The following is a 250260-nucleotide window of genomic DNA, read 5'->3' on the forward strand; positions in this document are numbered from 1 at the left end:
TCTAAAATAATTCAGTATTTCAGTATGTCAAATAAATAAAACCATGCCTATCTTGATAAATTATTAATATTTACATATTAATACAATGACAGTTCTCAAATACTAAGAAAACAGGAATGAATACTAGGGACACAAGTCTTACAGATCAGATCATACTGTGACCAATGACAAAGACTCTACTTTAGTTAAGCTCCAGAACCTTCTCCTAGGCCCATCTATGAACTTCCTTATAAAATCCGGTTTCAGCAAGAACCCGGCTAGACCAGTTTAGCAAGAATCTCCCATCCTTTCTATCTGTTCAGCCTTGATATCTCCTCAGGTTTCTCATCTTCCAGCATCACCCAAGCAATGTCCAATCATCCTGGCATCTGTTCAGCAAAGATCCTGTTAGGTCAGTTTAGTCAGAATTTCCTTTAGCCCTGATGTTTCCTCTTAGTAAGTCTTCATCCACTTCCCTCTACCCTGCTTCTTGGCTAAAGATTCCCACTTGCCCACACTGTACTCGGGAGTTGAGCTCTGTTCTACAAGGAGGTTTTTCTTCCCCTAATGCAATAGTTCTGAATAAAACGGCTTTAACTACTATCCAACTCTTTGTTGTTGTGGTTGTTGTTGTTGTTGTTGTTTTTAACACCAAGATCCTTTGTATTTTTTTTTTATGTTTTTGGATATTTTTTGTATTTTATATATATTTCCTTTTTGTATATTTTTATTATTGAATTCTTATAGCAACCACTAAGTATGCTTTATTATCCTCATTTCAAGTTTAGGGACTAAAAGATAGAAAGATTATGGTTTATTGAAGACCAAGTAACTGGTTAGTGGTGGGGTGGTAAAGAGAGAACTCAAACCCAGGGTTTTTGTGGATTTTTTAAAGTCCTACTCATTTTAAAAGCTGTGTCGTTTCTAATTTTTACCCAGCATTTCAAAAATTTTCCCAAATATAGAAAACATACGATCAGTTACATTCAACAGATAATTTTTACAATATGGAAGATGTAAACAGCTTCCCATTCTAAGATATAGTAACTTTATCCTAGTATCTGGAAAGAAGCCATCATTAGACAAGGGAGTTCCCAGAACCAAGCCAAAGCAGAATCCTTGAAAACAGAATCATGTAAACCTTTCATTTGATATCCTCTGGGGAAATAAGTGAAGAATCTTCAACCCACATGGTAATGTACCCTGCTGACCATCCCATCTTTGGGAAGGGTCATGTGCATTCCTGGAATGTTTGAGGTCGTTATGAAAGATTGGCCACATTCCCATCCACACCCATAATTAAGGAAAATAGTGCTCATATTCAGCTAGCTGGTGGTTACAAACTAACCCTTTATAACATAGAGCTCCATTCCATCCCTAAACTTAAAAAATAGCCTGTAGCAGCAGTAGCCTATATCACTGATTTCTTAAGAAACTCATTTTGTTGTTGATAATGATGACTTATTCTCATTAACCTCATAATAGTCAGGTAAAATAGTTCAATAAATTATTTGACTCTTGGGCTTAAGAGTGAAACATTTTACCTCCAATCTGAGAAAGTTATTCCTCATATGGAAGTGTAGCACTATAGAGTACATACTTAACATAACTTAGGTTGGGTCATACATGTCTTTCTGGTTTGCTGGGATTTGTGTTTAAGGAGTCAAAAGAACTCATTCCATGCACTTTGTTAATTAGGGATAGTGTATGCAATATCACATTCTTGCTGTTTATCTCCTCAAACATATCATTTCTATCACATATTCAAATGGACAGAGTAAGAGACTTGAACCATGGTCAATATAGTGGAAGAAAAAGAATCTTACCCTACCCTCTTAGATTCTGTAGCTGGCCTGAGAATTAAGTGGACATAAGACAGATTAAGGAGAGAATTTTATTTAATATTTTTATGTGCACACAGGAACCTTCATATAAAAATTGAAGAAAAATGAGGACTTGAACAAAATATGACAGAAAGCTTATATACTTTTTTTTAACAAAGACTGATGAATTTGCAGAGAAATGACAAGATGAAGGAAAAGGGCTTACGCTTTTACTGGCAGTAAATTAAGAGAAAGTGACTAGGAAGTACACAGAGAAAACTAGTGGAAGATTAGAGTGATTTTATTAGATTTGTTTGTACAAGCCCATTTTGGCATGAACTCCCAGTCTCCAGTGAGAAGAATGTCCTTCTCTTCCAGGTATAGTCCAGGCCCCTTTCTCATGGAAAATACTCTGACCTGCTTTTAAGTAGAAAGGGGGACATTGGAGATCCAATCTTGCATCTGCTTCTCAAGCCTTCACCTCAAAACAATTGCTATGTCAAAGGGCATATGGTGGGGTGTCATGTTTTGAACACCTTCACCATCATTAGTAATAAAGGAAAAATGTACTTTAAGCTCTTAGAATGTCAAGAATTATAACATAGGAATTCTGTTAAGATAACCATAAAGTAACAGAAGTCACTAGAAGAAAAGCTAGGGAGAAACATTAACCTCCAATTTAACAGTTTTTGTTCTAATAATTGACCACCTTCGAGCCCAAGAGTCCAAACAAGTGAACTGCAGTGTGATTAAAAAGGAGAACTTTGCAGAGGAGACCTGTCCTATAGCAAAAGGAAGAAAAAGTTCATTAACATAGCATGATTCCCAACACTCAGATTAACTATTTTATACCACAGCTGTCAATTTTTCTGAATTAAGTAGGCAATTGCTGCAGTCTAGAACCATTTGCTAGTTGAATTGAGAGCATGTGAGTAACCAAGGCAGGAGCAAACCAATACAAAAAGCTTAGCTCTGTCATACCCACCCTAGGATGACCAATACAGAGCAATAATTAACATCTATTTGGTCAAAGGTCTAGTGAGGAAATGCAAAGCTGACAAAGATACCCTGGAGAACAGTATTTCATATGGTAAAAATGAGCACAATTGAAAGAATGAATATGGTAAATGCTGTAATGAGTACAGTTGGGGTTTTATACTGATTCTAACAATCAGGGTTGGGGGAGACCGTTGGGAGCAGACCACTGTATCATGAAGTCTTCTTGAATCCCAATTCCAAACTGAGACCACAAATGTGAACCTTGGGTAGTTGCCAATACATCATCTGTTGGACAGTCAAAGCACATAATTTTCTACATGATAAATGCAAAGTTCTTTTTTCCCCATGGCAGTATTTAATTTTAGAAATGCCAGGAATCCATTTTAAGGAAAAGAAACTTGACAGGCAAATAGGGCACTTGAATATTTAATGGAATACTGTAAAGAAGACAACATTATTAAAAAATACAGCCAAGAAATGGCTAGAGTCAGAGACTACTTGCATGACATTTGATTCAAATACAGATGTTTTCAGATGTGTTTTAATCAATTAGTTCAATCATGAATAATGCTTGGAGCTCAGAATTAAGATAATTGTCTTGTCTGATAATTGATTCATATGAACATTACTGGGAATCACCTGCTTGATTACCTTTCAAGGGAGCATGCAACCAATAAGAGCTTCTTGAAGGATGTCAGAAAATTCTTTTCACATCACAGTACTCTTTTTTTTTTTGAGATTTTATTTATTTGTTTGTCAGAGAGAGAGAGAGAGCCAAAGTAGGGTGAATGTCAGACAGAGGGAAAAAAAAAAACAGGCAAAGGGAGAAGCAGGCTCCCCACTGAGCAAGGAGCCCAATGTGGTACTCAATCCCAGAACCCCAGGATCATCACCTGAGTCGAAGAAGACACCCAACCAACTGAGCCACATAAGCATCCCTCACATCACAGTACTCTTAGGAAAACAGCAGTATTCCCCCCTTGCCCCTTGTATCTCAGTTTTCTCCATTTTAATAGAGCTCTCCAAATAAAAATTATGAATGAACATATAATGTGCTATTGTTCTAAATCTCTAAATCTTTAATCAACCCCATTAGGGGTGGTGTGAAGAAGCGTCCATATAACCACATAGAGCCTAGGTCAGGTCATGGCCCACCATCTGTCCATGAGAAATGGACTGGGAAGTTGTTCCTCACTGACAGGTATGTTTCGGTACTAAGAGCAGAAGTCGGTCATCTTCTGAATTGAAGCAAATTTATGTTGGACGCAGGAAGTCATTTTCACATTAATGTATAATAGGTCATCTACAGGGAGCCATTTTGAATAGAAATTGCTACTTCCTGATCATGTGACCCTTATTACAGCCTCTGCACGGTGATTGCTATGAAGTCAGTTATGTGTTTATCTTAAGGAATTGAAGCTCATTTCTGTCTTTTGCTGCAGATCCTAGATCCTGTCTATTCTGTGAAAAAGAGCTTTATATAAATTAACCAAATTAAAAGAAGTCTGGTGTGTATTCTAGATGGTTATATTGTAAACTTGACTTGAGCAAGGGCTGTGTACCAATACCTCAAAAAATCCCCAATAAAACACAAGATAAATACATACTTATTCAGTCTTTTAGCTTTCTCAGAAATCTCACTTTCCGCAAAAATCATGTCACTTCCTCAAACTTATGTCAATACAATATCTACTGTCAATACAATATCTCCCTTGAGGGCTGTATTTCAAAACATCAACAATATTTGAACCTCCTTGAAAGTTCCCACAAGAAGAAGAAAATAAGGAAAAAAGAATAAGGCAGATGGGAGTACTGGGTGGTGACCTAGAATCACTCACGAGGTAAGGGACTGTCCCAGCTCACATTGTCTGATCACATTTATATCTCAGCTAAATTAAAGATGACTGTGTTTAAGTATGTATAAAATAGTCAAAATCATCTTAACTGCTGAGACTCTGCTTGACATTCGTTCACACTGGAAAAGAGAAAAGATATTCTTGTCTCCTTACCTGCTGGTATAAGATCAATATGAGGCATTATCAAAGAGTTTCCTCCATGTTGTTTGAGTCCTACATGTTCCCTGTGATCTTTCTCTCACCACTGCCTAACCAACAGGAACCTTGGTTCTGAATCCTTGATCTGATGATCTCAAATGTACTGTTTTTAATATTCTTTAGGACTTTATTTATTTACTCATTTATTTATTTACTTGAGAGAGAGAGAGTGAGGGAGAGCACAAGCTGGGAGGAGAGGGAAAAGGAAGGAGGAGAGGGAGAAACATGAAGGAGAGGAAGATATGGGAAGAAGATGGAGAAGGAGGCTCCCCGCTGAGCAGCAAACCCCTGTGGGGCTTGATCCTCAGACGCTGAGATCATGATCTGAGCCAAAGGCCGCCACTTAACTTGACTAAGCCACCCAGCAGGCACCCCTCAAACTTACCGCCTATATTTAGGCTATCTCTATCAATTTAGGTCAGTAGTGTTCCTGTTCTTGGTTTTTGTTTGTTTGGTTGTTTGTTTTGTGTGCATTGTAACTCACAATGGCCCAACCTGAACCTCTACCTGCCTGTGTATCACCCTTGCTGCTATTGTCTGTGGCTCTCCAAGATAAAAATGGATGATTCAGTAAGGCCATGATAATATGGACTGGGGTTTATGAAACCTTCGTTTGTCACATTTCCTACTCATTAATGGTGTGCCACTGGACAGATACTTAAACACTCTTGGCCTCATCGAACTTAGTCATGGAAGAAAGAAAACCATCATTCAACATGATTAGGGACATCAAATAAGAAAAGGCTTTATCTGCTCAGGCAACATCAGAATACTAGGGTTCAGTGAATAAGAGTGGACATCATATCAGTTCTATTTACTCTGGAGAAGAGATAGGGGAAGGATAGGATGATTCCAATATTCACTAACATCTAGGGAAGGCATTTTCCAGGAAAGAGGGCCTTGGTAATTTTCTCAGATGAAACATCCATTCTTGGTATTTCCCATAAAGTGCAGCTAGCAAACTCCCTTCCTGGTATAAACGTACCAGGAAAGATAATTGTTAAAGGAGCCCAACTTAAGAAAGAAGATGATAGTTTTTAAAAAGATACTGAATTTACTGTAACAGAAATTAATCCAGAATCATTCTTTTGAATCAGTCACATTCATTCACACAATTCTAAACTAAGCCCTGGCAAATTATCTTGATTTCACTTTCTCTATGTTCCATGTTAGAAAGAAAGTTAATTTCCAGTGTTCTTCTTATAGACCCACAACTTAGTCTGTTGGTATATTTTAATTAGAGAAATGCCTGATTCATATCCACTCTCTCGTCTAATTTTCCACTTTCACTTTCACATCACTAATATGTCTTTGCTGGCTTCCAAAAGACATTCCCTTATGTTCCCTAGTATTTTGTCCAGATGAAAGAACAGGGCATGAGGGAAGAGTCTTTATTTGTGAACTTGCTGTTCTCTCTTGAATAACCAAAGCTCTTTCTACTGATATCGTTGGAAAGAAAAATATTCTAAGCATAAAGGAGAAACTGAACACAGTCACGCTCTTTGGTTGGTAGACCTTATTTGCAAGAGGACTTTATAAGACTCAGAGCCTTTCGTCAGAACTAAATCAAGAGTAGGCCGTTATAACAAATACTCTTCCAAATTTTATGCTGTTGATGGTATCATTTTAAAGATTTCTATTATTTGTAGACCAGAAACCCAAAATTGATTGACTCACCCAGTGGAAAGTACTGAGGCATTGGAAGTTCCCAGATGACATTTAGGGGGCCTGTGTACACAAATAGGGAGCCCCATGGACTTAAAGAAATATCAGAAAAACTAGGTTTCATATGGCCATCCCCGTACCCCCAAATGACAATAGTATTATGATAACCTATTCCTCTCAAGTTGTTTCTCATGTCAATTGCCTTTTATTTTAAACAAAACCCCATTTTCCTATTTGTTTTGGGAAGCACTGATATGTAACCTACTAGGATAATAATAATAACGTCCCCTTTTTAAAAAATGCCTACCATGTGCCAGATGCTAAGTGCTTGTCTCTTTTTGCTTTTATATCAACTTGTCAAAGAAAGAATTATTATTCCCATATTATAGATGAGAAACCTAAAGATCAGAGAAATTAAAGACTTAAGGTCTCAGAAGTCATAAAGGATGGAGATAGAATTTGAACCCAAGTCTGAATCCAAATCCCTTGTTTCTTCCCCTATGCTAGAGCTTTTTCCCCCATTGTTTCCTGTTCTGTGATGAAAACCAATATATGAAATGCCAATGTCAATATTTTCCCAAACAAATCTTTTTTTTTTTTTTAAGATTTTTATTTATTTGACAGATAGATCAGAAGTAGGCAGAGAGGCAGGCAGAGAGAGAGAGGAGGAGGAGGCAGGCTCCCTGCTGAGCAGAGAGCCTGATGAGAGGCTTGATCCCAGGACCCTGGGATCATGACCTGAGCCAAAGGCAGAGGCTTTAACCACTGAGCCACCCAGGTGCCCCCTGAACAAATCTTTTTAACACTTATTTTTCAAGTATTTCTCAGCAAGGCTTATTGATCTATATGTGGTCAAATGGAAGGTTCTTCTCTTACTCATCTCTTAACTCATTCATTCCTCACTCTCACCTTCCACTGGTATGCTGAAGCAAATCTTGATATTGTTTAAAAAGGTCAGAAATTTAAGTTTCTATAATTAGTTCTCATTTATTCATTCTGTGACATTTCCTTGAGCCCCAAGATATTTCTGCCCTTTCCGAAGGAATAAATCTTTTCCAAATAATTTAATATTTCTCAATATTTGCATGTCACTAGCCTGATATATATCCACCAGGCTAACTTACCTATGCAATATTTTGGAAACGATGCTTGTGTTTCTTCCTTTCTATTCCTTTGGCAGAACAGATAAATAATTTCTGTTCTTAACAGAGTCAAATTAAGTATTTCATGGAAGTGTAAACACTTACAAACACACAATAATCTGTCTGGAATGACCATGATAACCACAGGAACTATAATCCAACATGTTTCCAAAGGAAAAGCTCCAAACTAAAATCTCCAGATAGTTTTTCCTCCTTTCCATTTTCCCTGATTCTATGGAAAATTTTCCATTAATATTCTGTACTTGAGATTCAAATTCTTCAAAACAGTAAGATAATAGAGAAATAGCTTAATTTCCTAGACAGAAGATTTTTGTTAATACTCATTTATTGAATATTTAACAAGCCAGACCTTAGTGACAATACAGGAGCTACAAATGTGATTAAGACAGTTCTAAAAAAGAACATACTGGGGATGATTTGGGAAGGGTTAAATAAATGATGGTTATAGCTACCTGATGGAATTGTATGCAGACATTAAAACTGATGGTTTCAAAGACATGAAATTATGGAGAACTACTTAATACTATGTTAAGATGGGAGGGAGCAGAAGTCACTTATATGTATTTTAGGATTCACATATTTTTTTTTTTTTCCAAACAGTTCTACACTGGAAAAAAACCCACAGTGTGATCAATAAAAACAACAATGGTGGGGGGACGCCTGGATGGCTCAGTTGGTTGAGCAGCTGCCTTCGGCTCGGGTCATGATCCCGGTGGCCTGGGATCGAGTCCCACATCGGGCTCCTTGCTCCGCAGGGAGCCTGCTTCTCCCTCTGACTCCGCCTTCCACTCTGTCTGCCTGTGCTCGCTCTCACTCCTCTCTCTCTGAAAAATAAATAAATAAAATCTTTAAAAAAAAAAAAAAAACAAACAAACAAACAAAAAAACAACAATGGTGGGGTTTTTTTAATAAGTAATGAAATAATTGGTGGTTTGTTTCTCTTCTTTATTAATTTTGTGAAAATATTACAAACAAAGAATGATAGATCTTCTGGAGGCATGAACAAAATGCTTAGCTAGAGCATGAGAAGGACACACAGATCCTGCTGAAGGAAGTCAGTGAGATCTCACTAGGGTTGAACTGGTACTTAAGGAGAAGCTAGCTAGTCAAAGAGGGAGGAAAGGACATTACAAAGAATAGTAAAAGCACCTGGTGTTTTCAGGAGCAATGATATTATGTCCTGTGCTTGGCTTAAACATATGATGACTAAAATGCCTGAACCATTATTAGGTAATAAAACAAGTCTGTCCACACATGGACCTTAAATAAGCAAAAAGGAGTTTAGGTAAAAATAAAGAGAAATTTATAAGACTTACAATGTAGAAAACATGACAAGTAATTTCTGCAATTCTATTAGGCTTCAATAACTGACCTCCTGTTATTTCCCTACTTGGGATATTGTAGGGTTACTTGTCACTTGAAAATATACAGTAAAAAAGAATTATTGGCTTCTATCATCAACTCTTGTGATGTTGGAAAATCACCAAACAAAATGTTTATTTTCAAAAACGTATATTTTATCTGGCTAACACTAGCTTGAATGTGTGGAATGTTTCCATCTTTTCCCAAGATTTCTTTGATTTGTAATTTCTTCTTAATAATTCATACAATAAAAGAGAGGAAATGTATTTTTTTGGCAGAAGCTTTTTTTTCTCAATTACAAATATTTGGATCCAATTTTTAAAAGATGGTTAGTCTAAAATCTTTTAGATATAATGTTAAATATGAATAAAACTAAAAATAAATTCTTCATAATTATAGCATATGCTCAGCCATAAAAAATTTTCAAGTACAACCCAAAATTTTAAATATTCACATTCATAATTAGTAATGACAGATGATACCATTTAATAGAAAGATGCAGCCTTAGATCTAGTTCTAAATGTAATGTTTCTATATTTTTAAATAAATCCTATAAATGTAAGAGTTGCCTACTCAAATCAGTATAGTATATGAAATAGAACAGTTTCAAGATTACTAGCTCAAAATAATGACAATCTACTCAACAAGCAATCTCTGAACGCCAATATAACAAAAAATGATTGAAGCTGTTATGTTTACTTAAAGTTCAGGTTAGTGGCTTTATTGAGATATACATTAAATATTTTTCTATAGGCATATGTCAGAGATATTGCAGATTTGGTTCCACACCATCACAACAAAGTCAATATCACAATAAAGCAAGTCAAATTAATTTTTTTGTTTCCCAGGACCTGTAAAACTTATCTTCATACTCTCTTGTAGTCTGTTCATCTATGTACATTTAGAAAATATACATAACCTTAATTAAAAAATACTTTGTTGTTAAAAATGCTAAGCATCATCTGAGCTTTCAGTGAATCATAATCTTTTTGCTGGTGGAGGGTCTTGCCTCAGTGTTGAGGGTTGACCAGAGTGGTAGTTGCTGAAGGTTGGGGTGGCTGTGACAATTTCTTAAAATAAGACAACAGTGAAGTTTGCCACATTGATTGACTCTTTCTTTCACAAATAATTTCCCCATAGCATGTGATGCTATTTGACAGCATTTCACCCACAGTAGAAACTCTTTGAAAATTGGAATTAATCCTCTCAAAACCTTTCACTGCTTTATAAACTAAGTTTCTGTAAAATTATAAATCATTTGTTGTCATTTCAATAATCTTTATAGGATCTTCACCAGGAGTAGACTCCATCTTGAGAAATAACTTTCTTTTCTCGTCCACAAGAAGCAACTCTTCATCCATCGAAGTTCATCATGAGCTTGCAGCAAGTCAGTCTCGTCTTCAGGTTCCACTTCTAATCCTAGTTCTCTTGCTATTTCCATCACATCAGCAGTTACTTCCTCCAGTGAAGTCACGAGCCCCTCAAAGTCATCTGTGAGGGTTGCAATCAGCTTCTTCCAAACTCCTGTTCATGTTGCTATTTTGATGTCCCATAAATCGTAAACATTCTTAATGGCATCTAAATGGTGAATCCTTTCCAGAAATTTTCAATTTACTTTGCCCAGATTCATCAGAGTAATCACTATCTATGGCAGTTTATGAACTGTATTTCTTCAATAACAAGACTTGAAAGTCAAAATCAGACCTTGATCCATAGACTGTGGAATGGATACTGTGTCGACACGCATGAAAATGTTTATCTCACTGTCCATCTTCCTAAGAGCTCTTGGGTGACCACGTACATTGTCAGTGAGTGGTAATATTTTTTTTTTTAAGTCTTTTATTCTGAGCAGTAGGTCTCAACAGTGGGCTTAAAATATTCAGTTAACCATTTTGTAAACAGATGTGCTGTCATCCAGGCTTTGTTGTCCATTTATAAAGCATGGTGTAGATTTAGCATAATTCTTAAGGCCCCAGGATTTTCAGAATGGTGAATGGACATTGGCTTCAACGTCAAGGCAGCAGCAAGCTGCATTAGCCCCTAACAAGAGAGTCAGCCTGTCCCTTGAAGGTTTGAAGCCAGGCATTGCCTTCTCCTCTCTCTATATGAAAGTCCCAGATGGCATCTTCTTCCAAAAGGAAGCTGTTTTGTCTGCATTGAAAATTTGTTGTGTAGTATAGTCACCTTTGTTAAGTATCTTAGCAAGATGTTATGGATAACTTTCCGCAGCTGCTGCCTCACCTGGCCCTTTTGTTATGGAAATAACTTCTTTCCTTAACGCTCCTGAACCAACCTCAGCTGGCATCCAGTTTCCTCTGCAGCTTCCTCTCTCGGCCAGCCTTCACAGAATTGAGGAGAACTAGGGCCTTACTGTGGATGAGGGTTTGCCTTAAGGAAATGTTGTGGCTGGTGGGATCTTTTCTCTAGACCATTAAAACTTTCTCCATATCAGGGCCCCTGGGTGGCTCAATGGGCTAAAGCCTCTGCCTTCAGCTCAGGTCATGATCTCAGGGTCCTGAGATTGAGCCCCACATTGGGCTCCCAGCTCAGCAGGGAGCCCGCTTCCTCCTCTCTCTCTGCCTGCCTCTCTGCCTACTTGTGATCTCTGTCTGTCAAATAAATAAGTAAAATCTTAAAAAAAAAAAAAAAAAAAAAAAAAAAAAAAACAACTTTCTCCATATCAGGAATGAGGCTGTTTCACTTTTTTACCATGTGTGTCTTCACTGAAGTAGCACTTTTCCTTTCCTTCGAGAACTTCTTTGCATTCACAAATTGCTTGTTTGGCTCAAGTGGCTTAGCTTTTGGCCTATCTCAACTTTTGACATGACTTCCCCACTAAAGTTAGTGGTTTCTAGTTTTTGACTTAAAAATGAGAGATGTGTGTCTCTTCCATTCACTCGAACCCTTAAGGGCTATCGTAGGGTTATTAACTGGCCTGATTTTAATATTATTGTGTTTCAGGGAAGAAGGAAGCCTGAGGAGGAGACAGAGGAGGGGATGGCTGATTGGTGACACAGTCAGAAAACACACAAAAGCTATTGATTAAGTTCGCCCACTTATATGGTCAGGGGTCCCGGTGCCACAAAACAGTTGCAACAGTAACATCAGAGATCACAGATCACTGCAACAAATGCAATAATCATGAAAAAGGCTTTAAATATTGTGAAAATTACCAAAATGTGACACAGAGACACAAAGTGAGCACATGCTATTGAAGAAGCGCTGATAGGCTAACTTGATACAACGTTGCCTCGAACCTTCAATTTGTAAAAATCTCAGTATCTGCAAAGTGCAATAAAGTAAGGGGTAATAACATGAGGGAAGCCTGTATCTTATTGACTGCTAAAATTGAAAGCAGCAAATTTCTTTGTTGCACAATTAGTGCCCACTTCCTTTTGCTGAATTACTGCAAGTCAGTGTTAGAAACATTTGCGTAAAGCAACTACTGGCATGAGAACATGGTGCTGGTGTTCTGAGGGACTCGAGTCTTGTCTACTTCAAGTACTGTAAGACCTTCACTGCACAGTGATTTAGCTTCTGCTTTGCACAAACACACGATCGTATCTCAGCATGGACTTGGACAGTGATGTGACTGGCTGTTTCATTATGAGGTAGGAATCTAGATGATTCAGAATTTGTTGAAAACAGTTGGGGAGACTTAAGACACCATTTGTTGACCTCAGTCGAAGATACTGGGGTCTAAAGTCAATCCCAAGAAAAATATAGATCGTTCCAAACTATGGTTTCCTTTTTACTATAAGATTAAAATTATGGCTAAGACAACAGAAGAAGAGAGTAATTGAGATTTATTTCCTTAGAGAATAAAAACACAGTTAATTAACCTAGACGTACTAGAATAAGAGATAATAGCTAGTGAGCAGACAATATGCAATTTAGATAATATAGAGAAAACGGACATGGTGGTCTGTTGCTAGGACAACAGCCTTTGTGGAATTGAGGCAGAAAAGAAGCTATAATGAGGTTAATGGAGAGGTTAAAAAAGTATACATACATATATTTTGTTAACTCTCCATGTTTGTTTTAACAGGTTATTGGGGAAGAGACTACATAAAAGGGAAAACAAAAAAAAGGGCTTTCTTTCACCATACAATAGTCAATCCCTTACAGTTGTCTCTCAATTTACACAGAATAATGCAGGCATATAGAGACAAGTCCCCAATGAAAATTTAATGTGTGAAGTCTTCAGAAAAGCTATGTGTTTATATTGTCACAATAGTGACAAGCAGCCATGACACCATTAATCACCCTTTGTTTACTATTTCTGTCCTAATGGCCCTTGAGAAATAGCTCAATAATGAGCAGGCACTCTATTCAGAACCACCTCTGATCCAAGTGATTATCCTGACTGGGAAAATGGTGTGACCCCATGAATGAACTAGGGTCTCTTACATCACAGGTTTGTTTTTTAAATCACTTACTGCCAGCCCAAGATGATTATTTTGCAGTTGTACATTTTTCCCAGTTGGCCAAGGACTGAAGTATATGACACTTATATTCTTCAGTAAATTTACTATTTTCAAGATCTCAGGTCTTGGGTTTTTAAAAATCTATGTAAAAAAACACCAGCTCTCCTGTCTGAGGTGATCAGTGATTGTCTTCCCAGTATATATGAAAATTCTACATGGAATTTTTTGGATTATTATTTGGTAGTAATTTCTTTTTTACTTTTTATGTTGGAAAATAATGATTGAAAATTTCTTATTCTACAGTATTTTTAATGTTAACTCTAATTAATTTGAATTCTCAGTTGTGTGAGGTACAAATCCACATCCTGTTTTAACGTGTCTCTCCTCCATTTTAGAACTTTTTGACCTCCCTGTCCTCTGTTTTTCCACAAGAACTCACGGTTGGCTTCTGGCTTGTTTCACCTGATAATGATATCAACTCTTTGAGCTTTAGCTTTCAACAGAGGATGCTGGAGAAACCCAAACAACTGGGTATATAACAAAAGAATTTGTTTCAGTTACAAATGATAAGTTTATCTCTTTTTTTAAACTGGACATCCTACCTAGAAATTCTCAGATCCTACTAACTGGTACTCAGCCAACTTGTAAACAAATTGCTTTTCTCTCTTTTATATTGAATCTTCCAGAAAATATACATTTTTAAAACTCCTACATGTAATGTGAGAGCATTTGGAACCTACTTACAGCCTTAACTCTGACTTAGATGATGTCAAAAATTAAGCATTTTAAATTTAAAAAGTTAGAAAGAATCCACCCAAGTAGAAACTTGGACAATAGTATTATTTTGCTTGTTTTAATGCATTCTTGAAATCCATCACTTTTGTCAATATCTGCAGATAGCCTGTTGGCTAAAAGTCCTGGATGATTTCTACTGTTCTTACTGTGTGTGTGTGTGTGTGTGTGTATGCACACACACCTACATGAGAAATGAAGAAACTTTCCAACTTTGTCCACTGGACCAGGTATTTGATTAAATTCAGAAGCTTGCTTGCCTGTGTGTAATTAAAGCACTATACAATGGACTTAAACGATAATGAGATCATTGAAATGGACTCTTTTCCTAAAAATCTGGAATCCTTTGGGCAATGTAGAGTTCCAGGATATTTCAATGTCTCTCCTGTATTTAAACAACACGTGACATTTTGGGAGCTTTATGCTTCAAGGGAAAATTTGGGAACATTCAGATGACATTATCATTGTACAATTTGTCAACTTAGAACTTTATGTTGTTATAGCTGTCTCCTTGCTATCTCCACCCCCAGGATGATGTTATAAAGGGTGTATCTATGATGATCACGTGGCAAGACCATTTTGTGTTACATAAAAGCCCAATTTGTTGATTAAAAAAAAACTTATCAAAAAAAAAAAACTCTCTCTCTGTCAAATAAATAAATAAAATCTTTTTTAAAAATGTGACTAGAAATTGAAGTAACTACAGGATGAAGGGATCTGAACAGTGTCCAGCCTCAGAGGTAAATTTCTGGACATTCATATCCAGTAATTCCAAGAACTATGATGGTGACTAAAAAAGTATGTTTCAGAATCTGTGTTTCTTGACCTAAATTAAGGTTTTTAAATAAAATCACAAAGGAAAAAAATTACAAAAATAAGAAAAAACTGCCTGCCCTCAATTGAAACTGTGTACCAATCCTGCAGAATGTGTGGGTAACAGAATGTGTAATCAAAATATGCTCATGTCTCATCTATATGGAACACTCTGTCCTGAGTATAATTGACCCTAACATTGGCCAATTCAACTGAATGCCATTTTGTTAAAATATTAGGGCAACAGAAGAAAAAAATAGATGAACTGGATGGCATCAATATTAAAAATTTTCACGCATTAAATTACACTCTCAACAGAGTGAAGAAGCTAGCTCAGAATGAGAGAAAAGATCTGCAAGTCACATATCTGTCTCATAAGGAGTTAACATCCCGAATATATAAAGAAAACCCAACACCAATAAAATAGCCTGATTAAAAAATGGGCAAAGAACTTGAATCAACTTTTCTCAAAGGAAGATATACAAATTGCCAATAATCACATGAAAAGACACTCAACATTGCTAATTAGCAGGGAAATGCAAATAAAAGCCATAATGAGATACCACTTCACATCAACTAAGATTTTTTCCTTTTTCTTTTTTTCTAAGTAGGCTCCACACCCAGCACAGAGCCCAGTGCAGGGCTTAAACTCACGACCATGAACCAAGATCAAGAGTTGCACACTCAACTGACTGAGCCACCCAGGTACCCCATGATATTAATTTAAAAAAACAGAGGATAACAAATGTTGGTGAGGATGTGGGAAAACTGGAACCCTGTGCATTGCTGGTGGGAATGTAAAATGTTGCAGTCACCATGGAAAGTAGTTTGGTGGTTCCTTAAAAAAAAAAAAATTAAACATAGAATTGCCATTGTTCTAGAATTCCATTTCTTTTCTTTTCTTTTCTTTTTAAATATTTTATTTATTTATTTGACAGAGATCACAAGCAGGCAGAGAGACAGGCGGAGCGAGAGAGGAAAGCAGGCTCCCTGCTGAGCAGAGAGCCCGATCTGGGGCTCAATCCCAGGACCCTGGGATCATGACCGGAGCTGAAGGCAGAGGCTCTAACCCACTGAGCCACCCAGGAGCCCCTCCATTTCTTGATATATAGCCAAAAGAAGTAAAAGCAAAGACTCAGATATTTGTACACCCATATTTGCAGCACCATTATTCACAACAGCCAAAAGGCAAAAACAGGGACGACTCAGTGGCTCAGTGGGTTAAGTGTCTACCTTCCACTCAGGTCATGATCTTAGGGTCCTGAGATCGAGCCCACATAGGGCTCCCTGTTTGGCTTCTCCCTCTGCTCCCAGCTCGTGTTCTCTGTAACTCTGTCTCTCTCTCTCTCTCTCTCTCAAACAAATAAATAAAATCTTTAAAAAAAATTTAAAAAGGTAGAAACAACCTGAATGCATACTGCCAGAGGAAGGGATAGAAAAGATATGACATATTCATGAAGTGGAATACTATTCAACCCTAAAAAAGGACATTCTGATACATGCTATAACACGGAGGACCCTTGAAGACATTACATTAAGCAAAATTAGCCAATCGCAGAATAAATATTGTAATATAAGGTACCTAGAGTAGTCAAATTCATAGAGAAAGAAATCAGAATGGGGGTCCCCAAGGCCAGGGAGGAGGACAAATGGAGAGGTATTGTTTAATGAGTACACGGTTTCAGTCTCGCAAGATCGAAAATGTCCTGGTGATGGATAGTGGTGACAGTTGCACAAAAATGTAAATGACAAATGAGCTGTACATTTAAAAAATAGTTAAGATGGTAAATTTTAAGCTGTGCATCTTTTACAATTTAAAAACAAGTAAATAATAAAATAATTGAAAATGAAATAAAATATTAGGAACAAGACCTGGGCTTTTAAAAATGCCTGTGTTATCATGAAAGTAGCTCTTGATATCTTAACAGGTTCACTGAGAAAACTCATTAGCATATCCTTGATACCTAAAATGAGATAGTGATATTTGTCTCATTTCTGCTTCTTCCAAAATATGAGTACATTTAATGATTATTCAGGATTATAATTTACTGAAATCTTCTGTTTGAGAAAGTATCTGTGAGCAGATTTGAGTTTCATGATCTAAAGATGGCTACTCACAAAAGCTACCTCTTAATCAGTATCTTTATAGCTTAGTCTACAAAATGTTTATTTCTATCTCAAAAAACTTTTCCTGCAATGCAGGGATTACATCAGGTGGTAAAATGTCTTTATTATATGTTCCAAAACCTTTGTACTCTTGTACTCTGCTCAAAATGCTGAATTTCTTCCCAACCACCCATAGATATATAAACTTCTTTTTCATTAAAATTATATTTTCTTTGTTACAAAGGTGGAAATCAACTAAACATCAAAGATAAGAGCCAAATATTTAGGTATTCATAAAGGCAAAGTGAGAAAATAGTTATCTTTGTCCATTTTCTGCTTATAGTAATGATAGTTACCATTTGTTGACTACTTTCTTATAAGTTCATGTAAACCACTTAATTTATACTGTTTAATATTTTTATTCCTGTGTATCACAATTCATCAACTCATGTTATGACTTTAATTTTAAGGAAGTCATTCCATGATGATATTCACAGCCTCTGAAGCAAATTCCCTCTGTATTTTAAACCCATTCTTTTGGAATTGCATCCAGTGTGTCAGGTCTAGGTTAGTATTGGGAATATGTGGTTTTCCTTTTGGTTTTGTAGAATACACACAATCCTAGCTTAGCATCAATGTCACATTGTTAGGAAGACGTGAATGGCTCTGTGCAATGTTCAGGGTACTTAGACTCTTAAAGAGTCTTGACGCACAGGGAAGTTTTCAAATACCAATTTTTCATGATGTGTACTTGGCATAGCAACAACTCAGGAAATCACCAAATGGGATTCTAAAAACAAATTCCAAAACAACTTTAAGAGCTCCCTTGAGAGCCCTCTAACTATTTATAGGATATGAATTACAGGAGTGATGAGACCAGGAACAACCTAGAAGAGAATCATTAAAGAAGCTGCCATGCGGGAAAGACCTTGGCCTCATTAAGGTTTATAAAAACTCACTTATTTGGGATGGCTTAATGTATAGTATCTCATGTTGCCAAGACACTGGCATGCTTTATGGAATCAATAAGTCTCTTAAGCACAGACTGGTCTTTGATTTAACAAGAAGTCATGAACATAGTAGGAAGAAGACAATAATACTGGTAATAACATTTATTAAATTATTTATGAATAAGAAAATTTCCTTTAAAGTGTATTTACTTTAATATATATTTAAATGGCCAATCTCTTGCAAAATATTCTAGCATTATTAGGCTCTTTTTTTTTTTTAAACAAAGACTTTTTAAATGATTTTATTCATTTGTTTATTTAAGAGAAAGAGAGAGAGTGCATATGAAAAGAGGGAAGACCAGAGGGAGAGAGACCAGCAAACTCCACACTAAGCAAGGAGCTCCACATGGGGCTCGATCCCATGACCCTGAGATCATGATCTGAGCTGAAATCAAGAGACAGAGCCTCAACTAACTGAACCACCCAAGTGCCCCTAGGGTTTTGGTTTTTTTTTTTTTTTTTAGAGAGAGGGAGCACATAATGGGGATGGTGATAGGCAGATGGAGAGGGAGAGAGAGAATCTTAGGCAGGTTCCATACTCAGTGTGAGCCCAACAGGGCTCTAATCTCACCACCCTGAGATCATGACCTGAGCCAAAATCAAGAGTCAGACACTTAACTGACTGAGCTACCCAGGCACCCCTAACTTTTTTTTTTTTTTAAGTACACACCCAAAGATATCACAGAGAAAATTATTGCAATAAGGTTGATTCCCCATGTATTGGAGATCTTACTTAATTCAGAATTATGGAGCTTTTAAAAGTCCTTAAACCGATTTCACATTCCATGTGCTATCTTCTAAAGCATCCGCTACATGTTCCAGAAGCTCTGTTTGGATACCTACATGTAGCCTTCCAAGGAAACACATTACAAATAAGTAAAATGTGTAAGAACCATTAGTATCGGCCATATTTTATTGTTATACTTGCCAATGATATCCATCTTAACTAAAATTTCCAAGCTTGCGAGAAGTTCTCCTCACTTATAGAGGGTCACAGAATGACTGCACGATGTCTAAATAAGTTTAAAAAGGAAATAGAAGGGAGATATGCAGGGAAATTAATTTCTCTGGTTGCCTCCTTTCTATTTCCATAGATGTGCCATCAAAGATTTAGCAAATGCTTTTAGCATTTAAAATAAACCTAATAAAATTTTTCTAACAGCTTTATTGAGTTATAATTTACATACCATAAAATCTACCATTTTAAAGTAGACAGTTCACTGCTTTTAGTTTATGTTTACAAAATGTGCAACCACAATCTAGTTTTAGAACATTTTCATTGCCCTAACATGAATAACATTTTAGTTCTTTTTGCTCTTTAGGAATTCCATACTTCTGGTAAAATAATAAAAGGCATTTAATTAATTTGGCAATGGCTGTGTCAAATCTACAATGAAGAAAAATAGGTGAAAATTTAGACAGTTGGCAAGAAAGAGATAATAAAAAGTAATTATTTTAGTTGGAGCCTTTAGAAAAGTAAAGGTTTCTGCATAGAACCTTGAAATCTTAGTTTCCAGTAATGGAAATTCTAGAAAATAAAATATGCCTCACTTCAAATGTTGGCATTCAAAATTTTTTAAAGCAATGACACGCTGTGTTAGGTAAATTTCTAGGTAAGTCTACAAAGACATTTGATCACCTTTGAAGGATTTGTACTATTCTAAAGAGAAAAAACAATTTTTACTTAGATTTAATCCTAGCCTCAGGCTCTGTCAATGCCTAAGATACATTGATGTGATTACAAAGTATTAGAGTGCTTTACAGTGTCTGTTTATACAGAAAATATTCCTTGTAGCCCTATACAAACTGTTAGAAACAGGACAGATGCTACATTACAGCATATAACCAGAAAAAAAGGTGTGCATTTATTTTATATTCATACATTTTATATAATCCTTACTAATTTGTGTGATTTCTTTTAAATTTGCAATGCATGAGTTGGAAGAAAGCTCAATGGTCAATTTACTTGAGAGGATTAGTCATTATTCATTATCACGGTGGTTGCTATGCTGGATTAAGTTGTCTTTGATAATTTTCTCACCAGTGGTACTTAATATGCTTACCAAATCAAAAATAAAAGTGCTTTTTAGCTATTGAGTCACTCAAATTTTCAGATATTACAAAATTTTTCTAACTTTTGAGTATTGTCCTCCCCCTCCAAAAAAAGCCCACACCACTTCTAAAAACATTTTTAAATAGTTGATTTTTTTTTTCCCAGAGAGAATGAAAGATAGAGTGCCCCACTGGGACAGAAAGAGATAGAGAGAGAGAGAATCCCTATGTGGGGCTTGAGGTGGGGCTCCATATGAGGTTCCACTTGGGCTAGAGGCAGGCCAGATCCCATGGCCCTGAGATCACAACCTGAGCCAAAATCAAGAATCCCAGGATTAACCAACTGAGATACCCAGGCACCCCAATAGTTGAAATTTTTTTAAAAAATAGAAATTCCTGTGTCAGTCTTGCCTACTGAAATAGAATCTGGATTTAGTAAGCTGAGAATCTGAACATTTAATAAGCATCCCAGACAGTTTCTTATGAACCTATCTTACCCCTTTCTGAGAGAAAGAATTTGGGAAACACTAGAAAAATGTAGTGCAACCGAATCCGGGTAGCAGAATTTGGAGTTGAGATAGTTCAGGACAGGAAATCATTAAGATGAGACTACCATAAAAGCAGCCACCGTCTCTGCCTTGCTTCTAATACTTACTACAATATCACATGCCTGCAAATATTTGTTAAACGGAAGAATTTTATCTCAGGTTGAACTTGAAGCTACTTCAGAAAAAAAGCAGGCACGTAGACACAGGAATGTAGAATGAAATGAATATTTCATATGACTATTTTAACCAAGCCCTTTGGTTATTTCAAAGTCAAGAAAATTCTAGACATTTTGGTGAAAAGTACCATGATTAGGTTCACCTTTCTGGATGCCCACGAGATCAAAAGAAAAGGGACAAAGAGAATGAAGAGTAGGGCAGAAGACTCTTCTGTACCCTGAAATACTTATTTGGAAACATCGGTCCTTCCAGAATGTTGAAGAAATGACAGGGGGCTAGCCCCAAGCCTAGCACTTGCTTTAGTTGCCATTGAGGGAACGTTGCGCAACACCTCACTCGCCCAGCAGTTGTACCCGCTGGCTCTCTTTATTGTTCAGGGGCATAGCCTCCGCTCTGCCTGAAGAACAGAGAGAAAACAGGATAAACAGCATAGCCCGTCCCTCAGACAGCATGGCTGGCATTCTTTCTCTGCGTTTGTGTTCACAGAGAAATGTTATCTTAATCTCAACTGACAAGAGTGTACTTAAGACAAAACTCAGAGGTGGAAAGCTGGAGGAATGCTTCAGGGGTATCCAAGAAGAACAAAATGAATAGGACCTACACAGTAATTACATTTAGAAACTGAAACTCGTTACCACCATTTAGACACTAGATGGAAAAGATGAATTGTTCCTTTCTATTTTGGGGTGAAGATTATAATAGATCTTAATAGTGGCTTTTCACATTAAATAATGTTTTCCCAGTTCTGTAAAAATGCCTTAATGTCAAAAAGGAAGGAAAATCACTTAGTCACCCAAGTGGGAAAAAATAAAACCCATGGAGTGACAGTAATTCATTTATCCCTCTAACTGGCAGTTATTAAACACCTACTGTGTGCCTGGTGTTGGTCCAGGCAAAGAAAGAGGAGATAGTTATCATAGGGGCTTTAGAAGACAGAATTTCAGGGTACTCTGAAAATCTTCAACTAGGGGGCACATCCAAACAAACACAGGAGGTGAGGAAGTCTTCTCAGGAGAGATGAATACTTATAAATAGATAATACAGAGACTTTAGAAGTGGAAATGTAGAACATCTTAAAGCAGTGTCCTAGAGTCCTCTTCTACGTAAGTTTCACTAGTATCATTCTTGAAATCCCTGTGTCTCCAAAGCGTGGACTCACAGAAGAGAAAAAACTCAGTGCAGTATGTGAGAGGGCTTTAAATACGTCAAAATATTTCTGCTAACCCAATCTCCATTAAAAATAACTATCGATCTTCACTGACAACTGAAATTAAAGGTGAAGAATTTTGGGGGTGGGGGTAACCTGGGACAAGCAATCTTGCATTATTAAACTTTGCTTGCTTGTGTGTTTTAAAATATACTCATTATAATGGGAAGAAGGAGTCATTTTATTCTCTACAGACCCAAGACCCCTTTTAAAATTTCCTTCCTTCCTTCCTTCCTTCCTTCCTTCCTTCTTTCCTTTCTCTCTTTCTGCTTCTTTTCTTTCTGAGTCAACTTCAGACCTCTAAAGGAAGAAACTTGACACGATCACTAGCCATTACTATTTGGAATCCACTCTTTTAAGTTCCAAGGCTTGCAAAGGAAACTGTCACTAAGGGCTTGGCTGGGGAGGGGTGGGGGTGGGAGGCACCACGCAGGAAGGTAGTTGTAGCAAGCACAGAAGGCAATCTGAGCCACGAGAACAAAGAGTGGAAACCAGAGACATTAAACAGCCCGCTTTCAGCACTGCGCATGCTGCCTTCTATCCTTTCTTGTAAGACACAGGGCTTCAAACCATAAACGACAAACTACTGCTAGCAATATCTCTAAACAGTTTCACACCCTTTCTCTACTACTTCTCTCCTTACGGTACTATGAGAGTCAGAAGACAATTTATGCCGCAGGCTAGGAGGAAAAAAGAAGCATCAAGGAGCAGAATTCCAGATGTGGTGGGAAGGGAAAATGCCCCGGTCTTCAAAGCAACCATGCTTCCAGGTTGTGGCTGGGCAGGAAGAAAGCAGGTAAGACAGCAGCAGGTCTGACTGTCTGAGCCCCTGCGCTTAAGCAGAAGTTTGCAATTTCAGCCAGTGTTCTCGAACATCACTGTTTACAGAATGGGAAGGGTGCCTTTGAAAATGTAGAACACTCCGTCCCACCTGAAGGTTTCTGACAGCATCCCTCGGAGAAACCCCGGCTAAGAGGGGAAATACAAGTTTCTAAGAACAGACTATAAAGTCTGCTGAGGAAACTAAAAGAAGCCAAGTTTACCTTTTCTCTATCTGCCCCCACCCCCGCTGCCAAAAAGGAGCCAAGTTGACCATTTTAATAATCATCATGTTCTTTGCAGGTCGGCGTTGGCTGGCAATCCTCTCTCATGTAACCTTGCTACCTCGCAGTAGGCTAACAATGAGAACAGGTTTTGGACTAAGTCCTACCTAATATTTACTAACAAGCAAGCACAGATCGTCCTGGAGTTTTGCCCCAAGCTTAGACTACCGAGGCTGTGAAGGCACTGGGGAAAGCAGACCAGCCAACCTTTTGGCTTGAGTCAAGGAACACTGTCCTTGAAATGAAGGTCAACGGCCACATGGAGCTTTGCGTCTCACACTTGGCTTCAGAGATGGTAGCTGCGGCTAGTCATGGCCGCGTTCTTACCCCATGTTCATGGGCCATTGTTGCCCGTTCCCTCATCTGATCTATTCCCATAACTCAGGCACAACTCTTTAAAATTGAGGAAGCTAATTAAAAACCCTCTGGTGTAGATTTTGATAATGATCTTTGAAATTTTTATACTGCTCCCTCTGATTACCTGGTTAGGGTACTTCAAATGCTACACATGCCCTTAGAACGGTGACCGTAGTAAGCATCTAATGTTAGCTATTGTTATTTTTTCTTGTAATTAACACAGACATCATTTTCACCTGGTGTAGAATATGACACATTCAGCTATTTCTCTATATATCTTACTTAGTCGCAACACTAGTGTTTTCAAACCCGTAGTGGGTTAGAGAATCGATTTAACGGTTGCTACCTAGCATTTGTTAAAACAGACCAGAAGAGAATAAAAAATATTAGAGCACATCAAACTTTGTTTCTGTCTTAGAAAGGTATGAATACTGAGTTGCAATGAAAATTATATTTTCCAAAAAAAAATTTTTTTAAAGAAAATAGTATTTTCTACTATGGTTCACGGTCAAAAATTAAAAAAGACAAAAGAGCTTTACTGTATCATATGCCTCAAAATGCAGGAATAAGGGACACGTCCCATTTCTGCTGCTATCCCCACTATGAAGCATATGTTTTAGATGCTTAGTGTCTGGTTGAATGAATTCTTTTTTTTTTTTTTCTACTAAGATGATTTTCATTGTAAAATGGAACCAAAGAGATTTAAACCTTTTGTAAAATCTGAAACGGAATAGGTAAGCCTCCGTAACTGATATTTGTAAAGCCAATGAGTAGAAGTGTTTTCTTCTGCTCTGGTTTGAAAAGAACTATAATTATGTCCCTGGAAATCTTTATAGCTCAATTTCTCCTGTATCACAAGGTTCTGCTTTTTTTAAAAAATTACTTATTTTTATGAAATGTATTCTTGTGCCCCTCATATTAGTTTCCTATCTTTGCTACAACAAATCAACCACAAATGGAATGTCTTAAAACAAAGCAAATTTATTCTGTAACAGTTCTATAGAATAGACATCTGGTGTGAGTCACACTGGGCTAAAAGCAAGGTGTCCATAGGGCTGCTTTAATTGAGGCTCTCGAGAATTTGTTTCCTTGCCTTTTCCACATTCTACAGGCATTTCTTAGCTCATAGCTCTTTTCTCCATCTTCAAAGCCAACAGTGAAGCTTTCTGACCCCAGTTTTGATGGTCACATCTGCTTCTCTGATTTTGACTCTCCTACATTTCTCTTTCATTTACAATAAACCTTGTTATTACATGGGCCCACACAGATAATCTATGACAATCTCCTCATCTGAAGGTCCTTAGTTAGTCATCTCTGAAAATTCCCTATTACCATTTAATATTTACAGGTTCCAAGAATAAAACGGGCATTCGGTGGAGGGGGAGAGGACATTATTCTGATTGCCATACCTACCAGTTCCATCATTTAAGAATTGGCCCACAGGGTGCCTGGGTGGCTCAGTGGGTTAAAGCCTCTGCCTTCAGCTCAGGTCATGATCTCAGGGTCTTGGGATCGAGTCCTGCACTGGGCTGTCTGCTCCTCAGGGAGACTGCTTCTGAACCCTCTCTCTCTACCTGCCTCTCTGCCTGCTTGTGATCTCTGTCTGTCAAATAAATCAATAAAATCTTTTAAAAAATAAAAACAAAGAAAGAACTGGCCCACAGAATGATAATTTGCAAAGCATTTTGAGTAATTTTTATCCTACTTGATTATTGACATCATGATCCAGGATATTTCTTATAAATCTGTTTTCTGATTTCACAGGACTTTGGTATCAAGGGCTAATCGAAAACACCTTACATCTGTGATTTTTTATTATCTTTGGTTTTGAAAATTTGTTGAAATTTATGTAATAATTTTCATTTTGATGTTGAAAACTTTGAAATGGCTAACTTTGAACAACTGTATTGGTTAGTGGATAACCTTAAAAAATAGAATTAGAGAAATTGGAGTATAATGCCCCAAATTCTAAGCACATGAAGGATGGTTTGATCGTTTATAAAGATACTTATCTGCATAATATTTGGGGATATCCATCTTTATAAACAACTGGGTCATTGCAGTGTTTCCTAAACAACTGAAGAAAGTGAGTCATAAGAGCTGCTCTCTGTTGGCAGAACATTCAAACCCTGTCTGCTTTGGTTTGTTTTTGGAAGCCAAGGCCTAACAATCATTTTTGTTGACCAGCATTTTATTTATTTTTTTTCCTCCAGCTCCCTATTTTCTATAAGAATTTTGTCTCGCCAATCAGCAATCTACACATTTAATGCAATTCCTATCAAAGTACCATCCATCTTTTTCAAAGAGATGTTTGCCAATCATGGGATTTATCAGCAACACAGATCCTTGGCCAGGATCTGTGACTTAAAAATAAAATGTGTTCTGCAGAGTAAAATTCAACATCAAGCATCTATCACATGAGTAGGTGTTTCCTATTACCTCCAAGATGTTAAATTGCTCTTATAAATTAGTTTCCCATCGTCTTTTCCAGTCTCATCTTAATTCTCCATGCTTTTAACAGCAGGGTGCCCTTGCTTGTTTCTCTCGGTTTATTGCTTTCCCTAAAAATAATTTTAATAGTTTAAGTGGGCTTGTAAATTTGACTCTCTCTAATAGTTTCATTTGTAAGGGGTCCCATTTTCCCTCTCAAGCACGACTTAGTGTTTCTATAGCAAATCCAGCCAGGTTTGGTTTTTAAATGTGCATCTGTTTCAATTTGAAACTACTCTTGTTCATATTTAATATGAGATGAGGCGGATGGGGCAGAACATACCTTAACAGTAAATGTTTCTTGAAAGGTTTGTACTAAGGGTTCATTGAAAATTTGTTTGAGTCAAAAGGATTAGGTCGTAAAGCAAGCAGAGCCCTTCTACCAGCATCTGGAAGAAATCAACAATGAACATGGAAATAAAACGCAGGTTGGAATCTGACTTTATTACTGTTGAGCTGTGGTTTTGGGTAAGTTATTTGTTCTCTATGAACCTCAGTTTTCTCATCTATGTAGACCGAAAAGTACCCGTCTTGCAAAAATGATGTGAGAACTATACAAGATGTTGGTAATGTTTAGCATAAAGCCCACAGTAAGCATCTAATCAACAGTATACTATTATTACCTTGAATGTTTTACTTTGACTTTAAAACAAATTCCAAGAATTCTTAAAATATTTTTACTTAATACGTGCTAGGAACAGTTCCCAACATCCACAAGGAATATACAGCATACCAAATAGCTCAATATCACAGAAAACATTAAATTTAAAATTCTCTATATAAAACTAAATCAGTATGATTTTTAAATTATTGGGTTGGCAAGAATTATTTAAACAGAATCTTTTTATGAATAGACAGTCATAGCAGATAAGTGTGAGTATGTTGGGGGGTGTGTGCATTTTTTTTCTATGAAGGTGCTAAAACAACTAACAATATAAAAGGACAGAACTGGTCCCCAACCTCACACCATATTAAACTACCAATTCCAGATAGAAAAAGACTTGCATGTGAATGAAAAACTATAAGGCAGCCCAAAGTACAAAATAAATATTCATGAATATATACATGAGTAAAGATAAATGATTGCATAAATAAACAAATTGGGAAGAAACGCCTTACAGAAGAATTGCATTTAATATATGTAGATACTTCTCCCCTCAGGAGATAGAGATTAATCACCATCACTATCCCACTTTGTGTGCAGGCTGGATTAGACTTGTTTCCAAGGATTAGAGTATGTAAAGAGAAAAATAGTAACTTCATAGTGGTGAAATCTGGCAGGGGTACTGAACCAGGTGATCAAGGCTAACCTCCCAAATAATATCTTATAGGTATCATATAACCTTTGATATTTTGGGCTAAGAAGGGCACTTTATCTATGTGCTTTTTTTTTTCTTCCCCAAAAAAACCCCTAACCCCACTCTAATTATTGGGAAATCATCTGAAAAAAATAGATTCAAAGAAATTCTACAGCATAACTCACCAGTATTCCTCAAACTGTCAAGGTCAAGAAAATCAAGGAAAGACTAAAATTTTAAAGTATCAGATTGGGTAGAAATGACAAGGAAATTCAATTTCACCCAGATTGGATCTTGACACAGAAAAAGAAAAATACCAGTGAAATGCAAACAAAATCTGTAGTTCAATTAAAAGTAATGGATTATGGTGGTTTCTTACCTTTAGCAAATGTATAATTGCAATGTAAAATATTAACAAAGGATGGAATTGAAGAAGGACTCTCTGCACTATTGTTGAAAATTTTCTATAAACATTAAGTTATTCCAAAATAAAAAGTATATTAGGGGCACCTGGGTGGCTCAGTCATTAAAAGTCTGCCTTCAGCTCAGGTCATGATCACAGGATCCTGGGATCGAGCCCCACATGGAGCTCCCTGCTCAGCGGGGAGCCTGCATCTCCCTCTCCCACTCCCCTTGCTTGTGTTCCCTCTCTTGTTGTGTCTCTATCAAATAAATAAATAAAATATTTTAGGTAAATAAAAATAAAAACATAAAAAGTGTATTAAAGAAAGACTACAAGACTTAGAAAACAGTATCAAAAATATTTTTATATTCTTAAGATATAGAGGATTTCTTAATTGAGAAAAAAAGTGCAGGAAAATATTGATGAATTTGACTACCTTAAATTTTAGAATGTTTCTTCATCCAAAGATGCTGTAAAGAGAGTAAAAAGTCACAAAGGGGGAGAAGATATTTACAACAAATACATTTCAGTGGCAGAAATTCCTTGCAATGCAAATTGAAAAAGACCAGCAATTTTGTAGAAAATGATGAAGAGACTTAACTAAGCACTTCAGAGAAAGAGAAATCCCAAAGATCGATGAATATATAAAGGATGTTCAATCTCATTACTATTCAGGAGAAGTCCACAGTGGGATATCATTCTATGTTTGCATGGTTAGAAATTTTCAAGACTGAGAATATCAAGTGTTATCAAGGACATGGGACACCAAAACCCTGATACACTGCAGGGGGGTGTAAAGCTCTGTTGTCACTCTGGAAACAGTTGGGCTTTATCTAGAGTTGAGGATGTGTCTGTCTTACCTACGGCAAAGCAATTGCACTCCTACGTTTACACCCTAGAGAAACTATTCCATTTATGGACAAAGAAACATGTACCAAAATACTCTCAGCAGCTCTGTCATAGCAAGAAATGAAAAAAGAGGGGAAAAGAAAAAAACAAAACTAGAAACAACCTGAATATCTAACACAATACAATCCATCCAACAGTGAAAATAAGATGATAATAACAGGGATCAATAAGAAAGCAATTCAAGAACATAAGTGGGAGGGAAGAGAGGAAAACCCAGAACAATGTATACAGCATGACCTCATTACTTAAAACTTTAAAATGTAGAACTAAACAATTCTGTGTTTAGGATTTCAAACATGTGAGAAAGCTACAAAGAAAATCATGAGAATAGGACATATAATTCTCACAACTAATGTCTTTATGGAGCTAAGCCCATAAAGAACTTTTAAAATAATGCAATATTCTTCATTTTTAATGGGATGGTGGGCTCCTAGGTGTTTATGTTGTTGTAATCTATACGTTATAGATGGTATAAATATTATTTTATATCTACTTAAGAAAAATTAGAGGTGGAAAAAGGAAGAGAAAGAAGAGAAGGAAGGGGAATGTGGTTGTCACCCCCACTGACAACCACACCCAAGAAGCATGGCTACCCCAACATAGAAAGGGATTCCCAAGTTTAGAACTAAGTTTGTCAGTTTGGTAGATTTCACTACCTCCTTTTATTGTTATCCCATATCAAATCTCCATTTAAATTAGCCGGGTCCAAGGTACAGAAGTGAAAACACCATGAAAACTCCCTCAGGTTCAGGTTCTTGTGACACACTGGGTTCCAGGCCTGGCCCCAAGACAGCTCTGGCTGAGTGTCAGTCTCCCGTCTTCCTCTGCTCATTGCCACAAGAGATTCAAAATATCTCTGTCTCCAGTTGTCTCTAGTTGTACTCTATCCCAGTGCACATCTTTTATTATTGCTGTCATGGCTCACATGCCTGGGCTTGCCAATGCTGTAATAAGCCATCCTTCCTGAGGACTCACTCCCCAGAGCTTGGGCTGCCTTTTCCTCCCTCCCTAGGACTTCCTTCCTCCTCACTTTGTCCAAGGCCATGGACACAGTGGTCATGGAAGATTTCTAATGCAAATCTGGCCAATCATGACCACAAACACCTCTTATCTCTTCCTGTTCAAGGCTGCTGTCACAAGTCTTCAGAAAATGGCCTGAGAGACATGCAGTTTTCTTTTTTAAAAGAAAGATTCCAGGGGCGCCTGGGTGGCTTAGTGGGTTAAAGCCTCTGCCTTCAGCTCAGGTCATGATCCCAGGGTCCTGGGATCGAGCCCCGCATTGGGTTCTCTGCTCCGCAGAGAGCCTGCTTCTTTCTCTCTCTGCCTGCCTCCCTGCCTACTTGTGATCTCTCTCTGTCAATAAATAAATAAAACCTTTAAAAGAAAGAAAGAAAGAAAGAAAGAAAGAAAGAAAGAAAGAAAGAAAGTTAGTTAGTTTCCATATTAGATTGAGAGTGTCTTCTTCGCTTGGGATGCCAGAAGAAAAATGTTAAACAAGTGCCAAGGTAGGGAGACTCATGGACTAGTCCGGACAGAGGGGACGTCTGAACCCAGCCAGTGGAGGTGGCAGAAGTGGAACTAGAAAGGAGGGGACAAATTTGAGAGAGATTTGCCTGGAGCCTTGTGCATTAGTAAATAAAAAGCAGTCTAGAAGGAATGAAGTGAATGTGAGTCATCATCTCCATGAAACAATGAATGAACAGATACAGAACTTTAAACTCTAAGCCTAATGCTACAATGAGGCAAGCAGAAACTCCAGTACGTGTGAAAGCTACAGATTATTGAAGCAAAATTATTGCTGGAGCACCAGGCTCTGCTATGGCCCGCAGGAAGCAATGGAGAGAACATTGCTTGTAGCCTAGTACAACCTTAAGGAATCAATGACTATCATGTTCATGGCTTGTTATAACTATTAGGATTGTACATGGATTGAATGAATTTTGGTATTGTATATGGACTTAACCTATCTTTTTGACACACCTCAACTATTCACAGGTCTCCTTCTTATTTCATGGTAAAAAAAAGTAACTTATATAGGAAAATGTGGCATGATTCATCATAGTCTTTTGGCTCATTAATTTATTCTTTTAATCTTTATATGGATTTTCTGAAAGGGTAAAAGAAAACTTGAGAAAATAGTAAAAGTGTTGTTATATAAATGATGATAAAAATTTTGGAGAAAGGGAAGAAATGTGGAGAAAACGAACAGAATCAACAACTCATATCTTAGACGGAGCTTTTAAAACTAACCAGGAATTCTCTGTCAATAAAAAGAAGAGTTCAGCCACATTGTTGTCATCAAAGAGACCAAGGAAGTATTTAAACCAGAGAAGAAAGAAATCAGTTAAGTTTACTTTTTGACTCTGAGTTTATGGTAAAAAATAGCCCCTCGATTTCAGATATATATTTTCTTTTCCCATGTGATAAGCATATTTTGTAACATGATTTGGCACATTTTATGGCAAAGATAAAAGATGCAAGAGTATACTGTTATGACAATGTTAACCCTACAAGAAAGCTAAAAAGAGGTGGGGGGAAGTCCCCAAATATCTATTAAGTAAAATTGGAGGTAAGTGTGGAGTTTTTATTTCCCTTCATACATGTAAATGTGTATGTGTTGCATCTTTTCAGGGTAAATTAACCCAAAATGTGTGTTTCCTCAGCAAAAGTTATTTCTTTGAAGCCTATTTATCTTTTGCATTCTCACTGTAATTGATACCACATCCCAATATGCATCTTTTATTATTGCCCTCATTACATGGCATGATTTTTTTTTTTAGTCTGTTTTATCCTTTAGAATGTGAATGCATTGAATAACATGGAAATTGCCATTGTTATCTGGATGACTTTTTGCACAGTGCCTGGCTCTCAGTAGTTTCTCATTAAATACATAATAAATTGATTTACACACATGTATACTGTCTTTTCCTAGGATATTTTAATTTTCGTAAAAATTGTTAGGTCTAAGTCTAAAGTTTGTAAGTAACACAGACATTCTCTACAAATGCTTGCTTCAGATCTATGATCATATATTAGTTCTGCAGTGAAAACTTTGTAAAATTCTAGCATGAAAACTTTGATTCACCCTTCCAAAATATCATGTAAATTTTATAAACCAAAGAAAACCTCTAAGTACCTTTTCTTCATGAAATATAATACAATTAAATGGCTTTCTTATACTTTGGAGAAGGACTGTCTCGTCCAGAAATATAATAGAGAGTCATGAATTTTAACATTTTCATAAAGTGTAGCAGATAAGAGTGTGAATCTTCTCTTTTCTCAGGCAGGCATATTCTGCTCTGTGGGTTGCTAAGATACATAAACTTAAAAGTACAGAAATGTGATTTAGCTCTTTAAAAATAGGATAGGCAGCTTTCTTATTTCTGGCAAAATTAGTCTCTAGAGATTATACACAATCTCAGTACAATCATTTATTTTAGTTACTTTCTGGATTGCTGAATTAAGTGGTGGTTTGTAAAGACTTTAATCTAAAGTTTTAATGTTGAGATCAGCAAAATTATTTGCAAGCATTAACCGAAATGTCTCCCACCCTTTATGCCGGCAATCGGTAGAGTGCAAGCCAGACCCATTTCAGTGAAAAGACACTGATTTCTATTTCCACAAGGAGCTAGATCATGTGCTCTTCCATTTCTTCTCCTTTTCACAGAGAAAGGAAGGTTCCACCCCAGGAACAAATGTCTTTATTCTGAGGTACAGTGGTAGTGATAGCGGGTGGGGATAGCACGCTGAATTCTTAGATGATGATGAATCTTTGGCAAATAGATCTCTCCCAGTTGACCCAGATAACAGCACTATGGATATCTTTTAAAAGGTCCAAATTATTTCTGCCGTGGAGGCTGACCTCAGAACCCATGACGTGTTTTCAAGTGTCAGTATTTTTAAGCTGAATGACACACTGGTCATGACCCTGGCCATAAGCCTCACGATCTGCTCATGATAAGAAACACACACACAGTGGACTTTTTATAGGACCTTAGCCTTAAGGAAAAGGTATGCAAGGAATATGTAAAACTTGCATCTATGAAAGTTTGAAAGCAAAACATAAAGAATAAATTTAAGTAGGGGGGCGCCTGGGTAGCTCAGTCAGTTAAGCATCTGCCTTCAGCTCAGGTCATAATCCCAGAGTCCTGAGATTGAGTCCCATATCGGAGAGTCTGTTTCTCCCTCTCCCTCTGCCCCTTCCTCCCACTCATGCTTGCTCTCAAATAAATAAATAAAATCTCTTGAAAAATAAAAATAAATTTAAATAAATATATGTAAAATGTAAGATGTGTGAACCTACAGAGGATAGCTGCAGATCAAATACCTCTACCATGTACTGTCCCTTGTCCTTATATTGGTGTCCAATTTTAGTCCCCGCACTATGTCACCTTCCCTTTGTTTCATCTAACCTCACTGCCTCTCTTAATTCTTTGTAGAATTTGACTTCTTTTTCATTTCTCTTTCATATAGCTCCTCTCCTTTTCCTTGCCACAGAATTCCATCTTTTTGCCCCTTCCCTGCCTACTGCAGACTTTGTCGAGGTGAACTCATTCACTGTCACGTTTCAGCCAATGCTTATACATCAGTGGTTTTGCATATTCATCTCAAACCCGGACCTTTCTCTTTTATGCTCTCAATTCTCATCTCTAAAGCTAGGTTTTCAAATGTAATATTCACAAAACCAAACTCATTCTTCAGTAGTCCCTAGCTGTTCCTTCTCCTCTGTTCCTTAAGATTCTCATGATTCAGATACTGATGTGGTCGAGCATCTCATGGTAGAGATTCTAATAATGTTTCTTTATCCAGTACAAATCCTCCCAGGATAGACCCTCTCTTTCTATCTCCGTGTATTTATTTGTAGATTTGCTTGTTTTACTAGATAATGCATAAATGAGGTATAAAATGCAAAAAAAATGCAAGTTCCCTAATCCTTCTCCTCGCACTTAACTGTTAGATCTCTGTCCAAGACAGCCTTTTCCTCTATAAACATAAATGCACACTTATCTATTTGTGGAAACACACACACATACACACACATGAGGACAACATGTTGTTCTTTCTTTTTTTATCTTTTTTTTTTAATCTAACAGTATATTTTGGAAAATATTCCATATAATTTATAAAGGGAGTCCTCATTAAAAAACAACAACAAAAAAACCTGTTGCAAGTTAGTCCATTAAATGTAGTGTGTATGGCACTCCATAAGTGGAAAAAGCAAAATGTATGATCACAGTAGTGCAAAGGGTAGGAGAGGAGAGATGAAAATATCCTATTATAAAGTTTTCCTACTACACATAAAGTGGTAGGATACCACTTTAAATTAGATTGATATGTTAGAGTTATACTATAAACACTAAAGCAACCACAAAAGTAGTATCTTTTCTTTTTTTTAATTTTTAAAAGATTTAAAAAATTTATTTATTTGAGAGAGAGAATGTGTGAGCAGGAGGGAAGGGAGAAAGAATCTGAAGCAGACTCCATGCTGAGTGCAGAGCCCGACGTGGGGCTCCATGTCATGACCCTGAGATCACAACCTGAGTCCAAACCAAGAGTCCGACGCTTTAACCAACTGAGCCACCCGGTGACCCAAAGATGGTCTTCTCAAATGGGCTTCACAGAGGTCTACCAACAACAGCCTCCAGTATACACCAAATCAATTGATACAAACAAAAGAAGGTCTGTGTTCATCTGTGTTCACAGAAGAAAAGCAATTACCTATCACAGGAATAAATGTAAATATTAACAGCAGAGACCAGGAGAACTTCTCATGGATAGGAGCTCTTCAAGACAAATGGAGACTTTCAATTTTAAGAGCAGACTCTGCCTTGGTTCCTTTTTCTTTCTTCTAAAACCAGCTAATAATTTTGCAGAATGTCGTCTATATTTCTTGCTGGCCTCTTTTACACTGATGAAAATTTCCCTTCTCCTAGTTGCCCAACTTCACACACATATACTAAGTTTTAGGACAAACTGCTTTCTTCATTTCATTGACGTTGACATTTTCCTTTCTGTGTTTTTATTTTCATTCACTTAAGACCGGTTTAAGAAAGGAAAAACAAGAAAGAAACAATGTCTGCTATTTTAAAACTTCAAGTGCCTATTTCTCCTTCAGGAATTTCTTCACACAAAAAAAATGCAGAGCTCTCTACCGGAGATGTTTGTATTTACCTACAGCTACTGTGCTTGATGTTTTGGTTTTCCTGTCTTTCGGGTACTATGTTTGCAAATCTTTATTATTGTTTAAGATACAGGACAGTCCAATTAGGCCGGTAAAAGAAAGGAAAGAAATCATTGGTTTCATGAGTTATAAAATTAAAACAGTTCTTCCTTCTTCTTGTGTCATCAATACATCTTTCCCATATTCCACTAGGCAACATAATTATTGCCAAAGTCAGTTCCAAAAATCCAAATATAAAACTTCAAAAATGTTAGAGAAATAAAATATGTTCTGCTTCTGGAGTGAGAATCTCAGGACACATTGGGAAGGACCTACGGGGATTGCTGCCATCTTACCTTTTCCCAATGTTTCAGAAATCGAAGCAAAGGATTTTGACATGTTTTTCTCATAATGTATTTAACAACTGCTTTGTTCCACCAAGTTAGATTTCTCAAATATCTGGTCCGCGTGGATTATAGAAAGATTCCTGAATATATCACTTCCTCTCCTCTTCCAAGTTCCTCTGGGCTTTCTCACCAAAGGTCACTTGGTCGGTCTCCTCCAAGTGATGACTTCTTATGCTTCCAAGACCTGATGCTGCCCTGGGATGCCCAAAACACAGCTGTCACCACCATCTGCAGATTTTCATTATTTCTGGAAAATATTTTTCTCTTACCCATGTAATATTATGAGCTTTCCTATATACCCCAGTGGGGTAAAATATTCTTTCCCCATCAGCATTATAACCTAAGATAAGGGCAACATTGACTCACCCCCAAAGAGTCCTGTAAAAAGAGTGGCAATCCAACTTTTGGTTTACTCTTTATCTCAGCTTTCATCTCCAAAGGACCTGGGCAACCGTCCAAAGGGGAATAGCTCACAAGTCTAATAGAATATCCCCACATTATCACGCATCTGTTATGAAAATAAATACCTGAGTTCTTGGTTTTCCTTCTAGCAAGTGTCACTGGGTAAAGTGAACCTTCCCATAATCTACATGTAAATAAGTAACCTACATTATAGGATCATTCCTTGCTCAGGATACATTCCTTGCTCTCCTTGCTGTGTTCTCTATGACAGCATCAACGGATGGTGGATCATGATTTCTTTGGGTCTACTGGCAACCAGTGTTTTCAGCAAGGTAGCAGATCGACTGAGGTTCGTTAAGTACTTTCCCTCGCTGCTGACACTGTGCTCAATATTGCACGTACTTAGCTATCACTGTGCTCATTAATAGAAGTATACACTATGATGGTCCCACTTTAGAGGCAGAAAAGGAAGGACACTGAGGCTCCATAATTTATCCACGTAGTAGTAAGTGGTGGAGCCCAGATGAAAACCCAAACAATGCAGCTCCAGGCCTTCCCCTCTCCAAGAGTACTGGCTGTTTCTCACTGCAAAACACACACAAGTCACCGATTTCTTAATCAAAGCCAAATTAAGGGACGATTAGGTTGATTCTGATCTTTTGTTTTTATGAAAAATGTTGTAATGAATACCTTGGTACATAACAGCATTTTACATGAGAGAGTTTATCTATACAATAAATGTCTTTTTTTTTTTTTCCAGAGAGAGAAAGGATGCACGAGCAGGGGGTAGGGGAGGTAGGGGAGGTAGGGCAGAGGGAGAGGGAGAGAGAGAACCTCTAGCAGGCTCCACGTTCAACAGGGAGTCCAGTGCAGGGCTCCATCTCATGATCTTATGACCCTGAGATCATGACCTAAGCCAAAATCAAGAGTCAGATGCCCCACTGACAGCCACCCAGACACCCCTAGAATAAACTTCTTGAAGTAGAATCTTTTAAATCAAAGAGTATGTTCATTTTACATTTTGGGGCATATTGCTAAAATGTTCCCCATAAGCAGTAGTAAGAATTGATATTCCCTAGACCCGTGGATTAGAGTAAAGCAATGTATTTTACAAGTTTTAAGTTATTTTTGGAGTGTATCTACATGTTCTTTGCTTTTCTTCTCCCTCAGGTTTCCTCCTACACTAAATTGATGCAATTATCCAAGGACTTGGACCACAAAGTGTTTTGTTCAAAATATTCAAAACCTAGGCAAAAGTATGTTTTTGATACTTCTGAAGGATAGGGAAGGAGTTATATAAAGTTATCTGGATAATAGGATCTGTCTCCCCATTTCAACTGATATGTCTAAATTTATAGATGTCAAATAGGGGACAACTTTATCATTAGGTTTTCTGGAAATCAGATATTAACTAGACATGAGACAACCTCACTTTTTCCACATAACATATAAATTGTGGAACACCTGAAATATATTCAAAGCAAACTAGCCACAAAATGATTTATGAAAATAAACCTTATGCACAGGGGAAAATTAAAATGGAAAATTTGTCCCAGTAAAGAAAAAATTAACAATTAAGGACTTTGGAGATTTTGTAAGGCAAAATTTTCATATCACAAATTCAAATCTAATTAAAAAAATTTTGCATACCATGATTTTTTCCAAATATTAAATGAAAATTTAATTGACCTTAGTGCTGACATGGGAACAAAAACAATTTATGTAAAGTTATAATAATGTTTAAAGAGATATTATCTCATTTAAATCCAATCATACAAATGCAAGTTTTAAATCAACTTTGGTTTTCAAAATGAGTCAGCTGAATTTTAAAATAATTTAGTTTGCATGATATGATAATGACATGTTTAGCATGCTCTCAAATTGAGTGACTAATAATAACCCATCATCTGCTCCTGTTGGCTCAATTAAGTCCCAAAACAGCCAGGTGAGATAGGAATTTTCATCTCCCTGTTACAGATAAAGCTAGAATTCAAGAAGGTGAAGTGACTTACAGACATGCCTAGGCAGAGATAGCTGTGATACATCTCAAATTCCACAGGTTCTGGACAGCAGATCTAGTCATGATTAACCAGAAAATATTTTGTCTGATTATTGAATGTCAGTTGATCTATCAGTGATACTTTGACCCCCGATTTTGAACGTTGGTTGTTTTAAATTCCTGCTACTTTAGTTTTACTTGTTCAAAATGAACTGGAGGGAGCACATTAGTTTTTAGGAGTCAATGATTTAACCCTTTGCACTGCCAAGACCTCCAGGTAAACCTAGATATTGGGGCATGATCAGTAGCTTGACCATGACTCCTTTAATATACTTTCATTATCCATGGTAGAAAGAGGGACAACTTACTATTAAAAACTAATATTGTAACTTTCACAAGTCACAAACTCAGGTGCCCCCAAGAGTCTCACAATTTGAGGAGTAGGCTGGAATAGGGCTATGGGGAGTAGGAGGGCCAGAGGCATACGGAAGGAACATGCTTTGCTAGAAATGCCCAACTTCAGAAACACAGGCTGGGCTTGCGGTTTTGGTGTCAGTACCTTGGCTATTTTATCAGAATTGAAGTTGAATAGTCATATCCAGAACTATAACAACAACAACAATAGGAAAATAATTTAAATTGGATTCCAAAAAATAAATAAATAAATAAACCGGTTGTTCATCATAACACCTAGCAGAATAAAGTATATTTTAAACATATATTTCTTTTCAGCCTTTTTAGGAAAGAAAATACTAATTAAAAAAAAAAAAACACTATATGCATATTTAGGCACAATAGGCTAAAAGCCTTCCCTACACAAATTTTTAAATTTAAATACACTGTTACTCAGATCTAACAACACAAGCCCAGTTCTAGATCTCAAAAGAGACGTAAGCTAAAAATAAGAGAAGAATGTGCTGTTGCCCACATTCTTCAGTGTGTTACCACCTCTTCTCCCTGGGAGACTTCACAGGGCTGTAAAGTTTGCAGTGACCATGGCTCTGCAGGGGGCTTCTCTCCTCCAAATCTCTGACCTCTTTTTTATAGTACCTTCCCAAAAGGAAAATGAAGTTCTGCATATTTTATACAGGGGATGATAGAATAAACTAAGCCCACTTTGAAAACAAAAAACTTCCCAAAACCCTATGCTGTATTGTCGTGCATTTGATTTTAAGTTCTTTAATATTCTACACTTTCTAAGTGAAGGAATGCTGACTACATTTTTCATTATATTAGATGAGTCCAAAAACTTTTTTCAGGATCTAGCTAAAAATCCAATTCGCTAGCACTTAAAATACCTTGCAGAAGAAATCCATAGGTCCCCCACCACTCCCCGTTCATAACCAAGACTAAAGAATCTGTCATTTAACATATCCACACCCAAGGTCATTATCTTTCCCCATGATAGCCTTTCCTTCATCTTAAGTTTTTAATGAGTTCTTCAAGGTGCAGCTTTAGTAATCATCCATGACATGGGTTGTGATTATCCTGATAATGAGAGCTCTCTCTATCTCTCCTGAAACTTTCTAGCATCTGTCTGCAATATTCAGATACTTTGTATAGTTCTACTTATTTGTACATAGTTACCATCTCCAGTGACTGTAGGCTCCAAAAAGACAAGGGCAATGTTGTATTCCTTAACTGTATTTTACTAAGGAGATGAACAGTAAGTATAGTTAATGTAAGTTTCTGTCAAGGAATGAGTAGCCTTGTCACAAAGCATCTTCTGGATAATAAATACTCAATACAATTTTTGATTTTTTTTTTAATGGGTTCCCAAGCCCATAATGATAGACAAGAAAGAAATGCAAACAACAAAGTTGTTCTGTTTTTCTAGGACATCATACGAACATGCCAATTTTTTAGAATAACATAAAAATTATAGTATAAACAGGAGAAAAGACAAAGCTTTAAGTTGCATTTTTATATTTTGGGGTGAGGAAGGGAACAAAAAATAAGAACACTAAAGTTTCTATTTTCTTGATTTGTCCTTGAGCTTTAAAATGTTTAAATAATTAGCAAAGGGGAGCCTATGGCTCAGTGGGTTAAAGCCTCTGCCTTCAGCTCAGGTCATGATCCCGACATCCTGGGATGGAGCCCCGAATTGGGCTCTCTGCCCAGCGGGGAGCTTGCTTCCTCCTCTCTCTTCCTGCTTCTCTGCCTACTTGTGATCTCTGTCTGTCAAATAAATAAAATCTTTAAAAAAATAATAATTAGCAAGAATAAGTGTTAATATTATTTACATTTAGTAAAATATTTCATGTAAACTGAAATAAATACTTTCCAGACAAATATATTATACTTTGACTATCATAATTTTTTCACCATTTAAAGAAAAATGCATAAATGGTCACATGGAAAGTTAGAATTGCAATAAGTCAGATTCTATTTCTTCGTATTTACAATACACTGTATCATTTCTTTTGGTTCACTGTTTAAATACAGGAATTATGCTGTTACAGAAGTTAAAGAGAGGCACTGTACCCAGAGAAAATTCCAGTGATTCTGAACTGTTGCAGACAGACAACTAGAACGATGCTTTGTCCCTGAGTCCATACCTGTGTGGACCTGTATAGGGAGACAAAAAATATCCCAGAGGTACTTCCATATAGAATTTATAAAGGAGTAAGTAATTTTTTAAAAAGTGCCAATTTGAAACTTGGCACTTGAGTAGTTGCCCCAGCAATTGTTTAGAATTTAGACCAACAAGAGATCTCTTTTTGGCAGGAAGATTTTATTATTGACATTGTTTTGAGATGCTGATTCTTGGTGATAATAAGAAGCAGACTGAACTTTAGTCAGCATTCTTTTCTTTCTTTCTTTCTTTCTTCCTTTCTTCTTTCTTTCTTCCTTTCTTTCTTTCTTTTTTTTAATTTCTCCATACAGTACAATCCTGGACTTCAGTCCTGAGCTTGTGATTCCACTGCCTGAAAGCTGCATTCCTTAACTGGGATAATGAATGTGAAAATACCCAGCACCCGGCCCCCACAGGTTAGTTGATGGGGAGGTGATTGCTGGAGGGAGTGTTTGTCAATGGCAGACTCCAACCTTTGCAAAATATGCAGAAGCTTCTTTTTAATCCACATTCAAGTTTAGCATGTCAGAATAAGACTTTAAATCTTGACCATTCTCCCAATGTTACTGTAGATTTTTTTCTTTTAAGATCACATGCATAAAAGTTTTTAGCTCTTAAAATTAATTACATTAAAAAAACAAGCATAATATCCTCTAGTTCCATCCCTGTCATCGCAAATGGCAAGATTTCATTTCTTTTGATGGCTGCATAGTATTCCATTGTGTATATATACCACATCTTCTTGATCCATTCATCTGTTGATGGACATCTAGGTTCTTTCCATAGTTTGCCTATTGTGGAGCAAAATAAGTCAATCAGAGAAAGACAACTATCATATGATCTCCCTGATATCAGGAAGTGGAGATGCAACATGGGGAATTTGGGGAGTAAGAAAAGAATAAATGAAACAAAATGGGATTAGGAGGGAGACACCATAAGACACCATAAGAGACTTTTAATGTCACAAAACAAACTGAGGGTGGCAGTAGGGAGGGGCTAGGAAGAGAGTGGTTGGGTTATGGACATTGGGGAGGGTATGTGCTATGGTGAGTGCTGTGAAGTGTGTAAACCTGGTGATTCACAGACCTGTACCCCTGGGGCTAATAATACATTATATGTTAATTAAAAAAGTTAAAAAATTTTAAAAAATGAGACCTCCTTTCTCACTTTTCACTTACGATATCAATACAATGAAATAGCAGTGTGGTTCCCAAATAGGTTTATAACTGAGCTCCTCAATCAAAGCTGTTGTTTCTTTTCCCCAATTTCATGAGTTTTGAGCAGTGTGACCTTGGGCAAATTTCTTAACATCTTAAAGCCTCCATATAATGGTTACTAGCAATAGTACTTGCTTTCATGAGATTGTCTTAAGGATTAAATTAATTAATCTGCATAGAGTATGTTGTACCATCTCTGGAATAGCGAGTGACAAAGCATTCAAAATTATTAGCTACTACTATTAATATCATAATAATTAGATAAATCAAACCAAAAGAGTCCCTTGTTTCTCCCCCTCCTCCTTCTGTGTTTCTCTAAATTCTATACTGCTGCCACCAAAAAGAGGGTCATCAAGGTTTATCATTGTTTATTTCTTCTTCTTCTTCTTTGCTCTCTCTAGTTTTTAAAATCCTTTTAATTTAATCTCTCTGACAATTATTTATCACTGGTGTTGCTTGTACACAGTGTTTGCAATTCTGGATTGTAGTTCCTTGAGAGATAGCACTACTTTAAATATTAAAACACCCACCATTTTGTCAGTGAAATATTGTCACTTCTAGATTTTAAAAATTTATATTTTGGAGAATCATTTTAGGTCAAGGACTTCATGTATTAAGAAGAGGAAGGAGGAGATGGAAGAGGGGGGAAAGGGAAGAAGAAGGAGGAGGAGGACGAGTAAAAGGGGAAGAAGGAGAAGAAGAAGGGATCGGGGAGAGGGAGAAGTCAGGGAGGAAGAGGAGGGTGTGATCTGCATACCTGGGCAGGTCAATACCAGAGTAAATCTCAATTAGCAAAAATATATCCTGGTGTTATCCAGAGTCAGGTACAACAAAAATCCTTACCTAGGCCAAGACTTTTAGGACAAGTGGAATATATGTGCAAATAAATAAATAAATCCATCAATGAATAATGAAACTAAAGGAAATAACAAGACCAAATGCTTTGCTGGAGAAACAAAAAAATAAAACAGCTCAGTTTGACACTAATAGAATGTTACACCATTTTCAAAAACAAAAATTCATTCAAAAAGCAATTCATAAAGTTACCAAACGAAATACTGGAATTGTTGAAAATGGTAACGGAAGAAAACATTTTGATTAGCTAAAAGCAAACTCAATCTACCACCCCACTCCCAACTAGTTAAAATCAGAAAAAGTTTTTTATTATCACCTGGAATTTTTTCACAAAAACACACTTATTATTTGACTATGGCCCAATTGATTCATGTTGATTTGAAAAGTCAATGACATTCCATTTTTAATATATGATTTTCCTTATTTTATGTGGTGCTGACTTTATTTTAAATTAAATTAAGGTTTATTAATTCTACCCGCTAATAATTTATATTAGAATTATAAGCTTCTTCAATTTAACCTACGTTACATAGTACCTCTAAAAATGTTTTATCAAAAGCAAATACCTCCCTTCAAAGACCTTATAAGCTTGTACATAAAATGTATTACAGTTGTAGTATGGTAATTTTATTTTATTAATTTAATTCCATAACATCATAGTTCGGAATTAGAAACTAGTAGGAATACCAGTATTTCAGCATTTCTCAAATTCAACCTCAGAATACAAGTGCTGTAGTCATTCTGCTGTGCTAGCTTGCTCTAGTGAAGAGATAGTACTCACAATCTTTCTTCAGCTGATCTTCAACTCAGTTGATCTTTATGATTTCTGGGTTAAAGAACATGCCGGAAACATGCCAGGTGGCCATGACACTCAGCAATTTTTTATTCTACATTAATCTTTTTTTCCGGTTTGAGAAATCTGGTATATGATTTTTCAGTACATTTCACACAAAATCATACAGGCAAATTTAGATGCATCCTGAACATTCACTTGTGTCTGCACATGAAAGCTGATTAAATACCTGGTTTTCCTTTAAATTTGTAAATGAAACCTTGTTCTAATATATTAGTGTTGAAGGAAACAAGGAGGGATTCCATGGGATGTTTTCTATGTCACCTTGAAGAAATTTTCATACACCATCTGCTGGTTTATTGAGCATACAGAATGGCAATGTTGATGAATTCTTCCTTAGGAAATGATACATATTGACATAACCACCAGGCATAGCCTAATGATCAGCAGCATGCCAAGGTGCTTTGAAATACATCCAGCTTAAATTATCCATAGGTCTTTTGTATTTGTGAAGTGACTAATGCTCTAAATAATCTATTTTGGTTAGTGCTGTGCTTCATTTATCCATGCTGGTAAATGTGTCTTTCAAACCAGTTCAGAAATGAAATGCTTCCCTGTCTTCCTTGTCCTTGTGGGTTGTCATCTGAGAATTCTTACCCTGTTAAGGAGGTACAGGCTGAAAAAGTCAGTCTCGTTGAATGTCAAAAATAATTTAGAAACTGTTCTCTCTATTTTATTCCTTGGACTTACTAACATGGGTGTAGGAAGGAAATTACAATGATAGCTTTGAAATGAGAATTATTCTATACATCATTAAGAGTGAAGTCTTGACTCCCAAACCAGGAGGAAATTCAATTCAACTTTTTAAAAAATTATTGTTATTAATATATAATGTATTATTTGTCCCAGCAGTACAGGTCTGTGAATCATCAGCCTTGCACATTTCACAGTACTCATCATAGCACATACCCTCCCTGGTGCCCATAACCCAACCACCCTCTCCCTACCCCTTCACACCCCAGGAGCCCCCAGTTTGTTTTGTGAGATTAAGAGTCCTTTGTGGTTTGTCTCCCTCCCGATCCCATTTTATTTCATTTTATTCTTCCCCAGCCCCCACAAACCCCCGTCCTGCCTCTCAAATTCCTCATATCAGAGAGATCATATGATAATTATCTTTCTCTGATTGACTTATTTCGTTCAGCTTAATACCCTCCAGTTCCATCCACATCATTGCAAATGGCAAGATTTCATTTCTTTTGATGGTTGCATAGTATATCATTGCATATATATATATATATATATACCACATCTTCTTTATCCATTAATCCATTGATGGACATCTAGTTTCCTTCCATATTTTGGCTCTTGTGGACATTGCTGCTATAAACATTTGCCCCTTTGGGTCACTACATTTGTATCCTTAGGGTAAATCCCAGTAGTTCAATTGCTGGGTCATAGGGTAGCTCTATTTTCAACTTTTTGAGGAACCTCCATGCTGTTTTCCAGAGTGGCTGCACCAGCTTGCATTCCCACCAGCAGTGTAGGAGGGGGCCCCTTTCTCCACATCTTTGCCAACATCTATCATTTCCAGACTTATTAATTTTATTAGCCATTCTGATTGGTGTGAGTGGTATCTCATCATGGTTTTGATTTGCATTATTATTTCTCTTCTCTTGCTGGGTTTAGGCTTTCTTTGCTGTTCTTTCTCCAGCTCCTTTAGGTGTAGGGTTAGGTTGTGTACTTGAGACCTTTCTTGTTTCTTGAGAAAGGCTTGTATCACTATATACTTTCCTCTCAGGACCACTTTTGCTGTGTCCCAAAGATTTTGAACAGTTGTGTTTTCATTTTCATTTGTTTCCATGAGTTTTTTCAATTCTTCTTTAATTTCCTGGTTGACCCATTCATTCTTTAGTAGGATGCTCTTTAGCCTCTATGTATTTGAGTGCTTTCCAACTTTCCTCTTGTGATTGAGTTCTAGCTTCAGAGCATTGTGGTCTGAAAATATGCAGGGAATGGTCTCAATCCTTTGGTACTAGTTGAGACCTGATTTAGGACCCAGGATGTGATCTATTCTGGAGAATGTTCCATGTTCATTAGAGAAGAATGTGTATTCTCTTGCCTTGGGATGGAATGTTCTGAATATATCTGTTATGTCCATCTGGTCCAGTGTGTCATTTAAGGCCTTTATTTCCTTGTTGATCTTTTGCTTAGATGATCTATCCATTTCAGTGGGGGAGATGTTAAAGTCTCCTACTATTATTTTATTATTTTCAATGTGTTTCTTTGATTTTGTTATTAATTGGTTTATATGGTTGACTGCTCCCATTTTAGGGGCATAGATATTTGGAATTATTAGATATTCTTGTTGGAAAGACCCTTTAAGTATGATATAGTGTCCTTCCTCATCTCTTATTACAGTCTTTGGCTTAAAATTTAATTGATCTGATATAAGATTGTCACCCCAGCTTTCTTCTGATGTCCACTAGCATGGTAAATTGCTTTCCACCCTCTCACTTTAAATCTGGAAGTGTCTTTGGGTCTAAAATGAGTTTCTTGTAGATAGCATATTGATGGGTTTTGTTTCTTAATCCATTCTGATACCCTGTGTCTTTTGATTGGGGCATTTAGCCCATTTACATTTATGGTAACTATTGAAAAATATGAATTTAGTGCCATTGTATTGCCTGTAAGGTGACTGTTACTGTTTATTATAGTCTCTGTTTCTTTCTGGTCTGTTACTCTTAGGCTCTCTCTTTGCTTAGAGGACCCCTTTAAATATTCCCTGTAGGAAATATGTTAGCAAATTTTTTTAATTTTTGTTTGTCCTAGAAGCTTTTTATCTTTCCTTCTATTTTCAATGAAAGCCTAGCTGGATATAGTATTCTTAGCTGCATATTTTTCTTATTTAATGCTCTGAATATATCATGCCAGTCCTTTTTGGCCTGCAAGGTCTCTGTGGATAACTCTGCTGCCAACCTAATATTTCTTCCATTGTATGTTACAGACTTCTTGTCCCGAGCTGCTTTCAAGATTTACTCTTTGTCATTAAAACTTATAAGTTTTACTATTAGATGACAGGGTGTTGACCTATTTTTATTGATTTTGAGGGGCTTCTCTATGCCTCCTGGATTTTGATGCTTGTTTCCTTTGCCATATTAGGAAAATTCCCTACTATAATTTGCTCCAATATACCTTCTGCTCCTCTATCTCTTTCTTCTTCTTCTGGGATCCCAATTATTCTAATGTTGTTTCATCTTATAGTGTCACTTATCTCTCGAATTCTCCCCTCATGGTCCAGTAGTTGTTTTTCTCTCTTTTGCTCAGCTTCTCTATTTGTCAGTTGGTCTTCTATATCACTAATTCTCTCTTCTGCCTCAATTATCCTAGCAGTAAGAGCCTCCATTTTTTATAGCACCTCATTAATAACTTTTTAAATATCAATTCGGTTAGATTTTAGTTCTTTTATTTCTCCAGAAAAGGATTTCATTTCTCCAGAAAGGGAATCTCTAATATTTTCCATGCCTTTTTCGAGCCCAGTTAGCACCTTGATAATCGTTATTCTGAACTCTAGTTCTGATATATTACCAGTGTCCATATTGATTAGGTCCCTAGCCATCAGTACTGCCTCTTGTTCTTTTTTCTTCTGGTGAGTTTTTCCACCTTGTCATTGTATCCAGATAAGAATATATGAATGAGTAAATAAAATACTAAAAGGGTGGCAAAGACCCCAGAAAAATATATGCTAACTGAGTCAGAAGAGACCCAAAATGAGGGGGAAGAAGAAGAAAGGGGGGGGACATATATATATATATATATATATATATATATATATATATATATATCTGAATAGAACAGAGCCTCCCACTTGAGTTTATTATGGTCTCTTAGAAGAAATTACCTCCCAAAATGTTAAAGAAAGAAAAACTTTTTAATATACAACAATAAAGGTAAAAACGATGAAGGGATGGCATATGACTGTAAAGATGAAAATTTAAAAAGATTCTTAAAAAGGAATTGATAAGATAAGTTGGTTAGAAAAAGAAAAAAAAGAAAAGAAAAAGAGGAGAGAATGTGATCAGGCTGGAGACTAGAACAAAGCCATGTGCTAGATTTAGGGAATACTTTGATCTGTTAGAAGAAATTGTATCTCAAAATTTTAAAGGAAAAAAACTTATATGTATATAAAAAATAAGGTCAAATACAATGAAGAGATAAAATAGGACTATAACAATGAAAATTTAAAAAGATTTTTTTAAGTTATTGCTAAGATAAAATAGTTCAAAAACGTTACAAGAGTGAAGAGAAAAGTTAAAAAAATAGGATAAAAAAATTAAATTAAAAAATTAACTTTGCAAGACTAAAGGATCATGGGGGTGGAAAGCCATGAATTCTATGTGTTGCTTTCCCCAAGCTCTGGAGTTCTAGAGTTCTCCTTGATCAGTGAACTTGGTCTTGGCTGGACCGCCCTTGCCAGGAGCTCGGCTAAGTAATCTGCTTGGGTTCACTCTCAGGAGCTTTTATTCTCTGAACATTTTCCATAGAGCTCTGGAGGATGGGAGTGAAAATGGTGGCCTCCCAATCTCCAGTGCCATAGGAACCGAGAGCTCAGGGCTCCACTCCTCAGTGCACCCTCAGAGAAAAGCAGTCAGTCCCTCCTGTCTCCCTGGTCTCTAGCCACATTCTGTGATCAACCAGGCTGTGACAGGGCATTTCTATCTCTCACACACAGCCCCATTTGGAGTCTCCAAACCCAGAAGATTCCTGCCATGTGCTCCCACACCATTCCTTCCAGAGTAGGAAGGAGGGGGTCTCTCTGGATCTACCACTTGTGGGGTCCCTGCTGGAAGAGCAGTGGTCCAACTGTGTCTTGGGTCACGGTTTAAGGTAAGCCCATCTCTGCAGCCAGCTTCCCCTCTCTGATACCTAGGAGCTCTGCCACACTCAGACACCTCCAGCCTTTCTGTGATCCCAAGGACCTGAGACCACACTGTCCCCATGAGGGCTCCACCCTGGCTTAGCCTCTGGAGCAATGTCTTTCAGTGGTCAGGCTTTTAAATGTTCTGTTTTTGTGCTCTGCTACTTCACCGCTTGCCTGGGGCCAGCCCCTCCCCCTGCTGTCTATCTTCCTGTTGCTTCGGATTCCCCTCTCTGCAGGTCCTACCTCACCGAAAGTGGTCAACTTTCTGTTTCTAGAATGCTGCTCATCTTCTCTTCTATCTCCTGTTGAGTTTGTGGGTGTTTGGAATGGTTTGATAACTACCTAGCTGACCTCCTGGGACCTAATGATATTTCAATCTCCTATTCCTCCACCATCTTGCTTCCTCCCTCTTTTTTTTTTTTTTTTTTTTTTTAAATTAACACATAATGTAGTATTTGTCTCAGGGGTACAGGTCCATGATTCATCTATCTTACACAATTTGCAGCACTCATAATAACACATACCCTCCCCAATGTCCGTCACCCTCCCTCCCTATCCCTCTCACCCTCTTCTACTCCAGTAACCCTCAATTTGTTTCCTGAGATTAAGAGTCTCTTATGGTTTGTTCCCATCTCTGGTTTTGTCTTGTTTCATTTTTTCCTCTCTTCCCCTATGATTCTCTGTCTTGTTTCTCAAATTTCTCATATCAGTGAGATCATACGATAATTGTCTTTCTCTGGTTCACTTATTTTGCTTAGCGTAATACCCTCTAGTTCTATCCATGCTGTTACAAATGGCAAGATTTCAGAGTTTTTTTGATGGCTGCATAGTATTCCGTTATGTATATATACCACATCTTTATCCATTCATCTGTCAATGGACATCAAGGCTCTTTCCATAGTTTGGCTATTGTGGATCAATACAACTTTTTCTTTTTTTTTTTTTTTAAGATTTCATTTATTTATTTGACACAGAGAGAGAGAGAGATTACAAGTAGGCAGAGAGGCAGGCAGAGAGAGGAAGGGAAGCAGTCTCCCTGCTGAGCAGAGAGCCCAACACAGGGCTTGATCCCAGAACCCTGGGATCATGACCTGAGCTGAAAGCAGAGGCCCTAACCCACTGAGCCACCCAGGCGCCCTGGATCAATACAACTTCTTAAACAGAAAAAGTTGGGAGTCCAAATATGGTTAATGAGGAGAGAGAGGTTGCTGATATAATTAATAAATAATTTTTAAAATTGAGCAAGGAGGTTTTTATGAATCATGGCATCAATTATAGTATACAGAATCATAGGAAAAATCATGGAGTATGTCAAAATCTCAATTATACAACTTAATTTATGGATACATAGGCTGAAAGCCTCAAAGGAAAATAGAAACATTCAGTCTATCATTCGATGCCCAGAATTTTGGTATTGCTTCATAAGTGAAGGTATGAGACAGGGTTCCATTCAAGAACTAGAATCACTCTAAATACTAAACAGAACAGAATTAAATCTAAGAATTTTATAAAAATCCTTTGGAGAACTGGGCATGTGGATTGATCCAGGCCTCTAGATCTGACCTCTGTCAGAATCAGAAAGTCAGGGAATTAGGAATCACTGATGAAACTACTGAATTAAAAAAAAAAAAAGTGTACCACTATTATGTTCCAAGGACAAAAATGTCATTGCTGGAACAATGCCCATGGTTCCCTCAAAACTGCTGCTTGGAACATTGGCCCTTGGGGACCAACTGTCTCCTTCAGGGCAATTTCTTCCTGACATGATTAATTCTGCTTCTCAAGTGTAACTTTCAGCAGAACATGGTATAAATCAAGCAAGGAGATGTCTCCAACTCACTTCCATCTTCTTGGGCTCTGGCAACTATATTGGGGAAGCTTATTTTAAACATGGAACTGTAGATACCAGAGAGCCTGGGTGGTCTTCCAGCCTCTGCAATGCAGAAAGACCCATTAGAAAAAAGTGAGAATGTATCTCAATTCTATACCAATTAGCCATATTCAATATATTTACAAAGTGTTTTCAATATATTTTCAAAGTGTTGTCCGAATGACATGCACTCCTCATAATAACCCATCAAGATAGAAAGTGCTGGGGCACCTGGGTGGCTCAGTGGGTTAAAGCCTCTACCTTCGGCTCAGGTCATGATCCCAGGGTCCTGGGATCGAGCCCCGCATCGGGCTCTCTGCTCAGCGGGGAGTCTGTTTCTCCCTCCCCCTCTGCCTGCCTCTCTGCCTGATTGTGCTCTCTCTCTCTTTGTCAAATAAATAAAATCTTTTTTTTTAAAAAAAGAAAGTGCTCTAACATTTAACAGAGAAGAAAATGTACCATGTGCATTGTTCCATGTCTAGATTACAGGTGGAATAAGGTGCCAGGAGAAGTAACTCTGCACCCCAGATTTGCTTTTGAGCTCCTCCACATTGATGCCACACTGCCTCTACTGGGCTTTGCTGAGTAAAGCTGGTATCTGTATCTTGATTATCAAACATCTACAAAAATAAAGATGTATTTGGTTAAAATTTAAAGGAGAAAGGCCATCAGGTGAAAAAGAATATATACCTCTATAATAAATATGAAGAAATAACATTCTGAAATTGAATAAGAGATTACCTTTATTGAATCAAAGAAATGGATTGCCCCAAATTGCCCAAAAAAGTGATTGTATAGGTCCTGGTATAAGGGAAATAGTCAATTTATAGTAGTTTTAAATGGCAGATGTGGTTACAAAACACTGTAAAATATTTAGAAAAGCAAAATATATGAGGACTATATCAAAATTAAATGGCTACTTCCAGATAATGGTAATTTGAGTGTCTTTATTGTTTTGAGATTCTTCTTCCTTTTCATTATGAAATGAAAACAAAATTCTATATATTTTTTTAAGATTTTATTTATTTATTTGACAGACAGAAATCACCAATAGGCAGAGAGGCAAGCAAAGAGAAAGGGGAAAGTAGGCTCCCCGCTGAGCAGAGAGCCCAATGCGGGGCTCCATCCCAGGACCCTGGGATCATGACCTGAGCTGAAGGCAGAGGCTTTAACCCACTGAGCCACCCAGGCGCCCCCCAAATTCTATATTTTTGAAACACTGAAATTTATCTTATAAACTTAAACATGGATAACTTTATTTTTTGTGCCAATAAACTGGAGCTAGGATAATACATTTTTCTTTCTGAGACCTTAAAAAAACCACACACACATACACACACGCTCACACTCATACACATCCACTCACTCACATAAACAGCTCTAGTACAGATATGTAATGCTTAAAAGCATGTTTAAAAGCATGTAATGTTTAAAAACTTGGTTGTGAATTATTATCCCAATCAGATATAATTAGCCAGGGACACCTGGGTGTCTCAGTTGCTTAAGAGGCCGCCTTAGGCTCGGGTCATGACCCCAGAGTCCTGGGATCAAGTCCCATATGGGGCTTCTTGCTCGTCAGGGAGTCTGCTTCTCTCTCTGCCTCTGCCTGCCACTCTGCCTGCTTGTGCTCACTCTCACTCTTTCTCTCTCTGACAAATAAATAAATAAACAAAATACTTTTTAAAAAAGATATAATCAGCTCATCATTTATTTTTTCCATGGATATACTAAAAGCTAATAATGCTATTATTACTACTAAATATTATTATTACTTTTCAGATCTCACCTCCATACCATTATACCCTGCACTCTGCATCAGGTAATAATACTTGGTACTGAACTGAACTCCAGTTTAAGGAGGTAAAACATGTTGAAGAAATAAGCAAATACTGTGCATCATAAGTACAGACCTAATATCCATGGGTAATTTATAGCTTCCTACGTCAAACGCTGATGGAAGGCAGTTGAGAATGGAGTGCGGATTAAGCCGAGATGAAATGTCAAGGGGATCCAGTAGGGATTAGCTGCTACTGTTTTGGAATCTCAGGACTATGGAATGCTAGATGGCACCGCTCAAAATTCTAGCTCAACAGATTTCATCGTTATAGGTTCCCCTCCCCCCAGTAGCGCCGGTCGCCTCCAGAGCATCTCCACGTCTGTTTCCTAATTGCTCACTTTCTCTCCCCAAAATATATTGTGATCCCTTTCAGGAATAACTCTGGTGCCCTCCCAAGCTCGGCAGTCTCCTCTCTGACTTTTCTGTCCAGAAATGGACGTTGGCCAAGACATTCTTGGTGGATGATTTATCGTCTCCACTATTGCTATTACTGACAGCGCTGAAAACCTAGATGGGCGCGGAAGGCTCTCCTGCGGGACATCACACTGTTGATGACACGGCCTCACTATTGTCGCTCATTCGCTTTGCTTAACTCTCAGACCTCACTTCTTGCTGACCACCCCCCCCCCACTCAAGTTATGAACTGCCTGTATTTTTTTAGTCGTCCTTGTGTATTTGACGAATGCAAACAAAATTTGAATATTTGCTCAAGCAGAATATTGCGACATAATCTATAAATTCATGCCATGACCCGCCCAGAGAGTACCCATAAGATTCGTTTATTCATTATTTTTTAGGAAAAGGTAGGTATGCTCAGAATCATGACATTTTCAAATAGGGGAAATGTGGCTCCTTTATGCGGTAAATAGGAGATCTCAACCAGTAAGACCCTGCATCTGAATCACATGAGGAGAGCTGGCAGATGGACCCTGAAGAATTCAAGTTCGGTAAAATGAACTATAGATCTCACTGGGCTCCTCTTCCTTACTTTTCCCATTTTTCTCCCCACTCACTTAACCATAGAAGCCTTAGTGCCTAGGAGGGTCTGGGAAGAGAATGGGGAGGTGGGGGGGGGCAGATAAGGGAGAAGAGAGTGGAATGGGACAGAATTTGGGGAAGTTTGAGGAGTAATAAAGAACGGAAACTTCTACTGTCACTGGAAAGTCAGATGCAAGAACAGCAGGAGCTCCCACTGTGAGCTGCGTAGCTGGTGATTTCATCCCCGAGGCAGCTGTAACAGAGCTCATTCCAAAGAAGGAATCAGTAACTGTTTATAAAAAGGGCAGAATTGCTCAACTGCCATCCCAAGCCTGTGACTGTACCTGTTTGTGTGATGAGTGTCAGAATGTTTTGGGACACCTCTCACTATTCCCAGTTACCGGAAACAGGTTATAGCATTGTTGGGGGAGTGTTTGGGGAGAAGGGCTTGGCACATACCTCCCTGCACCTTTCAGAGAGGGACAAAACAATTTTTATATCAGTAATGTGGAGGAACTGCCAAAAGTGCAAGAAAAATCAGCTAAGTGAAATGTGAACATGTCACTGAAAAAATCAGTAGGATATTAACCTAAAAATGCTGTTAGCACTTTTGATCCTGGTTATAAAAATATTGAACAATTGATACAAATGGGCAATGACCAGGACAAATAGATACAAGGTAGTGTGTTGGAAAAGGGCCCTAGAGGGTCCAGGTGTCTAGTGGAAGGACTGGGGTGACCCAGACATTAATATGTATTTTATTACTATAATGATCTATACAGACAAAACAATGTGTTACCCTAAACTTTAAGCTCTGCCCTGATATCACCCAGATGTAATTCAAGTGTTGATGGCACATCGTTCATGATCTCTAGCAGCCTGATGTTCTGTCTAACAACCAGTAGGAACTTGCTTATTCATAGGGCACATAACTTTGCACAATTTACAATATGCCTCTTTTACGGTACTTCAGTCATTCTGCATTTTCACAATGGCTAGTTATGGTTTCTTTACCAGATACTTTGATTCATATGAAAATAATGTCAAAATAAATTCTGTCGTTTTTCACAGACATTCTAAGAGTTTCGCTACCATCTTAATCAAGGGTACTAATGTGTGAAATAATGAAATATTTCATCAAATGTTTTCTCAGTCAGTGTACAACTAATACGAATCTAAATAAGATTTCCAATCAGGAGTCTGCATCAAAATTTACCAGGAAAGACAAAATATCAAAATAAGCTTGAACTTTTAAAGAATATTTGTATTAAAACTTCAATTTTTTTATTGAGATATAATTGACATACAATATGACATTAGTTTCAGGTAGACAATATAATGATTTGATCCTTATTTCTATTGCAAAATGATCAGCTCAGTAAATCTAGTTAATATCACCATAAATCGTTACAAAAGTTTTTTCTTGTGATGAGGAGTTTAAGATCTACTCTCTCAGCAACTTTCAAATATGCGATACAGTTTTGTTAACCATAGTCACCATGATATATATTACATCCTATGAAATGTTTATTCTATAACTGAAGATTTTTGTACCCTTGGACTCCCCTCACCCATTTTGTCTGCCTCTCAACCCCAGCCTCTGGGCAACCACCAATCACCTATATCTATGAACTTGGGTTTTTGTTGTTGTTGTTGTTGTTGTTGGGTTGTTTTGAGGGGGGGTTACCTTTTTTAAAAAAATTTAAATATACATGAGATCATATGGTGTCTGTTTTTCTCTGACTTTTTAAACTTTGCATAATGCCTTCAAGGTGCATCCATGCTGTTGCAAATGGCAAGATTTCCTTCATTTTTATTTCTATGGCTGAATAATATTCCTCTGTGAGATATATATACATATATGAACATTTTTATTATCCAATCATCTATTAGTGGACAGGTGTTGTTTCCACATCTTGGCTATTATTAATAATGCTGCAATGAACATGGGGTGCATATATCTTTTCAAGATAGTGTTTTTGTTTTCTTTGGTAGGATTGGTGGATCATATGGTAGTTCTGTTCTATTTTTAGTTTTTTGAGGAAACTTTATACTGTTTCCATAGTGACGGTACCAGTTTACATTCCCAACAACAGTGCACAAGTGTTCCTTTTTCCCACATCCTTGCCAACACTTATTATTTCTTGAAAACTTCCATTTCTTAGATTGCTTTTTATTATCATATTCTACAGACATGTTTAGAGATGCTTGCTCAAGTTCAGTTAGGTGTGATTTTCGTGTTTTCACCCAGCTTACTGTGAAACATAGTGTTTGTGATAGATATACCTACTAACTTATCAAATTAAGAGTGTCAAGTAACAAGTAGGTAACTATAAGAATTATGTGTATTTTTTGACACTGCATTTTTTTTAATTAAGTTCAGAATTTCACACATTGCTGTATTAAACACATCCAACTATTTTATATTTAAGAAAGTACATAAAAATTGTTCACCAGAGTTTTCTGTCTTCCAGAGCATTTTTACATGATTTAAGATTTTAAAAAGTCAATGTATAAATAACGCCAAGTCCTTTTTGAGAACTTTAAGAAGAAATATATGTGAAATAGTCAAAGAGAAATCAAATAGACTAAACTTCAGGGAAAAATTCTTTCCCATATAAGATGAAATAGTACTCTAAAGGAAGTGAAGGGGGCACCTGGATGGCTCAGTGGGTTAAGCCTCTACCTTCGGCTCGGGCCATGGTCTCAGGGTCCTGGGATCAAGCCCCTCATCAGGCTTTCTTCTTAGCAGGGAGCCTGCTTCCCCCTCTCTCTCTCTCTGCCTGCCTTCTCTCTGCCTACTTGTGATGTCTCTCTCTGTCAAATAAATAAATAAAATCTTAAAAAAAAAAAAATAAGGAAGCAGAGAACCAACTGGAATAAAAGCCCCGGAGGCCACAGGATAAGCTGATATGAAAGAATATAACATAGGGTGTCCCTACCATGGATGCTCCTATCAGTTAAAACACCCTGCTTGTAAATAACAGAAAACCCAACATAACATGACTTAACGATTGAAGAGGACGTGTTGGCTCATGAAACCCTAAACCCAAGGATAGGCCTGTTCAGGACAGACTTGAAATACAGGTGCAAGCGCTTCGCTAAGGATCCAATGTCTTTGTCTTACCAGCCTGCCTCTGCCAAGCTGGTTTCATTCTAAATATGACTTTTCTTATAATACCGTGATGGAACCACATGGATCTACCTCTCCACCCTTCAATTCCACCAAAAACAAAACAAAACAAGCAAAAAAACACAAAATAAAAACAAAAACCCAGAGACCATGGGGAATGGGTGCTGGGAAGGCATCCTATAAATGCCCGCCAAAATATTCACATTAAATAAACACAATAATTGGTGTCATGTAAAATGTTTGCCATTCATAGCCATGTTACAAGATTTTGATCATTGGATATTAAATATTAAATCTGATTATGAGGAGAATGTTAATTATGCCTATATTGAAATATGAGGTTGATAGAAAAAGCAAAATAATATTTAATTAATAAATACTCTGCCAGAACAGCTTGTTTTTCACCAGTTATAGCTACTGATATAAATAAGTAGCACTTCCCTGGACTCAGTGTTCTGCCAACAAAAATTCAATTATGAGGAAAAATGGCAGTTAAGGATTTCTATTTGGATAGAAGTTCTAGGAAACCCTAAAGCCTTCTAAGTGGAATACATTTGAAATTAGAATTTTGGAAGAAATATGAATTTGTGGTAAAACTATCAATAAAAAACTGTTAGGATGTTTTAAACAGATTAAAGAACACAGAGTACATCTGAAATCTATATGTAAAAATGACAGTTGGCAGAAAATAATTCTTCCTTGAAAGGAGAGTTGAGGAGATTAAGCTGAGGACAAAACGAAATGTTTACCATTAGAATTTAGAGTAAAAGATGAGGACAAAATATTTTCACCTTCTTTCGTATACAAACTTGAAATAATAGGAACAATGAAAACCAACCTTGCAAATCAGAACCATATCCTCTCAGGGTTTTTTTTTTTTTAATCTTTTTAATATTTTGTCAAAGATTTATTTATTTTAAAGAGTGAAGAGCACGAGCAGGGGAAAGGGTAGATGGAGAGAGAGAGAGTGAATCCTCAAGCTGACTCCCCACTGAGCGTGGACCCCCCTATGTAGGGCTTGATCCCAAGACCCTGAGGTCATGACCTGAGCCAAAAGCAACCAACAGAGCCACCCAGGTACCCCACCCTCAGTTTATTTAACAGGTAAGTAAACAACTTATAGGACAAAAGAATAGCTGTGAATTAGGTAAACTCTAAGTAGAAAACCTCAAAAATATCTTCAATGAAGAAAGTCTTGGGGCACCTGTATGGCTGTCATTAAGCATCTGCCTTCAGCTGGAATCATGATCCCAAGGATCTGGGATCAAACCCTGCATTGGGCCCCCTGCTCAGCGGGAAGCCTGCTTCTCCCTCTCCCACTCCCCCTGCATGTGTTTTCCCTCTCTCGCTATGTCTCTCTGTCAAATAAACAAATAAAATCTTTAAAAAAAAAAAAAAAAGAATTGGAAGTCTCTTGGGTTTTAGCTATGTCAACAAAATGACTGAGACCAAATTTTATGAGATTAATAGTAAACTTACCTGCAGCAAATTTAAATCATGACCTTGTTTATAAATGGGCCATTTAACCATAATGGAAAATGGGAAGTTTGCCACTACATTTGAGGAATACACCAATGTTCCATAGAAACATATAATAGCTTTGAGATTCAGCAGTAATGATGGCTCGTGAGTAAAAACTATTAAATGCTTTCAATGATATCAGTTCTTTACTGGGTTATATACAAGCATTTGCATAAAGACCAATAATTTTCTGAAACATTTTTAAGTGAAATTGAGTTTAAAACTACAGACCCTTCTGGCTAAATAAGATGCTATTCAACAATGAATGTGTCAACAAAGAAATAAAAAAAGAAATAAAAATGAAAATCTGACAGTCCAAAAATCTCTGGGATTCAGCCAAAGTGGTTCTAACAGGGAAGTTTATTGCAGTACAGGCGTACCCCCAAGAAGCGAGAAGAATCTCAAGTGAATAGCCTCACCTCCACCCGAAGGTGCTAGAAAACAAACAAACAAACCCCAAACCCAAAAATGGGGAAAAAAGGAAGAGAGAGAAACCAAGAAATAGACTCTTAACTATAGAGAACAAACTGATGGTTACCAGAGGGGACGTTGGTGGGGAGATGAGACTTAAAGAGTATACTTATCATGATGTAAATACAAATAAAATAAAAAATTTTAAAAAGCTTTTATTTATTTATTCATGAGAGAATGAGTGAGAGAGAGCATGAGAGAGGAGGTCAGAGGGAGAAGCAGACTCCCCAAAGAGCTGGGAGCCCGATGCAGGACTCGATCCTGGAAGTCCGGGATCATGACCTGAGCCGAAGGCAGTTGTTCACCCAGGCGCCCCAATAAAATAAAATTATTTTAAAAACTATAGGCACTTCTGTCATTGAAAATATATCATCTTTTTTTATCATTGTGCCTTATTAATCATGATTAGAAAGATGTTTGAAAGATCACTGAAATAAATATAGTATTAAATGGCTTTTAAATAATACATGTTCAGGGCACCTGGGTGGCACAGTCTTTTAAGCCTCTGACTCTTGGTGTTGGCTCAGATCATGATCTCAGGGTGGCAAAATCGGGCCCAGAGTTGGCTTCCAAGCTCAGCTCAGAGCGTCCTTGAGATTCTCTCTCCCTCTCCTTCTGCCCCAGGCTCATGCTCTCTATCTCTGTCTCTCTCTTCCTAAAATAAATAAATTAATCTTTTAAAAATAAAAATAAGTAAATAGTACATGTTCATTTTTAAAAATTCAAATAGGGGACGCCTGGGTGGCTCAGCGGGTTAAAGCCTCTGCCTTCAGCTCAGGTCATGATCCCAGAGTCCTGGGATGGAGCCCCGCATCGGGCTGTCTGCTCAGCTGGGAGCCTGCTTACCCCTCTCTCTCTCTTTCTCTGCCTGCCTCTCTGCATACTTGGATCTCTGTCTGTCAAATAAATGAAATCTTTTTAAAAAATTAAAAAAATAAATAAAATAAAAATAAAAATTCGAATAGTACCAAAGTGTATGCGCTGAGAAGCAAGTGTCCTTCATAGGTGCTTACGAGGTCTTGTGCAGTTCAAACTTAACTTAGCAATGGCCACCTCCCCCCATCTCTGCCCAAATCCTTGGGAGATCTCATTACCCTGAACCCAACACTCCATTGCAATGAGCACTGGATCTTTCAATCCTTCCCTTTCTATCGGTGGTAGTGAGGGAGGGTTGGGAGGTGGAAGTAAGGGCAGCCGCAGTTATGTCTGCCAGATTTTCTATCTTGCCTCCTCCCCCTCACCCAGCACCATTTCCAGCTTGCCACCAGATGAGGAGATACAAACTGAGGCCTTTATAAGAGAACCATGGAAAACTTTTACTTAGCGTAGCTGGTAGCTATATCTAACTTTCCACATCTCTGAAACTGCATGACCTACCTCATGAGGAAATTTACAGAAGGTTGATTTGTATGTCTGTCTACTTGTGCAAGCAGTGAGGAGTACTGAACAGACTTCTTTTTAATCTTTTAAAAAAAGATTTTATATATTTATTTGACAGAGAGAGCACATAAGCAGGGGAAGTGGCAGGCAGAGGCAGAGGGAGAAGCAGACTCTCCACTGAGCAGGGAAAGCCTGATGTGGGTGGGACTCAATCCTGGGACCCTGGGATCATGACATCCTCAAGTTAAATTATGGATCCTGGGGCTCAACATAGAGTCTGCTTAAGATTCTCTCTCTCTCTTGGGCGCCTGGGTGGCTCAGTGGGTTAAGCTGCTGCCTTCGGCTCGGGTCATGATCTCAGGGTCCTGGGATCAAGTCCCGCATCGGGCTCTCTGCTCGGCAGGGAGTCTGCTTCCTCCTCTCTCTCTGCCTTCCTCTCTGCTTACTTGTGATCTCTCTCTGTCAAATAAATAAATAAAATCTTTAAAAAAAAAAAAAAAGATTCTCTCTCTCTCCTTTTGCTCCTCCCCTGCTTAAACTCTCAAAAGACAGACATAAAGAGAAAGGAAGAAAGAAAGAAAGAGAAAATCTTAAAAGAAAAGAAAAAATATGGATCTCAATGCTTGCTATCATGATTGGAGTTGACTATGATGTAGCCATTCTTGCTTTATAATAGTCATAGAGCAGTTATGCTTTTTTTAATTTATATTTCTATTACAAATATAATATCCTGACTATGCCATGTATTAAATAGGCTCTGTAGCATATCCTACTAATATGTTTATAGTAAAGTAACAGGTCCTTTGTTCCAAATAATCAACTTAAAAGTTTACTTTTAAAACAGAGCTAATTGATATGCTAACCCACCTATATCAACACACAGTTGTAAAAGGGCTATGTTTATTACTGTATTATAGTGCTTAGCAACATTGAGCACTCTAAATCAAATTAAAGTCAGGCCTTGTTTCCTCATTACAGATATTTTTAGCTGCTGAACTCTCTCCCACTAGTACTACTTTGTTTCTTCCAGATTAAATTAAATCAAAGGCATGACAAAATATTTTGGCAAATAGAATGTGTTTTATTTGTTTCTGAAAAAAAAGATATCTTTCCCCTTTGGAATATCCACTGATGCCTTCCCCTGTCATCTAACTTGTTCCCTTATCTCAAAAGCGTTGACATATTCACAGAGGACAGATTCTGTATCAACCATGTACAGATCCCCCTGGACATACCCGCACAAGGAAGTAAAAACTGAGTCCACGTCTGTTTTTAGTAAATTAAACTGAGTCATGTTTCCCTCATGATCCTTTTGGTTCTCTGTTCCAAAATGATAACCCAGTCAACTGGAGGTTCTTCCATTTAATACACACATGGATATGCTTTATCTTCTATGGGAAGCATTTTTTCTTCCTTTTACATCTCTATTAGATTTAGCTACCGATAAGAGGCTATCTTGAATATATTGAATGGAGTCCTTTCAAAAACCAAGTCCTTTAGGGCTTATTTGTTTTTCACTCTAATAAGAAGAGAGATGGGGCACCTGGGTGGCTCAGTGGTTCCAAGTCTCTACCTTCAGCTCGGCTCAGGTCATGATCCCAGGGTCCTGGGATCCAACCAGGCATCCCTTCCCTTCCTCTCTCTCTGCCTGCCTCTCTGCCTACCTGTGATCTCTATCAAATAAATAAATAAATAAAATCTTAAAAATATTTTTTAAAAAAATTAGAAAAAAAATAGAAAAGAGAAAATTTTTCACCAAGATGCATTTAACAATGCCAAGTTGCGCATTAAGATACAAACTACGGATTGAGAATCTTAATGTGCAGAAATAGCACATTGTGATGAAAAGAAAACTTTCTGAGAAATGCGACTTACGTGCAGAGATCCGTAATACATGATGTACAATGCACATTCGCACAAAGGAAAAAGCATTTGATCATGAAAATATTCACTACTGAGCTCAAATCTTTTCTTTAGAGTTAATTACAGTTAATGTTTGTCATTAATGAATTAAATGAGGTCTTCATGGATCTCTTTTGGGCTGTGTCTATATTAGAACAAAAAGTTAATTTAAGGTTAAACTGGTTTCATCAACACCAATAGTGAATTGAAAACTTTCCTTTTTTAAAAGATTTTTATTTATTTATTTGTGAAAGAGAAGAGCAAGAGAGCACAAGTGGTAGGGAGGGTCACAGGGAGAGGGAGAAGCAGACTTGCCATTCAGCAGAGATCCCGACATGGGGCTCGATCCAAGGAACACCATGATCATGACCTGAGCCATGTAGGCACCCCGGGAATGAAAACTTTCAATGATTTTTTTTTCACATTTATATGAGGAAGAAAAAGTAAAATTCAAGATTATTCATTCTGGTTTTGTGTTTGTAACTATTTTAAGGAGGGTGTCTTAGTTTCCTAAGGCTGCCATAGCCAAGTACAACAAATTGGGTACTTTAAAATAATAGAAATTTGTTCTCTCACAGCCTTGAGGCTCTGAAATCAAGGTGTTTGCAGAACCTTGCTCCCTCTGAAGCCTCTAAAGGAAGATTCTTCTTAGCCTCTTCCAGAATCTGGTAGCCCTGGATATTCTTTGGTGTGTGGCAGCACACCTGAATCTACCTCCATTTTCCCACGGCCATCTTCCCTGAGTAGCTCTTCTCTTCATTTTACACTGGATTAAGGTATGATTTCATTTTAACTTAAACCTAAGTAAATCTGCAATGACTCACCAGCTGAATATGGTCACATTCTGAGGGATTGGGAGTTAGGACTGTCTTTCCTACAGCTCAGACTGGTGATTCCAGAACCCAACTAAGATTAAAGCGAGAGAAAGAGAAAAGAAAAAACTCAAGCATCACATTGATACTGCTCCCTCCACAGGAAAGAAACATCAGGAATACGGAATAAGCTTCCTTATGATAGTAAATGCCTTTTTGGGGGACACAATTCAACCCATAACAGGGAGCTAGCAACATAATGCATTTGTTTTCCACATGAGTTCTGAACCAATGGAAGAAGAAAACTAAAGAGATGATAAATGGTAAGCAAAATATCACTTTTATTGACGTTAAAGCTTATTTTGGAGCCTCTGATTTATTTGAAGGCAGATGAGCTTGGTCACCTGAAACGCTGACATCACACTGACCTCACATTTACTTAACCTATCCAGTAGCAGATAACACAGGACTGTCCCGGATCTCTTCCGGTGTTGGCTTGCCCCTAGAACGAATAGCATGGAGGAACGGTGCAAATATGTCTTTCCTACAGCTCAGACTGGTGATTCCAGAACCCAACTAAGATTAAAGCGAGAGAAAGAGAAAAGAAAAAACTCAAGCATCACATTGATACTGCTCCCTCCACAGGAAAGAAACATCAGGAATACGGAATAAGCTTCCTTATGATAGTAAATACATATGCATATTAAGACAGCTTCATTGTTGTGAATAGCCATCAGTAAGGCTCAGGGCATTTTTCCTGGGGCTTGATTTTAAAGATTTTTTTAAAATATTTGTATTATAAATGTATATATATATTCTGTTCTGCAGAATTTTATGTGCTGTTTTGCAGAATTTTAGCCTAAGTTTAAAATAAGGCTGTCTAAAGTATTTTGTAAAATAGGAAAAGGTTCAGAATTCCACATCACTTAACCCATTCTATATTGAATAACACTGAGCTTGTCACAAGAAAGTTTACCAGGAGGATCATTTGGCTGAAACTGCACATCCATTAAACGCCTCAAGCATTGACTTTTATGTATTTTCCCATTCGAGGAACATAAAATCTTACAGGATTCAAAGAAAATGTGCATCTCATAACTTTCAGTTTGTATCCTATTACTAGACTGTACCATGTATAGTAGCCTACTAATAGTTTCTTGTAAATTCTGAAATTAGCTTGTTAAATAGAAGAAAATATATACTTGCATCCTGAAGGGGTCAGATTGTATGGTGTGAAAGAGAAAGGTAAATTACAATTTTATTAACTTTTTTTTAGATACCTTTATTTTTAATACGTTAGAAGTGGAAAGAACCTAGATGTCCATCAACAGATGAATGGATCAAGAAGATGTGGTATATATACACAATGGAATACTATGCAGCCATCAAAAGAAATGAAATCTTGCCATTTGCAACAACGTGGATGGAACTAGAGCGTATCATGCTTAGCGAAATAAGTCAAGCAGAGAAAGACAACTATCATATGATCTCCCTGATATGAGGAAGTGGTGATACAACATGGAGGCTTAAGTGGGTAGAAGAAGAATAAATGAAACAAGATGGGATTGGGAGGGAGACAAACCATAAGTGACTCTTAATCTCACAAAACAAACTGAGGGTTGCCGGGGGGAGGGGGTTTGGGAGAAGGCGGTGGGATTATGGACATTGGGGAGGGTATGTGCTTTGGTGAGTGCTGTGAAGTGTGTAAACCTGGTGATTCACAGACCTGTACCCCTGGGGATAAAATATATGTTTATCAAAAATAAAAAATTAAAAAAAAAAAGAAGTGTTAAAAATAAAAAGAAGGGGGCTTTTCTCCCCAAAACTCCAAAAATTATACAAACTTTTAGAAGGCTTTTGTTTCTGAGTAGGGAAATTTCTACTAAGGGGTGGATGCAGTAGGAAGCCTGTAAGATGACCACATGTGAACCCTGCTTCCTCCCCTCTACTCACCTGTATGTAATCCTCTCCTCTGGATTAAAGGCTGGACTTAATGACTTGCTTCTAATGACTAGCATGTAGTCAATCTGATGGGTATTGCTCCCAAAATTAAGGTTTTTTTTTCTTAATTTATACACATTTTGGTTTATTCCAATACCACATCATTGTACCATGAGAATGTTTATTTCAAGGTGATTTTTAACCGTGTAGCCACAATCCCCCTATAGTTTTACATTATTTTTTCTCTACTTTTTAAATACGAGATACAGAATTTATCAGAGTTTACAAGGGACAGACACATTCTTTCTGCTGAATAAGGTATCATATTTAACTTAAAAACTCTTATTAACCTTTTGGATAGCAAGAATTTGAAGCTGTTGGGCGTCCCATGTGTTTACAGGTCCCAAAGTAGCCCTGAAGTCTATGTAGACTTCAGGAAAATATCTTTGATAAACTATAACAAAACTCACCTCAAAATAAAAACCTATGAAATGCCCATAGTTCTATCCAGAGTCAACATTTTTACAATATCCATTTTCAGAAACAACAGTGAAAGATAGATTTACGTTCAGAAAACAGAGCCTCTATACTAAGATGCCCTAACTTGCAATCTAGCACCCTATGCTGAATTCTGTTCAGTCCTCTTATTACTGAAAACACCCATCCTCAGATGCCCCAAATAATGTCAGGTGGGACAATGATTTGAACAAAGAGAATTCCAAAGAGAGCTACGTTTTAAGACAGTGGGAGGACATGGGGAGATGGAGAGGAGAAGGGAGTTGGGGGAAATTAGAGGGGGAGACAAACCATGAGAGACTGTGGACTCTGAGAAATAAACTGAGGGTTTTGGAGCAAAGTGGGGTGGGAGGTTGGGTAAGCCTGGTGGTGGGTATTATGGACCGCACGTATTACTTGGAGCATTGGGTGTGGTGCGTAAACACTGAATTCTAGAACACTGAAAAGAAATTAAAAAAAAAAAAAAAAAGACAGTGGCTCCCATTCTGTTTGTTCTAATATACTATCTCTTGGATCACTTGCTCTCAGGATAGCCCTGGGAAAGAGTCTTGTCAAGAGGGGGCTTAGAAGATTTCCCCCTAGTTGAAACTTCCCAGTCTGCAAGCCCAGTCAACAGTTTGCCTACAGCGTTGTGAGAAGCCCTGATCCTAAGGTACCCTGTTGAGCTATGCCCAACATTCTGATCCACAGAAACTGTGAGACAAGAAATGTTTGTTTCAGGCCTTTAAGCCACTTAGTTGTGGAGGAATTCGTTATGCAACCGTCGATAACTAAAAGGGGAAAGGCCTAAGATTCTGATGTAATTTAGTGTTAAGATTATGGGTTTAGAAGTTAATTTGTCCAATAACTTAGGAACATTTTGTTTAAGTAATACATCATATTTTCTTGTCAAAAAAATTTTGGATAAAAAGAGATAGAAACAATCAAATTCAATCTCCAATTTCCCTAAATTCACATCCTTCTTCTGAATTAATCATTAAGTTATTTTTCCAGAACTTTTTCTCGGCATTAACATTTTCACATATGGAGTTTTACTTCATAGAAATAAAAAAGAACATTCTGCAACATGCTTTTTTTTTTTTTTTTTTTTTTTTTTTTTTAGTTTAACTTGTCCTAAACATCTTCCCACAGCTGCGCATTGATTTCTAACTTACTCTCTTACCTTCTATGGTAATCTATAACAGAACCATAAAACAACTTTATTTAATCTACCTGCTGATGATGCACATTTGAGTTTCTAGTATTTCACCCTGACCAACACTGTTGCAATTAATTAATAGACTTGTACTTATCTCTTTGTGCTCATGAACTGATATATCCCTATTTTAGACTTGTTTGCAAAAGACATGGGCATTTTTTCTTCACAGATTTCCCAACTTCTCTTTAACACAATAACCATTTATACTGTCCGACCGTGTATTAGAATTCTGGTTTTCCCCAGATATTTTCCATCTTTTGAATACATTCTACCTTCTTCTTCCACCTTACTAATTAATCACATGTTTTATATTTCTTCTCCTTGCTATCGTTTTGTTTGTAAAAGGTTTGGATCTTTAAGTCACCTGTTAGCTTTCTAATAATGTTTGATTAACTTACAGGTCAAATTTGGAAAAGACAATAACAACGAGGAGACAACTCTTCCAAATATGAAAACAGGTAATGTTTCCAACTGACTTTAAATTCAACTATAGAGCATAAGCCCTGTTGAATTCCTCACTTCCTTCTTACTTGAATATCCTACAGTTCTTCTACATAGTTGGTAATCAATACATGATGACTTAATTTAATTGATTAATTTGCCCATGACATCTCATGTCAACTACCATTGAAATATACAGTGACCACCTACAGCCAAAATCTTGGTTGTAAAAAAATATGACATTCCATTGGGATATGATGGAATCCACAGCTGGTACAGGGGAAGTATGAGATGAACATGGAAGATCATGGGACAGAAAGTATGGAGGCACTCAGAGAAGGATGGAGACATGCCAAGCAACACAGGAGCTGGCTTGATTTTTCTGATTTTAATAATTGTATATCCTTCTTCTTAGGGAATATACTCTGGTATTTAGGAGTCAAGGAGCAAGATTTCTACAACTTGTACTCAAATGGTTCAGAAAAATTGACTGATGATAGCTACACAGCTAGCTAGCTAGATGATAGAGAGAATAATAAAATAAATGGGACAAAATATAAACAGTTGATCGATCTGGGTCAATAATATATAGGAATTATTCATATGATTCTTGCAACTTCTCACTGTTTGAAATTATATCAAAATACAGTTTGCCCCAAAACCAAGGTTTAGAATTTGTTTTTCATAATATTAGTAGTTAGTGTTCTTTGAAAATGAATTTTTTTTTTCTCCAAGCATTTTGGCTATAGTTCTGTTGCTTAGATACCTAATTCAGCACAAATCTCACCATTTAATTCTCTAAAAAACTTGAGAGCTCTTTCCCAGAGTAAAATTTTCATTTCATACTATGATTGCTACAAAGTCTGTGATTTTAGGTTTCCAATTGCTACAGATCACAAACAAAATTAATTGAGAGTGTTCAGGATGAGGAAACTAGGGTAATATTCTAAAGCCCTGAATTCTGTTCTTATATTGAAATACCAGGCAACGTAAATTAACCCTACTTTATTCATATGAATACGGTAACTCTTGTTGTTCTTGAACTCTTTTATACTACTATTAACTATTTTTAATTAAAATTATAATTGCATGTGTTGCCTTTTAATGTAGAAAAGACAGTAACTCCTCCAAAAAATAATGGTGATGGAGATACACATGTAAGCATATTTTTAGTCATAAGAGCAACAGAAAAAGAACAGCCTTTATTTTTCCACCCACTGACCAGCCTTCCTTGAAAACTCTGTTTTCTTATGCATAATAAAATTCAGAAAATAATTGGGAGAAATAGCTTATTCTGTAAAATATTAGCTTCCATTTTCATTCAGGTTCAAATGTGAAAAATGCAAACCAGAAGTACTATTTGTTCAATATTATTAATTAAAACATTCTGTGTCTATGAGCTACAGTTTTCTGTGTGTTACAATTTCAGAGATCCAAAATAACAATAGATAAACAGAGTATCTTCTCAAGAATGTAGAACTTGTCATTTAAAAAGAGGAGAAATTTTGGCATAGGCGTTTTTGAAAATGGATAGATCATACCATTTGAAACTGCCTGGTTATGGATCTGAACATGGATGCAACTCATTACCTGTGAAAATAGTTACTTCGTGAAGAATTACACTTCAGTGGGAAATATAATTTGGAAATTACTGTTCCTTAAACATCATTTACGATAACCGAAGTTAACCTGTGATTTTCTTTAATAGTCTTATAAATTCTATCTCATCTGTAATGGCAGTGTAAAATTTCATCTATTACATAAATTCTAATTTAAGAAGATGTTGACAGAGTATGGGTGTGTTATACTCTGGTGATTAACAACCTTAGTATCTTCGGCCATTAAAGTACAATCGTCTCTAAGCAAAGCCTAGCATGAACGGGCTAACCATATTATACAGGTGATTCTTGTAAAACTGAAGCATTAGCTGCTCTAATGTGAGAAAAATAGATGGGCTTGTCCACTTGTACTTCAAACAATTATTTGGATAATAGGGTGAAATAAGAACTAGAAAACCATTCTGTTATCTAAATACAGTTTGGTAAGTACTTGGATTTAGAAAATACATTCCAAACTTAAAAATCTCTAGCCAAAACCATAACATGATTTCATAAAATGGCCTGTGGAGAATGGCAGTTACCCAACAGAATAACTTCATGTGTCAGAATTCTGACTCATTTGCAATATTCATGTGTAGAGTTGTGTTTTGTTCCAAGAACTCCAGCCCAATCCCAGGCTCATGCCCGAATTCAAGCTACTAGCCCCTCTTCCTAATGCAATATTCTCATTGATTTCTCTCCATCTTCTCTCACTCAATTTTAACCTATTTTCAATGTAACACTAGAATAATTTTTTTTTAAAGATTATTTATTTATTTATTTATGTGACACAGAGAGAGAGAGAGAGAGAGAGGTCACAAGTAACAGAGAGAGAGAGAGAGAAAGGGAAGCAGGCTCTCTGCTTAGCAGAGAGCCTGATGTGGGACTCGATCCCAGGACCCTGAGATCATGACCTGAGCCGAAGGCAGCGGCTTAACCCACTGAGCCACCCAGGCACCCCAGAATAATTTTTTAAACATTACGTCACTGCTGATCAAAGCTCACCTGTGATTTTTCAATTGCACTTAAAATTCCAACCTCTTTGATCTGGCCACAACCTCCCTCTGTAGCTTCAGGCCATCTGGCTGTCTTTCTGTTTCTCTGATAATGCCCACACGGTTTCTGCCTTCAGTCTTCAGCATTCCTTGTGCCCTCTGCTCTTCCTCCAGCTCTTTGCAAGGCATTCCTCTCAACGTTTGGATTCCAGCCCAAGTGTCTCCTTTCTAGAACAGCCTTGCCTGTAACTATTTCAATACACCCTCACGCTGTCATAATAATATTTATCACTAGCATTCATTACCTTGTTAGTTTCCCTTCCTTAAAAACAACTTCATGAGTATAAGAACGTTTGTTCCTGGGAGAATGGGCAAGGATGCATAGTATAAAAGAGGAACTCAATAAATATTTGTTTTATGAAGGCCTCTTCAAAGTAGGTATCATTTTTCATCTGATGAGAAGCTGTTCATTTTGGTGAAATTCTGAAGTTCTCATGAAGTGCCTCTTGACCATACACTGAAAAAGAGTTTCTTTAAAACTAAAATAGAAGTCTTCAGTTTTGTTTAATGTTTATATTTCCATTCCTTTTAAAATTAAAAAAAAATTATATAAGTAAAATCTGTTTTGTGAGTTTAGGGGAAACATCAAAATGTCTGCTTTGTGTTCAGATCCAACTACAATGGAAATGTTAGAGCTCTGGCATTATGAAGTGTGTAGGTATTAGTTTTTAAGCATTTACATAACACAGATTCTGATCATGGTTGAATTTGCAAACAACACTGAGTTGAGAGGAAGAGGTGGTGAAGTCAATGTCATGTTTCACCAAAATGGAATACTATTTATCCATCCTATTGTTTAAAATATGGAGAAGGCAGTCTGCACAGATGTTTGTTCTGGAAATGACATGAGTCATATTCTAACCCTGCCCTGGCTGCATAGTCCCCATAGTAATCATAGTTCAGACACAAATGAAAACTGTGCCTAAACCTCTCTCAAGTCACTGGAATGGTCAACAGGGGTGTGTACTGGACTCAGCTGCCCAAGAAAAGGAGCCCAGCTAGGTCTGTATCCATATTTCCAACAACTGGCATAGTACATAGTGACAAATGAAAAATGAATAAACATATCAGATGGGTAGGAATGGATCATTGTTCTAGAATTTAATGTCCAAGCCAGCCATTTTTATTTTGGGGAAAATGTCCCTGGTTTTAATGCTAGCTCTCTGGGCCCATTAAGAAAGCACTTTTGCCTTTGTTCCTTTATCAATATTTATCAAATGCTTTTTCCTATGCTAGGCAATATGGGTCCAGTGGAGGGGGGGAATAGACGTAAACCTGTCCTCATGAAACATATGGTCATCTAGGGAGAAAAAGTGTGATCAGACGATCAACCAAGTATACAATTATGCCCTGTGATAAGTGCATTTAAAGCAGCTCTGAGGGGCACCTGGGTGGCTCAGTCAGTTAAGTGTCTGCATTCAGCTCCAGTCATGATCCCAGAGTCCTGAGTATGGAGCCCTGCATCAGACTCCTTGCTCAGTGGGGAGTCTGCTTCTCCCTTTGCCCCTCACCCCACTCTCCTGCTCTCTTTTACTCCCTCCATCAAAAAAATAAATAAGATCTCAGGAAACCTGGGTAGCTCAGTGAGTTAAAGCCTCTGCCTTTGGTTCAGGTCTTGATCCCAGGGTCTTGGGATCCAGCCCCGTGTCGGGCTCTCTGCTCAGCAGGGAGCCTGCTTCTTCCTCCTCTCTCTCTCTCTGCCTGCCTCTCTGCCTGCTTGTGATCTGTCTGTCAATAAATAAATAATAATACAACAATCTTAAAGAAAAAAAAGAAATAAGATCTTTAAAAAAAGAGAAAAAAAAGAAAGAAGCTCTGAACTTGCATGGCAAGGATGTATGATTTAGTCCGAGGAGTTGAAGAAGGCTCTCATGAGAACGGACTTTGGAGATTGGGAAAATGATTAAGAATTAAAGTGAAGAGTGTGGGAGAGTTGTATTAACAGAAAGAGAAGAACACAAACACAGACCTGTGGTGGGAAGGAGAATGGACTATTGGAAGAACTGAAAAGCATAGCAGCACGACTAGAGATGGAACAAAGGAGAGAGACTGCCACAAGGTAAGACAGGAAGGTGAGGCAAGAGCCAGACCATGGAGGGAGGGGGTCCTTGTAGGCATTGTCAAGGGGACTTTGACGTGCTTTACACCTAAATAATAGGAACAGATTTGTTGCAGTTTTTCCAGCAACATGTTGGAAGCAGAACCCTGCCAAATTGCAAGGCTTCTACTGAAGACTCAGAACCTCACAGGCGATGACAGCAGTAGGAAAGGGAGCTAGCTAATGGCATCCGACCTCTTGATCCTGTCTATTCCTGATACATGGATCAACAAGTCCTTACAATTAGATAGTGGAAGCCGAGCTGGAAACATATACTTGATGTACACACTTGGAAAGGACACAAACTTTGTCATGATTATGGAGTCATTGAGACAGAATTGTTTAACAATGCCATCGGCAATGGCAAATAAAATTCATAATCTTAAGGTCTTGTCATAAAATGATTTTCAATTCCAAATAATAATTTTAAAGAATTTTTTCTTTGCTACATAAACCGAGATTGACTGAGTATGTACTTTTGTTATGTTTAATTTATAAGAGCATAGAATTCAATCATTAGAGTCTATTATGACTCTTAAGGTCCCCTATGACTTTGCTGCTTGAAATGTAATCCCGGGATCAAGTTCATCATCATCATCATATAGAAGTATGTTAGCAATTTATAATCTTAGAATCAGTCCCACCCAAACCTACTGAGTTAGAGTCTGCATTTTTTTAAAGATTTTATTTATTTATTTGATAGACAGAGATCACAAGTAGGCAGAGAGGCAGTCAGAGAGAGGAGGAAGCAGGCTCCCTGCTGAGCAGAGAGCCCCATGTGGGGCTCGATCCCAGGACCCTGAGATCATGACCTGCGCTGAAGGCAGAGGCTTAACCCTCTGAGCCACCCAGGCACCCCCTAGAGCCTGCATTTTAATAAGATTCCTGTATGGTTTGTTTGCACATTAAAATCTGAGAAGGATTGCCTTAGAACTTTACTCGCATCCAGTGTAGAAATTTCTTTTTGAATACTAGAAAGGGTTTAGTCATGTGATGTTTAATTTCATTAAATGAAATGCTCTGCCCTTTGAACATGTAGGCATTTAATGCTGAGTTGTAAGAGTCAAACTGGAAGAGTCTGAGGGATCCACACTTTAAAAAAATTCTTATTCATCAAACTTTACTTCCTTCCTGGATGATAGATATATCATTTATATATTCCTAATTAAAACACACAGTGTAGTATACACAAACATATTTTAACATCTTCCTGGAAAAAAGTTATTTCTAGACTCATTCGTTGGACAGGGTATTTGTGACTGAAATGAAAAATGTTATCATAAATATGGTAAGAGAACTTGAGCACAAAAGGACTCTTTTCCATTCCTCGTAAGAATAGGTTGTTATTTTGTAAAGGAAAGTTGGGTAATGTTCTTTTTAATTTGGCAAAAGAAGGTCCCAGAGCTGAGGCTGGAGCGTATTTTGAGTGAAAAGATTTAAGATCTTTCACATCAAAGCGAGTTTGGATTTGTTGTCTTGGTTTTTGGATTAGTGTTCTATTTGCTACCATAATGAATTTTGACATACTTAATGGTTTAAACAACACAAAGTTATTATCTTACAGTTCTGTAAATTGGAAACACCGTCTCAGGGGATTAAAGTCAAGATGTTAGGAGCACTGAGCCCCTTTCTGGAGACTACAGGAGAAAAATACAATTTCTTGCCTTTTCTAGTTTCTAGAGGCCACCAGGATTCCTTGTGGCCCCTTCCATTTTCAAAGCCAGCAGTAACCAGAGAAGTCTTTCCTAACATTGCATCACTCTGACACAGACATTGTTACCATTTCTTCACTTTCAAAGATCCTTGTGATCCCATTGGATGTTCACAGAAATCTGAGATACTCCCCCTATTTTAAGGTCACCTGATTTGCAGCCTCAGTTTCCCTTTGCCACATAATGTAACATATTCATAGATTCTGAGGATTAGAACATAGACATATTGGAAAACCATTACTCTACCTACCACTGTCCTTGGTGGGAGGAGTAAGCTTCTTGGCCTGGAGAGAAGGGACAGAGAAGATGAGGGCAGTCCCTGCAAAGTGTGGCACATTGTGTCATTATGAGAAACATATCCAGTGAGAATTTCCTATTATAGGGATTGATTGGCAATGAGACCTTAAACAGGTTTTTATCCTGGGTTTTATTATCCCACTTTGTGCTTTTTCCTGTTCTACACATTTCTGCATTTCTCCATTAAGTCCTAATGAGAAAAAAAAAAATCTGTTGCTTAAGGTGACTTTTGGAATGAAGAAAAGGGATAAGTAAAGCCACATTCACAAAACCTGGACAGAGTAAAGCCAAGTTCAGGGAAAACAATAGCTACAGGGCAGAATGATTAGAAGGGTTACTGACCCAAGCAAGCCAAGGGAAGAAATTCACAGCAAGAGAGGACAAGGAGATCACCGGCTCTTATGTCCTGCCACACAACAGTGTCCATGGGACGTATGCATCTGACAATTGATTTCAAATAAGCAGAAGTGACTACTGGTTTGACAAATACAAAGGTGTGGATGACGCTGTGAGATAAAAGGGAACTAAGATAAGCGTCTACCGCCAAAGTGCTTACAATCTAAAAGAAGAGACTGACAAGTAAATGCCTGTTATTGGACAAAATAGGCACAGAGCACTGCGCAGGGAACATCTGGGAGCACGGGGAAAATTTCTAAAGCAGACAACACATGCCAAGGAAGGCTCTCCAGAAATGGTATTTGAGTTATGTATGGAAGTATGGCTGGGAGATAGGTTATATGGAGGGTGGCAACTGGGTATTTCAGAAACAGCAAATAGCCATGTACAGAAATATATAAAAATATATATTTATAAATATATATTTATATAGAAAATATCAATATATAGAAAAATAAATATATAGATACATAAATATATAGAAAAATAAAAAGATTTTATTTATTTATTTATTTGACAGAGAGAGAGAGAGAGACAGTAAGAGAGGGAACACAAGCAAGCGGAGTGGGAGAGGGAGAAGCAGGCTTCCCAGTGAGCAGGGAGCCCGATGCAGGGCTCGATCCCAGGACCCTGAGCCAAAAGCAGACGCTTAACCAACTGAGCCACCCAGGCGCCCCTAGAAATGTACAGTCTTACTATAGATCCTAGAGATCGACTCCAATTTTAACTTTGTTGCCCATTAATCCTTCCTCTTTCTGTCACAATGATGCAGAGTTTCTTTTCTTATAATGGTGAATCGCAGGATGCCTGGGTGGTTGCGTCAGTTAAGCGTTTGCCTTCAGCTCAGGTCCTGATCCCAGGGTCCTGAGACTGAGCCCCACATCGGGCTCTCTGCTCAGCGGGGAGCCTGCTTCCCTCTCTAGCCTTCCTCCTGCTCAAGCTTTGCTCTCGCTCTCGCTCTCTCTCCCTGACAAATAAATAAATAAAATCTTAAAAAAAAAAAAAAAAAGAACCCCATCTGACCCCATCTGCTCCTTCCCCGCAGGGGTTTTCTGGAATACTGGTCATCCTTTTCCCCATTTGCGTCTTTACGCTTTTGCTCTCTTCTTTATCCTTTTCTGTACTCCAGCCAGCTCTTTAATGCCTCCCACTTCCGTAACTTTGTAGTCTTTGTTCTCCCACCACATCTCTGTTCAGCTACTGCCTCCTCTCTCTTTCCCCCACCAGACTTCTTGAGAGGGTCCCACCGCTAGACTTTTCTGCTTTCTAACATCCTATTTACCTCCAACCCCCAGCTGTCTGAGTTTCAAAGGCTCCGTGCAAACCCGCCTAAAACTACTTTCACTGAAGTTACCAACTTGTTTGTTGAAATCAAATGGCATTTTTCACTTCTAAGTTTTCTGAATTCTCTGACACATCTGACACTTGCATAACTACCTTCTGGGAATGTTCTCTGCCTCTTTCTTCAGGGATGACAAGATTCTGATTACCCACTTCAGTGGCCAACCCTGTATCTCTTTAAGAACCAATGTTCTAAGGTACATACATAAACTTTTTTTTAAGGATATTTAATGAAATGGGTTTCTTGTTGGAAAAAATATTTGAAGGGTACCTTAGCATTAGGATTCAACCAATACGAGTTTGCTTGAAATATACAAATACTGATTCATAGGCCTGATACTGCAAACAAGCAAAGTCTACAGGGATTACAAATAGTTTTGTTATAAGAAATTAAGAATGAGGGGCACCTAGGTGGCTCAGAGGGTTAAGTCTCTGCCTTCTGCTCAGGTCATGATCCCAGACTCCTGGGATCGAGCCCCGCATCAGGCTATCTGCTGAGAAGGGAGCCTGCTTCCCCCTCTCTCTGCCTGCCTCTCTGCCTACTTGGGATCTCTCTCTCTCTGTCAAATAAATAAATAAAATCTTAAGAATAAATAAAGTATGATAAATATGATGGTTTATGCTTGTCCCCAGCCATATTTTCTCTCAGACATTTCTGTTAACCTGATTTTATGAAAGCACATAGGCCAACTTGATTTGGAAAATTCTATTCAAGAGTATGGGCACAGGACAGAGCAATGGAGAGAAGAGGGTAGAAAGTAATCATCGCTATGAACTTTAATTTGAAGTACTTAATGGGTGGCCTAAGAATAATAAAAAATAACTAGCTAACAATATTTAAATATAATTCCCATTGTATTTATTTAGTTATTTTTAATGAGGGGAAGCTTTTCAGAAGAAAATATTAAGTCACTGACATAAAAACAAAAAACACAAAACCCTGCCATCTCTACTTCCACTCAAATGATTGAGGTTGATTTTTTAAAAATAGAATACATCCTTTTAAAAAGTCCAGAGTATATTTTCTGGCATTGAGAAACATTTTACTGCTTATAGGACTCTACCACAATTCTCTGCTCACACAAAACACAGTTTTGAAATGAGTTCATTTTTTAAAAGATTTTATTTATGAGAGAGAGAAAGAGAGAGAGTGTGTGCACCCATATATGTGCACAAGGGAGAGGCACAAGGAGAGGAGGAAGAAAGCTCTCGCTGGGAGCCCGATATGGAGCTCCATCCCAGGACCCTGAGACTGTGACCTGAGCCAAAGTCTGATGCTTAGCTGACTGAGCCACCCAGGCTCCCCAAGAGTTTATTTTCTTGAGAAAAATAAGGTGCTTATACAGAGCTAGCCAAAACAAGTCTCTACAGATTGGCTAGATTAAGTGGCTGGGAGTGCTGTAACTCCAGAGTGACTTGCAGGGGAATCCAGTAGAAAGGAATGGAGACCCTGGGCTTAGGTAATGCAGCATTACTCTTACAGTTATGGAGTTATTCCACATGTGCTATAGAAACTGATTTTGTAGCTACATCCTTGTAGGTGGAGATACTATAGTCAAATGGTGTTTCCTTTTTGACTTAAATGCTATAGAAACGTAGCAATTATACTAAAGATAAATGGCATTGGCTAATTGGTTTATTCCCCAAGTTGTGTTGGTAGGTTGAAATTTTTTTTTTAGGATCTTATATATTAAGATTAAGATTATATATTAAGATTTTATATATTTATTTGAGAGAGGAAGAGAGTGAGAGTGAAAGAGAACAGGAGCAGGGAGGAAGAGTGGAGGGATTGGGTGAAGGAGAAGCAGGCTCCCTGCTGAGCAGAGAGCCTGACTCAGGACTCGATTCCAGGAACCTAAGATCCTGAACTAAGCCGAAGGCAGATGCATAACCTACTGACCCACCCAAGCTCCAGGTAAGTTGAAATTATCTTGTAAAGATCATCATTTTTTTAAAATATTTCAGATAAACTCAATATTTTAATGCAAACATTGATTCTTTTGAAATTTTAATTTTTATATCCTAACATATCCTGTAAGTATGAATTCTTTTTATGTCTGGCTGAAGCTCAGATTTCTTTTTTATAATTTATAGTGGAGTTTTTGGTGTGAGCTTGGTCCTGGAGTCAACTTAAGATGTGAAAAATCACATGTAGTCAACATTGTCTTTGAAAATCCCTTAAATTGCTAATAAAATAGACTCCATGGTAAACCATATTAGCATATAATCTCCCATATGTAGGGTCCAGTGCAGTCAGTTTTCCTTTAACTTTGGACCAGATTTTGTTCTTCAAATAACATAGTTTGCTTAAGTTTAAGACCACATTGTTAAAAAATGTATATATTTAGATATTAGAATTACATCGCAATGAGGGAGATGTTCACAACACTAGGAGCTCCTGAGAAAAAAATAATTGAGGAAACAATAGATAAAATCAACCAAACTATTTTTTTGTTTGTTTGTTTATCTTGTATAGTACCTCTTAGTATGCTAGGACTGCCATAACAATCACATAGACTGGGTGGCATGCACAACAGAAATTTATATTCTCCTCATTCTAGAGGCTAGAAGTTTGTGATCAGGTTATCATGGGGTTGGTTTCTTCTAAGACTTTTCTGTTTTTCTTATAGATGACCCTCTTTTTTTGTGTGTCTTTACGCATCTTCTCTCTGTGTATACATGTGTCTTAATTTCCTCTTCTTCCTGGATCAGAGCCCATTCTAATGACCTCATTTAACCTTAATTACCTTTGTAAAAACCATTGCTCCAAATATAGTTGCATTCTGAGTTAAGGGGAGTTAGGACTTTAATCTATGAGTCTGGGGAGGATACAATTCACCCAATAATACAGTAGAATGTAATTATATTGTGTCTAATTATATTAGGCACATTTCTGATGTACTAGAAAATCAGGAAGCCTAGCAATCAGATTATTTCTGTGACCTGCAGAAAAAGGCCACCAACGCTACTATTATCTATCTCTACCTCCATCCCCTCTATGACAAACACCACCATCACCACCATCATCTCCTTCATCAAAACAACATGGCCACCACTCTACTACCATCGCCATTACTTCTGCCATCACCTCATTCCCACTCTATAATAACTACTCAGGGTAATTCAGCCTTAAATTCTAGAAGACCTCAGATATGGGTTTGAACTGTCAACCAAGTCAAAAAGTTTCCATGGAATAGATCAGATACATCAGAGCTTCAAACTGAATTCTAAAATAATACAGAAAATATCTCCTGGTGAGTGACAGCTTTTCTAATATGACACTAATATCATAAATTATAAGGGAATGTACTGACAGATTTAATGACATAAAATCCAGCATCTTTGGCATGTCAGAAATACCACAAATAAAATTCAAACAATAACAAGTCTAGAGATTTTGTTTATTACACACTTGTGAAAAAGGGTTAATTAAGTACATTTATAGGTTAGAGTAAAGACGCCTAGTGCTACAACTTACTGATATGGAAAATCTTGGAGATAATTAGGTTTGGGAAAGAGACCAATAATTTTATTCAGGGAGTACTAGATTTGAGTGCTCTTACATCATACAAGAGATTCTACGTAGATAATTGTATATCATATTTATGTTAAACAAAAGACATTCAAATTATTATTTTTTGCTATTAAGATTTTATTTTTAATATGCCATGAAAATCTTGATTTTATATTTTTAAGATATGTTCCCAGGTGCATCTCTTAATGCTCCAAGTTTTACCATTTGGCTCCCATTTTCTTTGGGAAATGGGATTTCTTCCATTTTCTTGATCCAATAAAAGATGCTGGATATAGTTCTGTCCTCCTCTTTTTATATTATAATATTAAATATAACCTTAGTTACCATATATCTCTATCTGATTAGAAAAAAAAATCCTTTACAAATATTAGAAACCTGGTTTTGAAATGTTTCTATTGGTTTTTAACCCAATCAGCATTTTGCAGGTTTAAAAAAAAAACACACACACACACAGCAGTTTGAACTTATACCTTACCACTTAATACAATTCTGCTGAAGAAAGGGTAAGATTGAAGAAAAGTAACTGTTCCATTTTTTCATTGGCCTCAAAAGTGTACACTGCCCAAAAGGATACATCAAAATGAAACCCAAAATGACTATTTTGAAACTTAGGCAACTATCAATTTTTACCTCAAGCAGACAACGTGAACAAGAAACTAACTGTATTTACATATAGTAACTATAATTGTACGGCTTCTTAAATCATCTAAGAAGGGTCTTACATTCAATAATCAAGAAATAATTTTAAATTAGTAGTTATTTTCACTTAAAAAGATGGTATCCCTTTTTCCACATGTATTTCTCATGAAAGAATGTGTTTTCTTACACAAATGTTATACATATTTGAAGCAACAACAATAGTCAGCAAAAATGTGACATTTCTGTTTACAGTTGCTCCAAAATATTTTTCAGTTTCACAAAGCCATTATCCAGTGCGGCCGCAAAATAGAGACTGGAGATTCTAGATAGCAAATGTTATTTCTAAAACCAATGTTAAGTCAGAAAAATGTAAAATAGGCATGACCCTAAATTTCTGGATCTAGTAAACTAAGAATAAACGCCTAAGAAAAGTTTCCTACTATTTTCTGAAAGAAATAAAGAGGTTTTTGTTTGTACAGTATTCTGTTTTTTTTTTTTTTTAAGATTTTATTTATTTATGAGAGAGAGAGAGGGGGGAGAGAGCAAGCACAGGCAGACAGAATGGCAGGCAGAGGCAGAGGGAGAAGCAGGCTCCCTGCCGAGCAAGGAGCCCGATGTGGGACTCGATCCCAGGATGCTGGGATCATGACCTGAGCCGAAGGCAGCTGCTTAACCAACTGAGCCACCCAGGCGTCCCAATATTCTGGTTTTTGATTGTACAATATTCTATGTGCTGTATGGATATGCAATTTAAATAGGTATATGCTGTGTCCATCTCTGCCCTATTTCCTATAGCTCTCCCTTTCCACCCACAACAATATACTATCTTTTACCGAGTTATAGACATTAACCTAAATCATCCCACATGGTCCAAGGGAAGAGTTAACGTAATACATGGATGTAAAACATGACAGGAAAAAAGTCCTTTTCAATCTTCTCAAAAGAAAAATGTTTGTATCACAAGTCCCTCAGGAAACACTAATGTCTTTAATTTTTGATAGTGTCTTTTTCCTGATACTATACTTGAATGTGGTTGTCTTAGTCAGCTAGTGCTGCTATAATAAATTACCATAGAATGCATGGGGTAGAAACAACAGAAATTTATTTCTCATAGTTCTGGAGGCTGGAAGTCCAAGATTAGGGTGCCAACACGGTTCTGGTGACAACCCTCTTCCAGATAACAGACTGATGACTTGTATCTTCACATAGTAAAGAGAAGGTAAGAAAGTTCTCTGTGGCTCCTTTTATAGGCACTAATCTAATTCATGAGGGCTGTACTCTCATGTTCTAATCACCTCCCAAAGTCCTCACCTCCTAATAACATCATTCTGGAGGTTAGGATTTCAGCCTATGAATCCTGGGGGGACACAAACATGCAGTCCCTAGTAGTGGTTCCAGCTTCTGCAGGACTCTTCCCCCACCACTTCTCCTTGAGTTCCAGCTTCTGGAACTTGTCCAATTAACATCTGAATCAATATTCATAATTTGGCTAATTTTCTGAAGTCCTTGAATATTTTCTTGACCTGTTGGTAGCAATCCTGGGAGCAGTGAAAGATTCTGCTGACGGATATATCTCATGTCAGCCAATGTTGACTTCGTAAAAGTTCAAGGGCAAGTCCTACAGTCGTTGCAGCTCTAGCCACTGCTCAGAACTGAGGAAACCAGTTCTCACTATCTGAGGAAGTCAACCATAACCTGACTTTCTCTTTCTAGCACTTCCCAACAAAAAATACTTGTATGGTTGCAAACAAGCCACAAACTGGGAGAAGACATTTACAAAACATATATATGATAAAAGACATGCAATGCATGCAAAATACACAAAGTACTCCTTTTTAAAGAAGATTTTATTTATTTTGAGAGAGTGTGTACACATGAGCAGTGGGAGGGGCAGAGGCAGAGGGAGAGACAGAATCTCAAGCAGACTCCACACTGAACATGGAGCCTGACACAGGGCTCGATCTCATGACCCTAAGATCTTGACCTGACTCAAAATCAAGAGTTAGACACTTAACTGACTGAGCCACCCAGGCACCGCTTATATGACCCTTAAAACTTAACAATAGGAAAGCAAATAATTAAAAAGTGGGCTAAAGAGACACCTGGTAGCTCAGCTAGTTAAGAGTTTGCCTTTGGTTCTGGTCATGATCCCAGGGTCCTGGGAATAAACTCCACATCAGGGTCTCTGCTCAGTGGGAAGCCTGTCTCTCCCTCTCCTTCTGCCACTCTCCCTGCTTGCACGCACTCTTTCTCTCTCTCTTTCTGTGTCAAATAAATAAATAAAATCTTTGGGAAAAAATAGTGGGCTAAAGATCTGAACCGATACCTCACCAAAAAGATATACAGATGGCAAATAAGCATTTGAAATGATGTTCTACCTCATATGTCATTGGGGAATTATAAATTAAAATAATGATGAGATACTACCACGCATCTATCAGAACACAAAAAGTCCAAAACACAGATAAGACCAATGTTGGTTAAGATGTGGAGAAAAAGAGACTCTCATTCATTGTTGGTAGGAATACAAAATGGTACAGCCCCTTTGGAAGACAATTTGGTGGTTTCTTATAAAACTAAACATGCTCTTATTATATGATACAGCAATTGTACTTCTTGATATTTACCCAATGGAGTTGAAAATTTATGTTCCCATAAAAACTTGCACAATGAATGTTTATGGCAGCTTTATTCATAATTGCCAAAAACTGAAAATAACAGAGATCCTTTAGTAGGTGAGTGGATAAATAAATGGCCTTGCACTCAGAAAATGGAATATTATTCAGTGCTAAGAAGAAATGAGCTTTCAACCCACAAAAAAACATAGAAAACTATGAAAACGTATTATTAAGTGAAAGATGTCAGTTTGAAAAGGTTTCATGCTGTATGATTCCAACAGTATGACATTCTAGAAAAGGCAAATCTATAGAGACAGTGAAAAGATCAGTGGTTGCCAGAGGGAAGGAGAGGGAGGAGAGATGAATAGGTAGGAAACTGAGAATTTTTCAGGCAGGGAAACTAATCTGTGTGATACTGAATATGTGACCTCATACATTTGTCAAAACTTATAGAACAGTATAACATGGAGAAGGAGCCCTAATGTAAACAAAAGAGTTTAGTTAATAATAAAGACTGTATCAATATCGATTCATAAATTGTAACAAATGTATCATACCAATGCAAGAAGTTGATGGAAACCATGAATGGGGGGAGGAGAAATATAGGGAACTCTGTCAATGTCTGCTCAATTTCTCTGTACACCTGAAACTAAAGCCTATTAGTAATTTTTTAAAAAATATTTGACAAAGTAAAAAAGTACTTTACAGCTCTCTCTGGGTTGTATAAATCAGCTCATTGACATGATTTCATTGGCCTATATTCACAAGGCTAACCTGTTGCAAATGCTCTTATTGCATCTTCAAAAGGTTTTTACTGAGAGTTTCCTAATGTACCATTTGGTTGTTGTTGGGCTAGTGGTGGTCACTGGAGTCTGCACTGGCTTCCATGCAGGTTTCTCTTGTTCAGTTGCACAAGGAGGTGCAGGTTCAGAATATCCTGTCCGTGATGCTAGAGCAGTGGGTACAGATCAGAAGTGGGAATCCGAGCAGAGACAGCAGTTGGACTTGAGCCAGAGTCACTAGTGTGGATGAACCAACTGGAACAGTGGTCTTAGGATTTGGTCACTGGGTTGTAGCTGAAGCAGGTATTATATCAGTGTTTTGGGATTTGTCCTCAGAACCATCATGAACTTCTCCTCATTTTGAGTATATTCTTTGAGGAGAGTTAACATCATTAAGAGCATCATCATCATTAAGGGCCTTGTCTACAGAAATTGGTTTTTTCCCACTACTCTAAATTCATCCTTCACCTTCAGTGTTGTTACTACAAAGCTGCAGTCAACTCCACTGGGTCCAGTTGCTGGCACTACACTGAATTCTAGAACCAAAGTCCTGACTGATCCTGGAGCCCCCAGTCCATATCACATTCCTGGAGACAATCCCCCCCACTCCCCATGTCACAGTACATTGTTCAGGTCTCTAGAAAGCTCTCCTCTCGGACCCCCTGCTGCACACAACCCAAACTGTCTCTTAAATGGCAATAGAATCAGTATTTCTTGGTTTGAAAAGATAAAAAGGAAGGAAAAAATTCCCCATCAGTATGTTAGTTTTCATCCCCTTAAAATAAGAGAGATTTTTTAAAAGATTTTATTTATTTATATGAAAGAGAGAGAGAGATCACAAGTAGGCAGAGAGAGAGAGGAGGGGAAGCAGGATCCCTGCTGAGCAGAGAGCCTGATGTGGGGCTCAATCCCAGGACCCTGGGATCATGACCTGAGCTGAAGGCAGAGGCTTTAACCCACTGAGCCACCCAGGTGCCCCGAGAGATTTTCAAGTAGAGAGGCATAATTCACACTGGAGAAATTATATCATACCATATTTTATTTTTTTTAAGATTTTATTTATTTATTTGACAGAGATCACAAGTAGGCAGAGAGGCAGACAGAGAAAGAGAGAGAGAGGAGGAAGCAGGCTCCCTACTGAGCAGTGAGTCTGATGTGGGGCTCGATCTCAGGACCCTGAGATCATGACCTGAGCTGAAGGCATAGGCTTAACCCACTGAGCCACCCAGGCACCCCAATCATACCATATTTTAAAAAACAAAATTTAACTATTAAAAGTGGTTTTAAAATCACCTTCCTGTTTTTTGACATTTAGCAGCTGGGAAATAATAATACCCAAATGCATACACAATGAAGGCTTAGGGAAGAGCAGATCCAATTAGGAGTTTAGTTTTAGCCAATCTATGTGTAAATTACTTGTAGATATCTACATGGAGTTGTTGAGTAGGTAGACATTAATTTTAAAATTGTTTCCCAGATGGCATGAAAGTCATGGAACTAAATGGCATTATCTAGAAAGTGAATGTATAGAGACGGAAAAAAAAGTTATTTGGGAAAGACCAACTTAGAGATTTTCAAGACAGAACCAGATATTACGAAGTTGCCTGGTAAGGAGTGGCCAATGAGAGAGATGTCAATCTATCTCCAAGAAGAGTCTTTGGCAAGGAGTAAAGGAAGTGTTTCAAGGAGGAAAGGATAATTATTTGTGTCAAAAGCTACAAAATCATTTGTGTAAGCCAAAAGGTGCTTTTAGGTAAGGCAACAACAGGACTGAGAATTGACTTGGATTTGGCTGCATGGAGGTCACTGGTGACTTTGAACAAAGAGTTCTTGTGGATGGAAAGAGACAGAAGCAGATTTGGAGTAGAGTCAAGGGAGTGTGGGAAAACAGGAAGCATAGAGAACGCGTACAGGCAATTGTATTTAAGAGGTTACATGGCAAAGGGAAGCAGGGAAATGGAAAATGGACCTGAAGATGTGAAACCAAGGGGAGTTTACTGTCCTTTTGTTGTTGTTGATGGAAGAGGGAGGGGACAATTGCAGGCATGAAGTCTTTGAGCAGGGGAGCGATGATGAGAGTCAGTACACCAGAGGAGTTGACTTTAAGGCAAAGCACTACCCATGATATTCAACCACAGGGGGAATAAAAGGTATATGATTACAGATACAGGCTAGCAGATGGATAAGAAACAAGACCATCAGTTAAGAATGAGGAAGAGGGATGAGGTGTTGAAGGCTTTTATAGAGAAGAGACTATGCATAATAGCTCTGGGAGAGGGAGAGACTGAACTGACTCACAGATATCCCACAAACTCTCCTCTTAGGCAAGTCACATACCTGTCTAGAGGATTCTCAGACAGAGAAAATAATTTGGGGACTTTTTGTAGAATTTACTTTCATTGGAAAAAAGTGAGAAGTCCCAATTCATTTTCATTCTTATGAGCTGTATCCAAAAGTTCTAAGCTCCAAAATTTTCTTTCTTCATTGTCCTACAGAATTTCGGGGTTGTTGTTTACTTCAACTAAGAATACAACACCATTTAAATTTATTTCTCTTTAAATCTGTCCTTATAGAGCAACTCAAGAAACCAGAAACCTTGAAGGTGAGTCATAGAAGGATGCTTTTTTTCAGGACTAACTGATTAAAACCACAGTCTTAATTAAAGTATCCCATCTCTGATCTACAACTGTCCTGGCATATGACACAAGATATCATCTTATCCTAGAACCATTCCAATGAGAAAATGTTTCCTATAATATGCCAAAATAATGATTATTTAAACTTGGAGAATATTGCTGATTTGTTAAAATATCTGTCAGTGACCACCTAACACGGAAAAAAAAAAAAAAAAAGACAAAAATAAAACTTTGTTTGTAACGTCAGGAAGAAAAAAATACTTTTTTCCTTCTACCCTTCTAGGTTCTTGGCTGAATCTCATAACAAAAGTCAGGTTAACAAGAGAAAATCATATAAATTTGTTTACTATAAGTTTTATATGACACAGGAGCCTTCAAAAGAAAGTGAAGATCTGGGGCAGTTGGGTGGCTCATTTGGTTAAGTGTCAGACTCTTGATTTCAAGTCAGGTCATGATCTCAGGGTGGTGGGATTGAATCCCATGTTAGGCTCTGCCCTCAGCAGGGAGCCTACTTGAGATTCTCTCTCTCCCTCTCCTTCTGACCCTCCCCACTCTGCATTCTCTGTCTCTCTCTTTCTCTCTCTCTCAGAATAAATAAATAAACCTTAAAGAAGAAGAAGAAGAGGAAGAAGAAAAGGAAGAAGAAGGGAAAGGAGAAGGAGAGGGAAATGGAGAGAGAGAGAGAGGGAAAAGACTTCTTCAGAGCCTTATCCCAGCCGGCAGAAGGGAATTCCCTCCCCTCCACCCACCTCCAGCCTTCCTGTTTTACCTCAAAAGGCAAAAACAAAACAGAACTCCCCCCGCCAAACATAGTTAACAGGGGTTAGGACTTCAAGGAAATAGATACATATATCTTTAGCCATGGAAGAGAGTCCAGGGTGGTAGGTAGGAGAAGATCTACCACTAGAGAAAAACTTGTGGAGGTCACAGTCCAAGGACAAAGGCCAACTAAAATGATGAAATTTAAATTTGAATTCCCCCTTGATGGGGATCACACCTCCACACCAGCAGGGTTCCATTCTAACAGGGCATGACAGCTGTAAGTTCTGCAAGGAACAGGCTTTTTCTGAGGTGGCATACTTAGGGAAGCCCAGTGCCAAGTGGGAAAATAAAACACAGACCCTAGAGGAATTTGAAGCTTCTGGCATCTATTACAACAGCAAAAATTAACATAAAGCCTCACACTAATGGCTTATTTACCTCAGTTTTAATTATTCATGCATATCATTTTCACCTTTCAACAAAAAAATTACAAGGCCTACAAGGCAAGAAAAAACACAGTCTAAAATGATAGGCGTACTTGGGTGGCTCTGTCAGGTAAGCATCTGACTCTTGATTTCGGCTCAGGTCGTGATCTCAGGGTCCTGAGTTGGAACCCTGAATCCTGAGTTGGGCTTTGTGCTCAGCGAGGAGTCTGATTCTCTCCTTCTCCCTCTTCCTGTGCCCTTCCCCCGCCAGTCACACCCTCCAATCAATCAATTAATCTTCAAAATGACAAACCAAATGTTAGAACCAGCTTCAGATATGACCCAGCCATAGGGATTATCATGCAGAGAATTTGAAATAATTATGATTAGCCTTTCTGCTGTCCAGAGAGGTCCACAGAGCATTGTCTGGTTCCCATTGTAACTTAAAGGGAAACTTTCATAGTGTCTGGAGCCTTGATGTCCTGCAAATGAAGGGGGAGGATGTCCTCAAGTTCCTTACAGCAGGAATCCATTCAGGTGGCACTGACTTTGAGTTCCAAATGAAACAGTACATCCACAAAAGGAAAGCTGATGGCATCTCTATCATCTGAAGAGAACCTGAGAGAAACTTCTGCTGATGGTTCATGCCACTGTTGCCATTGAAAACCCAGCTGACGGCAGTGTCCTATGGCCTGAGAATATGGGCCAGAAGGCTGTACTGCCATTGGAGCCAATCCTATCACTGGTCACTTCCTTCTGGAATCTAGAACCAGATCCAGGCAGTCTTCTGGGAACTGAAACTTCTGGTAATAACTGACCGCAGGGCTGATGATCAGTCTCTCACAGAAATGTCTTATGTTAACCTGCTGACCACCATTTGGTGTATCACAGACTCTCCTCTGCACAGTGACACTGCCTTCCTGGGCAACAAGGGAGCTCACTCAGTGGGTCTGACGCGGTGGCAACTGGCCAAAGAAGTTCTGCACATGCGCGGCACCATCTGTGAACCTCCACAGAGGGTCATGTCTAATTTCTCCTTTTACAATTCTGAAAAGAGATTGTAAAGGAAAAGCAAAAGGGCACCTGGGTGGCTGTGGGTCAAATGTCAGACTCTGGGTTTTGGCTCAGGTCATGATCTCATGGGTCATGAGATTGAGCTCCTGTGAGGGCCTCTGCTCAGCAGAGAGTCAGCTTGAAGATTTCTCCCTCTATCCCTCCCCCCACTCATGTGCACGTGCTCTCTCTCTCTCTCTCAAATAAATAAGTAAATAAATAAATAAATAAATCTTATTTAAAAAAAAAAAAAAAGAAGAGCAGATCACTGCTGAGAAGGCTATGTGACTAAGAAGGAATTTCAGGGTGAATGGACTGCTCCAGCTCCCAAGTTCACTGCTTTTCAACCCAAGGTCACAGGCTGGTCTGACCGCCTGCAGGTGTCCTCTGTGCCTACCCAGCAGTTATCCACTGAAGACTGAAGCTCTCAGCCTGAGAGCTGGTCTGAGAACTGGTCTGCAGCTCCCACTGCTCTGGCCACTCAATGGTTAAGAACAACCATTGAGGGGTCTTAAGTTGTTCATCCACAGACTCTCAAGTGGAAAATGGAAATAAGGTTGACAGAAAATAAAGTTTCTTTAAAAAATTCTTTAATAAAATAAAATAACTAATTAATATTGTAGCAGATCTAATGGAAAAAGTGGACCATATGCAAGAAGGTAGAGGTAATATAAGCAGAGAGAGGGCAAATCTAAGAACGAATAAAAAAAGAAATGCAAGATATCAAAAGCACTCTAAAATAATTGAAATATGTCTGCTATGGGCTCATTGGTAGACGTGACATGACCAAGGAAAGAATGAGTGAGCTTGAAGATAGATCAATAGAAATAACTGAAAGAATCTAAGGGTTAAAAGAGACATTAAAAACTGTCTAGTGTATTTACTCATTTTTCTTCCTGGAAAAATTGGATTAAAAATACATTCTCTTTTCTGATGGGATGTCAATGATGTCAACAATCATTTAACTCTTGCCGCCAAGACTTGCAAATAGAAGCATATAATTTAATAGAACTAGCTTAGGTGAAACAACTTTAGGCATTTAAATACCATTTGCCTCTAAAATGCAGTGCAATATACAAATTATAGGCAGTTATAGTTTAATAGAATTAGAACAGGATCCTACATTTTTTCCACTATTTTACAGCATCCTGACCACATTTCTTTAATATATTTTCGTTGTCATTCTTTGACTAAATGCCCTACATTCTTTATGCTATAGCTTTTACACTTGTCTACTGCTACTTTGATCTTTTCTAGGATTAAGTATCAGTTGTCAAACACTGAAATTAAAAGCTCTTATTAATGGCCTTGTCTCTTTGGATAGTATTTAACATCCCTTCGGTCAGTGTTCAATTTCAGTTCGGCTGTTGCTGTTTGCACATTTTCATAACTTGTTTCCAGAGAGTCATTATGTTGAAACATTGAAGGTCAAGTTGCTGCTAAATGGATTTTTTAATATATATTGTAATGTCAGAAGAAGAATAGTGTAACAGTTTGAGATTATTAGCTTTACCTACTTTCATTGACTGAAATTGGAATTTGAGCTCATATTTACATATTTCACATGCTCGTATTTCATTTCTCATATGTGTAAAATTCTGTGCTGGTGTTGAGGTGGCTAAGAAGAGACTGCCTTGTCTTCAAGGCATGATTAGGTTATAACTGTATCTTAGAATTACCTTGGAAGCTTTTTAAAAATTCTGTCATTCAGGCCTATTTGATGTGGGGCCTGTTTGCATTGGGGTTCAAGTACCGGTATTTTCAAGAGTTCCCCCAAATAATTTTAGTGTGTAATCAAGGTTAAAATTATTGAACAATATAGTAAGAGAAATATCATGCAGAAAGATTTTGAAAGTGATAGATAAGAAAGTTGCATGCACACACATACACACGCTTGTGAGATTTCAGAGGACAAGGAGTTCATTTTCAATGGAGAAATCAGCAATAAGTGTTTCTGAGTGTAAAGGACTGTAAAGATTTTGGAGAGTACTACCTGACTAAGTGGAGATGCATGTCTGGCAGGAGCACACTATGACTGAAAAAGACAAAAAAAATGTACTTGGCAATGACCTTTTTGGATGATGTAGGAAAAAGGTGGATTCAGAAGAGAATACTGCCTTGAATTGTTGAGACAGAGATCTCAAACTGAGAAGGCCTTAAAAATTCAGGGTGAATTTTAGACTGCTATCATTATAAGGTATTTCTTTTTCTTTTTTTTTTTATAATTTTTTATTTTTTTAATAAACGTATATTTTTGTCCCCAGGGGTACAGGTCTATGAATCACCAGGTTTACACACTTCACAGCACTCACCAAAGCACATACCCTCCCCAATGTCCATAATCCCACCCCCTTCTCCCAAACCCCCTCCCCCCAGCAACCCTCAGTTTGTTTTGTGAGATTAAGAGTCACTTAATAGGGTTTTTTTTTTTTTTGTATTATTTAAGTGTGCAGAAATGTAAATCCATGATCCTATTACCTAGCTCAAGAATTAAACATTATCAATGCATTTAAAATCTGGGTGCTTCCTTCCCTGATAATAACCCTTTGCAGACGTAATTATCACCCTGAATTTGGTGTTTATGATTGTCGTGCCTTTTTTAACATTTTAGAACACAGATGCTTATGTTCCTAAACAAAATATATTTTCCAGTTAAAAAATACATTATAAAGTATGGAAGAGAATAAATATGGCATAATGAAAAAGGTGTTTCAGGATATTGGGCCTCGCAGCAATATAGAAGAATCATGAAGGGAGGACTGGTTTCTGGGAGTGGAGCTGTTGTTTCATGGAATTAGACCCTGTGGACCATTTCCTCATTGCGAGAGCACCCTCCTCCCTAGCCTTCTCCTGTACCTCCTTTTTGACTTTGTCTCTACCTCTCCCTTCTTTCTCGGTCTCTTCCATGGCGTCCATTTTTTGTCTACTTCCTATAGCTCTTACTTTGTTGGGTAGACTTTCAGGTCCATAGTACCAAAATTCTGATGACTTCCAAGTTTGTTTGATCAACACGTGTGGCTCCTCAGCTCCAGGCCTATGTTGCTGATTGCCTGTGGTTATCAAGCTTCACAGCCATTTCCATCATGTCCAAAATCAATCTTAGTGACATCTTACTCTTCTCCTGCTTTATTCATCCCCTTTTTAATGTATTTCCTCTCCCTTTACTTTCATCTCTGCCAATGATCCCCAAGATTTGTCTTCTTACCCAAGCTAGAAAACTGGGAGTCTTTCCCACAGAACTTTCTAAACATCCATTGTGCCTACTAATTAATGCCAAGACTAATGTCTTGCTAGGTCAAACTCCTTAATCATGCTTTGTATTGTCTCCCTCCCCAATTCTCTCCACTGCCCTAATCTCAGGGTCTTTTGTCACTTTTCTACTCTGTTATGGGTCTGTAAACGTATCTCCCCAGCCCTCATTTTGTCCAAGTCCTACTATCTATCTCTCATTTGCTCTCAGTGTGATTTTCTTAAACACAAATCTGCTTACTTTCCACTCCAGGTGATAAAAACAAAAACAAAACAAAACAAAACAAAAGAACAACTCCTCTAGCTTCTACAGAGGCTTCCCATTTTGTTCTTTTGAGCCCGAATTAAGATTCTACAGAGTTGACTCAAAGACAACTAGTAGTACCAAGTTAGGGCAGATGAATCTTTTGGGGGAGACAGAGAAGAGTGGGGTTCAAAAGCAAATACCCTTTTACTCCTCCTATCCTATTTTGCTGCTAAGTAATTCATTCACCAAATATTTGTATTTGATAAATTTCACATGTAAAAATTTGCAAGTTTAAGGTGTACACTGTACTACTTTGACATACTTCTATATTGTAATTTGATTGTCATTGAAGCAGTATTTATCACATGATATCATTATGTACAGAATTATTGACTAATTCATTATACTGTCTATTAGATCTCTATGGCTTATTTACTACTCATTACAACATTATACCCTTAAATACCATCAATTTTATCCCCTCCACACAACTCTCTTCCTCATAATCAATATTTTACTCTTCTACTATGTATGTATATCACATCTTCTTTTATCCATTCTTCTGTTAATGGCCATCTGAGTTGTTTCCATAGCTTGGTTACCATTCACCAAATATTTATTGACACCTACCGCATGCCAGATACTCTTCTTTGTGCTATTTGTATTAACTCTTTAACTTTTGCAACAACTGATGGATGCAGGTAATAGAATTATCCCCATTTTGCAGATAAGAAAATAGTATCAAATTACCCAAGATATAGTTTGGTGCAACCCAGAATGAGGACTTGAACATAGGAAACTCAATTCTAGAATTTTGTCATCCAAAGTGAGATTCTTGGGCCAGCAGAATCGTATCACTGGTATTATTCTTGGACATTGGGGAGGGTATGTGCTTGGGTGAGTGCTGTGAAGTGTGTAAACCTGGTGATTCACAGACCTGTACCCCTGGGGATAAAAATATATGTTTATAAAAAATAAAAAATTAAAAAAAAAAAAAAGAAATGCAGACCCTGTGCCCCCATTCTAGTCTTACTCATAGGAATTTGACTTTTTATAAGGTTCCCAGGTGATGTGCAAGTTCATTTGTGATTAAAAAGCACTGTTTTTGAGTCTGGGTTTTTAACCCTTACATTGCCCCTATGTATCAAAAGTTCACTCCTGCCTTCTTCTTCAAATATATCAGTTAGTTCTTCTTTTTCAGGGGACTCATAAAAACAAAAATAATCCCTAAACCTTGCCCTTTTCACTGAAGGGTTGAGAGCAAGATGAATATTATGTATGTAGGCTCCGAAGATGAGCCCCCAGGAACTGAGCCAAGCCTCCTCCTTTAATGGCCACTTCTTCATGTGTCCTCAATCTGACATCGGATACTGTCAACAAAGTTAAGATGGGAAATTAAGAAGCTGGAACTTTTCCGGCCAGGGGAAATATGAGCCCATACTATTATTAGTTATTATTCCAATCAGTTCTTGGTGTAGGTTCTTGGTGTAGAATTTTACAGCTCCTGAAAAGGGTCTGAATAACTGATGTTCAAAATAACCCCTGGTCACTTCATGGTTGTCCGCAGTTGGTATGAATTCAGTACCACGTGCTTAACCAAGCAGGATGAAGAGGTAAAAGCAGCTACAACTTGGAATCCAAGTAGCAAGGAAAGCTTAGGATCAGATGGTCTTATAACCTTAATTGACAACACAACCTTAACAGTTCATCAAAGTGACATGGATCTTCTAAGTTAATATGGCAGGAAGGGTAAGCTTCAGAATAAACTGTGTATCACTCAGTCTTCCAAAACTCATTCATGGAGGTTTCTTGGCCAGTCTCACCCTTGGCTCCTTATCTACCTGGAAACTGTTTTCAGCACGTTTTTGGATCTCTCACAAAACACTCAAAACCCCGTCGAGCCATAATAATAAATGGATGGTTTGCCAAGGTTGTGCAGAGAGAGGGAGAATGTGTCATGTTACACAGCACCCTGCAGAAACTTTTTTTTTTTTTTAAAGATTTAATTCATTTATCTGACAGAGAGAGACACAGCGAGAGAGCGAACACAAGCAGGGGGAGTGAGAGAGGGAGATGCAGGCTCTGTGCCGAGCGTGGAGCCCGATGCAGCGCTCCATCCCAGGACCCCGGGATCATGAGCCCAGCTGAAGGCGCATGCTTAACACCCGAACCACCCTGATGCCCCCACCGTGCGGAAACTTAAGCAAAATCTTCATTAGCCATAAGGCTCTTTATGTTTTTCTTTCTCAGAGGCTTCCTTCTCAATCTAATTAGGTTTTCCCCCCTTTCCTTTCATTCCTCCTTCTTCTTCCACACAGTATCTAGTAAGCTTCTGTTTTTTTGCTCATATCAACTGCAATCCCAAGTTTTAAATAACTCAAGCAAAACATAAACTGGATCATTCAAAAAAGTAATGCATTTCCTACCTGACCTCACTAGCCACTGCATCCACCCTTGTTCTTGGGACCCTTTCAAACAAAAGCCAGTTTCCTCCCAGGTGGGGGTAGAGGTGTCTAAAATAACAATAGACACCTTCTCCATATGGCTACACTCTCCTCTCTCGCAGCACTTCTTCATGTTTTTTATAGACCTAAGAATAAAAAGCCTTTATCCTGTTGGCAAAGGGCTGGGTGGACAGGCCATCTTCAATGTTCAAAAGACAAGGTGCCCGCTCTTTGAATGTATGTATTTATGTGGCAAGCATTTGAAACAGACCTTTGTATCCCTACAGTGACTCTGGGCATCTCACACTCAATCAGAGAGGCCTCACTTCTGTATAATTTTATACATTGGCTTTCCACATGATATTTCCTAGGAAAAGGAGCTTTAATTCTAGAAGTAATTCTTAAAGTATTGAAAACAAGTAATAGACAACGTAGTGTCTTACAGGCTCAACCTTCTTTGCACGGTGAAGGACTCTGCATTACCTGGCCTCTACCAGCCTTCCCAGCCTCCACCACCACGCTTCATGCTGCCAGCCAGCACTCTTGAGGTTCCAAGAAGCACCACATGCATCAAGTTTCTATGCCTTTGCTTGTGCTGTTCTGTCCATTCACCCGGGAGTGCTCACCTCCATTTGGAGTACAATTTGTGTCAGTGCTGTTATGAAGACCTTATTATCTTCTTCTGTTTTGGCTCTGTAACAGAGTCATGGACTGGGTGGCCTAAACAACAGAGGTTTATTTAATATTCTTCTCAAGGCTGTAAGTTCAAGATCAGAGGGACAGCATGATCAAGTTCTGAGGAGAGCCTTCTTCTGGGTTCAGACTGCTGACTTCTCATTGCATTCTATGGTTGAAAGAGGGTGACAGAGCTCTCTGAGGTCTCTTGTCTAAGAGCACTAATTCAGGGCACCGGGGTGGCTCAGTGGGTTAAGCCTCTGCCTCTGCCTCTGCCTTTGGCTCAGGTCATGATCTCAGGGTCCTGGGATCGAGCCCCACATTGAGCTCTTTGCTCAGTGGGGGGCCTTCTTCCCCCTCTCTCTTTGCCTGCCTCTCTGCCTACTTGCGATCATTCTGTCAAATAAGTAAAATTTAAAAAAAAAAAAAGCGCACTAATCCATGCATGAGGTTTAATTCCTTCATGAGGGTTCTGTCCTCACAACCTAATCACTTCCCAAAGGCCCCAACTTCCTAAGAGGAGGAGGATTAGGATATTAACGTAAGAATTTTGCTGGGGGACACCAGTCCACTACATTGATCTTCCCCATTTGAAGGGATCACACCTGCTTTATTGCCCAGAATGTACTCATTTCATTGCACCTATCCTCACTTTGTGTTTTGTCTCTAGTAGAAAATAAGCTTTTTGAGGGCAAGGACTTTTGTCCTTATTTGTTCTTGAATCTCAGCCACTGCCTGGCTGGTGTAAATATCCTTTGACTCTTTGGATGAATATGCATTTGAATGATTATTTCCAAACTTAAATAACAACAGGCTTTGATGAAAGAAAAGTAGCTGTAGGTATATAGTCTGCATTAAGGAAGGCATAATTCTGCTTGAGAAAAGTTGGTATGTCATGGGCTCTTTTTTCCCCACTCCTGTATTCTATCTTTCAAGTGTCCTGGGTAAGTATAGAGCCTTAATAGTTTAGTCAGAACTAGCACCAATAGTGTATTACAGGATAGATGTGTGGTTTTCAACTACGTAAAGACTGAGATAGCTCTCTAAATTCTTGGAAAACAAATAAACAAACAAATGAATCCCAATCTGAAAAAAATTTCCGGAAAGTCTCCACTCTGTTGACAGATAGACTCGTTCTTAATTAGGAATAATTCCATATATCTCCAGCTATAGTATCGACTTATTAAAAAAATAACAACTTCCCCCCTATCAGAGTGCTTGTAAAATTGGTCTATATATGTATAACCATAATTAGCTGGTAGCTGTCTTCTAGAAGTGTCATTCATTTTCTGATATAGTATCAAAAAGGCAATACTTGCCCTGTATTACAAAAACCAATTAAAACTTTAAAAATATGGTTAAGATGCAGGAAAAACTGATAAGCAACAAGAAAGACTTCTAAAATAATTCCCATCCTAAAAAATAGGACATACATTTGTGTTTGAACACATATCTCTAAAAAGAAATGCCTCCCAGCACATGAATATTGTGAAAAATTATCACTATTTTTTAAAAGTGAGAATAGCCTAAATTAAGGTATTAAGGTAATAAATTAATGCAGAACAGGCCACTAATACCCTGGAATTAGCATAGACCTGAATTAAAACTTTGAGATTGTTAGAATTCTTTTTTAATTGTGATGAAATGTAAAAAATCTATTTCTAGGCCTGTGATTTATTCATATTCATTGTATGACTCACATTTATGATTAAATTTGAGGCACTGGCTGGTTATTCATCTAGGTACAAAAAGAAGGGGAAAAAAATCTGTTGATCACCTTAAGAATAGAATTAGTAGAAAAAAAAACTAGATTACGATGTGAAAAATGAGCAACTACTAATATGCTATTTTTTCCAGTTCCTGAAAGGAAATGATTTCACTTTATAAATCCAAAAATGTTGCTTGTGTCACACAATATAGGCAGAATATACTTGCTCAAATGTCAACTTTATGTTCAGGAAGAACCAAAATATCAAAAAATAAAAATAAGATATCTGAAAAATCTTTATACCTCCAGGGAGAAGACCGTAATTCCCAACCATGTACATTTTACTTGCATTCCACAACCACCTAGTTTAAGAATGAGAAAGTATACTAAGTTTTTATTTAGCTGAGTTCAGGACTAAGAATATGTAAAATTCCCTGGATTTTTAGTTATCACTCTACATTTAGTTTATATATTTTATTTTTGGCTTTGAGAACATCCCCAAGTGCAACTTCTTGTCATTGTTTTCTTTTTCTCAGTTGTCCCCAAAGAGAATATCAATATTGAAACTCAGAAACCAATTTCAATTTGTTTTAGTGCGCGTCTAGTATCAGAGAGGTTTTCTATTTAATATTTAAACACATCAATAAATATTTAAACAGCGAAGTATTTGTGCTGGGTAAATTCTAACTAAAGGAAGATGGAAGCTATTTTACTGTTCCAATGTTACTAACCATAAGTTGGGGATTCTCAGCTTGTGTGTGTGTGTGTGTGTGTGTGTGTGTGTGTGATTTTTGCAATCTATTCAATGTAAAATATTTTCCATATTAACTTTGGTTCAAGTTGAGCAAACAATGTAACTAGCTGGAAAATTAAAGTGACTTTTCTTAAAACTTTTGTTTAGCTATATGTTCTTGAACAGAACACAAATTTCAAAAAGAAAGTAAAATCCTTTTCATGTCCAAATTTGTAGTCATTCTTATTTACTCTGCTTGTATTTTTCTTTTGCTTATTTTTTTTTAAAGATATTATTTATTTATTTGACAGAGAGAGATCACAAGCTGGCAGAGAGGGAGGCAGAGAGAGAGGGGGAAGCAGGCTCCCTGCTGAGCAGAGAGCCCGATGTGGGACTCGGTCCCAGGACCCTGAGATCATGACCTGAGCTGAAGGCAGAGGCTTAACCCACTGAGCCACCCAGGCGCCCCTCTTTTGCTTATTTTTGATAATAAATTAATATCTCACCATCAAGCATATTATTTAGAGTCTTTAAAGAATATTTACAAACAAAATCCTTTACAATTCTGTAAACTGTTCAGATAAATATCAAAAGTAATAAGAAGGCTAGAATTTTATGAAGGGTAGTTATTTATCTAGGTCTTTAGGACCAACGTCCCAGTGTACCAGCCAGTCCTGCAAGAATTCCTTATTTTAAATGACTCATAAAACAAATTACAAACTTAGATTGGTAGGTAACAATAAAAAGAATGTGGATTAGATGGGTTTTGATGAAATCAGTGTGATTCTAGTACAGAAATGCCCCCACTGAATGTTGGAAGAGCCTAGTGCCCACTGAAGATTTTTGCCAGCGTCTTCGGTCTATTGAAATACTTTGAAAGTATGTGTGCTGGTTTTTTTTTTTTTCCCCCTCATTATCTATTTCACCCATCCCCCACCCACATCCCCTCTGGCAATCACCAGACCTAATCACATGGGCCCTGTTCTAGAGGGTTAGAGCCTCTCTCTTTCCTTCCGGTCTTGAAGAAGAAAACCCTTAGCACAGCTAAAGCTTCATGGAATCAGATTCTGCTAACAGCAGTGGAAGCTTGGTTGAGGACCTCAAACCCAGTGGAGACCCCAGCCCTGGTCACTCCTTGCTGGCAGCTGTGTGAGACCCTGAGCAGAGGGCCCAAGGAAGCCGGCCTAGACTCCTCACTCACAGGAAATGTGAGATAATACAATGAGTTATTTTAAGCCTCTGAGTTTGTGGTAATTTATGATGCAGGGTAGGAAACTAATGGGCAAGCCTCAGGAATAGCATAGGTAACTATGAAAGCTTTGTATCATTATATTTTTATATGTCTATATTTTCATATGCTTCTTGAGAGCTGGACTCTTTTTTGGTTCTCTTTGTGTTTTAGTTCACTTAGACACAAGCATTCCTTGAATATTCTTTGAATGAACTAATTTGTGGATGAATTCCTTCTTATAGTATCCTGGTTCTTTTTATGTCCAACCCTGCTAAGAAACTGCTCTTTCCATCTCCTACTTTTATTCCTTCCTCTGACTTTCCAACAGTGGAATGAGTTGTATCCATTAACCAGCTATGTTTTGGTTATAATTAGCAAGCATCAGAATTGCAAAGTCTAGTGAAAGTGTACCCCCTTGGGTTTAGGGCTCCATATGAGCTATTCAAATTAATGTATCTTTCTTCATATTCAACCATAAAGACATCCTTCCTTTGGGATGCTATCACCTGTCATTTATCAATTGTTAGGAAATTCTTAAAATGTGTTTCTCATAGAATTTTCCAATTAGAAGTACTATAAAATGCAATTACATTATACATTCTGTTACTTAGGAAAAACTGGGCCAGTAAGGGCTCCTTGTTATAAGTGACAGAAATCAGTTCTGCCATTAAGAAAAAAGTGTGTTGGAAACCTACTTGGCAGCTGACAGAATAAAATGTAGCAGAGAGAATTCAGCTTGGAAAATGCATGAGAACTAAGGTGTGAAGAAGGTTAGAACTCCGGTTAAAGAGATGACCTTCAAGCAAGTGCAGTGTGTTGCTATGTCCTTAGATTGATATGAGATACCACATATGAACCCCTCATGAATGGGGTTTTACCCCACTCCCATTAGAAAAGGTTCTAAATTGTCTCTTTCTTTGTCTCACTACCGAGAGATTCAGTGAGCTTGGGGGACCATCTAATTGGCAGAGTTCATTCTGTGGCTTTGAGAGAGCAAGTGTCTGGCATTTTTGGTTTCCATGGTAGTATGGGGAACCCTACCTCTCATCAAGACACAATAGTCATTTGCCCAAACATGAGGTTCAGAGAGTGGGCTGCCTTTACCCCAAAACATAACCTGATATATGCAATACAAAGTGTTGGCATTTTCAAGAAGTAGGCTTAGTTTGATTGTATTGTTGATAAAAATGTGAAGCAGATATGAGTTGCAAGAAAGACTTGAAATAAAGCCAGAGACTTTTATTTTACTTTACTTTACTTTATTTACTTAAGTAGGCTTCACACCCAACATGGAGCCCAAAGTGGGACTTGAACTCATGACTCTGAGATCAAGACGTGACCCGAGATCAAGGGTTGCATGCTTAACCGACTGATCACCGCCCCCAACCCCATGCCCCTAAAGTCAGAGAATTTTAAAACATAACAGTAAGATTATTTACTCAATACATACTCAACTGTATGGCCACTTTTGGCAGTAGTTACATAAAGAAAGAGATAACCAAAATGGTTTGGGAGACTTCCTACCTTCCCAGAAGTTGTAATTCATATACACAGTTGTGGATGATTCTATTTAATTGAAACAATGGTTCTGCAATGTTCGAGAAATATGATTGCCATTATTGAGGGTATACCCACCCCCTGTCCATGCTCCTTACTCAGCAGCCTGTTGTAGAGTCTCTGTCAACAAGATTTTCTGTTCATCACATGCAAGTAATTGGATCAAAAAACAAAATACAACAGGTTCAATGATCTTTACTTCAAGTTTCCGTGAGGGAAAGGTTAAATTTTTAGTAGCTAGGAACTTAGGATCCTGCTGTCAATGACTTCTACTTCATTCTTTTCCACAATGTCTATATCAAATGTCACCCTCTCCTTCATCTGACTTCCAGTAATTTGTAAATAAATTTACTTATTAACATCTAGTATTCTGTTATCTATATTCCTGATTTTCTCATCAGATTATGAACTGTGTCAGAGTAAAGAAGATTTAGCAAGAGTTAGTTTAATCCTGGGACGCCTGGGTGGCTCAGTTGGTTAAGCAGCTGCCTTTGGCTCGGGTCATGATCCCGGTGTCCTGGGATCGAGTCCCACATCGGGCTCCTTGCTCCGCGGGGAGCCTGCTTCTCTCTCTGACTCTGACTGCCACTCTGTCTGCCTGTGCTCACTCTCACGCTCTCTCTCTCTCTGACAAAATAAAAAAAAATCTTAAAAAAAAAAAAAAGAGTTAGTTTAATCCTATTCCTAGTTTCTGCATTACTTGATACACTGTGACGCTGTGTTTGTAGCTTAGCTGACTCCCCATCAGGCTACATGCTTTTGGGGGGTAGAGATTGTTTTCTTTTCGTCTTTGTCCATGGTACTGAAATTCTAAAGAGCCAATAGGGTGGGATCATTCGTTTGTCTTAAGGGTACTTGTCATAAACAAGATGTGTATACTAAATTCCCATTTATTTGGCAAAATTATCATACTTTTGAAAGGCCAGTGAAACTTGTGTATGTATGTGTGTTTCTGTTTTTTAGAAGTTAATCCTAACATGTCATGTGAAAGACAGCATTACATCTCCTACGCTTTGAGGATGGAAAAAAAATAAATTTGAGGATTGAGAACAAGCCCTTGGTAAAAGAAAGCATATCATCTTCACCTGTTATTGCTCTCCTGACAAAGATCTGCATCAGTGAGTGCTAAATGAGTACCCACAATGTGACTTTTTAAATTCATTTTGAATACTGTTGGCAAATGAAGCAATGTTGCAAAATATATTACCCTGAGCTAAGACCCTGGGACAGGAATTAAAAGGCCTGATGTCTTAATTTTTTAATTGAATAAATATTTGCTAACATATTATGCTAGGTATAAGTTTTAACACAACCGTATACTTGCTGTGTACTGTTGGTAAGTCACCTAACCACACTGAGACTAAGTTTTCATGTTCGTAAAATGAATATAGTGTGGGTCTTGCAGTGTCTCATTGCATAATTAGTGAGAGACATACTGTATATTCAAGTGCCTTATATGTGATAGAATATTTAAATGCAAAATTATATTTATTGTATTTGTTATAACACATAAATAGTTTAGTAACATATTATATTAATGCAATAAAATCATACTTATTAAATAGGACTATGGTGGGGCATCTGGGTGGTTCAGTGGGTTAAAGCCTCTGCCTTCGGCTCAGGTCATGATCCCAGAGTCCTGGGATCGAGCCCAGCATTGGGCTTTCTGCTCAGCAGGGAGACTTCTTCCTTCTCTCTCTCTGCCTGCTTCTCTGCCTACTTGTGATCTCTGTCAAATAAATAAATAAAATCCTAAATAAATAAATAAATAGCACTATGGATATCTCCTAAAACCAATTCTCAAGTACCATCATTTCTTTACTACCAAAATATTATGATAACTTATAATAATATGCATTTGAATTGTCTTTTACCATTTTCAGGCCACTTTCAAATAATTCATTTCTGATCCTTTCAACAATAGATCCTTCATTTTTTCATCCACATATTTCTAAGACTCTACTTTCCTCCATGGTAATTTCTAAACCAGAAAATTAACTAGTTTTTGAATGGTACTTGGTAAGGAAGAAATTTGGATCCAATTTACTTCTATCTCAATTTCTTGAAGGTCTACAAAAGTGATGCATGATACCTGACAGGCATAAAGAGCCGTCAGATGAGTTTTATTGTTAGTTCTTGCAAAATGACCGATGACGATGGAAATCTAAAGCACTGAGTCTCAACATTTTTGATCCTAGGACTGTTTAACATGCTTAAAAATTATTGAGGACCTCAATGACATTTTATGTCTGTAAGTTGTATCTATCACTCTTTATGATATGAGAAGCTAAAACTGATAATTTTCAAATATATTAATTATTATTTCATGTAAAACCAAGAAGCCCATTACATTCTAATGTAAATATTACTTTTATGACAATACCAAATTTTTCAAAACAAAAAAGATTTTGAGAAGAATGAGACTGCTTTCCTATTCTTCAAATCTCTAATGTCTGGTTTAACAGAGGAAAACATAATTCTCTAATCTGCTTTATTCTGTCACCATATATTGTTTGGGTTGAAGTATAAAAGGAAAATCTGTATACACACACACACACACACACAAATATATAGTTGGAAAAGGGAGAATCTTGCCCGCCCCCTGGAAGGGTTTTGAGTACCTCCAGGAATCTATCAACCACACTTAGAAAGTGCTGGTCTCCTGTGTAAGGGGTTTAAGCCAGAAGAAACTTTGAAGTCAGGCAGACCTCTTACCTCAGTTCACACCAGTTTAATATGTTTGGTTGTGTGTCCTTGGGCAATTTACTTAATAAGCCACAGCTTCTTCCTCTGTGAAAAGAGTGTAGTAATTCCAATTTCATGGAGGTTGTTAGAAAGAATAGGTTGTTTAAAGTGTGAAGTGCTTAGCATGTGTCTTGGCACATAGTAAGTATGCAAAGAGTAGTAGTTGACTCTAGTTTATCACAGACTGTTTCCTGTATTCCCCTCAGAAGAGAAGGCCTAGAACAGCCATTTCACCTCCCCCAACAATATGGTCAGTCTTGGAACAAAGATTCTGAATTTGAAACCAATAGAATCTAATTTTATGCTACCCTGTTTTTATCTATACAGCATTTATTCCCAGTCGGTATTCTCATATAATTATGGATATTTATAATATGATAATCCAAATCGAATGCTATGGTATATTTGAACAGTACCATTTAAGTAACTGTAACATAAAAAAATATCACATGTTGTTCTTGATGAAACACACACCAAACTAATATGTTGAGACAACAGATTATTGTTTACAAATCTCATTTTATAAAATGATATCAGATATACTAAATATAGTAAAAACATTTCCTGGAAGCCTTAAAAGGGTAAAAGGAGATTTTAAAATTTTGTTTTCATTTTTGTTTATAAATTATTTTCAATTATACTTATTGAGAACCTATTCAGGATGTAATTGTGCAGGACCCATTTCTGTCTAATATTTAAGGTTTTCCCTTTGTTCTGTTTCTACTTGCCAATAACATTGCTCATCCAAAAATAAATTTTGATTTGCTATATCTCTAGTATGTATTTTTTTAAAAACTAAAGGCATTTACATCTGACTTTTGTGTCTTTTCTACTATCCAAGAAAGTACACAAATAATCACCAAAGGTCTGAAACTCGTGGTAAAGTAGCTGCCTAGGAATAATTAAACAAGTTCTTTTGTACATGATTTGATATGAAGTTATTACAGGAATGTCAGTGACACAGTCTCTTACACTGTAAGATTTTGTGAATCGACCTCACTTGCTTACTTTTACTATGTACTCACTTTGTGCCTTATGGTTATATGTACTTAATCATTTAATCATCAAAATAGCCCTATATTTTTTTCTCATTTTGTAGTTGAGAACATATGTCAGTAAAGGTCATGTCAGAAAAACAGAAAACTCCTTCAATATTTAAATCAAGGTCTATTTAATCTAAAGAATTGGTTACATAGGGAAAATAGACAGGGAGTTAAACCAGTTTGGCAAGAGCAAGAAATCATTATGACTCTTAATTTGGAAAAGGGATAGAAGAAGACAAGAGTTCCAGAGCTCAGGGACCTGCCTCACCAGGAGGACCTTGAACCAGGGTAGGCCAGTTTGGTGAGAGCTGGATCCACCCAAGATGAAGGAGAAGCCACCCAAGATGAAGGAGAAGCCACCCAAAGGGAGAAGGAGAAGGTGAGATAGCCTGGCTTCTCTTTTTCTCTCACCTTCCAATTCCCTACCTATGCTAACTCCATTCTGAAGCCAGTTGACCTGAGAGCATGGGCCATGCAAGGATAGTCCTTTCAGTGATTCAGAGCAAAGCAACAAAGTGCAAGAAATGTACTGAAAACAAATAGGCAAGGATTGCGCAGAAGGTTTAAGCAATTTGCCCAGGGTTACAGAGCTATCTGTCTCTGGGTTGTTCTTTGGGATTTGTATATATGTAGCAGTCATGTGCTCTGAGTCATGTACTCTATTCCTTGTGGGATAGAGAGGTCTTAGGAAGTGACATTAATCACTTCGACTACATGTATATGGACAGAGAAAAGGATACCTTCAGGGAAATGTGTGCCTACCACTCACTATAGAAGCAGAAGAAAGTTTAAGAAATGAGGAAGGGTCTGGGAACTCTAAGTCATTTTCAGCGTCAGAATACGCTTTTGGGCTTGTTCAAAGTAAGGGGAGCAAGTGATTCATGGAAGAAATCTGCACTTTTGTGCTGACTCTCAGTTGATAAAGTATTGCTTTTTCTCTATACAGACCTTACTTTCAAATTACCTCTTGCAAGGAAATAGTTCACATTAGATTGGATTCCTTTTTCAATTCATAGAACTTTCATGCCAGAACTACTCCAACTAGGAGAGTGAATATTGCCTGAAAATGTGGAGGTACTATTCTTTAATGTTTTAACGCATCTCTTACTAACCTAAGGGGTCAGAGGAGGGGGTCAGGAAAAAGGACATTTGATAGTACATAGGTATGAAGTGTGGCATTAAGTGAAGTAGATTGAGTATGACTGTTATGAGCCTAATTGTGTTCTTCCAAAATTCATAGGTTGAAGTCCCAATCTCTAGTACTTTAGAATATAACTATATTTGGAGATAAGTTCTTTAAGAGGTGGTTAAAGTGAGGCTGTTAGAAGGGGGCCCTAATTCAATATGATCTTATAAGAAGAACATACACCAGGTTAGTGTGCACAGAGGATCGATACTATATAGAGGCAGCAAGAGGGTGGCATCTGCAAGCCCAGGAGACAGGGTGCAGGGGAAATGAGCCCTTCTGGCACCTCCATCTCTGACTTCCAGCCTCCTCAACTGTGAGAGAATACGTTTCTCTTATTTAAGCCACCTGGTCTGTGGTATTTTGTTATGGCTGCCCTAGAGAATGAATACACTGACCAAAGAAGCAACGTCTGGAAACTCTCAGAGTATGAGGCAGCTGGAGGTACCGATATTGATATGCTTTGTCAGATAAACAATATGGCTCCCAGAAGCACAGAACTGTCCAGTTGGAATGAGAAGTTAGAGTTAACCATTACAAAAGCATAAACAAACTAGTTTTCTCTCCTTCATGACTGTCCATTTAATTCAATAGCATTTTATTGTACATGTATTAGGCAGATGGTACTCTTACAGGTTCTAATTTATGAGCACCTTATCAGTGAATGGTACCATTGTGACATCACTGAAACCTCCTCTTTCAGTGATTGTTTATGGTTCCCTTATTGGTGGAAATAAAATTATCCTAGAATACCCAATATACCCAAAGAAGGAAAATAATTCTGATGCTCCTCAAGAGGAGAGTTGGAAGCTATTCTTTTGTCATGGAAATTGCTCAAATCTACACTATGATTGAATGTTTCTTTCTTGCTCATGGCTTACAAATGTGTTTTGGCAACATATTAGACTTTTGGTGTTCAGAAATAGATATTCAAACTCCTTCTAAAAGGAGAGAAATAAATAGTCAAGGCATAATATGAGTTTCCTTTGTTTATACAAGGTATCATATGGAATATTGTTAGATACATTATTTTGATGCCACATAGAAAAACGGATTTGTTGTTAAAAACTAAATTTTTAATATAATTTTATTTTTATAACGATTTTATTTATTTCAGGAGGGGAAGAGTGAGAAGCAGACTCCCCTATGAGCAGGGAGCCCTACTTGGGTCTTAATTTAAGTACCCTGGGATCATGACCAGAGCCGAAGGCAGATACTTAACCAACTGAGTCACACCGGGGCCCCTAAATTTTTTATTTTAATGAAATCTGTCACTTTAAGTATTTACCTGCGTGTCAAAAATCTAGAGTAATACAACTTAGGAATTACTAAATAATATCCTATGTTTATATACTTCTAATAACCATACATATTAAGGCTGACTCATGAACAGAAAAACTGACATTGGGACATACTGTTAAAATGAATTAGGATATCTGGCTATGTGTCATATGTGCAAATTTATCTCAAATTTTCAAATTTCCATCCTCTATTCATTCTAATTGTACACTTTCTAAAAAAGAATGCCTATTAGGACATTTGAAATTTTTTTCTCATACAAAATAATTAAGACTTTAAAATTTTCTGGGAAACCGTCAGAAGTAAATTGGAAATAAATGATCAAAGCTGGCAAGTGTGACTACCCTATAAAGAGATTTATTTAATGATTATCTAGTAAGCATTGGTAAAAAAATATTTTTGAGGAACTAACAACTTAAATCAGAGGAACACTGATTGCCAAATTCTTGAAACTAAACCTTATTGTATGGAAATATCTTTTTTTAAATCACAGTATTGGATTCTTAGGTTACATTTAACTTTCTTATATTCAAATGTTATGAACTGGTTAGAGTTCTTTTTTTTTTTTTTTTTTTATCCACAATACAGAGAAACAGAAGATGTTACGTTGGAAAGAAATTTGGTCTATAAATGAGGTAAAATAAGCTCTAGTTTGCTTTCTTTGGCAAGTAGCCTTCTTTGGGTGTCAGTGTTCTCATAACAAAACTGTGCCTTTTATCCAGGACTGTAGCATTATTCCTAAAATTCTGTAGTTCCAGTCACTTCACAACTTTTCAAATTCCTCTGGTAGAATGTAGGATATCAATAAAATAAAATTTGTAGTAAGTCAAAATCAAATGAGCAAATACGAAGACTCAAGGGAAAAGATCTCAAAAGGTGGTTGAATATATATCTGAGGTGCAAAGACTTGTAAAGTGCACAGATTTGTTACAAAGCCTTAAGAATCACTATGATCCATGATTATTATATAAAACCAGATAATATTTCAGTGATCACTTACTAAGCTTGCTTTTCTTGCCATCAGATTCAAAATTATACCTGATTTGCAAATGTGTGTATTGCATTTTGACAATCTGCATTAATTATTCTGCCCCCTCACTGCCACACTTTCACCTCCTATGCTCAGATTAGCTCGTGAAGCTCAAGATTTTTTTGAGGGTAGGGATCGCTTTCTCGATGTTAAGTTTTTCTTACAATTCCATATACGGTCAAGTATTCCATGCCGGAAGGTTAATGGCTAATTATTTGGCAACTGATACATTAGAATTACGTACCATCTGGGCAGTGATACTTTTGTTGTCTGTTGTATTCATCATATTTCATTTTTATCAAATCTTCGGGAAATAAACCTTATTTCTCCAGAGCCTCGCAGCGACAGGCACATGTTTGCATGAATGAAGTAGACGGAGAATGTCAATATTCATTTATGTAATGATTAGTTAAGGAGAAAAGTACATTCCAGCATAAGGACTTCTGACAGCCCTTTGCTTAACTCATACTTGACTTCTCCCTTCGAGCAAGTTAACTGCTTGTGAAATTCCTAGAAAGGCGAGGGGAGAGGACCGGAGACATAGAAAGGAGCCGGGGTTCGGGACCCAGCACGGTTTTGGGACGTTACCAGGCTCAAGGGGAAAGGTTACGTCTTGGAGGAGTTCGGAAAGCCGGCGATCCGCAAGTCCTGGGCACAGAGAGAACGCTGCCCTTCGGCCTCAGCTGGGAGCTTCGCAGAACCAAGGGCAGGCTACGCGCAACCTGCCGCAGGGGCGGCTCCTAGGCAAGGCTCGCGGGGCGCGCCCTCGCCCCACCCCGGGAACGCCGGGCCCGCGCAGAATGGGGCGGGGCCGGGGATTGGGGGCGGGGCTCCAAGGCGGCCCGGCCCCGCCCCGCCCCGCCCCGCCCCGCCCCGCCGCCCCGCGGGTCACAATATAGGGTTAGGGCAGCCGGCGGGCGGGGCTCAGCGGGGGAGGAGCTGCGGGGCGGGGGAGGTGACGGCGGTTGGGGGAGGGGAGGGGAGGAGGAGTCGGGGAGGGAGGAGAACAGCGCCATTCCGGCCCGCCGCTCCCTCCGTTCCCTCTCCCTTCCCCGCAGTGGCCCGCGAGCCGCCAGCGAAGGAGCGCGCGCGCGTGACGCGGCCCGGCTTGCTCGCGCCCTCCCGCGCCCCGGCGTCCGCCGCCCGCTCATGGCCCCGGCCGCGGCGGACCAGCCGCTCTGAGGCGGGCCGCGTGAAGTGGTGCGGCGGCCGTCGTGGCCCTCGCTGTCCGCGCCTCGCCGCCAGCCCGCGGTGCCCGCGCACGCCGGCCGCCATCGCCTTCGCGCCTGGCTGGCGGGGGCGCTGTACTCCCCGGCGGTCCGCGCCGCTCCCTGGAGCTTGGCGGAGCGCGGCGACCAGGGCCGGCGGAGGCGCGAGGAGCCGCACACCGCCGCCTGTGTCGCCGCCGGCGCCGCGGGGGCCATGACCGTGGAGCAGAACGTGCTGCAGCAGAGCGCGGCGCAGAAGGTGAGGCGAGCCCGGGAGCCGGCGCGGCCGGGCCCCGCTCCTCCTTCCGACGTGCGGTTCTGACCCTCCTCGGCCGGGTGCTCCGGGCCTCTCCCCCACCGCCGCTCGGGCCTCGGCTGCCCCCGGGCTTGCTCCCCCGCCGTCCGCCGCCCCTGAGCGCCGCCTTTGGGGGCGTCGCGCCCAGTGCGAGGCTGCGTGTGGGGAGTGGGGTCTAGTTAGTGGGTTCCAGTCCACTTCCTCCTCGTCGATTGTTTACCTGTAGCAGAAGGTGCGGGCTCTGTAATGGGAGCGACCCTCGCATTCCTACACTCCTCTATGGGGCTTCGGAATTAAACTTTATTCACTTCCTCCCCCCCACTCCCCCCTTTTTAAAAAAGAATAACCAGTTGTCATTCTTTCTGCACACAATTTGTGTTTCGAAGGTGGGAGCATGGCAGGCCTGCTATTTTGCAAGAGGGGTCTCCATGAGAATCCTGCCTGGTGGGGCAGGTTCATTTGCCAGGTGGACTCTGTGTAGAAGTAGAGAATTTGGTTTGTTCTTTTCCCTTTTTCGGTTTCCTTTTCCTTGTCTCTGAGTATAGAAACTGATCCTAAGAAAGAAAACCTTTCTGGCCATGTTTATTCCAGGAATCTTTTGTCCCCTAAGTTTGACCTTATTCACATTCTTCACCCTTTACTCTTGCCTCAGTCACGTATTCAAATGGTCACTCAGTTAAATTAAAAAAAAATAATAATAAAGTCTATGTGAAGCTTCAGGTCTTTTATATCGAATCGTGAGAGGTGTTTCTTTTATTTGAGATTTTATTTTCAGAATCTCAAGTGCACTATCATGGCTTGCACCATATCCTGAAGAGTTGTGTGCTCTGACTTTTTTGTTTTTTGTTTTTTTTTTTTGGTCATTTTGTGTAAAGCATTTTGGGCAAAAGGAAAAGATTGTTTTAGTCGCGTCGACATTTGGGGGGTAACTAGGGTTTACTGTGAGCAGCTATCAAAGCTGTGTTTGGCTTATCTGGCTGAGTAATGAATGCCCCACCCTGTTGTAAGTTTCGGCGTAGTTTGTATCCTCCTACCTGTGCTTGATTTCAGTATAAGGCCTGCTGTCCGAAAGTGGACTATCTGTATACACTCACTGTCCGCTAAGTTTTTGCTTTGAGATTATTTTTAGAATTCTGATAGTGCTTGAGGTAATTGAAGATGCTCAAGAATTTTGGAAAGCAAGGATAGTGTATTGTTATTTTAGACACTTTGGGAAAGTTGTCTTTGGAACTCTTGTGTAAGTTAACTGTTACTGGTAAACTCATTTGATTGTTGCAGACTGCAGTTTATTTACAGTGCAGTAATTCTCGATTTAATAGTGGGCGTTTAGAACAGTTTATCTCCTAATCCTCCTATTCTGTTTTGAATACCTTAAACTTTAGTTTTTGATGTTAAGCATGTGATAAAGTGTTAATAATACCTGGAGCAGGATCTTGTGTTCATATGTATGCTAAGCAGTACTCTAATAGGTTTGGTATCATTTTTGTTTATAGTTCTCTTGAGTGTTGAATATTAAAGCCTGATTGAAAGTGAGAAATGTGGCTCCTGTTTTTCACATCTTTTAAGTTTGAACAATGGCAAGAAGTTTTTATGTTGTCGTTGGTTTTTTTTTTTTTTTTTTTTTTAAGTTGATTTGACCAAAGTACTTCTGTAGCATTGAATTAGATAATGCGGATCTGCCTGGTTCAGAGATTTGTGCATAAAATTGTAAGGTCTAGAATCAAATGACTGAAAATGATCTTGGCCATCAAATCCAGTTTCCTAGTTTTATGAGCCCCCTCCTTAAAAAAGGGAATAGTTGTTAATCCAAAGTAATATCATTATGATGCTATTGTTAGTGTGTGTGTCAGATCATTTTAGAGATATTGGGAAATTTTTTTAGAGCAATATTATGCATTTATTTTTATACTTCCATAATGGTATGTATGGATTTTTTTTTTTTGAAAAGAAACAATGTGTGTGTGTGTGTTTTTAAATGCTTTTTGCATTAATATACTATTACTTTGTTACTCATATTCAAACTATTTAAAAATACTTGATGGGTATATGTACTTTAAACCATACACTACAAATAAATTGATAGATTTAAATTCACCAAATTAGTAACTAAGTAAGGGATGACAAGCTAGTAACTAGGAAGTGACCTTCATACTTTAGAAGAAACAAAAGTGAAACTCTTTGTTTTCCCTTAGAAACTTTATGAATTATCAGGAAACAAAAAGTGTCTGGTGCATATTGCATAACCAAAATTTTAGCCTATTTCCTGCTCTCCTTAAATTACATATGGGAATGCACAAGCATATTCGTTTTATGTATGTAGTTCTATTCTGGTGGTTGGAACAGTTTTTAATATTTTCAAAAATTTTTTTTCTTCCAGAAGGATGATTAGTTTATATTTGTGTGTGTGTATATATATATATATATTGTGTGTGTGTGTGTATTTTTTTAAAGTAGCACAACACAAAGCTTTCATAAGTCTTTTGTTCACCTGCAAAGTAGCTTGTCACAGTATAAGGCAAGAGGCTGGCTGTCTTTTCCTCTGATGTGTTCTTCGCTTGGTTGCTAGAGTTTGGCCACGGTAGGAAGTTAAAAGATGTAGTAAAACTGCAGAAAGCTGCACTTATGAGGTTTAAGTGTTATAGATTAGGTAGAGTTGGTTAAATCCTATTCATAATTTTGGTCTTGAACAGGTATCTTTAACATTTGTGCTTGGTATTTTACCTAATTGTACCATCCTTAGATCTCAAAATTTTGATACATACATAGCTTCAGGTCCCAAATGAGGATTCCTTAGGGCTGTGGTAGAAGGCTTCCTCCCAGGGATCAAATTGATTTATAGAGGGAGGTGAGTTGGGTACTGTGTGCATTAAATGCATCCTTTTGATTTGAATAAAATATGAGATTCATAAAGGCAGCTATTTTGCCTATTTTGTTTCACCCTAGAGCTTGGAATGGTTTCTTTCTTTCTTTTTTAAGAATGGTTTCTTGCACATAGTAGGTTTCAGTAAATACTTGGTGAGTGAAATGATGAGTGAATGTTTTCTAAAAGGAATGTAAGTGCAGTAATTGTTTTAGTTTCCAAACTGAATCTCAAGATTAAATTATTGAGAAACTTTGGACTACTGTTGGAATATAGGCTGTGTAGTGGAAAGACTGTATGGTGTGGGTTGGGTCTAAATCACCTCTCTATGACCTTGGACAAGTCATTAATTGCCTCTGAATCTTCCCTTAAAGCCTTAAAGTTAGTATGATTAGGCGTGAGCAATTCTTTTAGATCTGAATGTTTAGTGGAGCTAACCAAGCATTCATTTCTGGATAGGGAGGACAAAAAAGAAATACTAGAGGATGAGGCCAAAGGAGTTTTATCAATCAGAGGTCAACTGTCACTTAATTATGGTTGGGGCGGGGCCAAGTGGCAAGGTTGTCACAGATCCGCCAATTTAAGAGTTAAAGCAAAACTTGGAAAACAATGCAAGCTGGATACAAGGTAAATTTTTTAGTTAAATTATATAGTATTTTCTAATTTAGGTATCATTTAAAAGTTGTAAAAATACAGTATAGCATTTCAAAGGACAGTGAAAGTTATGTAAATCACTGTAAACATTACTTAAAAGGGATATTCTTTGGTACTAAATAGTGATTATGTTGTTATTAGCGTAAGACTTGGTATGGGCAAGAGACAGGGATCCAGCTGCTCATTCCCTTGTTCCTTCTCTTGCCCACCTAATTTTGGTTTGTATACTAACATTGTATCCAGCTGCCTTAATGAAGTCTCATCAGTTTTAATAAATATTTTGTTGACTTTCTTTAATATTCTATATATATAGTTCATGTCATTTGTGAGTAGTTATCACTCTGACTTATTCCTTGTTAATAGTCATACTTCTTTTTTCATTTTTTAATTGCTTTCGCTAAGATTACAGAATACTGCTAGGATTAGTGTTAGTTTCTGTTATGTATTCTTTCATTTTGCTATGGAGATTTCCTTGTAATCGTAATGTTTTGAAATCAGATTTAGATGTTAATTCATTATCAAATGCCTTTTTCTTTTTCCTTTTTTCAGTGACCAGTGTGATAATTTGTATGTCAAAAATAGACAAAAATTGTTATAGATAACATATATGGAGTGTTATATGTACCTATGTTGAGGAATTGTGCTTAGATTCTTTGAAACTTTTTATTCATTTAATTTTCCCAAACATTATTATTAGGTGAACACTTTTTTTTCCCCCTTCCCCCTACATGTTGTGGTTGAGGAAACGGTATTAGAGAAGAACTAAAGGAAGATTTCATTGATGGTATGTATTGGGGGTGGAATTTAAACTCAGGGTTATGAGACTCACGGGCTCTTAACCATTATGCCATGCTATATTGCTTTCTGGTAAGATCTCATGTAGTCATGATGCCTCCAAAATCAGTATGCTAAATTTTGATCTGGAATTTAGTATCTGTATTCTTAAATGAGATTGGTTATGGAGTTTGCTTTTGTACATATGGGTTATCAAGGTAATGTTAGCTCATAAAATCATTAGAAAGCTTTTTAGGTTTTCCTTTGTTTTTGGAATTGTTTAGTGCAGGATTAGGTTAAATCATTCAAAATTGGTGGTATTTAGACATGTTTTGTCATCTAACCTCAGTACTTACTACTGTAAAGATTTGGTGAATATGACTATAGTAGGCTGACCATGTATCTAGAGCAAGTTTTAGACAAGCTTTCCACATTTTGACAGTTAACCTTTTAGGTTTACTGCCTCTTCCAGAATCAATTTTAAAAATGCTTATAGATTTCGATTTGATTTCATTTAGATGTCTATGTATGTAAGTGTGTACATATCTATATATCTATCTATCTGTCTATCTGATGTTTTCTCTTAAATCTATGTAGATAGATTCTGTTATTATTCCTGATTGTTTTGTTTTGTTCTCAGTAATGTTTGCCAGGTTGTTGATCTATTTTACCAGTATTTCCCTAATCCAATTCTTTGGTTCCTTTATACTTTCTGTGTATCTTCGACTTTATTAATTTTTACTTTTGTATTTAGTATTTCTACCTTTCTGCTTTTGGGGGGGTAGTTATTGTTGCTTTTTTATATGTGAATTGAACATTTAGTGAGTTTATAGTCGTATATTAATAACAAGCATTTTGGGCTGTGGGTTTTCATCTGATTTTGTTTGGGATTTGACTTCATTTTTCTTTAAACGTTTAAAAGATTTTTTCTTTTCTGGTATACCTCCTAAGATGTTGCATTTTTTAAATTCTTGATTTATGTTTCAATGTACTGTTTAGAAAACATGATTTCTGACAGTTTAAGAAATTAAGATTTTCTTATGACTATATGAGGTTTTAATGAGCATATGAAAGGGATATGTATTTGAAAGTTAGAGTTCTGTATTTATATATTAAATAAACACAGTGTGATTTGAATATTTCATGGTTTTTTTTTCTTGTGTCATATTCTGAGAGATGTTGATGAAATTTTAATGTAGTCTCATCACATTCTTATTTCTAATGGATCTGATCTAAACTTGCGTGCTTTTGTTAGTCTTTTAGTAGAATTTAATCATTTATGTATATGGTGGTAACTGATAAAAATACTCTTTTGTCACCTGAGTTTCCATTTATTAGTTTTGTTTTTGTCCACTCAGTTTTGATGGATTGATGAAGTTTTCATGTTTCACCTCCCCCACCCTTGCCTCTTTGTATCTTCTATGATTAGCAAATCTTTCTCCTTTCTACTCTTATTTATAAACAAATATATATCTAAACATTTTTCTGATTGTGTCAGAACGAACAGTTTTCTCCCAATAAGAAAGACTTCTTAGCATATTTTTATTTACAACATTCCTGATTTTATTGGGTTAATATGGAATTGTATTGTAAATGATGGCATTTTAAATTTCTTAAGATGCACCTTACATCAAAAATATTACTTGTGTTATAAACACATTAGTAGCCAATTTTTTAAAAATTAGGTATTTAATTTTAGCTGTATATTTTTCTGGCAGATTTAATACTGTTTGATGTTATTCTACTTCTTTTTTGTAGATAAGTTAACTCTTTGTGTAAGCTTGAAAGATTTCCTCTTTGGTTTTAGAATCCAGAAACTGTGTGTGTGTGTGTTCTTAACAGTTCTTCCTAGGATTTTTGGTCTGAAAACTTTCATGTTCTTCTCAGGAAAAAGCTGTATATTTTAAAATTATTGTTTCTACTCTATTCCTTCTCCCATGCCCTCCTTCCGTAATGACATTATTTGATTAGATACCATTCATCTCTCTTACTTCCTACAAATTTTATTTTGTAATTTCTTTTTCTCCTTTTTTTTGTCCTGTATGTTGAGGTAAATTTTTAGTTTGATTGTACAAATTATTATTTTTGTACTGTCAGTTGTGAATTTACTGCTTCCATAGGTGGTCATTTGCTTTTTTTTTTTAAAGATTTTACTTATTTATTTGACAGAGAGAGCTCACAAGTAGGCAGAGAGGCAGGCAGAGGGGGGGGGGGAGCAGGCATCCTGCTGAGCAGAGAGCCTGATGTGGGGCTAGATCCCAGGACCCTGAGACTATGACCTGAGCCTGAGGCAGAGGCTTAACCCACTGAGCCTCAGGTGCCAGGTCATATACTTTTTTGAGGGCTTGTTTTAATAATCTGCATTTTAGTTGTGAAATAAGCAAAGTTGAATTAATCATAAATATTGATTTATGATTAGTTTTCTATGCAAATGTTTCATTTTTTAATGAACTTTTTAAAAAAAATATTTTATTTATTTGACAGAGAGAGAGAGATGTCACAAGTAGGCAGAGAGGCAGGCAGAGAGAGAGGGGGAAGCAGGCTCCCCACTGAGCAGAGAGCCCAATGCGGGGCTCTACCCCAGGACCCTGAGATCATGACCTGAGCCGAAGGCAGCGTCTTAACCCACTGAGCCACCCAGGCACCCACTTAATAACTTTTTTTTTTTTTTTTAGGATTTTATTTATTTATTTGTCAGAGAGAGTGAGCACAGGCAGAGAGGCAGGCAGAGGCAGAGGGAGAAGCAGGCTCCCTGCGGAGCAAGGAGCCCAATGTGGGACTCGATCCCAGGACGCTGGGATCATACCTGAGCTGAAGGCAGCCGCTTAACCAACTAAGCCACCCAGGTGTCCCCACTTATTAACTTTTAATAATATTCATGAATTGTACTTTTTAATAACAAACGCATAAATTAAAGCAAAAGCTGTAACTTTGAAAGTAACCTATATCTAACCAGTCTCATTTTCATTTCCATCCCTCTATTTTGATTTGCAATTATAATCATCTTGAATCCTACGTTTATCTTCCCTTTAATTTCCTTTTTATTGTAGCTTTATGAATTCTTGAAGATACATATTTTTAATTTTCATTGTTTTGACTTTCGAAACTTTTTTCTGCCTTGATAGCTAAAAGATATACATGTGTCTTTTCTACGGAGAGTTTTAAAGTTATGTTTGGAACATTTAAACCTTATTCCATCTTCATTTGCTTTTTATAACAGGGATGAGGTGGGGATCCAATTTAATTTTCATTATATATGATTTTTTGTTTTGTTGTTAATTATTAATTTTACCTCATTGAAAAGTTAATGCTGTCCCCTACTGAAATGACAAGCCATTTTTATCATATACAGAAGCTCTATATGGTGCTTTTTTTCCCCCTTGAGTTGTCTTATGTTTCATCCTTCATTTGTGAATGCCGTCCTGTCTTCATTGCCATAGCTTCATAATAATCTGTAGTACTGGAAAAGTAGGTTTGCTTTTCTTCTTCCAAAGTGTCATTATACTTTATTTTCCTTAGAAATGAATAGAATAATCTTACCAATCTTAGAATAATCTTACCAAGTCCTCTGAAAAACGCTTGAGTTTTTTTTTTTTTTTAAGATTTTATTTATTTATTTGACAGACAGAGATCACAAGTAGGCAGAGAGGCAGGCAGAGAGAGAGAGAGAGAGGGAAGCAGGCTTCCTGCGGAGCAGGGAGCCAGATGCGGGGCTCGATCTCAGGACCCTGAGATCATGACCCGAGCCAAAGGCAGCAGCCCAAACCACTGAGCCACCCAGGCGCCCCGAACACTTGAGTTTTTATTAACTCAAGTGATTGTATAGACCAGTTTGGGATCATTAACATATTTATGGTATTGAGTCTTTCTAGCCGTGAATAGAGTATACTTCTTTTATTTATGTCTTCTTTAATATCTCTTCATTTTATAATGTTAACTATAGGATTTTTGTACATCATTTATTCTAGATGGTAATTTTTGATATTAATTATATGTGCTTTAAAATATTTGTTATTTGTTAATGGTGTGTACTACACATGCAACTGGCTTTTGTATGTTGATCTTGTATCTAGCCATCTTGCTGAACTTTTCTATTTTAATACTTTTCCAGAGGTGATTTTGTATTTTCTGTGTAAAAGATTATATCATGAATAAATTATGGCAGTTTTATTTATTTCTAATTTTTATGTCTGTAATTTCATTTTTTTCTTATTGTACTAGGTAAGATCCCTAATAAAAGTTGATTAGAAATGATGGTAATAGATATTATCTTATTACTGATTTTAAAGGACTGTTCCCTACTTTGGTACCTAATGGGTTTTTAAAGTATTTACATGTGTTAGTTGTATGAGCTTACATGTTATAAAAAAGCTTCTGTTTCTAAAGAACTGAAGAATATTGTAAAATTTTAAGTTTTGATGTTCATGTATGTTTTGCTCATGACTCATGAAAGTTATACTCCAGGCACCCGGAGTAGGTGGGGAGATGGTTTGTCAGTTACTTTTCTGTCATCCTACCTCCTATAAAATCAGACATGGTGAGTATGGTATCACAGCTTACAATAATCATTAATGTTATAATATATGAAAGACCAAATTTGGCTTGTAAAAGCCGTTTTGGAATGTGGCTAAGTAGAGGAAGTGAAAGTTGAATTTATAAAATGACCACTTGTGTTTATTTTGGCAAACTTGTCCTAATTTTCAAGAATATTTTCCTTGTCGGGATATTTTATTTTATACACATGACGGGTAATTTTTGAAAGTTTTCTCCTTTTCTTCCTTCAGTTAACTGTTTAGCACAATCTGTGCTTTTTAAGAATTACCTGGTCTTAATATTTAAAAGTTACCAGCAATATTTTCCTTGTCTTTTTAGCCTTTTGGTATAGGTTTAGATCAGACTTTCTTACAGTGTGGTTTGTAGACTATTCATTTCCTGTGGAGCTTGCTAAAACTGTAGAATCCTGTGACTCACCCCCGACTTACTATTTCAAGCACAAGAGTTGGACTAGGGCATTCTTAATGGGAATCCCAAATGGTTCTTCTTTACTTAAAGTTTGAGGACCACTAGTTGCAATTAATTAATATTCTTAGTGATAAGAATGCTTCAGCACTTGTGTAAATTGGCTGTGGGGCACCTCCAGGGCTTGAATTACTACAGTATGCCCAATTTAACGGTGGAGCAGTCTCCGAACATACAGACTTTCTTCTATTTCAGGTGTTTCTCCCTGTCAGTTCACTGATACTTTCCTTTTGTAAGGGAAATGCCTTCTGCCTTGGCTTTTAGGGCAACATCTGGATGGAAATCCAAAGCTTCAGGTGCATAGGTGGGACACTTGACCCCCAACCCCAAACTCAATAGGGCAGATTTAGTCTTTCTGTTAATTGACTGATACATTAAGGAGTTGGGAAACAATTGTACATACTAGGGTTGTAGTCCTCTTTTTCTTCTTTTTGGAGTGTGTGTGTGTGTTTGTGTATGTGTATTAATCGTTTCTGAAAGGTTTGTGTGTGTGTATGTGTGTGTGTGCACCAAAGCATATGCAAGGTTATGTATACCTAAAATAAATATAATAACTTATTACCCTTTGTATCATCCTAGACATAAAACAGAACATCTTTTTATTCTAGCCATTTCCTTTGTGCCTCACTCAACCTGTCACTTCCTTCCACATCCTGCTAGTTGCTATCTTGACCTTTCCAAGTTAATGTTACTGTGGTATGGTTTACAAAAACCAAAATAAAACCGCCCCCCCCTCCTTTTTTCAAGATTTTATTTATTTATTTGAGAGAGAGAGACAAAAGTAGCGACAGAGAACATGTTTGGGGAGGAGAGGAAGAGACAGGCTTAGCAGGGAGCCCAGCGTGGGGCTTGAATCCAGAACTCTGAGATCTTGACCTAAGCCAAGGGCAGACGCTTAATGACTGAGCCACCCAGGTGCCCCAGACACCCATTTAAAGTATATAATTAGACAAATTTTGGCAACTCCAAAAGATACACTTGTGTCACCCTTTCTATTTAGTATCTCCACACTCCTATTCCAGGTGAGCATTGATCTGATTTCTGTTACTACAGGCCAGTGTTGGTTTTCTTAGGTCTTCACATAAATGGAATCTTAAAATTCCTTTTTTTTTTTTTTTTTGCATTTGGCATTTTTTTTTTCTCCGCAAAATGCTTTTGAGATTGAGCCACATTATTCATATGTTAGTAGTTCCTTTTTAGTGCTGAATGATAATTCATTATATGGATATTACAAACCATGTAAACATGTTTCTATTGGTGGACTTTTGGGTTGTTTCCAGTTCTTGGCCCTTATAAGTGATTTGTTACATGTACATTTTTAAGTACCTCTTTGAGGAAACATATTTGCATTTCTCTTGTTCAAATACAGAGGAGTAAAATTGTTATAAAAGATTGCTACATGGTTATTCTAAGTGGTTGTACTGTTGTATATTATCATCCGCAATGTATGAGAGTTAAAGTTGGTCTACTTCTTTGTCAGCACTTGGTATAGTTAACTTTTATGTTTTAGCCATTTTAGTATGTATGTAGTGGTACCTGATTGTGGTATTAATTTATATTTCTTTAATGACTTGTGGTTTTAAACATTTTTTCATGTGCTTATTGGCTATTTTTGGAGGATTTTTAAATATTGCTTCTCATATACAATTGATCCTTGAACAATGTAGGGGGTGGGGCACTAACCCCTCCCCCGCACCGCCCCTCCATGTGGTCAGAAATCTGTGTATACCTTTTGACTCTCCCACTCTTCAGCTACTAATGGCCTACAATGACTGGAGGCCTTACTGATATAGTCAATTAATACGTGTTTTGTATTTTATATGTATTACATACTGTATTCTTTTTTTTTTTTTTTTTGAAGATTTTATTTATTTATTTGAGAGGGAGAGAGAGAACAGAGGGGGAATGAGAGGGAGATTGATGCAGAACTCAATCCCAAGACCCCGAAATCATGACCTGAGCCGAAGGCAGATGCTTAACTGCTGACACACCCAGACTGTATTCTGTATATACTGTATTCTTACAATAAAGTAAGCTAGAGAAAAGAAAATGTCAGGATGTCTGGGTGGCTCAGGTCATTAAGTGTATACCTTTGGCTCAGGTTATGCTCCAGGGTCATGGGATCAAGCCTTGTCTTGGGCTTCCTGCTCAGTGGTAAGTCTGCTTCTCCCTTTCCTCCCAACTCACCCTCTCTGTAGCTATGTCTGTGTCTCTCTCCCTCAAATTAATAAGTAAAATATTGAAAAAAAGAGAAAAAATGTTATTAAAATCAAATGAAGAGGAAATACATTTGCAGTGCTGTAGTATATTTAATTTTAAAAAAGTCACATATAAATGGATTTGCACAGTTCAAACCTGTACTGTTCGAAGGTCAACTTTATCCAGTTTTACATTTTTATAGGATCAGCAGTAAGAGTAGCTAGTTAATTATTCCACACCTGAAAATAGCTAAAAAAGCTAAGGATGTTGCTAGAGGTACAACATTTTAGGAGCAAGTACTGATAGGCTCCTAAAACAAAATAAAACTCCACAGTCCTTCATTTTATTATTTTTTAAAACAGTTGTTAAAAAGGCTTCCTGCTGGGCGCCTGGGTGGCTCAGTGGGTTAAGCCGCTGCCTTCGGCTCAGGTCATGATCTCAGGGTCCTGGGATCGAGTCCCGCATCGGGCTCTCTGCTCAGCAGGGAGCCTGCTTCCTCCTCTCTATCTCTGCCTGCCTCTCTGCCTACTTGTAATCTCTCTCTGTCAAATAAATAAATAAAATCTTTAAAAAAAAAAAAAAAGGCTTCCTGCTGAAGAATGACAACCCTTTTCAGGGGCTCCTGGGTGGCTCAGTTGGCTAAGTGTGTGACTCTTGGTTTTGCCACAGGTCATGATCTCAGGATCAACCACCCTGTGGGGCTACCATTCGGTGGGGAGTCTTCTTCCCCTCTCTCTCTCCCACTACCCCCTTTGTGCTTGCTCGCTCTCTTTCAAATAAATCTTTTTAAGAAAAATAGAAAATCCTTTTCTTCATGCCTCAAGCTAACGTTGAATTAATGTCTTTGATAATTGATAACACACACAAGAGAAATCTTTATGATATATTTTTTGTTCTACAGGGTATGAAATATCTTAACATTGTAGTTGGTTTGGAAATTTAGAAAGAACTTGGAGGACCAATTTGGCTGGGCTTGAGTCCAACTGGACCAAGTTGGATGGGTGGGCTGAACTGTGGAGAGGTAAGCATTTGGGTCAGAAAGACTTTTCTTACTGTTTTTGGTCCATGAGAGAACAAGAAAGAAGAGCCTGTTTTGAGCTGGAAAAGGAAACAGCTCTTGCTTGCTGGGTTTTTGTTGGTGCTGTTCAGCCTGGAAGTGGGTGAGGTAGAGGCGATGGTACCTGGCCTGAGGGCAGGATTGGCTGAGAGCGGAGAGCTAGGTTCTCAGTGAAACTGGGTGTGGGGGAGCAGTATGGAGAGAGGGACAGGAATGAAGAAGCATTAGCTGCAAAGGTCCACTACTGTGGTAACACTAATGTGAGAACCAGTGGTTCACTCCCATATACACTGGTGTGTATGTTATGGTTCATGCCAAAATACGTGCGAAATCAAGTATCTGCTTTCTTTGGGGTAGAGCTACAGAAACAACTTTGAGCTGGGGTGTGGGGTTTGCTGAGGCCTCTGAGCTGGTCTGGGTTTCTCATCAAGAACGCCCTTGAAGTCTTCGCATGAGGCCTTAGACTGTGGGGCAGAGCAGGGCTAAGGAAGATTTAAAGGAAACTAGCAGCAGTCCAGTATCTCTGGTTTTAAAATGCTCAATTTTTGGAAGCAGCAGCTTTCTGCACAGGCCTCCTGGGGTCAGTGGATACTCTTTGTGCCTATTTTGATCACACCATATAGATTCTCAGAACTGACTTCTGGGTTTCTTCCCCAGTGGGACCCGGTCCTCAGTTAGGTGATAAGACTGCAGAACTCACAGAAGACAGATGGTATGTGTTTCCATTCTTGCTGGTGACTTTTTAGGAGAAAGGCATCCTTGCCCTGGAGCCTGTTGCAGCTCTGGCTGGATAGATGAAGACAGCATAGGAGATGGCTGGGTTCAACTCTTGGTAGGAAGCCTAGATTTCTGGGGCTGTGGGAACCAGGGTAACCCCCTCAGGGCATGGGTCCTGTGTGAGGAGATATGGTCCTAGGTCTCTGTGAAGATTGATTTTATTTGGTGTTGACATTGGCTTACTCCTGGCCATCTTGAAGTTGGAGGTTGGCTCAGGCAAACTCTAGCCTCAGGGTTTATAGTTTTCTGATGGAAGCAAATGCCTTCTGTGCATTCTAGACTGTGCTTGTGGTGATCAGGGACCTTCTACCCTGGGAACTGCCAGAATTGCTGTAGAGCTCAAAGCTCTCTGGATTTAATGTACAAAGGGAGGTGGCTGACCTACAGAACCTTTGTTCTTCCTCTTACTGCTGCATTAGGATTTCAATGGGCTCTCTATAGAAAAGAGAGAGTGGGGCTGTGGGAGGGTCAGGATTCAGGCAAGGGGGTGTGGTGGGGAAGTACTGGGAACCGGCTGCCTCCATGTTTTCCTTACTGATCATTTTTATATCATGTACAAATAATTTGTATGTTGCTGTTGAATTGTAGAAATTTATGTATTCTGAAAGTTTCTTTCATTACATGTATATATTTTTTCTTAATGTGTATGTAGTTTGTCTTTTTATTTTCTTACCTGTTTTCTGAAGTCTAAATATTTTAACATTGATTTTCATTGTCCTATTTTTTTTCTTCCATAGGTAGTACTTTGACCTATTTTTCTAAACTTGAGTTTATAAAATTTTTTTCCTGTGTTTTCTTCTAAGATGTTTTATTAGCATTTACACTGAGGTGTCTGATCTATGTAGAGTTTACTTTTTTGTGTGTTCTGAGATGTAAGAATCAAGGTTCATATGAAATAAATGAACCTTTGTGTTGTAGTTCACTTATACTTCTGGATACGCCAGAAGTGTTCTATTGCTGATAAGTTATTCATTTACATTTTTATGGACCATTGAGATTTTTTTTTTCCTGTGAAATTCACATTTGTTTCTTTGAGGTTGGTTTTACTTTTTTTTTTTTTTTTTAATTTGAAGGAGTCTGTTATAGTCTAAATACTTTTTTTTAATGTGTTTTGTATCTTTTCCCATTTCAGGAGGTCTTTTTACTCTCTTTATGGATCCCTCTCATGAAGAGAGGTTTAATTTAGTCTCATTTGTAATTAGTTGCCTTGAACTGCCATACCCTGTTGTTTTCTTTTTTGTTTGTTTTTTTTTTTTTTTACGATTTTATTTATTGAGAGTGAGAGAGAGCTAGAGATCACAGAGGAAGAGGAAGAGGGAGAAGCAGACTTGTCGCTGAGCAGGGCGTCCAATGCGGGACTTGATAACTAGACCCTGAGATGACTTGAGAAGACCTTTAATGGACTAAGCCACCCAGGCGTACCCCTGAACCCCCAATATACTACTTTATAAAGATAATCTCTTTTATCGCCCTCTACTGTTTTTCTTGTTTTACCCTAGTATTTAAGTCTTATTCCACTAGGATTTGATTTTACACCTTGAGTAGGTGGCCAAATTAACTTTTTCCTTCTGGAAAACCAGCAACTTTATTGAAAAGTTCTTCTTTCTTCCCATTAATGCTTCACCTGATGACAAAATTTTTTTTCTTGACTTTGGGCCTTTTTAAAGGAAAACAGATCTCTGGGACTCTCAAAGTATTTTTTTTTTTTTAAATCACTTTACTGAAGTTTGCATAAATATAACTAGGCATAAATTTATTATGTTCTATTGTGTGGCTCTTATGCACTAAAACCAAAAATCAACTAATAGATGTAAGTAAAGCTAGAAAATTAGTTAAATTTAGATTAACAAGGTTAACTTGACAGATGGGAGTGTTTTATAGAAGATAACTTAAGCACTTGCAACGTCAACCAAGGAAATTAATATATGTGTATCAGGACATTCTTGTAAGATATTATTATTAAGCTTTGGAAGTAGATTTTACTGCTGTTGTCATCCACATTACTTTTGTGAACCTGTTAGTTGATAGCCATTGTCTTAGAGTGGTGTTCTCAGCCTTTTTGTTGTTAACATCTTCACAGATGTACCTCCATGTTTGATCACACTTTATTTTTGTCTTTTTAGTTTTTGCTAAAGCTCTGTAAATGTAATTATTATAGAGTCTTTGAAGCAGAATGTTGTATGGTTTAGTGCAAAGTGGAATATACTTCCTGCAAATAAGAGGTAACAATTACAGCTTACTTTTAAGTTAGTGCCCGATAAATATTATTTGTTAAAACCCGTGAGTACTTTGCCTTGTGAACGTATCTTGGGGTCTGGACAATCGAGAGGGTGAGATACTACTATGCGTTGTGATAACTGCTTTGCAGACACTTTGAGATAGTATTATGTATTGGAGTAATAATGTGTTGTAATTATTGCTAGCTGCCTTAGGAGTTGTAGTTTCTTATGGTAAAACCTTCTCAAGTGTGCTGCCAAAAATATTTAGTATTTGAATGCATATTACAAACACAAAAATGTTGAGAATTATTGGGTAGAAAGATAGCATATAGGTCCCGCTATTGGGCAAGAGTTCTGTGAGTATGTCAGTTTTTGTTCTGTGAACTGTCAGTACATGTATTTAAATTCTTCACATTTGGGCTGTGTTGTACAGTAAAATTTGGCTACTAATATGATACTGTGTTTGTACTTCCTAACTGGGGGGATTTTCTAAGGTTTAGTCTTTGATTTTCTGCCGTCTTCCTTTGTAAGCTGTCTTTGAGAGATCATGTATTTTCTCACTTCTATATGTTCATTAGTACTAAGTTTGTATATTCAAAATTAATTAAATGTTATGCCATTAGATAAACTCTTGTTTCAGGTTTTCAGTTGCCTGTTGTACATTTATGCTTACTACTCATTCATCTCGTTATCATGTCTGTGCATTTAATTACTATTTCTTTGAAGCAGATTGAGAAGTAAGTAGTACACAGAAAGCTTATAGTTTGGCGGTGGTGGGACACGTCAGAAATGCATATATGATATTCGAAGTTAAATGAAGTATTTATAAGATGTATTGGTAGGACGAAGAAGAGCATCTAAGAGGAATAGGAAAGGCTTTGTTGAGGTGGGAGTGGTTGAAATGAAAGGAGGACTAGTAGGTAGATTGGCAGTTATCGTTCTAGGCAGGGAAGTCCATGCACAAGGGAAAACAAACAGAAGAACTTGGTGCCATCTGTTATCTACCAGTAGCTTCATGTGGCTAGATATGATATAATAAAAAAATAAATATTTAGTCTTTTTCCCAGGTTCCTGTCACAGAGCCTGTAGAATCCTTGGAATTTACTGTCTTGTATGCTGATGAGTTAACTCCTTCTAAAACCAACCTCAGAAAACCAACCACTGTGATTAGAGAGTTGGAATTTTCAGCCCACTCCCCAGTCCAGTGGCCAGGAGAGGGACTGTAGATTGAGTTCAGTCACTGATGGCCAAAGATTTATCAATCATACCTATGTATTGAAATCTCTAGTGCCTTCCATACTTTTAATAAGTGCTCAGTTAAAAAAACAAGTGCTCTGTTAATGGCACTTCTAGGCAAGAACTTAGCATATATAGTTAGTTTTTCCCATCCTAATTATTTTGAAATTTATTTCCTTAAAAATACAGAATTACATCATTAATGTATTGTTAGAATATAAAAAAGCTAGAATATAAGAAAGCTCTATTAATAAGGGTCCAATTAGGATACAGAAACCACACAGTAATTTGAATAGGGAAAGTTTAGTATAGGGAAGTATTCACCAGTAACATATAGTTGGCTACAAAAATGTAAAGAAAACTAAAGAATAATGGAAGGACTAAATTTGGGAGAGGTTTGCCCTCAGACTGAGTTTCAGTTCTTGCTGTAGATGTGATAGAAGTCCACTGGGTGAAAGACTGGGACATTGATGCAAATAGCCTTATAGAACCGAAAAAGAAAGTTGTTTAGGATATATGCTTTATTAAACTTAGCACTATGTCTTGATGATTGGACTTCCTAGTAGTCAGTAGGGTGCATTATGTCTGTAGTGAGTATGACCGCAAATTGTATTTGCTTTAACAAAGAAGTTAACTGTGACTCATATAGCTGTGAGGAATTATATAGTATTCTAGTTTGAGAGTTCTATGTAGAGTGTATTTATTTTGTTTTATTAGTATAAGGGATTTTATTTTGGGACTCCCAAGTTCATTAGGAAAATTTAAGTGTAGAAACGAGATAATATGAAGATATATTTTATTTAAACTTCAGATCATATAGTTCATCATAATCAAGACATGACTTGATTCACAAAACTTTTGTTTACCCAGATGTTTTACAGAATAAGGCACTCTAATTTAAAAACATTGTCTATCCCAAAAGAATGGGATAGTTGGGGTTTTGGAATGCATATCCTCATAGAAACTATGTTTCATGGTGTTGGGTTCTTATTTGGCCTGGAAATGTATTTAACTCTATATGAACTTACAGTGCTGTGTAACGGTTTTTTTGGGGGAAAGTGCATTTAGAATATCTGTTTATGATGCATTTCTGTTATCTGCCAGCTAATAAGGATGGGGGTTGCTATTAGGGACCTGGATATCATGCAGCTGTTAGATTGATTAAAGAGTTGGGGTGGCAGGAAAGAAAATGGACTGAGGTGAGGAAAGGTGGGAAAAACCAAGTATATCGATTGCTCTTAGCTAACTCTTTACTTTTCTTCTTCTCCTTTTTTTTTTTTTTTTTTAAATTTAAGATCATTTGTGGCTCTGGGATTCTATAAAATGATAGGGAAAATCTTTCTAAAATCAGAAGTTCTGGAATATTTAAGCCTAAGTGTGAAATAGTAAATAATGAATAGTGAAAAATAGTAAATAGCGAATAGTAAATAGTGAAAAATAAAAATGCATGCCTTCAGAATTACACACCTATAGAGTTATATAATTAATTTTTTTGTAATGCTATTCCCAAAAAGATTGAGATAAGCCTTGACTCTATGATGCTAGAAGATACAGGATTACCCCAGCCATTATAGAGTTACTGTCTAGATTATTTGCAATTGAAAATTTCAACAAATTTTACTGTACACTCACATTCAAGTAGGGTTGATAAGACCAGAACTAGGAAATGAAACTTTCTATGGGATTCTAGATAGACTGTAAGAGGGTGTGGAATGTTTGTTTAGTAAGTGGATCTGATTTATGTATACTTCTTGTTCTGTCTTCTATAATCACTTAGTATGTTCTTTCCTGTGGATGAGTTCAAGGCCTATGACCTGACTTACTCCAATTTATTTCTGCAAACTTTGCTGTAGTTATTTATTCAGTCAATATTTATCAAGTGCCTACCACATGCCAGATGCTGCATTAGTTACCGGGAGCACATTGATGAGCAAAATAGTCTGTGCTCTCTTGAGACTTAGAGTCTAGTGGTTAACCATGGTGTATTATTGTAATCTATGGTAAGTGCCAGGAGACCCTCCAACTTTAACTGAAGGAAACTGGTACCTAAATTTGGGTTGATAGATAAGGATAGAGAGAATGTGAAATAGATGGTATCTTTTGAAATCAGTGTGATTCTAGCGTAGAATTGCTTCCATACATTATTGGAAGAGCCTAGTGTGCATTGAAGGTTTTTCCCAGTGTCCTCAATCTGGTGAAATATGTTTGTGTTTTGTTTTGTTTTGGGTTTATATCGTTGGTAGAGGCAGAGGCAGAGGCAGGTTTGCGACTCAAAAAGAAGCCACATAAAGGACAGATTTATGTGTTTGGAATTATCTGTCTAGGAAGTATGGGGATTTCTTGTTATGGGAAGAGATAACATGAACTAAGGCAGTTTAGTGTTACCAGGTAGATCCAGAAGATATTTGCAAAAGTAGCTGTGTGTATGGTCGCATGCCTTAAAGGCAGTAGAATGGTTAATCCTTTCATTGATAGGTGATTAAAATACCACATGGGCCTAGCAGTGCTTTAGAGAATGTGATCCTGAAGTTTAAGAATGCCTTGGGATTTTCTATCAGAATAGGATTTTTCCCTCTTTTTTTAAAAAAAAAAACTCGAAAGTGTTTTTAGAGGTTATTCTAGGAGTTGCCTTTTTTTTCCCACTGAAGATGGAAACTTTTGGCTTTCTTTCTTTTTCACTAAACCAGGTTTTATATGTATTTTGAAATTCAGGAGCCATTGACTGACTTGTGAATCATTTGCCCCTTAATGTAGAAAGTTTTCCTGCCTTGTAGTTAGTGGTGCTCCACTTTTTTTGTGCCATTATTTAAGTATTTTACATAGATGATAGTATTGCATTTTTGCAGTGAGTTTTCATTTTTCACTGAATCTTTAATCTCCAAAATGAAATATAGAGAAAATATGGAAAGGGTACAAATTGTGGAATTTGAAAAACCAGTTTTTGTTCCTGTCTCTGTACTTAATAATCTCTTGAAGCCTTTGTTAGCTATGAAATGAGAGTAACTTTTTGGAGGGTGTGTGTGCACACACATATGTGCGTGTGTGCTCATATTAAATGAGGTTATAAACCGGAAGCACTCAAAACACTTGGCATACAGCAAGAACATAATAAATGCTTATCTTCTTTCTTTAGTCTAAGCCAGTAAGTGATTCCTTTTTTTTTTTTTTTTTTTTGCATTCTCAGTGTTAAATATGCTGTATATTTACTGAAACAGATTTAAAACAGACCCAACATTAGCTAGGTTCAATTGGGGAGGGAGAGAATTTCTGTAGAACTCTCTGAGTCTTAATTTATATTGGAATTACTGATGCTTCCTTTACCTAGAAGTGTGTATAGTACTGTATTTTGCACATAGGGGGCACTTAAAGATGTAATCATGTGATAAAAATAACATTGAGGAAGGAATTGGAAGGCCTGCATGAAGTCTTGCCTTGTTAGCTTATTGATTTCTGTGGTGTTTGCAGTTGCTGAATTTCTTTGAACATTGTGTCTTGCCTTTCTTGGTCCAGCAGTGTGAACAGATTGCATCCTCCTCCTTATATTTTAGTATATAAATTCATACAAAAAAGACCTCAGAGCTCAGAAAATGAGCTCTAGAGAGGGAAGTGGGTTGGATCCATCTTGGATCGAAAGTTGCTAGTCCAGGAGGAGAGAACCCATGTGCAGGACATTTTTAGTTGAGGAGCAGGGTGTCTGCAGACCAGAAGTGTGATAAATAGAAAGGTGAAAACCTTGAATGAAAGACCAGGGTCTTAATTACAACAGAAATAGCAACAAGAAAAACATATAATTGTAGGAAATGAAGGTGCAGGTTTTCAAAGACAGGAAAAGCACAGCTGGAGGATGCCTGTGACAAAGGAGAAAATGACAGATGTGATGCCTTCTGTGCCATAAACTTAGAATCTTTCTCATAGCTTACCTCTTCTGATCTCTCTCCCATTTTTTGCTAACCAAACTAAGAAAGTTTTTTCACCTTTTTCTCCTTCACACTCAGCTTCTACTCCATCCCAGTCGTTTTCTCTTCCTTATTCCATTTTCCGTCAAAATTCACGAGATCATGAACTATGCTAGAGATACGCCTGGATTATTTTTTTTTCTAAGATATTCAGTTGACAGTGTTGTGAAAGATAAACAAAACATCAAATTACCGCTACAAGCTATGAAATTTCAAAGATGTTACTTCTCTTTAATAAAATGCTATTTTATTAAAATTTAAATAATTTTAAATTTAAAAAATGCACTGTCAGTCGACTCTTACCATAATAGGCTATTCCAAAAGTTAGTGGTGTACCCAAATACGGTCATCATGTTCACCAATTTTCAGCTCGGTTAGGGTAGCTCTTCTCCACAGGTGCCTCATTCTTCTGGGGTGAGTGCGCTACCCAGGGTCATGTTCTTCTTAAGGAAGCTACAGAAGTTCAGGAGGGAAGCCCAGTCATGCAAATACATTTAATGTCTGCATGACTGTCTTTAATATGTCATTGGTCAAAGCATGTCCCATGGCTAAGTCCGTCATCAGTGCAGCAAGGAAATTGTCTCTCTAGTGAGAGGAAATTAAAAGTGGCAAAGGGTGTGGATACAGAGATAAGAGAATTGGGAGTCTAACATGGGCCCTTGTAATCTTTTCTGAGCTTTATTTTCCTGTTTACTTTTTACTTGTAGTTGTTAGTGGATATACTGTTTTGTGTTCCATCACTTTAGCTTAATATGATTTTGTGAAGATAATCTCTATATAGGTTATATATTTGCTATTTAAAAATATGCACTTGTTTGCTTGACTCAAACTATGTTTCTAAGTATAAAAAATCATCTGAGATGCTTATTAAAAATGCAGATCCCTTAGCCATCAGCCCTAACTCCTCTGGAATCACCGTCTCTGGGGCTGGGGCCAAGAATCTTGTTTATTATCAAACTCATTGGTTCATTCTTCTGCACATTAAAGTTTAGAACCACTTACTTAGTGTGAGGACGTTTGTATTGTTTCCATTTTTCCAGCATTGTAAATAATAGCTGGTAACGTTTGTATGAGTGACTGATTTGGGGGAAGTGTTCAGTAGTCCTTCTCTGATCCATGACCAGGTAATTTGCAGTTGAGGGAAATAATGTTCCGTGTAAAGAATGGAGTTTGGAGTGCTGGTGGTGGTGAGATTACAGAGAAGCACATAAAATCTTCCAAGATTTTTATGTTCAGTAAAACAAAACCTTGGATAAGAATTTCTGTAAAATTTTTCTACATCTTTAACATTGTGATGTTTGGTATTGAGTAACTTAGTCATGGTTCCATTTGCTAGTTATTGGTACTACTTTAAATGAACATAGGGAAGTTGACAGGTTTGAGGAGAATTCTTTTTCATCTCTAAGTTTGATCGTTTAATTTTTTTTACTCAACTATTTTATTTCTGGCATTTTATATGACCTTGTTTATATACTATTATTTTTATTTTTAGATAGTCTTGTTATTTCAGCTCTTTAATAAGGTTGTTGGAAATGAAAATTCATTGATGGCGTGATGGATACTGCCCATGCTTATCTGATATACATTATTTGCTTTTCTTCACAAACAGAACCTTGATTTCATTTTCAAATTGGCTTTTTGCCTAGCTGAATAATATGTTTCCCAACCTTCTTTGCAACTATGAGTGGCCATGCAATTTTGTTCCGCTCAAGGAAGCTTTAAGTGGAAGTCACTGAATGGGTCTTCTTAAAGCAGTTAGACTGTTTTGGCTTATGCCCTTTGTCTTATGCCCTTCCCTTTATCCTCCCTGGAACTTGTACCGGGTGCTTGAGGAGGCTTCGAGAGACAGACGTTTGATGAATGTCACATATAAGAGTGTTCAGTGGGAAGGCAGAAGGAGCTTAGATCTTCTTTGCATGTGGGAGGTCTTATCAGATCTGGATTGCCCACCTCCAGTCTAATTACTTTAGGAAAAACAGACACTGCAGTATGTTGAAGCTACTATTTAGATGGGACTCTGTTATATGCAGTTGAATGTAATTTCTAGCTTATACATGTGATTTCTATGAAAGATATTTGGATGACCGTTACCTCAAACCTGATTTTCAGTATGCTTTTTATTTTTTTTATTATATTTTATAATTTGTTTAGGACCCTTCAACTCTGAAGGTGTATATGTTATGCATATTTAAATTGTCAAGTATGTGGGGTGCCTGGGTGGCTCAGTGGGTTAAGCCTCTGCCTTCAGTTCAGGTCATGGTCTCAGGGTCCTGGGATCGAGCCCTGCATTGGGCTCTCTGCTCGGCGGGGAGCCTGCTTCCCCCCCCCCCCCCGCCCCTTTTTCTGCCTGCCTCTTTGCCTACTTGTGATCTCTGTCAAATAAATAAATAAAATCTTAAAAAATTGTCGAGTATGTTTTGAAATGCACATTTTATGGTTATTAACAAATCTGTATACAGAATATCTTAAAACCTTATAATAAAGTAATTTTAAATTTAAAGTTGCAAGATAGTACAAACTTCTACAACTTTTTTTTTTTAAACTATTTGAGAGTAAATTGCAGATATAGTGCCCCTTTGAAATTTAAAATACTTCAGGTTGTATTTCCTAAGAAAAATAGACATTTTCTTACATAACTATAGGGCAGTTATCAAATTCAGGAATTTAATATTAGTTCAATATTATTACTAAACAGTTCATATTCATATTTCTCCAGTTATCCCAGGAATGTCCTGTATAGCATAGTGTTAGATGCAGTTTGGTTTCCCACATTTGATTACCAGGCCTTTTTTTTGTCTCCTTTAATCTAGAAACTCACTCTTTGTCTTTTATGACATAAGCATTTTAAAGATAACAGAGTAATTACTTGGTAAAATGTCCCTCAGTTTGGATTTGTCTGATGCTTCCACAAGATTAGATTCCGGTTATGCATTTCGGGCAGGAGCACCATAGGTGGTATTGTCACCTTGGTGTATCCTACAACATCAGGCAGCATATGCTGTCATTTTATTCCAGTATTGGTAATATTAAATCTGATTATTTGATCGAGGTGGTATTTGTCATTTCTTCATTATAAAGTTACACTCTTTCTCCCTTTATAATTTGTAGGAATAGAATTTAAAACTATGTAACTATTTTATTTTCCATCAAATTTTTACCCCCTAGTTTTATTATCTGTTGAGGATTCTTGACTGGTTTATTACTGAGATGAATGTAAAACATTTTCAAGAAAGATTTCAGCAGGTTCTTTTATTCTAGGGATGACTTCTTTTACACTTCATTTCCATTGAACTTTATTTTGTGGTGCCGTCTTACAGTTTTAGGGAACTTGTTTGAAGAAATACGGAGATGTCAGAAGGAACATGGTTCTTAATTAGGGGGGTTCAGGGCAGTATTTGATAGTGGGATCCCATCCCCTTTTCTCTTTTCTCTCCAACAGAGTATAATAGATCATGAAGACCAGCAGATCTGAAGCAAATGGGGGCAAATGATTAATTCTGTTTGGGATCTTTTATGATCCCAAGTTAGAGGGATTAGAGAATGAGATGATCTTCTTTTTCCTCAAATAGATCTTAGGATCACTATCTTGTAATATACACACCTGGTGTGTGGTTTGTCCTTTGGCATGTCTTTTTCAGACATCATAGGGAAATGGATGCTGGCTGACCCTAGGGTCAAAGGGAGGTGCTAGAACTTTCAGGATTTCTCATTCAGTGGCCTCAGCCCCTAGTGAAAGTAGCCCTGTGGATACAGCTGTTTTCCTTAATTCTTCTTAGGCTTAATCATTGTGCATATCACTCTTTTCTTGTTGGGAGGAATAAATTAGGCGGTGAAGAATGGGCCAGAAACTCTTAATTCAGTAAGATTTCTTGGGAAGTAATAATAGAAGTTCAAGTTCCCTTTTGGAAACAGGAGAATGGTTAATCTCCCTAAAATAGTGAAATTTGTTGAGTCTTTGTCAAGTTCTATATTTTTTTGTTTTCTATACTAGTTTATTTTGTTTTCTGTTTTTTTTTGTTAAACCCATAGATCATTTATTTTCTTATTCTTGTATATTTTCAGATTTTAACGTGTATTTCGGTTTTTCTTCTCTAGCACCAGCAGACGTTTTTGAATCAGCTGAGAGAAATCACTGGGATTAATGATGCCCAGATACTGCAGCAAGCCTTGAAGGTAAGGCCTCTGTTCTACGGCATACAGTTTAAGTTACACCCTCACCTCTACTGCCTACCATATATGAAAGGTTTTTAGTTACATTTTGTGGTATAGTAATAGAGATATAGGAGAGAACTTTCATAACGTAAGAGCCTTATTTAGGCTGTGATTCTAAGCATGTTAGTTTTCAGCAGCCTAATGTTCCAAGATACCTTGAAGTGACAGATAATCTTTCTCTGTATGGAACGCTTCTCTTGCAAAATGAAAGGATATGAATCCAAATGCGATGGCTGATTGTCCTCAGAGCTATGATGTTAGAGTTTAAATGGGGGTAGAGAGGGGTGCAGTAGGGAAATACAGGGAGGAAGAAGAGGAGAGAGAAAATGAATAGAGGGTAAGAAACTTACATTTTTTCTTTCCAAGGAGAAATAAAACTTGGCTAACATTTAACTAATTGCACCTTAAGAACATTCAGTAGCAAGCTGGTTAGTATGTGCAGTAAGTAAAATGCATCATTTTGGTTGCATTTTCTGATGTTCCCACATTTCCACGCAGAGGAAACCCAGATGAGTCAAATTACAGGGATATGTCCACTAGAAAAGATCAAGGGACTAAGAGATGTTTAAGAACTAGAACTGCAGGGGCACCTGGGTGGCTCAGTCAGTTAAACCTCTAATTCTTGATTTCAATTCAGGTCATGATCTTAGCGTAGTGAGATCCAGCCCTGCCTTGGGCTCATTGCTCAGCAGGGAGTCTGCTTGAGCTTCTCTCTCTCTTCCTCTCCCTCAAGGGCGCAGCCCTGCCCCCCCCCCCAATAAATAAATCTTAAAAGGAAAAAAAAAGAAAAGTAGAACTGCATTTTAAGGTTATTTCTGTATTGCTGCTAAAGGCTAACAGCAATATAGTATGCTTGCTCTTGCAAGGCATACATAAAACTTCAGTCCTTGGGAACTTGCTCCGAGAGATGAGTTTAATTATGTAACTTTTGGTTCTGAGCCAAAAGTTCTTCATTTGTTTTTAGAAATAATCTTATCTTTCGGATGATTATACTCATGATAATAATAAGTAGTGGTTATTAAACTCCTATAATACTAGGTGCTATTCAAAGTATTTTATGTGGCTGACGTCCTCCTGGGAGCCCTGTTGACAAAGGTGCTGGCATGTGGAAGAGCTGGAGTACAAACCAAGCTACCTGATCCTGGGGGGCCACACTACGTTTCCGATTTTACTATAAGCTTTGCTTCATCTTTTTTTTCTATCAGGAAAATGATGAAACAGTACTGTTCAGAGCATTAATGCAGGGTTTATGAAGCAACTGTTAAGTATTTGGAGAGGAAACAAGAATGTCAGACCTCAGTTTATGACCCAGTTACTCCATATCTGTTCTCAGAAAGTGCCTTTACCATTCTGTATCTCTGAGTGTGAGGCTATACCCATTACCTTGTCAGGGCAAGTTTGCAGAATTCACTTTTCTTTTTTTTTTTTTTAACTTGGGAAACATGTAGAATATGTTTAATTAAATGAACATAAAGAGTTAATCAAATGACCTATTGTCCATGTTTTCTTTGAGGTAGGTTTTGTGCTATAGTTTTTTTGTTTTGTTTGTTTTTTTAACTTTGGTTTCAATTACCACCAACTACTGGTGGTGGGAGATCAGTACACTTAAATCTTACCTATTAGCCAGTGTAACTCTGTAAGATGTTTAGTAATGAGTTGACTTTCTCAGTAATATACTGACAAGGAATCTACTTTTGGGATACACATAATTGATTGATTTCAATACTCCTGTTTTAAGAATCTATTTTTAGCCCTTCAAAGTAAGTGATCTTCAAGTTGTATAAATCCCTGTTATATTCAGTTTATTATTATTATTATGAGGTAGTATATAAAAAGCTCCTAGCACATTTCTTGGCATATATTAAGTGTTCAATAAATGTAGCCATTGTTACTGCACATTACAGCTATTTTACATATCTAGCTATGGATTATATTATGTTGCTGGTGAGTCATATAAGAGTCTTAAAATGATTACAATATGAAGTTTAAAGCAGTGGTGCTTTTCCAACTGCACTCTTACTTTTTTTCTCTCTTCCTTGACTAACGAGAATGGGAGTAGGGGTGGGTTGGCGACCTCATTCTTCTAGTTGCTCAGGTTTCAAATCTTGGAATCATCCTAATCTTTCTCCTTCTGTCAGCTCTCACGTTAAATGTGATAGCAAATCATGTTGGACTCTCTGCTTTAGCCCTTTCTTTCCTATAGTCTCAACACACAGCCAGAATGAGCCTTTAAAATGTAAGTCATACCATGTAATTTCTGTCCAAAACCCTCCACTGGCTTCCTATTATAGTCTCTGTGTTCTCTAAAGTTCATGAGGCCTGCATAGCCTGTCTAGGTGTTCTGGCCTTCTGTTACAAAGATACTTCACTATTAATATCTGGGTTTCCTAATGTTATTTCAATTAGCTATCTCAGAGCTACTGTTATATTTATTATTAACTCTATAGAGAATAAAGACATAGAACTGGTCATGTCTCTTCTTCTTCTTATTTTTTTTTATATAATTTTTTATTTTTTATAAACATATATTTTTATCCCCAGGGGTACAGGTCTGTGAATCACCAGGTTTACAGCACTCACCAAAGCACATACCCTCCCCAATGTCCATAATCCCACCCCTTTCTCCCAAACCCCCTCCCCCCAGCAACCCTCAGTTTGTTTTGTGAGATTAAGAGTCACTTATGGTTTGTCTCCCTCCCAATCTTATTATTTTGCTGATATAAAAATCCTTGGTTTTCTAGCATTTGCTTTCTTTTAAATTAACTTTAGAATAATTTTGTCCAGATAAGCTTTTGATGAGAATTATGTTAAATTTTTATGCTTAGTTTAGGTAGGATTGTCATCTTGACAGGATTTCTGTATGACAGTATTTCTGTCTAGTTCTGTGTGTCTGTCTGGACTACCAAGCTTCAGAATGTTTTGGCTGTTTCCTCCCTACAAGTCTGATATTTGCTTATGTTTACCTCTAGGTATGCGTTCAGCATCCATATTAAAGTTTATAGTTGTTCTTTGCAGAAGTACTGTTTCAAATATTCATTCTCATCCTTTTGTATAGCAAAAAACATTTTTTGGTTCATTTATTTGTTTAGAAATACAAGTTTTGTGATTGACTTTGGTTAAGGAGAAGCGAAAGTAATAAGAAACTAAGAAATTATAGAATAGATTTTTACATTAGTAGGCCTATTAGAAAAAGGAATTACTATTGATAGAATGTACTTTGTTTATGATCAGTTTGTAAAATTAGGATCACAGAGAATGATTTCAAATCTAAAAGTGATTTTTGCTATTTAAGTATTAGTTGTTACGGAGAAATTTAAATAAAGTGTGTAAGAATGCATGGATTCTGAGTTATTCCAAAATGTTTGATGTTCCATTCTTGATATTTGAAGGATAGTAATGGAAACTTGGAATTAGCAGTGGCTTTCCTTACTGCAAAGAATGCCAAGACCCCTCAGCAGGAGGAAACAACTTACTACCAAACAGCACTTCCTGGCAATGATAGATATATCAGTGTGGGAAGCCAAGCAGACACAAGTAAGTTTACTTCTCTTTCTTAATATTTCAATAATGTAATTAAAAACTTTCCTTGGGAATATATTTTGTTTAAGCAGAGGTGAAGGATAAAGAACCACTTTAACCTTGGTTCTTTTTAGTGTATATGAAAAGAGTATATTTTTATTAGCTGAATTATTGTTTTCTCCAGTTCAAATGTGAAAGATTGTACTTGAGTTATGTATCCTTTCATAGAGCATTTCATTTATTATTCATTGTTTTGAGATATAGAACAGCTATAGGTATCTCTCATGAAAGAAACAAACATTTCCAGGATTTTATATGGGCACAGACATTTGTTTTATGATTTTAAATGTTGGTAGAGGCCTTAGTATTATTTTTGAAGGTAAGCTATTGTTTCTAATTACTGATAGGTTTACCACTTAACAGAATTTCCCTTCCCTCAACCCTTGCCCCTCCCCAAAATGAAGATTTTAGAATAAAGTTTTATTACCATGTAATAAAGTAAACACAATCACACAGACATATACACATATATACATACATATGGAAAGTTTTATGTGGGATTCTACTTTTTCTTTATAATGTGAATAGTTCATGCTTGTATGTAGCACTGAATTTTTCAAAATATGTTTAGTTACCTCTATATATCATTATGATGTAATAACTGCACTCTATAAAATGTATTTATTTTTATGCATTCTGTATTTGAAAAGTTTGGTTACTAACTTGTATTTGAAGAGTATCTGAATTTTTTTTTTTAAGATTTTATTTTTAAGCAATCTCTGTACCCGGGGTGGGGTTTGAACTCACCGCCTCAAATCAGGAGTTGCCTGCTCTACTGATTGAAACAGTCAGGCACTCTTCTGATTTTGTTTATAGACTTTCTCAGAGTTAAGAAACAACTAGGAAGAACACATTCATATTGTTGTTTGTAACTGTTATCAGTAAATATTATTTTAATGTTTGTTGATAAAATACTTCAAATTTTCAGGATAATTTTAATATTTTTGTTTACAAATTTGATCTTATGTGCCAAAAGCTGAAATATTCCTACCTCACATAGATAATATATTGGTGATGAAAGAAGTTTTATATGTGTGAGACAGACGTAATTGTTTATGTCTACATCCAAGACAAACTGTTTGGACCCTAGCTGTATCTCTGACTTCATTTTCTACTGTTTTTCTCTTCTTACTTCATAAAATTGTGATAATTCAGGGTGGCTTGGGGTTCTTACCGACCCAGTGCTATTTAATTTCTTTGTTCTTTACACTTGCTGTTCCTTCTGTCTGGAATCCCCTCTAGGCTTTACCCCCAGCTTAATTACCTCTGGTGTTGTAAGACTTAGATCAGTATCTTCTGGCCTTAGAATACTTCCCCTTGCTTCTAGGTTGGAGTAAGTGCTTCTCTAGCACCAGGGCTTACTTGGGTCTTAATGAGTACTGTGTTATTTTGAAATTATTTGCTTATGCCTTTCTTGCTTACCAAATGGGAAGCTTAACAGGATGAAAGACCATTGATGTGCCTATCATCACACTAGAATAGTTTGTGTAGTTTCTCAAAAAGTGTTCATTGAATTATTTTAAATAATACCCCCAAAAAGCTGTGTCAGAACCAATGAAAAGGAATGAGGTTGAGAAGCTTGTTGTAAGAAGTAAGAGAAAAAGAGAAGTAGTATGAATAGTGGAGAAAATGGAGTGTGAAAATAACATCTATCTTTTAGTTTCTGAGACTTGGGGGAAAATGAAATTAGGTAGAAAAAAGGAAAAAAGTTTTCAACTGAAGTCAGCTGGTTAAAGTGAAGGAAACAGGAAGTTGACTAAACATGGTTCACTGTTCTAGTGGAAAGGATGACAAGATTTTAGATTGACAGCTGTGAGTTTTTAACATAGATGGTTGACTTTGTGACATGAAGTATATATATAGGTAGGTAGTGGAATTAGGATTTGTACGACTTTTCTAAATAAAAGAACATGTCTTATTTGCTCTGTAAAGTCAAGTATTGTTTAAGCCAGATGTTGACACCTGTTCAAGACTTTTGACAAGGAATACTGAAAATGTTATGGACAAAAGAGGTATGAATAGAAGCTCTTAGGGATAAGGCAAACCTGATTTCAGGTGTGTGTCCCATATGAATGATAATTAAAAATTGTGTGTGTGTTTGTGTGTGTAGCTCTTGAAAAATACTCATCAAGTAATTTTTATAAGGTTTATTTATTTGAGAGAGAGATCTCATGCCCATGCGTATGCGGGGCGGGGGGAGGGGGCAGAGGGAGAGGGAGAGACAGTTCCAAATGGACTCTGCATTGAGCGCTGAGCCTGATATGGAGCTTGATCTCATGAGATCACAAGATCATGACCTGAGCTGAAACCAAGAGTCGGTCGCTCAACTAGCTGAGCCACCCACGTGCCCTTCATTAAGTAATTTTATATTTCACTTAAAAAAAATGGTAGAGATATGGAGTTTCTGATTTCATTACAACCTGATTATCATTTTGAGCAAATTGTGTGCTATTGTGGTTTTCTTTTCAATAAAATGTGCTGCCTTCTCACCAAAGTGCTAATTTATACTTAGTAATTCAGTAAGTTGGATGGTGTGTCCATAAAGTTATTTGCAGATTATTGAGAAAAACCCTTGTAAAAATGTAATGTGGTGATTGTAGTATAATAGTACCAAACTGTGACAAAAATACCTGATGAGGTAACATTCTTTTCCATTTAACAAATTTGTACCATATTTCATAATGTTCTAAGAAGTACAGTTGCTGTTAGGAAATAGATTCAGCATTAAAATTTGGCAGTGTCACAGTAGTGTTACATAGTATAGAAGTGAAAAAGTAAGGAGACTTCTTACAGGCAACAGATTTTTCAAGTTACTATGTTATTGGTCCTAGGAAGAAATGGAGTCTTTTGTGTATTTTTAATTCTTGGAAGGAGTGGTAAAACATGTGAGGAAGAAAGATAGGAAATAATTACAAATATATATTCAAACACAGGCCTCTATTGATAAAACTATGTAAGTGCTACTGGAGTCTGGTGTATTGGAATGATCAGAGTGTGAGCAAGTTCTCAAGGGATTGTTCTAGATATAAAGATTGTTTTTGAGCATTTTCTCCATTTTATATGAAATACATTATTATTTGAAAGTTGACCATAGTTAACTTAATTTTTCAAATGTGGCATGTTTTTTAATTAATGTATTTTTTTATTCCTTCTAAGTATTGTCTCTTACAACCAGGGCTAAAACATAAAACCTTACTGACTTTAAGTGTGCCATCTATTGGTTATGGTGCTGACAAAAAAAAAAAAAAAAATCTATATTTTGAAATACAAGTCTCTAATGCTAAATACATAAGATTCCTTGTTGATATAAGCTCCTTTAGAAGGGATAAAATACATCTTTTTTTAATGACTAGAAGAGGTTAGCATTTAAAGAAATATAGAAGTCACATTTGGGTGTTCTGGGGAAATTTTCTGTTATGCATAACTGGATAGGTCAGAAGATACAATTGTATCACTTTGTTTAAAGACTTAACACATATTTGTGAACCTTCACTTAATATTGAAGAAGTAATTACATTTTCAGTAGTTAGTGGGACTGTGATTGTCCTTTTTACCTTTCATTTTTGAGAGAAAAAGAAAACATTTCAAGGAAAGCTTATACTCTGCATTATAACGAATTAAGTAGTAATGTACTTGGTGTCTTTTTATTGCATTTGTAATTTTCCATACTCTACTGAATTCTGAGGAGAGGCATAAATCATTTGTTGTAATATTAGCTAAAATTTTAGGCATCCTCTTTCACTACTTGGATCTCTTGTCTAGATTGGATATTGTGAGTTGTCAATGAATGCTTCATGCCTCCAGCTTAAGTTGGGAGTAAAATTGTGTTGGAGTTATGCTGTAAAAATACTAATACAGAATGGACTAGGAAACAGTGCAAGATGTTGCGCTATCATAGGTATATACTTAATAGATTCTGCTAAGTTTTTGTGTCATGGCAAAATCTGTCATAGACATGACCATGGGAGGCTTTTGCTCAACTTGAAATCAAATAGTTACATTCTTTCTTTCATGACCATTAAATTCTTTTGAACTTTTTTAAAACAGGAAAAAAACAGTATATGCCCACCAGAACAAGATGTACTACAATTGAGCAATCAAAGTATGGATCAAAAGATGAGAGGGATTTGGGTAGGTAATTTTAACACAGAAAGTAATGCCACATATTATTGGCATAAGTTTTAGAGAAATTGTTATGACACATCAGAATGACTATTAGGTGTTCGACCCTTTACAAATTTAGAATCAGAGTATTTCCCCCCTCCCCCGCCCAAAAGGAATTGAATTATTAGGTAAGGATTGCATAGAAAGTGAGGGGTTCTGTCTTAGAACTCTGCTCTTAGATTGCTTGGCCAGCCTCACAGTGATTTAAAGCTCATGTGATAAATAGAGCCGAATCTGGTACATTCATCTCTGCTAAGGGTAAATTGCTTATGCTGATCAGTTTAGGATTTTATTAATTGAAAGCTAGTATTTTTCCCGTTCTTCAAATATGTTTTCCTGTTGTTCAAATATGGATAGAAAAGCAGTTAATGCAAAGGAAGTTAAATTCTTTTTCCATAGAGATTTCTAATGCATAAAACTAGTTTGATGATTCCCCAAAAGTCAAGGTTAACCTTAAAAATGAGATACTACAGTGGTGTGGAAGTTATGGTAACCAGTTGTATGCAAATATGTTAGGCTTCTACTCTATTCTAAGTGTGTACTTAGAATTCTTTTAGACATGTACTACAAAATGATTTGTGTAACTTTATGAATTTTCTTAAATTTTATTTCAGGAATGATAGTCATGGGCTATAACTTTTGTTGATTAATACTGAATGTTTAATTTTTTTTCACAGTCCAAGTTGAAAAACTGTCAAGTCTATGACAAAACTCTGGAACAGCTCCTTTACTATTCACTTCCCTTTCCAATGCTGCCATTATAATTTCAGCAGCTATTATTAAAAACAGAACACGATCTTTTAGATCTGAGTTGTTCTGTATAGTTGCCTATAGTCCTGCGTGGCAACTTAGATTTAAATATAACTTAAAACTAAAACTTAGTTCCTCTGTTGCACTAGACACATTCTCAGTGCTCAGTAGGAGTCTCATGTGACTAGTGGCCACCAGTATTGGATAGTGTAGATTAATAGTATATTTCCATCATCACAGAAGGTTTTTTCAGACCTCACTGTTGGAGAGAATCTGAGTTCAGCAGTGAGAAGATTGGAAAAGTTGGAACATCTTAAGAGCTGACTGGGAGCAGAGGAGAATGGGGGAGTGGCGTGGGAAAAACAATTTACATTGTGTATATCTTCTGGCTTTTAAGTACTGTTCTTCTAACATGATACTTTATGATGCTATTTGTCCTTTCACTTACTAGAAAAAATTGTAGGTGGATAAAGCATATGTTCTTAAGTCTTTTAATTAGTGCCACTCTGAAGATGACCCAGTCATTTTTATCTCTATTCCCTAGTCTAGATTTAGCCTTTATTTGTTTAACAAATATTTACTGATTGCCTCATCTGTATCAGGTAGTTTTCTAGGCCATTAGGAAACAGAGTCTCAGTTTATTTAGGGGAAAGACAGTTAACAATAAATAAATAATGTCAGGTAGTAGTAAGTTCATGAAAAACAGAGGAGGGTAAAGGGACGGAGGGTGACAGGGATGTGGTTGTATGTCAGGCAGGAGATATGCCAAGACAGAAGAGTCCGTTGGGGAATGACCTTTTGGATGAGTTAATATTTATACAGATACCTGAGTGACATTAGGGAGTAATGCTTGTAGGTGTCCGAGGCAGGTGCATCCCAAGCTATGCAGGAGGATATTTGGCTCAAGAGATGAATGGTGTGGATATAGCCATGGTGAAGAGAGTTAGTGAGGGTGAGAGTGGTCGGTTTCTTTTTTGTTTTGTTTTGTTTTGTTTTGTTTTTTTTTAAAGACTTTATTTATTTGACAGAGAGAAATCACAAGTAGATAGAGAAGCAGGCAGAGAGAGAGAGAGGAAAGCAGGCTCCCTGCTGAGCAGAGAGCCCGATGCAGGACTCGATCCCAGGACCCTGAGATCATGACCTGAGCCGAAGGCAGCGGCTTAACCCACTGAGCCACCCAGGTGCCCCAAGTGGTCGGTTTCTTATTCCTCATCTGCTGACCATCCCTTTGTTCATATTTGCCTGTCTCAAGGGCATCCTCATTCTTCTGGTGGCCTAGTAGTTTTTCTTCTTCTTCTTCTTCTTCTTCTTCTTCTTCTTCTTCTTCTGCTGCTGCTGCTGCTGTTTTTTAAACAAGCTCTTCCTGATCTCCTAAAATAATCATTTAGTTTGCAGTTCTGTCAGTTTTTGTATACTTTTCCCTTCAGTTGCTCTTGCTTGGTATTTATTATTACAGCTCTTGTCAAGCTCTTATCAACACTCTTAACTCCTAAAACCCCAAGCAGTTCTTTCTACTCATATCATTCCCCTGCCTAGAAGTCTTTGCTGGTGGTAAATATAAACTTGACTTATTGGGGGGGGGGGGAGATTTCCCTTAGGTTTAACCCTATGTAGGTAAGGAAAACAATGGAAGAACTTTTTCTTTGTCTCCTAAAATCAGAATCTTTACATCTGTTGTTTCAACTGTATTGTGGGCTAAATTGACTTTTGTAAACTAACTTTGAAGTCTCCTGTCATTTTAATATGCAGTTTTTATGGGAAAATGAATTAGGAGTTACAAATAATGCATACATATAAAGTCTAATTCCTGGTTAAGTTCATGGCTGCCTATATTTTAGAGTAAGCAGAGAAATGTTTCATAGTTGGTATTTAAGTTTTACTCAAATGGTAGTCCTATAGAGAGTGGAAGATTTATTAGGGCGAGTGTTACGTTATGGTGTATGTTATAGAAAAAATGTCTTAATTTGGGCAGATTTGAAAATGATGGAGGCTTTTGTAACCTGAGATACTCTATAGTGTTATTCAGCTAACACTAACACATTTGTGCCCTTGAGTTGTGTTTATGTTAGTACTGGGGGAGGGTTGATTGAAACAAAGTTTGGTGTTTCACTGAGGTATTCTCTCATTGAAATTCATATATTATGAAATTCATATATTATATGAATATAAAAATATTCATAATCCTCAGGTATTTGGATGGAATTCTAAAAAGTCTAAATTTTTATAATTGAAATTAGAAGTTGTTTCAGTTGTTAGAAATTATTTATAGCCAAGTGTGTTCTCTGTTCCTTTTTGAGTATAAGCATATAAGAAAGTCATAAAAGGCTAGTTCTCATTGTGAAACAAATAGTTTATTACATGCTTCATGTTATAGGAGAAATTGTTCTAATTCTAGAAAAACAAGAAACTCATGTTTAACCATTCTATTGAAATAACATTTCATTTGTTAAAATTTGGTCTTAAAATCATACGTTTTTGGTATATGAGTAGGTTATAATAATCTTTGAGGATTGCTGTATTGTTTTAAAATACCCTATGGAAAGAATTTTTATGGAGTAATGGGAATATCGTGGAGAAAATTATTGTAATTAAAATGAAATTACAAATAATAAATAAACCTCCTCCATGGCTTTAAGTAAAAAGCCCACCTTTTCAGTTAAGGACCAAATAGTCTCTGATTAGCCTATCATTCTAGCATTAAAGAATACTATTGCTTGTTTCTTCCTTTGCTTACACTCAAAATACTTCTGACACCAGATGCGTGAATTTTTTTCTACACCTGACTGATTCTCCAACACTGGCTGGGTATCCTGCAAGTCAATTCAGTTCTGACATTCTCTACCAGACGTTAGCTTCAGATTCTGTAAGTTAAGGGCTCTCCGTCCCACAAGACTGCCCCCCGCTTTAGATGCCTGTCACAAGTTGTGGGTCCCCAGGTTACCCACACTTCTGTCTGACTTGGCTACAAATTGGGGGTGCCCACTACCTCCTCCTCGAGTTTGATAATTTGTGATAATAGCTCATAGAATTCAGGGTAACACTTACTACATGTACTGGTATAAAAAGAATATGATAAAAGATGCAGGTGAACAGCCAGATGAAGAGGTACATAGGGCAAGGTCAGGAAGGGTCCCAAGCACCGGAACTTCTTTCTCATGGAGTTGGGGTGCCATCCTCCCAGCACGTGAATATGTCCACCAGCTCGGAAACTCTCCAGACCCTGTACTTTAGGGACTTATGGAAGGTTCATCAGGTAGGCATGATGGATTATTAACTTAATCTCTAGCCCTTCTTTCCTCCTGGGAGAAAAACGTTCCTCTTAAAGTTCCAAGCTTCTCATCTGGGTGTGGTTTCTCTGGTGACCAGCATTCATCCTGAAGCTATACGGGAGTCTACCAGGAGGAGTCCTCTCATTAGAGAAAAAGGTGCTCCTATCACCCAGGAAATTCTAAATGATTTTGGAACTCTGTGTCAGGAAATGGGTCAAAAATCAAATATTAGAAACTTGCCTTACTCTTTGAATGGATTTACTTATGCATGATTTTATCATACTATGGAAAAGATTTCATTCTAAATGTTGGAAGGATGTCTGCATTATAAAACAATTAAAAATTGTTATTATCACTTGCTTTCCCCAGAAAAGCTTTTAGGTGTTGGGAAGATGTGTGCATAGTGATAGAAAAAAGTTTTCCAAAGTGAGCATTTTTGCTTGAAAAGTCCACATTATTCATTGGTAACACATATTTTTATTTGTTCTCCTTTAGGTGACAGGCTTGCTTTGTTTATTCTTGAAAAATATCTGCCAAATTCTGAAGTTTGAGAAATCCTAGCTTGTGATTCATTAGTTCCGAGAAGAAAAAAATCAGCCAGTTTAACTGACTTGCAACTCAAGCATTGCACTAGTGTTTTCTCTTGAGTGAAAGCTTACTTTGGATGCAGCAGAAGTACTATGCATACTTCCTGTTTTGTCATATAGAATTAAGACTACATAATTCAGTGTTTGAGATTTAATAAGATAAAATCCCCCCCCCCCTTTTTTTAGTAGTGAGTATGTGTGGTTTTAGTACAGTGAATTGCCCAGAGAAGTTGGTGCTACTGCCTCGATTTGGGCAAAGATGCTGTTGTTGTGCATCATCAGTGCAGATATGTTGTGGGAGAAAAGGCGATTAACATCTTGTATTTTTGTGAGAATATCTTTTGCTTATGGAAACCCCTTCTGTCTTAGGGTCATGTGGGAATACCCAAGGCTCCACTGACCACTCTTGGAGATCGCTAGTGTAGAAGAAAGATGTAATAGAAAACTGAAATTTAAAGCCTGTCTGCCATTCTTTATTCTTAATGGTGGTGTACTTCATTTCTCACAACTTCAGTAATTTATGAAATAGGGTTAAAAACACCTTGCCTTGTTTTTTGCTTTTATGTTGCTTAGGTTAGAATTAAATTATGAAAAGCTCTAATTATAGGTTGCTACTTCTAAATGCATTTCTACTCTAGCGGTTCCTATACTTGTCAAACATGAAACAGTAAACACTCCAGATAGTTTCAAAGAAGAAATTTAATACAGAGGATTAGGTTCTTAAAAAAAGAAAAATGACTGGATAGACCTGAAGAGGGATCTCTGGCTTAGCCTTGTGAAATGATTCCCAGATTCTTGTAGGACTGGTCAGCCAGGGAAGCTGCTCCATTTGCCACTGTCAGGAAGGTAGTGCATCAGGAGGCTGCCTCTGGGACTCCTCAGCTCAAGAAGGTACTTCTAGAGCTGCAGCCCAGAGAACAAGCATGCAGGATTAGGTAACTGCCGCTGAGCTGTGCCTGAACATTGGAATGCAGAGTCTATCTGCCACTTCTCTCTATCTCTTCACATCCCCGAATCTGGAAATTGGACACTGGAATGCTGCGTGGAACAACCTGTATCTGTTCAGTCATGCTGGAGAAAATAGCCCAGAGCAGCAGGATAAAGGCTTCCCCCTCACTTCCAACTTCTGTGTCCCCTGTTAGTGCATCTAGCAGGTGGAACCTAAATTTTATTCAGAACTGTAACTGTAAGTGAATTGGGAAACTAGATGTGTTTTGTGTTTTGTTTTGTTTTCATCTTACTACGTTCTGTGGTTGAAGAAAGCACACTAAGAGGATGAGGGAATGGAGTCTGAGGGCTAATTAATCATATCCCCCAAACTGGTTTTTCTGCTTCTTTCTGATTTTCAAATTATTATTATTATTTTACTTACAATCTTCTCTCTTTACTTATTTGAGTTGTGATCATTATTTAATAACTATGATAGTTCTCATTTTTTGAGGCACATTCATGCCTCTCTAGTCCAAGCCGCTTCATCAGTTTGGAAGCTGGGCTGGATGGCTCCACCCGGGTGACATCCATCTACAGCTGTGATCTAGGTGGACTTGGGTCTTGTAAACAAGACTTAGGAAACCTTTGGCCTGCTGGTGTATGTAGGCATGCTCCATCATTTCACTTACCTTGCTATGTTCCTTTCTACATTTTACTTGACCGAATTTTTTTGGACCCGACTCACTATATTTTCATGAGGTTTTATTATACTTTCTAAAGACATTTAAAAAACACCTTCCATAGCCAACTATGATTTCTAATATTTATAAATATCCTTTTCTAAGCAACTGTTCAGAGTAAAAGTATGGATAACAATAGAAGTAGACTTTTGAAACTGTCCATATGCATTATTTCTTTCTCAGTGTGGCACATTCTTTTTTAGTAACTACGCATAATACTAGAGTCAGATGGTAAAATGCAGGCATTTTATTTCCCATCACCTACCCCCTTTCTATGCTTCTCTTGAAAAAAATATTTTTTGTGAGATTACAAAGAAAAAATTTGATTTTTAACATGTCTCAAATACAAATAAACAAAATCAATGTAAAACATACCCAAAATACCTGTAAACATAAGCCTGACCACACAAAGCTGTAGCTTTCTGTCTTATCATACTGTTTTGTAATCCTTAGCAATATATTATGGTTCTTATGACAATGGGAGTATTATTGTCATCTTTTAAGTGAAGGAAATTGACTAGTATATATTGGGAAATTAGTTTAAAAAGCTCTTTCTGAAGGTAGTAATAGCTGTAGCCTCTATTCTTTGGAAAAACTACAGCATCAAGACTATTTTCTTTCTAACAGAAAGAAAAAGAACAAAAGAAAATGGTATCCTTATTTGTATATTTCTTTCTGTGAAATGAAAAGTTTTTTTAAATGGAGAGGACTGCATGTTCATTCAGTAATTCAGATGGTAGAGTAGTGTTTAAAATAGAAAGTGAAAGGTCCTGATACTTCGTTCCTCTTCCCATAACCCTTCTCCCCAGAATTAATCGCTGTTAACAGTTTAATATGTTCTTCCAGTCTTTAAAAAATGTATACATAAACATTTATGTTTGTGCATTTATGGTCATTTAATTTTGAAGCATAATTTTTGAGATCTCAGTTATTATTATATTTTGTTAGATAATGTCTAGATGGTGGTATGCATGAACTGTAGTGTATGTATATTTGGATAAACCAGAAAGCATAAGTGTAAATGTTTAATTATGTTGATTTCAATTTTTGTTGGTAAAAACCTGTTTTTAGTGGCCTTTCTACTTATTAGCTTCATAGAAATTTTGAGATTTAATCAAAAGCTTCATAGAAATTTTGAGATTCCTGTACAGTGAGAAATATTTATACTTTTAATGCTTTAGGCATATTTTGTAGGGAAAAACACTAAGTTTTAAAATATAACCAATTTAAAATGTGTTTGCAGTCTCTTCAGAGAGCTCTTAAGGAGAATTAAATTGGTGCTGACTTTGGTTTGAAAGGGTATATTGGGTATAAAATCCCCATGATATGAATTACCTTCATTTTGTTTGACTTTTAATTTTGAGAAAGATAGTTTTGCTTTTCAGATGTGATTGATCTCACTGGAGATGATAAAGATGATCTTCAGAGAGCAATTGCCTTGAGTTTGGCGGAATCAAACAGGGCATTCAGGGAGACTGGAATAACTGATGAGGAGCAAGCCATTAGCAGGTAAAAACATAATTTGTATAAAGTAGATATAAATACTTTTTATAATAGAAATAATAATTGGCTTTAATTTCAAGAGGCACAAATAATACTTTGTTATTCTAAATAAATCCATTAATAAACTTTAGTATTGTTTTTATATTTTCTGTAACCAAAATTTCCATATTCTAGCTCTGATTGCATTTGGAGCTTAGATTTTTAGGATTTTGGAGTGGCATTATGAGGCATTTAATTTAGGTGTATATTTTAATAAATTTTTGATTTGTTTTTTCTTCCCTCATCTCTTTTAGATACATTGTTCAATTCAGTTTGTAGTCATTTATAGCAGGGGTCAATAAACTTTTTATGTAAAGGGCCAATAGTAAATATTTTAGGTTTTGTTGACCATTTGGTTTCTGTCACAGTTATTCAGCTCTAGTATAGTAGTGCCAAAACAGCCATAGATGATACATAATTTAATGAGTGTGGCTATGGTCCAGTAAATCTTGTTTTAAAAAACAGGCTGCCAGCTGGATTTAGCCCAGGCCTTAGTTCTCTCCATCTTCTGACCTATAATGTAATAGTATATTTATAAGTTTTTTTGTTTTTTTTTTAAAGAAATAGACAAGATTCCAAGATGTGTGATAGAATGTACCTATTGATTTAATAATGAAAACTTTTCAGTTTGGAACATTTTGATTCATTTATGGATCAAATAAAAATAAATTTTACTTTATCATGAAACAATGTTGATTCAAAAAAAATCCTTAAAATATAATATCTTCTAAACAACTCTGGAGGCAGTGGTAACTATTTTATTGAAGAAGAAATTGATCTTTTAAGAGGTTAAATGATTTTGCAAAAGTACACAGCTAAAGTAAATCTTAGGACTCCAGTGTTCTTTTCCCTATAACACAAGTTGTTTCGAATGTACTAGCTTCCTCAGATAATTTCCCTCGGCATGGTATCATTAATATATTTCTTGCTAAGTAATCTGAGATTACTGTGTTGTAAGAGATGTCTCCAAATGGTATATTTAGCAGGCACATAATTTTTTTAGTAATACTTTTTAATGTCTTAAATGTTACTTTGGAAATATTACTTCATAAGATGTTATAGAAAGATAGAAAGACTTAAATTAAAATTCATTGTCCTTTACAATTGGGGGGATACCAATTAATGCCAGTAATTTTAAATGAAAAATCAAAAATTCATACATTGTCTTTAGACATTGTAATTAGGCTTATTTTGTGAAGGATTTAGAAAAATTGTAAAATTATGTTTGTTTCAAAAATGGATTGGAATGAAATAATTGTCTTGAATAATTATAAAACTTGACAACTTTGGTGAGAAATATTTTAAATGTGAAATACATGACTTGGATATTATATCTAAAGGAAATGATCTATTATGTATAAAAGATTATAAAATAGAACATATACCATATTATATATATTTGTACATAAATATATACCATAATATATGCCAAATCTTGTTTTTAAAAGTGTATGTATGTTTTTATTTAAATGATTTTTTATTAGTATACAAATAGAATAAAGTATGGAAGCTTATATGTGAATAGTGTCAGTAGTTTTGTGTCATGTGTTTTCAGATTAAAATAGCATGTATTAATTAGTTAATAAGTAAAAATAACTTTAAAGTTAAAGGATTAAAATCATTCCTAATCTGTTATAAAATTTAATGTATATGTTATATATTGTTCTAGATAATCGTTTTTGTCCAGGTGGAAACAAATATCTCTTAAGATAGTGTTCTTTTTTATTCTTGGTCTTCTAAGCTTTAATATATTCTTAAAATAATGAACACTCCATAAATATTTTTATTGTATATAACATTACAGAGATTTGATATAGTGTAGTATGCCATAAAATGTTACATAAAACATTATGTTCTGTAGGAGTAAGTCATACTAATTTACTGTTGCAAAATACAAGTTTTTTGTGGTATTTGTAGATTTTATAATTTACAGTTAACTAAAAAGTGTTAAATGTAAAATGTGCAGTTAATAAGCACATATGTAAATCACTGTGTCAGAAAAAAGGAAATGTAAGGATTCTGGCTATAAACATTTGGCAAAGAGATATTTGTTCCTATGGGTTTATTAATAAGCTTAGGATTCTAAATTCAAAAGGGGAAATTATGTATTTTTAAGAAAAAGTTTATATGTCATGCTTAAAAGAAAATTTAACTATTCATTACTAAAGTTTGCATAACAAAATTTTGCCAAATTCCTACTATCATATGATGGTTATAGTTTAGCAGATATACTTTAATATGAATTCATACATTTGGAATACTACATTATGATTAAATGAGTTACAGCCTATCTTTTTATATCTTAAAATCCTTTAAGTACTCATAAATTCCATGGTGAAATTTCTCAAGAAATTGAACATTTTTAAAGTGTGCTTCTTAATATAATTACTCCTTAATTAATGTCAGGATTAGATGTATTAATTATAATTATCTCTTGGTTACTAATGCTTAGATAGGGAACAAGTGGAATATGGATAGTTGGAATTTGCTAATAAACGGCATTGTAATGGATTTGTGTCTGTGATGTGTTTGTTGTGAAAATGACTGGTCTCATAAAATGACTTTGAATTAGTTGGGTAGAAGATTGGGAGCAACCTGGGGTTTCCCAACCGGGATGTCTTAGAGTTGTCATTAGGGGAGAGAAAAAAGCATCATGTCCAGCAATGGTTAGGGTGGGATTCTGAATTTTTAAAATTGGTTTCTATAACTCCCACCCTTTTCATCCTGATCATTATTGAGGAAGCTGTTATGAGAGGAAACGGCTATAAGAAGATGTGTTGAACAGGAGTAGTGAGGGAGGCAGTTATAAATCTTTTTAGTTGTTTTGTGAAAATAATTCTGGGGCTCAACAGTATCACATGCCTATGTATCATTAAAGATCCATAGAATGCTTATTATTCCATTTTTTTGAGTAGCTCTTATTATAAAAAGGCATACCACTGTCAGATTACAGTTGGTCTGAAGAATCGAAAATATAAAACCAGATTCATTTCAAGGGCTGACTGTGGCCAGAGTTGACTGATAAGACTGGAATAGCAATGCCGTTAACTTGAAATGAAAAAGTGTCAATAATGAGGCACCAGTGATAGTCCCAAGAAGTGTTGGGGTGAGTAAGGAGAGAGGTGGGTGGTCAAAGGTTCTTTGTAGTCAGTCTTCCAGAATTGGGCAGGAGTCACACCCCATATAGTGTATCCTTCCTCAAATGAGACAAGTCAACTTTGGCAGGAATCACGGGTAGGAGTCACGGGTCTGACAGGCAGTGTGGTAGCCTCTGTTGAAAACATAGAATCTCTTATTTTCTCTCAGCACATGATTGTGTTTATGTTGCTTTGCTGGGTAGGATTATAGATTGCAGCAGTGATGGTCGTCTTGGTAGTGCGTACTTCTGAGCCATCCCATGAGAGATCAGGCACTACTATATATCTATCACAATGGCTAAAATGAAAAAATAGAAAATACCAAGTGTTTGTGAACATGTGGAATAACTGGAATGGTCACATTTTGTTGGTAAAAATGTATAATGGAATTGCCACTTGGGAAAAAATGGGAATTTCTAATGAATTTCAACATATACTATGCTAGTACTTAGTGTTTCCGCCCCTTGGTATCGACCCTTGAGAAAAGCGTACATAGTAGCTTTATTCATAATAACTAAAAACTATGAACAATTAAAACAAAAGAGTGACTGCTGAGTGATTCCATTTATGTGATGTTTAAAAACGCAAAACAAATTTATGGCAATAAAAGAATGTTAATTTTCTGGCAGGTGGAGAGGACACTGTTGGCTGAGAAAAGGGTATGAGAGAATTTTCTAGAATAATGGAAATTTTCTGTATCTTGATCTGAATGGCGATCATATGGGTTTATACATATGTAAAAAGTTTCACTGAGCTGTACATTTTAAATGTGTTACCATATGCAGATTATCCCCCCAAAATAACTCTTTCCCAAAACATGTTTTGAACAGTTTGATAATCAATATGCAAAAAGTATATTGCTATATATAAAAAAGAATGATAAGGAGAAATATTAAAAAGCTACCATTTAAACATAAAACTGTGACAGACTAAGAATAAATTTAATAAATGGGCAAGAACTTCCGAGGAAAAAAATTAATAGGATATCATTGAGACACATTAATGAGTATGTAAATAATTGGAAATGTATTATATTTTACAAAGTGGAGCACTGAACTTTGTAATTTTTGAGGGTGAGGGTGGGTGGGGGGGGGAACAGAAGGGGAAGAAGAGAATCTTAAGCAGGCTCTACGTCCAGTGCAGAGCCCCAAATGGGACTCAGTCTCATGACCCTGATATCATGACCTGAGTCCAGAGTTAGACTCTTAACTGACTGAGCCACCTAAGTGTCTTGGAGGGCTGAACATTGTAAAAATGGTCAGTTCTCCTTAAACTAACTCATGGGTTTAGTGTGATTCTAATAATACTATATTTTCTTAAAAAAGAAAATCAACAAAATGTTTCCTTCGCACCCTCCCTTTTTGTCTTCCTTCCCTTCCTCCTTTCTTTGTTGTTTTCTTTTTTGTTGGTCTATACAGCTTACAAGATATGTATGTTTTTCAGTGTATATGATGTTTCCCTAAACATACTTAGATGATTTAAAGTAGGATGTTTTCAACATTACTGCTATAATGCAATTTAAGTAATTTAAATTTAAACAATACCAGCATAATAAAACTAGCATAATAACCCAAAAAACAAAATCAGTACAATAAAAATTTAATAGGAAGGTGAACATCTGTCATAAGTAATTGCTCTAAATATTCCATATAGTCTGTGGGATCAAAAGAGCAAAACGTTTTGTCAACCTTTCATTTTGCTGCATGGTCATGACCAGTGTTGGAAAGATAAGAAAAGCAGGTGATGGGTAGTGGGAATTAGTTTTTGATTTGTGGCTTTTGGGGTTGCCTCTCTTGGCATGCTATATTTTGTTATAAGCTATTTTTGAGCTCTGAGATTTGCAGTGTTAGTTTTTTTCTCTACTGACAGACTTAATACCTGGATTTGTAGCTGTTGCATACTTTCTATTTCATAGCCTCGGTAGTATTAGTGGCTTTACTTTGGTGAGACCAGGGAAGGAATCTTTATGTAGCACTTGGCTTTATAGAAAGTTTATATTCATCGTGGCGGTACTGGACTACAGAATGGGAATGGGGGCTTGGGAATAGAGTAGTATTTGTGCTAGAAGTTGGGCTTTTGCTAAGAAAGAAAAAGAAAAAGCAAAAAGGCAGCAACATCTAATATCTTCATTATCCATTTACTTCAGACTTTGTTTAGCCTCTAGTATTTATCATGTACGCTTTAGAAATGAAACAGCTCTGTGTTTTCGACCTCCAGATGCTGAGTAATAAATAATTTTGATGCAATGTGATAAATGTACTTCTTACAGGTTTTTAGGAGTCAGGAAGAAGTGTTGGGAAACTTACTGAAGTATGTTGTAAGTCCCTGGTGATACAAAACTCTGTTATAAGCTCTAAATCAAGAAGATCACAAAGTCATGGCATTCATTCATCCACATCTTTTAGTATGATAGTTCTGCCATAGGGTATGGTTAAGGAATATTAAAATTAACGTATCTCCTTAAACCCCATATTTTTGTTATAATGAGTGATGAGATCTACCATTTGACTGAATTGAAGATATCTTTTTATATGACCAGTGGTGTTACTTCTTCTGTCCTGTTTGTGATATTGTTGCTACCTTTTCTGGAACTCATGGCTTATTTCAGTTCATTCATCTCTAATTACCATGTTGGAAATAGGTTTCCTTTATTTATACTTCTAAATACACACATACATTACAAAAAGAACAAAACTGTTGTGAAAACACTCATTATAAAAGTCAATAAAAAATTAAATATACCTTCTAATATACAGCAGTCTTTTGTATTACATTAGCCTTTTGTGTACTATGTATTAACTTTTCTCTTTTGAGCATAAACTAGTTGTCTTGTACAAAATCAGTTTGTTCCTGTTTATTCTTATTATATTATGCTGATCAGTACAGCTTGACCATAAAAAGTCTTTCAGGTTGGCTTTTTTACTTTTTATCTTCCCCTTAATGTTCTTGGAAACTCAGTGTCAGTGGAATGGTCTAGATAAATTCTGATTTTCTTCTGTCCCAATTCATCTAACTAAATATCTTCTAAGGAGTTGTGCTACCTTTTAGTGGCAAGTAGTTTATAAGAAAAATTCTCCTAGGGGCTGTGATTGCATGTGAGAGCTGATTTTTGGGCAGAGTACTGCCGCTTATGTTGGATCAGTTGTAATAGTTTACAGAGGTGTAAACTTTTCGTTTTTAAATGTGTGACTGTACTTTGATCTTTGCATTGTAACATAACATTTTGTTGTTAACCAGCTATTTTTTGGGATGTGGTTTCATTGATTCCCAAAGAAAGGCTGTATCCTGTATTCATATAAGTTACTTTAAATAATTATAAGTTTGAATCCTACTGCTTTATATCTAATATCATGTTGAAAATAATACTGTTAGAGAAAGGAGTATAATTTGCTTTGTCCCCATAATTAAGGGATATAGCTATATTAATTTGATATTAATCCGATAGGGCAAAACCTTTAAAATAAAAATGATATAGCATGAATGAGATTTTCTTAAGCCAAATGTTGGAAAAACCCATTGTTGCTGAGGTTTTTTAAATTAACATAAAATTGATTAAGACACCTGAGTATTACTTATGCTAATTTAGAGTAGGTAATAACATGTCTTGAGCAGGCAAAATGCTTTGCTAGTTCAGATGCGGGAATCAGGATTTTACAGCATGTTGCGACATGTGTAAGAGCAAGAACAGCATGTAAATGCTACTGTAAGCAAAGTAGCATTATTCTTGCTATGTTTAGATGTATTTAAAGTATTCTGTAGGTAAACTTATTTTGGAGAGGTGAACCTTTTATTATTCTGATATGAACGTAGGTCAACTTTTGGGTGAAGAAGTAAATATTCTCTCTAGTTAGCTGTCATAGAGTGATAGATCTCTATAACTGAGAGGAATCCTAGAATTTACCTTAGCTTTTTTTTTTTTTTTTTTTTTTAATAGCAAAGGGATTTAATGGTCAGGAGTAAAAGTGCAGTTTGTTTAGTTTTTAATGTTTTCCTGATGATTCAAAGTAATTGTTATAGAAGACTAGTCATTGTGTTATTTTGTAAATATTTACTGTAGTGATTTCTTAGAAAACTTAACTTGGTGCTGTTTTCCTTGAACTAAACCTTGAATTTGTTGAAACACAACTCATTTTCTGTTTTATAGCACTGTCTTTGTGCATTTGAGATTTCCTTTTTTCCTAAGAAAGAGTGCATTTCACTTGGTGTGTTTGCCATTGCTATATTCTTAAAAGAAAACTAAAGTCTACTTCAATAAAGATAGTGTTTGACAGTGCTTTCCCAAATTCACTGTCCAGAACTTAACTAATTAAGATCCTATTTGTGGTATGTTATTTCCTACTGTGTGGCATGAAATTAATGCTGTATTTTTCTTTTTTTCATAATTTTCTCCCCATTGCTTAAAGAGTTCTTGAAGCCAGCATAGCAGAAAATAAAGCATGTTTAAAGAGAACACCTACAGAAGTTTGGAGGGATTCTCGAAACCCTTATGATAGAAAAAGGCAAGACAAAGCTCCTGTTGGACTAAAGAATGTTGGCAATACTTGCTGGTTTAGTGCTGTTATTCAGGTAAGGATCTTTATGAAGATCTTACTTGGGGGTTAGCAATGGAAAGTGGGTTGGGTTGTGTTTCTTTCAGATTGTGTACTTTAAACATAAATGCAGACAAGGTTTGAATATGCCCTTCTATCTAAGGAACTAATTTGTGGATTGTAGGACTCCTCACTTCTCCCTTGTCCTTAACCCCAGTTTGGAGTTTTGACAGGAGAGCACTGCCTACGCCTTTCACTTGTTTGGAATTAATCTCTCCTCCCTCCCTGCTAGTAGGAATTGTTGTCAGCGTGGAAAGAGTGAAAAATGTCTTTGTATGTAATTCTCTGCAGATTTTGAGAAGGAGATAACCAAGATATGAAATCGGATCTGAATTTATTGTTGTTGGTAATCAAATCAGGTTTTTTTTATATATTGGAAAATGTTATTAATAGAATTATAGTCATTTAAATACTCTTCTTAATGTTATTAATAGAATTATAGTCATTTAAATACTCTTCTTAATATTAAATGCTCTTCTTAATGACTCTTAATACTCTTCATTTTGTCTCATTTAATGTAAGGAGACATTTTGTTTGAGGAAGGTGTAGACTGACATAATTCTCAATGTGTATGTGAGAATGATGTAAGAATAAATACTGATAATTAAAAGTAATACTTTTTTTTAACTTAGAAGGCCTTTATCAAATGTTTCTTGAGATCCTTATTCTAAAATGGAAATTTTTTGTATGCATAGTTATGTATCTTAATATGTGCTAGTTTTCTTGTTTTTTTAGTTCTTTTATGAGATAGGAGTATTGTCATTAATTCTTTACCATTTTCCATTAGACATTGATAATGTTATCCATCAGATTATAAAATATTGAATTAAATAATCTCCTTAAAGCAATCTATGAATAATAGCATACTCTTTATTATTAACCATTAGGAAAATATTTTAAGTGGTATTTTGCTGATCCTAGCTTTTATTCTACTTTTCAAAGTTTTGGTGTTTTTTTGGTGGGGAGGAGAGTAGACTGGAAAAAATTGCTTGTTCTATTTGAAATTGAGGTAATTTTACTGATTTCTAAATTTTACCTTAATGTAGTGGCTGTTTAACTGGTAGTGTTCTAACGCAGGCTAGTATAGGGTTCTTGGGATTATTGTTACTAATATATATTTTTAAATTACTTTTTTGAGAAATCTGGAAACCTAGAAGTGACCTCTAGCCTTGAAAAGTTTGGGTTATAATGAAGATCATTGGCTTTGGTGTGTGGAAATACGTTATACTTCAAGTTTTGGAAAATTGTGGGTGGGCAGAAAAATTTGTCAAAAGATCACTTCAGGTTTTTTTTTTCCCCCTCCCCCATACTCTCACCCCCCCCCTTTTTTTTTCTTAATGTAATTTTATTGTATGCTATTTAAGTAGCATTTCATTTTCATCTCTAGCAATTAACATTTTTTATTTTTCTCATTTTGTGAAATTATTGTTTAATTTCACAGATCCCATCTGAGACAGAAAAGTTTATCATCATAAATGGAATTTTTCACCTATGAAAGAAAAGTTGGGCAGGAAATCTCTGTTAGTGTTGGAAGTTTCTTATTGTATTTTCCAAGTGAATTGGAACTTGTTCAAACTATGATGTAAATGTACTATAAAGTTTCAATTACAAAATTTTCTCAGGCATGGAATTTACTTAGTTGGCAGGACTAGTGTGAAACGATTGGGACTTCTTTTCCTTATAAGTACATTGGCCAATTATAGAAATTTATGTGGATAGTAAACCTCTAACAGCAAAATAGGTAGTAGGCACAGGCTACAGAGGGTATAGCTTTATACTTGTTTTATGTAGGAACTCGGACCAATATTTTGGGAGAAAAGGGACACTATCAGAAAGGGACTATAAGCCAAGAGAAGATGGGACAGAGGTTGGCTTAAATAATTTTTTGGATGCTAGCAATATTAGGCTGACTATCCTAGATTGGTCGTTAACCCCTTATCTAGTCAGGATTATTTTTATCCAGGAATTTACACCTATAAAGGAATATTGGGGTTTGATTTTTCTCTACTAGGATATCAGTGAATGAAGTAGCTACTTAGAAGTATACTCCTCTCTTGCTAGTTTGGGGTATAATTCATAGATTCCCATGGTGACTTTTGGTACCTTTTGCATTTGGATGCCTCTGAGATGCTCAGAAGTAAGGTGTTCATCCTTCTCAGTTTGCCTTGTACAGCTCCAGTTTACTTCTATTATAGACCTACTGTTCCTATTATTAAGTCTTCAAGCTCTGTTTCTTACTCATAAGTGTTGTGAGTTGCAAGATAAAAGATATGGGTCCCTTACTCAAAAGTCATGTTACTCCAGGTTCACTAAAATATGAGCATCCTGAAGGCAGAGAACACATCTTCTAGGTTCTTGTTTTATACCAGTATATAATACAGTGTTGAACTATAGATGCTTTTATCACCCTAATGATGAATGGAATTGGGAAGATGCTGCAGGTTTTCAAAAGATGTTAAGATACCGTTTAACAGGGGCGCCTGGGTGGCTCAGTGGGTTAAGCCGCTGCCTTCGGCTCAGGTCATGATCTCAGGGTCCTGAGATCGAGTCCTGCATCGGGCTCTCTGCTCAGCAGGGAGCCTGCTTCCTCCTCTCTCTCTCTCTGCCTGCCTCTCTGCCTACTTGTGATCTCTCTCTGTCAAATAAATAAATAAAATCTTAAAAAAAAAAAAGATACTCTTTAACATATTTATCCACATTATTTGCTCTTAAATCTTAAATTTTCATAAAAGAATTTAAGTACCTAGTTCAAAGAGAATCAAAAATTCCACAGCAATAAAAGGCTTATAATGAAAAACAGTAGTTATCTGCCCCAAACCTCCCTGCTACATAGTTCTGCTTCTTAATAGCAACTACCAGTTATAGCTGTTTTTCCTTTTATCTTCATTTTCCTAAATGACATGCATTCCTAATGAGATAAATGTAAATTTAGTTTTGTCATTTCACTTACCCAGAATTGCCTTTCCTTTTATTCCCAACATAGTTATATCATAAATTTAAGATAGTTGGTAGTCAGTGTTCACATTTTTTATGACTTTGTAAATATTACAGTGATTTACTGGGTGTACCTCTTTGTAATCCTTTGTTTTCCTGGTGTTGTCAGGAAAATACCTTTTTTTTTCCTTTATATTTTCTATATACTTATTCTTAAAATTTTCTAAATACATCTCTGTTATGGTCTTATTAATATGTTCTATATGTGTAAACATATTAGCTGTATTTCTCTCTCTCTTTCTTTCTTCTTACCACAGAAGTTTTCTCCATCTCAAGTCCAAGCTAGATTCCTGTTCTCTCTGTGTTAAGCACCGATTGCTGGCTTGCCAAAGCAGGCCTGAGAGAAAGGAGATTGTGGGAAGGTTGATTGAGGATCACTTTGCAGAGTTTTACTTAATCCTTCTATTTGTAGCCCTGAATCTTTATTCCCTCTCACACACACTATGACTGATTTTTCTGACCCCAAGTCAGTTCAGTTCAATTATATCCAAAGACAATATCCTATATCCCACAGAAGGAGGTGGTATTTGTCTGACCTTTTTGTATTGGGAAGGACATGGGGATTTAACTGCTCTGTATACAGACTTTTATCTTTTAATCATGCCATGTGTTTTCAGTTCCTACCTTACCTTGAACTTTTGTGATACTGTTCCTTTTTTTTTAATCCACTAAGGAGAATTGATCTTGCTTCTCCACAGTATCTTCATTATAAACAGTTTATATCCCTTTGCTCTCTTGTTATCACTCTTTGTTTTCCACAAGTTATTTGAAATCTCATCTCTTATAGCTTTCTGTTATTATCAAGAGTTTAGCCAAATTCCATTTTACCAAGTGCTCTTCAAAATTTTTATAAATACTTTTTAGCTTTGAACTGAATGAAAGGGTACTTGTTTTCAGGGCGCATCAGTCACAAACACAATTTAGGCAGTAGTGACAATCACCCTTTCCCATCTTTCTTTAAGAAATATGTTGAACAATACTATTACAACTGTGATTGAGGATATAGAGTGTAGTGACTTAAAAACATTAATTTCCATGATTTATTTTAATGGTTACAAGTTCTGCTTTGTGTAATAGCTTATTAAGTAGTTTTAGACTGTATATACCTGGTCATATTTTGCTGGAACCTGAGCCAGTCAAACCAAAACAATGGGAACAAATCAACTTTTGAAGACTATGTCACATAACACTAAAGCAGTTTGGGATTTTGAGGCTAAGGTCTGAGAGAATAGGATTTTTAGAATAAAATTCATATGTTGGGTTGATTTTTAATTATCTTTGAAGCAATTTCAGAAGGGCTGCTGAGTGGCTGCAAAGGTAAGCAAAGTTTTGTACAGAATTGGAGTAGTAGTTAACACTTTCATTCAGTTCTAGAGGGCTAGAACCTTGGATTAATGAGAATTGAAAATAGGCCAGGCTTCATAGTTTTTGAATCCCAGCGTTATCTCAGAATTGTTGGGATTAAGTTGATCTGGAATTGCAGATGGCTCCAGTTTTGCTGCCTGCCAGAAAGAAATGCAAATTCTGATAGAAGGTAGTATTACCTAGAACTTAGAATTTTCTCCACTTTTCACGTAAAAATAAATGCTGGTACTCAAATCAGTTATAGTCAGTCATACCAGGAAATAAGCTGTATCCATGCATATCCAGAGATAAAGATAAAATAACCAGTAATATGAAACCTGAAATTTAGATTGTTGTAACAACTATTAATATGCTCAAGGAATTAAAAGCAAGATTGAGAATTTCAGTAGAAAAGTAAAATACTAAGAAAAAGCAAAATAGAAATTTTAGAACTGAAAAATAAAGGTGAGAAATCAATGGGTGACTTTAGCAGTACATTTGACACAATTGAAGAGAGAATTAGTCAACTGAACAATTGGTGTGAAGAACATTTTCAGACTAAAGGCATGAAATACAGATAAGAGCATGAAAGAGATACTTTGGGCTTGGTGAATAGCTATAACATAGTGTATTTATGGTTCCAGAGGGAGAGTAAAAAGGGAACAGGGCAAAAGAAAAAAAAAAAAAGAGAGGATGACTGAAGAGATGCCTGAAAATATTCCAAATCTAATAAATGATATCAAGCCATAGATTCTGGAAGCAGTAGGAATCAGGTAGCATAAATATAAGGAATACTATGCCAAGGCACATCATAATAAAATGGAGAAAACTATAGACAAAGAGAAAACCCTAAAAGTAGCAAGGTGAAAAAGATGTACAGGCATACCTTGAAGATTACATGGGTTTTGTTCCATACCATCACAATAAAGTGAATATCTTAACAAAATGCGGCAAATGCATTTTTTGGTTTCTCAGTGCATATAAAAGTTATGTTTACACTATTGGGTGTATAGTAAGATTACATTAAAAAAACAATGTATGTACCTTAATTAAAAGATAATTTATTGGGTCTTGTTTCAATATTGATGACTTCTAACTGACTAGGGTGGTATATGCAGAAGGTTAGGGTAGTTGTGGCAATTTCTTAAAATAAGATGGTAGTAAAGTTTGCCACATCAGTGGCAATTCTTGTACAATTCTGTACAAGTGAATCTTCCTTTCACTTGAACACTTAGGAGCCATTGTAGGGTTATTAACTGGTCTAATTTCAGCATTAATGTGTCCCAAAAAATAGCGAGGCCTGAGGAGGAGAGAAAGGAACAGACAGTTGGTCGAACAATCAAACACTTAACATTACTGCTTAAGTTTGCCGTCTTTTTGGGCATGATTTGTGGAGCCCCACAACAATTACATTAGTAACATTAAAAATCCCTGGTCATTGATCACCATAACAAATAGAATAATAGTGAAAAAGTTTAAAATATTCTAAGAATTCCCAAAATATGACGTAGAGACACAAAATGAATAAGTGCTATTGGAAAAATGTGCTGGTTTCTTGATACAGGGTTTCCATAAAACTTCAATTTATAGAAAACACCATATCTGCAAGACATGTCAAAGTGAAGCACAGTAAAACAAGATATGCCTTTATTACCTCTATAAAGAAACAGAACTCGACTAATAGCTAGCTGACTTGTTAACCAATAGAAATTCTGTCATCAAAGTGCTAGAAAAAAATAACTGGCTATCTAGAATTCTCCAACCAGCAAAAATTGTATAAAAAGGAAGAAAAACAATTTTTACTGTAACCGAAGCTAAATACTTCATCACCAGCAGACCTACACCTGAAGAAATTCCAATTATTCAAGAAGGTATTCAGGAAGGAGGAAAATGTTTCCCAATGGGAGTTTAGAGCAAAGAGGTGGGATTGGGATTATCCTATTTTGTCATTTTTAAACTTGGGGTGGGTTTATCTAGATGTAACCCCATCGTACATCAAGATCTGAATTGCTAATTTTGTTCTTCTTGAAATTTGCCATTGATTCTTTGATGTACTTCAGAGTTTTCTGTGGTACCTTATATCCTTGTTGAGAGGCTTCTTAGGTACTTTTAAAAATTCCACCATTACTCTGGTACACAGCTATGTTTGAAAGCACATGCTTCTCGGCTCCTTTTTCATTTTGGCTGCATACTCTCCACTTTCCATACTATTCCTATTTTGTCAGAGATTCAGTATGTTTTATTTTTCTGTGGCCTGTCTTCCTCATGTCTGCATGTAGTAGATGCTTCATAAATTTTTATTAAGGGAATAAATGGATTATCTCATGTATTCATATTGTTTAATTAAATATTTACAGGTTACAAGATAACCAAAATATTTTCCTATAGTTTCCATTACTAGCTTTATGATATTCCTTTCATATTTAGGTCTTTAAAGCACGTCCATATCTATATAGATCTGTATCTGATTCTGTTTATTTATATATAGTGGGCCAGTTTTCCCAACACCCAGCTCCTAAACAAAACCTTGTTTTATCATTGATTTGTGGCGTTACCTTTATCTTCTATCATATTGGCTTACACAGCTTTGCTCGGACCTTGTACATTATTGCCTCCTGTACAGTGATTTTCAAGGTTTATAAATTGTGACTCCCAGAAAGGAATACTTATTACATTGTAAAGCACTTGACACATATATGTATGTGTAAAATGCATACAGTGAAAATTTTGCAAGCAGTATTCTGTGGTATATTTACTAGGCATGACATGTTTTAATAATTTCAGTTGTATTTTATTTCATTTTTTTTAAACAGATATTCACCATGATGACAATGTGTTACAAGCTATAGATTAAAAAACAGTTCTAGAAAGCCTTTCCATGGGCATCTTTCGTATGCTGTCATACTCTGTGTGATTAATATTATTGTATGTTGGAGTCAAATTTCTATTGTTATAATATGTTTGTCCTTTCTAGGCTATTGTGTCTCCATGAGCATAGAGATTATTATTTCTTTATGTCCCTGTCACTTAGCAACTAGCCCATAAATTTATTTGTAATATATTTTTGTAGATTGGTACCTCAAGATAACTCAATAAATATGACATGTCTAAAAAGTTCTAGACTTTGCATTTGTCCACCTTTTTTTTTTTTTTTGAGGAAACTGGTTATTAAGCACTTAAAGAAAGACAGCCTTTAATAATATGATATATACTAGATATTTTGAATTGTCCACATAAAATTTTCTGCTTTCCAGTACAATAAGTATTATTAGTGATCAAGAATAGTGTGTTAATAGATAAGAAATTTGACGTTTTCTTTGGGAGCTAATAGGTCTTGTGCTAGTGGCCACAATCCTGTGTGTAAGTAGTATAGTCAAAAATAAATCTCTGAGACCAGTCATATTTTTATGGTTCTGTTAGTAGAATTTTCTCTTAGTTTTTTTTAAATTGTTGTTCTTTTTCAGTCATTATTCAATCTTTTGGAATTTAGAAGATTAGTTCTGAATTACAAGCCTCCGTCAAATGCTCAAGATTTACCCCGAAACCAAAAGGTAAAATTATGAAAGATTTTTAAGCAGAATATAAATATATATATATATATATATATATATGTCATCCTTTTCTTTTATTTGTGCTTGACTTGGGAGCACTTTGTCTCTTCAAATCTGGAACTGTTAAATTTGGATATCAATCCATAAATCTCAGTTACTACAGTAATTTTCTATTCTTCATCAGTATATTATAAACATGAATTTTTCTTCCCATGTGTGTCAGTAATATGTCAATTTTTTGTGTCACTTTAGTAATTGCTTTTTTCTTTTTTGGGGGCTGTCAAATTTCAGTAAACTTTATAGGTTTCAATTTATAAATCAAGGTCTTCTTCAGTTGCCTCCTGAAATTTTAATGGGAATAAAATTTTTTTTTTCAACTATTTGTATAGATAAGCCTTTTAAAAGATTAGTTTTATGCTGGTTGTCTTTGCAGTGCAAATCTATAACTTCTATTTTGTAAGTTAATGTTGTTAGACAATATAATGTGACAGAGTGCACAGATAACTTGGGCTAGATCGCCTGGGTGTTCTGGCTGTGGACCCAGGGTTTGACCTGTCTGTTTAGTGTATGTAAATAATAATAGTTTTTATTTTATAGAGTCATGAGGATGAAATGACGTAAAATATACAAAGGGTTTAGAAGTGCCTAGTACGTAGTAAGTAAATGCCTCAGATGATGTCACTTACTGTATTCATATTAGCTTTTCAAAGATAGCACTGATGCAGAAATTTATACTTAGTAAAAAGTTAACTATGGAGATGATGTATATAAATGTTTAAGGCTTTAGGTACCTTGTCATAAAGAAATTGTAGCCCTAAAGGGGACTGGTTTCACAAAGATGTTAACGTTTTAGGTTTCAGTTAAGTGTTGAACTTTGTGTGACTTAACTGTATTAATGATACATAATTAAATCATGTTTTTCTTTTAATGTATAATTTGAAAACTACTTGTTCTACAAACATGGAACATTTATAATGCAAGCTAGTGGGAATGTAACAATTTATAGCTTGCTTTTGCTATAATCTCTGAGCTAGAAAGCATCAGGCTGGTAAACAAGCCATTTTCAAAAAGGGAGTCAACATCACTTGACAACCCCTTGACAGACCTTCAGAGAAATTAAGCAAAGCCCTTTCACTCAATACATTTTTCCATGAAACTTTTTGGACTATTGCTTTTCTTTATTGCAGCTTGTTAATAATCACTATTCTCTCTTCTGATCTCTCAGTTGAAGTAGATTTAAAATTTACATGACATTATTTGGAAATAGTTCTTCTAATTATATATTCATATGTAGGTTGACCTTTTCTTTTTTGTTTCTGGATTTTAGTGCTTTATAGAGTTAATTTATTTTATTCTTTAAAATGTTGAGTAAGACCAAGTCAATTTTATATTTCTATTTAAAAAATAATTATGATGTCCATTCTTACATACCAGAACTAGTTTTAAAATTGTTCAGCTGATTACTAGGAAAATATATAAATCCAATCTTCAACACCTTGCTGGAGAAATTTGTTTTTTTTTTCAGTGGAAGGGGCAGCATGTCTAGGGGTCCCTTCAGGTTAAGGAATCAAAAGGATCTCTACTTCCATTCTGAAAAGGATACTTATTTAGAAGAATTCCGTGCAATTTTATAAAAGATGGTTCCATAGATGAGGTTATTCTTTAATCTGGCATGGTGGCATCACTACATGCTATAACTTGACATTTCTAAACAAACAGGTGTGACCTAGAGGTAGTTCTCAGCCACTGATTGGTGCTACATTCAACTGAGGTGATAAAAGACACAGGTTTTTAAAAAGGTATTAATGTGACTACTTACCACTTATCATTTAATAATAAATTTATATTATTATTATAAATATAAATATTATATATTTATATTATAAAATAAATATTATATACTTATATTATAAAATAAATATTATATATTTATATTATAAATATAAATATAAGTATAAAACTGCTGCACTGAGTTTGAAAAATAATGTGCTAAGATATAGAATACCTGTGGGGAATCACTTTGGTCAGATCACAGGGATGTCATTTGCATGCATTGCTAATTAGGATTTTTTTTAAAGATATTTTTTATCCGTAGGTGAATCAGTCATGAATATTACATACATACTGAGTGAGAAAAGAGATGTAGTTTTTGAAGTCAGTTGGTATTTTAGGTAGGCTTGGTTATTCTAGAGGTTGAAACTAATTTTATACATAAATACTTATCGTGCTGTTTGTAATTTTAATGTCTAGGAGAATTGTGAGGTTACTAGAAATTTAAAGATGGGTTCTCACTGTAAACAGCTCATCCCTCCCCAAACTCCCACCCATAGTGTCTTTTCTCTTAAATTAAAAGTCACAAACTGATGACAAAATATGTTAAATGTTGAGTAAGCAAAGATGCAGAAGTTCATAATAGAGGTAATGTTCATATAAATAGCTAAAGCCTTATTACTCATAAGGTTATATTAATTAAAGTCAATTTAAGGGCAGATATTTTCAAATAAACAATATTTCCACACTTTCCACTACTCAGAGATGAGAAGCAAATGAACAGGGAATGTGTTTAGTTGAATACCAGTGAGCAAATACTTGAAGGAGTTTTGAATTTTATGAATAACAAAGGCATTTTGGAATTTTTTTTAAAGCTATGAATAAAGTAACAAGATTGGATTTCTAAGTTTCAGTAAATCTTTAAGGATTCAAAGCATACAAAGTATGTCTTCTGACCATGGTGTAATTAAGATGGAGTTTTACAACAGAAAGATATTTAGAAAATCCCCCTGATAGTAGGGAAATTATGTAATACACCTTTAAATAACCCAGTAGGCAAAGAACAAATCAGGGAAATTTTAGAATGTTTTAAACAATAAAAATTAAAATATGATATACCAAAATTAGAGGGATGCAGCTAAGGCAGTGGTTAGTGGAAAATACACAAACTAAACACACTAGATAATAAGAATGGTTTCAAATTTGTGACATTTTTGCACATCAAGAAATTAGAAAAAAAAGCACACTAATATTTGAAAGTAGGAGAAAGAAAATAATAAAGAGCTAAGTCATTGAAATAGAAATGAGAACGTAGAGAAAATTAATGGAACCAAAAGCTGCTTCTAAAGGTCAGTAAAATTAATGAATTTCTAGGAAGACTGAGCAAGAAAAAAGAGGGAAGAAACGAATTAGCAATATAAAAAAAATGAAAGAGAAGGACATTACTACATATTCTCTAGAAAATTAAAGAGAATAGTGGAATATTATAAACATAATATCCTTATATTACATTAAAAAATTGAATTTTTAGTTAAGAACCTACTCAGCAAAAAATTCAGCAGTGAAGTAGTTTACTGGTGAATTATAGAAATACTACCAATTCTCTATATGTTTTTCAAAAAACTTGAAGAAAAGATAAAACTTCCCAGTTCTTTCTGGGAGCCCAGCATTACCCTGAAACCAAAATAGAAGATGTTTCAAGGAAAGAAAACTAAGACCAATATTTCTCATGAATACAGAAGCAAAAAGTCGTAGCAGATTTTTAGCAAATTGAATCCTGAAATACCAATAAAGGATGCTACTTCATTGGCAACAGCTTTATTTAGAACTGCAAGATTGATTTACTGTTCAAAAATCAGTGTCATGGGGCGCCCTGGGTGGCTCAGTGGGTTAGGCCGCTGCCTTCGACTCAGGTCATGATCCCAGGGTCCTGGGATCGAGTCCCGCATAGGGCTCTCTGCTCGGCAGGTAGCCTGCTTCCCTCTCTCTCTCTGCCTGCCTCTCTGTCTGCTTGTGGTCTCTGTCTGTCAAATAAACAAATAAAATCTTAAAAAAAAAAATCAGTGTCATTCACCGTGTTAACAGAGTAGAGAAGAAAAACCAGATGATCATCTAAGTAGGGAAAGAACAAGAATTTGACAAAACTAATGTATCTTAAAATCTCAAAGAAACTAGAAATTGAAGAAACTTTTCTTATGCTGATAAATATTGTTTATGAAAAGTCTACAACTAGTATAACACCTAATGGTGAAAAATTGAATACTTTGATCCAAAGATCAGGAACAAGCAAGGATATAATTCCAAACCACTGTTTGGAATTACAGTAACCTGGAGTCCTTAATCAGTACTGTAAAGCGAGAAAAAGAAATAGACATAAAGATTGGAAAGGGAATAAAAAAGCTTTCCTTTTATGTATATATGACTGTGTGGAAAATTCTAATAAACAAATAAAAAAAAGGATGCTAGAACCAAAAAATGACTCCAGGAAGGGAACATGCAAGAATAGATTGTATTTCTAACTACTAATAACACAAAATGGGAAATTCAAATTAAAAAATACTTTATGCACATTAGCACGAAGTATAGACTATTAGGGTAAAGTTTTATGGAAAATGACAAAGTATTGCTGAGAGAAATTAAAGGAGATATGTTCAGGGATCAGAGGATTCAGTATTGTTATGATATCAGTTATCCCCAATTTAATCTATAGATTTCAATGCAATCTCAACCATAATCCCAGCAGACTTTTTCATAGAAATTGACAAATTGATATAAAATTTATGTGGAAAATCAAAGAATGTAGAATAGCCATAGTAATTTTCAAAAGAAAGACAATATTGAAGGAATCAACTCTCAGACATGCTGATTGGTGAAAAGATATTTCTGTAGATAAATAGAACAGAATAGAGTCCAGAAATAGACCTACATATATAGGGTGAGTTAATTTCAATTAAAATTGACAAAACAATTTGAAAGTAAAATCCTTTAAACTAATGGTATCATAGACAGAAAGATAATCTTCAACCCTTACAGAACACATTTATTTTTCAAATATATGGAAAAATGAATAATGGATGATAGATCTCAAAGAAAATTAAAACTATAAAATTTTTTGAAGAAAACAGAAAATTTTAGTGTCTTGGGTTAAGAAAAGATTTCTTTTTTTTTTTTAAGATTGTATTTCTTTATGTAGGAGAGAGAATGGGAGAGAGAAAGCATGAGAGGAGAGAGGTCAGTGGGAGAAGCGGACTTGCTGCCGATGTAGGACTCGATGTAGGACTCCAGGATCACAATCTTAGCTGAAGACAGTCACTTTACCAACTGAGCCACCAGGTGCCCGAGAAAAGATTTCTTAAGTAGGACTAAACAAGGGTACAGATCATAGAAGGAAATACTGAATAATTGGATTTCATCAAAATTAAAAAATTGTAATCTTGGAAAAACACAAAATGAAAAGCGAAACCACAACTAGGTGAAAATATTAGCAAAACATATGTGAGATAAAGGAATTGTGTCTAGACTATATATAGAACTTGCATAACTCAATAATTAGATAACTTACTACTCTATTAGAAAAAATATTTGAACAGATACTTCACCAAAGAAGGTGTGAAGACTGTAAATAACTACAGGAAAAGGTGCTAGACATTATTAGTCACAGGAATATGCAAATTAAAACTAGAGGTGCCACATTGAACCCACTGGGAGAACTGGTTAAAAATATAATTCAGGGAGCATCTGGGTGGCTCATTTGGTTAAAACGCTGCCTTTGACTCAGGTCATGATCTCGGGAGTCCTGGGATCGAGGCCCACATCAGGCTCCTGGTCCATGGGGAGTTTGCTTCTTTCTCTGACCTTCTCTCTCATGCTCTCTCTCTCAAATAAATAAATAAAATCTTGAACCCCCCCCCACCATATATATATAAAATATATATATAAAATTCAGGGTACCTGTGTGGCTTAGTCATTAAGCATCTGCCTTCAGCTTAGGTCCTGATCCCAGGGTCCTGGTATTGAGTCCCACATTAGGCGCCCTGCTTGATGGGGAAGCCTGCTTCTCCCTCTCCCACTCCTCCTGCTTGTGTTCCCTCTCTGGCTTTGTCTCTCTCTGTCAAATAAATAAATAAAATCATATGTGTGTGTGTGTATATATATGTATATACATATATATATATATATTTCATATCCAAATATTATACAATGTGGACCTAGAATTCCCATTATGCTGTCAGTGGGAACATAAAATAGTATAACACTTCTGTAAAAATAGTTTGGTTGTGTCTTAAAGACATCTGCATACAACCTAGGCCCTCTCCAAGTTTTTATTTAAGAGAAATGAAAACATATATCCACACAAAGATTAAAGTAATATCCACAGCATCTGGAGTAGGTCACTTGATAAATAAGTGTAGGACAACCATATAGGGGGACACCACTGAGCAAAAAAAAAAAACAGAACAAATCGTTCATGCACACAGTCATATGGAGGAACCTCAGAATAACTACTTCTATTTTAAGAAAACAGATTAAAATGAGTGTGTAGGATATGGTTTGATTTATATAACTTTCTAGAAAATATAAAGTGACCATGGTTGCTTTGGGATGATCAAGGAGGGGAATAAGGGTTGAAGAAACTTGCGGGGTGATGGGTAGTTACATTATCTTGACTGTGTTGATGCTTTTACAAATGTCTACATGTCTGAAGCTCATAAAATTGTGTATAATGTACAGTATATTGCACATCAGTTATACCTTAAGTCTTTTTAAAAAAAGACTGATCATGTGGTTGTATTTTCGTAATTTGGCCAAATTCGGGAGCTGCATTTAACATCAATTACAGTTTTCCTTTTGAAATTCAAAAATATTTTCTAGCCACAGAAATTGGCTGAGAGCCAAAATGTCTCATTGTCTTATATACATACTACTTTTTCAATATACTTCTCAGCAGAAATTCATTTATTTTTCAAAAGCCATGTATTTCATCCTTGTTCCTTAGAAAGGAATGCCTTGAGAAACTGCACTGATGTAGCTGTGGTGATAAAAGAGAAATTGATCTCAGGAAATTTGAGATATTTCTGAGAATTATTTTTTGGATTAAAATTCTTTGTGTTTACACCTTTAAAACTCAGTATTTGTATAAGGCAATTGTGGGGGGAGTAGAAAGTACAACAGAAAAATCATAGGTTAGTTTTCTTTCATTTAGAACTTTTAAACTTCATCATTGATGATGGCATTTTAAAAAAAAAGATTTATTTATTTCAGAGAGAGGGTGAGTAAGGGGATGGAGGGCATGAGGGGCAGAGGGAGGGAGAGTATCTCAAGCCCACTGAATATGGGACCCTTCTCAGGGCTTGATCTCAGGACCCTAGAATCATGACTTGAGCCAAAACCAAGAGTCAGTCATTTAACTGACTGAGCCACCCAGGCACCCTGATGATAGAATTTATTATACTTAAATAATATCCATCTTTCCCATAAATTAGTATTTTCATTCAGACAATGCACTTTGTGGTTGCTGTAATGGTATATCGTTTTTGGGTCAAGTGACAAGTATTTGGAGTTAATTGTTTTATTCCTTTACACCTATTTTTTAGGACTCCTTTTTCTAATGCATATTCTGGGGGCAACTGTTTCTACATTGATTATATTATTTTGGACAGCAATTATATTATTTTGATTATATTATTTCGGAATTTGCCTTTTATGCGTGAGCTGCGGTATCTATTTGCACTTCTTGTTGGTACTAAAAGGAAATATGTTGATCCATCAAGAGCAGTTGAAATTCTTAAGGACGCTTTCACATATACATATACACCCATACAGTTTTATGATGTTGAGAACACCAACCATATATACTCTTGGAAATGTTTTTCTAATATTTAAATAGACATACAAGCTTTATCTGTTAAAATTGTTATTGCAAGAGCTAATTATAGTAAGAACTGCTTGTTTTTTACCATAATATTTCACTGAGGTATGTGAATTATATTTTTAAAAATTTTTAAAAAAATTTCTCTCTTGTTTTAAAATAAATTGTTCATGATTGATAATATTGGGTTGTTGGTTTTTCTAGAGAGTTTGGTGAGATCAGATGTTTGTAAGCATTGAATGCTTGCTTTGTGTAGCAGAAAGTTGTGGAAGAAATACAGAAGTTCTTGTGTTTGAGAAGTTTACAGTCTTATTGAGAAACAAAAGTTCAGATTTCAAAGGAAGGCTCGAAGGATGATACATTAGTTTAATATTAGTATCTACTCTAATTGCTTATTAGACTAATATTGTCTGATAATTCGGGTCATCCTACAAAAGTACCAGGTGGTGATTCATTGCTGAGTGGAAGGCATTCGTTTTAGTAGATGTGGAGTGTAAAGGAATCATTGACTTGGCAGGGTCTGGGAAAGCTTCATGGAGGAGGAGGGCTCTTTGTTTAAAATGGGCTTATTGAGGAAAAGTCCTTAAAACAGTGCCTGGCACCAAGTTAGCACTCATTGAATGTTGGCTGTTGTTATTACTGTCCACAGCAGCTGGGCTTTGCTGAATGGAAAGGATTATAATAAATAGACTTGAATGAGGAGAGGATATTCTTGGCTGGGTAATAACGCGATTAGCTATGAAAATGTGGCATTTGTGCTGAAATTGTGAGCTAAGCCTAATCCTCTGCTGTTTTCACCCCGGAGCCCTTTGAGTGTCCTGGGTCACAGCATTCTTCTTTAATTTTGATGTAGGGGTGCTGGACTCCTCCCTAATTGATATTAGTTACATTTTTGGTCTATTAAAATGAGTATCTGTTAACCAGTAAAGATTTTATTAATCTTCACTTAAGGTCTTTTTCCCCTAATAGGAGCATCGGAATTTGCCTTTTATGCGTGAGCTGCGGTATCTATTTGCACTTCTTGTTGGTACTAAAAGGAAATATGTTGATCCATCAAGAGCAGTTGAAATTCTTAAGGACGCTTTCAAATCAAATGAATCTCAGCAGGTAGCTTTTTTGTACTTACTTACTAACATTTGTGTTTTATTTAATCTGATCATTCCTTAAGCAGTTTTTTCAGAGACACATGAGAATTGAAGATGTTGTTATTCCTCTTTATTAAAAATAAGTTTTAGCCGTTTAAAACATTGTTTATTTGGAAGATTTACTTTAAAGTTAAGAAAAAAGTAACAGTGTTCTTGAAAAGTGTTAAGATAAATGAAACTGTAATTTATATTGTGATGGAAATTAAACATTGGATTAAACATTGGATTAAATTAGGAATATTCACCAATGTTAGTTATAAATCTTCACGAATGTGTGATAAACCCAAGGCCAGGGTAGTATACATGCTTTTGGCATGCCTATTTTTGTTGGCATCAAGTAGTTTCCTTAATTACTGAGAACTCTGAACTGCATTAACTTTGTTACTGTTGCTTTTATTTTCCAATCTTTGTATAGATCTCATGTTGAGATCCTTACCTTAATTACATCTTCAAAGACTCATATTCTAAATAAGATTACAGTGTGAGGTCCCAGGTGGACATATATTTTGGCAGGCTACTATTTCACCCACTATAGTTGGTTTGGATATTTATAACTGGATTTTTGTGCTGAGCTTAGTTGTATTTAGCTATATGGCTTTGGAATAATTTCCTTAAGCTTCTTAGATCCAAGTTTCAACATTTAAAAAAAAATTTTTTTTTAAGCTTTTATTTATTTATTTGACAGAGTGAGAGAGCACAAATGGGGAGCATTAGAGGGATAGGAAGAAGCAGTCTCCCTGCTGAGCAGGAAGCCTGATTCTGGGCTTGATCCCAGGACCCTGGATGATGACCTGAGAGGAAGGCAGATGATTAACTGCCCCAAGTTTCAACATTTTGCATTTTAAAGGTCAATGGATTGACCCAGCTGTTCTTTAGAAAACTTCTAGCTAGAAAAATATATGATAGTAGATTTGTTTAATACTTGGGGATTTTTAATAAACAAAGGCAGATTGCTTACACTGATTCATCTGTCTTTGATGAACCAGTCTTAGTAGGATTGGTTTATTTTTTTCTCCTTAGGTTTCGGGTGAACCTGTTTTCTGTGTTCTACCTCACATTATTGAAAGAATTATGGTAGTTGATAAATACAGCTGCCACTGCCTATTCCTGTTTTTCCATGTTAGGGGAACTAGCACTGAAAGAAGGGATGGCAAAGGGTGATGTAAGTGCTAGTTCTGAGTGGAGAGTTCATTTGAAGGTCGTGATATGGTGGACTCAGTAGTCAGGGAGTCAGTGATTAATTAAACGAAACCTTCCAGTTTAACATACCTTAGTAAAAGTGGATGTGGCTGAAAACGTTGTGTGTAAAAGTTGAATTAAGAAAATGAATTGCTGGGGCACCTGGGTGGCTCAGTTGGTTGGACGACTGCCTTCGGCGCAGGTCATGATCCTGGAGTCCCGGGATGGAGTCCCATATCAGGCTCCCAGCTCCATGGGGAGTCTGCTTCTCCCTCTGACTTTCACCTCGCTCATGTTCTTGCTCGCTGTCTCTCTCTTAAATAAATAAATAAAATCTTTAAAAAAAAAAAAAAAAGAAAATGAATCGCTGAAAAACATGTCTTTCTTCTAAGAAACCAGTAATAATCTTTAAATAATGAAGAACTCCTTGGTAATGTGGGTCCTTTATTTTATAAGATTTGTTAGAGAACTCTTTTGGGAGTAATAATTATTTTTAAAAAACTCATTTGTAAATTAGAATTTATATATTTGTGTATGTATATGAGATATTGTATATATTGTATATAACATACTAAATTTATGTTTATTTTCCTATAGTGAAACCTAATCACTATGATTATCGATGCGATGCTTATTTTTCTCAGATACTGATTTTATTCTCTGGTTAGGTTAAGAATATTTCTTGTATTTGATGTGAAGTATTTCATATGATATTTTCATGAGGAGTCACTAATTTATGTTTGAGGTGACTGGCTGTAAGTTTTATGTTGCAGTATTTAGAATTTTTATTAGTAGGCTGAAATATCAACAAGACTTTTTTTTCTTTCCACAGCAAGATGTGAGTGAGTTTACACACAAATTATTAGATTGGTTAGAAGATGCCTTCCAAATGAAAGCTGAAGAAGAGACGTAAGTTATCATGAAATTTAGTGATGGGGTTTTAGGAGATTGATAAATAACACTCATTTTTTTTTCCTTTTATGTCTGTGTTTATGTCTATCAGTGTCTATGGAGAAACAGAAAACCGAGAGATGTTTGGGAACCCAGATGTTACCTGTATTGACAAGTTGAAGTTTGTGGACTAAATGCTGCGTAGCTTTAGAGTTTTATTGTAAGATTAGAATCTTGCCAGAAAGCTCTAAAGAGCAACCCCTAAAAGGGCTAATCCCATATGCCCAGTTCTTTTCCTTGGATTCAGTAGTCTCTTTTTCATGAAGAAGAATGAGTTAGCAGTAGGGCAGGATACCAGGAATGTTCCTTCTGATGAAGTCCTTTCAGGTGGAATCACAATGACAAGGATAATGAAGTTCCTCCTTAACATTTCCTAGCTTTTTATTTTCTGTCCATCAGGTTGTACCACTAAGACTTTGGTTATTCAAAAGAAATCTATACACTTTGGGGATGGTCCTACTCCCATTCCTATGAGGCCACTCTCCTAAGGCCAGCCACTGATTCCTTTGTGTATCTTTATGTAACATTGGTAGATCATTTAGGATTTGCCATTATAGACGCTTTGGTCCAACAAGATGCAGGTAAAAGATGCAGGTAAAAGACCTAGAAGGTCTTCCTTCTACCTAGAAGACAGGTGGAAATCCAAGGCTGAAAATTCTCTCCCTTCCCTTTTTTCTTATTTTTAAATTATGGCTAGCTTTACTGTTCAGGAAAAACTTTATAAAAGGTCTGCAATGAGACTAAAGTAAAAAATAATCTACTTATACAGTGTTGATCAGTAAAAGATACCCTCAAATATTAATATAGATATAGATTTCTTCCTTTCATTTTTCATTTTCAGGGGAGAAGTAAGTTCCCATATTTTATTCCCTTACTGTTTTTGTTTGTTTGTTTTGTTTTGTTTTTTTCTGAAGAGAGAGGGACAGCAGAGGAGGGACAGAGGGAGGGAGAGAATCTTAAGCAGGCTCCATGCTCAGTGCCAAGGGTCTGATTCTTTGGGGGCACTGGGTGGCTTAGTCGGTTAAGTGTCTCTGACTCTGGATTTCAGCTCAGGTCATGATCTCACGTTTCTGAGATCCAGCCCCTTGTTAGCTCTTTGCTTTGTACTCGCCAGTGCACACACTCTCTCTCAAATAAACAAAATTAAAAAAAAAAAAAATCAGACATTTAACCAACTGAACTTCTCAGGGCCCCTTCCCTTGATCTTTTAAGGTAAAGCCCAAAGAAATTTTATATTTGAAAATCAGGGTTTTTTTTTAACCTCTGTGGGTGCAGTCTAATATAAAATAAAAGTCACTTGTGAGTTTCTGAGTTGGTTCAGTCTCTGCTACAGGCACGTTATTTCTGTGCCTGCAGAGCTGGAGTTCTGGAGCCGGTTCCCTCACGTGGCTGTGTATAGTGCCTTCAGTCCTTTGGATGCTTGGTTTCATGTGCTTGAATTCTAGATTTCAGAGGGTTATTAGGACCCATGTGGGTAACACTGAATGGTTTCTTACCTTTGAAACTTTAGAACTAAAGCAAAACTTCAATCCTTTAGCTCTCAGTCCAACTATATAATACTCCTGGAACTTCGTGCAGTCCAGACTCAAGTTGTTGCCAAAGTCTGTAGCAGAAATTTTAGGATATGTTGTACACAGCAAATCACTGGTTTTCATTCTGCCTGGATGCCTGTCATTGAGGGCCCATTGCTTGCCAACCATTATACGTGAACTTAAATTAAGTTGGGAAAAATCTCTGAAGAGATTAATTATGGTGCTAAATCTACAGTGTTTGAGGGAAGAAGTTCTATTTTGGTAAATTTTGCCTTAAGAGGAGGCCATTTGAAAGCTGTTTACTTCTTGGCATGTTTAGAAGTTTATGATGCTGATGTCTCTGGTCCTCAGCTTCTCTCTTGTCCACCGAAAGTTTCAGTTCCATTTTCCTTAATAGCTTCTTCAGTTTGTGGCTCTGAGTGCTGCACTGAGTGACTAGACTTTTGTGCCTGTTGGCACAACCTTTTGTGGTTATGCCTGTTGCCTTTTGCTGTGGAATTGCTTAGGCCTGGGAGACTCGCCTCTTAGGTTAGTTTCTTGCTTCTCTCAACGTGAGCTTCTTTCTTCATGTTACTTTCATCTGGAAAATCTCCCCCATCAGATTCTGGCATGAATCTGCTGTTGCTGCTTATGAAAGCTGAGTCCTGGCATCCAGCTTTTGCATGTTCTAGGCCTGAAGTGTATTTCCTCCTGCTGCACTTTTTCCTGGGTGGGATATGCCTCTAAATTCACACACATCTGTATTTTTTTATTCTTTTTGGAAGGTTTGGCTGAATTTTTAAGTTTAACCTGCTTCTTAGCCTCTATCTCATGCAGAGCCAGCCCTGTTTGATGGACGCATGTCTTTTCTTCTTGTCCTTGGGGTTTGTTTTCTGGCCTTTCCACTTGTTTTTCTCTAACTGCCGTCTCCTCTGATACTGTCTTGATAGGTTGCTTATGATGAGAGCTAGTGATTCACTAATGAGAGTTGTCCACCCTGGTTCCTCTCTAGTACAGCTCATATCCCTTGTGTCTTTCCTTCGAGTTCTCATACCAAAAATCTGTTGCCTGAGTTTCCTCAGAGTGTGAATAATATCTGTATCCTCATCTGTGGTAATGTCAGTAATTCTGTGCATGTTTTACTGAAATCCCTAATTAATCCTCTCAAATCTATCCACATTTTCTATAAGTACTTCATTTAGTTGATCCTGTCTTCTTCAATACATGACCCCCAATTGCTTTTTATCTGTAGCCTCAGTAGAGTGCCTAAATCATTTTATTCTGATTTTGGAGATCTTACTTATTTATATAAATAATATAATATATTATACATAATATATTATTATTTACATACTTGTTAATTTTGGGGGGGTTCTGGTTACCTCTTTTGATACAGTAAATAACAAATTATCTCCCTTTTTTTCTCACACTGTTTTAAAAGAAGCTAGAACTTTTCCATTCCAGTTTATCTGGAATCTTAAATTATTTGAAATATGTTCTCCTTGTTCATTTCCCCATCATTTTCTGTCTGATCTTTCTGTTTGTGGAGCTAAACTGTCTTTGAATCTCTGTGCTCTCCTCATTTAGAACAGAGCTTTCCAATTTGTATGCCATGGATAGCCAGATTATGGATCGTGGCAATGTTGATCCTATTTCTGTGATCATGAGAAAGTGTATCTTTTTATCTCAAATTCTCTGCATATTATATATATATACCAATGGTATTAAAAATACTGGGAAGCTCTGTCCCAGAGCACTGTCGTCTGCTCTATCAACTGCCTTAGACCTTTGTATTCCTTCGGTGCCAGCCTAATTCCCAAGGGCTAAAGTTGTCCCTGATAAAATTTCTCTGTAGTGATTTCTTTCGGCCTTTGATATTCGTGTCAATTTATCTTTACTACTGCTTTCATGTAAGTGGTGGGTCTCTCATTTCTTCCTTTTTAAAAAATTTTATTTATTTGTCAGAGAGAGAGAGCGAGCGAGTGTGTGAGAGCACAAGCAGGCAGAGTGGCAAGCAGAGGCAGAGATAGAAGCAAACTCCCCACTGAGCAAGGAACCTGATGCAGGATTTTTTTTTTCTTTTTTAATTTTTAAAAATATTTTGTTTATTTATTTGACAGAGAGAGAGAGAGAGACAGCAAGAGAGGGAATACAAGCAGGGAGAGTGGGAGAGGGAGAAGCAGGTTCTGATGCAGGGCTCAATCCTGGGACCCTGGAATGATGACCTGAGCTGAAGGCAAATGCTTAATTACTGAGCCACCCAGGCACCCCTCTTTTTCTTTTTCTACATAAAAATAGGAGGCTATGGAAAGGAGATTCCCACTAATATTTATATATAAAGATTCATAGAATTTTATATCCAGGGAGACAGTCTTTGGATCATTACTCTCACACATACCAATATCAAGTCCTTTTTATTCTCACAGTATAAGATATATGAGGTATGAAATAAATTTTTCCCAGAGAGTTAAAATGCCCAAAGATGAAGTATATATAGTGGGAGAGGAAGCATTTATTTTGGAATCAGATTTGAGTTCACTTTACCCCTTGATTTCTTACCAAATGTGTGGATTTGGGCAAGTGACTTAATGTGCTCGATAACTTTACTATCAGTAAAATAGAAGTAGTGGGACTGCTAGCTGTCAGAGTGGTCTAGATAGTTAAGTGGCAACGACCCCTGTGTTTTGCAGGCTTATATCCTACTGTTCGAGGATGGGTCCAGTGCATGTGAACAAGGGGCTCTCCTCATTCTTTCAGTCAGGGCCCTCAGCTCGCAGACGTTCCCCCTTGTCACCCCTTCTGGGGTTTCCATGGCAACAAAAGTTCACTGGCTCTCAGAGTTCTTACCACATAGTACTTCTGCTCCTATTTTGTTGGGCACAGCAAGTCATGTGGTCTGCCTAACTTCAAAGTGAGTGGGAACACCATACACCCATTAAGATGGCTACTATCAAAAAGCCCCAGGAAATTGCAGGTATTGGCAAGGTTATGAAGAAATTGCAACCCTTGTGCACTGTCAGTGGGAATGTGAAATGGTGCAGCTGTTATGGGAAACATCATGGTGGCTTCTCAAAGGATTAAAAATAGAATTGCTCTTTAAGGGAGGGAATCCTTTCACAATGTGTATCAAATCATCACATTGTTACTTTAAACTAAAGCGAGAAAAAGATTAACCATATGACCCAGCAATTCTACTGCTGGGTATATATTAAGAACTGATAGCAGGGTCTTGAAGAGGTATTCGTACGCCTGTGTTCCCTAGCAGCATTACTCACAATAGCCAAAGCGTGGAAACCACCCAGCGTCCGTGTATGAACAGATAAACAAAATGTGGCATACGTGCAGTGCAGCATCCTTAAAAAAGGAGATTCTGACACATGCTACAACATGGATGCCAAGTGAAATAAGTCAGTCACAAAAACACAAACACTGTATGGCACTTACATGATGTGTCAGGAGTTGTAAAACCCAAAGTAACAGTGAGTAAGAATGGTGCTCGCCAGGGCCTCAGGGGGAGGGAGAAATATGGAGTTGTTCTGTGAGTGTAGGGCTTCACTTTTGCAAGATGAGAAGACTTCTGGAGATTGGTTGCATAGCAGTATGAATATACTTAACACTACCCACCAAACACTTAAAAATGGGTAGATGGTAAATTTTGTGTCATATGTATCTTAGCACAATTCAGATTTTAAAAATTTAAATAAAACTTGAGTGGGAAAGTATGTCTTGAACACATACCGAGAAGTAGAGGGCCAGAAATCTTTCTGAGAATCACTAACAACTACCATCCTACCTCAGAGCATTGTTTGAGTGAAATACTTCCCACCAGTTGTTTAAAGGAGTAAATGATGATGCATGTAATACATTTAAAAAGAGACCATGTCTTTACCATTTTTTTTGTTAGCAAATCAGTTTTATTGGCTCAAACACAAAATTCACGAGTAAGTTGTGGATACCACACACTTTTATGTAGTAGTACCAACATAAACTGTTTTCAGACCACAGAGAGCAAAACATAAAAAAAAGGTTAAAAGATTAACTTCTGCTTGCTTCAAGTGAGAAAGAAAAAAAAATGTGTATGTTAAAGAATTTGGAAAATTCACTAATGGCTAATTGTTCCTGTAGCATGAAGGATGGAGTAGCTCCTGAGCTGCTTTGGGTCAAAGCTGGTGTTTTGTTCCTTCATTGGTGAAGGTTGTTATTTTTGAATGGTCTTCAGTCTTTTATTTAATTAATTAACTAACTAATTAATTAATTAATAGATACTTTATTTATTTGACAGAGATCACAAGCAGGCAGAGAGGCAGGCAGAGAAAGAGGGGGAAGCAGGCTCCCCGCTGAGCAGAGTGCCCGATGTGGGGCTTAATCCCAGGACCCTGAGATCATGAGTTGAGCTGAAGGCAGAGGCTTAACCAGGTGCTCCCACTCTTCTATTTAAATGTGGGAAATGATATATTAAAGATTTACAGAAATTTACTCTAAGAGTAGCTATTTTTTTTCTTCCCAGCAAGTCCAAGTAAGCATGTATTGTACAAGACTAAAAGTGTGAGGTTGAAATGAATAATGATAATAGAAAGGTCAGGCACTCCATGAACACAGACTGTGTCAGGTCCTCTTGTAATGTCCCATGCAGCAACTCATTTCAACCCTTACAACAGCTCTTTGAATTCAGTTGCTATTATTATCCTCAGTTGATTGGTGAAGAAATGGAGGAATCCATGTAATAAGTGCCTTGACCAAGGTAATGTCAACAGGTAGCAGTGCTGTGTGAGTGACAGCCACACAAATGTTACCATCTTGGCATGTATTATTGTTCCTTGAGTGTTTTCTCTATTACTTACAGGTCCAAAAATTATAACCACATTTTTTATTTTTTATTTATTTATTTATTTATAACCATGCTTTAGGGATGAAGAAAAGCCAAAGAACCCCATGGTAGAGTTGTTCTATGGAAGATTCCTTGCTGTGGGAGTACTTGAAGGTAGGGTCACACATGTTTACTCTTTATTACATTTGAAGGGATACTATGTATTAACTTTTGTCTTGATAGTGACTTGTTGAATGGTTTTTAATTTTAATTTGATTTGTTGTGTCTAGTAGTTTCTGTTGCATTGCTGCTACTAATCATTTATAAGAAACGATTGAATTGAGTGAATGAAAAGGAAGGTACAGGGTACATTATCACATGCTAATTGATACTTTTATCCTGATATTCCTTCCCTGGGAAAGCTTCTGTGATTCTGTGTATTGTTGGGGTATAGGGATTAAGGGGGCTTTTGAAAGTAATACTGGAATTGAATACTGGTTTTGGTATGATGGTTACTGTTTTTGAGGGTTTCTATTCTTTGAATGTTGAAAGTTGCATTTAACAATTTAGCAATTTAGTACAGTTAAGGTATTACACTTTTCAAGTGATTATGAAATTCTTTAGGCTCTAGTTCTCAAGAAAGAATCACACTCTTATCTTTTAAAAAATCATTAAAGGGTGATATTCCTCTACCTTTCTTAAATGCCTATTACTTAAAATCTGGGTCTGTTATTCTTTATTTTATATATATATATATATATATATATATATATATATATATATATAGTTATTCTTTTGTTTTCCTGGTAAGGGAAGGGAACTGACTCATTAGTTATATTTCAAATAATAATAATTACTAAATCTCAAAGCATGAAGTTTTGAAAAAATTTGAAACATTTGAAAAAGTTTCGGGGCGCCTGGGTGGCTCAGTGGGTTAAGCCGCTGCCTTCGGCTCAGGTCATGATCTCAGGGTCCTGGGATCGAGTCCCGCATCGGGCTCTCTGCTCGGCAGGGAGCCTGCTTCCTCCTCTCTCTCTCTCTCTCTGCCTGCCTCTCTGCCTACTTGTGATCTCTCTCTGTCAAATAAATAAATAAAATCTTTAAAAAAAAAAAAAAAAAAAAAAAAGAAAAAGTTTCTAAATTTTCCAAATGGCCCAGTACATCAACTGTTAGGAAGTTAACCCAAATCACCTGAAGTATAAAATTTGAAAAATTGGTTTTCCTTCAGAATTTTAAGTAATGGATTCTTACGAAGTTTTGTTTGAATACAATTTTACAGTTTGGGATTCAGAAAAAGCAGATAATAATTCTGGATTTAGTCAGGCATTGAGAACATTACACTGAAGTGTTTGTACATTTTTGTTTCTGTTTTTGTTTTTGTTTTGGCTCAGATGATAAATACTCATTATATATTTAGTGGAATATTTTACATAGGACTATTACTTTCCAGTTTGGGATGTGTATACTGTCATACTGATTTTTACTTGAAGTAATATGTTTGAAGCAATAGAGTAGCTATGATCAGGTGGTGACTGTGAACTATTTATATCCTTTCTACTTCTTGTGTTACCTTGATTCTTAAAAGTGATTTATTGAGATAATTGTCAATCAGTGTTGAAGTCCTTGTACTGATTGTTTCAAACTACTGTGCACATAAGTGGTTTTAATACATTTCCAGGTGAACTACATATTTGCTTCAGTAAAAATGATTTGCTTTTGAGCCCTTTCTTAATCACCCTTACATATAGCTTCCTAATGCTTTCTTTTAGACCAGCAGCTCTAAGTTGGAGTTTGTTTACTAAAGTGCTCTCCTTGCAAAAGTTTCTCAACTTCTCCAGAACATTTAGACCATTTTGTTCCTCTTGGCCTTTTTATACTTCTTCCTTCTTTGCCCATTATGGTCTTTCTTATAAGCATCTAACACTGTCCTTCCCCCATTCCCTCTGTGGCTATTCTCTGGCCCTCTCTGAGCTACTTATCATATCTCTGTGTGTACTGAGTACCTGAATATTACTGGGAAAAATCACTTAAATGGGCTGCCCATAAATGGATGATGGATTTGTAGTAGACAACTGAGCTTCACTGGTCTGAATCCTGTAACACTACTACTGGTACGCATACTTGTTTTGTTAGATCACTGTCTTTTATCTCATTTTCTGCAATAATGATTTTTATCTTTTCTACTTCTAATCTAACTTCTCTGGTTCCTCATTCTCTGAGAAAGACCTTCCCTCAGATTTTATGGGTTTACGGCAAAGTTAGTGAAATCTAGGCATAGGTCCTGTCTGAGGTCCTGAATCTAACTTTCTGTTTGTAATTTTGTGTCATAGTACATGTGATAAAATAGCTTTCTCAGATATGTGAGCTTCAGCCCCCACAACCTCGATCCATTCCTATCTCTACCACATCCTTTTTATTTTGTCCCTCCAGATAATAAAGAATTATTCAGTCTTATATCAGGTTGTTTATATGTGCTCAGAATCTCATCCCCATATGCTTTCACTCAGACCTGACTCCCTTCCATTAGCTTGCTTTTTTCTTGTATCTTCAGCTTCTCCTGTACTGTCTCCCTCATCAGTATTTAGGCATGGTCTGGAAATTCACATCTTAAAAAAGAAGTCCCTTCACATAGTATTTTTCAGTTAATCTTACTCAGTTAAGCCCCTTTCAAGAGAGGCATTTGTTTTTATCTGCTAAATCTCGATTTATTCAACCCATTCACTTTTGCTCGTGGCTCCAGACTTCTTCCAGAAGGGATCTTCCTAAGGTTATCAGTTCCCAGCATGTGTTCAGATCTGCCAGCTCCCACTCAGTTCTTATTCTGAACTTCTATCAACTGTTCATGCTATTTACTCTCTCTTCCTTTTCCTCTTTCCTGTATTCTGTCCTTGAAAACATTTCTCTGGCTTCTGTGGCACTGCATTCTCTTGGTTTTTTTCCTGCTTCTGTCGGTACTTCTTGGAAGTTGTAGTTAAAGCCTCTTCTTTTACCTAAAGGTAGGAGATCCTTGGGACTTTGCTCACACCCCCTTTTCCTGCCTGCAAGTTCCCTTGGCAGTCTCATTCACTCCCTTGATGAACTGATGTCAGTACCTAGAGAGTCTCTCATTTGTAGCTTTAGACCAGAAGATTAATTTTAGTTATAGACTCATATCCAACTCTCTTCTTAACCTGAAATCCCTTGGGCTATTCTAAAATATTGATTGCCACTACTACCTTAAAACGAGAGGAAAAAAAATCTCTCTGCTCTTTTTTTAGTTGCGTCCCTTTCAAGTCAGTTGTTTCTGACAGAAACCCAGTGTCCTTCTTGGTACCTTCCTTACTCTTGTGCCTCCCATCCTGCCAGTGAGCCAGCAACCAGCCAGTCACATTTACTCCCTGAATCTTTGTATAAATGTCTGTGTCATTTCATCTGCTTTTGTGCACTTCTACTATTAACACTGTATTCCACACTGCCTTTATTTCTGGACGGATTCTATAATAGTATCCTATCACCAACTTAACACAGAAGCCATAAGGATGTTTCAAAGACGTAAATCTGATCCTTTTAGTCCCAGGTTTAACTATTCACTAACTTTCTGTTATACTCAGAATATACTGAGGAAAAAAAATTCTTAACAAAGGCTTATAAGACTTTGTAGATTTTGACCCTCTACCTAATTCTTCATTGTCATCTCCCCATTGCTTCCCGAAGTTATAATGTTCCCTTAATTCTTCAAACAGACCAAGTTCTTTGCATCCTTAAAGTCTTTGTGTGCATTGTTCCTTGGCCACGAATTCTCCACAGCACCTGGCAGTCTGGCCTGGCTTACTCCCACCCACTTGTTCAAGTCTCAGTGTTCATGTCAGTTTGCTCTGAAAGTCTTCCCTGCTCTACTCTCTGGCCCTAAAGACTAGGTTAGTTCTTTTCATACCCTCTCACAGCACTGTGTCACCACACATTTTATGACACTTACAAGGATAAATGATGTTCTGTTCATTATTCTTTATACAGTTAATGTACAAATAATGTAATGCCTTTCTTCCAAAAGAGGCTGAGACTTTCTCCTGCTCAGGGGCCATATGTATCTCTTTTGTTCACTGCTGTACATATTCTCAATGTTTAGCATAGTGTCTTGTCCTTAGGAAGTATTTTTTGAAAGAATGTATGTGTGTGTATGTGTATATACACACATATACATACACGCAGACATGTACATGTGATTACTTACATACATACTGGTGTGTAATTAATATCTCTGGCTGGATGTGCTTGTATAAACCAAGAAGGAAATGACAGTGACTTCCCTATGGAATGTAGAATGATGGTTTTCAGGTTCAGGAGTAATTCATGTACATGTTGACTTTTAGTGGTTAAAAGGCCATGTTAAGTAATGATTAACTTTCCCTTCTCCTATAGGTAAAAAATTTGAAAATACTGAAATGTTTGGTCAGTACCCGCTTCAGGTCAATGGATTCAAAGATCTACATGAGTGCTTAGAAGCTGCTATGATTGAAGGAGAAATTGAGTCCTTACATTCAGAGAATTCAGGAAAATCAGGCCAAGAGGTGAGTTTAGCATCTTCATGATTCCTCTCTCCCCAGGTCTTTCTTACAGTGCGATAAAGCACAATTGAGGGCCCTAATTATATAGCTGCCTCACATCTGAGAGAATACTCAGATTATGTGTTTGGATTTAATTATGGTAGTTTGGACATTTGGGAAAGGGCACAAAAAAGTCTGTAATCTATTTTAAATTCTCACTTAACAATTAGATTAAAATGTTCTGCTAAAATCATCTTTTAGGACATTGTTGTGTCTGTTTAGACTTTTTAGGGAAGGTACCAGTCACTGTAGCATGCTGGTCCTGAAAGGAAAGAAGGAGAACACTGAGATTAGGGTAGAATTTTATACAGACACATGTTGTTATATCAAATAGTGTTGAAATTTGTCTAGATTCCTTTTTTGGGGAAAATTGCTGTGTAAGTGTATGCAGGGCAGATGGAAGAACTTGCTTTCTTAAGAAAGGTAAAATTTAAAGAACATAAACCTGTTTATTTGTTTCCACTGGTCTCTGTCTTGCCACCCATCAGCTGCACCCTTGTATCCGTCCTCCTGTACGTATACTCATCCTTATGTTTTATCATAGTGGAAGGCGAAGGACAGATCATTTGCTCCAAAATCACTTCTCACTAAGCAGTTGCTAATAGTTGTCTACTTGTAAACTCCGTGCGTGGGGTAGGGATCCTCATCTTTGTCCTTTTGTTATATCTCTATTGGACAGTACGGTGACTGCAAATAAAATTATACACTACGTACTTATTGACTGAGTGAAGGAAATGTCTCAGTGTTATCAGAAAAGTTTCTGAGGACTTTATCCCCAAATGGGTGCTTAATAAATATTAAGTTATCATATCTCTGTGTTTTTCTAAACAGGGATTTAAGTTCTTGTGTCTTTGAAAATAAATTGCTTTTATCTGAATATGGGCTTTTTAAAAAAGGTGTAATTAATTCTTTCCTCTTTAACTTCATCCTCATTTCCTTCTCTTATACACCCAAACAAAAAAAGAAATAACATTTACTATTTTCTGGCTTTTTTTTCTCTCTCTTTTTTTTTTTTTTTTTTTTCAGATTAGGAGAGGGAGGAACGAGAGAGAAGATACTTGAGATAGTTTTTCTCTCTCCATGATAGATCATCTATATCTGTGATTCTCAGCAGATGCCTAGGCTCTACTTCAGAGTTGTCAAATGTGAATCCAGGGTAGGAATGTGGTGGGCCCAAGAGCTCCATCAGTGATTCCCAACTAGACCTCCAATTAAGAACATTTAAATTAAATTATTTATTTTATTGATTGGTCTCTAAAGATTGGGACTCTCTCAGGATCCCATAATTAAACAAGAAAGCAGACTCCCTGCCTAAAGTGTGTTCTGTTTTCTATTAAATATATCGGATGATGGGTTTGGACAGGAGAAGGAGGGATGACATTCCTCTTATACTATCAGAGTAGCTTATAAATGAAATACACATTGCTTTATTGGTAAATAATTTAGTAATTAATTGCTAAATAATCTTTCTTATGTATTCCCAGCTTTTAAAAATGTTTTTCTGACATTGAATCTGGATTTCATTATTTATTTTAAAGGAAAAAAAAAAAAACCTGGTTTGTCCTCCATCTCTGGCTTCATCCTCTGAATGCTCTATACTGTGTATATATTTTCTGCCTAGGTTTTTACATCCAACCTAACAGATACAGTGATTTGTCTCCTTCTCTGAATTCAATAGTTTGTAAGCAGTCTTAATAAGAGCAGACTCAGTTACCTGTTATTACCAGTTGCCTAGATTTGTAGGACACAGTAGTTTCAGTCATAATTCAGCCTGGTTTAAGAGAGTATCACTGGCTAAAGTAGACTATCTTGATAGTTTTTAATAGTGTCCTTAAATTATCATCTTTCATTATGTCCTTCAGAATAACTTTCCTGTTTCTTCTTAAGTATCTGTGAACACCAATAAGTAACATTTAAGCCTTATTTGTAAATGAACATTGTCCCTGATGATAACACCTTTTATCTCTTATACTATTATTTAGTAAATGTTACTGAATTTACTTTGATACAGGAAACATCTCTTTTGTTGAAATAGCTCTAGTTAAGTAATTTAGGAAGACCTCTAGTCTCCTGAATCACTCATGTTAAGATATCCAGTGGCTGGGGCGCCTGGGTGGCTCAGTGGGTTAAAGCCTCTGCCTTCGGCTCAGGTCATGATCCCAGGATCCTGGGATCAAGCCCCACATTGGGCTCTCTGTTCAACAGGGAGCCTGCTTCCCCCCAAACCTCTGCCTACTTGTGATCTCTCTCTCTCTGTCAAATAAATAAATAAAATCTTAAAAAAAAAAATATCTAGTGGCTTTTAAGAGTTTAAATTTCTGGAATGCCATACCAAGAGAAAAGTGAATAAATAAAAAATAATTATATGTAAGATAACTACTTATAAAATATTTTTCTAAATCACAAATTTTAACTAAATGGTTTGCAATTTATAGATGGATCAAACTATCTAGGAAACCTAGAGTTGGTTTTTGTTTATTTGTTTGTTTTTTTGGTTGCCTATTGGAGCAAAAAAAAATTCAGGTAGTAAACACTTCCTTCCAGTGTGAGTATTCACTATAATAATGTGATCTTTAGACTACTGCTCTGCACATGTATTTGTATTTGATCACACTGTCCTGTGACTTGCAGTTTTTACTCACCTGTATATCATGAGTATCCTTCCACATCAATATATATGACTTTATACCATTTTTTAAAAACCTGCGTAGGATCACATAACCTGTATTTCTAAAATTAAATTTATTTAATTCTTCTGTGAGACTGTAGTTGGACAAAGAATTATTTCAAGGAATGTCTTTCTATAAATACCCTTGACAGCTTAGGAATGAAGGGTAGTCTGAAGTGGAATTTTTCAGTCACCAGGAATACTTATTTAAAAATATAAGTGCTGGGACGCCTGGGTGGCTCAGTTGGTTAAGCAGCTGCCTTCGGCTCAGGTCATGATCCCAGCGTCCTGGGATCGAGTCCCACATCGGGCTCCTTGCTCCGCAGGGAGCCTGCTTCTCCCTCTGACTCTGCCTTCCACTCTGTCTGCCTGTGCTCGCTCTCACTCTCTCTCTCTTACAAATAAATAAATAAAATCTTTAAAAAAAAATATAAGTGCTGCCGATTTTCTCTTCACAGAGTTGAACTGAGTTATAGTCAAAGTGCTAAAAGAAACTTTGCAGGACTTTAAAAATTAAATTAGAGGAACAGTACCTACATGTACCTTATTAGATATATGTAGATGTTATATGGGAAATAATATCTTTTAGAGTGGAAGGACAAATGGGTAAACCCAATTAAATGACTGAAACTAATTTTCAAGTTGGGATAGGAACTGTTTGCTTCTTGTGCTTGATTGATATCCTGGTTTTGTTTGGTGTTCTGTGGGAATTTGAAATGGTAGGTCTCATCTTTCAGTCCCCTGCTTCCTAAATTCATGTAATCTCACAAAAGCAAGGTTTATTTAAAACATATTAATAAAAAATCAGCTATTATAGTTCATAAAGATGACTTATTCTCTCTTGAAAATATTTTTGCTAAATTAGATTTTTAATCATAATAAGTTCAAGAGCACTTTTGTTGCCCATGTAATGTTTTTATTCACTAACTGCCCTAATTTATTACTCCTGTAAATTCATTATACAATATAATAGGATAATAAGTAATAATAAAATGTTTAGAGACATGGAAAGTATAAGCATTATTTTTACCTTTAATGACCTGTGGCATGACATACCATGCTGTGAGTATGGTTTAATATATGGCAATTAAGCAAATACAGTTTTTTATTGAATGGAAAATAATATTTTGAAAGAAAAATCTCATTGTTTTATATTGAAAATTCTAGTTATATACTGCTGTACTTATAATCCTAAAATCACAGAGGTAGACAAACCCATAATATTTTCTAAGATGAATTAAAGGAATAGCCAGCTATCTCTTCCTATCCCCATCAGATTTAGAATAAGAAAGTTGAAATCCTTCCACTCCTGTAGCAAAAAACTGTCACTGCTGTTAAAGGAAATACATTCCCAACAGAGACATATTATATAACTTTTATATGATATATAAAAGTTATATATAAAAAGTTAAAAAACACAATATATAACATATTATATGAACATTCTTTCTTAAGGTATGGAAGTTATTTCCTGGACTTCTCATGGTCTACTGAGAAGCATACCCCCAATTTGGGTGATTTTATTTCTATTGACCATGGTAGGTTTCTGTGAATTAAAAATATGTAACTATTTTATTTTAATGGTGACAGTTGAAATACTGCAATGAAATATGAAAGTCACAGTTCTTGAAACCTACTTACTTTAGTATTATAAAGTGGAGTAGAGAATATTATCCTAAGAAAAATTTTCTTTGTGATATGTATGGGGTATGTTCTAATTCTTAGTAGTAATTATTTATGTGTATTAGAATTAAGCAAATTCTTGACAGTGCCAGGTGAGAATAAAATAAATAAGCAGACTTAGCTCAAGAAATTTCAAAACTTAAGAGATTCTTCTGGTACTAGATCTTTTTGTAACTGTCTCTAGTCAGCTTCAGTTTTATTGTTGTATAAAACACATTTCTTAAACTTCAGTGTTTGGTTAAACATACACCAAGTCTAACTCGAGATTTCAATTCATGTAAGCTTTAGCATTCTGGGAGGGAGAAATAGTTTTGAATAACCATTTTTATTTATTTAGAGAAAAGTAACAACTTTCAAGATCGTAGTCAAATGCAGTTTGCCAAGTGTGTTCTATTACTGCTTTTTTGGGATGTTTGAATTTAAATTAGTTGATATTTATGTGGTTGCCTTTTGTGGCACTTGCAAATATCACACATAGTTTTAATGTATGGCAATTACTTTTTACAGTGGTTTTTAATAAGCATTCAAAAATATTTATTACATTATTTTTACTTCTGCATTTGATGATTCATGAGTTTTTGTTCATTTCTCTTTAAAATATGTTTATGTAAAACCAGAATCTTTTTTATGAAAATAATTCTCTTTTGTAGTTTTGTTACACTTCATGCTTAACTGAACAATTGCCAAAGTTTGTGGAGGAACTGGCTCACAGTGATGAGGCATTCAGTTCTTTAAAGACTGGTCATTTAAAAAGATTTTAAATATAATTATCATTAGTATAAACTCCGTATTAGTAAGAGATCTTTTTCTTAAATTAGTCAGAATTCCAGTAGGAAAATTAAAATTAAAACAAGGGAATATCTGTTTCTAGTTTTTAGTAAGGATTGTGATCATTTATGCTATAAAAATGTGTGTGTGTGTGTGTGTGTATGTGTGTATGTGTGTGTGTACTATATCTACAAGTTTCTTTGTCAAGGCTTTTGAAGTGTGGTTGGTTAATAAGTATACGTACCATTCTTTGTAGTACTAGTGACATAGCATTGAAGAAGCCAGAAAATTTGAGCCGCTAAGCCATAATTTTAATTAATGTCTGTCACTTTATGTTAGAAATTTTAATGGAAATAATTATTGTGGAAGAAGGAGAGTTGTTAGAAAATTTTTTTCTTTCCTAACTAGGAAAGAAAAAGCCCCATCCTTGGAATTTCCAAGAGGTGTGGAAAACTTTGGGGGAGGAAGTTGGGCTTTAGTTGAATTGCATACCTGGTCATGTGTTTGTGGTGTCAGCACTGTGATGATATATATAAAAATACCACTGCCTCACCCTGCGCCTAACACTGCAATGGAGAAGACAACAGGTGACATTAAGTTTTTTTGTTGTTGTTTCTTTCAGCATTGGTTCACCAAATTGCCACCTGTGTTAACATTTGAATTGTCAAGATTTGAATTCAATCAGGCATTGGGAAGACCAGAAAAAATCCACAACAAATTAGAATTTCCTCAGGTGTTGTATCTGGACAGGTATGGTTTGGTATACAGCATGACTTAGTTTTGAGACTAAGTAACTTAGTGAAGAATTATTACTGTTAGAGAAAAAAATTTGCTTAATTTCTTTAGAATTAATCTTTAATTCTTTAGAATAAATCTTTACTTTTTTAATATGTCTAATACTATTTGTCAAGGAAAATGGAGTTCTCTTTCTATTTAGAAAAGTATAGTTACTGGGAATAATGTATCAAGGAAGTTAAAAAGTTTATTTTTATATCAGTATTGCAACTGTAAGAATTTTAAGGAATCCTCTTCCTGTGTTGTCTGATATCTCACTGTACTATTTCCATGGTACTTAAAGTGTAATGTTGTCATTTTTCTTTTTCCTGATAGATACATGCACAGAAACAGAGAAATAACAAGAATAAAGAGGGAAGAAATCAAGAGACTTAAAGATTACCTTACAGTATTACAACAAAGACTAGAAAGGTATTATAACTTTTATGAAATTATGAACTAACTCTAGGAAGTCATATTTTTGTGACCATCTGGAATCTTTCATTTTAAATTTGCTTTGGGTGATTTATAATTCTAGTAGTAATCACTCTGGATCATATTTTGCTTGAATAAGTTTTAGTTCTGAGTTTTGTTAAAAACTAAAATAATTCATAGTTGGCATTAGTGATTATTTTAGTGTTTAAAATTATGTATTTTCATTGCTTACTGGTAATGCTCATGGTGCTGAAAAGAGAAAGTTAAACTAATCTTAAAAAAAAAAAAATCCCCAAAAAGGGCCATCTGACTGGCTCAGTCAGTAGAACTTCCAACTCTTGATCTCTGGGTTGTGTTGTGAGTTGAAGCCCCACATTGGGTGAAGAAATTACTTTAAAAAACAAAACAGAGGGTATGTGCTTTGGTGAGTGCTGTGAAGTGTGTAAACCTGGTGAGTCACAGACCTGTACCCCTGGGGATAAAAATATATGTTTATAAAAAATAAAAAATTAAAAAAAAAAACAAAAACAAAAAACAAAACAAAGTTAAACTAACCTAAATTTTAAGGTTTCTTCTTGTATGAAATTAAACATAACTCTTGAGGTTTCCATTAAAATGAATGGTGACTGAGTTTTTCTCCTTGATACAGAAAATACAAACTCACATGCCTACTAGGGCCTCATGGAGACTTTATAAGAAGGGAAGCAAGTCATGTATAAGCTGGTGGGCAACGGGAGCCTAGAGAGCATATCCCTGTGGAGAGGGAGAGCCTGCCATCTGTACTAGCTGGCGATATCATGTGTGACACCACATATGAATCTCTCTCCCTGCTTTTGAGAGCTTCCCAAAAGACGCTGGAATCTAGATAGTCAAATGTTCTGTAATTCAGACAGGTCTATGGGCTGAAATGTGGCCTGAGAGATCCCAGTTTGCAACCTCTAATTAATTTATATTTTAGTATTTGTTTTAGTGTAAATTTGAAAATTAATAGCCCCAAACTTTTTAAATAAAAATAATGTGTTATATTTCAATAATTTTTATTTCTAAACATTTTTTAAAAGATTTTATTTATTTATCTGTCAGAGAGAGAGCCCAAGCAGGCAGTGGCAGGCAGAGGCAGAGAGAGAAGCAGGCTCCCAACTGAGCAAGGAACCTGATGCAGGACTTGATCCCAGGACCCTAGGATTATGACCTGAGCCGAAGGCAGCTGCTCAACTGACTGAGCCACCCAGGCTTCCCAGTAATTTTTATTTCTAAAAGGTATCATTAATCATATTAAAAACTAGTCACCTGGGGCACCTGGGTGGCTCAGTGGCTTTAGCCTCTGCTTTTGGCTCGGGGCATGATCTCAGGGTCCTGGGATCAAGCCCCACATTGGGCTCTCTGCTCAGCAGGAAGCCTGCTTCCCTCTCTCTCTCTGCCTGCCTCTCTGCCTACTTGTGATCTCTCTCTCTGTCACATCAGTAAAATCTTAAAAAAACAAACAAACAAAAACTGATCAGTAAAAGGTAGGGAGGACAGTATTAGTTACCATCCTAATCATGAGACCAGATGACATCTAAAAATAAAAACAGTCTCAGGAAATGGAGCTGTCAGTTTTCATTTTCCTATTGGGTTACACCTTAGAGCAGCATTTAAAATTTATAACAGTGTGCAGACACATTTAGTTGTAATCAACTTTGTTTTCCGTAATTTGGAGAATATTTAAATTATTTCTTGAATGTATCTTCAGTTTCAACACCTTCATTTGAAAACAAAATTAATTGCATTGTTTAGGAAGATTTATTAAAGTGTTTCTATCATGTTTTATAACAGTTATTAAAAACAACCAAATGTGCTTTATATACAACTGAAAAAAGCATTTATACATTTTATGGTTAACAGATATTTAAGCTACGGTTCGGGGCCCAAACGATTCCCTTTGGTAGATGTTCTACAGTACGCACTGGAATTTGCTTCAAGTAAACCTGTTTGTACGTCTCCCATTGATGATATTGATGCTAGCTCCCCACCTAGTGGTTCCACAGCACAGACATTACCAAGGTAAAAAGTTGTCCTGATTCAAGAGCCCGCTATGTTACTTGTATTACTTGTAATAATTGATAAATTGATAAAACCTTTAAAGAGGGTTTTATAAAATGTACATTGTGATTTATTTTAGTGAACTCTGAAAAATATTAAATTCACTTACAAGATTATATATCTTCTGGGTGCTTATTTCACTGTTTCAGCAGATTTTATGGTTGTGAATTGGCATTTTCATCATATTTTTTTCTGTTCCAAATTACTGTTATTTTGGTTTAGATTTCCACTTTTTATCCATGAAAATATTATGAAGTTGGTTTTTCCTATAATGTAAGCTGATAAGTATTATGTAATTCTACATAAGATTTATTGAAATGATTAAGCCATTTCTTCTGTAAAGCCACAATTTCATCCTGATAATAATGTATTCCTCATATGTTAAGAATCTCAGGAGGGGGGTGGGAAGGATGGGGTGGCTGGGTGATAGACATTGGGGAGAGTATGTACTGTGGTGAGTGCTGTGAATTGTGTAAGACTGATGAATCACAGACCTGTACCCCTGAAACAAATAATGCATTATATATTAATAAAATAGAAATCTCATTAGATATTAAATTAATCCACGTATTTCTCTCTCTTTTTTTAAAGGCCTTTTTGAAATTACAAGCCAATTTAATGCTATGTGTTTGGCACAATTTTTGTCTAGAGCATCCACTTGGAAAGTTTAATAATAAATATTTTATGCCTTAAAAATACAGCACAACAGAACAAGGAGCCCCTTCTTCAGAACTGCCAAGCACATCACCTACATCAATAGCGGCCATTTCAGCGAGATCAGTGATACATAAACCATTCACCCAATCTCGGATACCCCCAGACTTGCCCATGCATCCAGCACCAAGGCACATAACAGAGGAAGAACTTTCTGTGCTAGAAAGCTGTTTACATCGCTGGAGGACAGAAATAGAAAATGACACCAGAGGTAAGAAGCTTCTCACAGCATAGCTACCGTCCCCTCAGATAGATAGGTAGACTATGAAAATCGAGATGGGAAATGACCTTTGGACTTCAGATGTAAATGTTATAACTTATTTTTTATTTTTTGTTTTTTACAAGAGAAACTAGCCTGACTACCTGTGTTTTGATCTTATTATCACATTCAGAGAGAACAACAGATTTCCTCTGGACTACTTAGTTGATTAATGACATAGCAGATGGTCTGATTTTCTCATTTAGTGCTCTAAATTTATATCAAACTGGTATTCACAGCTACTCTATTGGTGAAAGCTCATACAATTAAATTGTGTATTTTATCAATTATGTCCTCCTTCTAATGTTTGTGTCATGAGTTAAAGTGATAAAATTTTTTTCAGATTCAAGAATTAGAAATGTAAATGCTATTTATTTATTTTAAAGACTTTATTTACTTATTTGAGAGAGAGAGAGATTGAGCAGCAGGAGGGGCAGAGGGAGAGGGAGAAGCAGACTGCCTGCTGAGCAGGGAGCCCAATGCTGGGCTGGATCCCAGGACCCTGAGATCATGACCTGAGCCAAAGCTTAACCAACTGAGCCAGCTAGGCACCCCAGAAATGTGAATTTTAATTTTAAATCTCCTCTAACAGAGATTTCCAAATATAATCTGAGAGCTCAGTGCCAGTCTGTAATGTGTATTAACTGGCATGTAGCAAAATAAGAAAAATAAGGACAATGCCCTGCTGGGTGTGAGAGGACACGTGTGTGTATATGTGCTGGTGTTAAGTTGCCATCTGGCCGTTGTTTGAAGGAACTCTCCTTTATTCTGAAATTATATCTTTGCTACTTTGCTGTGTTAAAATGTCCTTTTTTCTTTTTTTAAATGACGTGATTTTAATATTACATGGTAGATTTTATTATAATTTTTCCTTACATGGCAAAATATAATATCCTTTATTGTCAACCAATTTTATCCTAATTTTTTTCTATGAAAAAAAGAAAAATCTAGGAGCTGTTCTTTTATACCAAAAGACTGGAATTATTTTAAGCAATATGAATGGTTGGATTTTAAATGCTCAACTTGACTCATTATAGGCAATATGTAAATAAAGAGCAGTCCTAATGTAATATAATGTAGTATAATAACATAAATAGGGCATGACGGCAACTAACAATTAGCACCAGTAGCTGTAAATGTTTCCCTTAGTTATTTTTCATATGTAAGGGAGCATTTTTACATTTTTACATTTGAATTCACTAGTGAACATTTATTGAGCACACTGTGTTTCCTGAACACTGTACTAGGTAAATAATTTTCTACTGGACTCAGCAGGTTGTGTTTGTTGCTTTAAGATGACATTCTGAAGGGTGAAGCTAGGAAACTTTTGACACCAAGGCAGGGACATTGAGGGAGGAAAGAAATGAACAGATATGATCTACTCTTTAGAGAAAGCTGACAGGAGGTGAGAGAGAAAGAGAGAATTAGGGACGATTCCCCAGCAGTTCCTCCTGCTGGTATGAATAGACAGAATGTACTTTGGAAAAGGGCAGACTGGTGGGTGAGCAGGTCCCCAACTCAGGGGAGAAAGTAGGAATAAGATGAATCCACTTTTGGCCATTTTAAGTTTGAGGAACTTGAAAGACATTCATCCGATAAGGGTTTGAGCCTTAATACCTCATACTTTGGACCATAGTAATGCAATGAACTGGGTAAGATTTTCCTTGGAATATTGATTTCCTCTCTTTTATTCCTGTTATCAGCTGTTAGCATTATTTTTTAAACTATTGTATAATATCCCTGCATCTGAGTAGCATGTAATTTTTTATACTGCAGATAGTCACTCCAAATAGTGCTGGCCTATATACATATTGACACACTTGTTTGAGTAGGATATATTCTTAGAAGTGTCATTTCTGGTGCAAAGTGTATATATTTTAAATTTTAACTGTTGTAAAATTTTCCCTCCAAAACATTGAACCAGTTTTTATTCCCACTAACAGTATAGACAAGTCTGTCTCCCAATGTCCTCCTTAGCCTTGGGTACTTTTTAAATTGTGGTAGCCTGAACATTGAAAAGAATGGTATGTTAGTGTCAGTGTCTTAATTTGCATTTCCTTAATTATGAGTGAAATATTATGAGTGAAATATTCTATAAATTTCTTGTGACATTCACCCATTTTTTTTATATCGAACCATTTATTGTTCTCTTACTGCTCAATAGAAACTTCGACATTATGGGTATTAACCTGTTGCCTGTAGTGTATGCTGTAGATAATTTCTTACTCGTCTTTGTTATTTGACTTTTTTTGGTGTTGGTTTTGTTTTGTTTTTATAATACAGATTTTCTTAAGTTTGGGGAGAGAGTCTTTTTACTTTAGGGTTACTGGCTCTTCTGTCAGGCTTAGAAAAAGGTCTTTTCCCACTCTGAAGTTACTAATATTTTTTCATAGTCTTCCACGGTTTCTTCCTGATTCTTTTCAGTAGCTTCACAGTATAGGTTATACTGTAATTTAACTATTTCCATAACCATATCCATTTAACCATTTAATAGGTATTTAGATTGTATCTAATTTTTAAATTATTACAGGCAATATAACAGTAATTTTGTAGAATGGATTTCTGCTGAAAGTAGAAGTAATAAGTTATGGGAGTTGCAACATTATTTCTGTTGGTGATTGTGGTAGATTTTTATTCAGTGACATATATGTTGATAGAAAGTTTGTGGCAAAGTTATTTCATAGTTTTCCTATTTTATATAAATATGTAAGGGGCTTTCTGTTACATTTTTGTTGAAACTTTCCTTTGTAGATTTGAACAAAGTTCACTTTTACAGACAGTGCATTCTCTAAGTGAATCATATTTGTTTTGGTTTTTAGTTATGCACTGGTGCATATATTTTATTAAGAAGAACGATATTTTGTCTTATATGGACTCCATATAGTAATGTTTCCAAGAACAGTTTTAGGAATTTTTCCTTATTCCTCTAACATATTGATAGGAAAACTATTAGTTCCTATCTTATGTCTAGTAGAAGCATACTTGATGATAATCATGTTAAATAATATCTTCTATCCTTAGATTTGCAGGAAAGCATATCCAGAATCCATCGAACAATTGAACTAATGTACTCTGACAAATCTATGATCCAAGTAAGTTAATTAAGTTTTAAGTTGGTAAGTCCTGTCAAAATTATTTATGTATTTTTGTTTGTATGATTAACCTAATTCTTAAGCTAATTTTTCTTAATGTTTTGTTATAAAATTGCTGATTTTAAAGATTCCATATTAATATTTCCCACATTGAGTTGTATTCTCATAATTATTGTTTACTTTTAAAAATTATTTTACAGTAAAACTTAGCAAAGAATTTTCAGAAAATCCTATGGGAGAAATTATATGGCTGTTTGAGGATATTAAGATGGGGGGGAAGTATAGGACTCAGTTACATTTTAACTTTTGGTGTACATTATGTAGGCCATATTGCTAATTCAGTCATCAAGTTATAATTGGGAAGGTTTAGACAAATCATGTGCTATATTTAAAATATTCATCATAAGTCTTCATTTGAAAGAAACACATTTTTAAAGTCTCAAAAATCATCCTACTTATACACCTGCTTTACATGTCATTAGCTTATTTATCTCCTCCCCCTTTTTATTTCATAGTGTAATTTTTTCAAAATTTTAGTCACAGCCAGTTTTCTATGGAATTCTTCAAACAGACAATTTATGGGTTTCATGGAATTTGGTATTAATGGACTACTTAACTGTGACTTAACTCTTCTGTTTTCATATTTAGGTTCCTTATCGCTTACATGCTGTTTTAGTTCATGAAGGCCAAGCTAATGCCGGGCACTACTGGGCATATATTTTTGATCATCGTGAAAACAGGTGGATGAAGTACAATGATATTGCTGTGACAAAATCATCATGGGAAGAGCTAGTGAGGGACTCTTTTGGTGGTTATAGAAATGCCAGTGCATACTGTTTAATGTACATAAATGATAAGGCACAATTCTTAATAAAAGGTAAGAACATGAAATATATAGGGTAGTTTTTAAACTATTTTTAAATAAGTAACTCTTTTATGTGACTCCAGTCTCTGGTGTGATTAGTTAAGTGTAATTGACTCAGAGGGTGATGGTTATGATTAGGAAGTGTGCTGGCTTATTCTAAGAAACTGGAATTAGGAGTAATCAGGACTGACAATTAGAATATATTTTGTATTCAAAGTTAACTATTTAGTAACTATTATAAAATGCAAATCTGACCTATTTATCCTCACTAAAATCCCTTTTAAGGACCGCATGATGCACTGACTCATACTTAAGCTCCTTAACCTACTGTATAAGGCCTGCTTATCCATGCACTTTGAGTTTTCTTTTAATTTTTAATATTGATTTGTTAAATGGTAATAATTCATACTTTAAATCCCATTTGAAATGCATCCTATTTTGAGCTTTGCATTTTTCCTTTAATTCTTAATTTTATATTAGTTTTTGAAATATGATTTGCAGAGGAGTTAAATAAAGAAACTGGGCAGGCTCTTGTTGGAATAGAAACATTACCACCGGATTTAAAAGATTTTGTTGAAGAAGACAACCAGCGATTTGAGAAAGAGCTAGAAGAATGGGATGCACAACTTGCCCAGAAAGCTTTGCAGGAAAAACTTTTAGCATCTCAGAAGCTGAGGGAGTCAGAGTCTTCTGTAACAACAGGTTAGTACATTTTGATTAAATTGTATTTTACTACCTATATATTTATTATTGATATTTATTATAAAAATAAGTATGCTTATTTTAAAAAGAACTTTAAAGTATGAAGAAGACAGTAAAAATCATCTGAAAGTCCATCACTCTTGAGTTGCCACAGTTAACAGTTTAGTTGACCACTTTGCTAGGCACTGCTGCATATATAAATGCCTTTTCAAGTTAAATGAGATAATTCTGCTACCTCTTTCTCTACCTATCCTGCCCATTTTGATTGGGCCTGACTCTTCTTGACCAAAAGCTTACAAAAGCCATGAAAACCGGAAAGTAATCCAAACCTTTTCACTAAAGTTATCAAGAGAGTGAACTTCAATAACTTCCCATTTGAACAAAATAGCACTATTGGTCTATCTGTATATATATTGTATAATACTTTATGTAATATTTTGTGTAATTATGCTAGTACTATAGAGCAGTTATTTGATTTTTTCAGGATCTTTAAGTTTAAAAAATTAGCTGAAATTATGTATTTTAATATTTTAAAATATTCTAAAGTTATTAGCTGATGAAATCAATGAAATGTTTAAACACAATACAAAACTAAATATGTCCTAGCGAAAGTGAAAATAAATGTCTTCTGATTTTTTTAAAAGATTACTTCCATCATCACAGAGTAGTTAATATTTTAGGGCAACATATTTTCTACTGTAAAAAAGTGCTATTTCTCTGTTGTAGTTGGAGGAATGAGAAGAGATAAACAGATATTTTTGTCAAACTCATCCTTCCGCTTTAAAACTCAGTGGATCTTTTTGAATGGCCTTTTTATGCAACATTTGCTTGTTTTGTTTTTATTTTTTAAGAAAGCCTTGTAGATGTTTGCCTTATTTCATCTTTTACAGACCATTTCTCAAACAGCATTACTTAGGTGAATTTTAGTGTTATCATTTTAACTTTATAAGAAATTATTCTCTCAATGGAAGATGAGAGAATATTCCATTACCAATGTGGTTTTGGAATAAAATAGGACACACAGATCTGTCCAGACTTGGTAACTTGTTTTCATGGAAATTGATTAGGTGAGTCCTTGATCTTGATGTTAAGAGGCATTCATTCACAATTTTTAAAAGACCAAGATAATGGTATTATATCAACAAAGATACCAATATTATAATACTTAAATGCAATATAGTATATCTGAATACCACCATCTTAGTGTGGTAAGCTCTACCATGAGGCAGGACTATATTTTTTTCCATACATTAAGAGCCACGTGTAGACCACATGAATAGTAATTTCATAGTAATACAATTTCTTTAGAGTGACTTTGTCTACTTCCATAGGAAATGACTCGATAGATATCAAGAGACAAGAGATTTTTGTGCTCAAATCACAGTATATACATTATAGTTCTTTTCATTTTTGAGCTAGTTCCATCCCTTTGTGATTTCATCCTTTGTCTTCTGTACATATTCTTCTCAAACCAATTCCCAGAACTTACCCCAGTGGAGCTACTTTGTTATACTTCCACTGACTTTTATGTACACCATTTGCCTGTGGCTGTTCTTATCTTACTAGTGGCAGGATGTGGATGCTTGATTATCGCAAGTGATAGTGGTACGTACCTAAGCACTCAGATGAAGGTGAACCCTACATTTTTGGATAAGCTGCAACTGTATTCTTGGCTCACTTAGATTTTGTGGCACCAACATATTAAGTGCTATATGGTGTCCTTCTCTTCATCTTGTCTCTCACAAGACTAAATTTACAGACTTAATATATTTTATTTTTGTTCAAACTAATACACAGTCCCCATTAATATTCCTGTCTGACAGGACTAGCCAACTTTGCCCTGCCATTTACATCTATATAAAAGGCCACATATATATGCCCCATACCCTTTATCTTGATTAATACTTCCTACCATATACTTTAAATGCTGTTTTGTGATTTAAAAAATACAGAAGTAGGTATTAGACATATATTTTCACATCTTTCTTTTTAGTTTAAAAACAATACTTGGGGATGGAGATGTATTTCTGAGAGGAATCAAAATAACTAAAAAATAAGGAGACAGAAATGGTCAACTCACATATAACTATTATGATAATTATCTTCCAGCCTGGGTTTTTAGAAAGCAGTGGCAGTAACTGCCTCAATTGGAAATGCTGTGTCCCGTGTGGAACTGCTAGAAGCACACACTTTGAGTTTGTAGGAATAGAATGTGCTAAGTCTATACGTTTGGGGAGTGAGATTATTGTTTAAAAGATTGGTTTCTATTACTATATTATTTTATATATCCTATTAAGAAGTCCCTCCTCTGTTGCAGGGCAGTTTAACCCAGTTGTATAAGGGAATTCCTTGATGTTTATTGGAACCACTTATCTCCCCATGCATTAGTGGAGGAATTTTACTTTAATGCCCATGTCATTTTCTTATTTCTCTTCACAGTTCCCATAGTAATTTGCTCAATTTGGTATAATATTTTCACCATATGAAAGAGACCCTATATTTAAATCTCACAGGTGTGCACTAGTATTATGAGTGACTAGTGGAAGTAATACAAGGAAATCTTGTTCATAAAATTCATCAGTGATTTTTCTTTCCTTGCAAATCTTCTCAATAAAACTTTAATACAAGAACTATTAAAATCAGTTTCTTCTGAGTGATAATCCAAATAAGAATTTTGATTTATATAGTAGTATTTAAATGAGTCTTTGCACCACTTCTGCTTACATGTGACCAAGAAATCCATAGACCTCTCCTCTCTAGAACCATTCCTTGTCTTATCGAAACTAAGTAATAAATGATGGGACCAAAGTTATTTGATCCTTTTCATGCTACCTCCTTAAACCTGCTTACAGCAAAGAAAAACTTACCTGAACTCTTAGGTTTAGAAATCCGTTCAGCAGTTCTTTACTATGGTGTATATGGTCTATGCCTAGGAGTTTTTTGTGAGTATAAGCAGCACACCCCACCTAAGTCAGATCACCCAAAACTTAGCTGGGATCAGAACCTCTGAAGGAAGGGTCCAGAATATATATCTTTAAAAAGATCTTCAGATAGTTCAGAGATGTACCTCTGGGTAAACAGTATGGCTCCAGGCTATATTTATAAAACAGATTATTCAGAAGGAGAGAAGAGCTTTGCACTTTTACTTGTGTTTCACCTATCCTTATTCAAATACTTCTTTAAAAGATTTACTTATTTGTTTGAGAGAGCACAAGTGAGGGGGGAGGGTGAAGGAGAGAGAACCACAAGCCAACTTGCTTGCTGACTGTATCACCCAGGCACCCCTAAAAACTATTTTTTTTAATTTAAATTTTAGTAGTTAACATGCAGTACAATATTGTTTGGGGAAAATTGTTGAAGTCCTCATAACCCGTGAAGCATACCTGATTTTTATTTTATTTTATTTTATTTATTTGACAGACAGAGATCACAAGTAGGCAGAGAGACAGGCAGAGACAGAGAGAGGAGGAAGCAGGCTCCTCGCCAAGAGGAGAGCCCGATGCGGGAGAGGAGAGCCCGAGGTGGAGAGCCCGATGCTGGGCTTGATCCCAGCACCCTGGGATCATGACCTGAGCCGAAGGCAGAGGCTTTAACCCACTGAGCCACCCAGGTGCCCCCCCCCACCGATTTTTTTTTTAAAGGTAAAAAAAAACAAGGTAAATAGGTTAATATGGGTATAGAGTGCATTCCGTAAGATTTCATTAATTTGTCTAGAGGGGTTTTGTAGAATTGGCTCTAGGACTTCTCTACAGATGCTGTCTACAAGTTATAAACAAGCCGATTTTCCAGGAAAATACAGCTGGTTCCTGAAAATAAGACCTGGTAGAATGAATAATATTCTCAGTATTCTCAAGTTCCTTTAAAGCAGGGACTGAGTGATGTTCTTATTTATATTTTCAGAATCTACATAATAAATGACATATGGTAGATGACCCTTGAATGTTTTCTGAATTGAATTCATTTCCTATGGAGATTCCAATAATGAGTTTCCTAGAAATAATCCTCATTATATGGGAATACTAACATTTTTAAAAGTCTAGCCAAAATAATGATACGTTAGAGAAGCAGGCTAAAAATGTGTGGTACAGATGTAACTCTGCCTAGGTATATTTTAGGCTTAACTCTGGTTCTTAAGCTTCTGCCCCTCACATTCCCACAATTCTGTTTATACCGTTTCTCTCGTGACTCTATGTAGCGAGCCTACCATGGCTCTTTATAGGCCGCTTCTGGGGACTTGTTGATTTTAAATACATTTCTAGAAATGAATGTTCTGCATATTTTTGAAATAATTTTCTTTAAATATTCTTCTAAGTGTGAATGTAATAAGACTCATCAGTAAGGCAAGGTATTAAATATTTCTGAAAGAGGAGATGTTGCTCCTTTTTTTTTTTTTTTTTTTTTAAATAGTAGATTTAAGATCGTAGATTTAAGATCCCAAGTGTGGGGTTGGGTTAACTGGGTGAGGGCATTAAGGAAGGCACGTGAGAGGTTCCTGGGTGGTTAAGTGTCTGCCTTCAGCTCAGGTCATGGTCCCAGGGTCTTGGGATTGAGCCCTGTATTGGGCTCCCTGTTCAGTGGAGAACCTGCTTCTCCCTCTCCCTCAGCTGCTCCCCCTGCTTGTGCTCTCTTTCTCTATCAAATAACTAAATAAGTTATATATATACATATATATATATGTAAAGGGCATGTGATGTGATGAACAACTGATGAATTATTGAACATCTGAAACTAATGATGTACTCTATCTCGGCTAATTGAATTTAAGTGTTTTTTTTTTTTTTTTTTAAAGGAAAAAAACAGATCCTTATGCTGTAACAGAAAGCTAATTGGTTATTGGGGTATCTCTCCTCTTAAAATGTTGAAGAGCATAACCAGGAAATACACATAGGTAGAACACTCCCAAGCCCTCCCAACCCCTTACTCAATGTGAAGGTGGACCAAAGAAGCAGGTTCAGAGTACCTGTAGCATGTTGGGTCTTCTTTAATGGCCAGATAGGTGAATGAAATACTTAACGTCAAGAACTTAGAGCACGGCTGGAAAATCTCTTATGTGCAGGATAACCACTTAAAAATCTCAGTGATGTACCCATAGGACAAATAGATGATGTGAAAGATACTTTAGATGCAGGGATATTACATACCTCTGTAGAAAATTGGTAATCTCCAGCTGTATTCCACATGGAAGCCTGAAGAATATATTAAGCTTGAGGGACCAATTAGTGTATAAAGGGTCAATTAGAACACAGATAAAGAAAATAGTGTGGTCTCTATTAATTGAATTCCTACTCTTTATAGCAGGCCAGCAGTGATGAGACTTATGTAGGGTTACAGGATGAACAAAAAACCTTGTATGTATTTACAGACACACAAAGCCAAACTCTTTGTGCTCTTGTTTTTAACAAAGTGGAAATTCCCTACATGTACAATATGTAGAGATGAGTTACATGAGCCTTCCGTACAGAAGAACAAAGTCTAACCAGTAAAAATTATATTGACACAAAAAAGTTTGTTATGTTAAAAACAGTATATTCAGAATAATTCTTTTTCTTTATAAAATGTGGGTAAAGTCTGGAAATATATAATACTAAAAATATTAGTAGTACTTCTCTCTAGAGTGAAAGAACTTTTTATTTTCCTCATTTTGGTTATTTGTTCCAGTAAACATATTTTTTATGTTTACATAAAATGAAGATACAAAATGAAGATAAAACCTCTTTTCTTTTTCATAAGGATCATGTATTATAATTTGACTCCCTTGTATTTCTTCCACATCTACTTCCCTGTGAATACTTTGTTTTATATAAACCATATTATTCCCCATGACTCTTGCTTGTGAGGACCTTTCCTATCTTTATAGCATCTCATGAAGCATCCATCATTTAAAAAATATCCCCTGATGATGAGTTTTCTTGAAATTTTGCCTGGTCTTTAAGAACTTTCTCATATCCCGAAGTCTTTATGAGTCCCCCTAATATTACCTCTGTGGCAGCTATTATCTTATTTCCTCTTAATCCCAACTATTCTCACTACCACATTTATGTTGTACTTATATTTTGGTTTATTTACCAAATAAAGCCTCATTAATAAGAATTTTATAATCTTCTGTCTGTCTTTTTGGTAGCCTTTTACATGTGCTAGTCCTTCTGCCTGGAATTTCCTTTCTCATTTCCAAGATAGTCCTCTCTACACATTCTTCAAGATTTAGCTCAGTTGGCATTTATTCTAGGAAACCTTTCCTAACATACAACAGCATCCCAAGTGTATGTATTGGGCCCACAGTGCTTCTGTAGAACCTTGTGTGTGACTCTGTTGCTGCATTCAATACTTTGTATTGTAATGGAGTATATATTTATCTGATTTTATTGGGAGTTCTTAAAGTGAGTGAATTTTATGTCAGTTTTTTTCATTGCTAATATAAACAGCCCAGGCTCAATAAACATGCTGGGTAAGGTTTGGGTTTTTGTTTCTGAACTCCCAGATGTTAAATCTTTGTAGGTTCACCTAGGCTCTGTATAACACCACTCAAATGTAAGTTCCCTGGAATGTTACATACACAAAGAAAACTCTAGAAGAAATAGTTCTGTTGTATGACATTTAGCAAGATCATTCAACATTACCCATAAGGTTTTTAGGCTCAAATCCCTATGTGGAAGGGAATCTTAACACTGGGGACCTAAGATATATTTGACTGTGTAACAAAATTACTTTTGTTCCTAAGGAGTTATTTTACATAGACTGTTGATGTTTCGGTGTGTTAGACCAGTGCCAGACTAGATGGATTTCTTGGCCCTCGTTGCATTAAGTTCTACAATCACCTAGAGGAATAGTCTAAAATTTTCTTCACCTTATCCATCATACAGGGCACTGAAAGAATATTGCAGTGTAAAGTCAAGAAATACAGAAATAAGGGCATTCGACTTCTTTAAACTTCCCTCCTATCATATAGATTGTAAGCATTTTCCTTGTCATAGTGTATTTTACCTCCGTCATCCCAGTTATACATGCCAAAAACTTAAGTCATCTTCACATCAGCCTCCAAAAGCTTTGTGTTCAAAATACATCTTCAGTATTACTAATTCTCCCTACCTCTCTTGCTGCCTCTGTTGTCCAAAAGCACCACCATCTCTTGCTTATACCACTCTGGTACCTTCTAGTACTTTCACTGACCTCTGGTTTTACTTTCCTCTCTAATCCATTCTCCCCCCCCCCCCCGTTTTTTTTTAACTTGCCACATTGCGGGGTGCCTGGATGGCTCAAGTCAGTTGACCATCTGCCTTCTGCTCAGGTCACGATCTCAGAGTCCTGAGTTCGAGCCCTGCATTAGGCTCCATTCCCAGCAGAGAGTCGGCTTCTCCCTCTCATTTTCACCCTCCTCCCTCCTAGTGCTCTCTCTCTTTCTCTCTGTCTCACATAAATGAACACAATCTTCACCCCCCCTAGAAAAAACCTTGCCACATTGCTATTGTATTTAAAACATTTATTTACTTCCTTTTACCCTTAAAACTTTTTATTAGAGTCAAAGGTCCTTTGATTTTGCCCCTATCATCTCTTGCTGTATCTCTCCTCTTACACTATATTCCAGCCACACTGGCCTTTTTTCAGATCATCATTCCATCAAGGAATGGGATGATCGACCTACCATCCTTCTGCTAAAAGGTCAATTTATCTCATATTCCATAATCTGAGTTGCCCCTCCCCCCTTTTATTCCTAGCATGTATTGTTATAATATTGTCACAGTTCATATGTGTGATTCTTTGGTTAATTACATTCTCCATACTTTAAACTTCATGGGGTGAGAGATTGGCTTTGTTCACACTGGGGAGTCCCATTGTCTAGCCTAGTGCCTGGCACATAGTTAAATACTTAACTAAAATTTATTGGATGGATGTACTACCATGCATATGTGTTGAAATTATAGTATTTCTTTTCAAATAATATTTCACTTTGAAAGTTTTTTTTTTTTTTTTAAATCAAATATTGAAAAGGGTAGCATTAGCCCTGTTGTATCAAGCCAGTTGATTTGGAAGGGCTCACCTAACCAATCCCAGTAACACTATAGAACATTTTAGTGTACTTTATTATTCTTTCTATCCATTACTTTTTGTTCCATTAAGTTATCATGTGCTTCTTATATGCTAATTGTTGAAGAAACAGCAACACAAGAAGGAGATAGTATCCCTACTTTTGAGATTCTTAGTCTAGCAGGGGATATGGGCTTGAAACAAATACAGTAGTAGTTAAGTCATAATTGTGGTAAAGTGCTATTAAAAAGAAGAAATAAGTTACTTTAGAGCAGTGGTTCTCATTTCAGAGTGATTTTGCCCCCCAGGGGACATTTGACAAACTGAAGACATTTCCAGTTGTCACATCTGGAGGGACAGTACCACTTGCATCTAGAGGGAAGATGCCAGGTGCACGGGACCACTCCACACCAAGGAATCAGAATGATCTAAAATGTCAGTAGTGCCAAGAACCTGAGAAACTCTGCTCTAAAATTGGTGTAATTAGGAATACTTTCGTATGGAATTGGTATTTAAACAAAAAGACATATAGAAGTTCTTAGTTGGGAGACTGAGAGTAGGTTGAATATATAGGCAGAGGGAAGAAAACGTGGAAAGATCTAAAGGTTGAGAGGGAAAAACCTCTTTTTTGTGAATTAGATAACCTGAAAAAGGAGAGCAAAGAGCAAAGGATACAAAGTTATGTTGGAGAGAAAGGCAGAGGCCGACTTATATAAAGCATTTGGGGTTGTGGATAAAACATCTAGTGGGACATTCAGAGTACATTGTTGCCTTGGTGTGTCTGAGCTCAGAGCCTAGATGATAGATAAAACTTTGAGAGTTCTTTGCAAGGATGGTATTTGAAGTTTTGAATTTGTTAGTATTGGTTTGTCAGGTTGTAATTGTTTTTCCTCTTACAACACTCAATTACCAGGGCAGGTTTGGAAAAAATAGGTCGATCAGGTTCATTCAGGGTTAGGTTTGTTCAGGGAGGTGTGAAAAAGGATTTTGTGGCCAGAGAAATAGCTACTGTGTACTCTGTGGAAACTCAGACCAGGATTGTTATACAAACGAAATGTTTGTTTGTTTGTTTGTTTCTTTCTTTCTTTCCTTTCTTTCTCTCTTTCTTTAATGCTGATGATACTCCAAAATGAGATTTTTGGTATTTATCATGACAGAAAAATTTGCTACGAATTTCTAACCATAGACTATGAGAAAATGAGTATTTTCTTCAGTAATTGACTACTCTTGAACCTGATTTTGAGGAGGGAGGTTAAATTCTGGGGTAGGTGCTATATGTTGAGCGATATATTAAATAAAAGTAAAATTGGTTACTCTCTAACTTTGAATTAGCATTAAATAACAGATTCATCTTAGACAGCTCTCTGTGATTTGTATTAGACGTACAACTGATTCTTTTCTTATGAAGCACAAGCAGGAGAACCAGAATATCTAGAGCAGCCGTCAAGAAGTGATTTCTCAAAGCACTTGAAAGAAGAAACTATTCGAATAATTACCAAGGCATCACATGAGCATGAAGATAAAAGTCCTGAAACAGTTTTGCAGTCGGTAAGAACTTTTCTTTGAGCTCTGGGAGCATAGCCATCTTCATGACATTTCCAGCAGTGTCTCAGAGAGCAGCCTGCATGGGAGTCAGGGGAGACAGGGCCAAGGGCAGAAACTAATGTTAACATGATCAAGGACAGTGCTGTCACCTAACCCTCAGGCTGGAGCTTCCTCAAGCTTAAGTTTTTAATGCTGCCTTTTTCCCCCCCTTCAAGGATATGTTTATTTATTTTGAGAGGGAGTGCTTCAGTGCCCAAGCAGCACGGGGAGGTTGGGGTGGGGGGGGCAGAGGGAAAGAGAGAATCCTCAACCAGAATCCCTCTGGGCGCAGAGCCCCATTTAGGGGTCAGTCCCAGGGTCCTGGGATCATGACCTGAGCCAAAATCAAGAGCTGGCAGCTTAACTGACTGAGGTGCCTAAAAGTGCTTCTTTTTTCAAAAAAATTTCTCTATTCCTGTTAGGGGCTGATGAAAAATCATAATCATAGTCTAAATTGATCATTTGATTTGGAACTTAAGAGAAGTACAAAATTTAGCATTATTTTCTTTTCCCCTCACCCCTTCCCTCTATCTTTAGTCTTACTACATTGGAGTAGTTGGGAATATAAGATAGTAATTTTCATTGTCCCATGGAATATGTTTAATAGTAAATATTAGAAGTTCTAGGTTCGAGTATTATTAGCAGGATAAATGTGATCTTGCAAAGTGGTTTATGTGTATTTCAGTAGTGTCCAAACAGAATTGTCCTTATAACCTTCCTGTGTTGTAGCTCTTGAATTGTATGTTTTTATAGCAATAAATTGAGTACATTGGTATTGTACTGTGTTTTCAGTGCATATGACCTTCTGAGAGATGCTATTTCAAGAATTTCATCTTACAAAAACATTCACTTGCTATAGTCACTTTTTTATTAGTAAGCACAAGCGGCTATAATGCAGGTTACTTGATAGCTAATTTTAGTATTTGAAGATTACCTACCTAGAGAACTAAAGGGAACAGGTCACACAATTTTTCTGTTTCTTATTTTCTTAAGATTTTATTTATTTATTTGAGAGAAAGAGAGATTGAGAGAACAAGTGGGAGGAGGGGCAGAAGGAGAAGCAGGCTCTTTGCGGTCTGGGAGCCTGATGTAGGACTTGATGCCAGGACCCTGGGATCATGACCTGTGCTGAAGGTGCTTAACTACTGAGCCACCTGGGTGCCCAGGACATACATGCAGTTTTCCAGCACAGTTTTCTACTTCGTGAACTTAATCTCAACAAAAACCTGCTAATTGCAATGAGGTCTTTAATGTGATAGGATCTTGATTAAGAAAAATGTTCAATTAATGAGGTATTCTGTTATGTTTTGATGAGTGAAATAATCAGAATTACTTTTTTTAAAAAGATTTTATTTATTTGACAGACAAAGATCACAAGTAGGCAGAGGGGCAGGCAGAGAGAGGGGGAAGCAGTATTCCTGATGAGCAGAGGGCCCATTGCGGGGCTTGATCCCAGGACCCTGGGGTCATAACCCGAGTCGAAGGCAGAGACTTTACCCCACTGAGCCACCCAGGTGTCCCCAGAAATACTTTTTTATTTCACTTCCTATATGAAAATTTTTGATTATATCATCTTACTATAAAAATGTTTTAATATAGGTTTTCTTTTTATTATTCCAAATTTTGCAAATGTCCTGGAGATTATAAATGAGCTTAAGATGAACCCTTGCTAACTCTATTCTAAAGCATGCCTGGAAAATGTTTCTTGTAATATATCTGAGATGTCTAACTTCTTGGGGAGTGGTAGAAGAAGAAAACTTAGGGAGCTAGAAAGGGCAGAGAAGTAGATGCAACTACTGGTCTAAAAATGTAATTGCTTGGCTTTTTGCTAATTAGGAATTTTATTTTTAAAGCCTATGTTATGGTTAATAAGTATCATCCTTTTAACTGTAACTAGAAAGCCAAAGGTATTATTTAGCTTAATATAGAAACGTGATTTGTTTAGTTTGTGTAATCATGTATAACATAAATTTGCAGGTAAATTTGCAAATATATATTTTACACATAACATTTATATGTATAATATATATCATATACATAACTAATATATATATAATATAATGCGAATATCATAAGCCTATAATCTACTTCACCTTTACTTGAGAAAGGAGAATAACATTGAGAGAATATGATAGACAGCTAGCATAAATGTTTTTCCATTGGGTGCATCTTCTGGAGTAGCACCAACAATAGGCCCGAGTTGTTTGTATAAATGCTAAGAATATGTTAATTGTGGCTGTCTGAAGCAGCCTGTTCTTGGTCTCATGATTAGTTACTTCGGATCATAATAATGACATACTGGTTTTTCTCACTTAAAAATATGCCTTAGAAACTAAATTATGTATATGAAAGGAGTGTTCAGACTTTGGGATTAGATAGTCCTGGGTTTTTAAATATGGGTTTTGCTTCTCACTAGCTATGCAAACTTGAATAAGGTGCTTAATTTTTCTGAACACCAGTTTGCTTTTACATAAAATAGAGATCATTGTGGGATTAAATTATTTTTTTGAAGGTACCTAGCATTTAGTATAGGTACTAAGCAGTTGTTAGTTTGTTACTTAAATGCAAATCATTTTACAAATATACAATATGTTAAGTTCCAACCTTAGCTTAAGAATTTCCCGGAAAGTATAGTCACAGAAACCATAGAGAAATAGTCTCTAAACATATACACAGCTTACTGTTTAGAGGGATCTGTTTAATTTTAAATGAAATATTTTAAAATTTGAAAAATACAAAAAGCATACTTGAAGAAAGAATCACATGTACTCCCACTACTCAAAGCTCTAATCATGTAATATATTAGTTGTTTTTTTTTTTTCATTTTATTTTTGTGTACAGGTTTGGGATTTTTTTATGTAGCTGAAGTACTACTGCATATACAGTTTTGTTTATGTATTGCCTTCTCTAATCATTTAACATGTGATATAACCATTTCCCCATGTTGAAAATTCTCTGAAAAACTTTAATGGTTGAGTGTTAATTCCATTGAGTGATTAAATTGTTATTTACCTCCCTCACTGTGTATTTGTTTTTACCTTTACCTTATTATAAATAGGCCATTAGAAATGAAATGTTCTCCATATTTCAGTTCATTTCTTTAGAATGGATTCCCCATAGTTGAATTACTGGGTTGAAAGGTAGGGGGCCGTTACTACAACATGGTTGTAGTTATATAGCTTTCTAGTCACTCTTTCATGAAAAACTACTTTTTAAAGCAATCCACTTAATGGATTTCAGGCCATTAATAAAAATATTTGTATTTTAATTCTTTTGGGAATGTTTATTAACTGAAACACTTACTAACTCCTTTCAAGTTTAGCTTTTGTTGAGGTGTTTATGTAAAAGGGCCTGACAATATTAGAAAAACATAAATACACCTGTACTTTCCTTTATTGAGTCCTCAAATTCTTTATATGGAAAATTTTTATGGTACCTTAGGATATCTAATTAGACTTGATGAATAATACAACAGGATTATTATATTCACCTAAGTTTCTTTGGTTTCTCAGTTTGCATGTATATAACTTACCAGTATTACGCTATAGAAACTCTCTGTGGTAACTGAAAATGTTTATTAAACATTATTTTTTCCTAAGTGCAACTTTTTTTTCCAAAACCCATATATTGTTTTATAAGGATCAATATACAAATACTGATCAGTTTCACAGTTGCTACTTGACTTAAATTTATATTCTCTCCTTAAGATAATACCACTTTAGATTGATTTGATTGTGAGAAGTGATTGACCACAAAGTCTAGACAGCTCTCCTAAGTTACCTGATCAAATTTCACTCTTGTGGTTAGAGACCCAGCATAATAATTCTTCTTTCATAAGCATATCTCTCTAGGTATGTATACTAGTCATATTGGGTTATTCTATTCAAATAAAAACACTTTAAAGTAGTATAATATTATTATAATACTGGTAATACTTGTCATTATAGAAAACTATTATATATGAAGTATTGGATTAGCTTATCTCTTGTGATCACAACAACTTTGCAGGTTGGTTATTTCCTCTTGAAAAGTTGAGGACTCAAAATAAGGAAACCTTTTCTAAATATGTTATGCTTAAAAGTAGCATTTCTTTTAGAAGGGGCAGTGTCAGTCTTGGCCATTAGTTTTGCTTTATTGTTTAAACTCTTTTTGCATATATACTTCTGGAAAGTCATAAAATGTTTTCATCTCTAGAATTTACATATATTTCAAATGAAATAAAGCCTTTTTAATTGCTTTTATTACAATTTTGTTTATGTCAAAACTAAAGTTTATCTTTTGCTTCAGAAAACTAAATGTGCGAACTAAAATTACTTAAGCAAGCTGCTTTCAAGCACCTTAAGTACTTGGGAAATTTGTTTGTACGTACATAGTGAATATTCTAATTATAAATTTATTCAGTAACATAAGATCTTTTTGAAATCTGGACAGTATTTTTGGATGAACCATATTAGTATCTTTGAGTGGACTTTTCTGGATTTTATACTATCTTCTACTCTTAGTGTGGAATTTGTTACCAAAGAAAAGGATGAAAAGAAAAAAATCTGATTGAATTGTTAAAAAGAGATGTCACTTCCCAGCGTCTTTTTCAGAAACAAGAATTCATCAGACATACATATAAATACATCGTACAGTGCATCATACAAGACTCTTAGAGGCTATACAGAGTGAGCTAAACACAATAGACTATGGATATAAATTGGATATAGTATTAATTCTTAGGGAGGATAGAAAAGTAAAACCATAAAAAGAAAACCTACAAACTCTCATGGGTTCAGAGGAGGTCATGTCTTGTTTCGATGGAGTTGTCAAGAAAGGATTTATAGAATGACTAGAATTAATTTACAGCTGTAATTTACAGACAGCAGTAGGAAATATAACTACCACTATTTATTATTTTTAAGGATTTGGTATCCAAAATGCTTTGTAGAAAAAAAAAAATTAGTGGTTGAGTTGTAAAAGGAAAGTTATATATCTTATGTTACTACTTAAGGCATTCACTTCTAATGTTGGTTTTGGGTGGTTTCATCTCATACTAAGCAAGTATAGGTATTTTTTAAAAACTCAGGAATCTCTTGTTCTTTTTTCTAATGTTCCTACTAATAATTTTTTTTCTACAGAAACCTGAAAATACCACAAGCCAACCACCTTCTAACCAGCAAGTTGTAGAGGTGGCGATTCCCCATGTAGGGAAATTCATGATTGAGTCAAAGGAGGGGGGTTATGATGACGAGGTACCTTTATTGTAGACCTCTGCACTGTTCCTGCTTGCCTGTGCCTGTTTAATACACGTACTTTGGGCCTGCATGCACTTTCACATTTATGTGTATTGCTGCATAACATACAGCTTGGCCACCCTGGTCTGAAATTACCTTACCAACTGCTTACAGAACTTTGAATTTCAAATGAAAATTTAAGTAGAAAGCTTATGGAATTTGTCAAAAGAATAATTTAATGTTTCTAGAGTTAATTCTTTTATGTAGACATATGATCAGTTTTTTCTAGGTTGATAGATAACAATAAGGTTTGTTTAGTTAAGTAAAAAAAAACTTTGAACATTTAAAAATAATTTCCTGTTTTACTTGAATTCTGTATTATCATAATTCGCCTACTATTTCCTGCCAAAAAGTCTTACAGCCTGATTGCAGATAGATGGTGGGTATTTTTGCTTCTGCAACCTCCATGTGAATGTGAATGGAGCGATTCATTATTATCGAATGCCTTCCAGTGCTTTATACACTGTTCTTGAGAATCCAGATGAAAATGTGCTATTGTCCTTGTACCATCAGATCCCCCCCTTTTTCTCACTTTTTTCTTGAGACTCCTACATTTGATCTTTTTTATATTTGAGGCCAGGGCCAGTAAAGCTGTTTCTGAATAGTATGGAAGACCTTGAATTCTATCATTTGTTAGTTTTTACTGGCATGGATGAGAATTTAATATATATCAAATAGTTTTTCCAAGCAACTTCATTTCAGACTTATTTTGAAGTTACAGTTAAGTGATTATGTAAGAGTTAATCATTGAAACCAGCAGTGTCACAAAGACATGAATGATTATTGTGCCAGTGTAAGAAAGCAATGGCCATAAGGAGAATAAAAAGCTGGTTTATGAGAGAGAAACTGGTCAGATAAATTTTCTGAAGCAGATATTAGGTATATTGTGACTCAGTGTATAATCAAAATTTGGGTAATAGTTTCAGTGAATCAGAGGTGTTGGATGCAATCTCTTGATTGCTCTAATAGCAAGCTTCATAGTACTCTGAGTTGTTTCATTTTGCAGGTATTTTAGAATGTGAACAGCTAAGAGTGATAAGCTATTTCAGAAACAAAGAAATGCTTAAGTATGTAATACTTAATAGCAGTACGTTGTTCCAGTTAACTATTTCATTACCATGTTGCTGCTTGAAAATTATGGAAACTGCCATGTTTTTAGTAAAAATGTTAATTTATTGACCAAGTACCTGAGTGCTTGTTTTGGGGTACGCCTTGTGGCATTTTAAAATTTAGAATTATGATTAATCATTTAATGCTGTCTTTTGTGTAAGTGCTTATGCTGTTGGCAGAGATGCATTTTGTTTTGTTTTTGTAACTGGTTGGAGTGTCAGTTTAACCGTGCATGTACCTGGGAACTTTAAGTCGTGTGGATACAGGGCTGCAGCTCACAGATGTTCAGGTCATACTGTTGTGTAAGGGTGCCCAGCCAGCAGGGCAAAGTGGAGGTGAAATTGAGCTCCTGCTGAGCTCCTCAAACCTTAAAGAGGCACTTTTTTTAAATAAAAAGAGTGTTGCTTGTTCTAGGTGGTTCTCAGAGAGCAACACTTTTTGATTGTTTGTCAAGAAGGAGGTGGCTTTTTGGAATTCTTCAGTTCAGAAGAGGGTGGTTGCCTTTTTGCGGTTTGCACAAAGGTAGCATCTAGAGCTAGCTGTGGCCCTGTACGGATGACTTTGAAAGATGCTTATATGTATATTGAACCATATCTGCCATAAAATAGGCAATGGTTAGTTTATAAGTAGTGAAAAACAAAGGACTTTTAGCTTGCATGTCAAGATGTTATTTTGGTTTTTGATACTTTTTTATGTTAACCATTCAAAAACTCTCACTTTGAATTCCTGTGGCAGATCATGATGACACCGAGCATGCAAGGTATTATCATGGCGATAGGTAAATCCTGGAGTGTGTATGACAGGTGTGGCCCTGAAGCAGGGTTCTTTAAGGTACAATTAACATTTTCATTTAATTTTTTAATGTTTTTTAAATGAAATTCTTAAAATATTTTATTTCCTTGAATTACATTTTATTTCCTATATAATTTCTCTTTTCCTATCTTAGCCATGGCCACCTGATGTTCTAAGGGTTTCTTTTATGCATGAATCTAAGAGTAATTTTTTGTTGTTGTTTTATTTTGTTTTGTTTTGGTAACCCAGATAATTCAACAACAAAAAAAAGCATTTTACCTGAGTTACCCTAATAGTTCACTTTTGGGTTGTTAGCAGAAATTTGAATTGTGTTTTTATTTGAAGGGAATAAAAGGTATTGATGAGTGAAAATAGAAACGGAGTAATTGCTTCTGGTATAGTTTGTTTTCTTCTCATTGGTAATACTGTTTGTCAGTATTACAATATATATGTATATATATATATATACATATATATATACATAGTTTTTTTGGAATTTATTTATTTGTTTGACAGAGAGATAGCACAAGTAGGCAGAGTGGCAGGCGGAGGGAGCGGGAGAAGCAGGCTTTCTGCTGAGCAGGGAGCCCAACGAGGGGCTTGATCCCAGGACTCTGGGATCAGGACCTGAGCTGAAGGCAGCCACTTAACCTACTGAGTGACCAGGCAACCCAGTATTACTATATTACTATATATATATATATATATATATATATATATATATATATACACACACACACACACACACACACACATATACATACATATATATGTATATTTAAATTTCACCATCATTTGATTTTAAACTGCTTTCTTCACTTGGCTGTTTCAAAAATGATTTGTTCATTTATTTTTATGTTTCTTACTCATTTAACGTTTTGTTCTGAATTTTTAATATCCTAGTCATTTCAAGAAATGTGAGATCATCAAGCAATTGCATTATTCCATGACCAAATCTCTTCGCCTCTAATGATGTAAAAATATTGGGGTTTGGAAGCAAACTTTCAAGAAAGAATTCTTGAGACGTCTTCGTGCAGAAAGGTGGTTTTATTAAAGCACAGGGACAGGACCTGGGGACAGGAAGAGCTGCACTGGGGTTATGAGGGGTGGCTGATTATATACTTTCAAATTGGGAAGGATTAGGGATAGCATAAATCTCTAAGGAATTTAGAAGCAAGGTTTCCAGGACCTTGAGGGGCTAGCTATTGTGAGGAAAAGGTCATTTATCACCATCTAGTAAGACCTTAGTCATGAGACCCTTCAGATGAGTATCAGTGGGCTGTAGGGTTAGAGGATGATTGCTGACGTATATCTTGGTGGGGTGTGGGGGTTAGAGATGAAGTTTCCAAAGGGATTTTTATATATTAAAGGAGACTTACAGGATCCTGGAGATCAGGCTAATGTGAAGATAAGGTTGCCTTCACCCTTAGCAGGGTGTTTTAACATCAAGGTGGTTGAGTTCTAGAGGAAGGTCACAAGCTCCTTATCTCAAGGACTTGTCAATGAGGGGGCTTTAAGTTGTAGGGAAATTTAATTTTTTTTTCTTTTGCTTTGATTCTCCATGTCATCTTATCCAGATCTTTACAATATTTTAATTATAATATATTGATCTTACATTACCAAAAACTTCAAGTTGTTTTCACTTCTCACCCCTTTGCATGTTTTTTTTTCCTTAAAAAAACAAAAAGGCTTTACTGAGATACAGTTCACTACAGTAAACTGTATGCTTTCTTTCTTGACCTTAAAAATCTCAAACTTTCCCTTAATTTTCTATACCCTGCCTCATCCAACTCAGTCTTCAAAAAGCTGCTTATTTTCATTATTTCTTTAATTCTTTAGTACTTGGGGTACTTTAGGGCTTGTGCATCGTAGCCTTATAATAGTAAATACTTTTGAACTTGTTAGAGTGACTGGCCATCTTGGTGTGCCCAAGACTGAGGAGTTTTCTGGAATATAGGATTTTAAGTGTTAAACAGATCCCAGGATGAGTTATCACCCTATTAAGTAAGAAAGGTTTAAAAACTGCTGTTATTGAAAAAAAAAAAACAAAACACAAAACTTTGTTTAAAAACTCAATTTTTCCAGGTGGCCTATATTTTCTTTTCTTAAAATACACTGAATGTATGTCTTCTGAAGTTTTCATGAATTTCTTGTGGGAAAAGTATCTGTCATTTAGAGTAACACTGTGATTTTTTTTTTCCAAGTTGGATATCTTTATGTTGAATTGGGAATTCCACATTTTTTAGATTGATACCTGCCTATATTGTAAAGAGCCAGCTAATTAGATACATCACAAACAACAGTACACCCCACCCCCACCTCCGCTGTGGTAACAGCTTCCGTTTTTTTTTTTTTTTTTTTTTTTATCTAATCCTCTTGGCATGAATTCCATATCTTTAAGTCAACACAGAATGCTTCAGTTTTTGTGATTCTTGGTTTACACATTTCCTGTTGAATTCCCTACTCGGGAATGTGAACAATGAGCTCTCCTCCTGTGCTGCTCCCCCTGCCCCGTAGTTCCCACCCTTCCATCTTTCCATCTGTCTGCGCTTGCGTGCGCGCGCGCGCACACACACACACACACACACACGTAAAATTCGTCATTTGGATTAAAACGGAATTCTCAGTTTGTATTACTATTTCTTTGTATGCTCCTCAGGATTGAGCTGAATCATAAACATTACTTTGACCTTTTTCCCCCCTCAGCTTTCGTTTCCCTTGGAGTTGTTTTATTTTTTGGTTTCCTTAGTTTTCTATATGTATTACTGATGTGCTTCTAAAGTCAGTTTAGAGAGTTTAAAAGATTTAAACAACAGAATGTGAGAGATTTAAACAAAGACTTTGTTTAAACCGACACATTCTGTTGTCGGTTTTAAATCTTCCACATTCTGGTGTCAGTTTTACCTTCTTGGGGAAATTTATTTTGGAATAGATCTCTTCTGGAATACACATCTTCTCTAAGTCTGTTATTCCAGAGCTTTGTAACCTGTTTCAGTCTGCACTGATTTTCTTTTCTTTTCTTTTTTTTTAAAATATTTTTATTTATCTATCTATCTATCTATCTATCTATCAGAGAGAGAGAGAGACAGAGAGACAGTGCACAAGCAGACAGAGGCAGAGAGAGAACCAGGCTCCCCACCGAGGAGCCCGATGTGGGACTCGATCCCAGGACCCTGGGATCATGACCTGAGCTGAAGGCAGTAGCTTAACCAACTGAGCCACCCAGGCGTCCCTGCACTGATTTTCTTAAACCCCCAGTGTATAACTAATATCTTGTGATCTTTATTCACCATTACCTAGGATGTCCTTTGTGACTTGTCTTTTATATGTTTTCCATTTTTCATATCTTTTTTCTTTTTCAGTTTACCCTCTGATTTTGAGGCAGCAGCAAATCTCTGAAGCTTATATCCATGTATATTTATTTTTACCTATCTTTAATTGAGAGGTGTATGTGTGTGTGTTTGTATTTGTATATGTATATGTATATATATGTGTATAGGTATATGTGTATATATATGTACACATACATATACACACATATAAAATCTTACATAAATATCAGTTGTTTATCATTAATGTGTTTTCAGGTATAGGTAAATGATTAGCATTTGGAAAATTCTAGCTGATAATACATAATTTAAAAAAATATGTCATTTAAAAAATTTTTAAAAATTTAAAAATGGTAGTAATAGGTACACAATGCAATCATTCAGTAATACATAGGTGTCTAAATTAAAACTAATAATGGCAGTCTCTGCCACTGCTGTGTAACCTTTCTGATTTCTTCCTTTTGTTTATGCAATCATGCATATATAGGGAATTCTTTTTCATTTTTACATTTGACTATTTATATTATTTTGTAACATATCACTCATAAATATATTGAGGGCATTCTTAAAGGCAGTATATCTACCACATTATCTTTTCTACCTTCATTTATTATATATCACCCTCTTTTTTAAAAAAAGATTTTATTTATTTATTTGACAGAGAGAGGCAGTGAGAGAGGGAACAGAAGCAAGGGGAGTGGGAGAGGGAGAAGCAGGCTTCCCACTGAGCAAGGAGCCTGATGTGGGCCTTGATCCAGGACCACAACCAGAGCCAAAGGCAGAGAGAGGCTTAACGACTGAGCCACCCAGATGCTCCTATAGTACACTCTTTATGGACATATGCACTGTTTTTTCCCATCTGCCATTTCTGTTTGAGTTAGTTGATTGTACCTTTATTTCATAAAGAAGTTTTAAAAACACTGCTTTCAAATCTTTCTCTCCTCTCTGGATTCTGGAGTTTCATTGCTATACAAAAAGTCTTCTTTGACCCAAGGTATTATAAGTTTTCAGTAGTAGTTTCTTAAAGTACTTTTCTTAGTAGATTTTTATTTTTATGAATTGAAATATACACACTATTTACTCAGCATTTTATTTGGGTTTTCTACATTCTCTATTAATAAAAATTTATTGTATTTTTCTTTTTTCTGCTATCTTCATCAGGTTTTATCTTATGCTTTTGTTAGCTTTAGTAAGTGAATTTGAAATTGATTTTAATCATTGTCAACATTCAGAATATATATACAAAACATAGTAGCTAACATGATAGCTGCTTCTGTCTTGCTGTTTCCCTAAATTAGACATAGTATACTGATAATTTTTATTTTTAGTATTCATTTTATTATATACAAAATATATGTAAAACACAGGAACTAACATATGATAGCTGTTTCTCTTACTGTTTCCCTAAATTAGATATAGTATATTTGTGATTTTTATTTTTAATATTTATGTTTTTATACATAATTATATGTAATTATATTATAGTATGATATAATATAGATACATCTATATCTCTTCTGTCCCATTACCAAAAAATATCTTTAGTGGTTTATTTTGTATTAGCTTTTTGATTATAAGAAGTTTTTCAACTCTCTGCCTGTTTCTAAAAATGGACTTCCATTTATATTATGGTTAGATCAGTTTTTTAAATGTTGTATATGTTTGCTGGTGGTAAACCATGTGATGAATGTTGGTTTTTACAATAAAAATATAAATTAGAGAATGAAACTTATATCTGGGAGAGTGGACTTTCTGAGATTTAACCTCTTTATTAGGGAGAGTCATCAACTCACTCTCAGATACAATAGTAACCCCAGGCCCTCACACATGGGAGTCTGCTCCCTGTAAACACACAGTATGAGCTGGAAGAATAAGCGAGGAAAGATGCTTACCTGCGTTCTTTTCCCAGTTGATGATGTTGTGGTCAGTTTCCACTGTTAACAGAAAATTCCCAAATTCTCGTGGTTTAAAGAGAGAAGCTTTTGTCATGTAAAGATGAAATTTAGAGAAAGGCAGTACAAGACTGATATGACAAGCAAATATAAAAGCCAGAAGGAAAGTATTCACAAAGTACTTGTTACTCTATGTTTGTGGCAGAGGGAGGGTCATACCATAATTATAATCATGGGATTTGTATACTTTATTTACTCTGAAAGACATTAAAATGTTTTTGTTTGTTTGTTTGCTTCTGTTTTTGTTTTGGGGGGAGGGGCCTATACCTATTAAAGTGTCCTTAGGATTTTAATGAAGTATGAACACCTCTGTATTCATGAGACTTCTTCTTGGTGGTCCAGCAGTTGTTTCTAGTTGACATAACTTTTTTGGACTTTTAAAATGCCTTAAAAAAAAAAGATTTTATTATTTGACACAGAGAGAGAGATCACAAGTAGGCAGAGAGGCAGGCAGAGAGAGGGGGAAGCAGGCTCCCCGCTGAGTAGAGAGCCTGAAGTGGGGCTCTATCCCAAGACCCTGGGATCATGACCTGAGCGGAAGGCAGAGGCTTAACCCACTGAGGCACCCAGGTGCTCCTAAAATGCCTATTTTTATTACGCTTTTGTTTATTCAAAAGTTGTAAAAGTATATTTATGACAGCATAAAACATGCCAAACAGTGCAGCCCATGAGTGAGCAGCTCCATCAACGACCAGCGTGAACATGTCTGTGTAACTCCCAGTCGGGCCTGGAACATACGGTACTTCAGAAGCTGTGCTTGTTTCTTCTTCCTGTCGCTTACTGCATTCTTCCACCACCCCAAAGAAGACATTCACTGGACCTCTAACAGCATAAGAAAGTGTTCTTATATTTTATACACTTGGAATCTTTCACTATAGGTCCTTGTTTTGTCTGGCTGCTTTTACTCAACACGTTTGAAACTTTAGCTGTTTATTGGATATAGTTGTAGTTCATTCTCAAGGTATTCCATTGTGACTATTCTGTAATTGTCTTCCCGTTTCCTTGATGGGCATATCAAGACATGTTTACTATTGCTGATATCTGGGCACTGTCCTCAATTGCATGTATATTTTATAATTTTACTTTATTAATGATCTTATACCTTTCTTGTTTAATTTATTCCTATGCATATAAAAAAAGTTTGTTTTTATGAATTGAGGCACTTATTCCTACTTATTCTACCAAGTTACAGGTAGGGTAGATAGTGGGAGAGCTAATTAATTTATTTTTTATTTTTTAAATTTTTATTTATTTATATTGAATCCAGTTACCTTATTGGGCTCTTATTTTTTTAGTTGATTCATGTCATTATTTCAGTACACTGACTCTGAATAATTATCTCATAATTGGGATAATTTCCATCATACTTGTTATTTCATTTCTGCTTTTTATTATGTTAACCAGACTTCAGAATATAGTTAAATATGAAAATAATTTTTTTAATTTTTTTTTATATTTTATTTATTTATTCGACAGAGAGAGATTACAAGTAGACAGAGAGGCAGGCAGAGAGAGAGAGAGGGAAGCAGGCTCCCTGCTGAGCAGAGAGCCCGATACGGGACTCGATCCCAGGACCCTGAGATCATGACCTGAGCCGAAGGCAGCGGCTTAACCCACTGAGCCACCCAGGCGCCCCTGAAAATAATTTTAATGGTTATGTCTCTAGTGTTCTATTTTCAAGTATGATGTATAGTATTTTTTTATAGATTTCCCTTTACAATTTTAAAAACTTTCTCAAATTCATAGTTAAAAGAGTTTCTTCTGAAAGATTGTAATCTTTAACCCATAGAATGTAAAGATTTTAACATTGACCCTCCCTTTTTTAAACATTGTAAACACTGTTTCTATATATTCTTTTGTATACAATGTAGTTTATCAAAAATGGATGAGTGTTGGCTCTATGTTCATAGATAATTTGATCCCCAATTTCCTTTTTTATATTTGTCAATATTTTATATTCAGATTATGCTGGCCATGGTAATCATTAAGGAGGCTTTTCCCTTTTCTCAGACTTTGGAGTAGTGTAGATGAAGAAATTATTTGGTCCTTGAAGAATTAACCGTACAGCTCTAAAACAAAGTGGGCCTGATTCCATTATTGGGTACAGATCTTGAGCAACCTTTTCAGTTCTTCTGTAACTTTACTGGGTCTCTTCAAAGACTTGGTAGTTTTTGTACCTTTTAAAGCAATTCTGTTAATTCATTTTCCTAGATGATCATCTGTTTAATTAAAAACTTATAGTTTATTGGCATAAAGTTATATGTATCACTTTTTAAACAAATTGTAAAGCTCATTTTGTTGTTCTTGTTGTTGTATTTTTGTCACCTTTCTGATATGTGGTGGTGAGTTTTCTCCCATACGTTGGTTTTCTATCAGCTTTTTGGAAAGAATAATTTGGGGTCTTTTTTATCTAATTGCCACATTATTTTATTTTTCTACCTTTTTTTTCTTTCCTCTCCTCTTCTCCCTCCTCGCTTCTTGAAATGCACTTTTTCTCTATTGGTTAAATTGGAAGTTTCCTATGTCTTTAGGTTTTGATATCCTATGATCCCAATTTTAATATGATTTTGATTCTTTTGGCCCAAGAATAATTTAAGACAGTATTATTTTAATTCCTAAGAGTTTAGTTTGGGAGTTGTCTTTATTTTTAATTCCTGTATGTATTGCACTGTTTTCAAATCATATTGCTTATATGATGACAAGTCCCCTGGGATTTGAAGTAGGTTTTCTTCTGTCTTTTGGTACACTGCCAGTTTTTTTTGCTTGTTTGTTTAAATAGCCTATAAAAACACTTAATTTATATGCACACTCACACATACATACACACTCTCTGTGAAGTCAACAGATCTTATTTCAGAGATAAGAGCATTAAGACTTGGAGAAGTTTGTGATTTAATTTATATCACAATTAACAAATAGTATACCTCACTCTCTGATTCTTAGTCTGATTTTCCCTTAGACCTTTCTGTCTCCAGAATATATTGTATGTTTATATATTTGGTATCTTCTGTTGTATGTATATAGTTATAGCAAAATAAAGTCTGTTAAAATTACAGATTTAGAGTATGATTTTGTATTATGATTTGGAAAGGTAGAAAAAAGTCTAGGTACAATCATTTGGATCTTTGCAACTGAAGATTTCAAAAGAGAAAGAAACTAGTCTTATTGAATGGGTCATCTACAGATAGATGGGGAACAGACAAGAAAGGACATCATGTATTAGGAGAACTTAAGGAATAAGGGCACGAGTGCATCTGTGGGGAGACAATTCTGACCTAAGTGGAAGGAAGTCTTTGTTGAAGAGTCATAGGAAGTAAGACAGAATAGGTAACTTTGGACCTGAATAGTAGGACCAGGTTAAAGGTCTGGTGAAAGAGACTTTTAAAAATGAATTGCGAAGCAGTTCCATCACCTACCTGATGACTAGTATTATATTTCATTCTGTAAATGTTTGGTGGTTTCTTTGCACTATCTGTGGTAGTTAACTTAAATAATTACCTTCATAGGCAGCCAGAGTATGGAAAGGACAAACACAGTTCTGCAGCAAGATTCTGAGGAAGTTGTATGAATTAACTGACAACTCAGCAGTGTTAACTTTGCTTGTAATGATAGTGAATAACTTGGCTAGATATAGTGGCGTGGAACATCTGTTGAAATTTTGAAGGAATAGATATGATTGCAGTATATTTTAAACATCAGAGAGCTTTTTTAGAAGGACGTTCATAAATAAAAATAATTATAAAAAATAATTTGTGCTGGTGAAAACGTACTTTTTATGTGTTTGAAAAATCGCTTGTAGAAATTTAAACGTGCATTTTTACCTCTACTTGTTTAAATATAGATTTTAACTTTGGCGTTTACTTGTGCAAATTGGGAGAATCTTAAATAGAACAAAATTAAGGGATAAACATAATTTTAGAATAAAAGAGGGATATGTATTCCAGCTTGCTAATAGAGACCTCTTTGCTCTTTAGGAAAAATATACAATCTCTCTTTTGAATGTAGGTAAAAAAAAAAAATGTAACCATTTAGTGTTATAATTTCTTATCTCTAAACCTACAGTATTACTTTAAGAGGCTCAATACGAATTTATTTTATTTTGGTCATACTAATTTTGGCCAAAAGGATGATACCTTGAAATATTTAAATATTCAAAAGAATTTGGAATGGTTTATGACAGTCATTGCCTGAAGACTATAATAAGGAAGAACACTTACTGATTTTTTTTTTGTTTTATATTTATTCTCAAATTTAGTATAGTTTGGTTATTAAATGAATATGTGCGCCCTTTTTTTTTCAAATTGGGAAAATGGGAAGATTTTAGAGTTCTAAGCAAAGCTTATGTATGCTAATTAGGTATACATTGAAGTGAGCCTATGATCCTACATGTCAAAATATAGTTTTCATGGCTATTTTTAACAACAGCATGTATGACCAAAAAAGGAGAACTCTATTTATTTTAGCTATAAGGTAATAATTCTGTTTATAGTGCTAACTTATAGAAAGGACTTATTAGCCTTCTCTTTAATGAAATATAAAAGCATATAACTAGTATGTTTCATTTAGTGCTTGTCAGTTACATTTTCTCCCTTCTATAAAATATATCAAGGTATCTGTTTTGCCAGGAATTGCTTAGGAAAGGGATACTTCTTAAAAAAGTAAAAACAAAAAAATCTTTCTAATAGAATTGATTTTTTTGTAACTTATTTTGCTTGTGGCCCCAAAATTTTTATGGTTAATAGAGCTAGGATTTAGATAGAAGTCCAGTATAAATGATTATTATGAAAAGTATTTTTAATTATATAAGTTATTTGTATACAGCAGTATTTGATAGATAACCCTACATTTATCTCTTTATGAGCTAATATTTTCCAAATGGTTTGCTCACATGTAGAAACATGTATCAGTATTGTTTCCTGTTATAATTAGTTATAAATTCTGAGATGTCCTGTTTATAAAGAAAAAGGAAGTTCAAGCACAAGGTGATAATAATGATAATATTAATTAATTCTTACACATATAAAATTCAAATATTTTTGAAGCAACAAGGGATTCATTCTGTGATCCTTACAGTCTCAGGACTTACTTAGACTCTTTTAAAAGGTAATTATAGTGGTATTATTATGCATATAAGAGCCAGCTTTTCTTTCAGATATGGGTATTCTAGGAAGCTGTATTTCAACTCGAAAATTTGGAATATTCAAAATACACATGAAACTGATACTGGAAAGCATAGTATAAGAGGTTTCTCAGTCTTAGGATATTTCTGAGTAGACTGACCAGACTGATAAGTTTTACGAAAGTATTCACATAGTACGCTTAGGTCTGTTGTTTAGTTTACTGCTTCTCTACATGAAAACAAAAAACACTACAGTGAAGGGATAAGGAAGTACACATATGGTCAGTTTTAGAAAATCCTTTTAAACTATGGAATATGGGGCAGTATTTTTAGATGTACTACCTTGTTTGTTATACTTTAAAAGAAAAAAATGTATCTGAACACAAGAATAATTAAAGCTGTAATATCGAAGGATTTTAATTATTATAATTAACCAAAATTGACATTTTGTTACATTTTCTAGGCAATTAAGTTGGAGTATTCAAGATTGGTTAAGTTGGCCCAAGAAGATACCCCACCAGAAACAGATTATCGTTTACATCATGTAGTGGTCTATTTCATCCAGAACCAAGCACCAAAGAAAATCATTGAGAAAACATTGCTAGAACAATTTGGAGATAGGAATTTGAGTTTTGATGAAAGGTAATTTAAAAATGTGAAATAATGAACTCATGTGCTCAAATTATCTTTTTAAAATAGTTTTCTTTGCAGTTTTTTTAATGTTTCTTTTAACCTAGATGAAGACAGTAAATAGAGCACAAAATTTGACTTCACTTAATTTGTACAGTTGCTTTGTGATTTTCTTGGAGTTTATAGTCTGAGCAATTTAAAAGTTTGAGCATTTATTTATTTATTTATTGCTTTAGTGTGTGTAATTATTGACCAAGGTACTGAGCTAAGCAATATAAAGATGCACAGGAGAATATAATATAATTACTGCCCTTTGGGAACTCAGTATTTTAGAGAAATAAAGAATTTCTCAGTCTCTACTGTATATTTGAGTCAGATAGTTCTTTATTGTGGGGGTATCCTATAATGTATAGGATATTTGGCAGTGTTCCTGACCTCTACCTGCTAAATGCTGGTAGCACCTCCCACAAGCCGTGACAACCCAAAGTGTCTCCAGGTATTGCCAAATAATCTCTTTGAGGAGCAAAATTACCTTGTTTGGGAATCTCTAGAGAAAAGTATTTAATTGTAGATGCAAATAAAATAGTTTAATACCCTCTGATATCAAGAGAAGTCTTAAAATGGTTGAATTATACTTCATCCTTGAACAGTGTGGAGATTAGTGGAGATTGACTCTCTGTGCAATCAAAAATCTACACATAAAGTGTATAATTTTTGACTCCCCCAGAACCTAACCGCTAATAATCTCCTGTTGACTGGAAGCCTCTGAATATGTAAAGTCAATAAATACATATTTTGTATGTTATATATATTATATACTGTATTCTTATAATAAAGTAAGCTGAAGAAAAGGAAAATGTTACTAAAATTATAAGGAAAAACACAATACTGTAAAAAAAAATCTGTGTGTAAGTGTATCCTCAAAACCCATGTTGTTAAAGGATCTGCTATATTTTGGTTTATGCAAAAATGTTTTCCCATAGAAATTTGTATAAAATCCCTAGAAGTTTTTTATTTTTTAGTAATATTAGAAAATTAAAATATAATCTAGTTAAAATGAATTCCATTAAAGAAATTTAGGCCTTGGGTAAAGATCCAAGTATTGGATGTTATTTTTAGAATACAGAAACATTTATGTTATCTTGGAGTTCATTGTAGTCCATTTTAATCCTGAAATAAATGATTATCCCTTCATGATTATCTCAAAATTAAAAATACGTATAGCAGAGGAGAATATATGGAAATAAAGCATTCAGGATTAAATTCCTGCTTTACCATGTGTCTGCTGTGAAATTTCACATTAAGTGAGATAATACAAGTAAATGGCTTCAACAGTATTTGATAGGCAATACAGTGCTCAGTGACTGTTAGCTCTTACTATTTTATTAGTAGTAGTGGGAGCATCACTTATTTTACATATTACCCCACCACAAATCACTCAGAAATATGACTGATTATGACTCTTACTATTTGGGTTGTTGGTACACCATGTTCCAATGAATATGGAGAAAATATTGGTGGGGTAATCACATTGACTTTTCACTCTTTTTGCGGTTTTTGTCCTGGGGATGGAAATTGGTCAAATTGTTTAATAGTTTAATTTCTCTTATACTTGAAAGACAAAGTGAGATCCATGTGATAACTAAATATATTCTGCGGAGATTTCTTTAATAATGATTCTATGCATAAGAAAGTCTCTTTTACCTGAAATGATAGCCACATTTTGGATTCTTTTTTTGCTATTTATGAATACTGCCATTTGAAAGGGGAAAATGAGATTTAATGTTTCTTAGGCTTGCATAGATATACATCATAAAAAAAACATTTCATTTTTTCTTATGCAATATGTATTGATAGAATGTAATTCAAACACCATATATAAATATAACATCATAAATTTGAGTTAAAACTATTGATGCTGTCTTCTTTATGTGCTTTGTAACTATCCAACATTGATCTAAAAACCATTTTCAATTAAAGTTACTTGGGAGTTGCTTCCTCAAAAAAGTGTTGCTTAGTGACAATGGATTTTATTTTCATATGTGTTGGGTAGTTTAGTTTTATGTCACATATTTTTCAGTTTTTATGAATTTTGCTTTTGATTTAGGAATGCATTTCTTTTATTTGAAGGTGTCACAACATAATGAAAGTTGCTCAAGCCAAACTTGAAATGATAAAACCTGAAGAAGTGAATTTGGAAGAATATGAGGTAATGTGCCCTTTGAGAGGTTCAACTGTAGATTGAGGAATTCTGTAGTTCACTGATCTTCCTTTTGTTTCAGCACAGCTGAGCACAGGAGACAATAAGTTATAGAGAGGGTAAAGTAACCGGCCCAGAATTTTCACAGCTAGCAAATTATAGCATGGTTAACACAGCCTGCATCCTTTTTTAAAAAATTTCACAGAACCTGCATTCTCAAATGAAGCCATGCTGTACTTTTTCCTTTCTTGGCCTCATCAGACATTTTGGGGAGGAAGTTGCAAACTTGCCTTAATCGTTATATGCCAATACATCGGTCATTATTGGACACTGTTGTACATGTGAAAGAGAGAGCATGCATGAATGCTCATATCATGCTTATGGTAATTTTGTACACAAAATTCTCTTTGTGAACTTTGGCTTTAAAATTAGTATTTTTTTAAATTTATCAATTCAAATACCTAGTTTTCTTTCAGACTTTTAAATATAACTTTATATATTGTCTTTTTTTTACTTTTTAAAAAACTTTTTAATTTGTTTATTTGTTAGAGCAAGCAAGAGCTCTCAAGTAGGGGGAGAAGTAAGGGACTGGATCCCAACACCCTGGGATCATGACCCAAGCTGAAGGCAGACGCTTAGCCATCTAAGCCCAGGTGTCCCAACACATTGTCTTTTTAAATTTATGAATCTAGTAAATTTTAAGTTGATTTCATAGTGTTTTTGATTAATGTTTGGTCTTATTTATAAACTTAATTATTCTAGTTTCCCTTAAACAGTTATTGTAATTCACCATATTAACATATACAAAAAATACTCATTTTTGATGAAAATCCTTAGCTAACCTAGAATACAAGGTGCATCAACTTTAATCTCCTAAAGAGTGTCTCAAAAAACAGCAAAGCTAGGAAATATATAGAATTGTGGGCATTGTAATCAGGAAAGATGGGGATGTCTGCAACCACTTTATTCAGAATTGTTCTGGAAATTCCAAGTGGGTAGCAAGTCAACAAAAATGAGCAAAAAGTAAACATTGGATAAAAGAAGTAAAGTTATTGTTTGGAGATTTTGTACCTACGAAATACAAACAAAGTCTACAGATAAATTAATTAGAAATAACAAGAGAGCTTTGCAACATGTAAAACCTGCCAAACACCAGTTTTTGTTCCATTAACCAACCCAGCAGCAGATAATCAGAAAGTGAAATTTTAAAAAATGACATCATTTATAATAGCATCAAGAAGTGTGCAGTAACTAGAAATAAATCTAGCAAAAGATGGCATGACTTTAGGAGCTGTTAACAGAAGACCTGAATAAATGGTTATACATACTATGTTTGGATAAGTTGGTATTGTAAAGATGCCATTTTACCCCAGAGTAGTTGGTTCTGTGTAGTCGCTATCAAACTTTTAGCAAGTTGTCAGATGGAGGTTGATTTGCTGATTTCAGAAACTTTATGAGGTGGTGGAGGGGGGGTGCCTGGTTGGCTCAGTCAGTGGATGTGCAGCTCTTAACCTTGGGGTCATGAGTTTGAACCCCACACTGGGTATAAAAATTACTTAAGTAAAACTTTAAAAAATTTATGAAATGTAAACATCTGCGTCTAACTCAGACATTCTTGAAGAACAAGGTAGGAAAGCTTATTTTAGAAACCAGGAGGAGTTACCATTCTTTACCATTATGCTTTAAGGGTAGGTAATTTAGAACAATATAGCAGAATGAAAAATCTGAGAATATTTATGCACAAATAAATGTACACATGATATATGCCAGAGATGACAAGCAAGGGGGTTCCTCACTCTGTTTGTCCCCAAGATTCAAATCAAATATGGTCTTGATTTTTAATTACGATTTGACTCTGCAGTCTCTCCCCAGGGTTGCTTCATCCAATTGGATTCAACGTATTTTTGTTCTGAGCACTCCTCATATTCTAACTGTAGAACCATAAAATCTTACACATATTTACATGACACGTTTTTGAATCCTATGTGTCCTACATATCTCTGTCTCGTGCTGAGTCCTGGCTCACCAAACCTTGGCCCATAGACCAAATTTAGCCCACCACCAGTTTTTATAAAACAGTTTTATTGGAACACAGCTATTTGTTTTACATATTGGGTATGAGTGTTTTGTCACTACATCTCAGAGTTGAATAGTGACAAGAGACTGCATGGCCTGCAAAGCCTAAAACACTTCTTGGCTGGGGCTTCTCAGAAAAAGCTTACTCCAACTTCTCAGGCAAAGCTAATGACAATAGAGTGGCAGTTTGAATACTTTTCCAGAAAAGCTAACTTTAATTACTCATTTAAATCCTGTATTGAATTTAGTTTTGGTTTTCCTTGAAATAGTGTTTGTTTTTGTTTGTTTGTTTTTCTCTTAGTAAGTTAAAGGGAAGTCCTGATTTTGGTCAGTTCTGAATTGTTGAGTCCTATTACATGTGTAATGATTGGGTTTTTGGAGGGAGGGCAGTTGAAATGTGATCTGCTTCTATTCTTTTCGCCATATGTCAGATGAAGAAACTATTCAGCTACCATATTTAAAATAAAATTTAACATAAACTTGTTAAAATTAAAAGGTTAAATAAGTTTATTATAACATTTTTCTTTTAGTTCCCTAACATTTTTCATCATATAATAGTCTTCAGTATTCATTGTTAGAGTAGTAACTTCATTTACCTCTCACATCTAGTGTGATGTACATCTATAATAATAATAATATACCATTGTACAAAAGAATTTTTGAGAGATAGAAAACATGATAGATTATCTTGCATTTGTATTTCTGCTGTAGTGAATCATTATTCTTCATTAATTTCTATTATTATACTAATGAAGTAATCTTATGTATCAAAATTGAAAGTCTTGATTTAGGTCTAGTTTACCTTAATTTTGAATTCTTTGATACTGTTAATTTGAATAGTTGTGGGAACAGTGCATTACTTTAAGAACAGTTTTCAATGTGGCTTTAATATCCTACTCTGCATTCTTTTAAAAATTTTTTTCACCTACAGGAGTGGCATCAGGATTATAGGAAATTCAGGGAAACAACCATGTATCTCATAACTGGGCTAGAGAATTTTCAAAAAGAAAGGTAAGGCATAGTGGTCAGATACTATTTTTGTACTTAATTCTATTTGGATATAACCTTGTCTATAGATAATATTTTATTTACAATACATATTTTTTATAAACTTTTAATATTATGTTTTAAATTTATAGAGAAGTTGTATAGTTAGTACAGAGAGTTCCTCTATACCCTGTATATTTTCCATTTTCAGTTAAATCTGTAAGGTTGGCATTAGTCTTTCTATCAGCCCTTAAATACTATAGTTGAAATTTAGGATGCAGTAGGATTAGATTGAAGCCAAGAACTTTTCTGGGGACCAAAGAAGCTTGTGGCCCAACACTAGGAATTCTTGTATTCCCTACATTTGCCTTCAGTCTCCAGCTTTTTCATATTCTTCCTGAGTCTAATCTTGACTTCAGAGCAGAAATAGTGTTTTAATCTCCTTGTCCAAGCTTGCAGTTACTGTAAAAATATCACTGTAGAGAATTGATCACTGGTCTTCTGAGTATTGTGACTGCAAACACATTTTAGATAATTTTTCATTTAAATTACAAAAGGTTTTAAAAGAATTTCTACTTATTAAACTATATTATTATTTACTTTTAAATGTTATTACGAAAAGATGCATATTGACTTATCTACACATTATTTACTAGTTTGTGTTTACATGTTGTTCACATATTTCTTAATTCATTCTTTAATATGAATGTACTTGACCAGTGATTTTTTTTTAGAAGTGCTATATTTTAAATATTCTCTAACAGTGCATTCAAGTAAAAGGGTTGTTGAATTCCTTTTCTTGTTTTGTAGGGAGTATAGGAAACCTCTGCTGAGACGTTAATGCAGTTTTGATTTAAATGACAGCACAGGCTATTCTAGAGCTTTGCTGGCTATCCTCGTTGCCACCGGCAACATGTGACGGTTTAAACTTAATGAAGAACTTTAAAACTAAAAGTTCAGTTTCTCAGTCACAGCATCCACATTTTGAATGTTTGGCTCCAGTATTGGCCAGCATGGACATAGCACTCCCTGTAGAAAGTTCTGTCAGACCGTGCTGCTGTGTTTGTGGGACAGTGCACAGTGCCATCCCTTGTATGCTAACCAAATTTTTAGAAGTTACCCGGAATTGAAAAATAGTGTTAATACTTGGATACAAATTATTAAAGTCCTAGTCCTTGTGTAATTTATTTATTTTAATTTAAATTGCATTAACACACAGTGCAATATTGGCTTCTAGAATAGAATTCAGCAATTCATCGCTTATATACGACACCCAGTGCTCGTCACAAATACTGTGTAATTTATAAGAGAATTCACTTTGGTTACTGAAATGGAAAAGTATTTTGATTAATCAGTAGCTCCATTTTATGAGTTATTTTATTTTGGTCAGAGTTTTATTTCTTTAATAGAAGTATTCAAGTTCACTTAAGGATATCTAAGATTAATATTTCTGAGAAAAATAGTAGTGTGATCTTATAATTGAACAGAATATCTAAGATCAATAAGGTATTTCCATTTTATAGATAAAGAAACTGTGTTTACTTACACATGTCTCCATAGAGATGCAATAACTTTTTCAAGGTCACACAATTAACTAGGGAGAGAAAAATTGAAGTAGAGATCTCTATTCTTGTAAAATTTAATGAAGTCAGGTAAGTGCAAGAAGTATTTATTTTTCTCACTCAATAAGAATTAAAAAGGTGAATCTGTCACTTTCTTGCTCTCTGCATTAACTTCTGTATTAGCTTTTCTTAGTTAACATTTGTTAAAGGATTTTGAGATATAACTTGAAAGTGTGTTTTAATTTCATAATTTGCTTATTCTCAAATATATACTTATTCAGAAAGTAAATATTCTGGGATGACGAATGTTACTGAGTTGGAAAGTTCAACTGGAAAATTAGTAATGGTGACAAATAGTATTTATGGAATATCATAAAAAGAAATGTTAATTTTACATTTTAAATACGGCAGTTACCACTGCTAGCAGGTTAGAAAGTTTCTGTCTTTGTTAAAATATAAAAACATAGCAGTTGAAAGCCTTGAATGGAATACTGATTGACAGTCCATTGTCAAGTCTGAGTAGTGAAATGAAATCATGTTTTTAGGAGCCATAATTTTATAATAGTATAAATGAGGATAAAAAGAATCTATGGGCTACGTGGTCTTGTTTTTCCTTTAAAAAAGGTGGATGGGGGCGCCTGGGTGGCTCAGTGGGTTAAGCCGCTGCCTTTGGCTTAGGTCATGATCTCAGGGTCCTGGGATAGAGTCCCGCATCGGGCTCTCTGCTCGGCGGGGAGCCTGCTTCCCTATCTCTCTCTCTCTCTGGCTGCCTCTCCATTTACTTGTGATTTCTCTCTGTCAAATTAATAAATAAAATCTTTAAAAAAAAAAAAAGAATATGCATTTCTCAAACTTTAAAAAAAAAAAAAAAAGGTGGGTGTTGTACCTGGACTGCTGAGTCTTACTCTGACTTGTTTGAAAATATATTTGTAGGCACTTCAGAGGTTGTTGATAAAATATGGGAATTGTGTACCTCAGTGAAAAATTGGAACAAGGTCATCGTTTTAGAGCTGTTCTTAGGTGACTCCGGGCTTGAAGGCCAAATACAAATGTCTCCCTGAATGACGTTAATGACATTTGGAATAGGATCTTAATGGCTATAAAAGAAAGGTAGATGTGCCTGCAGACCTCCTTAATTTAGTGGTGCAAAACATCCAATATTACTATCACTCCCTTCTTTTTTTTCCTTTCATAAGTAAAATAAAAAGTCTTTAGCTGAGATTATGTTTATAGTATTTCAAAATAAAATGCCATGTTTGTAAGTTTTCTCAAAAACGAATTCCTGGGAGAAGACTTTTCAAAATAAACTATATGAAATAACTTATTTTTTATGAAATAGTTTCAGGTATGTAACTTGAGTTGTCATTAATTTCATTTCTGCATTTAACATTTGAAGTACAGAATTTATATTTGAGCACATGAGTAAAACTTAGTGTAACCTAGAGTTTTAAAAGTATTTCTTTATACTATTTCACCTTTTAGGATGTTATATTTTTCTGAATTAATCCATAAGAAGGTATGTTATGATTAGAAAAACTCACACAAAGGAGATAGCTTATGTTCATATTTCAGATATACATATATATAGCTGTATTTATTTCTTACAGCATATTAAGAGAGGATAATTATTTTAGAGGCAGATACAATCCTCAAACATTTTTACCCTCCTCTTTTTTAAAATTTAGTTTGAACTTCATAACTTCTAGGCTTACATTAATGTAACATACTAATATTACTTATATTGAATATAAAAGACCTGTCAGCTTTTATGTTAGTATGTTTTTTTATTGTTTGTGTTCCACTAGAGTTTTCAGATTTAGAAGTATTCTTTTCCCTTTCTACTTCCACTGGGTCTCCTTTGGATATTTTCCCCTCTACCAATTACATTTTTTTATCGTGATAACTGTGCCCAGACCTGACTAGAAAAAACCTGACTAGTCACTGAATGCAACAAATGATGTTTGTGATAAGAAACATAAAAACAACAAACAACAAAAAACCTCGAGTAACCTGATCCTTCCTTCTAACAAAAATGACATTATGTTGTTAAAAAGTTAGATTCTAGGCTTTCATTCAGTCTTAATTTTGACTGTAAATGGAAGATTTGAGGTAAACAGTTTCCATAGAAGACTGGAACTATCTAAATTCAACAATTATGGGCTTTCCCTTCCCAGTGTTTTCTTAATTCCTAGTTCCAGTTTTTGTTTTTGTCTTTGTTTTTGTTTTTAGTTTATGACACAACTGTATAATTGGTTTCATATGTGGCTGTTGCTAAAAGGGTGCTCTCAGGCTTACAGGGCATCAGATGATATTTTTATTGTAATGTTCTGTATAATCAAAACAAATGTATACTTAAAATATTTTACAACTGTAGCTGACTTTTTTTTACAAAGATGAAATATTAATGCTATGTGTTTCTCTTAATTTTTAAGTTATATAGATTCCCTGCTGTTCCTTATCTGTGCTTATCAGAATAACAAGGAACTCTTGTCCAAAGGCCCAAACAGAGGACATGATGAAGAATTGATATCACATTATAGAAGAGAATGTTTACTAGTAAGTTGAATATACATAGGTCGTGTTTGCTTGCTCATTTTATCTTACATTGAACACATTTTCCGGACTCATGTGTAAGTGATTGACTATAAATTCTGATGGGGAAAGCATCATGATGAGGTCTATAATCTGGGTATAATCCTTTAAGATTATGAGATTAGGAGAATGCATCCAATTCCTTATTGTCCCTTCTTTATTGATCCTAAATATTGCAGTTGATAAACCAGAAATGTTCTTAAAGTGGGATCAGAATAATTACATTTTTATATTTAAATTTCTTCATTCCGTTTTTTGGGGAGAGAAGAGGTGCTTCACAGAGCCTGAGGAATCATTATTATTCCAGAAAAATAGTGGATTTTTTTTAGTTTTTCTAAATCGTATGTTTGGTATATATAATGTCAAAAGATCATTGTAATAACAGTATCCTTTTTTTTACCTAGTCATTGGTAGTTTTTTTTTCTCAAATATTTTTATTATCAATGTGTAGAAATACTGCTATTGTTTTATAAACTTTAAAAAAAGTTTTTAACAGGTGTGTTTTTTGTTTGTTTTGTTTTGTTGTTTTTTTGTACTAGATTACTTTCTAGATGTCTGGAGTACATCTAGTTAGCTAATAGGTATAAAATCAAAAATTCCATCTTTATACATTTTTTCTGATTGAATTTCATTAACTATTAACATCACTCTATTATATATTTTGAGCACCTAAGTTATGATTTTTTTCCTATACAGAATACACAGACATGCACAAAAGTATTCAAGAATGTATGATTTTTGAACAGATATAAGTTACATGTTTTAAGTGTACTTTAAACGTCTTTAAGTAGGTGTGCTGAAATGTTTTCTTTATTGTAAACTACTAATTGTAGTCTGCAGTATGTTTTTAAAATTTTTGAATGAGAATATTAGGACGTTGTGATCTTCACTGTTATTCTCTCAGGTGCTTTTATTGCATTTGAGTTTTTTAAAACTTGAAATGTTAGTGGTTTGTATCCCTGGAGGATAGTTCTTTAATTGGCCAGTTTCTAAAGGTTTTTGTTTTTGTTATTATTATATGCACAGCTTTTTCTAGGAGACTTCTTTCTAGAGTAGATTGAGATTGTTTTTCCCTATTGCTGTTTGTTCTAATATTTTCTGTAAACATACTTACTATGTTGTTTTTGGTGTTAACACAAGTATTTTTATTTAATTAAAGAAAAGAAACAAAACTCTTTCTTTTCCTCATTGCATTAAGAAATTAAATGAGCAAGCAGCGGAACTATTTGAATCTGGAGAGGATCGAGAAGTAAACAATGGTCTGATTATCATGAATGAGTTTATTGTCCCATTTTTGCCCTTGTTATTGGTGGATGAAATGGAAGAGAAAGATATACTTGCTGTGGAAGACATGAGAAATCGTTGGTGTTCCTATCTTGGACAAGAAATGGAGTGTAAGTTTAACCACTACTATTGGTGGACACCTCAGTTGTTGGATTAAGCACAGTTAGAATTAGATGTTATTTATTTTTATATTCTGTAATATTTTTACATTAACATCATTACTTTTTTTTTCTTATTTACAAACCAAGTTGTATACATTGCCTTGCCATTTATATTTTACCTCTCTCCACCAAATGGTAATTATTTTGCTTATTTTGAAATGAAACATCAGTTGACCACTCTAAATTAATAAATTACGTTAAAGATGATAATTTCTTTCCCTCTCTATCTTTATCTACATCTAATTGTTTGTATTTACAGCAAATCTCCAAGAGAAGCTGACAGATTTTCTACCAAAACTGCTTGATTGTTCTACTGAGATTAAAGGTTTCCATGAGCCACCGAAGTTACCTTCATATTCCACACATGAACTCTGTGAGCGGTTTGCCCGAATCATGTTGTCCCTCAGTCGAACTCCTGCTGATGGAAGATAAACTGCACACACTTTCCCTAAACACACTGTATAAACTTTTTTTAGTTCTTAACCCTTGCCTTCCTGTCACAGGGTTTGCTTGTTGCTGCTATAGTTTTTAACTTTTTTATTTTAATAACTGCAAAAGACAAAATGACTATACAGACTTTAGCCAGACTGCAAACAATAAAGCTGAGAATCGCATGGCGCTCAGACTTTGTTTTAAACCAGAACTGATGTATAATTATAAATCTGATTGATTTCATTATGGCAAAACCATGCTTTTGCCACCTTTCTGTTACAGTATTACTTTGCTTTTATCTTTTCTTTATCTACAGCTTTCCATTCAGTCTGGATCCTTCCACGACTACAGCCATTTAAGTGTTCAGCACTGTGTACGATACATAATACTTGGTAGCTTGTAAATGAAATTAAAGAATAAAGTTTTATTTATGGCTACCTATGTGTTTGTAAGCAGGTATATTGTATATTAGTGGATCATTTTAGTTATATATAAGTGAATTTTGTCTGGGGATTGTGTAAGATTGGATAAATAGATGAATAGATTAATACAAACTTTTAATTTTTCTCTGTTAGCACGTTGGAAATTTACTAAGTATTTGACACAAATATATCTATATTTTTGACTAAGTTGTTAAATTCAGTATGGCACCTAAACCTGTTTTGAATTCAAATCAGGTTTTCACTGAAGTGAACGGCTGATATTTAAGTCAACCACACTGAAACTTTTAACTTTTTCTTAGATTAACCTTTTATTTTTTTATGTATTTACAAATAATATAGCAAGGTAATTATTTCAAGAGATACCAGAAAAAAGTTCTTGAATAAGGGCTATTTAATAGTGAAACTTATAAAAAATCTGTTTATGTGTATACACACAAACACACACACACACATATTCTTCATAATGGAGGATAATGTTTTGCATTATATAATCATTCTATTTTTGTAAATTGTATACCACTTTAATTGAAAATGTTCTCTACTAATCAATGCTGTGAAATGAAGTTGATATTGTTGAATTAGAAATTATGAATATCTTTACCTGCTTTTATTTTCCTCCTTTTCAAAAAGAAAAAGCTATAGAACATTTTGTAGATGGAACTGCTGTTTAAGATTAATGAAGTCATATTGTGAATGAAAATCAATGCTTTAAAGGTAATCATGTTACCAATAACCTATTTTTGAATTTATAAAAATTTCTTTATAAATGATACTTTGTTAGCATAGTAAAATATATCATTATACTATGTGTATGTTTGTTATAGCGTCGTCAAAACTAGAACTCTCTGTAAGTGCCTCTCATAGAATTCCTGGACAGAGGAGGAAGAAAATATTAAGCCATTATGTAATATTCCTTATCAAGGTACTAGTGTACTACTGAGGTATTAATGACAAGGAATTAGTACTGTTTGTGTTGTAAGGTTAGATTTTGCACATTGTTCCTATCAAAATGTGTTTTGGTTTAGATTTTAAATTTTCTTCTGAGCAGTAGTAGTATTCTACATTGGTTTTCAGGTTCTGTCCAAGGTTTTTAAAACTTGTTTTTAAAAACAAGGTTTTTTAAATGTATCATCAAAGCATTTGTAAAGTATCATCAGTATTTTACGATCTCTGAGAATAGTAAGGTTGGTTGTGGTTCTGTGTATAATTGACCACTGAGACACAAAGTGCTCAGGCACCATATGGAAATTACTCCCTTCTCAAGGCACATCCAGGAAATCGTATGTGGCCCATGCTGAAGGTAAGTATTATTATTGTATTGACTTTCTACTTAAAAGCCAGTTTATTCATTCCTACTAATGAACCCGAAGTACTTATTTCAAAAAAATGACCCTTTTTGAAGACCTGGGGAAACAAATTGTTTTTCTATCAGTAACTTTCAATGTGGTCTAAATTAGAACCAGGACACTGGATAAAACGGTCAGTAGCATGGTATGCACCTTCAATTGATGCTGTTTAACTTCCATTTACTTTTGATCCCTTGTTTGTTGGAAGCTTCTCAGTATTTCCCTCAGTTGCAATTTGAAGGAAGTAACTAAAAATTTGTTTTCTTAGTTTTAGATTTACCGAGTCTAAGGTGGATTTTCCCCTCCTATACCTAATTCTCCAGAGTTCAGTGTCTTTGTTTATGTTTCAGAGTTGTTGACTTGTACCTCTGCATCCTCTGCCATCCCCAAAAGGTACAGTCACTCAGATGCTTGCCAGTAGTGAGTAGGGTTAGCCTTGTGTAATCATCTTTTTTTAATTTATCGTACCTCATTAAGCAGATTAAATATCACTTGTATCCATGATAATTTCATCCAAATTACATATATTACTCTAGAGCTTCTGTAACAGTACTGCAAACCAGGTGGGTGGCTTATAGGTCAAATTTATTTTCCCACAATGCTGGAGGCTAGAAGTGTAATGTGTGGGCAAGTGTTGTTTCTCCCAAGGCCTCTCTCCTTTGGCTTATAGCAGCCTTCTCGCTGTGGCCTCACATGAACCCAGTCATACTGGGTGAGGACCCCAACACTTAAAACCTCATTCAGTCTTTTTAACCCATTAAGCCACCCAGGGGCCCCTTTCTTTTTCTTTTCTTTTCTTTTTTTTTTTTTTTTTTAAGATTTTATTCATTCAGTCTTTTTAAAAAGCCCTTTCTCCAAATATGGTTACATTGCGGGGAGCGGCTTCAACATAAGATTTTAGGGGTGGGTGACACAGTTCAGTCCATAGTGTGTGACAGCCTAGTTTATGTACCTCCTTTCCAGACAGAACAGTGTGGTAGCTTCTTCCCTTCGGACTCACGATTAGGATGCAAGTATCTATCGTTCGGCTCTTCTGTCAGCTCTGTTGTCTTCTTTTACTTTTACTGTATACTAAAAACTATTTTAAAGTTATAGAAAACCAAAATAGGAATTGCTTACAATGCATTCATCTAACCAGTATCAGTTCAGTGTGTTTTCACTGAACAGTTCTTCACCGAGTAAATGAAATAGTCTGTGTTGATCTGCCCTTGATTATGTGGGTTCTCTCTTTTATTCCTTCCATCGGTTCCACTTTGTACCGTGGATCTGTTTCTGTTTTGCTAGTGTTTTTATTTTTGCCTACTCCACTTCCCCTTTCCATCTCCCTTTCCCCCTGAGCCCAGAGGTAACTGTTGTTAACCATTGTGGCCACATATTTTTCCATGTTTGCGTAACGTTATGCAGTGTATACACAAAAGTATTGGGTTTGGGTGGGGGGGCAGAGAAGGAAGGGATCGTCCCATTTTATGCATCCTTTCTTCTGTATGTTCTGGCCTTCGGTTCCTTCTTTTTCTAATGAGCTTTGATAGAAGGGACAGTAATCAAATAATAAAAACAATGACACTAGAAATAAAAGTAAAGGAGTTAGGACTTGAAGGGACTCCATACACAGTTGAATACACACATGCATACACACTGGAATTTCAAGTATCCACATTCACCTTATGCACAGGTTTTCTCAATGGCTATTTCAAACCACTGCCACCCTCCACCTACTATCCAGTGCCAGCTCCAGTAAAAAAGGATGATTTTTCCTTTTCCTGGCCAAGAAAAGGGGACCGTAGGGTATGATACCCTTCACCTTTAACCTCCATACCTGTACATTTACAGTTAGTTAACCAAGATATAATAAAGGATGGATATTATTGATAACCCACTGTTATGAGGGAATTATAAAATCAAATGTAGTATAAATGAACTTATATATTAAAAGTTACAAGCACATCCATGATTTGGCGGACATACTCTGCTCTTCTGTAGAATTCAGAAAGCTTACTTTTTGCCTTATACCAGCCCATCAGTTTGTCCTTTAGCAAATGGTTCTCGCTTTTTCAGTAATCTAGAATGAGGCAAGTATTCTTAACCCTGGTTGTGCATCAAAGGCACGTGAGGAGTGTTCTTTAAAAAAAAGGTGACTAGGTCCTACATGTGGATTCTTAAAAGACTTTTAAAGTGAGAACTAGTTTGAAATGTTTGGTAGGTGTTTCTCCAGCTTTAATTTTTCTAAGAATCAACTCTGCCCCTTACCCTGAGAGACTAATTGAGCCTGGCTAACGAGCACGGAAAATTTTGGTTTTTGCATTCTTGTATGTCGCATGAAAAGGCAATGGATTTACATTTGCTGATGGCCCTCTTAGCCATAGAGTGCGCTCATTTTAGCATGTGGCTGTGCTCAAATGTTTTTCAGTTCCAACTTACTGAACTTGCCCCTCTTTCCTGAGTGGTTAGGAGTGTAGGCTCTAGAACCGGACTGCCTAGTCTGGATCCTGGGTCAGCTGTTTACTTGCCCAGCTATTCCTCTTGGACTTTTCTGTGCCTTTTTGTATTTCTTCATGTATAAAATGGGATTATAGTGTAACCTACCTTATAGGACTTTTTTAAAAGTGTAAATGGGTTTCTGTAAATAAAATTTGGGGGAAATGCCTGCCACATAGTAAGTGTTCAATGATTGTCATCCTCTGAATAATTTGTCACTGTTATTCACTCCTGGTTTTCAGAATCTGCCTTCCTGAGACAGGCTTCTTCGGGTCAGCCTCCCTGCTGCCTGCATCTCCTGTCATCATTTCTCCTACTCCGTAAACAAGAGTGTTGTCAAGGTTTTGTCCTTGACTCCCTTCCAACTCCCCTTTTCTGGACGGTTGTGTCTACTAATCTGTCCTCTTGAAATCTGCCTGCTGGTGATTCACAGGTCTGGGTCTCTAATTTCTAACCAAACCAACTCATGTGGTTTAGACCCATATATGTTTCCAGTGGCCTGGTCAACATACAGACTTGGATAATTCACAGGCACTTCAAACTGAGCATGTATACCGAGTTCATCGCTTCTTTCCAGACCTAATTCCCTTAGATTCCCTTGGTGAATGATATAATAATCCAGACATGGGGAATTATTCTCAATTCTACTTTTATTTCCCATTCATTACCAAGTGTCAACAGGTCAGAATCGTTACTACCTTACTCATGCATTTCTTCACTAGCACTGTTAATGAGATCTCTCATCTCTTAATTTGGACAGTTAGATTTGTTCCTGAATGGCCCTCTGTCAAGTTCTTTGTTTTAGCTGAAACACAGTTGATACACTGGGCTCTTTGTCACACTGATCTTGCCCCTACAGTCCATCTTCTATGCTGTTGGCAGAATAATCTTTCAAACAGGTTTTTACATGTTTGTCTTCCATTGCTGGACAGAGCTCCTTGAGAGAGAGAGAGTATCCTGGCTTTGTAACCTCAGCATCTGTTAAATTATCTGGCGACTTAATAGAGCACTCTAGTCTTACAGGTTCTCTGGCCCTCTAGCCAGCCATCTTTGACCTCTCTTGTTCGATGGGATAACCACTAGCCACATGTGGCTATTTAAATTTAAACCAAATAAAGTTAAAATTACTTAGTCATACTAGTCACATTCCAAATGTGCAAAAGATACATGAGATTGCTGGCAACACATTGGATAACATGTTTTAGAACATTTCCATTACCACATTAAGTTCTGTTGGAGCTGCTGAAGACCCTTGCCGATATGGACATTTTCCTTTATTGACAACATGAGAACATTCAGGCACCTTTCAAGTGTTAACCTGAGCAAACCAGTCTTTAGTGTTAATGTCTTTATCTTGATCCCGCCATTAACCACTTTACTGCATCTATTCTTAGCCAGCACCTCTCGCAGCATGTGTCTGTCAGGAGAGGCCACACTAGGTATTTCAACAAAGGAGATGCAGTAGAGACCTAGAGGACAGTCTGAGATCTAACTGCAGGGGGTAGCCACTGTTCCTACGGGTGAGGAAACAAAAGGGGGGAAAAGTTTGGGGTTGCCAGAACCTAGGAGGTCCTGTGGAGGAGTCCGCATGGACTTGATGTGCAAACCTTTGAGATGGTTCACCACCTACCTGCTCTTGCTACTTCTGAGGGATGCAGTGAAGATAGTTCTAGACCTTCTGAAAATAGTTGAAGACTGGAATCAACTGGCATTATTAGGTCAACATTGATAGGACTGCAAGCAAACACAAGTAAACCTTGTTTTCCTCTTCCCAGCTTCCACCTTCTCTCTAGTACTTGCTGGCAGAATCTAAATGGAATACAGCAGTCAAGGGGGTCAGGAAAATGCAGTTTGTGGAGTCCCAGCCCCAAAACCACAGAGAAGGATAGAAGGGTGAAATTGGAGCTGAGACACAATAGGTAAACACATTAGTTTCCTTTTAAAAATTCCTTTTTACTCAAAGATGTTAATCCCTAAAATGCTAACTATTCAGGAATGTATTTGTAGACGATCTCTGGGACCTCAAGAGTAAATGCATTAGTTCTAATTGAAATCATCCTGCTCTTTCCTATCAAAACCTTCTAATCTACTTGTGCTTTATTTTGAAAATCAATAGCAGAAGGAATTCACTCCCAACCATTCATTCACCTATTTTTTCTGTTTTTTTTTTCCTTCTCCTCCTCCTCCTCCTTCTACTTCTGCTGCTGTTGCTTCTTCTTCTTCTTCTTTTTTTTTTTTTTTGCATGCGCGCCACATACCAAACAATCTACCAGGTGTACATAAGACAAACTTACTAAGACAAAAGAAATAATCCTCCTACCCAAAATTAGATGCTGTTCACATTTTGATGTTAATCCTTCTGTACACCTTCTATGTATGTGCACATGTACACACATACACACACTATAACTCGATGGTTTTCATTCAAAAACTTAAAAAATACAATAAATGTGGACATATTTTCAAGGAAGTGCTGGAAAGTACTGCTCTACAGAATTTGATTATAAGGAAAATGAACTCCATCTTATCCAATGACATGCAATGTAGGCTGCTACTTTTGTCTGTGTGTATGCTAATATTGTTTTCACGCCTCTGGTCTTTCCACAAATTTCTAGTATAATTTCTGAATTATCCCTGCTCAAAATTTAGAGCAAATTCTCAAACGGACCTTCACCAAAACTATCTGATTATACTGCCACCACTAGAGCACAAGAGTCTGTTTCCACCTGTTTGACATAGTGTGTTACCAGTTTTTAATAGTTTTCAATAACAAACAAAAGTTTATTGTACTTTTTTTTCATTTTAGTGGGAGTGAACATAATATGTTAATAGATGTTTGTATATATTGTGTGTAGTTAACTGCTTATACTTTGCACTTTTATGGGGGTCATTCCTGTCTTAATTTATAGTTGCTTATCTTAGGAATCATTAATTCTTTATTATGCACATTGCAGAAATTTTCCTTCTGGCATTTATTTTAAGTTTATTTATAATACTATTGTTTTATGACTTTTTATTTTTATGTAATCAAATCTGTTGACCTGCTTTATAGTTTCTGCCTTTGATATTCTGTCTACAAAGAATTTTCCCTGTCCAAGAAATACTCATCCATGTTTTCTTCTGATATTTTTATAATTTCATTTATGTCAGTTCCTAATGCAGTTGGAAATCACATTAATTTAAGGAGTGAGGTAAAGATTCATAAATTTCTGCCAAGATTACCTAGTTGTCTGATACCATTTATAAAACAATTCCTCTTTTATCTTACTGATCTAAAATGTAATCTCCACTAGATAATAAATTTTTATATTGATATTTATAAACACTCTACTCAGTTCCATTTATGTTTTGTCTATTCAGCTGTCATTACTAATGTAATCACTGTTTTAACATTGATTTAAAACATTTGTTTTATAACTAATAAACATTTTCCTATCTAATAGATCAACTGTTACTGCCCGGCACATACACTCTTAATACTAAGTTTTTTCCAGAGTTTTTTATACTCTTACAGATAAACTTTAGAATTACTTAATCTTTCTTCAAATAAAAATCTTATTGGCATTTTGATTATAATTACTTTGGCCTACCTAGATTGTCATATAGAGAAACCATAGTTCCTTCACAATATTGAATCTCACTATCCAAAAAGAATACTGTCTGTCCTTTTATTAGGTTCATAGGTTCTTGGAGTTCTAAAATTACAGTTCATTTGGCTTTAATTCTAGGTATCTAAAAGTGTTTTAATGTTTTTATGGTGCCTATGAGTGAGCTGCTTTTTCTAACTTAAAAAAGTTTTCTAATTAAATACTATTGGAATGGGATTGCAGCTCTCAATCCTTTTGGTATCAGGACCCCTTCACACTTGAAACTGAAGACCTAAAAGAGCTGTTGTTTGGGCAAGTTATATCTATTGATACCTACCATATTAGAAATTTAAGTAATAAAAATTGATAATATCAATTTTACAATGATAAAATGTCAACTTAAAATTAGAGTTAACAAAAATAATTTTCTAAAACTACCCTAAGAACCAGCAATTGCACTGCTGGGTATTTATCCAAAGGATACAAACATAGTGATTTGAAAGGATACCTGCACCCTAATGTTCATAGCAGCAATGTCCACAATAGCAAAATACAGAAAAGCCCACATGTTCCATCAACAGATGAATGAATAAAGAAGATGTGGTGTGTATGTATATGTGTAAAATATTACTCAGCCATTAAAAAAATGAAATCTTAACTGCAACGACATGGATGGAAGTAGAGGGTATTATGCTAAGTGAAATAATTCAGGGAAAGACAATTACATTATTTTCTCTAATGTGGAATTTAAGAAAAACAGGTGAACAGAGGAGAGAATGAAAAAAATAAGATGAAATCAGAGATAAACCATAAGAGACTCTTAACTGTAAGAAACAAACTGAGGGTTGTTGGAGGGGAGGGGAGTGGGGGTATTGGGTAACTGGGTGCTGGGCATTAAGGAGGGCATGTGATGTAACGAGCACTGGGTGTTACATGCAGCTGACGGATCACTAAACTCTACCTCTGAAACTAATACCATATGTTACTTGATTTTAAATATAATTTTAAAAAATACATTTTAAGTGAAAAATAGGTTTTTGCCTCGTCCTCCTTTTGGAGGCTGGTGTGCTTAAATCGTAAGCCTGAATCTTGAAATAAAATACTAATTATAACAGCTTCTGCCCCTTATAATTACAGAAATCATGATAATGCTCACACTTCCATACAACACATAGAATTAAAATTTGGAGGAAGGTAGGGGAAAATAAAATAAGATATAATCTGAGTGGGAGACAAACCTAGGAGACTCTTAACCATAGGAAACAAAGTGAGGGTTGCTGGAGGAGAGGGAGTGGGAGGGAACAGGGTGATGGGCATTAAGGAGAGCCTGTGATCTAATGAGCACTGGGTGTTATATGCAAATGATGAATCACTGAACTCTACCTCTGGAACTAATAATACACTGTATGTTAATTGAATTGAAATTTAAAAATTTTATTGTGTCAGATTTAAAAAGACTTGGACTAGAGAACACTGAAATTGATTTTTAAAATAAGTAGGAATCATTTTTCCAAAAAGTCATTTCATTTCTTTGAAAAATAAAAATTGTCCAAGTTCACAGTTTGGAACTTTAGTATGCCTCCAGTAGTCCTGGAAATCTCACAATAAGACAACTGCTCTTTGCTTCGGTTGCATTCCCTTTACCTCATATTTTGAAAATGTAGGTAAAAGAAATTTGCCTACTGCCCTCAATTACTGCAACCCTGTACTATCCATTGTTCAATCACTGAAAAGAGTTGCTTCATTTATTTCTACCCAGTTATGGTTATTGGTGATAGGAAAGTTATTCTATCAGCTGTTCCATGATGTCTAAATCACAGAATTATATAAATCTTTGAGAAGATAGCATAGAGAGGAATATAGAGGAATATATTTAAGATCTTGGAATAACAATGGGATTCTTAACATTTAATTCTTTAACATGTTAATTTAAATTAATGTTAATTTAGCATTTAATTCTTTAACATGTTAAAGAATTAAACACGAAGGAAATTTTTGATAAAGTTCATCACATTAAATTAAGGATTCTATCCATCAGAAGATTCCCTAAAGAGAATAAAAAGACAAGGAATTGTAGTGGGGGAAGATATTTGCAATGTAGAAGATGACAATGCAGTAATAAGATGATGTAAAGAATGGACTTATGGCTTGGGTAAGATAAATATGACATACTTTCTGAAATGTTCCCAGATGTTTATCATTAAAAAATCAACTAAGATCACTAAGAAAAACCAATAGACATCATTTTTCAACAAAACTAATTGACAAGGTATAAAGTACAAAATGTAAATAGATGGAATCAAACTATGGGGAATCACAGTATTTTGGCAAGACTTGGCAGGTTTTGCAGATGTGAGGAGTTAGCAGAGTAAGGAAAAGGGGAAATTATGTGTCCTAAGACCTCCAGAAAACAAATTACCAATAAATATCCATAAAGTAAGAAGAACCCAATCTGCAGTCCTCTCCAAAAAGGTCAGAGAACCATTGGCAAAACAGAAGCCTCCACTGGTTTCAATATATGGGTGAGTACAAAAAGACACGAGCACTAAGGTGTTGCAAGAAATCAGAGGGGGCTGAAGAAGTCTAACCCTCAAGAAAATTAAAACAAAACAAGCAAACAAAAATGGACAAAAACAAAACTATTTCAGAAGGACAGAAATCATCCTAGGGGAAAATCTGCTGGGAATAGAATCCAGTTAAGATGAAACTAACCCCATGGGATGCCTGGGTGGCTCAGTTGGTTGGACGACTGCCTTCGGCTCAGGTCATGATCCCGGAATCGCAGGATCAAATCCCACATCAGGCTCCCATCTCCATGGGGAGTCTGCTTCTCCCTCTGACCTTCTCCTCGCTCATGCTCTCTCTCACTGTCTCTCTCAAATAAATAAATAAAATCTTAAAAAAAAAAAAGATGAAACTAACCCCAAACTATTAATCATCTAACTTGCTTATATCCCTACTCTTCCTCATGTACCATAATGGCTTTCCTGCACTCCTAGGAATTAGTGAAGATATAGTGTCTATTATACCTGAGATGCTCAATTACATCCCTTTCCCCCAGTGCATAGTCACCTTGGTAAATGGACACTGGTCCCTTTAGGGGAAGGTTATGACTTAGAGTATCTATACTTCTGCCACACTATTGGGAACTTTCTTAAGGGGACTAAGTCTCCCCTTCTTTTCAGGTCACTCTGGGGCTACAAACTCACATTTTTGAAATTGGCTGAGTGCCCAGGACTCTTCATTTTAGTCATTCAAGTTGAACTTCCATTCAACAGATGTACAGTCTTTTCCTCTTTAATTGCTCAATGATTCAGTCCTGGGACACCATAACAATTAGGTATTGCCAAAGATCACATCTTCCAGTTACTTTGACTTTGGCTGTGGTGCCATTGAAGTAATCATGCCCACCTTGTCTCTGCTACTTCAGTGATGCTACATGACCCTTACTTCTCTGTGATCCTATTATTCCCATTGAATTCTGGGAACCTATTTCAGGGTCAACATTTCCCATTGTCATTTCTTTTTTCTTTTTCTTTTTTCTTTTTTTTTTTTTTTTTTGCCTTATAAACAGCGGAAATTTATTGCTCACATTCCAGAGGCTGGACATCTAGTAGCCTGGTGCTGGCATGGTCAGGGCAAGGG

General features: G+C 36.1%; 1 protein-coding gene and 1 pseudogene across 2 annotated transcripts; both read left to right on the top strand.

The window, feature by feature from the left end:
* Positions 1 to 82093: 82093 nt before the first annotated feature.
* On the top strand, positions 82094 to 87021 carry LOC132010618 (small ribosomal subunit protein uS2B-like; annotated as a pseudogene).
* Positions 87022 to 107483: 20462 nt separating this feature from the next.
* USP25 (ubiquitin specific peptidase 25) lies at positions 107484 to 240015 on the top strand. 2 transcript variants are annotated; one of them, XM_059392170.1, is made up of 26 exons: positions 107484 to 107624; positions 132507 to 132584; positions 136013 to 136157; positions 148028 to 148151; positions 155725 to 155887; positions 163713 to 163799; positions 172408 to 172545; positions 174595 to 174671; positions 181132 to 181205; positions 185430 to 185578; positions 191356 to 191483; positions 191844 to 191939; positions 193827 to 193985; positions 194726 to 194949; positions 198019 to 198089; positions 198738 to 198966; positions 199456 to 199656; positions 209087 to 209226; positions 214383 to 214496; positions 216384 to 216479; positions 227304 to 227482; positions 229601 to 229679; positions 232678 to 232757; positions 236728 to 236851; positions 238086 to 238281; positions 238592 to 240015. In XM_059392170.1, exons 1-26 carry the CDS (start codon positions 107580 to 107582, stop codon positions 238762 to 238764), a joined length of 3369 nt encoding a protein of 1122 aa, XP_059248153.1. In that variant the 5' UTR covers positions 107484 to 107579; the 3' UTR covers positions 238765 to 240015. The 2 variants fall into 2 exon arrangements, with proteins under 2 accessions (XP_059248153.1, XP_059248154.1); XM_059392171.1 differs by lacking the exons at positions 214383 to 214496; positions 216384 to 216479.
* Positions 240016 to 250260: the final 10245 nt, after the last annotated feature.

Source organism: Mustela nigripes, chromosome 2, assembly GCF_022355385.1.
Source record: "Mustela nigripes isolate SB6536 chromosome 2, MUSNIG.SB6536, whole genome shotgun sequence".
NCBI lineage: Eukaryota > Metazoa > Chordata > Mammalia > Carnivora > Mustelidae > Mustela > Mustela nigripes.

Bases quoted from the DNA above. Each gene is read 5' to 3' on its own strand.
- USP25 (XM_059392170.1), top strand. From the start codon at position 107,580: ATGACCGTGGAGCAGAACGTGCTGCAGCAGAGCGCGGCGCAGAAG. The intron at 232,758-236,727 runs GTAAGGCATAGT...TTAATTTTTAAG, and splicing joins GAGAATTTTCAAAAAGAAAG to TTATATAGATTCCCTGCTGT. The intron at 238,282-238,591 runs GTAAGTTTAACC...TTGTATTTACAG, and splicing joins TCTTGGACAAGAAATGGAGT to CAAATCTCCAAGAGAAGCTG.